The sequence below is a fragment of the Calliphora vicina genome, chromosome 1 (assembly GCF_958450345.1).
Source record: "Calliphora vicina chromosome 1, idCalVici1.1, whole genome shotgun sequence".
NCBI classification, from domain to species: domain Eukaryota; kingdom Metazoa; phylum Arthropoda; class Insecta; order Diptera; family Calliphoridae; genus Calliphora; species Calliphora vicina.
In genome coordinates, this window is record NC_088780.1 from 112,846,616 (window position 1) to 113,134,973 (window position 288,358).

General features: G+C 29.3%; 11 protein-coding genes across 16 annotated transcripts; 7 read left to right on the top strand and 4 right to left on the bottom strand.

Moving 5' to 3' along the window:
- Positions 1 to 482: 482 nt before the first annotated feature.
- Dip-B (Dipeptidase B) lies at positions 483 to 10,816 on the bottom strand. The gene is made up of 5 exons (XM_065515530.1): positions 10,612 to 10,816; positions 2,809 to 3,181; positions 2,596 to 2,737; positions 1,380 to 1,720; positions 483 to 1,303 (listed from the first exon to the last, which is right to left on the bottom strand). Exons 1-5 carry the CDS (start codon positions 10,623 to 10,625, stop codon positions 650 to 652), a joined length of 1,524 nt encoding a protein of 507 aa, XP_065371602.1. The 5' UTR covers positions 10,626 to 10,816; the 3' UTR covers positions 483 to 649.
- Positions 10,817 to 11,897: 1,081 nt separating this feature from the next.
- LOC135955688 (protein BCCIP homolog) lies at positions 11,898 to 13,102 on the bottom strand. The gene is made up of 3 exons (XM_065506050.1): positions 12,908 to 13,102; positions 12,722 to 12,848; positions 11,898 to 12,657 (listed from the first exon to the last, which is right to left on the bottom strand). Exons 1-3 carry the CDS (start codon positions 13,028 to 13,030, stop codon positions 12,017 to 12,019), a joined length of 891 nt encoding a protein of 296 aa, XP_065362122.1. The 5' UTR covers positions 13,031 to 13,102; the 3' UTR covers positions 11,898 to 12,016.
- Positions 13,103 to 13,816: 714 nt separating this feature from the next.
- LOC135955711 (COX assembly mitochondrial protein 2 homolog) lies at positions 13,817 to 14,234 on the top strand. Its single transcript, XM_065506070.1, has 2 exons — positions 13,817 to 14,001; positions 14,079 to 14,234. Exons 1-2 carry the CDS (start codon positions 13,921 to 13,923, stop codon positions 14,232 to 14,234), a joined length of 237 nt encoding a protein of 78 aa, XP_065362142.1. The 5' UTR covers positions 13,817 to 13,920.
- An 11-nt stretch (positions 14,235 to 14,245) lies between these two features.
- On the top strand, positions 14,246 to 14,945 carry LOC135955700 (protein Abitram). Its single transcript, XM_065506061.1, has one exon. It carries the CDS (start codon positions 14,246 to 14,248, stop codon positions 14,840 to 14,842), a length of 597 nt encoding a protein of 198 aa, XP_065362133.1. The 3' UTR covers positions 14,843 to 14,945.
- An 8,770-nt stretch (positions 14,946 to 23,715) lies between these two features.
- Positions 23,716 to 28,716, top strand: LOC135955721 (splicing factor 3B subunit 4-like). Its single transcript, XM_065506080.1, has 4 exons — positions 23,716 to 24,012; positions 24,359 to 24,414; positions 27,818 to 28,173; positions 28,240 to 28,716. The coding sequence occupies exons 1-4, from the start codon at positions 23,992 to 23,994 to the stop codon at positions 28,524 to 28,526; spliced, it is 720 nt and encodes a 239-aa protein (XP_065362152.1). The 5' UTR covers positions 23,716 to 23,991; the 3' UTR covers positions 28,527 to 28,716.
- A 6,427-nt stretch (positions 28,717 to 35,143) lies between these two features.
- Positions 35,144 to 47,728, top strand: Cht5 (Chitinase 5). The gene is made up of 6 exons (XM_065515531.1): positions 35,144 to 35,283; positions 39,129 to 39,759; positions 39,821 to 40,436; positions 41,792 to 41,929; positions 47,247 to 47,417; positions 47,477 to 47,728. Exons 1-6 carry the CDS (start codon positions 35,280 to 35,282, stop codon positions 47,627 to 47,629), a joined length of 1,713 nt encoding a protein of 570 aa, XP_065371603.1. The 5' UTR covers positions 35,144 to 35,279; the 3' UTR covers positions 47,630 to 47,728.
- Positions 47,729 to 56,967: 9,239 nt separating this feature from the next.
- LOC135963610 (serine-aspartate repeat-containing protein F-like) lies at positions 56,968 to 82,058 on the top strand. 5 transcript variants are annotated; one of them, XM_065515532.1, is made up of 11 exons: positions 56,968 to 57,043; positions 57,613 to 57,865; positions 70,582 to 70,677; positions 71,129 to 72,720; positions 76,806 to 77,300; positions 77,475 to 78,017; positions 78,229 to 78,894; positions 79,329 to 79,650; positions 79,710 to 79,882; positions 79,947 to 80,402; positions 80,478 to 82,058. In XM_065515532.1, exons 2-11 carry the CDS (start codon positions 57,805 to 57,807, stop codon positions 80,895 to 80,897), a joined length of 4,824 nt encoding a protein of 1,607 aa, XP_065371604.1. In that variant the 5' UTR covers positions 56,968 to 57,043; positions 57,613 to 57,804; the 3' UTR covers positions 80,898 to 82,058. The 5 variants fall into 5 exon arrangements, with proteins under 5 accessions (XP_065371604.1, XP_065371608.1, XP_065371606.1 ...); XM_065515534.1 differs by having other exon boundaries at positions 56,977 to 57,043; positions 57,663 to 57,865; XM_065515533.1 differs by having other exon boundaries at positions 56,986 to 57,037.
- On the top strand, positions 72,902 to 76,077 carry LOC135948908 (uncharacterized). Its single transcript, XM_065498360.1, has 6 exons — positions 72,902 to 72,925; positions 73,294 to 73,797; positions 73,994 to 74,497; positions 74,654 to 75,157; positions 75,350 to 75,853; positions 75,964 to 76,077. Exons 1-6 carry the CDS (start codon positions 72,902 to 72,904, stop codon positions 76,075 to 76,077), a joined length of 2,154 nt encoding a protein of 717 aa, XP_065354432.1.
- LOC135963612 (thrombospondin-4-like) lies at positions 76,059 to 76,588 on the top strand. Its single transcript, XM_065515537.1, has one exon. It carries the CDS (start codon positions 76,247 to 76,249, stop codon positions 76,586 to 76,588), a length of 342 nt encoding a protein of 113 aa, XP_065371609.1. The 5' UTR covers positions 76,059 to 76,246.
- Positions 82,059 to 96,454: 14,396 nt separating the features above from the next.
- kmr (kramer) lies at positions 96,455 to 216,090 on the bottom strand. 2 transcript variants are annotated; one of them, XM_065515539.1, is made up of 12 exons: positions 215,965 to 216,090; positions 145,048 to 147,556; positions 127,216 to 128,455; positions 114,338 to 114,843; positions 114,089 to 114,226; positions 109,292 to 109,594; positions 109,005 to 109,235; positions 106,739 to 108,265; positions 106,481 to 106,663; positions 106,291 to 106,386; positions 104,594 to 104,714; positions 96,455 to 96,873 (listed from the first exon to the last, which is right to left on the bottom strand). In XM_065515539.1, the coding sequence occupies exons 2-12, from the start codon at positions 147,520 to 147,522 to the stop codon at positions 96,704 to 96,706; spliced, it is 6,990 nt and encodes a 2,329-aa protein (XP_065371611.1). In that variant the 5' UTR covers positions 147,523 to 147,556; positions 215,965 to 216,090; the 3' UTR covers positions 96,455 to 96,703. The 2 variants fall into 2 exon arrangements, with proteins under 2 accessions (XP_065371611.1, XP_065371610.1); XM_065515538.1 differs by lacking the exon at positions 215,965 to 216,090 and adding an exon at positions 149,912 to 149,978.
- On the bottom strand, positions 119,669 to 124,082 carry LOC135948911 (uncharacterized). Its single transcript, XM_065498362.1, has 4 exons — positions 124,070 to 124,082; positions 123,522 to 123,996; positions 123,273 to 123,413; positions 119,669 to 123,158 (listed from the first exon to the last, which is right to left on the bottom strand). The coding sequence occupies exons 1-4, from the start codon at positions 124,080 to 124,082 to the stop codon at positions 119,795 to 119,797; spliced, it is 3,993 nt and encodes a 1,330-aa protein (XP_065354434.1). The 3' UTR covers positions 119,669 to 119,794.
- Positions 216,091 to 288,358: the final 72,268 nt, after the last annotated feature.

Here is a 288,358-nt window from a genome sequence, read left to right on the forward strand (position 1 = left end):
CCCCTACAATTCATGTGATCCAGTGAAACCAGCTAAGGCACCACCAGAATAGTCCCACACAATTCCATGTGATTTAGATGTGGAATCGCTGAGTATCGACTCGCTACCGAAAATTATTTCGGAATTTTAATAATGAGCTGGGCGATGCTCCGCTGCATTTTATAACACATGCGGACATTAATGATCTGGTACGTGACACAAATATATCACAAAAAAGTGCAGAAATCTTTGGATCGCGATTACAACAGCGGAGATTGGATGGCCAAACAGGATAGATGGATCAATAAAGTGTCTGAAAGGATACACATAGGTAATGTGTATCCGGCAGTGTCAATTATTTATGGCAGATATGTAAAGGATAATTATGTTTATAAAAACTGGTATGAGATTATATTCAGAGTTTAACAAATTAAACAAATAAATGCATATCATGAAAGTTGTGGTATGTATTTTTTATCAGACCTTAAAACAAAAACGTTCCGTTGTTGTGATGAATTAAATTTTTATATTTATAAAAAGCATAATACTAAATAATATACTGAGAAACAAAAGCAAAAAAACGATATTTTAAATGTATATAATAAAATAAAACAATTAAACTGGTTGGCAAAAATCACTTTAGTTAATTCCAAATAATCCATTTTTCATCTTAAGACAAATGGGCCTTAGCCAAAGCAACGATAGGTGCAGCAGTTGGCATTTTGGGATATTCTCCAGCACTAGCAGCAATATCCAAATGGGTGTATTTCAATGGTTTCTCCGAATTCAAACCATGGTTCTCCAAACCAGTGGTTTGAATAAGGAATGCAGCTGGTACTTGATGTCCTCTGGGCGTACGAGAAGAAGCAGCATTATTGCATTGAACAATATCTTCACCAATAACCGATTGAGCGGAATTGAAATCAAAGTCATCTTGACGTAAAACAGAGACTTCAAAAGGTTCTCCAAAGGATGTGCCAATTTCTTGCAGCTTGCGAGCATGATCAGCAGCACGGGCCACACTATTATCGATAATAATGGAATAGCCCTCACCGGCAGCCAAACAGGCGTGACCGGTTAAAGTGGCCACCGTGAAAAGATGGGGATCGGGCAATTGTTCAGAAACAGCGATTTCTTTCATGCGACACAAGGCATCAGCCATGCACATGCGGCCTTCAGCATCAGTATTACCAACGCGTACACGAACACCAGCACGAGATGTTATGATCTCATCAGCCACATAAGACTCCTCTCCCACCGAGTTGCGCACCAAGCACAAAGCAGCAATTACATGAACATCTGAGGGCTTTTGTTCATTGACAATCTTCAAAGAGAAACGATTTTAAATTTTATTGTAACATTATTGATGTATTTATGTTTATTTTTTTACTGGATTTTACCTGCATAAATCCAGCCACTGCTGCAGCACCACACTTGTCTCTAGACATGCCAGCCATAATGCCACCAGCTTTAATATCAGCACCACCAGTATCATAAGTAACACCCTTGCCTACTAACATCAAAGTTTTCTTGGCCGTTTGTGGTGGTTTATATTCTAGGAAAATGATGCGTCCTTGATGACGTTTCACCTGATTGGCAGCACGATTAACGGCAGCAAACAGAGGATACTCCTTGCCAATGACACTTGGATCGCTAATGACTGTTACCTTAAGGCCACTGAAAATTTTTGAAATGTATTCTTCAACGCGTGGTGGTGCCATACGTTCGGGATCACCAACACCTAGAATCAAAAAAATTATATGAAATTTTTTATAGTATACCTTTAGGAGGAATATATTCAAAAAGATTTGCTGGGTGAGAAGACATTTAGTAGTGAGAAGAAATTTTTTCATAATATTTTTTCATTAATAAATTTAAATATGTATATATGAACATTTATTCGTTTTATTCGATTATTCTACATAAAATTGATCGAATTATTCGTTATTCGAAAATGGCCACTTTTAAATTGTTCGAATAATTATTCGTAAGCAATTATTCGATTAACCGAACGATCATTAGTCGAATGAATACCCTACTGATTACCCTAAGAGATAATGGCAATGACGCTCGAGTTTTTTCTCCACCCAGATCTGAATTACGAATGCAAGAAATGTTTAATGTTTAAATTTTTTAAATTTCGAGTAATTAATATTAGACTTAATTTGCAATGCTTTGCAGAAGAAATTAAGTAAATAACAATGTTGGTTAAAAAGTTACAATCGAAGAAAACATACTATTCGTGATCATTTTCCTTCATATTATACACTATATAAGTTTAAAAAAAAAATAATGTTTTTAAATATTTTTAAATTGTCCACTTTTAAATTATCATAACTTTAAGAGGCGAAAAATTTGTAACCAAAGATTTGTGTTACTGATTTTTTTTCATTTCGAAACCCAAAAGAAATACAAGCCATCTGAATTCAGTTTTAACGATTTTCTCATATACCCGTAAATTATATGGGGCCTTTTAAAAGATATATTGCGATAACTTTTATCAGTAATTTGTCTGAGCTTCAATTCAAAAGCATATCTGATATATAGATGCTGCAAATGGGTATTTATAACATTGGCTTCAGACTTTTAAACAGCTTTTGGCATCACTAAACTTACCAATATCACGAGCCACAAATCTGCCAGATTCCAAAATCAATGCGTCTTTGAAAATTTCTTCAGCCTTGGGATTGGACATCATTACGGACAAATTGGTAATACGTTGACGTTTCTCTGGCAAATCTTCACGTAATTGAATGGGCTACAAAAAAAAAACAAATTACAAAAATATAAAACACATACATCACTGTCAAACCTTGTAATTCAACTTACCACATAAAGTTCCTCCAAAGCACCCAAAACAGTACATAATTCAGAATTCAAGAAATTATTATTTTCAGGTATGAACAGAAGAGGTGCCTTAAAACCGGCCTTGATGGCTCTTTGTAGAGATTTAGCAGCAGCCTGCTGATAACATCTTACATCATGGTAATCACTTAATTCAGGCACCGGTGAATAGACCACAGGCAAATCTAGTTTCTTCGATTTAAAACATGAGACTACCGAATCGAAGGCCTTATCAAATGAACGGAATTCATTGAATTGCTCGGTCAATTCGGTGGGTATTTGACGATCAATAATGCATAAGACATCACAACCAGATTTCTGTATCATTTTCGCCAGTTGAACGGTGCATGGCACTAATCTAAATACAACAACAGCAATAAATAAATAAATAAATAGTATATAAACAACATAATACATAGTTAAATTATCAATACATGTCAGCAAATAATTACGAAACTTCTTTCTATTTAATCTAGACCATATTTTATTTGCTGTTACGAAGCTGTAAACAACATGTGTTTCAAACTACAAACATTTTTAGATTATATCAATAGGAATTTGTTTTAAATACTTTGTATATTTTGTTTGCAGATAAGTTAACTTTTGTTTAAATAAATGGCTAATATGTTTGACAAGTTATCAACGTATTTATCAATAATTTATATGTACGTAATCAAAGTTTTATGTAATATATAAATATGTTAAGTGTATCGTATCGACTGGTTTAAAAATATCAATTTATTTATGATTTGTGAGCGATTTATATAATTGATTAAAAGTAGGCGGTTTTAAGTACATGGTATGGTAGTGTATAGCCACTGAATACAAAATTATAAATTATTTCTTTTTTTTAAAAAAAGTGACGTTCCAAAAATGCATTTAGCATTATACATGATAAGAGTTTGTTTAAAAAACCAATGAGTTTATTATTTTTATCAAAATATTTTATTTACGAACTCGTACATACAATAAACCATGGCGAATCTGTCATACAATAAACCAGATTAAACACACTTATCGACTTACTTTATTGTAAGAGAGAAAAAACTGAACATTGAAATTAAAAGTAACTACAAAAATTAGTTAACCAAATAATAACTATTATCTTCATTTGAAACTAATTAGTTATACAATAACATTAAAATGAAACCTGAAAAACCTGGACATTGTTATTCATGCATAGGAATATTTTAATACGTTCAGAAAGAAATAACTTAAACATACACATTTCACTTAGATAGAAATTGACAAAATGCAATAGGTGTTTGTAAAAATATATATCTCTGGGTTTGTGGAAAACATTGATTTTGGTACAATTTTATTAAGCTAATTTTTACATTTGATACAAAATGTATACACAAACGAGTCAATTAGTTTTTGACCAAAAGCATGCATTAGTAAACTCTTTATTCTTTTTATATGATTTACACATATGAAGCTCTTTTTGCTAACTCCTAAAGAGATATTCGAAAACGGTTTAGTGAAAAAAGCATGATTAATAAGAATTTCTGATGGTGGATTAAAAAAATTACACATTTTGTATAACTCTTTTTGAGTTAGCCTTCGTTATTGCAGAAGTTTAAAAGTTGTTATTGTTTTGCCAATGTTAAGTAGTATAACCGCATTCTATTAAAGGTTTTATTTAACGCGTAAATTTTAAGATATCTTAGAAATATACATATATATTTAATAAGGATCGTGTTTTTGAAAACTGAAATTGCATAATAAATATAGTTTTTAAAAAAATTTTTTTTACGTATTGTCACATACTGTATATTTCAAGCAATTAAATTTGAATATTCGTCAACGTTTTCTCGAATTTATCTGTAACATACGTTATTAGTTTAAAAGTTAGAAATTATGTATTTCCATTTAAATTTACAAAAGGAATTTAAAAAATATTTAATAATGTATGTGGAAAAATTGCAATTTTGACGCTAGCGAAATATAAAATACTGGAGCTATATGTTTTTCAGTACTCTATTTAAATTACGTTACCTTTTATCATAATATATAACAAACATATTTTAAAATGTGGCCTTTATCTAGTTCAAAATATTAACAAAAGAAGATCTAAAATATTTGTAATTTTTAATCAATCTGCTGTAAATTGAAAATTTGATCGTCAATTCAAATTAATATATTAAGAAATGTATACATAAAGTGAATAAATTCATGAAAAGGTATACGAAATATTGCATCAACTGGTGTGTGATCACAAAAAATGTTAAATCAAGTTAATCAGCCCTAAATAAATTATTCTAAATTTCCTGTCTTCAAGTTTATTGCAATGCTTTGTATACTTAATTTTGTCTTAAGTATACATTTATTCTTAAATATCTTTATCTTTATAGGACTTTAACTTAGGTACTTATCAGAAAATAAGATTAGAGTAAAAAATTTATACAAGAAATGTTAATAGTTATAAAGAAGAATTTGTACTGCAAGACAAGACTGTGAAGTTGCAAAATCTTTCGTTTACGAAATCTCATATAAATCGAAATTACAATGAACAAAAAATATGAATGTTTTTGAAACAATTAATAATTTGTTGGTACTTTAAAAATAACTTTAAACTTTTATGAAGCAAAATGTTTTGACATGATCATTTTCAATTGCTGATAGAGAAATGAGGAAGACTTACTGCTAATTTCTCGATGTCGAAAGAAGTAGTGCTATTATTATTGATGCTATTATTATAAACCATTGACGAACAAAATTTTGTTCTTAAAAATATATAATTTGAAGTAAAATTAATTAATGCCCTAATCACTAGATATTAATTTGACGTTCGAGAAAAAAAAACATAAATATAAATCAAACCCACATGATCAAGACTACCTTATCACCACCAAATATTTAGTCTAATATAGTAATACTCGTTAAATCCTTAGTTAATCTTACTATAACGCTTTTAGCTAAAATCGAACTTTTAACTAAATAATAAAAGCTATTTCTGTAATAAATCACAAAATGTAAACAAAATGCGGGTTAATGATATTTTTAGGAACAAAAAGGCTTACGTTGTTATTAAGTCACGTTTCCATATTTTTGTCAGTTACAATATAAAGTTTATTTTATTCTCATACTCAAATACATACATATAAGACACCATAAGTCCCAGTAAAATTAATTGAATTTTATTGAATTTAATATGACAGCATAAACAAAATAATGTATGTCTATCATATTTCCGTGTACAATGTCAAGGCCGATTTTGTTTACTTTTGTTTTGTTTACTTTAATTGTAATAAAGAAAGCAAAATGTGTAGATGCACATACATTTTATTAAATTCAATTGCTCACTTTTGTTAGGGCGTTAATTTTTAATATAAAATTTACTTATCGTCACCTAAAATGCAATTAACGTAATATCACTTTTTACAAGTATAAAATGAAAAATTCAATGAAACTAGAAATATATTTTATTAAAAAAAACTATTTTTTTCAAAATATACTTTGTGCTGTGTCTTACGTTATTTTGAATTCAATATAAATTTGTATGAAAAAAAAACTTAATTTCTTAGGATTTTATTTAGTTTAATTACTAACAACTACTTATTTAAACTAAAAAAATACATCATCAAATTTTCATAAAGATTGCAAAAAATCAAAATATTTCAATTTATTAGGAAACTACCTACAATAAGGTAAAATAATTTTTATTAATTAATTACTCAAAACGTATACGTTATTTTGTTTAAGAAAATCAAATCGACTTGGTTATTTTTCGAATTTTTTGATGATACATTTTTTGAATTTTAGGTGTAATTTGTATGTGCATAATACAAATTTATTATACAAAACATTCAAAATATTGCAACTTTCCATTTTAATTGTTTTTTTTAATTAATTATTAGATGCATATGTTAAGTCTTTTGTTTTGAGCTTTACAGCTGTTCGTATAAAAGTCATTCAACTTTTGAATTTACACTACAAATATGTACGTTATCACGAAATTTTAATACGATTATGAATGTAGTTACATACGTACATATATTAGAGGTGCCCTAAAAAAATAGATTTGCTTTGGATCATTAGTAGCTTTTGTTCATTAGTAGCTAAAACTAACTACCGCAAAATTTAAGTGCAATCGGATAACTAGAACACGTGCCGGAAATCGATTGAATGTTGTAAAATTGGGTAAATAATGGTACTTTTTTTGATATCTTAAAAAAATTCCATATTTAAATACTATTTTTTAAACATTTGCAATAAACATAAGCTTCTAGACAAAATTATCTTTTTAACAAGATATAAAACATAAACATCGAGTTAAAAATAATTTTCTCTAGAAGCTTAGGTTTATTGCAAAGGTTTAAAAAACGGTAGCGGAGTTCACTATTAAGTGCGAATGGTCTTGCATCATTGCAAATGCAAAATTTTACCGTAATCCAATAACAAAATACACACAAAAACATATACAATTTTGCATTTGCAATGATGCAAGACCATTCGCACTTAATAGTGAACTCCGCTAGTATGTAAATAAGGAATTTTTTAAGTTATCGAAAAAAGTACTCTTTTTTACCTAAAATGTTCTTTAAAATAAAATTCTTAATAAATGCGAAATTAACTCTAGGCTCTCTTTGGTTATGTCTTAATTCTGACTTTCTGGTTGAATTTTCCGTTTTGATGTATTCAGGGACTTATAGTAAAATTTCACGTATAATTTTTTTGCAGAACATTTTAACGCCTTAAATCACCGTTTTAATGGTGTTTTTTTTGCTCATTTTTAAAAGAAGGACAAAAAGACCCATGCCTTGAGGATTTAGAGGGTTAACATATTCTAAAAAAAAATGTTCTCCTTAACATTTTACATAACTTTGCTGAACACATTTTATACCTAAAATGTAAGGAACACATGGTTTCTTATGACGATTAACAATAAGAATGTGCGAGAGTTGGGAAACTTTAAACCCCCCTCAAATGAAATTCCGATGTAAACTTTCAAAACGCCGTTATACGTGTCTTTTTTTGTTGTCTCCTCTATCAAAATTTATTGGTCGGACCTTGTAATTTTGGAAAAAAAAAATGATTTTGTTGTATAGTGTTATTTACCCAATTTTACAACTTTCCATCGATTTCCGGCACGTGTTCTAGTTATCCGATTGCACTTTAATTTTACAGTAGTCAGTTTTAGCTACTAATGAACAAAATAAGACCCCTCCAAAGCAAATCTATTTTTTAAGGGCATGTCTAATTTATATACACAATGCAAAGAATAACACACAATTGGGGGATTCAAACGGTCTCCTATTAGGTTGTATTGTCATAATGTCATAAAATATTTTTTTAGTTTAAACAAATTTTTGTTGGGTTTTAAACAAAAAAAAATATAAACTAATAAGACTTTTTGAGCTATGTTTATTGGTTGTCATAAAATAACACTTTTTTTGTTTGCAGAACAGTTTAAACTAAAAAAATATTTTTCGACATTATGACAATACGACCTAATAGCAGACCGTTTGAATCTCCTAAATGTATTAATATTAAATATTTATTTTTTACATATTTATGTATTATTGTTGATATTGTTAAACATATATTGGTATCATACATGGGAATTTTTAAATGTCATTGAAATATCATTGACATTAGTTGAAAACAATGGTAATGTAAAAAAAAGCAACTACCACTTAATGTTAAGGATTTTTTTTAATTGTAAATTTCAAGTATTAATAACAGTGGTCAACAAAATTTTGTAACAAGAAATGTACTTACTAATTTTGAATTACCTACCTACCATTATTCGAACAACATATTTATTTTGATTTGATCTGGTCTAGTTTTTGTGTTACAGTCAGTGCTGTAATATGTGAATATTTTAAATTCTCCTACATGTAAAAGCAGAAAGAAAAGAATATAATGAAAAGCAAAGCCTTCTCAAGTTCCGCTTGGTCAGCTACGCCAAAAGCAATTCACTTTCAAGAAACATTCTCATCTAATGAGTCAAATTTACTATTTCACAATTATTTCGACTTATGACTTAAATTTGTCCAAAACAACAAGCTGAAATTTTGGCCTCTCGATTAAAGGGATGGAATTTATTACAACCCGAAACAAGAAATTTGACTATTGCAATCAAGATTTAGAGCTAAAAGGTTTTTTCACAAGATAATTAGTTATTATTTTGTAATAATGATTATGGGGTAATGACGTTTGTCAATGGTTGGTATCATTCGCCAAAATATGGCCAACAAATTAGTTTTTCCCGAAAATCGCAAAATTTAAATCGCAGGTAGGGAAAAACTATAGGATGTATTGACATCTTTTTTCATATTTTTGTTCCCTATTATATTCTCAATAAATCCTGTGTGATGATCAAAAAATTCTGAAATTTGTTTAACAAAATTTTTTAAAATTTGAAAACGGAGTTTTGAAAATGCCGTTAAAAAAATTAATTTGTTTGGTCATACCTGCGAATAGGTTAACGTTATCCTACGATGACAAAAACTTATATACAAGTAAATATGGATATAATTTAACTAAAAATGAGCTTTTATTTTAATATTTCTCAAAATATGTTAATTTTGTTCATATATGTATTTCTTGTTCCAGTGGCCGAGACATGTTAATGGCCTGGGAAATTTTTAATAACTTTAACATTTTTTAACCAATTTTTGTCTTTTATATCTCATTACAATGTCAATTACGTACACATTTCGATTCTTTCATACTAAATTGCAAAAGTAATTATTTAATGGCAACATTTTTACAAAGACTGAAAAATAGCATTTTTTCTCCTTGTAACTGTTCTCACAAACTTTAACCCTCGGTACGCCAATTTTTAACACAAAACGGCACATCATTTTTGAAACTGATGAGTTTTCAATTTTTCCATACATTAAAGGTGCACCTTAATGTAGGTACTTAGGTATAGGGAAAGAATCATGTCAATAATAGCACAAATTTTCTTCCAAAGGCAGTAGTCGTTTGATCGTTTTGTTCGCTGCCTGCAGATACATTTACAGTGCAATCAATCAACCACTTAGTTCAATCAGTCACCTCAGAATAATAATGAACAACGAATCTAACAAAATGAACTAAATTTTTCAATTATTTGTTCTGAACTAAAATGGCCAATCAGTAAATATGTAAAACTCTACAAAATATAAACGGTATAAAAGAAGTGCTTTGGCAACTTAACAATTGTTTATATAGGTACATCTTAAAAATATGAATTATAGCAATTTTTCTACTTAAAATTACCATATAAATATTAAAATTATAGGTACAGTATTTGAAACGTGGATTATATGAAGTTCAAAGTTGTAAAAAATGTACAAAATCCCTCCCATGACACTCTAATGTAAGGTTCATTGGTTTTCAACAAAAAAAAAATTGAACTACTTTAGGTCGCCAATTATAGTGTTTTTTCGACGTTATATTGTTGGGATGTTTTAAATCTATCAATTGATTAAAATACGGTATCTCCCAATAGTCTTAAATGAGCAAATGCTTATCCAGTGATAAGGGTGATGAGATCTATAAACAATGTTTATTAAAGATACTACATACATATTTACATATTGTGGTACTTGAAATTAAATTTGCAATATAATCATCAAATAATCAATTTTTTACATGCATATTATATTCAGTCACCCGTTATGACTGACAGAATTCCGAAAAAAAAATACATTGTAATTCCCCTATAACATTGTAGTGGATAAATAAATTAAAGTTATTTTTTAATTTTAAACAAAGAAATTATACACTTTCCATAATTAATTATCTAGTAGGTACATATTATTAAAATAATAATAAAAACACATTTTCACTTACTTATCGAGCCCCATGTTTGCTGCTTCTGCGGATGGTGATGATGATATTTAGAAAATATTCTTCTGCTCCTTAACTGTAGATATGGAATTTTTTCGTTTTTCTTTTATCAAACAGCTGATGACGACTTCAACTAATAAGAGCAACGATATAGAAACAAGAAAGTATTGGAAGAGTTCCGCAAGAAAAACCCCAACGATTTGAAGTCTGGCAAACAACTAAAATAAAATATTTATAAAAATTAACTTTTTAACACAAGTTCCACACAATCACCAATTAATAAATTGCAAGCCGAACAAACGAAACTGAAACTACAAACAAACAGCCACAGATAATCAGTCAGTCACTCATTCACACTCGACCATTTGTATCTCTTATCAATTTTAAAACGAATGCTCAACCAAAGGCTCGTCAGCACCTACATACTTACTAACTACATGACCAACAACCAACAACAAATCTACTAATATACAAGCCAATGCAAATTAATGAATAATTTCTTTGTTACTACTTACATGAATTGAATCTAAACTTTGCAATCAAAGTTTCCTTTTTTATTAAAAATTGTATGAATTGGCCAAAAAAACACGTTTTCTTTTAATGCCGTATCATCATCTGTACGAAATGTTGTTGTTTAGTGGAGGTAGAAATAAATTTTTCGCCGGTTAATTGCAATAAAAACAAAAATCAGCTGGATTTTGCGTATTATTTTATAAACAAAAGTGAAGAAAGAAAAAATCACGAACAACAGAGATGTTATATTTTTTGTTTAGTTTTCTTTGAATACGATTGAGGTTATATTTAGTAAACTGTTATAAAAAATGTTATTAATTTGTGTTCTACAGAAAGATCAAATTTCAATAATTATCAATGTTAAAATAAACCAAAATCAAATATTCAATAGAAAACGTATACATTGCAAATGATTAACTTAATACCGCTTGGCAAATAAACTTTGTACCCTTCAATAAATGACTAATTTGAAAAATATGTAAAAATATCAAAATTCAAATAAAACTACTGCACAAAAAAACGTTATCACATAAAATTCCCTGATTAATGCCCGTAATTTCAACATATTGATATCTATTTGTTAATTTATACCTCATTTGAAATTAATATCAAGATAGCTTTAAGGTAATATTATCTGCAGGGTATTTTTCACCGTATATGTATGTATGTATATCTATTTGTTGGAGTTACCTTTTATTTTTGTAAAATATCTTTTATCCCGACAATGTCTCCAATCACTAGTCGAATAACTGGCATGTCTTGTTAGTAAAATTCCATTTTATTTTTCATAACATTTGAAATTTATTCAGTTTCGTTATATATTTTTATATAAAATACACATTTTCTTAATCCTTAATTTACAAATTATATTATATGTAGTTCGTCATTTATACAATCATTGTCCATTGATATACTTTTGTATATCGAATATTAATTCAGGGAAATTTTTGGCATCAAATAACAATACCTTTCTATAGGGAGTCAAAGTAGCGTCACCTTCTAGCCAATCACCGGACATGCCCATATCACATTCATCGGATACAGAATACTCAAATGAACTGACTGCTTTTTCTGCCAACAATTCTTCCTCGGCATTTGTGTAGGTATCTTCCTTTGGTTTACCCTTCTTGGCTTCCTTACGATAGAACTTAACGATCATAAGGAAATAAACAAAATTATAAGGCATCCCCTTTTGCTTAGCGGTAGTAATTTCCTTATAAAGATTCTCCATCAAAGGCACAGATATTTGTGCTGGTATATTTATGAAACGTTCATTGACCAAATAACCAATTGGTCTGGCCTCATTGCCCAAAACATCACGGAAATGTTTTAATACTGCATCCGTAGCATATTTCTCTGCCTTTTGTACAACAAAAGAACGGAATTGTTCAATACAAGGAACATCCTTTTTAGCAGTAATATTTAAAACGGTTGTAATACCAAAGATAGTGCCATCTTCGCACATATCATCGTCGGCATCACTTTCGATGGCATCCGGTTCACATTGGCATATAACACTGCCCACGAAATTTTGAGCTATTTAGATAAATAATTAAGTGTTAAACATGAGTTGATATGATTTTAATTAGATTTATTTTACCAATTATCAAATCAGCCATTTGCATGCAATTAACGTGGGCTTTCAGGAATACTCTTTGCAGCAATTGAGAAATACCATGACAATCTGGATCAATGGGTGCGCGACCTTCAAAGTCAACTACAACTTCCTAAAATTTAAAATATATTTTATAGATCTTATTAATATTAAATTATATTAAAATCTTACTTCATTGCCAGTATAAGCATCTGGGTGGGGACCATCATCCTCGTCATCACTTGAGGTCTCTGAATCAGAACCACTGGGATCTTCTTCCATGGCATTCAAATTTTTACGTTTATTAGCTGACATTTTGTTTTAATTAATCTGTAAGAAAATATAAAAATTGTAATTTTTACGTTTTCCACGAACACGTTTTGTTTGTAAACAGCTGGAATTGTTGTGGTTCCTCACGTCATGTGCACATGTTGCATTATTTGTTTTTGTTGCCAGCTTTAAAACATTTCTACACAGTCATGGCTAAATAAATAGTGATATAATTAAAACTGTTATACATTCATGGTTTAAGTGTCAATTGTCTGATACAACCGCCCCCATAGTTTTATAAAAATAATTGCTATGTCGGAGCGCAGCAGGACATGCTTATCCTGTACATAACCCTATTTCTATACTTAACAACTTATAATTTATTTACTAATTAATAAATTTTTGTTAATTATGGTTAATTGTTTGAAAGTAGACAAATATCCCGATTTATAACGTAATATAAGTAAAATAGGCTCCCATAATATTTTTTCTATATAATTCTCAAACGAAACCTTTAGTTATACAAGCTATTAACACTGTTTCAAATATTAACATGATCTGAACTTCATATTTGGGATGCTCAAATGTACCTAAACCAAAATATTGTTAACTATATAAAACTTCCAAATACTATCTTTAAAATCATCAATCAATATGTTAAATGTTAAATTTCGTTTTTTTTTTCTATTTTGAATTTTTTATTAATATATTTTATTTAATTATTGTAATCATTAACTGCCACTAGTGTCTAATAAGGAAAACAACTCTGGTTTAACTGTTCAACAATTTCTCTCTATTTCTCACGTTTATTAACCATCTGTTCAATTTGACATTTCTCAAATAAAATTGTTGTGACAAATAAAGAAAAACATTGTGTTTTATACCGGATTTTGAAATAAATAAAAAATAAAGCATTATTTGTGACTGGGAAGAAAATGCACACAGATTTATCACCACATTTGCATACTCCTCATTGCAATCAATTAATCGATGATTTAAAAACGTGTCACGAAGAGGTATGTACTCTAATATCAGAACAGACGTCTTTGTTTATATAACAACAATATTAATTGGAAAATTTATATATGGGCAGAATAAATTCGCCAAATTTCTAGGAATCTGCAACACATTCGATTCGGCTGTAGTCAAGTGTCTAAAACAAGAACGTATTGCTAGATCTGCTGCCAACAGAGCGAAAGCTCGCGAAAGACAAGCTGAACTTAAGAATCGTATAAATCAAAACCAATAAGCGCTAACAAAATGCAGATTGATCCTTTAGCAGAATACTATTTCCAAGCGGAACCACAAACTATATGCGGTCAAGAAGTTAAGCCCATAACCGATGAATTCATAGATAATTTTCCATCTGTTGTTGATCGTTTCTTTACACGTTACTATTTCATTAAGAAAGGCGCCGATCAGGCCCCTTACAAAGTTCTATTCCACTCTAATCGCATTTGTTTGATATGCCTGGCTCCCGAACATCCAGCACTACAAAGTGGTATTGCCAGTATTAATTTCGATATTGGACAAATGGATCGTAGTAAAAATACAGTTAAGGGTAAAGGTAAAAAAGGTGGTATGATTTTACAAGCAGATTCCACTCTAGCTTTACTGGCTGCTAAAACTGGTGAGGTATATAAAGTTCCCAGTTGTGTGCGTAGTAAATTAGTTGAAGTAAACACCGAAATATCGGAACATCCAGAATTATTGGCCAACTTACCAGAAGGTGAAGGATATTTTGCCATAGTTTTACCCAAACCAGAACACTGTGAAGAAATCAAAGCCAGTTTGATGACTCAGGAACAATATGACGAATACAAAGAGGCATTGAAAGCAAATAAGGAATCGGAATGACAATTGGTACAACATACAATGTATTTTTTAGCTTCATATGTACATTTATTATGTTCGTAAAAATAGTTTTGTTAAGACTGTAATAAATTAAAATGTCAATGTTTTTTAAAGCTTTTATTTAACCTGTTATAGTTTGTTTGTTGGTGTGTTAGTTTGGGTCAAAATTTGTAACTGAATTTTGAACCTTCTCATAGTCTCAATAGGCTGAAATTTGGCATTCATTAATACACCTTATGACAATACAATATTATGTTTGAAAATTCGAAAGATGTTCGAAAATTCGAACTTATGTATGTTTGACAATTTTTTAAAGCTGTACACTAATTTAGTTTTATTTCAGGCCAAGCTTTCATTATTTAAATTGTAAATTGTTTTCAAATCTTCATCTGAAATTTGTTTGCATTGTGGATGACTACAAAATTTTCTTTAAATGTTTAAATTTTTCAAAAATTTGTTCGTGAAAATTGAAAATAATAAAAATGTCCAAAGAACTAAAAAGGATAGTATTTACCCAAAATGGCCAAAAAAAAACCCTAGATAAAAATGTTTCTATATTTTTTTTGGTTGAATTCGTGATATAAGATTTATATATTTTTCAATTCTCTTACCCCCATTAACACGAAGTCTGGTTATGTGTTAACTAATAATTATACTGTCCGTTAAAATTATGTTTGTATGAAAACTGTCAGTATTAACACATAAAAAGACTTCGTGTTAATGGGGGCTAGTTTTTCTAAAATTTTTAATTATTGTGCGCCGATCTCACAAAAGTTGCCAGAAAGATGGTTCATGTCCAATTTTATCACGATATTAATTATTATAGCTAGAATGCCACAATACAGAGCTCAACAAAGAATAACATTCCCATGACAGCCGGTTCTACGCACTGGAATGACCCGAGTTCACTCGGCCAAGGGCTGTCAACTCATCAATCGCTGCTGCTACAACAACAAAGAATAATGAATGCTACTCCATACGGAACCAGAGCAAGGGGAAAACCAAGGTCAAGATGGCTTGGTGGAGTTGATGAAGATTGCAGGAAAGCCAATATAACAGATTGGAAGAATGTCCACACCGGGCTATAGAACCAAAAGATGATGATTAATTATTATAAGACAATTATTAATGTTCAAGTCATTTTCTGAGGGGGACATTGTATGGAAACTAGGGACAAATGTTGCCCGATTTTCGCCATACTTTACATTATAATTTCAGAGTAGTTAGAACTAATTTGTGCAAAATTTTATCAGGATTGCATAATCATTAAATTTATAACTGCTTAAACAGAATTTCGCGGGTCATTTGTATAGGGGTTAGGTGAAATCATGAACCGATATTGCCGATAAATTTATAATTCACAGTGCGGAGATTCATAATTTTATACGAACTTTTAATTCCTAGAATTAAACAATCTCCATATCGCCGTTAATATCCAAATTGGAAAATCTTAATTAATAATTTAGAAATAACCTAAAACGGCAGCTTCTCAAAAACTCAAAACTCAAACAAAAATCACAAACCCCAGCAGTTAAGCAAGTAGTCAATGTATCCCTTATAGACAGTAAATGTCACTAATAAACCAAAATATATTTACTTTAGAAAGTAGTTATTGGAAAGTTGTCGGATGAAGGTTTATTTACAAGCAATCGGTTATTGGGCTGCCTATGAGATGTCTTTTTAACTGACTATGTGAGGTTTATTAGCACTCGTACATGTTAAAATAACTAGTTATGTAGCTGATCCAGTAACCAGTTTGGTAGCTAGTAAGTTAACTGACTATGCAACCAGTATGTGAATTCAATGCGTCACCATATACTTTTATCATTCAACATACATATTTACATATGTGAGAAAATACAGTTTATAATAATTATTATATATTACAAACAAAAACCAAATTGGATTAAGTCTTAATATTTAACAACTTTGTTTCTAAAAACTATCTTATGTTTTATGCAAATGTTTTTAATAATTTTGAATATTATTGTTATATTTACTATAATATTATTATTTTTATTTCGAATTAGATTTATGAAAATAAAAATATCACGTTTATGTAAATACGACATAATTGCTAAACAAATAATTAAAAATCTATTAGAAAGTTATAAACATTTAAAAAGAAATTTGAAACAATCTGATAATATTTATGTACATACATACATCTTTAAAATGTATAAAAAAAATGTAAACAACCATATTTGGGTGTTCGAATTAGAGCACTAGATAAATATACATTAGGGCGGGTCGATTTATAGGGACGCAAAAAAATTGGACAAGTGACAAGGTAAAACGTATTCTAGGGATCAACTTTGCCCAAACTTTACTCCGCTACTTAAGCACGCTAAAACTATTCGTGTTAACCATTTCGCTCTTTGCGAGCAAAAGTTATGTTGGTTTAAAGCCATGGTAGGCGTTCATATTGTTCAGGTTGCGATGATTTTCGTCAAACAACCCGAATGTGAACAAAAGAGCGTAAAAATACACACATTTCATTCAGTTGCTTGATGTTGTTGTGGATATTTTATTTTTTACCCAAAAAAGCACACAAATTAAATGCCTCTATTTGCCTACCAATGGTTTAAAGTTTAAACTAAATCTTAAAAATAAAGCTATGTTGATTCTCATAGATGAATGATTAATATTATTTATTACCAACGTCACATTTATATTTATCATACGCTCTAGAAACAAAATTTATACACAATACATACATATGTATGTATGTATGTACATCAAGTAAAGTGACAAAAATGGTGATTTTTGGAAATTTTTGTATGGGGACCCCCTAGGGGGTATGCCACTAGCATGCGTGGGTCGGGCTTCCAAAGTTAGTGGGGATCGATCATACATTTAGACTCGATTGGGTCAGTGTGGGATTTTTCCAAATTTGACCTTTGAGTCAAAATAAGGAACATCAGAATTCATTTTAGAGGTATGGTTCCTTGGGCAAAGTTTCTTATTTTGATCCCTAGATTACGATTTTCCTTGTCACTTGGGCGATTTTTAAATCGAGCCGCCCTAATATACATGTATCCCGCCCAACCTTACTTATAATGTTCATACAAAAGTTTGCGATAATTATGAGTGAAGTTTTATAATTCAATGGTATTTCGCGCAGACGAAAAAATAATTCTAAATTGGCAGCATTATCTATTTAAAATTCCAATATTTCGATTGTATTCCTTAGCTATTATTCTTTATATTATAGGGTTGAGTCTTAAAACAAAATCATTAACATTTTCCCCTCAAATCAATCTATAACATCATTTACAACGGTTTGTGAATATCAAGTTAATATTTTTTAACGCACAATTCCTACGTGCAAAATTTATTTAATCAGATTATAGTAAAATGAATGTATGTATCAGATGAGTTGGCAGCAAATTGGCAATATCGTTCCAGCTAGACAGAAAACACGTTTAATTGTGGTTTTATTTTGTTTTTGTTTTATTTATTGTTTTAGAAAACTTGTTTACAATTTTGATTGTAATAGACATTTTCATTTCAATTTAATTGAAGTAGATGTGAGCTGAAAAATGAGTAACATTGATCTTGAAATTGTATGTACATATAATGTTTTTACTTTTCACTGGCAGTGTGTTTTGTTAATAAATATAGAAATTGTTTTTATAAAAAAATTATTGCAATTTGGACAGTATACATATTTCATTAACATAAGTTACTTTGAAATTTTAAATTTCAATATATGTATGCATAGTTTAAGATAAATATTTATATGTTTATTATCCTATGCTTTGTTTATTAAGAACATTTTTAAAATTGAAATTCTTATAAATATATAAAACTGTTTTTGTAATACCCTATCTAGCATATTAGTATTTAATACACCTTATTCAATTGTTCCGGTTCCTGATCAAAATAAATTAAACGTTTATTCTTTATGTGTAATAAAAGTTAAATTTGTAATTTTATGCGTGTGCCAGATAAAGTTCTGATATTTTTATGACAATACATTAAATATTTTATCATTATATTTATCTTCCTTGATAGATAATCCACATTATATATTAAAACATTTCCTTTTCCAAATCGAAGCTATTCTGTTGGTTATAAGAGCTAATAGGGTGAAACTTATTTGATTTGAATTTTTTTTTGGCAGCAATATTGTTATGAACTATATGCTCGTTAAAGTGAGTTTCGGAATTAGGCCTTACATGGGATCTACATATGTCCGGGATTTTTCGGAAGTGGGCCTCTAATATGGCAGCTATGGTCAATTACAGACCGATCATTATGAAATTTGGTTGCATAATTTAAAATTTTATAAACTACAAAATTGTATTCATAAACTTTTAATAGTTTAATATACCTTTTATAAACCATTGTTAGATGTTTGTTGGAATTCATGATATTTGAAGTTTTTTTTTTAATTATTTTTTGAAATATTTAGAAATTTCTACTGGTCCCACTCTGAATTTTTTATATGTTGTTAACCATACAATGGCTTATAATTGAGGAAAATCTTTAGAAAATGGAATAGATAGCCTTTGTCCACTGGTGCAATATGCAGTGTTCAAAAGAAAAAGATTTTTAGGAAAATTTATTGAAACTAAGGTACATAAGCATTACTATGAGACCAATATTGCAAAAATTGGATAAGCGGATAAAAACTTTATATACTATTGAAGAAATTTATGCTCGTTATTATGATTTTGGAACTTGGTTTTATGTAGGTCAATTATGGATCTATTGTTGTGTGAAATAGGTCATAAATCAGAAATTTTTGACCTATTTTGGGAGGACGTTTGTATGGGAGCTATGTAAAATAATGAATCTATTTTAACCAGTTTTAATAGGCTTCGCTCATACATGTGCCAAATCTTATCGAAACATCATCTGAATTAAGACATGTACTTTGCGCAAAAGGTTTACATGTACAATGTACATGGCACCTCCTCAGAAACAATGAATTGCATAACTCAGAGAGCTACTCATCATTAAAGTCTAAAAATTACCAATCCATATTCTCTAGACTAGATTTATTTTTAGTCCGAAAAAAATAATATGAGGAAATTAGTCTGATGATGAGGATTATAATGGCTACAGTTTTTATATTTGCCATATAAAAGTTTTATACACAGAAAAAAAAATTCATAATTGGAATGAATTTTGTAATAAATATTATTAATCGAACTTGACTTTCATTCAAAATAAGAACATGTTCATAAATATTATAAAATTTTACATGACGGAAATTTTTGCTTTTTTTACTTAATTTTTTTAATAAATTGCATTATAATTGTATTATATAATGAATTAGTGCAAGAATATTTGCATAATAGCCATATATTGGCCAATATTTTAAGATAAAAAGGAGAATATCTGAAACTTAAAAATTATCATTAAATATAATAAAACATTCATAAATATAAAAGCATTTCATCCTCTTAAATCAATTTAATCATTTTCGCGCATTTTATATCATTTTGTAGCTGAAAATCATAAAAAAAACTAAAAATTTTCCATGAAAAATTTCAAACATTTTTGAACAACATAAAAATAAAAATGAAATTGAAATTATATTTTTCAAGCCTTCTAGATTTTATTTCAAAACATAAAATATTAAAAAAATCATACTATTTAAGAAATTATTTATAAATGTTATGAATTGAAATCAATGAATTCGAATCATAATATTTATGTTGAAACTTTTTTCTGTGTATGTATATGTTTTAAATTTAAATTTGTTTGTATTTACTTTTCCCTTATACAATACAAATACAAATTTCAAATAAAAATTAGATATTTTTTGAACTCCAATAAACATGATTAGTGAGTATGTATAACAACTGACATATTTAATTTACATGTCTTTGAAACTTTGTTTGTATTTACAAGTATAGACTTTCGTCTTTTTTTTTAAATGAGTCTTTTATCATAACTAAACGAAACTATTTAATTAATAAAAATGTAAAACAATCCAAAAAAGAATATTCTTTATCATTCTTTTGATTTCTCCAACATAAACAATCAGCGAGATAGTTTTTTCCAAGAAAAATTTTATTAAATCTAAAGAAGAAAATCGTTTAAATTATATTATTTTTATAAAAGTTTATAGAAGATTATATAAATAGTTAATATCTTTGTAATCTGTATTTAACCCAAATTTTTACTTATCAAATATACGAGAAAACATGAATTTTAATTTTGATGTTTACAACAAAAAACACTCTCACACAAGTAATAATTGACTTTTTTAAAAACTGATAAAACTATATGAAATATTATAGAACGGCGCATATTTTGTATTACTCAGTTCAAAAAACACGGATTTTGAGTTATGACGTTGTTGCACCAAATAGGATATGTTTACAAAAATGATCTCAAATACGGTATTTGCTGTTTTTTATGCTTTTGAACACAAAATTCGTTGTTGTATTTTCAATTTAAAATTAAAATAGAAATTATTCGGTTAATCGAATAATTTTAACCGAATAAATCTAAACCTCGATTAATTATTTGGTCGATTAACCGATTAAACCTCAAACCCGATTAATTGAATACCCTAATATAGACACAAATCACACGATATAATTTCATGTTGATCGGTCCATAATCGGATTTGTAATCCACTTATTGAGCAAAAAGGTGAAAAATATGGGAAAAATTGTAAAAAAATTTACATTTTTGCGATTTTTAAGGCACTGGATGCACTTTTTTCGGGTAGGTATGTTCTTTTTATTTTTCTATTCTATATCTACAACTTTGCTTCAGCCACAAAAGAGATATTTCGTACGTATACCGGGATATAACCGTGTTAAAATATACAAAAAGTGATAAAAATCCACATTGAGCAAAAAAATTCGTATGGCCATTAAATTATTACGGCAGCCAACTTGACAAAACTAATGATGCAGAAGTTCTTAATTTTGGGGCTACTTTCTTGTGCAAGTGTCAGAATTGAGTCCCAAAGCAATGAACTGAAAAATTTTGTACTGTGTTATTAGTTATGTAATTCAAAAATAACAAATGCTGTAGTTTTATTCAGATGAGCCAAAATTTGCAGTATTGAGGTTTTTTACTTGAACAAATATTTCTAAATAACAACACACGCCAATTGTTGTGTTAAACAAATAAGAAAGTATAGTCGACCTTATAATATCATACACTGAGTATATGAGCAATCAATTTTCTGTGGGGTTTATATGGGTTTTATGACCAACTAGTTACCGATCTTCATGATGATTTCTTCCTATATGAACTTATTTATTTATGTTAAATTTTATTTGGATTCCGATATTTTAATGATATTTATGTCCATTAATTTGTTATTAGGGACTGATTGCCGTGAAATTAAGTCTTCTATGGGAGCTATGAGTAATTATGAACCGATCCAAATGAAATTAGGTTTATTTATTTGTGATTTATTTCTATATGAAACTTATTTATGTTGAATTTTATGTGGATACCGAAATTTTTAAGAGATTTATGCTAAAGTATTTATAGAACTAAAGTAAAGTATTTTATGAGAACTATGAACGATCTGCACAAAATTTATAAATTTAATATAATTTTAATTTAAAAAAAAAAACTTATTTTTGGAGAAATTTGTGTCTATACCAATATTAATGAGATATTTATGATAAAAAGGTTCTTATTCGGGAGGACATTTGTATGTTGGTTGGGTGAAATAATGGACCGATTTCAACCAGTTTCAATAGGCTTCACCATTGGGCCGAAAAAACCAATGTGCCAAATCTTATCGATGGGTCTTGGGCTAATATTTTTGGCCGTTACAAACATCAGTACAAACGCAATGTATTGTGTTGATGTAGAGTATACAAATCACAACTTTCAACAACATAAAAACGTGTCTAAGAAATATTAAATATGTATTTCTATTAGAAACTTGAACTAAAGTTCAATGTTAAACTAGTTTTGTATAATTCAATGATAATTAAATTATTCCCGAATTATTCTGCAACCAGTTAATTACTTTAATCAAAATCGATACTTGAAACACATTGTGGGAACACCAAATTTTTCATGATGTATTTAGTAAAATTTTTCCATAACTTTTAAAATAGATCTTTCTAAGAAATAATAAATAATGAGGGTATTCATTTAAAAAAAAATGGAAAGTTACACTCTGATTTTTTTACATTTTAAAAAACAAACACAAGAAAAAAAATCAAAAAAAAAATTATATTTTTTGGTGGAATTTTGTTCATGTTTTTGTTGTGTAAAAAAATCAGAATGTAATTTTTCCTTTTTTTGAAATGAATACCCTTTATTTTATAATAATTGGGAGTTTTATTTACCCAGTTTTAGATTTTTATTAATAAATTAATAATAAATACATTTGTTTATTTTTGTATTATTGCCGTAATTTATAATTGCGGTTAGTTGATACCTGTTTTTTTCTTAATATTATTTTATTAAAAAACTGCATAAATTCTCTTTATTAAAAATAAATATGGAAAAAAAATATTTTAAACAAATATCAGTTATACTCACTATTAAACAGCATCTTAATATTTATACAAGTTTATGTTAATGCAAATAAAATACAAATTAAAACAGTAAAACATATTAATAAACAAATATTAACCCATTTGGAAAATTACATTTGAATTTATTTAAAAGAAATTAACATTTTAAAAACTTCTCTGTATGACATACAAAACAAGACACGTACATACCTAATGTTACAACATCAATATAATTAACCAAAGTTAAGTAATATTTCATTTTTCATTAGTTCCATTTAAGAAAATATCTATGTACAAATGTTCAAGTTTAAGTTTGAACCTAAACTCAATTCCATGTTAATTACCTTAATCAATAACAATAACAGTCAAGTTCAAATGATACAAACAATTGGCCAAAATTATCTCACTTAGTTTAAGACAAGAAAAGACAAGTCAGGCCAATGACTAGTCAAAAATGGGTTAAATTATAATTTACTCAAACCCGTCACTTACGGTTTGATGAGAGATGAATAAGTTTGAGATTTTTATTTTAGTCAAAACAGACAAAAATATTAAATAAGTTTAGTCAACAAAACGCAATAAACGGGAACGAACACACCATTAATAAACGTTTAATTAAACTTAAAGAATTTTATACAAAACAATAAAATATTTTAATTTAAATTAAAAAAGAAAATATTTAAAAATAAAACAATGTTTAAATATTTAATAATGGTAATATTTCATAATAAATAAAAAGTATTTAAATTCGTGCAAAATGTTAAAAATATATTAAAGTTAAAATTGTTATTGGTGAAAAAGCCCTTTAAAAAAACAAAAGACTTAAAACCCCAACTTGCCCCTGTAAATAACTCAACCGAAAAATTACTCATGAAGAGTGACTCTTTCTTGTATTTCGAACAAAACTCGTTTAATCGTTCGAATATTTGCTTAAAATTAAAAAAAATCCATACATAAGTAAAAAAAAAATAATAAATAAATAAATTATATGAATTCGCTGTATACTTACTTAATATGGTTGTTGTGTTTTTTCTTGTTTTTTTTTTCAATTTCATTTCAGTTAACTTTTTGTGTAATGGCACAAAGAATCCATGGGAAATCTTTATTCGATTATAAGTAAGTGGAAAAAATGAAATTAATCCTTTTGTCTTTGTTTGTATATAAGTACTATTTAATGTGTTTTAAATAATGTAACTCATTAGTCTTCAATCATATTTTAAGGAAACAATATGAGGTCTTGACCGATCATTTTAACTTTTCAAACCTCTGATATAAAGTTTCCTACAATATTGGTATAAAGTTCTTCACGTTGCTATATACATATATTCCAATGCATTTTGGAACGATGATCTGACAAACTAAATTTCCATAAATTAGAAAGCTTGATACTAAATAGTTAGTAATCACTAGAATAACTAGCGGGTGTTAAAATGTTTAAATTGGTTAGAAAACAAAACACAATTATAGAAATAAAAGTATAAAATTTCGATTTAAAACTATCTTGCAATGAACAGTTACTACACAAAGGGAAAAAACCGGTATTCATTTAGATATACTTACTTACTTGGCGTCGGCTCATAGAAGCCAAGCGGCTCCACATGAAACTAAAAGATTCTAATTTACTCTGGCTAATCCACCATCAAGACAGTATTAATTTAAGACTCTTAAAAACAATTTGGACGTACGTTTATATATTTTTTAAATTTAAAGACAGTTATACATATTACATTCTTACTCGTTTTAGTAAGTTCGAAGAACGGATGCTATAATTGGAAAGCTTAAGTTTTCTCCCTCTTGACATTTATTTGTGTATTTGGAATACAAATTTCGTTCCTTTTAATTATCGCTTCATTCACTAAAATCTTAATTCGGAATTAAAAAATATCAGTCATTCATTCCATAAATCCTTTCACAACATCTAACTAATTCTTTAGCTTCATTCGTTGAATTAATTAAAATAACAGAATTAATTTTACCTTTTAATGATAAAATGTTTGTTAATTCAAATCTAATATTGAATTAGAATAATTTTTTTTCATTCAGTTAATGAGTTACAAAATGAATTGAAACAAATTGGCTTAAGACTTTTTATAATAGATATGAATTGAAGAAAAATACATTTTTAAAGCTATTATGTAATGAATTTGAATGATTCAATATGAAATTAATTCTATAAAGAATTAAGCCTATAAACTAATTCATAATAAATTCATTAACGGAATGGTTATGAGATAATTTTATTTAGATAATAGAATTAAGAATTAATTCTTTCGCACATTTGCAATATTAATCCTGAAGGAAAATAAGTAATTGTATTGTTCTTTTATTAAATTGTTTTCTTTTTTACATTCATATTATTTTAAAATGGAGAGATGAGACCTTCACAATTAAATTCTTCAGATCCTATAATAAATCAGAAATATTATAAAGATAAATATATAGATACATGATACAAATGTAACTCCTAATTACTTATCATTTTTAAAGAGTTTTAAAGAACTACATGATGGTATTGTGTTGCATTCATTTTCGTTAAGCACCGAAATAGTTTCATCATCGACTCCTAACTAAAAACAAATATATAAAATTGCAAAATATTGCACCACGTGCCATTGCTACTTTTAGATCTGAATGAAAAGATAAAATTATTAACATTTATTAATTTTTGGTTTTAATTTTGATATTTTTAAAGAATTTACATTTTAAAATGTCGAAATTAACCTCCATCTTATGGATTTATGGCATTTTTTTAGATCGTCATTATCAACATCTTGGGTTTCACAGTTTAACGCCTCAACATTTAACTTTTGTACAAATATTTATGTTTCGTCAATTTCTAAAACATTTAATAAAACGTTTTTTTCTTCCACTATTATAAATACTATTTTGTAAATTTACCATTTTTATTATAATTACATAAGCACTAAAAATCTATAGAAAACTTATTGACGAAACTAAATCCAAACAAAATATCTTAATTTATCAACTTTATGTTCTTTATTCGACAATTAATAATAATAGGCCGTTCTTAATTTCACAACGTCAAGTAATTTAATAATTTCGTTCTTGATTTGACAACGCTTTGTTTTAGATTTATGAATGAATGTTCTCGAAAAATTATGAACGCTTCGTTGTCAATTTGATACCACCCGTTCATAATTTTATATGAAGTGTATTTAAAAAGAGAATTAAAAATTATAAAAATAAATTTTTACTTTTCAAATATCGTTTCGAATCGGAAATTTGATATCAATAGAGAAAATTTTAATCTACATAAGAAATATAAAACATAGTAAGTAACATACAAAATATGCCTGTTGATATTTTTCAAATCCAGAGCGGCCAGCTAAAACTTGTATTGCCAAACGAGTTAAAATGCTAAATTCTGGAACTTTACTACTTACACTCACATTCTAACTGATTATTTTTTATTTACATTCAGTGTCATAAAATAAATATATATGTAGATGGAAAGGGGAAAGAAATGCCAGTGCCAAATTTTCTTTCTTAATTTCAATTTGAAAATCTCAATTTCTTATGGAGTTTCCTCAATTTCAATGAAAAATTAAGTTTAATGAGTTTGAAAATTATTTTTTTTTTAAGAATTAATATTAAATTAAACCAAAAACCAGTAGAGTTTCTTTCGAACAAGACCTTTACCAAACAAGTTTAAAATGACTATGTATGTATATTTGGTTGTACAATGTTAATAATTCCTTTAAGAACATACTATTGCAATTTGATTCATTCCTAATGACCGGATTTTGATTGATGTGACGGAAATGTGCTAGAACCGACAAAAATGTATGGATATAATGGAATCATTCGATTAGCATCACATTTTGTCCATCATAACAAATCTGAATATTGTAATTTTAAAAAAGGCGTATTAAGAAATTCTCGAAAAATCACGGCAAAAATTGTCCGAAAATTGCTAAAAAAAATATCGGTATTAGTTTTGTGTGGCATTAAATGGTATTCATCACCAAAAGTCGAAGAGAGTTGATCGCCACATAATCATAAAAATCAATTTAATTTAATTCACCAGTTATCTGTATAAGCTCCTCCTTAAAAATTCATAAACGAAAGAGCTAATATTAAGTCTAGCCTAAAATAATGTTACATAAAGCACACAAGACAAGAGGTTTAACACAATATCTTATTATATACATTAGGGTGGGTCGATTTGTTCACGAAAAATCGTATAGCAGAAACGCATTAACGGAAAATTCTAAGAAATTTTCCACAAGAAACCATAGGTCTAAAATAAAATCCTATCTTGCGCATTTCGTCTTTTATCAAATTAATGTTTCAGTTTTTTTTATTGGATAAAAGACGAAAAGCGCAAGATAGGAATTGATTTTAGACCTATGGTTTCTTGAGGAAACTTTCTTAGAATTTTCCGTAGATTGCGTTTCTGCTATACGATTTTTTAATTTTTGATCGTCCATACAAATCGACCCAGCCTAATATACCTACATACATATTACGTAATTTATAACTTCCAAACATATTTTAGTATAAATCCCGAATATGATTTGGTTGCTGAACCATCTACCAGTTATTCGAATTTTTGGCCCAGTTCTGAATTTTATGTTTCACCGCTAACACGTTATAAACATCAAGCCAGAGGTAGAGGTAGAGGACAAGGGAAAGGTAAAGGAAAACAAAGACATCAACTGCCACCACATGCCTTTGATCTTTCAGATGGTTATCACTACCCTGATTCATCAGAGGAGTTTAGTGGTGAAATATATCATGCACCCCATCCGCATCCTCATCCTCATCACCCCCATGGTATACCGCCTGGTCTAGCCAAGAAACAGGGTCATCCCCATGGTCCACCGCATGGACATCCGTATGGTCCTCCACATGGTAAATAAAATATTGTAATAATCGAATACATAACTAGCATTTCACAACGAAAATTATTATTTCTAGAACCTCCCAGACGTTTTCCTCCACCACCAGTTTATGACAAAGATTTTATAAACCCCTGGGCAGTGCCAGTAACTACACCGAAACCATTTATAGTACAACTACCTCCCTTAACAACACCGCGACCATTCATTGTTCAACAGCCTCCCATAACTACACCTGCCATTTATGTGGCTCCAATATTAACTACAAGAAGACCCACAATAGCTACCACCCCGGCACCACCTTCTTCAACATCATCAAATGATGAATTAATTTATGATATTGATGTACGCTTCGGTCGTGATTAATTACATTTTATTAAACATATTATTATTATTACTTGAATGTGTATAAATAAGTATTTAATAGATTTATTAAATAACGTAATGAATTTATTATCTTTATTCAATTGTGATAGAAATATTTAAATATTATTATTGTATAAAGTAAAAACTTGCAAAACAGCATCGAATTATACAATTAATTGTTAATACTTAATACTCACAGTGGTTTAGAAACATTTTATTTTGGAAATAATTCGGTAGTTCAGGAACGATTGGAGATTATAGCTGAAGTGTATATAATGTGCATTTGTTCAATAAATTGGGTTGTGTTTCCTTAAATGAACCAATTTTTATTTTACACACATTTGCGTTAAGTTTTCTTTCTTTTTTATAAGAGAAATAACATGAAGATCGTTTTGCGAAAAAAATTTAAAAAATATACTCTATTTCAGATGGTCCAAATTTCGATACGTGTAACCTTTTATAAGGAACAGATAACTGAAATATTTTTAAAAAGTATTGGACTTCGGCAAAATTTTAAAAAATTTATTCAATACAAATCTCTCTTGAACTAAAAGAGATAAGCCAATACGTTTACATGTATTTTTTGTACATATTTTTAATATACAATTTGACATTCGGATAAAAACAGAATTTTTGACGAGTATTTTAAAATTGTGTAGGCAAATTTGGGGGCTGCCCACTAATCACCATTCCAACTATCAGCCTATGTAAATAAAAATCTACTCAGAAACACCTCAGCACTGACTATGTGAAATATCATTTATATATTTTTAAAATAAAAATTTCTAAACCAGTGTGCAACTAATGACGGAAAAAAGTATATATATTCATATATATAAATAGAGAATCTTTATTGTGACAGATAAATTCAGATAGTGAATGGAATTGTTTATTCATCAGTGGAAAAAGATTATTATAACACATTAAATGCAAATTAAACCTTTCTGTCAATTAATCAAATAAAAATTCATTCAAGAACAAAAAAATTGTTGTGATTACTTCTTGTTATATACAAATCGAGCCATAGCCGCCAAAAAGACGTAAGAGCCAAAAACCAAATTATACTGGGGACGGATTTTTAAAAAATCATTGATTAAGTTATATAAATAATCTCTGGAACTATTGCAGATATCTTAACGAAGTTTATGGTTGGAGCTGAGGTGTTTTCGAGTGGATGGTCTCTCAATGCTAGTCGCCAAAGAAGTCGACATTTCTTTTTTAAAAAAAAACTCGTCCTAAATCTATTTATGATCCGAATTAGCTGAATTTTATAATATAAATAGTACTTAAATAATAGTCCATGTGTATAGAAACAAATTTTCTTCGGGACTATATATAATTTTTATATGATCCGGAAAGAGAACATAATGGCTTAATTGGCTCATTTAAGAGGACATAGCTCCCAGCCTTATCCAAAAAAGTCAAAGCACCGATCCCCGAAAAACCTTTATAATTACATACAAAGTTTTTTTGTACACGAATCACTCAGTTTTTGGAATTTATTTTCCCCGTTTTGAAAATAAAAAATTACAAAAATTTTAATGCCATTGATGTAAAGACATTAGTTCCGAATTTTGTTATGGTATCTTTAACATTTGTATATGAATTAAAATTTTATATTTTACTTCATGGAAAATTATTATATTGTACTTTTTTGTTCTTAAGGTAAATGTCATCCGAAAAACTAAAATATCAATCTACAAACTGTCTGTTATTAACTCTTTGCGGTTGGGTGGTCAGTTTACTAACCTCATTTTCTATAGTCTTTAAAACTTAGTTTATTGTCATCTATTGCCATTTTGCTAAACAATTATATTTTTTGAAGTTTTTGCAAAACTTTGCCGTCAGGGTGCTCTGGTAAGATAAATATATTAATTTGAAAATATTGTAAAAATTAGTTTTTTTCACGGATTCAATAAAAAAAAACACAGATTGTTTATTATTCATCGAATTCAGTGTTACTTAAATATTTCGGTTGTTTGGTCATAAAATTTAGTCAAAAATATTCGATTTCAAAAAAATTTATACGAAACAAAACTTTTTATCATAGTTATTTTGAATGCCAACCGCCACGGTGGTTAGTAAACTAAACTAACTCCACAAAAAACCTTGAAATGGGGTGGTTCTTTCATATTTTGATTAATTTTTTCTTACTTTTTATAATAAACTAACATTGATTAAAGTAAAAATGCAATTGTTTTGATTTTAAACTTATAAACAAAAAAGCGTGGCTGAAAGAGTTAAGTCATATTGTCCTAATATATTCTGATAGTTTAAACAAATTGTTGTTGTGCTTCATTTGAATTCAGCACACTAATTCTTAACAAAAAAGTGTTAGTTTATGGCAAAACATTAAACATGGTTCAAAAAGTCTTATTAGTTTAGAACTTTTTTGTTTGAAACACAACAACAATTTTTTAATACTATCATAATATATTAGGACATTATGATAATATGACTTAATAGCAGACCGTTTGAATCCCCCAATTATATTATCTTTTTTATTTAATCATTAAACAAGTATAAAAAAGACAATTCCAATTTAGTAATTGGGTTATCGAACTGATTGCTGAAGATCTTCCTGCCCACTTTTTGTTAAAATGTAAAAATTAAACCGTTAAAATGAAATGCAAAAATAACAACAAAACGATTATAATATTTTTAAATTAAAGAAGAATAAACAAATACAAATCCAGTTTCATATCAAGTTCTTGAATAAAATACTTCTTAATGGTTAAACCCAAAACAATAAAAGTAAATAATACCAACAAAACATATACAGGGTGCTATAAAAAAACTATTATTCAGTTATTATTCTTTCAGTTGAGTAATAAGAAGAAAGTAGAAATTCTAAAGGAATCGGAAATACTGAAACGAATTGAAGCTAAACAAAGGAATCATTTTTCTGGAAATCCCTTGAATGAATGAATGAATGCACGTACATATTATGTTACTTACTGTATAACTATAATAACAGATAATGAAAAGAGTTAATTTTATGTAATTTTTAATTAAAAGTAAATTTTATATTTGTTAGAAATCGATTGAACTTCACATTATATTATTTTTTATTAAATTACACGAATAAATGACAAGAATAACTAAATTGGATTTTTTCATCATTTCACTTATAATATTAGGGAAAGAAGGTCAACGAAACACGCTTTAACCCTCTAATGCCCAAGCATACCCAAGGCACTCATCGCAAAAATGTCTATAAATGAATATATAACTGATTTTGCATTTCAAAAACTCATGTAACAGTTGCTAAAAAACGCACTTAAATTATTTTAAAAGGCTTTCAAAGTTTTTGAAATGAAATATGAGTTATATTTGCATTTATTGGCATTTTGCGATGAGTGCCTTGAGGCATGCTTAAGCATTAGAGGGTTAAGCGGAGTCTTTACCGTAAATACCCAGCAAACAATATTTTGAATTTTGTAAGCAGTTCATAATGTTGAAAAGTTTTCAAAAATGGTGAAAAATTACCTAAAGTAAGGCGAACTGCGTAATGCTACCTGAAAGCACTAAGTCAAAACCTTTCGGCGATGAATCACAAACAAAAATAATGTAATATTTCAGCAGTATCGGAAGCACTTACAAATTATTTGCATGCTTAAAAACCCGAACGGCAATTTTTTCGTGATTTTTAGTGCTTAATTTACTTAATTTTTTAACCATTTTTGGAAGCTAATTATTGTGAGAAACTGTATAGGAAGCTGTATGAAAGCCAAATCGATGCAGTATAAATTCCTTCTACATCTTAATCAATAACGTTTTTTGCTGGGTAATACAAAGTCGAGCTCATTATAAAGTTAATAATATGCTTCACTTCAATGCCTTCTAAGTCAGACAGTTCATACAACACAGTCGACAAAAGCTATACAGTGATATAATAAGTGTTTAACGTACTCATCATCGTTCTAATTCCTGACGTTTCCTTGAATGTTAATACGCCTCAGGAACCAAAGATCCTTATCTGAAATTACTCAACCTTCATATTTTTCGTTCGTAATGTCTGCCTGACATGATTGCACAGACATTTACGACATTGTTGAACACGAAATTTCATCACAACCTTTTAGTGACTCCTTTAATTGACAGAATGTATGCATGGAAAACACTACAGAGAACCAGGAGCTGTTTTATAATTATATATTAAGATCCCTGAGGTATACCATATAACCTATACAACTACCAGGAATATATTTCGCTGAGAATACAGGGATCGTATCAGAGTTGTATAGATACGTTCCTACAAAATAGTTGTATGTATTGCCGAATTATCAATCCAACCAATCCCGTTGATGACCTCCATTATTAACATGATAACTGATCATATTTACACATTCAAATGGAAATATAATTTTTTTAAGGTAGCAAAATTATAAAAATGCCTATTAAATTGCAAAAATAATAGTGTTTATAAAAAACCGACTTTTTAAAAAACCGGTTTGTCGGTAAACCGAAAAGTGGCCTTTTTTTAAAAAACCGGTTTTTCGGTTAACCGACATCGAAAAAACCGGTTAACCGTCATATATGTGTAGAAAACATAAAATGCCCAATAAAGTATATATAGCTTTAAATTTTGTAATTTTTACTAGTCAGGAATGGTTAATATTAAATAACTGTAAATATACAAAAGAGCTAAGTCTAATCAAAATTATTATCTCACTAAAATGGATTTGAGTATAAATATGTTACTAAATATATAATACTTGTTTTAATTATTGGTTTATTCATTAAATTTCAACCAAAAAATTTAAATCACTTTATTATCAACTCTACTTTTGATATGAAACAGAAATTGTTACAAGTCCCAAAAAAGGATCTATAAGATATAATCCCACTTCCTCTTAGCTGTGATTATTTGTCATTATAAAAAAAACTCCATTATCAGATTTGAAAAATATTTCAAATAATGGATTTTAGAACGGTTTTTGTCTCTCCTGTAATATTTCTGAAAAACTAACGAAATGATTAATAAATTAAAATTTTAGGACTAATGAAGTCAAATTTATTGAAGAAAGGTATGTACATCGAATTCAATTGAACGTTTGGTAAGATCATCACTAAGTTTTTAATGAATCATTAGTAAGGTTTAGCCTAAACTTATAGAATTATGCGGAATTTAATTTTTAAATTTATTCTGAAAAAGTTTTTAAGTAAACTCATCGTACTCTACTATTCAGAATCATTGTAATTCTTAAAAATATTAATCTAAAGAGGTTTGTATTGTAGATCAGCAGTTTAGGTTTCAAATCAGACCAATAATGTGTATACAATGAATATTAGAAATGCACAAAAACGTGAGATTTATCAATTTTAGTCCCAAATTTTAAAAACCGGTTAATCGAGTGATAAAAACCGGATAAACCGGTTAACCGAAAATCAACATTTTAAATTAACCGGTTCGCAAAAAACCGAGATTTCGAAGAAAAACCGGTTTTTCGGTTAACCGGTTTATAAACACTAAAAAATAAGTTTTTTTCTTGGATATTTACAAAATAGATGTGGGTTTGTTTGCTGAATATTTTGCCATCAAAAGCTCTTTTTCATGAAAATCTAATGTAGTCCCAGGATGTGTAAATTAATTTTTTACTTAAATCTGTTGAATAGCAATCTAAAATTGCCATCATAATGGAAAATCTAGTAACTAGTGAATGGTATAATAAACTTGCATTTGACTACACGATCAACCATCATTTTCAGTTCAATTTTCGAACTCAATAATCAATCTGTATTTTTTGGGATTCATAACAACTAATTATAGATTTAAGTTATAGGGCCTTTTCGGAAATGCATCACTGCGCTGCATCTGATGCGCAGTACATTCTAAAATGCAAAAGTTGCCAACACTGCAAATGTCATGAGTTCTAAAAAGCAACAGTGAAACATATGATGCGCAAAAACCCATCAAACAAGCATCACAAAAATGGCTGATGCATTGTCTGCGCATCAGCATCAGCTGATTTGCATGAGCATCGCAAACTAATCACAGATGCGCATCAAATGCAGCGCAGTGATGCATTTCCGAAAAGGCCCATATTTTGTAAGAGATGCAGAGGAATTATGATCCTCTGCATTGAAATGCTTAAATTTCGACAAAAATGTGTGCTAGTACTTTTCATACAAATTTCTTACGTTTGAAAAAAATTCTTTTAAGCTTAAGAAACATATATTCTAAATTTGAATGAAAGCTGAAAACGTAGGTAATACAAAATGTCCCGTACTTTAATTTTTGTATACCTATGCATCCAGATTTCGATTAATCGTTGTCAAAAATCAGCTTAAAAATCGGAGTGTAAAATCGATCACAAAAAATTCGTTTTTAGAATCTGAAAATCGATCTTCGACCATAATCGTAATCGATTTAACCATGTCGTGAAACCCGAGAATGTCACCATGGGACTCTGACACTCTGAAATTGTCAAGTGGGATATAGTCCTAATTTGGAGTTAGCGTAAATTTAATTACACATTAATTATTTAATTATAAACAGAAAATTTCCTTAACAAATTAACACTTTAAATCCCTGCCAACTGCCACCAACTGATTATAAACAAAGTGACTAAAATAAAGAATCATTTAATAAGCGTATAAAATATGTAACGTATATAGCACGCACCCACATTGTTTTAATTTTGTACGTTACATTTTTTCATTAACAGTCATATAAAAGCCTGGGTTTTATAAATAACTAAAGTTATTTGAAACCAAACATTCAGTGAAAGAAGATCGCTCATAGTCGACATGGGTAAGAAAACCAAAACAAAACAAAAAAGAAATTGTGTTTCTTTAATGAAATTTAAAAAAAAAAACTATTTGTATTACTGAAACAAACAGTGGTTATTGAACTTTATGTTTTTAATTCAAAGAAATAAAGTGCATCACAAAATTAAATATACTTATGAGTGCTACGAATAAATAAAATTTTATACACAAAAATATGTATTTCTTTTCCTCCTCAATCACACCGAAAATGCAATAAAATGTTTGACAATATGACAGAAAAAAATCACCAAGAAAAAATATTTAAAAGCCGCAAAGAGAAAGAAACAAAAACAATAAATTTACGTTTTCGAAATTTTAAAATGAATATTTCGGGTCGCCAAGAAATAAAAAAACAAATTGTTTATTTGTGTAAAGACAGTGTTAATATGTGCATTTAATATTCTAGTAACGTATTTATTTTTTAAAATAATTTGGTTGTATTGTTGTTTTTTTTTTTTAAACATATAATGATTTCTTCCCACTTTTGGCAACGTCAAAGACACATTTATACTTATAAGTACTTAGTTACGTTGGAACGTATGCATGTCGTCCAAACGCACTATGGGGTTTGTGAACTGTGAACAAAAAAAATATATATATTGATAAAATAACATTTTATAACAAACACAATTTATTTACATTGATACTGTAAATTTAAAAAGACAACAATATGTTTTGCGAAATTAAATAAAATGTTCTTCTGCCTTTAATTGCGGAACATAATTAATTATTATAATAGGTAAACGTTTTAGCTTAAAACTTTCCTTGAGAAATACAGTGTTAAGTTCCAAATGTGTTAAATAATTTTTTACAAGTTTACAAAAATAATTTGGTTTTTGAAAAATTGGTTAAATATAACTAAAACCAATAATGTACCTTACTTTAATATAAAGTTTTGAAACTTTCTTTCTACTTACACACAGCTTCAAAAGTGAGTAAACACCAGCAAAGTTTTAGATTTGTTTCAGATCCGACTTAAAACTTTTAAATTTTAATCGATGGATAGATTTTAGGATTTTCATTATCTTAAAAAAATCAAATAATTTGTGGTGTTTACTCATTTGAAATATTCACAGATTAACAGCACAAAAAACATAATTTTCTTCACTTCAAAAGAACAGGAAATTTGATAATTTAAACAAAATTTCCAATTTAAAAAATTAAGCAATTTTTAGCAAAATAAGAACATAATTTTAAAAAAATATTTAATCAATTTTTAAAAAAAATAATACTACGACCGAGACAAAACACTATTAGTATTACAAGTATTTCTAGAATTCATGCATGTAGCTAGTACTCATTTTAGTTGGGAGTTGCGACCAATGATTTCTTATGGAAATTGTCACCTGTAGAACTGATTCTACAGAAGAGTTTCGGAACTTGCACACGTTAATTGGAACACTTTTATAACTAACTAGTTTCAAAAAGCAGATGGTTTATTTTATATAATAATAATTATAAATATAAAGACCGGGTTACCGAAAATCTAATTTTCTAATTTTCTATAACAGGTCTTGTAACAAACCCAAAAGCACAAGGCACACAATAATGAAAATCCTAAAATCTATCCATCGATTAAAATTTAAAAGTTTCAGTTGGCTGGAGATTAGGCTGAATAATAGATTTGATTCTGAAAAAAATTTAAGTCGGACTATAATGATTTTCATGATCTTAAAATAATCAAAAAATTCACTGGTGTTTATTCACTTTGTATGTCTTTAAAATAAAATGACATAATGTTAGATTTTTATTAATGTTTATTTGGACCTTAATTTTTGTTCTTGGTGATTTCTAGAATTCAAAGTGAAAGATGTCTGGAATAGTGAAATCGGGTGATTTTGTATATTATATACATATGTATGTACATTAGATGTAAAGAATTCAAAATATTTTCATTTCTATAGATCTTAGAATCTACATCAAACTTTATTATTCCTATGGATTACAATTGAGAGATGCTAATCGGGACTGATTTTTGAAAATCCCGGGAATCAGGATTTGGTAAAGAATCCCGATCCGGGGTTTCGGGATTTTCGGGAAATCTAAAATCTCGAAAATTATAAGAAATAAACGTACATAATTATGTCTTTACAATTGAAAGTAAATTTTTTATTTAGCAATTCATTTTTATTAGACACTAAAAAGCATTTCAGCCATTCTGGAACGAATTTTGTTTCCGACATATGCTGCTGCCGAAAAACATCTTTCATATTGGCAAAACCGTTTGCAAATACTTACAACAAATCTGCAAGTATTTTCCTATTGTAAAGTGATCTATTTCTTTTGCAAGTTGCAAATCTACATTATAACTTGGTTTCGTTATTGTTATTTGGGTTTTTTACATTTATTAATAATATCTTTTAGCCTTTGAGCAATCGAAATATTTTCATTTTGTTCGAGCTCCTCATTTGAGATAAAATCAATTTCGTTTGAAGAGGATTTAAATTGAGTTTTGTTAGATAACTTACAAAAAAATGTGAAGAATTGATTTTCCAGAGCCCCAAAAATAACCAAAAATACCGCTTACCTTTATTAACTATGTTGTAGCAGGAGTTGAGCTTAACAACTTAGCTGAACATCACTTTGCGATATTCGTACATGTAGAATGTCAAAATGCATAAAAAAGGCACACACAAATTACAATTTCCCCTATTTATTTATGAAAAACGGCATTTGGAAAATCCCGGGATTTAAAATTAAAAAATCCCGGGCTTCGGGGTTTAAGAAATCCCGAAAACCCCGGGATTTTTGGGAACGGGTTTCCCCGTTTGGCATCTCTAATTACAATATAAAACAAAATCAATTTTTTTCCAAAATTACAAGGTCCGACCAATAAATTTTGATAGAGGAGACAAAAAAACAAGACACGTGTACATCTTAATTTGCACATTCTTATTGTTAATCGGCATAAGAAACCATGTGATCCTTACATTTTAGGTATAAAATGTGTTCAGCAAATTTATGCAAAATGTTACGGAGAACATTTTTGTAGAATATTTTAACCCTCTAAATCCTCAAGGCATATTCTACAAAAATGTTCTTCGTAACATATTACATAAATTTGCTGAACACATTTTATACCTAAAATGTAAGGTTTCTTATGCCGATTAACAATAAGAATGTGCCAGAGTTGGGAAACTTTAACCCCGCCTCAAATGAAATTCAGTTGTAAACTTTCAAAACGCCGATACACGTGTCTTGTTTTTTTGTCTCCTTTATCAAAATTTATTGGTCGGACCTTGTAATTTTTTTTGTGTTGTACAGTGTTATCTGTAAATATAATTTTCGAAATATTCGAGTTTGAATATTTTTTTATATTTGTTTTTGCAAAATGTTTAACAAAATCTTCTCCGATTTTTTGATATTAACAACAGATTTATATGTAAGACATTTTATGCGATTTTTCGCTATTTTTGGTTGAGAAAAGTATTTACATTTTTCGGAATAAATGTTTAGCATTGTTAATATCAAATTTGTAGAGATAAAATATCATATTTGATCAGTAGAAGTTAAAGCAAATATATGTATTTCAAATCGGTTTAAAAAAAATTAAAAAGTTACACAATGAGTTAAAAGTCGCTATTCAATGCTTTGAGAATTTCTTATTTGAGTTGTTTAGTTAAATCCGTTAAAAACTAAATTTGAATAATCTTATTAAGTGAAGTACAATATTCCATTAAATTCCCATTTAATATGTATTTTTAAATGTACTCATATGTATGTAAGTATTTAAATAATACATTGTGATATATTTTATGATATATTTTAATATAAGTATGTATTAAATAAACATTTAAATAAATTAATTTTCGATATACCCCACTTTAGCTAAACGCCTTATTACACTTATACCTCTAATGCTGTTCGGCATAGTTCTAACGGCGGTGTCTACAAAAGCCTCTGATCAACCATCACGCATTGTATGCTACTTTAGTAACTGGGCTGTTTATCGTCCAGGTCTGGGACGTTATGGCATCGAAGATATACCCACCGATCTATGTACTCATCTTGTATATTCATTTATCGGAGTCGATGATAAATCTTGGGAAGTGCTTGTTATTGATCCAGCCTTAGATATAGAAGATAAGGGATTCCGGAATTTTACACAATTACGCAAGACACATCCGCATCTGAAATTACAAATCGCTGTAGGTGGTTGGGCTGAAGGTGGTTCTAAGTATTCACAAATGGTGGCGGTACGAGAACATCGTCTAAGTTTCATACGCAGTATTGTGAACTTTATGAAGAAATATGATTTTGATGGTTTCGATTTGGATTGGGAATATCCCGGAGCCACAGATCGTGGTGGTACTTATGGTGATAAGGACAAGTTCTTGTACTATGTACAAGAATTACGACGTGCTTTTGAAAGAGAGGGTAAGGGCTGGGAGATAACAATGGCTGTACCAGTGGCAAAATTCCGTTTGCAAGAGGGTTATCATGTGCCTGAACTATGCGAGTAAGTTGAAATTTATATTTTCTACAGATAAAATGTAAATTATAGTGAATTTTATTCATAGACTTTTAGATGCCATACATGCAATGACTTATGATTTACGTGGTAATTGGGCTGGTTTCGCTGACACCCATAGTCCTCTCTACAAACGTAAACATGATCAATACGCTTATGAAAAACTGAATGTTAACGATGGCTTGGCCTTGTGGGAAGAAATGGGTTGTCCTGCTAATAAACTTGTCGTGGGAGTACCACTATATGGTAGAACTTATACTTTGAGTAGTTCCAATAAAAACTACAATATGGGCACTTATATTAACAAAGAGGCAGGGGGTGGTGCTCCTGGTCCCTATACAAATGCCAGTGGCTTTTTGGCTTACTATGAAATCTGTACTGAGGTGAAGGATAAAGAAAACGGCTGGACTGTTGAGTGGGATGAAGAGGGCAAAGTACCATATACCTATCGTGATACCCAATGGGTGGGTTATGAAAATGAGCAATCGGTACAAATTAAAATGGACTACATTAAGATGAAGGGCTATGCTGGGGCTATGGTCTGGGCCATTGATATGGATGATTTCCATGGTTTGTGTGGTCGCGAAAATGCACTTATGCACATTATCCACGATAGCATGAGAAATTATCATGTGCCTGAACCGACACGAGAGACTACGCCTAGGGTAAGTTGTCACTTGTTATGTGAATTATTTTGAAAATGTGTATGACATAAAATAGAAACAATAGCAGATGCCAAAATATAAAACATTATAAAATAGACTTCATATATTTAAATATAAGTTACATGTATGTGTAGGTATATTAGGATGGCTTCATTTGTATGGAATAATAAAAATATTACTGTTTTATGATGCTGGTTTTCATATTTGAAATTTCTAGAAATATATTTCCATTAAATAAGCGATACATATGGGCAATTCCATATCATAGTACGTGACATTTGTACGCCTATAGAGTGGAATAGATTTTGCAAAAATAAGTGTATCTGAAAAATAAGTTGGTCTTTATGTTCCATTCAGAGGGTACTATATTTGAAAATAATGAAAAGTTCTTTCGAAACATTGTTGTCCAAAATATCGAGCGAAAATATCGTACGTGACATAAAACGGAAGTCATTTTGAAGTACATGTAGAAATATGCAAAATTTTTCGAATCGTGAGAGGCGTTATGTTACCTTTTAATTTCTTACACTAAACGAAATATTTTTCCTTTACAATCAAAACAATCTTTGGATGATTTTATAATAAATAAAATTTAATATCGTACGTGACATACCGTACGTGACAGATTTTTCTCTTATAATAAAACAATATATATTCTGTAAATATATGTACAAAAACTAAAAAAATTAAGAGAAAATATAGGCTGACTTCATAAACGCATTTTGCAAAGCAACACTGCAATGAATAGTGTTCATAAACGCAATAGATTTTGTTTTGACAATGTCGCAAGTTCATTATTGTATGGCAATGCTTGTCCATGCGCAGCATCTGTCAAATTTGTGAACTGGTTTTATTTATGATTCTTTACAAAACATTTATGCGTTGATGAATGTCACAAAGTATTGCTTTGCCTTGTAATTGCTTTGCATTACTGCGTTTATGAAGTCGGGCATACATTCGGTTTCAATAAACAATTTTATAATAGCAAATAAACAATCAGAGTCAAATTCATTTCATACTATATGGTAATTCCGAACTTAGTTTTAACCGCAATTTTAGCCTAAAACATGCCAATTAAATTCAAAAATTAAATATAGTCAGTTTATACTATTATTGTGCTAATAAAATGTTGTAATAAGCTCTAAATACCTATACATAGTAATATTTTAGTGTTTTCTCCTATTCAAATCATTCTCGTGGAATTGCCCATATATTAAATTTAGTTATTAAATTTAAGTTGGAGCCACCCTAATGTGCATATTCATAGTTTGTTTTTATACATATTATACAAGTTAATGATTGTTTTTATATTTAGTTTTTTTGATTATTTATTTTCATTATTTCTTACTTTTCAGCCAGAATGGGCTAAACCGCCAGCAACGCCACCAAACCCTGATGAGGGCAGTCTGGTTATTTTAGAAACAACAACAAAAAAACCTAAACCCGTGACAACAAAAAGACCCTCAATATCAACAACTGCTGCAACAACAAAGGTAACCAAATGTACAGAAATATAAATTTGTAGTCGATTTTTTTCATTTGAAAGGTAACAAAGGAACTTTTGTCATTACCACAAAACAGTTTGGAATATTTTAATGAAAGTATTATATTATAATTTATTATAATATAAAAATGCAAAGTATAACTTAACCAATGATCCAAATACTTCAAGGAAATCATTGCAAATTGCCTTATTCTACGGTTCTAGATCGCCTTAACATGGCGTTAGCCCAGGATAGGGTACCATTTATACATTCTGTGATAGATCAGGAAACTACACCGAACTTATTCTGTTTTTGACATTACACCAAAAGGTGTACCAAAAAGGAATTAAATAATATAAAAAAAATATGTATGTTTTTTTAATATTGTATCCCATTAATTGACATAAAAATAGTCGAATTAGTTTGTGTTTAAATTATTAAATTCTTCGAATATTTATTTGTAAGAAAATTTTTTTGATTATTCGAACGAACATTTTTCAAGTGAATACCCGAATAGATTAAACAAAATACTGGTTAAATATAATATTTTTTGAAATTGATTTCAACACGTTAAATGTACTCAGTAGTTGAGTAGTTGCTTTTGGTATTGATTAGGGGGAAAACAGTCAGTATTGTGTACCTAAATAATAAGTCGAGTTTAGCAACATTTCCTATCACGTCCAAAATGTCACCGTTATTAGAATTTTTGATTCTGAGTCAAATAACGACATTTTTTTGGGTTTTAATGTTCAAAATATTATGAAACTTAATAGCCCCGCCCACCCAAAAGTAGGCGTGACCGAGAATAAATTTTGTGTTATTTCACTCAGAATCAATAACTCTAATAACGGTGAACTTTTGGGCGTTATTTGAATTTTTTTCTAAAATCGACATAAGACATGTAATATTATATATCCCATAAAAAAAAACTAAAAAAAATGCTTTAAATTAAAGTAACATAATAATTTTTCCTGTATGTAGACTTTCTTGAGCTACTGTACATATAAAAGTTTTAATCGAGGATTCTTTAAAACCGATTTTAATATAGCAGATGTTGTTTCTATGAAAGTGGTTACCAAAACGTCGAGACTTTAAGATATGTTCGGAATAACCGAATTCGTTATAATCGTATTTTACTGTAAAAAGGTTTTGCAGTTTTTTATACCATTAGTCAACATTTTTAAAATATCACTATAATTTATTTTGTATTTTATGTTATTGCCAAAATTGTACCACATGTAAAACGTTGAAAGGCAAAGAATTTTCAGAGACAACATATGGTGTCTTAAATGTTTAAAATTGACTAAAAAGGAATCTAAATAGTAACTATAAATAAATAATAAGAAATTTTTATTTGGTAAAACAAATAATTTTTTAATATTAAGTGTCTGATTCTATCTATAGAATGTTTTTTATGAAAATCCAGCAGTATTTTATTGGTTCAGTGATTTTTATTTTAAGTTTCTTTTTAAATTTATTATGTATATACATTAGGGTGGGTCAATTTGTTTGGATGAGAAAAAACGTAACAGGCGAATAGCAAAATTGGAATCTACACAAAATTCTAAGAAAATTTCCAAATGAAAGGGGTCTAAAATTAAAAACTAGCTACCGCCGAGAGACATAAGTGTTTTAGACAATTTTATGTAGAAATTACTTGTTAAAATCTGTTTATATTTGCAAAAGTTATTAAGCTTTTTCGAAAAAAGTTCGAAAAAATTTACCTTGTAAATTAAAAATTGTACATTAGGGATATAACTATTGACATTTTTTGCAAATTGGCATAGCATAGTCGAATAGAGCATTAAAAAATATAAAAAACCACGATATTATTTTTTCGCGGTTGTTAAAAAAGTTCACGCACCAAACGCATTAAAGTTTTTCATGAAATATTTTCAATTATTTTGTAATACAATGTATTTTATTTTAATAATAACTGCGGACATACTTCAAAAGATAATTTTTAAATAAGGGATGTATCCCTCACACTTGCAAACAAATTATGAAATTATTTATATAATTTTTCAGAGAAAAAAAAAGTTTGGTTTATTTTAGAAATTGGTGTTGGTGCCTGATGTTTTTGATTCCAAATGACCTAAAAAAATGATTTTCATTACTTATACAACATTGGCCATCACGTGGTGGTATGCCAAAAATTTCGCCAAAATTAGTTATATGCCTATTGTACATATAAATATTTGTTTTTTTTTTATTTTATTCATATGCGCTGGGGTTGAAAATACTAAAAAAGGTGTTAATGAAAAGTAATAATAATTAGAACTATGTTTTGTTAAGAACTAAATTTCCTTTATACATTGCACAGTGGATCCGCCCATAGGCCAAAAATAAATAAAACGTTGACAAAATATTTAGACAAAATGCATAAAAATTGTCTCTTAGATATCCAATCTTTTAAATGGCAAACCGGTTTTTGCTGGAAATCTAACGGGACTTTTTAAAAATAAAATTAAAAGCATGAGCAAATATTCATTTGCAAAGCGCAGCTGAACGCTGGATTTGCAAACGTGCACTTCAAAACGGTCTTGCAATTGCTGTAGTCTACAAAATTAAATTATTTTCAATGAATTTTGAAGTTAAAGGTATTTATTTTATCTTTAGAAAATAATAAAACTAACTTGTGTTGTAATTCTTGTGAAATTAATGTTTTAGTTAACCTATATATTTGTTACTTTTTTGTATAACTTCATTATGTTTACTTAAAGTTTTAGATGTGTTCCCCCAATATTCCCCCGTAGGGTTTTTTTTCATTGTATTTATCAGATTCTTAAGATAATAAAAGTGCTGAAGTTAGTTGCGGAAATTTGCGGATGGGCTTGTAATCTTTAATATCCTAACTCGCCCCACAGAGGGATGGCTTCATACATTTTTTTTTGCAAAAATTATAAGCTGTGGTCGTAGAGCGCTGATATTTGGCACAGAGAATTATATGGACTAAGTTAAGAAAAAAATGAAATTTTATCAAAATCGTCCACGCCCAACGCCTACTGCCCATACAATCCAAATTGATTTTTTCGCATAAAATTGTTTATATCCAAGCAAAAGTCTAGAAATTTGGTACATACATTTATTGAAACCAAAAAGGAACATGCTGAGTTTCAATAAAATCGGTCACGCCCACCGCCCACGAAACTCATTCATAGATTAGAATTTTTTGGATATTTCGTTTATTATTCGACAAAAAATTTTTAGTTTTCATCCTGTCCCGAAAACTTCCGAAAACAATTATTTTTATTAATCGAAACAAGACACTCCCACCTTTCATTTTATTAAAAAAAAGAGCTTGGGGGAAAGTGGGGCTACATTTTTTTTCTCCAAGGAAAATCAAAAATACAATAATTATTAGACTTATACATTTGGGCATATCTTCTTAACTGTTATGGTATCCCCATAATTTTTTTTTATTGATGTGGAAATGTTATATTTTTCAAATATGTTAAAGGTAAATGTATATAAACCACTGAATTGCGTGAAAATATAAGTAAATTTTTGCTTAACACCCTTGCAAGGACTTTACTAGCATGGACTTTTTTGAAAATAAAATAATTTTTTTCTTAAAACTATAAGTGTACATTTCATCTTTAAACATTTCTCTACAAAACTGCATCATTTGATTGTTGAAATTAAGTGTTTGAAAAATTGACTTTTTGACACCAAAATCCCTCTGTGCGCCGTCTTATTTTTGCATCGGTACATAAAAATCTGATCCATGGAGCTGAGGTAAGCAAGCATGTAGTAGTGTCAATAGGTGAATTGTCGGAGGAAGATGCTGAAGCGAAAAATAAGCATATAAAACAGTTTAGATTGCAACATACCCGAAAAATATCGCGCATATAACTTTGTATAACTTTTTAATTTAGTTTTTTTTTCAGTGTATAATTCAAATGAATTAAAATGGAATAAAAATTAACTAAAATTGTTTAAAACAAACGAATTTTCATACTGAAATATTTTATTTCAAAAATTCATAAAACAAATCTAAAAGCCAATTAACCCTTGAAAAATCAAAGGGCTACTGTGGCTAAAGTTGTTAATATTTTTTCTAAAAAATTTGCGGACTTTAAGTTTTTCGGGCATGCTATGAGGTGATAAATTTTGAAGACCCTACCTTTTTTAGTTTTGAAGATATTGATTATTGACCGCTTGTTCATATAAGGGAAACCACTGTGCATTGGTATACATTTTTATAAACTTTCATATCAAAATAAGCAATGAAAAGCGACTAAAATCAAAATTTATTAACTGTGTATTTTGAAGCTTCTCAGCGGGAGCTAGCTTTTGATTTTAGACCCATAGTTTCTTGGGGAAATTTTCTTAGAATTTTTCGTAGATTACGTTTTTGCTATACGCCTGTTGACCAAAAAAATTGACCCACCCTAATATATATACATACATACATAAGCAATATACAGATCTCTTAAGATTTTTAGTTTAGTTCATGTTTTACACCCATACATGGTGATTTTCATAGAGTCTAAAGTTTACATGGGTATATGTTAATCCCTTACACCTTCAAAATAAAACAAAATTTTGACTTTTTCTGTGTCTATATACGCTAAACTTAATTTTTGAATTAATGTTTTTAATGAGACTGACAGTAGTGTACAATTAAAACTATATAAATGTACGGCAAATAAACTATATATAAATTTAATAAAATTATACAGTTTGATAAATTTATATCATTCATTTACTATAACAGTGTCTTAACTTATATAAATACAGTTTAGAATAAAATATTTATTTTTAAAGTTTTGAGTTGTTCTATTTATATTTTGTATAGGTTGTCCGAATTAAGTTTTTTTTAATTAATTCTAAAATCTATTTTAACAAACAAAATATAATTTAAAACATTTACCCCCATTTTCTCAATATCTGGTTATCGATTTTCGTAACGATAAACCTCCGATTAAATTTTTTTTTATATGAGAACTGTCAGTTTATACAAACGACAAAAAATAACCAGAGATTGAGAAAATGGGGATTAGTTTTTAACGTGCTTGAATCCAATTTTATATTAAGATCAATTCACTGAAATTTGTTGTTGCAGATTCCTTAACTTATTCAAAAGATAGGCAAATGTTTTAAAGTACTCTGTTCAAATATGTTAAATTTTGGGTTATGACGATATAACCACAAATTGACAATATATACACATAAACAAAATGTATATTTAAATTTTCGATGTCGAATAATATGGCTAATTTTAAACATCTTCATGACATACAATACTAAATATACATATATGTATTACTGATGAACATATTCAATAAATTAATTTAATATTATTAAATTATAATTACTATAGAAGCCAATGAAAGCCACCAAAAAGCCGCCCACTACCACAAAACCAATTACGGAGAGTGTATCTTCACAACAACCAATGACGGAAGAACCAGAAGTTGTACAACAACCTATGGAACACTATGATATTGATTGTTCCCATAGAGATTTCGTGCCACATCAGGATTGTAGAAAGGTAAAGGTTTGATATGGTTTTTAAATAAATTATATTAATTTCTTATTAAATATTTTTAGTATTATCGCTGCGTCCATGGCAAACCCATTGAGTTTGAATGTAAAGAAGGTTTAGCTTTCCATACCGTTTCCAATGTTTGCGATTGGATTGAAAATAGTGATCGTTACTATTGCACCCGTTTAAAGATGAAAAATATGGGCAATAATGCTTAGAGCATTATTACTTTGCATTTAATTTAAGTTACAATTTTACGAGTAATATTTACAAGTATTTTAGATAAATAAAGATTTTTACAACGAAATAATATATAAGATTTAGAGGTTTTATTTCTAGATGAAACAAAACATGAATTTGTCATTAAATATATTTATAATTTCCTATTAAATAAATGATGCCGTTATTTGTCGCATTGGGTAATTAATAGCCTTGTCGTGATTGGGTAGTTGGGAATCGTAACTGGGACGAATAAAGTTCACCCAGTTATACGCTTCTCAATTTAGAACGATAAATGAAACAAATTAGTCACGGACATAGCTATATCGACTTCGCATGATGAAGGGTATAAAAATACTGAAATTTTTTTGATAATATCAAATGAGTCGGGGGAGTTCAAAAAAGTACGATTGTATCAACTTTTCTATCCATGCCGAAGACATGAATTCTTTGGCTGTTAATCGGCATATTATCATTTATTGGCTACAATACGGCGAAATAAATATTTCTTCTATAGTTCGTTTTATTGTAGATGTCAATGCAATACGATGAGGTAAATTCTTTGGATCTCAATCGGCAGACTACTTTTATTTTTTGAGCTAATAAATACAATCTGACCACATAAAGTCATCGACTCTTGGTTGGGAAATTAATTTGAATAGTGTTCCAAAGAAAACTCGTCAAAAAGTTTTTTCGATTCGTATGACAAAGTTACCCAATTTATATGTCCAATAAACATATATTTATATATATTTGTATATATTAAATTCTAATTTATAAAGAAAAACAAACTTAAACGATATATATATGGGGCATTTCATGTCAAGTGAACCAAATTTTGAAATCGATGTCTTCCGATCGGGATGAAATTTGCACCAAGGTTAGTTCTATTGGATAGTAACTCAGACACAATTTTAGGTTAGAGGTGTTTTTCTTATCCATGTATCTTATTACCTATTGTTCTTAGCAAAATGTGTCCCAAATAGCTTAGATAGCTCTTTCTTCAATCTTTCGAAAAAAAAAAATATTTAAAAAAAATAAAAAAATTTTGATATTTTTTTTCCGAAATCAAAAACTTTTTTGACTTTTTTTAAAATGGGCCCTTTTTTCTTAAAATAAAGCTTAGATATTTTCCTTGAAGACCAATTTGGTCGCTTAGTGGGATGCGATATCTATCAAAATAAATATTTTGTAACTCAAAACATAAAATTTTTTACTTTTTTTGCAAAATCAAAAACTTTGTTGACTTTTTGAACCTTTGAACCTTTTTTAATTTTTTTTAGCTCAAAAAAAGCTTGGGTCTTTTCCTTTAAGACCTATTTGGTCGCTTAGTGGGATGCGAGTAGGATATCTATCTAAATAAATAGTTTTTAACTCAAGACATACAATTTTTGACTTTTTTTTCCAATATGGGCTCTTTTTTCCAAATTTCTTTTTTGCTCAAAAGAAAGCTTAGGCACATTTCTTTAAGATAATTTTGGTCCCTTAGTGGGATGCGAGTGGGTATCTATCAAAATAAATATTTTGTAATTTAAGACATACAATTATTGCCTTTTTTTTTGCAAATTCGAACTTTTTTTCAAAATGGGCCCGTGTTTTAATTTCTTTTTGCTAAAAAGAAAGCTTAGTTGATTTCCTTTAATTCCAATTTGGTCGGTTAGTGGGATGCGAGTGGAATAAATATCAAAATAAATGTTTTGTAACTGAAGATATACAATTTTTGATTTTTTTGGGCAAAATCAAAAACTTTAAAATGTCTGTCTTTTCCTTGAGATACAAAATATTTATTTTGATAGATATCCCACTCGCATCCCACTAAGCGACCAAATAGGTCTTCAACGGAAATATCTAACTTTATTTTAAGAAAAAAAGGGCCCATTTAAAAAAAGGTCGAAAAAGTTTTTGATTTCGGAAAAAAAATATTAAAATTTTTTTAATTTTTTTTTAAAATATTTTTTTTTCGAAAGATTGAAGAAAGAGCTATCTAAGCTATGTGGGACACATTTTTCTAAGATAATATGTAATAAGATACATGGATAAGACAAAACACCTGCTTGGCCAAAATGTCAAATGTTGACCCCCCATATAACTAAAAGAGTGCTCGACCGATCTAGTTGAAAAATGGTGTCTGAGTTACTATCCAATAGAACTAACCTTGCAAATTTCATCCCGATCGGAAGACATCGATTATTTGGGCTGAATTTATTAATGAGAGCTTAACTGTTAGGCAGTTGTATGAGGGTTATAAGAAATAACGGACCGATTCTAACAATATTTAAGATTTACATGGACGGACGAACATCGCTTAATCGAGTCAGAAAGTGATGCTGAGCTGATTGGTATACTTTTATGTAGATGTTGTGACAATATTTTTGCACGTTACAAACATCAGCAATAACCCAATTTACCCTCCCTACCATGGTATAAAAAAATAAGAGGAAATATTTTTTATAGGCGCTCCGGGTAACAGATGTAGATGTATGTTTCTTCATCTTTCAATAAGTTTTCAATGTCATGTAGGGTACCTATTAAGGTATTCAAATTATTCGATTTTTCTCTTGTTCGAATAAAACGAATAATTCGAATAAGAGATTTTAACTTGCTCGAAAAATTCGATCACACGTTTAAAATTAATCGAATTATTCGAATAATTTTAGTATTTTGAAAAAGTAATGAATGAAGTTTAGATGGATTTTTTAATATTTTATTGTTAAAGAAAAACAATAAAATAAAGTTAAAGTTAACAATTCAAGTATTGATAATGTTAAAAAACATTAGAAAACAAAGTCCATCATTAAATTTTCATAAGAAATAAGTATTCTGATTAGATTCCTTCCCGAACAATCTACAAAACAATTGACTAACAAAGTCTTTAGTTTCCGTTTTGGAGCTATGCTTTAAAAAATTTGAGCTATTTGGACATGATCCTGAATTCAAGTACAATATAAACGTATTAAGAACTTTTTTATGTCATTCATTAATTCGGGTTTTAAAATGAGTAAATAAATAATTCTTTAGGAAATGAATTATTCAGTTTTTCTAAATTATTTATGACAAATTGTATTATACCCTCTAGCTCTATCAATGTTGCCGAATCATTGCTTAATTAAGTGGTCTTAAGTTTGATATCATTGTCAGTGAACGTGCCTAATTTGAAATCAGACAGTGCATGATTGACACATTTATAAATACGCAAAAAGTTTATTATCATGTTAGAATAAGATGTCCAACGATGTTTAACATCATGTGTAAGACGATCACTTATGTACGCGGTTAATAACATCACTTAAATACATTTTAAGATCATGGCCTTCCTCTATTTCAACGTAATCATTATAAATGTCATCCTCAATATCACTTTCGACGACCATTTCAAAATCACAGTCAAAAAAGTTTTTGATTTCGGAAAAAAAATATTAAAATTTTTTTATTTTTTTTAAAATATTTTTTTTTCGAAAGATTGAAAAGCTATCTAAACTATTTGGGACACATTTTGCTAAGAACAATAGGTAATAAGTTACATGGATAAGAAAAAACACCTGTTTGACCAAAATGTCAAAATTTGACCCCATATAACTCAGAGAGTTCTCGACCGATGTTGAAAAATTGTGTCTGAGTTACTATCCAATAGAACTAACCTTGGTGCAAATTTCATCCAGATCGGAAGATCTCGATTTCAAAAGTTGGTTCACTTGACATGAAATGCCCCATATGCATATGTACATTTATTCGTTTTATTCGATTATTCTACATAAAATTGTTCGAATTATTCGTTATTCGAAAATGGTTATTTTCAAATTATTCGAATAATTATTCGTAAGAAATTATTCGATTAATCGAACGATCATTATTCGAATGAATACCCTAGTACCTATAATCCCTTTCGAAATTTATGTACAATACATCAGTCACAAATTGTACGAGTATCATAATAAATATACATATGTACTCGTATTAAAAGATTTCAACAAAAATAAGCACGAAAACATTCTTTAAATTCATTCGAGCAAAAAGAAAATGTCAGACTTCAAGGTTTTCTTCTTATCTAAAAAAAAAAATCAAAAAATATACTTAGATATGTATGTATGTTCGTTCATATTTTGTTTTTCAAAATGTGTACGTACATATGTACGTACATAAATAATACTTTTTTAGCTTTATGCCATTAATAATATAATTAATTACACATATAAGCAATAAAAGTTCTTTTAACACTATTTTAAAGCAAATAATCATAAACCCTTTGAATATTAACCACATACAATATAAACTTTTTTAATTTGACAAAAATAAAAACATTAGTTTAAAGACGTTTTACTCGTAGAAAAATGAATTGTATTTAATTTAAATTTTTGCAAATGTTGCTGAAATTAGCTCTCTATTTGTATCTTCTGATTTTCGCACTCATCGGTGCAATTGCCGGACGACTCACAGCCCCTACAACAGCTGTTGTTGTTTTTTCTTATTTTAGTATTTAGTTTCGATATTTGTTTTTTAGCTCTTTCTTTTTATTTAATTTTACTCAGTTGAAAATATTGTATTGAAAATAACGTATATTTTCCGTTTCTTTGCCAAAAGTACATTTTTTTTCAATATTTTTCTTTATTTAATGTGACGTTTCATATGCAAAGAAATTAAATCATTTGTGGCATAAAACAAATCATTTGGTACTACAGCTTTAGAATAAATTTATTTTTTTTAAGTTTTTCTGCTTTTAAATCTTAAAGATTAATGTTAATTTGTTGTTGGTTTTTATTTGATTAAGAATATTGAAATTATGAAAAAAACCTACGTAGACGTGAGCAACTTTTTGTTTCGCTTAATTTTTTACGGTCGCGACGATCAAGAAACGAACACGTCAAACAATTGGCAATGGTCATCATAACACTCGCATTCGTTCCCGTCGTCGTACACAGAATAAAGCACCCAAAATCGAATGCCTCTTCGCCTTTCAAATTCACGTAGTTATTTGTGTGTTTCACTTCAATATGTTACGATGAGTCTACACACTAGATGAAAAAACCAAGAAAATTTTTATATATAATTTTCTAAATATAAAATTTGAGCAACAAGTGTACGACAACGACAATATCTGTAGAAGATGTGTAGGCAACGAACGAACGCATTTGCTAAAAATTAAATATAAGTATTGGTTATAGATTGTTTTAGGTGAATTGAAATGTTATGTTTTCAAATTCACTGCAAAATCGTTCTAATTCAAAGATATTCTATTGGATATTTAGTTTATTAACTTTTGCCACCACCCCTAATGAAATCCTCCGAATTTTTCATACATTTCATCAAAAGTCGCAAAGAAAAATTTAACGGTTTTCCCATATTATTGAAATCCTTAATATAGAAACATAGTTTGAAAATACAACTTTTGAGTCGACTTTTTCACCTTTGCTAATTTTTTCAAAATTTGACTTCGAAGTAGTTATCTGGCTTGCCAGTTTTGTTTAAAATAAATAAGAAAAAAGTTATGGATTACAATGTCTGTCCGACCAACACCAATAAAAACAAGTAAGAAAATATAGTCAGCCAAACTATAGCATGTGATACCCTACACCGAGTATGTATATGATTATACTCAGTTTTCTTTTAAAATGTATAAGGGAGCTATGACTAATTATGTACTGATCGCCATAAAAAACCGGTTTCCGGTTTAACCGAAAAAGTGTGTTTTTAAAAAAACAGTTTTCGATTATTGTCTTTTAAAAAAACCGGTTAAGCGGTTTCGGTTTTTGTTTTCAAAAAAACCGGTTAACCGGTTTATATTAAGCCGGTGGAGTTTACAAAGATGAAAAAACCGGTTGACCGGATTTCGGTTTTGGATACTGATCGCCATAAAAAAACCGGTTTCCGGTTTAACCGAAAAAGTGTGTTTTTAAAAAAACAGTTTTCGATTATTGTCTTTTAAAAAAACCGGTTAAGCGGTTTCGGTTTTTGTTTTCAAAAAAACCGGTTAACCGGTTTATATTAAGCCGGTGGAGTTTACAAAGATGAAAAAACCGGTTGACCGGATTTCGGTTTTGGATACTCTAGTAGCTATGATCGTTATAAAATTTGGTGGCATGTCTATTGTATATATATTTATAACTTATTTGTATTGAATCTTATTTAAATATCAAAATTTGTAAGAGATTTATTGTCGTTAAAATTACTTTCAGAAGTGTGGCGTATATGGAAAATATGACTAATTATGGACCGATCTCCACAAAATTTTATTGTTTGATTTGTGTGTGTATATATATACAACTTATTTGTGTTGAATTTTATTTATATACTAATATATTTCAGAGATTTATTCTCATTAATGGAATTTTCGAGAGTGGTCCTTATATGGGAGATGTGGAAAATTGTGGATCGATCGGTACTAAATTTGGTATTGCGAGTTTAGATTATATTAAACTTATTTGTTCGGAATTTGGTTTGGATATCTGTATAATTATGATATTTATGAGAGCTTAAATCTTTTTAGATAGGGCAGGAGAAATAATAGTCCGATTCGAAAAAAATTAAAATTCAGCGTAGAAAAGTACACGCCCATGTTCTAGAAAACCCAGCGTTTACAAATCGCTTACGGTTTGAAAAACTCAGAACGAATTTCAGCATGTTTTGAAAACCACGCGATTTGCTATTCGTTTTAGTATACACTAGCGGTTTGAAAACGCCAAATTTCGTTTGTCAGAACACATGTTTGGCGTTTTCAAATCTTATATTTCTGATACAATTTCAAAAATATATAAAAAAGTGTTAATACATTTATCTAGAGCCTATAAAAAGTTACACTTAATTAAATTCGAAACATCTAAAATAAGGCATATTTGTTTAGTTTTTTCACAAAAAGGTCTTAATAATATTTCTCTTATAAAAAAATATTTCATCGGACTCGTAAATATTTTTTATACGTTTCTGAAAGAAAAATTTCCGATTAATTTAAAAAATTAGAACAACGCAAAAATAATATTATTTTTAAAAGATTCTATATGTAGTTTATTTTTTTAGGAATTTCAGCATTAACTCAAGACAATGGCAAAAGTTATCAACCCATTGATTAAAATACCTTTCGATATATATACATTGCACATTTTATTACCATACATTCAGGAAATGTCAGGTTTTTATATACATATGTATATAACATAAATAATATATTTTGAAATGTAAGAGACAACCATATATTTTCAAGTACAATCTAAATATAAAATTTCTTGACATTCGGATAATTACTGAATTGTTGGTGATTTTTTTTAAATTTTGTAGGACTGGTGAGCAACTTTGAGACATCGTCCACTAGCCTTCATTCAATGTAAATTCAAATAAACTCAAAAACTGCTGAGCATTCATTAAGATATTTGAAATCGTTCCCGAGCTACCAAAATAAAATGTTTCTAAACCACTGTGCATTGTACATGCACGCGTAGAAAAACCATGGTTCGGCATGGTAAATTTTATTTCCACAATATTTTAGTTACTGTAAACATTTATATTTTCATCGCAATTATAAATTCTCAATCGCTCTATAAAAAATTTTAATATGATTTCCTTGTTGGATCACAATATGATTACTTTGAGTCATATCGAGCCCTTAGCGCCAAATTATCGTAAGCGACATTTTTAAAAATTTTTTTTTATTGAAAAATTTAAAATTTTATGGACCGACTGATGTTTTAGCGTTCTCAGAATATCAAAATTGTTAATAACTTCAAAATTATATGGGGTAAGATTTTATCGTAAGTCAATGTTTACATATTACAGTAAACGAATTTTATCGTAAGCGACACATAGTGGTATAGAAAAAAAAGAGGAAAATAAATCTGTAACTTCTAAATGGTTAGATTGGTTTCAATGAAATTTCACATGCGCAAATAAGAGGTGTTTTCGAGTTTAAGTTCTGAACATGGACCACATTTGCATACCAGGGCCGCGACCAAGGGTCCTCAAAGTAGGACACCTCGGGTATATTACATTTTTAAAATGATCCTATTTCTTCGTTTGTGTTCCGATTTCAAAAAAAATACACACATAAAATCTCTTCATTGAGTGCTACAGAAAATCTTGTCGTAGCTATCAATTATCTATTATACCTTAGGAGATATTTGCATTTCAAAATTAAATTTTCAACATTTTTATCCAACCTACTCCAGTTTTTTGATAACAGCGTATCCAAATAATAAATTTCAAAATTCGTTTTAATTTTTCCATTTTAAATTGAAAATTTTACATAAATGTGAAATTTCATTAAAAACTATTCATAAATAAATATTTTATTTCAATTCGAAAAATTTGTATCTATGCAAAAATTCAATAAAAAGTATTTTTTGTCATATTTTTCAATAAAGTATTCCATGAATTTTTAATTGTCAAAAGTTATAAATATTTTTGAAAAATAGACAAATAGCTTGAACGAAATTATAATATATCTCATCATAAAATTTTTAATTCTATGTATAAGTTTCAAAATAATAGAAAAACCTTCTCCTGTAAAATTTGTGTTTTGTCGCTTACGACAATTTGGCGCTAAGGGCTCGATATTATGATTACTTCAGAACATGTTATAATCATGTATGACAATGATATTACGAATATATTTGATAATATTATATTATTTATTATATTTTATATATTTATATACATATATATTTTATTTATTATATTTTATTATTATTTATGATACTAATAATGATCATAATATGTTTGGACTACAATCATAAATCTTATCATAATGTTATGTTTACCACAACCATGTTTTTCTCTGCGTGTGTGCTGATAAGCTCGTTTTACCATGGTGATCTTTCCACAAATTAGTATTGTACTTAGCAGCAAGATATGGGACCAAACCGGAGTCCAGGGTTTATTTAAACTCGCATATGACCAGAGTAGTTATCTGTAGGTATTTTCTTGACTGGTTGTTGGTGAGTTCTCTCCGGGTAGCACGCAGTGGTTTGAAACTGAAATCGGGTAGGTGCTGTTTCTGGCAAAACAGAGCCATTTAATGATACTTTCTTTCTATCCAGTGTTAAGACCAATGTGGTGTTAAGCCTTCGTGGCAGGAAACCACATAAATCTTAGACACGTAATACTTTCTATACATGTACCTTAAAGAAAACTGTATCACTCATAAACCCAAATATAAAATGACAAATTTCTGGCCATCATTAGCGCAGCGTGTGTGTGTCCACATATAAATGTGTATGATAATTTTTGAGTACAATATACTCTCCTCTAACCGAAAAAAAACTCACTCAAAATCAAAAACGAAAATAATTTTTATGTGAAAATTATTTCGACATTTCTGTATTAAAAAAAGTCAAATAATTTTCGCGGTCACAAGGTAAATTTGTGGGATCTCCTTGTTGTGTTACGAATTGGTTTTGGACCGGGAGAGATCGACTCGTATACTCGTACTCGTACATATTTATTTTGTGAAAATAATAAATTATTAGTGTTATTTTTAAAAAAGAAATCTTATTCATATTTTTATATAAAAGAATATTTTACATATACATAATATAAAAAAATTAAAAAAATTTTGAAAAATAATTTACATACATATATACAATATAAAAAACCAAAATATAAAAAAAAGATATTTTGATATAATAGAAACAAAATTTCATTCATTAAAATTTATAGTTTTGGCAACAACAGTCGTTGAAAAGGGACACCAAAGGATTACCCATGAAAACGATTGTTGAGCTGAAATTTAAAAAAATAATATACATTTAAAAAAAAACGACAATATTTAACGAACAAATATATATATATGTTTATATATGTATATATTCAAACGAAACAATTATCGAAGTGAATAATTTAAATAAAAATAATTTTTAATGATTTTTTAAATAAATTTTTTCAGTGTTTTTTAATTTTAAAATACATTTGTTTTTATTAAAAAAGTTAATTAAACTAGTGATTTGAAAAAAATAAATTATTTAGTATTTTGTTAATCAATAAAATAATATTTTATTTTTAGTGGATTTTTAACGTTTAGTAAATATTTTTAATTTTGTTTTCCAAATGCAGAATACGAGTGCAATAATAAAATAATTTTAAATAAATATTTTTTTATAAAATATTAAATAATTTATGAGGTGACTTAAAGTAATAACATATAATTCAACTACAACTGACTGCTAGGATACTGGAATTTATACTGTAAATTGATATGGGGCGGATTACGTTTTGGTTCCTACTGGGACTAACATTATTTGCCGTCTCTTCTACTGGTATGTGTTCAGAAATCTTAATTTAAAAAACAAACAGCTAAATATTAAATTATTAAAATATATACATATATATATTTATTTTTATAATGGTCTTAAAAAACATCTTAAAAGTTATTTTCCTTTTTTTATAAATTATTATGTAACATTTGGTGATCTCAAAAAATTATGATCAACATCAGCAAACATCTTGCTTAAAATGAACGAAATGATGGCACAAATGATGTCAAAACCCTTGTGTGTGTGTTTTACCAACAAAAAACAATTTCATAAAATATTTATTCTTCTTATGAAAGCCAAAAATTATTATGCAATTTTCGTTTTATTTTTTATTTTTTTTCTATACATTATTCTAAGAAAAACAAGAACAAAACCGTAGTGAAATTTCAAAATTTCTGGTCGAAAATTAATATGTATTTAAAAATATTCGTTGTATGTGTTTTGGTGTTTTTTTTTTAATTTTCCACTCATGCACGATCGCTGTCAAAAGAGTGTCTGTGTTAATATCTTAAAATATTTAAATATGTATCTAAAAAAAAGAAATAGTGAAATAGAAAACATTATCCCCCCGATGCGCCAAAAAGTTCAACAAAAAGAAAGCACAATAACAGCACTTTGCGTATTGCGAAAATATTGAGAAAAGTGAAAAAATAATAAAAATATGCAGCCAAAAGGGAATCAAAACGACAATATCCCCATGAAAACATTCACAATCAAAAGTGAATACTTCGGCTATATAAATAATACCCAATATAACATACAGATGTGTACAAAATATTAGTGAATCTTTAGGGAATATTGTTATATGTGAGATTTTGAACAGATATATCTGTGGTCATATGGAACAGTAGCTTAAGTTGACATAAGGGCGAATTGGTAATGAAAAATGATTTTAGTAGAAAATATGACAAATCTTCTTTTTAAAAACTTGTACCTTTGATGTCTAAATAATTTAATACAGATTTGTTTTAAGAAACAATAAAAATTGCACAAAATTGTTAATATTAATAACATGAGAAGTTATAAATTTTAAACAATGACTCAAATATTGAGTTACGCTCACAATGGCATAGTCACTACTCTGAACACCTCCATAGCCAAACACCTCTAAGTTTACATTCTGTTCGCCATACCTTTTCATATCTGCAAATACTACTTGCAAAAAAATATCATAATTATTTCCACAAACAGTTCAGCAAGTTCGAAATACATACATTGGCCATTTGCAATTATCACGAGAATCCAAAATGTTTCCTAAAGGGCTAATAAATGAAATCTGTCCCAGTACGTCAAAAGTCCGCAATATAAATGCTGAAAAAATTAATAAATTGCAAAAAAATATAAAATTTTTGTAACTATAAAAATATTTATATTTTTTACACATAGTTTTCAATTTATTGACAAAATTTATCATTAGTTAAAAGAATCTATGTATAATTTTCGATGCCATGCCGGCTTATAAATATAAAATATATATTATGGTCATTAGGGGTATAATCAAATGTTCGATCTACTACTACGCTATTTATGAAATTACTTGTTTCGGTTACCATTTTTCAAAACTTCCAAACAATTATAAATATGAATGCTTTTTCTATTAACATAACGAATATGTATGTGTCCTCATATCCCAAATTATATAAAAAATTTAAATGGATTTTTTAGTCGTTATCGCCATTAACCGCATCGTTTAATCATGAAGAATCCAGTTATAATTCTAAATATGAGTTAATAGATGTTCTAACTTTTAACTTAATTCATATGTTTTATTAAATCAAGAAAGAAATCAATTATTACTGTAATAATGCAAAAATACTTTATTATGATGATTTTTTGCCGTCTTCAGCATCTTACCGCTCTATATCGTAGAAGACTTTATGTGTATACCTATATAAATAGATATTAATGAGAGCTTACCCAACATCCCAACCCAACATACCATCTAATAATCAAACTACAATACAACTTGAGAATAAGTTTATATAAATAGTGGGTTTTAAGCTTTTCTTAATTTCATTTATAATAATATTTATAAAATGTGAATGCGCTAGAAACTCTTATTAAACACTATTGTTTCTAAAGTATTGAAAACAAAATATTGAAAAAGGCTTATCTTTTTCAATACATTCTCAGGTCTTGTTGTACCGTTTTATTTTTTTGAAATGGTTGAAATGGTGTTTTGCATGTAAATTTCATAGCGAGTGGACATGTAAAATAATTGGTAATAATATAATAAATATATAAATAATAAATAAAACGATAATAAAAATGCGTAATAAGTATAAGAAAAGTGTTAGAAGACAAACTAAAGAAGTAATTGATCTTCTTTTAAATAATAAAATGATCAAATAATATATTATTTGTGAAGCTTATTCTATAATTATATAAATATTGAGAGGAATAAGCTTTTCTATACAAAAGTTAATACAATTTTCGTAAGATTATTCTACAATTGCAAGGATAAGCTTATATTAATCATGCATATATAATATTTTCACGAGGGTTCCGTTTTGAGTTTTCTACAATTGTTACGATAGCCTTTTTCAATATATTCTAAAGTTTTTCTCAAGCTTAAGGCTTGTGTTGGTAAGCTTATTTTAATATTTTTTTCTCAAGTCATTTGGTTTGTTAGGTAACTATATTCAGATAGCACAGTTGTATAGGAGCTACTAGAAATAATGGACAGATTCTCAGCAAATTCAATAGGCTTCGCCCTTGAGATTTAATATTATCTTGTGAAAAATTGAATTGTAATATATATCTTTGAAATTGCGACCTGTTTGTTTTATTTGATTACAATATTTGCATGGACGGACGGAAATCGCTTAATCCACTCAAAAAGCAGATTGGTAGTACATATATATTTATTTTTTTGCACGTTTCAGCACTAACTCAATACACCCTACCCATCATGTTGGTATATGGTATAACAACAGAAAATTTCATAATTTTTATATGACACACTAAAACACTATCGTCATCTTAAATGCAAACGTACGTAACTTTACAATAATTCAAAATCGAGTTTTTGGTGTATATGTTTTATACCTTGTTAGAAAGATAATTTTCTCTAGAAGTTTAGGTTTATTACAAAGGTTTAAAAAACAGTATTTAAATAAGGTTTTTTTTAGATATCGAAAAAGTACCATTATATACCCAATTTTACAACTTTCAATCGATTTCCGGCACGTGTTCTAGTTATCTGATTGCACTTAAAAAAAAGAACACAATAAGAGCCATCCAAGGCTAATTTATTTTTTAAGGGCACCTCTAATGTGCATATTATAGTGTTCTAATAGTATTTTTCAAGCTTAGCGTTTATTTGAGTGATGGTTTTTTTTTCCGAAATTCACTTTTTTTTAATTCTTCTTAAGCCACGAGGTAGTCTGCTATCAATGGCTTTCAAACAGATGCCTGTTTATAGGAGCAGTATTGCCCTTTCAGTTAAGAATCATAAGGATCTAAAATATATTATTTACTGTACAAATATGTACATTAGGGAAATAACAAATTTTTGCGAAATTTTTGGCATAACACCACGTGATGGAGATTTACATAATGGATGTACTATATCCTGCATCACTTTTATTGCATGTTCCGCGCAAATGTTGCTACATGATTTAATTCCGAGTCTACATAAAATTGTTGTAAAGTGAAACAAACAGTGATTTACAAAATCGTTATAATTGAAAAGTTTCCAAAGTCAAAATAGGGGTACGTGTTATTATTTGAAAACTTTATTACTTTAATGAAAACTTTATTGCGTTTGGTGCGTGAACTTTTTTAACAACCGCGAAAAAATAGTACCGTGGTTTTTCATATATTTGTAATGCTCTACAAAAGAAAAAAAAAACTAAAACCGAAGAATAATTTTCGGATTTCAGTTTTAGGTCTTGAAAATTCGAGGGTAAAACCGAACACAAAACTCTAATTAAAAGTGTTTTCTGTAAGTGAATCTCTGACGCTTGTAAGTTATCAATTGTAAACAATAAACAAACAACTTATTTTAAAATATTTGTATATTGTATGATTCTTTAATTTTTCAGATATTTTGTTCATTAATTATCATTTTACTAATGAAACAGAGTTCAGTACTTTAAGTCTTTGTGAAAGCTGCAATATATTGCTATAATTTTCCTCACTACTGTAAATATATCAAAAATATAAGAAAATTAAGCAAATCAAATTTTTTTTTTGCTTGTCAGTTGTAGTCTGTTAAATTTAGAATAAATGTACAACAAAAAAAAATACAAAATGTTTTAAAAGATTCATTCGTAGATACCTACAGTACATTTATTGAAATTTTTTTAATGAAAATTCTAGAATATTACGAAATATTTAATAAAAAAATAATTTAATGCTTAATCTCTGTGAAAATATGTATTTATTTTTTTTATTTCAAAACTTTATGTTTATTGATGTCGATTGGCCAATATGTAGTCGTATTATAATTATTTCGTACGTTTCTTTTAGTGTAAACCGTGGGAAATGCAAAATTTTATAAGACGTCAATTTATCATTTATACTGTTGAAATCTTTTAAATAAACATTAATGTTTTGTATTATTTTATTTATGTACGAATACACAAGTATTTAATTTAATAAACAATTTTAGAATTTCTGCAGTTTTTCTATGTTTACTTTTAGTACATATTTAATTATTTATATGTTTCTTTATTATTATTTATTTATACAAATTGCAATTATCTTGTTTTTCGTTAGAAGAAATTTATTCAAATTTAGTATATTTTTTGCGGATTCTATATCAAATTACAGTTAAATTTAAATATTGTGAAATCATAATTGTTTGGACATATTTATTTTCAAAATAAGTCAAAGTATTTATTAGATATATAATTTTCAAAATTCATAGAGTTTTTATTAACTAATTTTTCAAAAACTTACTTCTCCTATTTATGTGTTAACAATTTGTTTGTTTTTATTGTTTGGCCAGCTATTTAAGTCAAATACTTTATTTTTTTTTATCAACTGAATTTTAAGTGCGATGGAGCCAAAACAAAAGGATCTAAATGTATGAAATTTATTATTAATATTTCTAGATTTTCAAAAATGTTTGGAAAAATCGGTACAACATATATGGACAAAGATATGTGGAAATACGTTGACCCACCTCAGCGAACATCCGCTCTTAATAACATGATATGACCGAAACTAATAAACTAAAAAATACGAAATTTGGTCCGAATATTTTATAATAATAAAAATATAATGATTTAATGTTAGAAAATATGTTAATATGTCGTGGTGAATATGTATGAATTGACACAGTTGAATAAAACACACTTGTGTGTTAAAACGGTCCTCATGCATACATATTTGTGGAAATATTTGAAAACATAATTGACAATCACATGGAATTTAGCAAACAATTTTTGTCTTAATTACCTGGCCACCACTGTACGTAATATATTACAATCTAGTATAATTAGAGATGCTTATCGGAACTGATTTTTAAAAATCTCGGGATTTCGGAAGATATATTTAATGCATTACTATTACCAATATTAAAAGTTTAAAAGTTATATACAATTGAGGTTATATAAAATATAACCTCTATACAAGACAAACCAATGCGTATTAAAAATTGTTCAGCAACTTAAAATGTTGTATGGCTGTAAAGTAACTGTTTGATCAAAGTTTAGTAAATTTGGAATGGTTAAGGTCCGAAAAACTGTATTCTAACAATAAATATATAGATCTGCTTCTTGTTAACTTCAAAATTGTTTGTGGTGAAGTACAAATATTAATATTAATTATCGTTATACTATGGTATGCAAACGTTCTAAGTCTTTTTTATTTTGTCAAAATTGCATAAACTAAATTAATAACTAAATTATTAAATATATAATAGCGTCAAACTTGTTTTAATTTTATTTGTTACTTCATTAAATTTCAACCCAACAACGTAAATCATAAATTCATTATTCAAGAAATATTGGATCATTTTGAAAAGCTTTGCTCCATTGGCATTTGAGAGGAATTTTAGTGTCTTTAAATCCAGTAACATAAATAAAACAGTTTCTTTAAAACTGTATTTATTTATCATAAGTTGTGTTCGTGTACCTAATAATTTGTAATAATTTATTACTGGATGTTACGGGATTGTGTTCGTTTACTTTTAAAAACTTATAACTAGGGAGAGCAAGATAATATTTTTGTCCAGTAAAAATATCAAGAAACATATGATTGTATATTTGCAAATGTAAACAAAAAAAAAATAAACTTGAAATACACAAATATTGTAATTGTTCAAATGTAAACAAATATTAAACAAACACTTTAAATATACATATCCATATAATTAGATTTCAGTTACAATAATGCATTAAATATTTGTTTTTATATGAGTTTGTTTGTTAAAGAAATTCATGTAAAGCAATGTAAACTTAGCGTTTTTATACAAGTCGTAGTACTTTTAACGGTTTTATAAAAAATTTATTTTATTGATATTTTATTTATAATTAATAGTTTTAAAGCTATAATATAGTTTTAATTACTATTAAGTGCTATTTTTACAGTTTGTATGCGTTTGTTGATCAAAAGTTATTATAATACCCTGTACTCAATATATGTATGAAAAAACACTTTTCTTTTATAATTTTAATATTTTAGTTAGTGATTTTCGGAATTGCCTTATATGGTAGTATAATTTCTGTAAGATTTATATAATGATTTTCGTAAGTGAGCCTCACATTTGAGCTATGGTCAAATATGGATCAATCCATACAACATTTTTAAATCTGATTTATTTTTATATAGAACATAATGGAAATTTTTTCGAAACATATTAAAAACTTATACTTATCAAATTTCTTTTTTCCTAGTGGAAACTAGTTTTTCTTATCAAGTTGCTAATTTACTGACATCAATTAAAGAATCATTATCTAATAATGATGTTTTATAATGTAATATGTTTGAGTTTAAGTTTTGACATTGTTCAATTTTATTTATAATATTTATTTAATTTATATCATAATTATTTAATTTATTTTATATTTAAATTTTTTAATGTAAACTATTTTTTTAAGTAGAAATTTATAACCGATTATGGCCAATAGGCTAGGTTATTGAAAATAAATAATAATAAAAAAAAAAAAAAAACTGTCACCTGTACTTTGCGCAAAAGGTTTATATGGACAGCCAGCACGACGGACAGACGGTGATCGTTAAATCGACTCTGAAAGTAAAGAATACTAATGGCATTACAATGCATGATGTCTTTTGATATTATACTTTTGTTTTTATTATTTTACTTCAAAACACACTGACAAATGATGAAATACATTTTAGTAACATTAAATTATTAAGCTATTATTTAACAATTTTAAGACATGTCTTTTGTTATCGACAACGCTTGTAGGTTTATATACTCCTATCTAAAGATTTCAGTAAACTCAATTATTAAAATAAAATTTGTATTTTTATAATTTAAAACAATTTATAGAATATCGGTGACATTATTTAGAAGTAACTGTATTTTAGTAGTGACGGTAATTGCAGTTATTTCGGTAACCCTAGCCAACCTTGCTTTTAATACAAAAAAGTATTTAAACACGGTGGTAATGCATATACATATATGTATGTACATACATATGTATTTAAAACATACATACATATATAATTTTTTAAATTTTTTTTCGATATTCTTCTTTTACCAAATTAAAATGTTCGAAAAAAACTCATTTGTTATCACTCAATTTTTGTTAATGAACTAAACACTCAAAGAGTAATTTTTAAAAGTGCCATGCAATGCTCAATTTATTTGTACATACATATACAAAATCAAGAGAAAAATTCAAAAACAAATATAAAAAATTCGTTTGCACTTGTATATGCAAAATCCTAAATGTTTTCAAATCATCACAAGCATATAATTAATTATGAACAAATGGTGTAAACAATTATTAAACATATTTAATGTTTATTATAAAATATTAATTTCATATTAAATTTGTTACAATGTGATAATAATGACGTAATTAAAATTAAAAAATAAAAATATTTATAAATTTACAGCCATGAACAAAAAAGCCATGAAAAAAAAATAAAATATTAATAAGTGACCTCAACAAATATTGTTAAATAAAAAAAATTAAAAACAGAATTCATCCAATACATGAATTCAGAACAAAAATAAGTAAAAGTCTATGAATAAGAAAGAACATTGAACAAAAAATGTGTAGGAAGTATAAGTGGCATTTAGCCAATTGTGAAAGATTGTTTTTTTATAAGTGGAAATTTATAAACAAAATATTTAAAGACAAATTTCATTTCTACACACTCTCATACGTAAACACATACATGCATTATAATTTAGTTATAAATAAAATTATAAATTAGTAATTAAAGGAATTAATGTCAAGTTGGCAACACAAATCAATGCAAGGTTGTATTTAATTCGTTAGTATCAGGAATTAGTTAGTGCATTAGAATTTACTAAAAGCGAGTCTAACCCTTGTATTCTGAACTTTAAAATGACAAAATAGCAACAAAAATGTTTTTAATAACAATTTTCGTACAAAATTTAGTTCAGGATGCACTAAGTAAGGTGAAATCAACAACACAGCTGATTTTTTTTATCTATTTTGAAAATGCTTGGGTTTTGTCAAACTGAATTTATTTTGAAAAAATAATAAATTTTATTTTCAAAGAAAACAATTTTTAAATCAAAAAACATGAATGAAAATGTGAATAAAAAGATTTCATATAATGAAATTTGGATAAAGCACTATTAAACCGTTGTTCTTTTTCAAATATAATTTAAATTTAACGGCCGTTTTTTAGTTAATATGCAAAAATAACAAAAGCAAATATGCAAATAACAAAATAACATTTTGAAGCAAAATTTTGCTAAAATCAACGTTAAAAAAAATAATAAATAAAAGATAAAAAATTTAATTTAATTTAAATATTTTGTCAGCAGATTGGTTAGAAAATAATTCAGTTCAGAGCTTGGAATGAAAATAGTATAAAACTTCCCAAAACTAATAGAATTTTTTTGTATTTAAATTTATATGAGGCCTGTGATACATAATGATCGGTGGTAGATTTAATAACACACAAATTACCCAAATGACTTTTATCTTTTGCAATTCCGTTATAACATGAATGTGAAATTTGATATAAATATTTAATTGTTCCCCTTGTAAACGCATTTCCAAACTTCAGAGCCAATGTTTGATTTGACTCAAATTTTCAGAGTTGGATTATTATATCTAGTGAATTTTTCAAAATGAATCCATAATGTATATGAAATGTATATTAAATATTTTCACTTCGAACATGTAGAAATGTCCAAATTGAATAGTGCTCTTTCGCTCATTATGTACAGTATTGGCCATAAGTAAAGCACCTCCTCAGTGAATTTTGTTCATATTATATTTTTTTGTATAAAAACTAAGTTTTAAATATCTATTATATATTATTTCATTTTATTTTATTTTAATATGTTTATTATTGATAAACAAATACTTTCAAGGTTAACTTTTCCATAAGAGGTAACTTAAAATCAAAAAAATATTTTAATGTAGAAAATTAAACGGACAAAACTTAAGTAACCCTTCATGGATATAATATAAAAAAATTTTAATCAATATTTTGTTGCAAATCCTTTGTTTTGGATGACACAAGCACATCCCTTACGATATTCCTTCCCAGGCTATCTTGAAAATTGCCGATCCTTATTTCCATAATCCCATAAATTTTATGACCATTACATTAGCTCCTCCATATTTAATTGTTCCTTTGCAATACTTAGGATTCAGTCTTTCTCCTTTTGGTCTGCGTACATGCCTTATTCCAGCGGAACTTTTTATTTGGAATCGTCAGAGAACAGTACTGTCTTCCATTTTTGGGCACTCCATTCGATGTTAGCTTTGGCAAACTTCAGTCTAGCTTTCTTGTTCTTAGCTGATAGAAATGTTTTTTTTTGCTGATCATCGGCTGAGTAATCCTACTTCTACTGCTCTTATACGGATATTTCTTTCGCTAACGCATAATCATAGGATCTTTTTTATTGCTCTTTTGATCAAGGAATCATCATATCGTGTGGTTTTACATACATACATAGAATACACCGGCATTATGCGACCAGTCTGATAAAACTTTGAAGTGAACCTGGAAATAACTGATCTGTTAATTGAATATTTTTACTCAATTCATGTCGTGATAAGACCGTCTTCCAGTCTTCAATAACTTTACATTTAAATTCACTGGGGTACTTGTTCCTTGCCATTGTTTTTTTCTCAATAAACTGTATAAAACTAAAATCATACACACTACGCCTTCCGCTATTTTTATCTTCTGGAATTATTAAATGCATTCGTAGTCAAATTTTTAAACATCTTATAAGAGGGTGCTTTTTTTTATCTGTTGCGTTTTGTGTTGTTATATGACTTATCATTTTAAATTAATTTTTCATAAAATTATCTTTTACTAAATGAACACTCTAAAAAATGCATGTAAATTTATTACTTAAAGTAAGTAAGTTTTCATTTAAACACAATAGCGGTATTCACAATGTAGAGTACTTGGCCTGGTAATGTAGTAAAAGAGCACAATATCAAAAAAATAAAAACAAAAAACATTAGAAATTGAAATGTTTGTCAATAAATAGCTTTTCTGCTTTTTTAATAGGCCAAGTACTCTACATTGTGAATACCGCTATAAAAACAAAATCAAATATATACTTTTATCTGCAAAAATACAAACAAAATGTAATATTTTGAATGTTTATAATATAATTGTGCTTAAATACAAGTTTTACGCACAAAGTGTGCAATCCTACTTTAAAGTTTAATATACAATTTGTCAACATTTTGTTTCTAAAAAAAACTAAAAGCATTTGTTATTAAAAAAATATTTAAATTTACACAAAAGTATTTTTACCTAAATTATAGTAGGAGGAAAGTTACCTATTATTAATGTAGGATTTTTACATGAAAATTTATTAGAGTGAATATTATATGAACATTTACAATATAAGTTAATAAAATATATACAAAATTTTTTGGTTTTTATATAAAGTCCACACCTAAAATGATTTTACCCTCATAAATACTTTATATGTGTATTAGAGTAAACAAACCTGATTAGTTTCGGTTTTTGAAAGACCTAACCAGTTTAAAAGAAAAAATATATAAAATATTTAAATATATATGCATAACTTTGTATGATTAAGTTTTTAAGAAATTATTTGATGATAACTTTTGAAGTTTAACCGTAATGTTGATTGTAATATGTGTCACCACCACTAATAGAGAAAATATATTTATAAATACAAATTTTTGTAAAATTTCTTTCAGCTTAATTTATTCGACGTTTTTTTTTATTAATTTCAATTCAATTTTTTTAAAAACATTTTGTTATACAGTGGTTGAGAACGTTTGGGAAATCGTTAATCAAATAAACGATCCCGAAAATTGCACTAATTCAGATATTATGTTTCAAGGATTGCACATAGGTCTGGCGAACCACTTTTTTTGGCCATAACTAAAATATTCACTTATATACATAAATTCATACAAAAGATACAATTAATAAGAAAAAAACATAAATTTTATTAAGTTTTAAAAAATTAAATTTTTTTCTTGTTTTTCACTTCCACTCTGCCAAACTCACTATTTTTGAAGCAAAAGTTTCCTGAAACAAAAATTGATTTCTTAAAAATAAGCAAAAACTAGCAGAAAGTTAAAGATGATTCGTAAATATCACTGTAATTTTGTGCGTTTTTGGTTCGTTGAAATCGATTGAAATTTTATAAGTTATATACTATAATTTTTTTTATAAAAAGTTAAAATCACTGATTTTTAGGTTATGAAAGTTTTTTATGTAATTTCTTATTACCATAATTTTTATTGAATACTTACCATTGTCATTAATATCCATAACTAACAGATTTAAAAAGTGTTTTTTATTTTCGTGTAACATGTGATTCAAATAAAACAAAAAACTGCACTACGTGTTTCAGTTTACCACTGCACTTAAAACATTAAACTGAGAAGTGAGAAACTTCATAGAATAACGGTTAATTGAAGTTTGTAAAAACAAATTATTTTTTTTGTTTATCTGAAGTGTTTGCTACTGTATTCTAACAACAAATATATGAAAAGAAGTTTTGAGTTTCTTGTGGTTCGCCAGACCTATGTAGATTGGTAGATGCTTGGAACGCTATTCCTGCAAATTTTATTGCCAATTTGATAGCTTCACAGCCTTGCCGATGTAAGGCCGTCATTGAAAATATGGGATTTGCCACCAAATATTAAGTTTTATAGACATAAATAGTTTCGAAGCAATTAGTTGCATATGTTTTGGCTAATGAAATATCAACCCATACGTAGTTTTTTTATTTTTTTTTGTTTTCAATGCAAAAAATTCTGAATTAAATTTCATATTCTAATTTTTAAAGCATTAATAAAAAAATATGATAAGCAAATGAATATTTTTGTTTACCCTTAAAACTAATTTAAACAACTTTTGTAAAATTCTGTTGCTAGTTGCATATGTTTTGACCACCACTGTATGTATAAATTGTTAATTTTTCCCTAAATTATCGAAGTATCGGAAAGAAATAACAAACTAAAGATTTGTAAATCTGAACTCAAGCGCAAAACTCGTAAATTAGAATTAAAATATATTTTATTTGTTTATAAAATTAAGTTTAATTGAATGAATGTATTTAATTCTGTCTATTTTACTAGATGTGTATGCTAGCTCTGATGTTGGACCCACTGAATCCGAATGTCGTCCTTACATTGAAAAGGCCATTAACGAATTAAAGACAGGTGATGAAAAAGGTAATTATTGTTTGTCATACTCTTATACTTAAATACATATCCATATCATACATATGTATGTACATAAAAACATACACAAATGAATTATTAGTTTAAAATTGTTTTCCATATTCGAAAAATAATGTACATATGTATGTATGTACATGAATTTGGCAAATATTCAAATATTTACTCAATATCATCTTCTTTCAATGCTAAACAGCATATTTAATGAATACTTACACAAGTTGTTTGTTTAATTTACTTATTTTTCACTTTTTTAATGTCAAAATTGTTAATAAGTTTAATAAAGTCTGAAGCTAAAATGGAGATTTCCGATAGGCGCCATTTTGTGTCAATAAGTGTATATGTATGGCTTCATATATGCCAGGAATGCCTGACAATTGCTTTATGACGTTTTGTTTAATTTAGCTAATGGATTTTTAATTAAAAATTTCTTTTTAATTCATAGAAGAAATTGTTCCTAGTCCAGATACGACTTCCGGTGAAGAAAAAACGACTATAGATACCGACAATCATAATACTGACGATGACGGAGCGTCCGGTGAAATGCTGGGAGATCAACCTGTTCATGATGAAAAAGAAACTGTTGAAATTACTGATGTAGATTCCACTGAAGAGCCAACTGTCGAGCATAAGGAAATTGATTTGGATGGCGACGGCATCCCTAATGAAAAAGACAGTGACATCGATGGTGATGTTATACCCAATGAAGAAGATGATGATATGGACGGCGATGGAGTTCCAAATATCCATGATGATGATATTGATGGGGATGTTATTCCAAACGAAAAAGATCTTGACATTGATGGTGATGGAGTTTTGAACATTGATGATACCGACTTGGATGGTGATGGTGTGCCAAATTTAATCGATGCTGACTTGGATGGTGATGGTGTGCCCAATATTATCGATGGAGATATTGATGGTGATGGCCTCCATAATGTCAGTGATAATGATTTAGATGGCGATGGCATTCCTAATGACGAAGATGACGATATGGATGGTGATGGTATCCCTAATGATCGGGATGATGATATGGATGGTGACGGCATTCCCAACGATCAGGACGATGATATTGATGGTGATGGCATACCAAATAGTGAAGATGACGATATTGATGGTGATGGTATCCCCAATCATGAAGATGATGATATGGATGGTGATGGTATTCTTAATATTGACGACAATGATATGGATGGTGATGGCATTCCCAACACCGAAGATGATGATATGGATGGTGATGGTATTCCCAATACTGAAGATGATGATATTGATGGTGATGGCATTCCAAATGATCAGGACAGTGATATTGACGGTGATGGTATTCCCAATGATGAAGATAATGACATTGATGGTGACGGTATTCCTAATGATCAAGATAGTGATATTGATGGTGATGGTATTCCCAATCACGAAGATGATGATATCGATGGCGATGGTATTCCTAATGATAAGGACGACGATATTGATGGTGATGGCATGCCCAATGAGGATGAACCTAAAACATTAGATGTCGATAAAGATGGTATCACCAATGATGATGACAGTGATATTGACGGTGATGTTTTACCGAATGAATTGGACTCAGATATGGATGGTGATGGAGTACCTAATACTCTTGATAAGGATATTGATGGCGATGGTGTTCCAAATGTTCATGATGAGGACGACCATGAAGCAGCTGATATTCAACCAGGTGCAGTACCCGTCGAAGAAGAAAAAGATGTTGTTAAGCGTTCGAAACGTTCTGTAGAAACAGTTGGTGACATGGACAATGATGGCATTCCCGATGACCAAGATACTGATAAGGATGGCGATGGAATTCCAAATGAAAAGGATGATGATATTGATGGTGATGGTATACCTAATCATGAAGATAATGATATTGATGGCGACGGTATTCTTAATGAAAACGATGCTGATCGCGATGGTGATGGTTTGCTAAATGAACACGATGACAGTGATGGTGAGTCGGATGATAAGGCAACCAAACATGAAGCTGAAGAAGATGATATTAAACCTGAAGACGAGTTGTTATGGGTAAGATTTATTATTTTTTGTAATATTATTGCTAAGTATATTTAATGTGGAGACAATAAGTTATTTCCTTAGAACATTTCTCTGCGTTTAGGAAAATTTGTTTGCTAATTTTTAGCTTCTGGAATGCTTAAATATTAGTCTGTATGTCGAAAATTGTATAGTCTACAGTTGTTTCTCAAACATGAGGACTTTTATTCTAAAAATTGTAATACGCATAGTTTATGCACCACAAATTTATCTATAAAAATATTTTAAAAAAATGTGGCTACTATAACTCACATACATATTTATTGATATCAATAATAATAATATATTCAAATATATAAATATTTGTATAGACAGCAGTGTTATTGATTCTGCTTTAAAGATGTAGGAATAGTAATTTTTATTGTAAAGACAATTGACAGAAAATCCAAAGCTCATGAGTCGGCATTATACTTTTTAGCGAAAAATAAATTAATGTTCTTTATGATTTTATAAATCTATATGAGAAGACCTATTATCTGGAAAAGTCTTCACAGATTTTATAATAACTATCACAAAAATGCACTTTCGATAATATTGGTTTATTAGGCTTTACCAAAGCATATCGATATAGATGGCGATGGCATTCCAAACGAAGAAGATGAGGACATTGATGGAGATGCTAAACCTAATGAACAAGACGATGATATGGATGGAGACGGCATACTAAATATTCATGATGATGATATTGATGGCGATGTGATACCAAATGAAAAAGATCCCGACATCGATGGTGATGGTGTACTAAATATACATGATACAGATTTAGATGGCGATGGTGTTGAAAATGTTGTGGATGATGATATAGATGGAGATGGTGTTAAAAATATTCATGACGCTGACATCGATGGTGATGGTGTGCACAATGTTCATGATGACGATTTAGATGGGGATGGCATTCATAATGAAAAAGATGATGATATCGACGGTGATGGAATACCAAATCATAAGGACACAGATATAGACAGTGATGGTATATCGAATCATGAAGACAATGATATTGATGGCGATGGAATTCCGAACGAAAATGATCATGATCATCATAAACCTGAGGTAGTTTATGCGAAAAAGTTTTCAGATATTTTTGATATTGAATTGAGTAAATATTGCAAACATTTTTAAACAACTTCATACGTTGTGAAATTCCAAAGAATCTGAAATATCTGAGGTCTTTTTTGTTTAAATATGCTCAAGACCCGTCACTTTTAATGCGAAAGTATTTAATATTCACAAAATATAACTTTATTAGGCTATGCATAAGATCATCGATGTAGATGGTGATGGGATACCAAATGAAGAGGACGATGATATAGATGGTGATGATAAACCTAACGAACAAGACGACGATATGGATGGTGATGGTATTTTGAATATTCATGATGATGATATAGACGGTGATATTATACCAAATGTGAAAGATCCAGACATGGATGGTGACGGCATTTTAAACATACATGATTCTGATATAGACGGTGATGGAATAGCTAATACTATCGACGATGATATAGATGGAGATGGTGTAAAAAATATTCATGATGACGATATCGATGGTGATGGTGTCCACAATATCCATGATAATGATTTGGATGGTGATGGTATTCCAAATGAGCATGACGAAGATATTGATGGTGATGGAATTCCAAACCATAAGGACCCAGATATAGATGGTGATGGAATTTCAAATCACGAAGATCATGATGTTGATGGTGATGGAATTCCCAATGAAAAAGATCACAATGAATCGAAATCTAAGGTATTTTAATCAGAAAACATCCTCAGAATCTTAGGTTTTTTTTTTAATTAATCTAGAACGCAGAGTTCAAAATTTAGTATTTATGAGAAAAATCTGAAGAATCTGGGGTACTTTCTGCTTAAAAATGTTTATGTTTTCAAAATATTCCTTTATTAGGCAATGCCTAAAAAGATCGATTTGGATGGTGATGGAATTCCAAACGAGGATGATGATGATATCGATGGTGATGTTATTCCAAACGAACAAGATGATGACATGGATGGTGATGGAATTTTAAACGTACATGATGATGATATTGATGGTGATGTTATACCAAATGAAAAGGATTCGGATATGGACGGTGATGGTGTTTTAAATATTTATGATAGCGATTTAGATGGCGATGGAGTTGCAAACATAATAGATGAGGATATAGATGGCGATGGAATTAAAAATGTGCATGACTCGGACATAGATGGCGATGGAGTACATAACATAAACGACACTGATTTAGATGGTGATGGTATTTCAAATGAGCATGATGAAGACATTGATGGGGATGGCGTGCCTAATAGAAAGGATACCGATATAGATAGTGATGGTATTTCCAATTTAAAAGATCACGATGTAGATGGCGATGGTATTCCTAATGACAAAGATGTTGATAAACACAAGGTGGAGGTATTTTATTCAGAAAAATTCTTCAGAATCTTCGGATTTTCTATAACACAAAGGTATGCAAACCGTAAGTTCGTAATATTGTCATATAGACTTCTGCGTAGAAAATCCTTGGAATCTGGGGAATTTTCTGTTTAAAAACTCTTTAGTTTTTGGGTAAAAATATTTGATATATCCCTAACATTACTTTATTAGGCCTTGCCTAAGGCAATCGATTTGGATGGTGATGGCATCCCCAACGAACGAGATGCCGATATTGATGGCGATGTTATTCCTAATGATCAGGATGATGATATCGATGGTGATGGGATTCTCAATGTACATGATGATGATATTGATGGTGATGTAATTCCAAATGAACATGATTCGGATATGGATGGTGATGGCATTTTGAATACCGAGGACTCTGATTTAGATGGTGATGGCGTAGCCAATGTTATCGATGATGATATAGATGGCGATGGAGTCAAAAATATACACGATTCAGATATTGATGGAGATGGTGTACATAATGTTCATGATAACGACTTTGATGGCGACGGCATTCCAAACGATCAGGACGATGACATCGATGGCGATGGCACTCCAAACAGTAAGGATAATGATATCGATGGTGATGGTGTTTCTAATATCGAAGACAGTGATATTGATGGTGATGGTATTCCTAATCACAGAGAGGCTGTTAGGTTCAAACGGGAGGTATTATATTTGGGAAAAGTCCCCAGAATCTTTGGAATTTTCTTCCGAAACCACGTTCCGAGACACGTAACTATGATGCTGAAAAGTATTTGAAGAAACATAACTGTTAGACGAAATCTCAAAGAATCAGGGGTCTTTTCCATAAAAACATTCTGACGGTTGTTAATTTGTTGGGTAAAAATAGTTCATATTTCCATAATATTAATTTAATAGGCTTTGCCTAAGGTAATTATTGATTTGGATGGTGACGGCATCCCTAACGAACAGGATGAAGATATTGATGGTGATACAAAACCCAATGAACAAGACGAAGATATTGATGGTGATGGTATTCTAAATATACATGACGATGACATTGATGGTGATGTTATACCAAACGAAAAAGATCTTGATATGGATGGTGATGGGGTTTTAAATATTCATGATTCTGATTTAGACGGTGATGGTGTTGCCAATGTGCACGATGACGATTTGGATGGTGATGGAGTTAAAAATATTCACGATCCCGATATTGATGGAGATGGTGTTCACAATATCAATGATACTGATTTAGATGGTGATGGTATTCATAATGATCAAGATGCTGATATTGATGGCGATGGTATTATTAATTCTAAAGATAACGATATTGATAGTGATAATATTTCAAATCATGAAGATGATGATATCGATGGTGATGGTATTCCGAATCATCAAGATAATATTAAACATGAATCTGAGGTACTTTATTCATGAAAGGTCCTTAAAATCTTTGGATTTTCTTAAAATAATTGTTTGCGTAGTTTTTAGTCTTCTCTATAAAAAAAGATATCAAAATAGAAGCTCTTTTTTTATGGCAAATAGACTTTCGTGTAGAAAAACAAAGAATCTAGGGTCTTTTCGGATTAAACCAATTTCTCATGATTCCTTTCTTTTGGATATAAAGAGTTCATGATTTCATGTTTCATATCAGGCACCGCCTAAGCATATTGATCTAGATGGAGATGGTATTCCAAATGAACAGGACGAAGATATTGATGGTGATGTTATTCCAAATGAACAGGATGAAGATATGGATGGTGATGGTATTTTAAATATTCACGATGATGATATTGATGGAGATGTGATACCAAACGAAAAGGATGTGGATATGGATGGTGACGGTGTTTTGAATATTCATGACAGTGATTTAGACGGCGACGGCATAGCAAATGTTATTGACGACGATATCGATGGTGATGGAGTGAAGAATGTACATGATGCCGATATTGATGGAGATGGCGTTCACAATGTACATGATAACGATTTAGATGGCGATGGCATTCCAAATGACCAGGATGATGATATCGATGGTGATGGTATTCCTAATCATAAAGATAATGATATTGATGGTGATGGCACTGCCAATCATGAAGATGATGATGTTGATGGCGATGGTATTCTAAACCATGATGATGACGGATCTGAGGTAGTTTATCATTCAAATGTTCTCATATCTTTGAATATTGGACATTCGGCGATAAAACACTTAAAAATTGTTTTCTGTAGAAGACTCCAATATCTAAGAGGTTGAGAATTTTTGTTAAAAAATATCGAGATTCGTTAGGAATAATGTTATGTTTTCGTAATGTTACTTTATTAGGCAGTGCCAAAACGAGTAGATGTAGATGGTGATGGTATTCCAAATGAAGAAGATGATGATATTGATGGCGATATAATCATCAATGAAGAAGATGAAGATATGGATGGTGATGGTATCTTAAATATTCACGATAAAGATATGGATGGTGATGTTATACCAAATGAAAGAGATCCAGATATGGACGGCGATGGCATATTAAATATCCATGATACTGATTTGGATGGTGACGGTGTACCAAATATCGACGACCACGACATCGATGGTGATGGAGTGCCAAATACCGAAGACCATGATATTGATGGTGATGGAGTTCATAATATTCATGACAATGACTTAGACGGAGATGGTATTCCCAACGATAAAGATGATGATATTGATGGTGATGGTATTCCAAACCATAAAGACAAAGACATCGATGGTGATGGTATTCCTAATGACACAGATCAAGATATTGATGGTGACGGTATATCTAATAGTGCCGATAGTGATATTGATGGCGATGGCATTCCAAATCACCAGGATGATGATAAACACGGGTCGGAGGTATTTTAATCAGGAAAAGTCCTCAGTAACTTTGGTCTGCGTTTCTCTCGGTCAGATTTCAGAAATTAAAAGTAGTTACTTATTAAAAGTTGATATTAGTTTTGAAAAAATTAACCAAAGAATCTGGGGCCTTTTCTGTTTAAACAAATGCTAACGATTCGAAATGTTGTCAGTAAAAATAGTTCATATTTTTATGATGTTACTTTGTTAGAACTTGCCACAACTTGTCGATTTAGATGGTGATGGCATTCCTAATGAGCAAGACAGTGACATCGATGGTGATATCATACCCAATGAAGACGATGAAGACATGGATGGTGATGGTATTTTAAATATCCATGATGATGACATTGATGGCGATGTTATACCAAATGAAAATGATCCAGATATGGATGGGGATGGTGTACTAAATATACATGATTCCGACTTAGATGGTGATGGCGTTGCAAATGTTATTGACGATGATTTAGATGGTGATGGTGTCCCAAATGTCATTGATCATGATATCGATGGTGATGGTGTGCATAATATTAACGATAGTGATTTAGATGGCGACGGTGTGTTAAATATTGATGATGCTGATTTAGATGGCGATGGTGTACCTAATGTTGTCGATACAGATCTCGATGGCGACGGTGTGTTGAATGTTGCCGACGCTGACTTAGATGGTGATGGCTTGCTGAATGTAGCCGACACCGATATCGATGGTGATGGCGTTCATAACGTGAACGATAATGATTTAGATGGAGATGGCATTCCCAATGAACATGATGATGATGTCGATGGTGACGGCACAGTCAATGCCGAAGATGATGATATCGATGGCGATGGTATACCAAATGCTGAAGATGACCTCATCAATATCTACGAATTTGAGGTATTTTCTTCTGGAAAAGCCCCTCCTTTATTAAACTTTTGGAAAATGTTTGCAATTTTCTTTCATATAATTCTCTCATAATCCGTTGATTTTTCTTTTTTCAAACCAGGATCTCATAAACTAAGTTATTTTTTATAGCAAATAGCCATTTCAGTAGAGGTCTTTTATTTTTGTATCTCTCTTAATAATTCATATTTCGAAATCTTTTCATACAGAAACAAAAGTTTTTAGAAGTTGTACTAACACAGGTGACTTATCTACGGCACTATAATTATTACCCGATTAAATCGAATAATATTGGTAATTTCTCAATTGATCCTCCCCTCATTTCCTTTAAATCCAACTTCCGTTTCATTATTTATTTGTTCAGTTTCTACATATAGTTGCTATATTCAATTAAACAGTTATTTATCATAAATATCTCAACATTTTAGGAAGGTGAAATCCCCGAAAACCGCAGAAGTCGTAATCATATCTACGAACTGTTGCAACTTGATGATGAATCGAATGCCCGTGAAAATGCTGTTGACAATGTGGCTGAAATTATTTTGCGTGACATTAAACGCACTTACGAAAACGCTATCAAGCCTTTGGAATCCTTGTATAAATACCGTGATTTGAGCAATCGCCACTTTGGTGATCCTGAGATTTTCTCTAAGCCCTTGGTATTGTTTATGGGTCCTTACTCTGGTGGTAAATCGTCTATAATTAATTACTTGACTGACAATGAATACACTGCCAGTTCTCTAAGGACCGGTAAGTTTGAAAATGTGATGTGAAGCATAAGTATTAATATTTTTGTTATTATACAACAGGTGCTGAACCTTCTCCGGCATATTTCAACATTTTGATGTGGGGTAATGAGACTGAAGTGTTGGATGGTACTCAACTAGCAGCTGACTATACTTTCTCTGGATTGCAAAAATTCGGACAAGGTTTGGAAGATCGCTTGCGCGGCCTAAAAATGCCAAACAAATTATTGGAAAAGGTAATTACAAAGTCAAATATGTGTTTAATGCATATAATTAAAATTGTATTTTTGTATTTTAAAGGTCAACATTGTAGAAATTCCCGGTATTTTGGAAGTACGTAAACAGGTTTCACGTTTGTTCCCCTTCAATGATGCTTGCCAATGGTTTATTGATCGTGCTGATATTATTTTCCTGGTCTATGACCCAGCCAAACTTGATGTTGGCCCAGAGACTGAGGCCATTTTGGATCAATTGAAGGGTCGTGAATATCAAACACGTATAATTTTGAACAAGGCCGATACTGTAAAACCGGAGGAATTATTGCGCGTACAAAGTGCTTTGATTTGGAACATTTCTCCCTTAATGTCCTCTGCTCAACCACCATTGGTATACACCACTTCTCTGTGGTCTAATCCCTATCAAGAGGGTTCACCAGCTCGACTATTATTGGCCCAAGAAAGAGCTTTTCTAAGAGATTTGCGTACCGCTGTCGATAAGAGGATTGAAAATAAAATAGCCAGTGCGCGTCGTTTTGCTGTAAGTGTTCTAGAAGAAAATTCCATAATCTGAAATTAATAAATATCGTATAATATTTATATTTATCTTGACCAGGTTCGCGTCCGTAATCATGCTAAAATGGTTGATTGCTATCTCAATACCTTCTACAATCACAAGACTTTGTTCGGCAACAAGAAACGTATTGCCGATAATATTATTGAAAATCCCCAAAACTATCACATCTACGAAGGGTTGTCTACTCTTACAAATATCTCACGTTACGATTTGCCAGATCCTGAGGTCTATCGCGACTTCTTCCGTCTGAATCCCTTGTATGAATTCAAGAAGTTAACCGAGACCTGTTCCTATTTCCGCGGCTGTCCCATTACCAAGCTGGATGTGGCCATTTCTTATGATTTACCTGATTTGTCTGGCAAATACAAGAAAATGGTGGAAACTGCTTTAGTAAAAGTTGCCAATAAGGAATCATCGGCACCAGTTCATGATGATAAAAACAAAAAGACCAAAAGTTGAGTTGAAAATCTTTAAGTTAGATCCAATTAAAACTCAAAAACCATTAATGATTCAAACAATAAAGCGCTCTTAAACGAAAGCAAACTGTAGACCAAAAGAAAATTGAAGTTAATGGTTCAACTTTACAAGACAAAAGAGCGCCTTTAAATAAAAACATTTTATTATTTTTAGAGAGTGAGAGAGTAATTAGACAAAAATGTCAATATAATATTTTTTGAAAAACTTTAAATATCATCCAAAATCAAACAAAAGAGAGAAATATACATTGGTCGCCTTCAGTTACTATTGATTTGTAATCGCTTGTTAATCCAATTAATAATAAGATAATGTGACATTTAGCTGAACTTGACCAGTAGAGAGTTTTCAAAAATCAAATTTATTAAACATCGTAATACTTTCAGAAAAATAATAAACTCAAAAAAAAAATAATAAAAATTTTAAATAATTAAAAAATATACACAGAAAATAGCAAAACGAAATAGCACTAACCCAAATTTAATTAAAAAAAGCGAGAGAGCGATATTTTAAGTTCTATAATAATTAACAAATAGGTCCGATTTTAAAATCTTCTTCTCCTATCCAATTTAAACACAACTAACTTATGTGACGATAAAATTATTTCTATTAATTGCTAAATCAAAACCATCTTTTACGATCTATCATAACGATAATATTGGATTTTAAAAAATTTACTGCAACTACATACAATATTATATTTATTTTAAAGCATTTAATTTATTTGTAAATTTTTGTTGTCTGTGCACACTATTTACCTGCCAAATTCCCAACCCGTTCCTTTTCAATGTTTAAACTATATGTTATCATATTCATGTCTCAGAATAAAAGTCCGCACAAAATAATTTTATTAATTATTACAATTCTATTCCCATTTCTTTATCACTTTGATACTGTTCTTTCCTTTCATAGTAAATAAGCTGTAATTGTATAATAAATTCTAAAACAGTGAAGACGTTCTGAAAAATTAAGAAAATCTATGTTAAAATTATAATTTAGTATATCAAATTTTAGGTAGTGTTTTTCTTGTGTAGAAAATGAAATAGTCAAAACAACATTTTCTAGATAAACCAACGTAAAAAATTTTAAGGATTTGTAATGAAAATTTAAGTAAATAAAATAAATAAAAAACTTTAAAGAAAAGAATTTCAATATAAATAGAATAAGAAGTCCTACCATATAAAAAGGTAAGTTAAACTGATTTTGATCACCGTATGGAATCTGTTTCAGAATATAATGTTAATTAAAGCTGCGCCATTGGTAATTACCAAGTCTACTTACTGTCTGCGTGGAAATGTTCAAAACAATCGGCACAGTTGAAAAAACAACTGATTACAAAATATTATTTTAATTTTTAAGCAATAGCATCGAAACTCTTTATGAAAAACTGATATATATATTTCAAACTTGATGTCTGTCATACGAACTAAGACGCATAAATTCTTATATTTTGATAGATTATTAAAGAACACTTTCTGTTATATATCAGTTGTGGGGTTGAAGAGTTGCAACAAAAAGAGATGCATAGTGTAAAAAACTGAGCATCACATTATGAAAATGTTTGGCAAGTAATAGGAGAACAAAATGTAGGTGGATTTTTTAATTTTAGTATTTTTGCAATAAATTCGAATCTATAAGAGATAATTGGATGAAATCTATTTGTGTATGTAGAGTCGAATATGCGCTATTTCATAAATTACCATTGGACCGCCCACTGCCACGCCTACTGTATGAAAAACTTACTAATTTGTTTTAAACTTGAATATTACAGATATTAAGAAGCGGATCTGTAATATTTCAAAATTTTATTATGGGCAACCTTCAATTCTATCTGTGTGGAAATTTCAAAACAATCGGTTGTAGGGTGTAGGATTTATAATGAAATAAGTTTATCTTTTTGCACAGTAGATAAAACATCTGATTACAAAATATTATTTTAATTTTTAAGCAATAACATCGAAACTGTAGGAGGTAATTGGACAAAATCTTTTGATGAGTCTAGAGTAGAATATGAGCTACTTCATGAATAAATTTTTAACCGCCCACTGCCACGCCTGCTTTATGAAAAACTGAAATATATATTTCAAACTTGATATCTTAAGAACTAAGACACACAAATTCTTATATTTTAATGGACTATTAAAGAGCACTTTCTGTTCTATATGTGTGGAAAATTTCAAAAGGATCGGTTGTGGGGTTGAAGAGTTGCAACAAAAAGAGTTTAGCGCTTTGCATAGTGCAAAAAACAGAACATCCAGATTATGAAAATTTTTGTCAAGTAATAGGAGAACAAAATGTTATAAGTAGTAGGTGGATTTTTGTTTTTAATTTTAGTATTTTTGCAATAACTTCGAATCTATAAGAGATAATTGGATGAAATCTATTTGTGTATGTAAATTCGAATATGCGCTACTTAACGAATGACCATTGGACCGCCCACTACCACGCCTACTGTATGAAAAACTTACTAATTTGTTTTAAACTTGAATATTACAGATATTAAGAAGCGGATCTGTAATATTTCAAAATTTTATTATGGGCAACCTTCAATTCTATCTGTGTGGAAATTTCAAAACAATCGGTTGTAGGGTGTAGGATTTATAATGAAATAAGTTTATCTCTTCGCACAGTAGATAAAACATCTGATTACAAAATATTATTTTAATTTTTAAGCAATAACATCGAAACTGTAGGAGGTAATTGGACAAAATCTTTTGATGAGTCTAGAGTAGAATATGAGCTACTTCATGAATAAATTTTTAACCGCCCACTGCCACGCCTGCTTTATGAAAAACTGAAATATATATTTCAAACTTGATATCTTAAGAACTAAGACACACAAATTCTTATATTTTAATGGACTATTAAAGAGCACTTTCTGTTCTATATGTGTGGAAAATTTCAAAAGGACCGGTTGTGGGGTTGAAGAGTTGCAACAAAAAGAGTTTAGCGCTTCACATAGTGCAAAAAACAGAACATCCAGATTATGAAAATTTTTGTCAAGTAATAGGAGAACAAAATGTTATAGTAGGTTGATTTTTGTTTTTAATTTTAGTATTTTTGCAATAACTTCGAATATATAAGAGATAATTGGATGAAATCTATTTGTGTATGTAAATTCGAATATGCGCTACTTAACGAATGACCATTGGACCGCCCACTGCCACGCCTACTGTATGAAAAACTTACTAATTTGTTTTAAACTTGAATATTATAGACACTAAGAAGTGGATCTGTAATATTTCAAAATTTTATTATGGGCAACCTTCAATTCTATCTGTGTGGAAATTTCAAAACAATCGGTTGTAGAGTGTAGGTTTTATAATGAAATAAGCTTATCTCTTCGCACAGTAGATAAAACATCTGAATACAAAATATAATTTTAATTTTTAAGCAATAACATCGAAACTGTAGGAGGTAATTGGACAAAATCTTTTGATGAGTCTAGAGTAGAATATGAGCTACTTCATGAATAAATTTTTAACCGCCCACTGCCACGCCTGCTTTATGAAAAACTGAAATATATATTTCAAACTTGATATCTTAAGAACTAAGACACACAAATTCTTATATTTTAATGGACTATTAAAGAGCACTTTCTGTTCTATATGTGTGGAAAATTTCAAAAGGATCGGTTGTGGGGTTGAAGAGTTGCAACAAAAAGAGTTTAGCGCTTTGCATAGTGCAAAAAACAGAACATCCAGATTATGAAAATTTTTGTCAAGTAATAGGAGAACAAAATGTTATAGTAGGTGGATTTTTGTTTTTAATTTTAGTATTTTTGCAATAACTTCGAATCTATAAGAGATAATTGGATGAAATCTATTTGTGTATGTAAATTCAAATATGCGATACTTAACGAATGACCATTGGACCGCCCACTACCACGCCTACTGTATGAAAAACTTACTAATTTGTTTTAAACTTGAATATTACAGATATTAAGAAGCGGGTCTATAATATTTCAAAATTTTATTAAAGGGAACCTTCAATTCTATCTGTGTGGAAATTTCAAAACAATCGGTTGTAGGGTGTAGGATTTATAATGAAAGATATCAAATTTGATATCTTAAGAACTAAGACACACAAATTCTTATATTTTAATGGACTATTAAAGAGCACTTTCTGTTCTATATGTGTGGAAAATTTCAAAAGGATCGGTTGTGGGGTTGAAGAGTTGCAACAAAAAGAGTTTAGCGCTTTGCATAGTGCAAAAAACAGAACATCCAGATTATGAAAATTTTTGTCAAGTAATAGGAGAACAAAATGTTATAGTAGGTGGATTTTTGTTTTTAATTTTAGCATTTTTGCAATAACTTCGAATCTATAAGAGATAATTGGATGAAATCTATTTGTGTATGTAAATTCGAATATGCGCTACTTAACGAATGACCACTGGACCGCCCACTACCACGCCTACTGTATGAAAAACTTACTAATTTGTTTTAAACTTGAATATTACAGATATTAAGAAGCGGATCTGTAATATTTCAAAATTTTATTATGGGCAACCTTCAATTCTATCTGTGTGGAAATTTCAAAACAATCGGTTGCAGGGTGTAGGATTTATAATGAAATAAGTTTATCTCTTTGCACAGTAGATAAAACATCTGATTACAAAATATTATTTTAATTTTTAAGCAATAACATCGAAACTGTAGGAGGTAATTGGACAAAATCTTTTGATGAGTCTAGAGTAGAATATGAGCTACTTCATGAATAAATTTTTAACCGCCCACTGCCACTGGACCGCCCACTGCCACGCCTACTGTATGAAAAACTTACTAATTTGTTTTAAACTTGAATATTACAGATATTAAGAAGCGGATCTGTAATATTTCAAAATTTTATTATGGGCAACCTTCAATTCTATCTGTGTGGAAATTTCAAAACAATCGGTTGTAGGGTGTAGGATTTATAATGAAATAAGTTTATCTCTTCGCACAGTAGATAAAACATCTGATTACAAAATATTATTTTAATTTTTAAGCAATAACATCGAAACTGTAGGAGGTAATTGGACAAAATCTTTTGATGAGTCTAGAGTAGAATATGAGCTACTTCATGAATAAATTTTTAACCGCCCACTGCCACGCCTGCTTTATGAAAAACTGAAATATATATTTCAAACTTGATATCTTAAGAACTAAGACACACAAATTCTTATATTTTAATGGACTATTAAAGAGCACTTTCTGTTCTATATGTGTGGAAAATTTCAAAAGGACCGGTTGTGGGGTTGAAGAGTTGCAACAAAAAGAGTTTAGCGCTTCACATAGTGCAAAAAACAGAACATCCAGATTATGAAAATTTTTGTCAAGTAATAGGAGAACAAAATGTTATAGTAGGTTGATTTTTGTTTTTAATTTTAGTATTTTTGCAATAACTTCGAATATATAAGAGATAATTGGATGAAATCTATTTGTGTATGTAAATTCGAATATGCGCTACTTAACGAATGACCATTGGACCGCCCACTGCCACGCCTACTGTATGAAAAACTTACTAATTTGTTTTAAACTTGAATATTATAGACACTAAGAAGTGGATCTGTAATATTTCAAAATTTTATTATGGGCAACCTTCAATTCTATCTGTGTGGAAATTTCAAAACAATCGGTTGTAGAGTGTAGGTTTTATAATGAAATAAGCTTATCTCTTCGCACAGTAGATAAAACATCTGAATACAAAATATAATTTTAATTTTTAAGCAATAACATCGAAACTGTAGGAGGTAATTGGACAAAATCTTTTGATGAGTCTAGAGTAGAATATGAGCTACTTCATGAATAAATTTTTAACCGCCCACTGCCACGCCTGCTTTATGAAAAACTGAAATATATATTTCAAACTTGATATCTTAAGAACTAAGACACACAAATTCTTATATTTTAATGGAATATTAAAGAGCACTTTCTGTTCTATATGTGTGGAAAATTTCAAAAGGATCGGTTGTGGGGTTGAAGAGTTGCAACAAAAAGAGTTTAGCGCTTTGCATAGTGCAAAAAACAGAACATCCAGATTATGAAAATTTTTGTCAAGTAATAGGAGAACAAAATGTTATAGTAGGTGGATTTTTGTTTTTAATTTTAGTATTTTTGCAATAACTTCGAATCTATAAGAGATAATTGGATGAAATCTATTTGTGTATGTAAATTCAAATATGCGATACTTAACGAATGACCATTGGACCGCCCACTACCACGCCTACTGTATGAAAAACTTACTAATTTGTTTTAAACTTGAATATTACAGATATTAAGAAGCGGGTCTATAATATTTCAAAATTTTATTAAAGGGAACCTTCAATTCTATCTGTGTGGAAATTTCAAAACAATCGGTTGTAGGGTGTAGGATTTATAATGAAAGATATCAAATTTGATATCTTAAGAACTAAGACACACAAATTCTTATATTTTAATGGACTATTAAAGAGCACTTTCTGTTCTATATGTGTGGAAAATTTCAAAAGGATCGGTTGTGGGGTTGAAGAGTTGCAACAAAAAGAGTTTAGCGCTTTGCATAGTGCAAAAAACAGAACATCCAGATTATGAAAATTTTTGTCAAGTAATAGGAGAACAAAATGTTATAGTAGGTGGATTTTTGTTTTTAATTTTAGTATTTTTGCAATAACTTCGAATCTATAAGAGATAATTGGATGAAATCTATTTGTGTATGTAAATTCGAATATGCGCTACTTAACGAATGACCACTGGACCGCCCACTACCACGCCTACTGTATGAAAAACTTACTAATTTGTTTTAAACTTGAATATTACAGATATTAAGAAGCGGATCTGTAATATTTCAAAATTTTATTATGGGCAACCTTCAATTCTATCTGTGTGGAAATTTCAAAACAATCGGTTGCAGGGTGTAGGATTTATAATGAAATAAGTTTATCTCTTTGCACAGTAGATAAAACATCTGATTACAAAATATTATTTTAATTTTTAAGCAATAACATCGAAACTGTAGGAGGTAATTGGACAAAATCTTTTGATGAGTCTAGAGTAGAATATGAGCTACTTCATGAATAAATTTTTAACCGCCCACTGCCACGCCTGCTTTATGAAAAACTGAAATATATATTTCAAACTTGATATCTTAAGAACTAAGACACACAAATTCTTATATTTTAATGGACTATTAAAGAGCACTTTCTGTTCTATATGTGTGGAAAATTTCAAAAGGATCGGTTGTGGGGTTGAAGAGTTGCAACAAAAAGAGTTTAGCGCTTTGCATAGTGCAAAAAACAGAACATCCAGATTATGAAAATTTTTGTCAAGTAATAGGAGAACAAAATGTTATAGTAGGTGGATTTTTGTTTTTAATTTTAGTATTTTTGCAATAACTTCGAATCTATAAGAGATAATTGGATGAAATCTATTTGTGTATGTAAATTCAAATATGCGATACTTAACGAATGACCATTGGACTGCCCACTACCACGCCTACTGTATGAAAAACTTACTAATTTGTTTTAAACTTGAATATTACAGATATTAAGAAGCGGGTCTATAATATTTCAAAATTTTATTAAAGGGAACCTTCAATTCTATCTGTGTGGAAATTTCAAAACAATCGGTTGTAGGGTGTAGGATTTATAATGAAAGATATCAAATTTGATATCTTAAGAACTAAGACACACAAATTCTTATATTTTAATGGACTATTAAAGAGCACTTTCTGTTCTATATGTGTGGAAAATTTCAAAAGGATCGGTTGTGGGGTTGAAGAGTTGCAACAAAAAGAGTTTAGCGCTTTGCATAGTGCAAAAAACAGAACATCCAGATTATGAAAATTTTTGTCAAGTAATAGGAGAACAAAATGTTATAGTAGGTGGATTTTTGTTTTTAATTTTAGTATTTTTGCAATAACTTCGAATCTATAAGAGATAATTGGATGAAATCTATTTGTGTATGTAAATTCGAATATGCGCTACTTAACGAATGACCACTGGACCGCCCACTACCACGCCTACTGTATGAAAAACTTACTAATTTGTTTTAAACTTGAATATTACAGATATTAAGAAGCGGATCTGTAATATTTCAAAATTTTATTATGGGCAACCTTCAATTCTATCTGTGTGGAAATTTCAAAACAATCGGTTGCAGGGTGTAGGATTTATAATGAAATAAGTTTATCTCTTTGCACAGTAGATAAAACATCTGATTACAAAATATTATTTTAATTTTTAAGCAATAACATCGAAACTGTAGGAGGTAATTGGACAAAATCTTTTGATGAGTCTAGAGTAGAATATGAGCTACTTCATGAATAAATTTTTAACCGCCCACTGCCACGCCTGCTTTATGAAAAACTGAAATATATATTTCAAACTTGATATCTTAAGAACTAAGACACACAAATTCTTATATTTTAATGGACTATTAAAGAGCACTTTCTGTTCTATATGTGTGGAAAATTTCAAAAGGATCGGTTGTGGGGTTGAAGAGTTGCAACAAAAAGAGTTTAGCGCTTTGCATAGTGCAAAAAACAGAACATCCAGATTATGAAAATTTGTGTCAAGTAATAGGAGAACAAAATGTTATAGTAGGTGGATTTTTGTTTTTAATTTTAGTATTTTTGCAATAACTTCGAATCTATAAGAGATAATTGGATGAAATCTATTTGTGTATGTAAATTCGAATATGCGATACTTAACGAATGACCATTGGACCGCCCACTACCACGTCTACTGTATGAAAAACTTACTAATTTGTTTTAAACTTGAATATTACAGACATTAAGAAGCGGATCTATAATATTTCAAAATTTTATTAAAGGCAACCTTCAATTCTATCTGTGTGGAAATTTCAAAACAATCGGTTGTAGGGTGTAGGATTTATAATGAAATACATAAGTTTATCTCTTCGCACAGTAGATAAAACAGCTGATTACAAAATATTATTTTAATTTTTAAGCAATAACATCGAAACTGTATGAGGTAATTGGATAAAATCTTGTTTTGAGTCTAGAGTAGAATATGAGCTACTTCATGAATAAATTTTTAACCGCCTACTGCCACGTCTACTTTATGAAAGACTGAGATATATATTTCAAACTTGATATCTTAAGAACTAAGACACATAAATTCTTATATTTTAATGGACTATTAACGAGCACTTTATGATCTATATGTGTGGAAAATTTCAAAAGGATCAGTTGTGGGGTTGAAGAGTTGCGACAAAAGAGTTTAGCACTTTGCATAGTGCAAAAAACTGAACATCCAGATTATGATTATGTTTGTCAAGTAATAGGAGAACAAAATGTAATAGTAGGTGGATTTTTGTTTTTAATTTTAGTATTTTTGCAATAACTTCGAATCTATAAGAGATAATTGGATGAAATCTATTTGTGTATGTAGAGTCGAATATGCGCTACTTCATGAATTACCATTGGACCGCCTACTGCCACGCATACTGTATGAAAAACTTACTAATTTGTTTTAAACTTGAATATTACAGACATTAAGAAGCGGATCTATAATATTTCAAAATTTTATTAAAGGCAACCTTCAATTCTATCTGTGTGGAAATTTCAAAACAATCGGTTCTAGGGTGTAAATTCTTATATTTTAATGGACTATTAACGAGCACTTTATGATCTATATGTGTGGAAAATTTCAAAAGGATCGGTTGTGGGGTTGAAGAGTTGCAACAAAAAGAGTTTAGCGCTTTGCATAGTGCAAAAAACAGAACATCCAGATTATGAAAATTTTTGTCAAGTAATAGGAGAACAAAATGTTATAGTAGGTGGATTTTTGTTTTTAATTTTAGTATTTTTGCAATAACTTCGAATCTATAAGAGATAATTGGATGAAATCTATTTGTTTATGTAAATTCGAATATGCGATACTTAACGAATGACCATTGGACCGCCCACTGCCACGCCTACTGTATGAAAAACTTACTAATTTGTTTTAAACTTGAATATTACAGACACTAAGAAGCGGATCTGTAATATTTCAAAATTTTATTATGGGCAACCTTCAATTCTATCTGTGTGGAAATTTCAAAACAATCGGTTGTAGGGTGTAGGATTTATAATGAAATAAGCTTATCTCTTCGCACAGTAGATAAAACATCTGAATACAAAATATTATTTTAATTTTTAAGCAATAACATCGAAACTGTAGGAGGTAATTGGACAAAATCTTTTGATGAGTCTAGAGTAGAATATGAGCTACTTCATGAATAAATTTTTAACCGCCCACTGCCACGCCTGCTTTATGAAAAACTGAAATATATATTTCAAACTTGATATCTTAAGAACTAAGACACACAAATTCTTATATTTTAATGGACTATTAAAGAGCACTTTCTGTTCTATATGTGTGGAAAATTTCAAAAGGATCGGTTGTGGGGTTGAAGAGTTGCAACAAAAAGAGTTTAGCGCTTTGCATAGTGCAAAAAACAGAACATCCAGATTATGAAAATTTGTGTCAAGTAATAGGAGAACAAAATGTTATAGTAGGTGGATTTTTGTTTTTAATTTTAGTATTTTTGCAATAACTTCGAATCTATAAGAGATAATTGGATGAAATCTATTTGTGTATGTAAATTCGAATATGCGCTACTTAACGAATGACCATTGGACCGCCCACTACCACGCCTACTGTATGAAAAACTTACTAATTTGTTTTAAACTTGAATATTACAGACATTAAGAAGCGGATCTATAATATTTCAAAATTTTATTAAAGGCAACCTTCAATTCTATCTGTGTGGAAATTTCAAAACAATCGGTTGTAGGGTGTAGGATTTATAATGAAATACATAAGTTTATCTCTTCGCACAGTAGATAAAACAGCTGATTCCAAAATATTATTTTAATTTTTATGCAATAACATCGAAACTGTATGAGGTAATTGGATAAAATCTTGTTTTGAGTCTAGAGTAGAATATGAGCTACTTCATGAATAATTTTTTAACCGCCTACTGCCACGTCTACTTTATGAAAGACTGAGATATATATTTCAAACTTGATATCTTAAGAACTAAGACACATAAATTCTTATATTTTAATGGACTATTAACGAGCACTTTATGATCTATATGTGTGGAAAATTTCAAAAGGATCAGTTGTGGGGTTGAAGAGTTGCGACAAAAGAGTTTAGCGCTTTGCATAGTGCAAAAAACTGAACATCCAGATTATGATTATGTTTGTCAAGTAATAGGAGAACAAAATGTAATAGTAGGTGGATTTTTGTTTTTAATTTTAGTATTTTTGCAATAACTTCGAATCTATAAGAGATAATTGGATGAAATCTATTTGTGTATGTAGAGTCGAATATGCGCTACTTCATGAATTACCATTGGACCGCCTACTGCCACGCATACTGTATGAAAAACTTACTAATTTGTTTTAAACTTGAATATTACAGACATTAAGAAGCGGATCTATAATATTTCAAAATTTTATTAAAGGCAACCTTCAATTCTATCTGTGTGGAAATTTCAAAACAATCGGTTGTAGGGTGTAAATTCTTATATTTTAATGGACTATTAACGAGCACTTTATGATCTATATGTGTGGAAAATTTCAAAAGGATCGGTTGTGGGGTTGAAGAGTTGCAACAAAAAGAGTTTAGCGCTTTGCATAGTGCAAAAAACAGAACATCCAGATTATGAAAATTTTTGTCAAGTAATAGGAGAACAAAATGTTATAGTAGGTGGATTTTTGTTTTTAATTTTAGTATTTTTGCAATAACTTCGAATCTATAAGAGATAATTGGGTGAAATCTATTTGTGTATGTAGAGTCGAATATGCGCTACTTCATGAATTACCATTGGGCCGCCCACTGCCACGCCTACTGTATGGAAAACTTACTAATTTGTTTTAAACTTGAATATTACAGACATTAAGAAGCGGATCTATAATATTTCAAAATTTTATTAAAGGCAACCTTCAATTATATCAGTGTGGAAATTTCAAAACAATCGGTTGTAGGGTGTAGGATTTATAATGAAATACATAAGTTTATCTCTTCGCACAGTAGATAAAACAGCTGATTACAAAATATTATTTTAATTTTTAAGCAATAACATCGAAACTGTAGGAGGTAATTGGACAAAATCTTTTGATGAGTCTAGAGTAGAATATGAGCTACTTTATGAATAAATTTTTAACCGCCTACTGCCACGCCTACTTTATGAAAAACTGAGATATATATTTCAAACTTCATGTCTTAAGAACTAATACACATAAATTCTTATATTTTAATGGACTATTAAAGAGCACTTTCTGTTCTATATGTGCGGTAAATTTCAAAAGGATCGGTTGTGGGGTTGAAGAGTTGCAACAAAAAGAGTTTAGCGGTTTGCATAGTGTAAAAACTGAGCATCACATTATGAAAATTTTTGTCAAGTAATAGGAGAACATAATTGTATAGTAGGTGGATTTTTGTTTTTAATTTTAGTATTTTTGCAATAACTTCGAATCTATAGGAGATAATTGGATGAAATCTTTTTGGTTACATAGAGGCGAATATGCGATACTTCATGAATGATTATTGGTTTTGGACAGTCCATTGCCATGTCTACTTTAGGAAACATGTTCTATTTGTTTTGAACTTGTATATATCAGTTTATAGAAGACAGATTTGCAGAAGTGTGGGACTTATAGTAAAATAAGTTTAGCTCTTCGCACAGTGGATAATATAACTGATGGTTACAAGTAAAACTTTTATGTTTTAGCAATCACTTCAAACTTTATGATAAAATTCGATCACATCTTTTCGATATTAAAGAGAAGAAGATGGTGTACTTATCGGCTGTGAATTGGACATGATTAGGACAGTCAAATTGCCACGTCTACTTTATGAAATACTTTTATTCTGTTTCAGGATAAGAATTATTATAAGACAAATTTATTTATTATGCTTTAATTTTAACTATATTTTATTGAATAACATTTCTTTCTTACAGTTTGTAATGATAACTTACAGTGATTATGTATTTTTTTAATAATGTTTATGAACATATTATCGGACACATACTTCTTTTAATATATATATATATATATATTAACATATAATTATGATATTCTCAATGTACAATATTAGTAATAAATATTGGTTATAAATTTCATTAAGTAATATTCAATTAATATTGATTTTGCAGGGTTATAATTAACAATACGATAATATATTTATTTTAAGTTTGTGTCATATTTCTGTAAATATAATATTTAAAATGCTTAAATTATAATTAAATTATGTGTATATGCAATTAACCCTTATTAAAAATAAATACTAATATATGCATGTGTGTATTCTTTTTAAATAAAAATAATATTTAACAATTAAAAAAATAAGGCAAATGGAATAGTGTTTGACAATGCAGTTGAAATTAAGAAAACAAAAAAAAAAACATGATGGTCATGGCTATAATGATTTCAATAATGTTTTAGGCAAAATTGTTGAAATAAATTAATTAACAAATTATAATATTGTTTATATAGCACCGTTTTGCAGAAAATTAAATAAGGAGGTTAAAAATGGATAAATGTGTATTTTTATACATACTTCTTTCTGTACGTATATTTAACAATTTAGTAATGCTATATAAATAATTTTCTTAAAATTAAAGCTGAATTTTTAAAATAATTTGTTTGTACATATATTTAGAAATTAAAAAAATATTTTTCTTAAACTTTTAAATCTTAAATTCAATTAAATTATTCAATAATAAAAATTATACGATTAGTACACGAATTTAATTGAATCTTTAAATCGTTGTTTGCTTTTACTTAAAAATGGTTTTCATTTGAGAAAGATGTCCACTTGGTAAATTAAAGTTTAAATTAATGTTTTATGCAACATTTATGGTTAAAACATTAGATTTTAATTGCAGGCCTAATTGACTTAATATTATTATTTTCTTTTTGTTTTTGCATTTTATAATGTATTAATGTATTTTTCGATAGTAATATTTAACATTTCTTTTTACGTTTTTCCGTTTCACTTTGTTTATTTAAATTTATTAAATTCATCTTTTGTCTGTTTCATCCTACATTACATCCATAAAATATATTTCAATATTTTACTGATTGTAATACATGATAGGTACATGAAAATTGCTATAATGTATCTCTTCTTTTCATTTCCTAGTTAAATAATAGTTAATTTGAATTTTGAATTTCATCAGTTCTATGAACATTTGTTTTATTTTTATGTTTTAAAGCATTAATTATATGCATATTGCCCCATAAACTCCAATATTAACTATAACATACTTAGACCACTTCTACTAATGGAATATTATTCATATTCATTTTACAATGTTTAGAGATATAACGATATACATTTATTGAACAAGTACCAAAAAAATTAAAAAAAATACTTTTAAATTTAAAGTCTGTACTTGTATTTTAACTGAAAATAATGTCGCTTTTAAAGATGTTTTGAATTCGTTATAAAATGCAAATTACCTATCAAATCAAAAATAAATCCAGGAATTTATCATGAATTCAAGTTAAATACTTAAAAAAAACTAAATAAATAAATTAAATCAGCTAACAAACGTGCTAGATCACTTTTAATGAAACTTGATTAATGATATGGTTTTTGGATACTCATATGACTTCAAACTGATTCTGTTGAATACTCAACAATATTTGAAATTTTGAAACTGAATTCATCATGGCTAGGAAAATAACGGTGTTTAATTTGAATTTTATAAAAATTCTATGAAACTGGACACAAAGTAAATTTTTATTTAATTTAAATTTTTGTGACCAATTGAAAAAATGCGAAATTCTTTTTCGAAACGTCAATAAATTTATCAAGGATTTAAACTTCAGTTTAGAGATAATATAACATTTCCCACACTAATGAAATTAAAAGCTGATTTCTTAACAAACTGAAATTCATAATTTTGTTTGTACACTTAACTAAATCTCTAAAGTTTAAGGTTAGCAATAATTCGAATTTAACCAAATAACTGTTTATTCATGACAAACATTAGTTTTTTTTTTTTTTATTTAACGTTTTTGTATCTCAATTTTCTTTTCGATCTATATAAAGTCAATTATTGTTTCCAATTTATAGTTATTTTTTCCTTTGAACATGGTAATTATTAAAAATTATAAACCTTTCTAAATACTAAAATGTTTAACAATTTCATTATTTCTTAAGTCAATCAAATATGGCTTAATATATTTACTTTAAATTTTTATTTCTTCAAGAAGATATTCATGCCTTTATGTGTAATTTTATATTTTGAGAATATGAATGTAGTGATATGTTGAAGTTTCATTTTATTTCATTTAATGCGTTTTCATTTAATAATTATTTTTATAAACATACATATATTTCTTTGTTTTATGTAATTTGTTTAATAGACTATAATTTAGTTTTAATATAATTAACAATTCTAACAATTCTTGTTCAAAGTTTTGAAATCAAAATGAATTAAATTAATTTTTCCTACTAAAAAGTCTTTTTTTCTGGAAAAAAATGTATCAGTCAATTAATCCTTTTATTGTTTTACATTAACTTTTGTTTATACATATGCATATGTATGTATGTTTTTTTTTAATTGATTTTAACAAATTCAGGAAGTTTTTTTAGTCTACATTTTTTTTTTAAAAAGAAATTTTGTTTTGTTTAGTTAGTATTTCGTATGGTATCATTTTGTTGGCGATACATCATACTTAAGATAAATGCATTATTGTAATTTTGGTAATTTTGTGTTGACATAAAATAAATTGTTGCGTTTTTTTCTATTTTGTTTAAATATTTAACTATTTGTCTTGTTGTTTGTTGAAGAAAATGTTGAAATTTATGAATAATAATTATTGCGTTGCTGGTATATCGGCAGTGGTTGGCTAGGTGACTCTGATTTGCGTTCATCGTCATCCTCATCGCCATTTGGTGAAATATCATCTTCATCCTCATCATCATAATCGTCATCATTGTCAGCTCCATTATCAACTCTAGACATCGCTTTTTCTGTTTAGATGAAAATTACAGTAATTCTTTAGTATAATGTTTTCATACAAATTTTCAAAGGGCATTATTATGTTACTATAGACAAAAAGTTCCCGTAACCCGCGTGTTTTAGTACTAAAATGAAATATTGGGTTTTTTTATTTGTGTACTTACACCTTTGTAATTGGTACTGTGTTGTTCTTGGTGACTGTTATGGTGAGTGTTATTAGATATTTGTGTCTTAGCTAAACCTAAGTAAGAATTTCTATAAGGTGCAAGTATATTTTTTGTAAGCCTTTTAAGGAATTCCACATGAATTTATTTTCAAATTCAATATAAAATTTTTCAGGGGAGCTAAATTCGATTCGACGTAAAAGTATTTTTGAACCAATCTATAACTAAAATTTAAAATAACTAAAGTAGATTTATTTTAAATACTAATATTTACAACTACTGAATAATTCAAATAAAATTTATTGTCAATAAATCGGCCAGTATTAACAAAAAAATATTACCCGGATTCGGTTTACAGAACAGTGAGGACCGTCTGTCATTTATTCACAAATATGCCACTTATTCGTTATTGAAAAACACTTGTTTTTCAAATAACAAGAACAGGGGTGATTATATTTTGAATGTTCAAGCTTAAAAAACGTATTTTACACGAATATTATTTAAATAAAAGTGGTTCTATATGTTTTATAACAATTGCTTCTGTTCTGTAAATCGAGTAATTTTAAAAACGATCGATTTTCAAAAACGAATTTGTGTTGTTTGGTTTGTTAACTCCGGAATAAAACGAGTAAATCGGGGTTGTCATAGAATCCAATCAGTGTCGGAATCGGTTTTGAAAACGACAAAAAAGGTACATTTGACTTATGAAATCCAATGTAATTGTTTCTTTAATCGATAAAGAATTTAATTCTATATCAAATAAAAAACCGATATCTTTCGATTTCACGATACCAATGTATTTGTTCTGTCGTTTACAAAACCGATTCCGACAATGATTGGATTCTATGATAACCCCGAATTAGAATAATTTGATTTATAGAACACTATAATATGTGAATTTGTTAAAAAAATAAAAGATTTAATAACAACCGAAAGAAGACATGGAAAGCAGTGTTTGCAATTGAGTTAACCAAAAATAAAGTCTGTGGATTTTTGTAAGATTATTCAAAACAAATAAATTAATAAATTCGTTATTTTTGTTCGGTTGTTCGTATTTATTCTAAGTGATTGATCGATTGCTCAGTGACTACTGCTTTCAGAAATAAATGTTTACTACTTACTATTGGCATGATTTTTATAAATGATGGAAACAAAAAGGTTTTAATAGAATTTAAATAAATTTAATCTAATGTAGTGTTTGACCGAAACCGGTTTATTCAGGCCGAAATCGAAACTAATATTCGGCCAAATGGTCTCAAAATTGTGCATATATAAGAAAATATAGAAATCTAAAGGGTGCCTACCATTAGAAAATACAAAATGTGCATTCAAATTAACTATAACAACATCCAAGATATAAAAAACTGCATGCTAACTAACGAGTGGCTAACTTTTTAATGAGTAAGTTTCCACTCGTTAGTTGGCGTACAGTTTTTCATTTTTCATTGAATACTGCTGTAAAAATATACTATTACGAAAATTCTTTGCATTTGTTTAGTTAACAAAACAATTAGATTTATATTGTAAATCTCTGGTAAATAGTGTAACATTTAATAAAACCAAGTGAGTGCGTATTACCATACATACATTGCAAAAAAGCAACAGCTGCAGCTGAGTGCTAATGTTGCATGAATGATCAGGCTTAAATGAGCTAAAAATGTGTAATAACATTTTTACTTGTGGATAATTTGGGGGTGTGTGGTAATTTCAAATGTTAAATGAATTTTATGTAAACTTTCTATGTTCAATATAATATATTTGTTTTTGAAATTCTCAAAATTAATATTAAGCAAATTTTGTTGAAGCAAATTAATTCAAATTTAACAATTAAACGTATTACATTCTTATAGAGTTAAAAATAGAAGCAAACAAATAATACACATTTATATTAGAAATATATAGTAAAACCAATACAATACATTTAAGTAAATATATACACATGTATGTATACATAATTAGGAAATAGTAATTATACAAACCTGGTACTATTTTAGCGAGCTGTTTGGAAAACCATTCAAAGTTCTGTTTTTGTTTCGTTTTGTGTTTTTTTTTTTTGTTTTTCAGACCGAACTATTTTCTGCTTTGTATGTAGTTGTACATTATGAGTTGGTAGTGGTAATTTATTTTAAAATATTGATTTTGTAGGTTGATAGTTGGATATAGTAGTAGAAGTTGGTAATAGTAGTAGAGTTTATTATATTTTTGTATGTATTTTTATGTAGTATATGGCATATGAATTAATTTTCATTTGTTTTTTGTTTCTTTTAATGGTGAACATGCGTTTGCGTGTCAATTGTACATCATGTTGTAGGAGCAGAATTATGGCAATTGTTGTTTTTAGCTGTTTTGTTTCAAATTTGTAATTTGTTTAGTTTCTTTTTTTTTAGTTTTAAAGGAAAGTTAGTTATTTTTTAAAATATTTTGTTGTTGTTGGTTTTTGGTAATTTAGCAAAATGTTTTGTTAATGTAAATGTTAATGTTATATAATATGTAACTAGAACGAACAAATGAACAATAATCAAAATGTGGCCAGCCAGCCCAGCGTTTTCTTTTATGAAATTTATGAACTTTAGGCTATTGAAAATGTTCACATAACAAACAAATAAAATAATTAAATATAAAACGCAACATTAAAACAAAAACATAATAAAAACGAAAACAACTTTTGTTTCGCAAACACTTTTTATACACAAATATATAAATTGAATTTGTGTCTTAACTAGGATTAATTCAAACAAACAGCAATTATTTGAGATTAGTTTGACTATGGGGATTACCTAAAAATAAAAAGAAAATAAAATGCAAAATAAAAAAAAATAAAGAAAACACAAAAAAAAACATACAAGCACTATTTAACATAAATCATTAATTACAATCGAAATAATATACAAATTAAAATCATATTGCATAGTGTTCATCTAGAAAAAATAAATAAAAATATTAGAAAATAAATAAAATATGTATTGTTTTTACCAAAATCCCTTCTATTTCATGAATTGACATAGTAAGACTTTTTGTTATATTTTTAGATATTTTAGTTATTAGATTTCCTATACTTTAAATTTCTCTTGTTAACATATATTAAAAGAAGTTTCAAGTAATTTTCGTTCCATTTGGTTGTTAATGAAATTAAATGTTGTCCTTATTGAGAATTTTCAACATGTCAAGCTTTTTAAAATGAAAAATTACTGAATTTTATGTTGACTACAGAGCTTATATTACTACTATTTAACTAAAACAATATTACATTTAAAAAAAAAATTTTAGGGCATCCAAATTTTTTTTACCTTTGACCGTATGAGAGTAATACATGTTTGTATAAAAACATATCAAATTTGTGGAAAAGATTTTATTTTTTAATATTGCACATACAAAAATTAGGATTTATCTACGATAAAGAACTGAAAATGTGGTCAAAACGTTTAAAAACGAATACTGATTGGATTCCTAAGATAAATTTCTAACCAAAATTAAAAAAAAACTGATTTCTTAGCCTTCACAAAAAAAAAACTTATAGAAAAAGGGTTAATAATTCATATGAATGTATTTTTCCGCTTAATCTAATGTTTAGTATTTATTTATTTTATTAAAAATACAGACAATAGTTATATTATCAAATAAACTTATCGCTAGGTGAACACTTAATGTTTTCATTGCCTGAAAATTTTACAATAAAGTTGTTCACGGTTGTCTGGTTATGGGGCTTTTTTAGTTATTTCAACAACAAAAAAATTCATAAAAATATTTTTATTTTATGTTTATTCTATTTTTAGTTTTGAAATGAAAATCTAAAACAAAAATTAAATTGGAATGCGGAATCAGCTGCAATCCATTATTTCCCACTAAATAAATACATTGAAATCGTGATAGCTTTCTACTACTACCCACAACATGAAACTTATTGGAGTAAATTCGTTGGCGCAACTCTCCAAATGTCTGAGCCAAGTCGCCGACGCACTGCCGTATTAGGCCAATTTCTGTAATCCTGTGAAAACATTTAGAATTTGCGTCTTATGAAGAGCTAATTATATACATACAGGTAAGCCTCCATTTACGCAGTACTTTATTTATGCGAATTCGATATAACGCGAACTCAAATTAGCAACCATTTTTTCAAATACGCGACTTTTTTTACACGATTTTTATATAACGCGTCAACAAACAACCAAAAACGAAAAAACACAAGCGAATAACAGATTTCTTTTTTGAAAACTTCGTTAATTTTTATGAATTTTTTGTTATGTTTTGATCTCTTTTACGTATTAGAATATTTTGTTTTTTTAATTCACATTTTTCCTTAATTTTCGATAAGTTTAGTTGAGTTTTTTACTTTTGTTTTAAGTAAGTTTTTAAAAGTACAAATGAAATAAGTTTACTTAAAGTATATATCGTTGCTTTAAATGCAAACGGACGTAACTACATTTTTATTGTTTTTACAGGATACGTTATAAAATCAATAATAATTGTTTAATCAATCAATCAAATACTCGATTTTGAATTTTTGTGTAGTTACGTCCGTTTTCATTTAAGGTGACGATATGTATGTATTTACATATGTGTTTTCTATTTAACGCGATTTTTAGGTCACAATTTCTTTTTTGTTGTGTGACTGATGTATTGTTTTACGCGATATAAAAAATTATTGGTCCCACAAAAGCATTTCGTTCTAAATTAGAACCTCTTTTTAGGGGAATTTGATTTACACGCTATTTTTTTGGGCCCAACAAACCGCGTAAATGGAGGCCTACCTTTACATTGAATAAACTAAATTTTAATATTTAAAAATAACCAGATAACCTGATAACCAGGCAACCGTGAACAGCCTTAACATTTCAACCAAAAAATTTTGATGGCATTATTCAAATTCCCAAGAGCAAGTAAACTTTAGGTAAAATTACGCTGAAAAAAGTACGGTATTAGGTATGGGTTGTGTTCAAATTTATTTTATAATTCAGCCATTGACTTCAGAATTCCCTTTTTTATTTTTAGTTGAGGAATCTACATTATTTCCACGGTATTCATTCTTTTAATAAACAACCAGATAATACTATTATATTAAGTAGAAATACATCTTTGTAATTAACATAGTTTTTTTTAATACCGCGTTTAAATTTTTCCACAAACTTTGTTTATTCTACGGCTCACAGACGGAATTTTCACTTTTGTAAACTGCGGTAAAAAGTTTACCAACAAATTTTCAAAACATATGGTGATTCAAAATGCAAAATCATTGGAAACCAAAACAGCTTCGAGTATTTTCGTAACTTTCTCTATAAAATTAATTGATTTCTGGGATTTTGATAAAAACAACTAATATAATTTGGATAAATAAAAAAATACAATACATAATAAGATAATCTAATCGGATTTTAAAATAAAATAAAAATACATTTTCTTTGAAGGTTAAGATTTATAACATAAGCTAAAATTTCATTTGACAAATAAATTTAGGAAATAATTTTGAAAAAAAAAAAATTTCAAACCATCTACATAATTATTTGTATAATAATGTAATTCACGTTTTTGACTTGCAAAAATTGGAATAAGGTGAATTATCTTAATATTTCTACATGTCTAAATAAATTTTCCGCCTCTGTTATAAAATCAGAACCTTAAAGCATACATAACTACAAATACAGTGAGGCCTCGATTAGCCGCCATTCGATTAACCGGTAATATCAATTATCCGAAAATATTTTTGGATCGATTTAAATTAGTTTGCATTGATTAACCGTAATTACCTCTATCATACGCTATTATAAGGATAATTGTTTTTCGATTATTTTTGAACAATCAAACACAATGTGAATAAAACGTAAAAAGGGAATTCCCTCTCGAAACCGAATAATTTTAAAGACTGCTGAAGAACCAAAAGTAGATTTTGCAGTTTATGAATGGTTCCGGAAGGAACGATTAAAAGGAACTCCAATTTCTGAATTAACAGTGAAGGAAAAGTCTAAAATATTTCACTTAAAATTAAACAAAAAATCCACATTCACAAACTTATTACTGCGGGAGAAAAATCTTCAGCTGATTATATAGCTGCCACAATTTTTGTGGAAAAATTAAATGTATCAGAAGTAAGAGAGCATTTTAAGAAAATCGGTCTAAAAGATGATAGTAAAATTATTCTGCTATTGGACAACTAATTTTTTCCGTCAAATTGGAACCGATGGATCAGGGTGCAATATGGAGCTTTAAATGTATTAAATTAAATTTACATATTAATATTATAAATTAGGAACTGGCTACTGAGACCTTAACAAAAATGTAATTATCAAATAACTATATGTATTAAAAAACTACTCAAAATTGGTACTCAATTAACCGGGAAAATTGATTACCAAATGCTCCCGGCCCCGACCATTACGTATAATCGAGGTGTCACTGTAATAAAATATACATTTCTTTTAATTTTTTTTAGTAAAAAAATGCATTGAAAATAAAACAAATTTTATTGTTTTTAAATTTACAAAAATATAATTTATATTAACACCTTTTTCTTTTTTTTTTTGTTAATTATACAACTTAAAAAATTTTATAATTAATCTTAATGATTGAATGTCAGTGAAAAGAAATAATTATTTCCAAATAATGATGATGATGTGCAACTATGAGATTTGAGAATGTACTAAGTAGAGTTAGTTGAAATAATGAGCAGGTTTTTTATTTAAAATTACGGTGCAATGGGAAATTATCTCTATGATCTCTGGTGGTTGTGGATGATATTAACTGATGATGACTTTTACAAATGATTCCAAAGTGATGATTAGTGAATTTTGTACGTGATTTACTTTTTTTTGTTGTTATACGAAATAATTATAATTTATTGATATTGTTTGTTAAGTTTAAGACGTAAGACACATTATTGTTTTTTTTTTTTTTAATTATTCTTAAGTGTAAACATTTTTTTTATTAATTTAATCATCTAGAAAGTTAGATACGAAAAGAAAATAGTATTTGTTTTAGTTTAGAAATAGCAAATAGTTTATAAAGATATACAGAAATGATAAATGGATTTTTTAAACAAAGAAATTAAATATGTAAAGAAAATATGAGGGCATTCATTTCAAAAAAAAAAAAAATGGAAAATTACACTCTGATTTTTTTACACTTTTACACAACAATGACAAAAAAAGTTATATTTTTTTGTGGAATTTTGTTCATGTTTTTGTTGTAAAAAAAATCAGAATCTTCCCTTTTTTTGAAATGAATAGCCTTTATATATGTACGTAAATATTTTGTAAAGAAACACCGATTTGAAAATGAATAAAATTTGTAAAATATACATTTTAGTAATTTGTTTTAAATATAAAAAAACATTCATTATACAAAAAAAAAAAAAAATTATTAAAAACATTTATAACGCAAAATTGTTAATGTTTAACAAAAACAACGTATACTTGTAAATTAAAAAAACAAATTGAAATATAAGTATATGTATTTTTGAACACAAATTCAACAAAATATTAAAAGTGCTTTAGTGTTTTCTTTTGCATTTTTTCATGATTGTTGGCTTAATTTAGCATAGCATGCTTTTTAATAGTTTTGCTTAAATTTTACTTACCAGCTACAATTTTGCTCATTTGCATCACTTGCTGTGCCAAAATTTGATTCAATTGTAAAAGATGTTCTCTTTGCTTCTTTTCTTCATTAATTTTACTGGGTGGTAAAGTAGCAGTTGTCTCCTAAATTTTAATAAAATAGAAAAAGAAATGTAAATATAACTTTATATTTTAAAAATGGTAATTAATTCTAAATAAAGATTCATATACAGACTACTATGAGTGTTGCTTTACTCTACTGTTGTTATTTTTATTGTAAAAATAAGTTCAGCAATTAAATTAAGCTTAAAAGACATTTTAAAACTCGAATTTTGAACTTTTAAAACAGATTTTGAAAATATAGAATTTCTTGGATTGTTTTTAATGAGAATATCTGAGAGTATTAAAATAAAAAGATCATTCGATGAATAGTGTCCGACCGATTAATCGGCTTCGGATTCGGTCAATAATCGCTATTAATATTTGTAATATAAACTATGTTTTTTTTTGTTTTTACGAATTTAATACAAATTCTGCTCGGTTTGGCTTTGGTCGGACACTATTCAGAAATTGTTTGGTTAATTTAGCAGTGGTTACAATTTAAATTATGTATATTTTAGGTACCTGTTGTTCCTATAAGGATCATTAAGGGAACAAACAATTGTTGTCAATTGATTCTTATGTCAACCATTTTTAATAAAATCATTTCAGAATATTAAAAATAAATTATAAGAATTATAAATGTATATTGAAAATTATTGATAGGTTTTGCTAATTTACAGAGGAAGCGGAATGTTGATTTCAATATAAATAGGATTTCCTATATATAAGTATATAACTCCAGATATGATCATTAAAAGTTTTATATTTTATTTTTATAATTCAATCGAAATCGAAACTATTACGTGGCCATATAATGGAGATATGATTGGACTTGCTCGGAAAATTCATTTCAAAAAAAGCGAAAATTACACTCTGATTTTTTTTACACTTTAATACAACAAAAACATGAACAAAATTCCACAAAAAAAATACAACCTTTTTTGAATTTTTTTTTCTTGTGTTTGTTTTTTAATAGCTCTGTTCAATAACTAAAAGTTGTTACTAGTTAGTAACAACTGTTACTGGAAAAGCGTTCATTAACTCAAAAAGCTTGAAAGTAGAGAAAAAATCAAGATCGTATAAATTTTATAGAGTGTTCTCTCGTTGCAAACTATTACAAGTTCTATTTTGAACTTGTAATAGTTAGCAGCTTATATTTCATATGTTTTGTGTTATTGTTTATTTATTTAGAATTTTATTTTTGTGGTGAAAAATGTCAAGAAAATAATTTTCAATTTTCAAATTAAAGAAAATGTGAGTATTTAAACATTTTAAAAGGAATGAAAGAAGAAAATTGTGTGTATAAAACAATTGTTACTGGAAAAGCGTTCATTTACTTTTTACTATTTTTGAGAATTTAAGAGAGTAATTTTGTAAATTTCGATTTTACAAGTATTTACTGGGAACGTAAATGAACAGACCTAATATGTAAATAAATCAGAGTGTACTTTTCCATTTTTTTGAAATTAATATAATCATTATCTTTTGGAATAAAAAATTTCAAAATTCTGTGCAACTGTACTTAAGGCTGCATCTTTTCGCATATACATAAATGAATACATACATAACTTTAGGCTAAGCTTTCAATTAAAATATATTATGTTATTTTCTAACTTACATTTGCTGTACTTATGGGTGCTTCGGACAACATCTTTTTAATTGATTCAACTTTTTCTTGACGTCTCTTTTTCTCCTCGGGTGATAATTCGGGTGTCTAATGTTGGTTAAAGTGATTTTAGGAAAAATTTTGATATACATTTTTAGTTAAAATTTTGTTAGGTCTATTTTAATTTTTTGTATCAAATTACCGTTTCGGGTATGTAACGTTCGGGTATAACAATTTTGTTAGGAGCCAATAACAAGTTATCAATTGTGTTTTCAGATATTTTTTCGCCATGTCTTAAAGCCGAGCGTACGACATCGGGAGCATTTATACGTGGACGTAATGCGACTTCCATATCTAAATCATCGCGAGCACGCCAATTAGTGTTCTAAAAAAAACATACAATTAATTTCTTGTACACATACTGATATGTATGTATGTATGTATGTTTATTTAAACTTACGTTTCTATTCATATCATTTTCGGTTTGACCGTTTTCTATGGTCTTAACTGGCACCACATTATTGGGAGCGGTATAGTGGCGTCTCTTTTCTTTGGGCACTGCTCTTCGGTGTTTGTGCTGTGAGGGAACTTTATCCTGTACCTTTTCAGTATCTTCTGACGCTGATCCTGCAGACATTTCATTCATTATTTGTCTAGCGGCTTCACTTTGAAATGAAGGTGTTAAATCGCTTAGACTTTTATTTAGACTTTGCACAGAATCGGTCTTCTGGCGCAAAGCACTTTGAGAAGAATGACGTGAATGAGATGAATGATGAGAATGGGAATTTTGATGCTTTTGTTGCTGCATTTGTTTTGCAAAATAAGCATTAGCTAATGGATTTAAATGTTCACGAAGCTGAGAATTACCATGACCATTTGTTAATTGATGCTGATGATTATGTTGCGAAGTTGGTTGTTGTTGTGGTTGATGGTGTGAAGAATAATTACTATTTTTATCGTAAGCATTAGAAACACCGTTATGGCCATAATAATCGTTATAACTAGGAGCAGCAGAAGATAAGGATGTGCTGGCGCTGTTGTGATGACTACTACTACCATGCTTATGCCTGTGATGATGTCTCGAAGATGATTTTGGTGGTTCACTGTATGTTCTTGGTAATGATTTCGATCTTTCAGTTGTTTGATATTCTTTAGCATGATAATTACCACCTATTCCTATAACGCTACCACCATTCATAAGATTATATTGTTCTTCCTCCGCCACCTGATCAAGATTTTGTGTTGAATTACTTAGACCAGAACGTTCGCTGCGATCTCGATGTCTTCTTTCAGATTCTCTCTTAACTATACGCACTGTTTTGATTTCCTGTTTCTCCTGCTGTGTTAAATTTGCAAATGGATTAGTTTCCAAGAAACCATCACTATCCACACCACTTGTCTCTAAATTATCGCTGGAATCATTATAACGATAAGACGAGGAACCCATTCTTCTTTGTGATTCGTTGGTCATACTGTCGCCTGTGTTGTAGTCGCTTAACTTACTTGATGTCGAAGAACAGTTTAATAAATTACCACTGGTATTGTTGGAACTAGTGTCCACATAAAGAGGTGTCGATAGATTCATAGTAGAATCGCTGAGAGTACGATTTACACACATCATAGTATCCAAATCGGTTTCTATCCAACATCCAGAATTGGTTCTTTTCTTAATACTGCCATTGTTGCTGCTGGTTTCACCATTTCTTAAGCTGCCATGTTCTTTGTTCCCAATCTCTTGATACAATCTATTTGAATTTTCCGTCAATTGTTTAACGGCCGAACTGAGTTCCTGGCGCTGCCTTTGCATATCACCCACAAGAGTTTGAACTCGTTTAAGTTCTGATTCTAGCATAGCTGTAGTGTTGCTGGTGTATGTATCGGAGACTTGTAGAGCACTTTGACTTCCTCTTGATGCTTGTAGTTTTTGACGTAATACTAAGAGTTCTTGCTCTAAACGAGCGTTTCCAGCTACAGTTTGTTCAAGTTTCTATATAGTTAACGAAGAATTTTGTATAAAAAAATTAATAAGATTTTGTGGACTCAATAGTAAATAGATTAACATGCTGTAGAGATAACTAAAAGCATGATATTTTTATGTAGTTCATGAGTAGTCAGAATGTCGTCTATTTTTGGGGGTTGGAATGAAAAAGTTATAAATTAATTTATTTAAACATGTTTGTGGAATATAACATGAATAAGTACAGACAAATTTTAATCATCGTTGAAATTTCTCTTGTAATTTAATCTGTGCTCTACGACATTTATAACTCAAAATATCAGTTTATTTTTCATTAGGAACGCGTCTCCATTTTTCCAACTCAGATTGTGCGAAAGTACTTTTAGGGGACTTACAATATGACTGTCAACAAATTTGTATTAATGTTGTATAGTTTTGATTAGCATGTCATTGTTAAGATTTTCGTCTCAGTTTACAGGTCTAAACTAAATACTTTTTTAAATAGTTTATTATGCATGTTAGTAATATTTATACGATAATTCAATAAGTGTTTTAGTGACAAAAGCATAACAGTCATATAAAGCTTTTAAAAATAAATTTTGACGAGCACATGCTTTCTGGAATATATAAAAAGGAAGTATGTATGTATATTGATCATAATTAGCCAGATTAATACGTTGATGTATAAAGCGCATAATATATGAGCATTATAAATATTACATAAACAAAAATAAATAGACGACAAACTTCTACTAGGCACCTCGTCTACCTTAGAATTTTCGGCCAGCAACTGATGTACTCTAGATAGTTCACGTTCCAACATAATTTGTTGTTTTTTGGCAGCTTCTAAGGCCAAAGGAGGACCACTAGTATCCTGTATGCGAGCCTTTAAGCCACCTAAGGCTCTTTCAAGATCCTCTTTGTCACGTTGTAGATTTTGTAAAGTCCCAGATTCCTCTTGTAATAGTTGATCCAAATGATATAATTGACGAACTTTAGACTATTAAGCAAAAATATTACAGATTTTTTTTAATTGTCATGACAAAGATCATTTACCTGTAATTCACTATGATCTGGATTTAAACGATCCCATTGTTTTTGCTCTTCCTGCAACAAACGTTTCTCTTGAATTCTCTGATTAAACTCCAAACGATCTAATGTGACCGCCTCAGGTCTCTGAGTTCTGCCGTTGGCATCGTTGCGATAAAGCGAACCAAGTTTCACCATATTATCCACTAGATTCACCAATGGTTTACTCTTTTCATATTGTCGCTCCAGATCGAGCAAGTGTTGTTTCAAATAATCTAAACGTTGTATACTTTCGGCACGTGTCAAGCCTTCAGCTGTACGTAAACGATTCTGCGGATTTGGTAAAGTGTTAAATTAAATGTTAGAAATTATTTAAGATTTTCCGAAAGAATATAGTCACAAACACTTAATCCGTTATTAGTATATTTATTGTAGTGTGCTATTATACTAGATAGTAGTTGCGGTTCCTTTGGTAGTAGTTAAATTATGTACTAATATTTGTTATATACATTTGGAATTCCAGTTCACACATTTATAAACTTCAATATTCTCTCACCAAATTTAACAGCGCATAGTGCACACAGAAAACAAATCGATTGGAATTCAGTCCTGATTATAAATATTTAATAAGTAAGACAGAAATAATATTGCAATTATAGATATTCTATATTCCTAATAGATTTCATATAGATAGAATTGTAAAACCACAATCACAATCGAATTGCGGTGCCAACAACCGTAAAACTGGTTAATTGAATTTGGTTTGTGTCTTTACTAAATTTTATTTAAAGTTTTCAGTTATAATAATTTCAATTCGGTGTTATCTATCAATAGCAATTTTAGATTTTTTGACATTTTCCTTTAAAAAATTTTAATGTAATAAAATATAAAATATTTGAAGGAACATATACGGATTATACAAAATATATTTTGGATAATGACTATAAAATTGCAAGTTACGCTTTTCTGTGGACTATAAATTCATAAATATATCTATATCTACAAATTTTGTGTAAATATGTTTGTTTTGGATGTAAGTACATATTAGATAAAGATTTGTTGATGCACTAACGACAGTTTTTTATTACAATTATAGGCATCCTTACAACAATTAATTAATTGTATCTGCTTCTGCATCCACTATTAGAACCAACATGCTTATGACCAACCGAATACTTCAATTTGTTATTAATAAATCGTTGCTATGCTCCTGCCAGTAATTTTTGATTCGATTTAACCTTGGTGAGATGTGCAATGACAAGACGGATGAAATGTCTCCATTTTTTTACGTCAAACCAAAAACAATGAAGCAAACCACCAAAATTCAGATACGAGAGTTACATCGGATTTAAAATATATAACTTCTACATAAGAAAAACATTTTTGTCTTCATTCAACAGTATTTTGTTCAATCAGTTTTGATTATATATATATGTACATATATTTTAAATATTGTAAAATTAAAAGAACAATAAATTATTTTGAATATAATAAGAGAAAAACCACCAAAAATTGTATTTAATTGCTCCAACTAATAGTATCGGTGCTCCTCACCGAATTCATTTTTAAAACAGTTGTGTGTATCGTAAATTCAGTCACTGCAATCGAATTCAATCGATAGTACATGCAACCGACAAAATTCGATTGGCGCCAAATTCGGTTGTGACTATGAATCTGTTTTCTCTGTGTGGTATTGAAAAAGAAGAGGGACATAAATCTGTAACTTCTAAACCCTTAGTCCGATTTGAATGAAATTTTACATTCGCAAAGAAGAAGTGTAATGTTTTTAATTTGGCCCGAATGGACCCTGAATGGCCAAGTGTCCCCAAAGTAGGACAGCGAACCTATTTCTTCGCCTGTATAACTTAGGAGATATTCGTATTTGAAAATTTAATTTTCAAAATTGTTACCTTGTCCATTTTTCTTTTTCGTTACTGACTACAATGTTGTATGCATTTGAATTTACAAATTTAAAAAAGGCGATTTTTCGCTAGTTTTTGGGAAAAAAAGTACTTTTTTTCTTTTTAAGTTATCCAAAAATTTTCTAAGATGTATTAGGAATTTATACTTTTTGAAAAGCTAACTTTATATTAAATATTTTAAATGAAAACAAGTTTGAAAATTGTTGATACCCCAGGTCAAAGAACTAAAAAATTAATTTATGGGATTTTTCAACACATTTTAGGGAATTGCGAGATATACCTGGTCCCCTGGGTATCAAGCTCTGAAACTGAATTCGGATGCTTGTATTACTATTGGGTTTCGTAAGTAAGTACTAACAGTTTCTAACTTAACAGATTAAATCCAACCTAAATTAGTCACTAGATTATTCTTGTTGGTGGCTGATCATCAGACATATTTAGGGTATTCAATTAATCGGATTTCTGGTTTAATCGGTTAATCGAGCAAATAATTAATCGAGGTTTAGATTTATTCGGTTAATAATCGGTTAATTTAAAATTATTCGATTAACCGAATAATTTCTATTTTCATTTTAAGCTGAAAATACAACAACGAATTTTGTGTACAAAAACATAAGAAACAGCAAATAAGGTATTTGAGATAATTTTTGATTAGAAAGATATTAACATCTACTATTTATATTTCTGAAATGCCATGATTTGTTGAAAATTTATTTAAGAAATAGTAAAATGTCATAAAATAAATATTCAAAGACGTTTTTCTCGAAACGACTTTTTTGAATTATGACGTTGTTGCAGCAAATGAGCGATGTGTGAGTTTTTTAGGGTTTTAGTGAGATCTTCTGAAATAATCGTTTATAAAAAGAATATAATTTAAGCGTTTTTTTCTTTAGATTTAATAAAACTTTTCTTGGAAAAAACTCTCTCGCTGATTGTATATGTTGGAGAAATCAAAAGCATGATAAAGAATATTCCTTTTTGGATTGTTTTAGATTTTGATTAATTTAATAGTTTCGTTTAGTTATGATAAAGGACTCATTTCAAAAAAAAGTTTCGTCTATACATGTAAATACAAAGTTTCAAATACATGTAAATTAAATATGTCAGTTGTTATACATACTCACTAATCATGTTTATTGGATGTTCAAAAATATCTAATTTTTATTTGAAATTTGTATTAGAATTGAAACGGAAAAATAAATAAAAAAAAATGTTTAAAGTCCAAAAAAAAGGAATTTCGGTTAATCGGTTAATCGGTTAATCGACACCAATTAATCGGTTTATTTGTTATTTGAAAATCGGCAATTTCGAATTATTCGAACAGTTAACCGTCCAAAATTAATCGGTTAACCGATTAACGGTTAATCGAATGAATACCCTAGACATATTACAAGATTATCTCAAACTTTTAAAGAATTGACGTAAATTTTTAGAAAATTTATGTTTTATGCGAGAACCATTCTAGATATCTGAACATGTCTATTATATCGCTTAAACAAATTTATCTATAAATGACACCTCCGAGTTAGATGGGTGTTAAAAAAGTTAAAAATGCAAAAGTTTTATGCACTTTTTTTAAAATTTTCGAAATTTCTAAATTTGTTTCTGCAAAAAATCGACGTGATAGATAAAATTTATATTAAGAAAAACGAATTTCTTTTATTTATATACGGTACAGTAGCATTTATCTCCAAAACAGATTTTGCTTTCAGACAGCTGCCAGATTTTGCAAAAATAAGAGTATCTGAAAAATAATTTGGTCTTTATGTTCCATTCTTTATTATTTTAAAATAATAAAAAGTTCTTTCGAAATATTGTTGTCCAAAATATTGAGCGAAATAAGGACATATCGTACGTGACATAAAACGGAACTCATTTTGAGTTACATGTAGAAATATGCCAAAATATTCGAACCGTGAGAGGCGTTATGTTTTCTTTTAATTTCTTACACTAAACCAAATATTTTTTACAATCCGTCATATTTAAATAAAAACAATCTTTGGATGATTTTATAATAAATAAAATTTAATATCGTACGTGACATACCATACGTGACAGATTTTTCTCTTATAATAAAACAATATATATTCTGTAAATATATGTATACAAAATCTAAAAAAGTGAATAGAAAATATACATTCGGTTACAATAAACAATTTGACAATAGCAAAAACACTATTGAGTCAAATTCATTTCATACTACAAGCTAATTGGGAGCCTAGTATTCGCCGCAATTTTAGCCTAAAACATACCTAAAACATTAAAAAATTAAATATAATCAGTTTAAACTATTATTTTTGTCTTTAAAATGTTGTAATATGATCTAAATACTTTCACATAGTATAATTTTATTATATTATTCTATTCAAATCATCTTGAAAAAAAGTTTCAAGGGTTTTTGTGTTTTCAGTCGTGGTAGCGATTCTCGTGGAATTGTCCATATGTAAAAAATAACCTTGAACATTTAATAATATATTTCGTTTTTGAAAATAATGAATACTGCATAAAAATAACATTTAAACCAAATGCAAATGTTAAAATCTGCCAAATATTAATTCTTGAAAAACTTAAATCGTATGTTTTAAAATCATACAATAGATTATAACTTGTTTACCAACATTGGTATTATAAACCAATATATATTGATAGTTCCAAGTGAGTTCTACGAATTGATATCATTTTAATTTCAACAGTTTAAGCTATAAGACTACACGCTCCCTTAAAGAAATATTCAAAATTTGTTGTCCAATTTGTAAAGTTTTTGTTTAGTATTTGAGACTAATAAAACATAAATTCCAGCAACCAATTAAATACTATAAATTATTATAAATCACCAACACCTTATACCAAAAAATCCCAGTAACTAGTTGCATAACAAAAAAAAAAAACAACAAATAATAACCTGAACATCATGTATGTCAGTGCAACATTGCTCAATGGCTCGAGCAGTATTGCTATTTTGTCTTCTCAATTGTATCAATAATAAAACCAATTCCTCATGAGTACGACTTAATAAATCGCCTGCAGAAACATCTAAATTCTGCATAAAAAATATGCAAATTTTAAAAAAAAATAATAAATAAAAAAATATTCACTCATGTGTTAAAAAAATTAAATAAATTCTTCATTATCACATTATTTATCAACTTACCCGTATTTGTGTGCTGGTTTCACGTTCCAACATGTCGATTTCAGCACGACTGTTAACACGTCTCATAGGATGTGTCATTAGTTGTTGTTGCTGCTGTTGTTGTAGCAATTGTTGCTGGTATGTATTGTGCATTTCATATATATTACCGCTTGTACCATAATAATCCTGCGCAATAACACCGCCAGCACCACCACCACCACTATTACTAGAACGATGCATAGGTGTAGAGGTGGCATATGTACCACCACTGCCCAGCAATGGGTCATTTATTGCTGCATTGCCTCCAGCCACTGTATTACGATCTGTCAACAATGTGGTCTTTGCATATTTCATATCGTGCGCTGTGCCATAATAGGAGTTTTCTAATTTTTGCATTTGATCATAATTGTATTGTTGCTGCTGCTGCTGCAGTTGTCGCTGTTGCTGCAGTTGGGGATCCGAGGGATCTGGTTTAACAGTCAGGTTGCCCTTAGGCAAGTTGCGTACATTACGTACTGATATCGATGCTACAAAAATGTTTTGTTTGAGGGTGAAATAAAAAAGACAACAATATACAAACAAATTATTATTTTTCTTGTATTTTACATTGTCAATAGTTTTTGGGGAATAATTCAAAAAAATAATAATGCTACATATGAAAAGTATGGAATTTTTTGATCTGTTTTACATACATAGATAAAATAACCATACTTTTATCTAAATAATTAATATTACTTTAATTTTGTATGCATATAAATAAGTTACTATAAAATATTAAAAAGTTTTGTTTTTTACTAATGTATTTTTTGTGAATTCTTTTAAGTAAAAAGTTAAATCGAATTTATGAGAAAAAATAAGCAGCATAAATTTAAAATTTCATATAATAAAATATATTGAGAGAATATATTTAAAATCCTCCAACATAGAAAACACGAATTTTCAGGAGAGCAAAAAAACTACTTATGTATTTTCCCAGCAAAAAATATTCTGGATTTGGAAGCAATAAATATGATTACTGCATCTTCTACTGCTACATTAATTGCATCCTAAAATTATTGCCTTACAAAAATGATTTTGGGAGGCATACATTCAGCGCTTCTTGGTAGGCAATCACTGGGTCTGTAAGATTTTATTGCTTCTCAGCAGCTTTAAAATCTATGTGCACAATTGTTTGCACATATTTAATTCGATGAAGTCAGGTTAATTTTAAAGCTGTGAAATATGTTTATTTTGGATTCCTTATGCAGAGCCTCTACGCGAGGAATCCCATATAAAAATCATGTAATCTTTCATGCGAAGTGGTAGCAGTATACAAGTGCTCTCTGCCTTACAAACCTGCTTCCGAGGAAGCAAAATTTTTTGCTGGGTTACTTATTCATATGGAATATTAAATATATTTTTTAAGGCTGTTACTAAATTCAACATATAACTTATTTTTAAAATTTGTCATTATTGACATTTTGTATAAATAAAATTATCGACTGGTATTGCATTAGGCTGGGTCGAAAGAAAAGGTTGAATGAATCAGTCACCCCCTAGAATTAAACATTAGGTGAAGACGATTACAGAAATGTGAAAAATATTCTATTCTATTACATTACATTACATATCGCATATCGTTGTTTATGTTGTAATAACAGCCACATTTCTCTCTTTGGTTATTTTTTTACTCGAAAAAACTCGATACTTCCATGATTTTTGAAACTCTCAAGAATATACATAAATTAATGTGCAGTTTTTCTATAGCGAACGAGTACTTTGAGTGGAAATTTAACATGTGTTTTGTTATTGTAACAAAAACAAAATACATGTAAAACGTCCACTCAAAGCACTCGTTCGCTATAGAAAAACAGCACATAAGTATTTATATTCAAAGTTAACAATCAGCCGGCCAAAAAATGTTGGCACTATTTGTACACCATCAATCTGAGGGTTGCGGGTTCGATTCCCGCCAGAGACTCTGGGTGTATCTGCAGACAAGCAAAACGCTTCGCAGTTTGTGTTGGTTTTTTTTTTTTAAAAAAAAACCTCAAACTAATTTTTATTAATGGAATACGAAAATATGAGTAGTCTCCGTAGAAATAGAAAATTGTTGTATTTTATTACTGAACAACAATTATACTTAAAAAATCATTATACAAAAATACAGTGCTCTACATGTACTACGAAAAGAAGCTTTACTACTTTACAGAGACAAATTTTGTAATGGAATAAAGAATAGCGCCGCAGGCGAGAAATAGTTTGTAACAATAATCGCCGCGATTTTTAAGCTTAGGATTTGTCATTCGTCAAATCTTAATGTAAATTTGTTGTTGTATTTCCATTAACATTTGATCCTGCAAAGGTTACAACCACCTATTTAAATATTTTATTGGGAGTTAGTTCATTGAAATTGGGTGTTTATTCATTTTTATTTTCAATTGGGAGTTATTTAATTTTTTGGGGTTTTAATTTATTGGGACTTATTTCATTTTCCTATTTGGGCGTTATTTCATTGAGTGTTATTTCATGTCGCCACATAGCATACAGTGTAGTATAATAAAAAAAATGTTTAAACCATTATGAAATATTAGGACATTATTACAATATGACATGATAAAAGACCTTGTGAATTGACCAATTATATATTTATATACATTTGTAATATTAGGTATCTTTTAGGAAAACATTAGTTATACATAAGTTGTGAATATGATCTTCAGAAGAGAATTGAAAACCTTATTCAAAAATGTTCAGGGGCCAAATAACCGCATTCGTGACCGAATGAGCTATCGTATCGAAAAATGATTTCGATATCGGAATTATATATCGAGTGCGGCCGCATGCGGTAATTCGGCCCCTGATTTTTTCTAATATTAAGATAAAAACTACGAAGCATTTCAACACTATTTGGAAAAATATTTAGAACAATTTTATCCATTGATTCACAAAAAATCTTGTTATAGATAAAAATCTTAAAGAAAAAAATAATAAATCTTTTTTTATAAAAAGATTAAAATTGCGACGGTATTTAAAAAAAATCTTACGGGACACTCTACTATACATACATATTTGAAATATTTATATAATTTTTCTTTATTAATAAAAGTAAATCTTTTTAAAGCAAAAGTTTTATATTTTAATTTATCTTTCTTAAAAAAAATGTTTGTACATTAGGGGGAAGGAAATGATATACCAGAAGTCAAATCTATAAATTGATATTGGATTGAAAATATACTAAAGAGCGAAATGTAGCTGTTGTCAAATCATAAATAATGATATGCGATATATTTTGATCGGTTTTCAAATAGCGAAGCAATATAGGTAGATGAAAAACAAAAATTACGGTTATTATAGCATCTGATCCTCAAAATTACAGTTGTCGAAAATTACATCTGACACCACTCAAATCTTTGTCAAAAGACTCTGTTAATTTTCTAGCACCTACACCAGTAAATAATCAAAGAGAAGATGAACAACAGTTTGACAGTTCTTCAGCCTCTGAGATATATGCAGATGAAGACGATTGTGACTGTTAAGAGATTGGCAATGACATCTTGTTCATGTAATATTATTTCAATATAACTTTTTATTATTTTATTTGTTCAATTTCAAGTTTTTATAATTCTGATAAAATATTCGTAATCAGCAACCCCAAAAAGCCCCATATACCAATTTGTGGATCATTTTCGTGAGAAAAAGAATTTAACATTTCTGGAATCCTCTTCAACTAATCTTTACTCTTAGGCGTGAATGGCTCAACTTTGTATGGGGTATTATATTTTTTTAAATGTCTTTCTTTAATATATTTACCCCCATATGCATAAACAGTTTATAAATTTATCAAAGGTTTATCTAACAAAATTTCCATACAAAATTTGTTTTATAAACCTTTGATAAATTTATAAACTGTTTATGCATATGGGGGTTAAAAATTATCTGGAAGTTATGTTAATGTTTTTCAGAGAGAAATAAATAAAAACAAATTATACAATAGAATTGCAGAAGTCTAATAATATACTTATAAACCAAAGAAAGCCATAAATACATACAGTACCAATAAATACATTAAATTTAATTTAATTGTACTTACAACAAAACTTAATCATAGTTACATATTTGTACAAAACAAAAAAATTAATATATAATTAACGCAAATAGAAATATGATTATAATTGATATTTAAACAATATTTTTAATTATTATTATATTTAAAATTAAATAAAAAAAACTATAACAAAAATATGTCTTACCATTATTTGTAGAACAATTGAAAAAACCAACAAAAATTCAACAACAACAAAAACAATATTACATACAAACAAAAAGACAATGACAACAACAATATGTATAAAAAAAATAAATCCATTTACAATTGCAAATTGTTGCCACAAAATGACAGCAACTTCAACAATAACAACAGCAGCAACAACAATAATAATGCAGTAAGTGAATGACTGACTGAATGAATGTATGAGCGAGTGAATGAATGAATGAGTAGTGGATAAGTGGTAAAACTCTAACAAGGATAAATGTGTAATTTTGTGAGAGAAGGATTGTAACAGTACAGTTGCAGAATATGGTAGTGTAGTTTACAAACATATGTACATATGTATATACAAAGTATATAATGGAATGAACGAATGACAATGAAGATTTGTGTAACAAATAGATTTGCATTAGATGGTGTATTTCAAGTGTTAAACGTGTAGTACAAACAATCTAATTGAAAAAACATACATTTTATACAAATATTTAAGTCAAAAACACAATTAAAAATAAACTAAAATAACTAATATTGCAACATTCAGCCTGGCCGAATACTGTGTTGAAAAATGTTTACCAACGTGCCTAAAAATATGTTTTAAAACTAATAGCCTTAAAATATGCCGTATATTATTATAATGATATTATTTTAAACCCTCTGATATAATTTAGTCAAAAGCCTATACTTTTTCCTAAGATTAAATCATTAAATTGATTTTATAAAATGGAGATATGACTATAAAATTTGTTTTGATATCTTGATATCAAAAATCATCTTATAGATTTTTTAAGTGTCATTGAATGTTATGAAATCAATTAAAGTCATTATATTAATTCAGTTTTGAGCAAATATCTACTAATTAAAATGACCCTTTGGGTTATACTTATTAAAAAGCTTTTCAGTATTTAATTTTACTTCTAGAAATAAACAAAATTCTTTGCAAAAATACTCTATATTTAATAATAAAATAAATGATAATCTAGTTAAAAATTAAAATCGATATAAAAGAAAAAAATATTAAGAAATAGAGTCCACTAAGTCCACAAATTGTCCTTTTTTTTTTCTTCAATTGGTTATAAATAAAAAAAATTATAAATTTTAAAAAGTACAGCTAATTGTATTTCGAATGAAATCGATTAAAGCTTTCATATGGAAGTTTTTCGTTGTTTTGTTTTAAGGTTGTACTCAAAGCGTTTTATCACAGAGTTTTAATGCTGTAATCACATCTGCACTCATTTGTTTTCGCCCATAATATTGGGATTGTCATTGTTATCACAATTTGAATTCAATTGATCGATAATTGACTTAACATTACTGCCGGTGGCGAGGCTTTGATCTAAACTTGTAGGCATAACGGAGTTTTTCATCAAACCACTTGACATTGAATCCCATTGTCGTATTGTTTCTCGATCAATTTCAGTTGATTTGGTAGACGATATATTGGAAGATGTTTCTTCGCGCAACACTTCGTATAGATCGCAATTAAGATCGTCTGGAGAGAGAATATTTGCTGTAAGCTGTACATAAACATCATGATCATTAGTTAAGACCTGAGATTCTTCATTAATCGATTGGTCGTCACATACCTCATCGTAGGTGCTGTGTGAACTCGATTTCGAATGGCGTAATTTAAAACTTGATCTCAAGTGTTGTGAGACATTATCGTTAACATAAGTTACATCGCGTGATAGACGAGGTTTTCTATTTGCCTCCGGCGTAGGTATATGACATCGATTAAGAGTAGTCATTCGTGCCGGACTAACATTTATGCGATCTAGATCGTCCAGAGAACGTGCATGTCTCTGAGATACTCTTCTTAGACTCTCCCGCCACAGAGTATCTTCTTCCCATAGTAATTCACCACTTACAGGTCCACCTAGAACTGTAGATGTATCCAAATTATTTGATGGTTTTTGTGTCTCATTTAATTTAGAAATATTTGCAGCAGCTAAAGAATTTTGTGCCACCAAAGCATTGTTACCCATTTGTAAATTTATATTTTTAGCGTTTACATCAACTTTATTACTAGTGTGTGTAGAGGTTGTAATTGTAGTTGAAGGTGAAGATGATGTTGATGAGGCGGTAGTGTTGACCACCACTGAGGCTGGTGAATTCGCTATGGCTGGATGTGTTATGGACTGTGAATTGGGGTTAGTCCCATATATTGTACTTAATGTTTGCTGATGTCTTAAATTAATCTTATAATTATTTATTTTATAGGCAGGATTTTGTATTTGTTGTATATGAAATGTTTGTGCGGCGAATGATGTAGATGGATTGGAGGAACTATGATGGAATGGTTCACCCGCTTTCAAGTTTTTGCCCGAACTATAACTTAATTTTTCAATATTTGTCTTCATTTTATATAAATTTTTACTATCTATAGCTTGATCTTTATCGGCTAATATTTCCATGTTGATGTTATGGGCTCTTTCTATGGGATTATGAATATGATCTATATTGGAACCTTGGGCGTGAATGTCTCTTTGATTGTTTAAAGTGGTGGGAGTAGACAGCAATTCCCTGCTGCTGCTTAACTCCGAGTAGTAATAAGGAGCTGATTGTTCCGATATATTACTGTTATTGCGACTATGCAAAGGTGTCATATATCTAGTAGGTGTTAAACTGGTGGCTCCCATAACATCGAATTGGTCATTCGGCCCTTCTAGTTTCTGCAGAGAATCAGTGGACGATACGAAATGTATATTACCATAGAAATGTTCATCATCTTGATTGCGAAATATCTTAGGAGGCTTTATAAGATTTGTTAGAATACCAGCACCTTGAGCAGCTGCAGCATCTGTTAAAATTGCTGTGGCAGATGTTTCAAATTTAGTATTTTGATAGAGATACAAATCACTAGTTTGTAAATCGTTAAGATAAGTATCCAAGTCTGCCGTCTCCAAAGCATCTTCAAATTTTTCACTCAACGATTCTATTTCACTAATGGATTCCTCCGAAAGTGGTCTTCGCGATCTTTGTCTATCCAATTCAGAGTCCGATCCCTGTCTATGTCTTAGCTCTACGGTATCTGATTCACTATTATTTCCTGTGCCTGGTAAGGAAGTTTTTTGCTGACTTAAACTCAGCGATGAATTCGATTGGTAAAGTATGGGTGTGGCTATATAGGAAGGAGAGTTCTGCTTCAATTTATTATAGAGATCAAAATCGGATGAATTATTTGAGCTGTTATCGGTTTGGAAACTATAATTTGAATCGGATAATGTTCGCTCATGTTGTTTTAACAGCAGCAAATGTGGTGGTGTTTTAAGATTTTTGGCTTTACTAAATTGATCGGGCAATGAAAGACGACTTGATTTCAGAGCAGCCTCATTCTTAGCAAAATTAAGAGACGTATTACTGGCGTGTATTTTTGGTAGTTGCTCATAGGAAATATTGAATTTACTGCCTGAAGAACTGTCCCTACGCTTAACAGTGTCATAGTTTTCGGCTGAAAATATTTCCTCTGTTTTTAATTCTTCCATGGGTGGCGGTGAGTTGGGTATGGGTGGAGGTGATACAATTTCACTGTCAGAACTTTCTATACAATTATTGAGAGGCGTAGAAGCTCCCAGATAGTAAGAAGCTGGTCTGAAAGTATCTGACAAACTAAATCTAGTACGAGATCTCATTTTTTTCGAATCCATATGTTTGGAGGACTCATCATCAGCATCCGAACTGTCCGAGTTTAAGACCATCGAATTTTGTGGTGGCTTCAAAATATCCGGTAAATCTTTACGCTTATGTTGATTCCGATCTTGCTGGGATTTTTTCGCTTTCTTTTTCAAGGTATCGGATGATTTTTTGGATTTTTTTAATGTTGACGTTTTACTCATTGCAAACAGATTTTCGTCTTTGGTTTCGGCTAGTTTTTGAGCCGGATTTCCACCTTGCAATTCCATGTATAAAGGTTCATTCATAATTTTAAATTGCTTTGGCTTACAGCCAGCCTCATTGGACGAATTATTAAGGCACATAATTTCGTAATTGTTTTTGGAATCTTCATCCAGTAATTGTTTTGTCATTTCTACATAATGGTTTTCCTCTTCTTCATTGGTGGAGTCTAGCATAGAAACTAATGTTAAAGTTCCTCCAGTGTTGCCTGACTGATCTGATTCTATTTTCTTGGGAGTCATGGGCAAATAATGTGACTCGTCGAAATTGAGCTGGTTTTCTAGTGGTGTCAAGGGTTCATTTTCGTATATCTTGGAAAGTTCCTTGTCATTAGCTAAGTCATGTTCAATTTGTTTGGTGTCTATAGTAGTATTTTCATCTACATCAGCTTCCTCGGCTAGAGCTTCATCTAAGTCATCATCGGTATATTCACAAGTGGTATCTTCATCATCTTCTTCTTCCTCTAGCTTACGTTGCGTGTTTTCCTCTCGTTGGCTATCAATGGTTTCCTGAGTGGGCGTAATTAGTTCATCTTCGTTGGTTTGTATCTCCACTAAGTTTAATTGTAGTTTAAGGCGTTTTTCCTCCCTTTCTTTAAAACGTTTTAGACTCATTAGCATGGGAGTAGCCTCGTCATCTTGTATAGCTTCTGTTTCACTTTCAATACTCTCCAAATCCTCTATTGTTGTGCAGTTTTCGTTACTTGTATCTGCATTGGTGGCTTCTATATCACTTTCGTAAATTTCTACATCTTTTATAGATTCCTCATCTCTTGTGTAAGTTTCACTATCGTGTTTCAGCTGTTGTTTATTTAACTCCAATGATTGTATTTCCATATTTTCATAATTATTGGAAAGTGTTCGAGTTTTAGTAGGCACTACGGTTTTGGTATTATAAACTGGTACGTAAGATGATATTTGGGATGAACTAGATTCGCTTATGGTATTTTCATCCAAAGTTACTGTTATTGCATTGGGTATTTTAGGTAGAGTTATTTTAGTTAGGGGACTTGTGCTATCTAAACTATCTTTTAAGTCTGATTGGAAAAAGGTGGGAGATGGAGATGTTTCTGTTGGTACTGGTTTAACATTAATTATTTTAGTTTTTAAAATTGGTTTTAAGATTCTTGGCATTTGTGGTGTAGATTTTGTTGTTGTTTGGGATATTGTTGCTGTAAAGGTCGAGTCAGTTGAGCCAGTCGAAAAGGGGGTAATTGGATAATCTGCAATATCTTGTGGTTGTTGCTGTATGTCATTGATTGCAATTGTTTTCTTTGGTCTTGTTAATGTTGTACTGTCATTGTATAAATTGCTTGTTGCATTGCATGTTTCTAAAGCATGACCACCTATAGACTTTGGACCAGAAGTGGTCAACATTTGAGGTTTTTGGGTGATATTGGTGCTGGTTTTAGTGATGGTGGAGGTGGTTATACTAGAAGTGGTTGTGTTGATAATAAATCTAGCACTAGTGTTGTGGCCATATTCCGAAGTTTTGGCACGTAGAGAAGACCTTCCTGCCGGCGCTTTCGTAATAGTTCCAGCTATGTTTATGATTATTTGTATGTGTTATTTTTTGGTTCAACATTTTTTTTATTTCATATGTTTAATTTTTACATAACAGTGGCATTTTATATGATTTATATAAATAATTGAAATAAAAACAAGAGAAAGAAAAATATAATAATTTTAATAATACATGAAAACACTAATAAAAACAAAAAAAAAATATTGAAAAAAATGTTCTGAAAATTTATTTAACAATGATGGTATTTAGTGCGAAATCGAACAAAAAATTAGATATTAAAATTAAAAGAAAAATTAAACCGTATAACCCAAGAATTTTATTTCAAAAAAAAAAAAAACAATTAACTACAGGAAACAAAGTGTAAATGGCATGAAATTTAAAAACCGTTCACCCCAAAGAAAATAAAATATATTGATGAGTTTTTTTGCAATAAAAAAAATCCAATTCCACAAACTAAACAAATATCTAATAAAAAAACATACTAAATACAAGAAAAATAATGAAAAACAATATAATATATGTGTTTAAAAATTTTACTGAAACAGAATTGAAACAAATCGATTCTATAAGTATATTGGCGCAATACAGTTTTAGTTGAATAGAAGTTTCGTAGTAATAATAAAATAAAATATAAATTTTTGATTTTTTACTTTAAACCAAATTATTTATTTGTAATATTACAAATTCTAGAAATTGTTATTGCTTAATTCTGTATCCTGCTGTTTGATAGAAAAATAAAAGGTCATTTAAACAATCAGGTTAATCTAATGTGAAGCACGTGAATATCAATTTATTTTCAAATAAGTAATTTGAAATCTGAAATCAAATCTAACGTTAATTTATTACCTGTTAAAGAAAACATTCAAGATACTACAATTTAATATAATCAGTTTTTACTAACTGTTTATTTAAAAATCAACCTTTTGTAATATTTCTACTTAAAATAAAAATTCTAATAATTATTATAGGTAAATAAATATTTGCTAAATTATTTATTTGAGTACATTGTAATTGTAATATTAAATATTTATGTATGTAAATTATCAGTATATATAAAGTATTGTTAATGTATTTATTTGGGTTTTTATGCAATTTATCTTTTTTATAAACTAATTAATAGTTTGGTTACAAATACCATTATTTCATTTTTTATTATTATTATTTGGTTTTGTTGTTAAAACGCTCGGCAGGAAGGCTCTATTGTTGTTGAATTTTGTTTATTTTTTCGATTTTTTTTTATAAAGTAGTGATAGTGCTTGAAAGTAATTCTTTGTAAATGATAAATTTCAAATGAAAAACAAAAATCAAATAAAAAGAACAAACAAATGTGGCGATAGATAAAGAGTTGATTTAAGCAATTAGAAATAGTGCAGCCAATATAAATCCCAAAATTGTATTTAAAAACATTCTTAACCATACGAATATGTATAAGCAGTAAAGGATAAAGAGTCAACAAAAAAGGAAGCAAAGGAAACTCTCATTTAGATTAGATTTGAAAAGGAAACCTAAATAATTAATCTGATTGCTAACTAATAAAGTAAATTGCAAATATATGTATAAACATTTATTTTTATAGGAAAATTATAGATTAGTATAGGTTTCGTTAGGCCGTCGTTTTTTTTTTTTAAATTAACTAAAAAAGAACAAATGTTTAAGATTTTAAACGAAGTACTTCCAAAATCTGACTATCAAGCAGAAGTCCTCGATAAAGAAATTTTAGAAAATATTGGTAAATTTCAGAAATACTAAATTCGGCAGTGCCGTTCTTTTAGAAATCATCATTATAAGTTATTTGGGGGTTTCCTAGTGTTGATTTCGACAGTCATACAGACATCGTTATATCGACTACGCTATTTATAGGGATCTAGTAAATATATGGATCAGGTATGTGATGAAAAACGATTTAGATGGTGTGATGTGTTAGTTTGAATCGTTTTGTCATATTAGTTTCAAATTCCAATTTGCTTCAAAAGGAATTTATCGAAATTAAATTTTCATATTAATTAAGGTAAACAAATGTAGAGTTGCATTTGTTGTTTTTTGCTACAAAAATTATACGGAATGAACCAAAAATTTAATATGAAATCAATTGAAATTCATCACATGCCTGATTGTATATTCATATTTTTGATCTAAGATCGGTAATCATGTTTTATTGTATTGTAGAAATTTATAGCACATTTAAAGATTTCGGATAAGATTTCCATGAGACTCTGAGTTCTCTAAATACATATATTTAGAGGTAGCATAAAAGTACAGCACTAATACATATATACTCGTTTAATACTTTTTAAATTATCAAATATAGTTTTAGTTAATAAATCCTTTTAAATATTAGAAGTTAACATTGTCGCAAAACATTTAAGAAAATTAAATCTATAATCCTTATAATCCCCATAATCTTTTTTTATCGCTTAAATTTCACTACATATACATACTTCACAAAAAGACCAACATTTCTATATTATGTATAAAAAAGGTTAAAAAAATCTAATAAATGTGGAAAATTAAAATATGCATATAAAAAATTTTGCTAGCAAATAAAATGGCTAACAAATTAAAAAGTTAAAAACAAACATACGCATGCACAATGTTTACATAGAAAAAGTGTAGTCAAAGAAGGTGGTAGAGAAAGAGCCAAAGAGAAGCGAGAAGGATAGGAGAAACATATTTGAAAATGTAAAAGCAAACTAGAAATACACACACAACTACAGAAATATGTAATAACAACAACAAAATAAAGGTTAAAAGCACAAACAAAACAAAAAAAAAAACAAATTAATGCAAAACGCAAAGCTAATCCTTTTTCAAGGGTTTATATATTAATTTAAGCCATAAAGTATACGAATAATTTACAAGTTAAATATCCCGAAAGAGTATACATAGAGACTACTAGCAAGAGGTAGAGATGTTCAAAATAGTCATAGACAAAGAGAGAGGGAGAGAGAAAGAGTAAAAGCAAGATAGAGGGAATGAGAGAAATAGGTAGGGAATTATTTGTAACAAAAAATATTTATCAAATATACAAATTACAAATATAACGACTAGTCAGAATATTTGAGCCCTTAAAAGAGGTATTTTAAATAATAAAAAAATATAGTTTTCACATTAAAATATTAAATTATGGCATAGTCGGTCGTTTTATTTGCAATTTGGCTCAAGTGCATATAAAATATTTATTTTTATTTTAGAGCATGTAGTTGGGTGCATTAACACAAAATATTCTGTAACTTACCTTCATCATCCGAAGAATAGGAATTGTAGCCAGCAGTAGGTCCTGTGTTGGCATGAGTCTCAGAACGACTACGTTGTATACCACCAGTCGCATTAGTTGCTGAAGAGATGGCTCCCTTAGTGGTGGTTACGGTGTTAGGATAGTGAGCGCCACTGGCTACAGCTGTTGAGGCTAATAGAATGTTGGGATTACTGCCCAGTTTAGACATGGCAGACATATTACTACTGCCCGCAATGGCTTGGGCACTTTGTGAGACAGACGCTGTGGAATGCTGACCACTTTTACGTGTAAGAGGTGATTGTAACATACGCTGCTTCCATTCCAATAAACGTTTCATTGATTCTTCACGTTTACGTTCGCCATCCAAGTGAGAGGTGGGTGTTGTTTGTGTTAAACCACCAGTTCCTCCAGCTGAGGCTTGTGGTGAGGTTGGGCCTGTGGGTGGAGAAGTAACTGTAGTAGGAGTGGTAGGAGTAGTAGCTGACGTTGAGGGGTCATCGTCAAATGTCGATGAACGTTTAGGTAAGCGAGCACTAGCTGAACGTAGGAACTGTTCATTTTGTTGAATAATTTGTTGAGTGGTGAGACCTGATGAAAGTAATGACGATTGTGACGTTTGTTTTTGTTGGTATGCCGGCGATTGGCCTAATTGTAATTGCTCTGGTAGTTGTTGTTGCTGAGATGGTGGTGATTGTGAGTGATGGGGATGAGTGGAGGATGAGCGAATTTGTGAACCATTACCCATTGTTTGTGAACGACTCATACGTGGAATGCTAGTATGTCCTGCTTGATTACCTAAAGCATCTTGTAACAACTCATTACGTTTATACGTCCTTTCGTAAGGATTTTCATAACCGATTGTATTCATACCACTCGCTACGGGACTTAGGAAATCCGTAGATCCACTTGTGGTACGATATGTACCCGCCTGTTGCGGTTGAGCCTGGGGATTTTGTAAATACAATGCGCTTTTACGCATCTTTTCAGCATAATTTTCCTCCGAATAATAAAAGCTATCTGGTGTACGATTAATGTCTAGGCTGGATTTAGGACGTGGTGCTCGCACTGGATCCGGCTTAATCATTGAGGCAGTGGCGGCTATGGCGGCAGCATCTGCAGCCGCTTCGGCTCTAGCTTCATACTCTAAAAAGTCTGCCGAATGAGGACGTACTATGGCAGCTGCTGGTCTGGTGGCTCTTATGTTCATATTGCTGCCAGCAGCATTGTGTCCAGGTGATGACTACAAATAAAATGAAAAATAGAAAATATTTTCATAAGTTTTTTTTTTTATATTGATGTAATTTCTTCCTATTTTTAATTTGTTCTTAAAACAAAATTCAAAGTACATGATAAAATTCCAAATAATTTTCTCTTATTTTGTTTTATTATTATACAATCCTTCCTTCCTTCCTCACACACACTTTGATATTTTTAGTTTTGAAAAACCTCTTAAATCCTTAAAAGAAAACTTGGTCTTCTGTAAACATGTTAAAACTTGCAGTTTAAACACATAAAACAATGAAAACATCAAGAAAGAATGTATAATACGAGTAGTACATACTACATACATTGTATGTTAGGTTCTTTCTCACTTTCTTAGGAACTCAAAACAACAAATTAAAGGAAAAATATGTATGTAGGTGATTCACATACATAAATATATGAATGTGCACACTGGGATGAAAAATGCTCAACAATGTCCTCCACTGACCTATAAAATCATTCAACAAGGAACTATGAAACACAACTGCATACTAATGCAAATACTGTAGAACATATTTATTTTAGTATACATTTATACATAAATAAATACGTATGTACTATACTTATACGTAGATACATTGAAAACAATGTTAATTTGTCAATAGCGTCATAATAAAGTTCTCACATTTAAAACATAATGTACATATTAGCATTTTTAATCTACACGAAGATAACATGATGTCCTGTGTTTGAAATAATAGCCCGGCGAGACAATGTGATATAGAAAAATGCTATTATACTCAAATGTATTATTCACTGCTATTTTGACGATTCAAATGTGGTTTTTATACCCACCACCAAAAAGCATATTGTAGCATATCGAAATATTGGTCGTAAAATGAAACGGTATTTATATTATGTGTCATTGTAAAATTCAAAGACGATCTAGCTATGTCCGTCCATCCGTGCCTCGGCGGAAGGACTTATAAGGATGAAATTTAACCCAAATACTTTTTTTTATCAGAAATGTTTGTTATTGAAAATTTGACAAGTACAACCAGAGTTAGAGACCAAAATGTGAGACTAGCTCTAAAAAAGTTGATCCCGGAAGGAGATTTGTCCATTTTTGAGTTTCCGACACACTCTATTGTAATCAATTAAAAGAAACAAAAATATTTTCTAAACGATTCTCTTATAAATTTAAAACAAAAACTTTTATAAACTAAAAAAATAAATTCATTAAAAAAACAAATGAAATCTTCAGTTCATGTATTAAAAACTCTACACTAATACAAATATGAAAATCCTTTAGAGAGTCCTACAAGGCTTCAATGTGAGCACGTACAATGAAAACAGAAAATAAATTTGTTCCCATGATAGAAATTTACACGTAAGATGGTGGGAGTATATAACACACCTACACTATGTTACACTTCTACACATAAACATGTAACACACACACACATTATGACCCAGCTAGCATTGTTTTGGAAATTTTAATCAAATTCGTGTAATTTTTGATACTTCAGCGCGATTAAAAAGCTCATTTTCTGGTCGTAATTGATACTTTTATCGGGAGAAAATGGTACCTATCCGCGACTCTTCTTGATGTGTCTTTTATGAGCCTCTTCTCTTTATGAGCCTCTTCTGATCAATTTCCACTCATTTTTGAGTAACTCTATGGTCGAATGGAAAAACTAGGTGATTTTTGAAAAAACAATCTTCCAAATGCTATCTGGAATATACGGTCATTTTCTGATCATAAATTATACTTTTGTCGGGAGAAAATGGTACCATATCCGTGACTCGTCTAAATGAGTATTTTATGGGCCCCTCTTCTGATCAGTATCCACCCATTTTTTAGTAACTCTATGGTCGTATGGAAAAACTATTTTTTCCATGAAAATAACTTTTATATGAGAAACTATATCTGACTCTGTTTGGTGATTAGTCAACCAACTATCTTCCTATACATTAGAGTGGAAAAAAATGTTGTAAATGTTCGCAACCAAAATGTAACTAAAATAAGATAATTATTTAAAATTAATAAAATATAATTTCACCGAAACGATATTTTCCGTTCATCGAAATCCAATCTAATTTATCCCAACAACATCATTCAAAATGTTAATCACAAAGAAAACATGTTAAATAAATGCTATCGTTTGCGTGAAATATTGCAAGGGTTTTATTTATTTTTTTTGTCAAATTATTTATTTTTATTGAAATTAAAATGTTTGTTGTATAACTTAATAAAATTGTAAACTATAAACAGGTATATAACAGTGGAAAGTTTAAGAAGTTCCGCTTATTCTGATGTTCATTACGGAATATACGGTCATTTTCTGATCATAAATTATACTTTTGTCGGGAGAAAATGGTACCATATCCGTGACTCGTCTAAATGAGTATTTTATGGGCCCCTCTTCTGATCAGTATCCACCCATTTTTTAGTAACTCTATGGTCGTATGGAAAAACTATTTTTTCCATGAAAATAACTTTTATATGAGAAACTATATCTGACTCTGTTTGGTGATTAGTCAACCAACTATCTTCCTATACATTAGAGTGGAAAAAAATGTTGTAAATGTTCGCAACCAAAATGTAACTAAAATAAGATAATTATTTAAAATTAATAAAATATAATTTCACCGAAACGATATTTTCCGTTCATCGAAATCCAATCTAATTTATCCCAACAACATCATTCAAAATGTTAATCACAAAGAAAACATGTTAAATAAATGCTATCGTTTGCGTGAAATATTGCAAGGGTTTTATTTATTTTTTTTGTCAAATTATTTATTTTTATTGAAATTAAAATGTTTGTTGTATAACTTAATAAAATTGTAAACTATAAACAGGTATATAACAGTGGAAAGTTTAAGAAGTTCCGCTTATTCTGATGTTCATATTGTAATCGTATTGAACATTTAGCTAATGTCTGATCGGGGAGGATATAGGTTGAAAAAATTATAAAAACCTTAAAAAGGACCTTTTTACCCTTTGAACCAACTCACCAAATACTCGCGTCATTTTGAGAAATAGTTTCCTCAAACAAACTAAACTTTCATTTAGCGTCTATACAAATGGGGCAACCTACTATTCATAGGTATAAAATTTAAATCTGACGATCTATCTTAGTGGTAGTAGCAAAACTATTTTGCCATAGAAGTAGTTGTGTTGTATGCAGGTGCTTTTTTATCTGTTGATGTTGCCGATTGTTGAAATGTAGGTTGCACTTTATATTCAACTAACATTGTAGATGATGGGTGGGTGGGTGCTTGGCTGGTGACATTTCTAATTTTTTACATAAGCGAGTGAGTGAGTGTGTTACTTTGTATTTTGTTATAATGTCATACCTGCTACTTTCATCTATCAAATGAAAGTTGTTTGTAACTACAGGCTGTTTGTTCAGTTAAGTTGTATGTTGTTGTTGGACTGAGGATGAATGTAAATTTTCCCTTTAAGTCGTTGCTACTACTGACACACTAAAAGTCTAATTAAAAGTTCAACTCATGTCTATAACAAGTCTTTTAAACAAATAACTAACAACAAAAACAAACATATCATGGGCTAAATGGGGTCTTTATAGGTTTTTGATTTGAAAATAGCAAGAAAAACAAACCCTGGTTGTGTACAGCAAAGAAAAAAACACAACCTTTTAAATTACAAATTGGTGTCACTTTTCTTCGAGTTTCTTTCTGGGCTAAACTTCTAGTTAAGTAGGAAAGAAAAACTGTTGCGAATGTACTAAACATTTAAGAAACAACAAAATGTCAAAATGTTTATTCAAAATACTGTTAACATTCCTATTTGGGGACATAACCAAACAATTGAAGTGCTAAAAAAATGTATTTCTTACGACTTGATTGGTATTTATTTTAATTGATTTAAAAATAATAGAAGAATGTTAGTTGAAATTTTAGTAAGATAATATACGAAACTGCTTGATTGATGCTTTATTATCTATAAAATCAAGCCTTTTGAAATTTATAATAAACTAGCTGTCCCGCCAGACGTGGTCCTGTCTAAAATCAAACATACACAACAAATTTCATCGAAATTGGCCCTGCCGTTAAGGAGGAGTTCAGTTACTAACACACGTACAAAAGAATTATACACATTTATGGAAAGAATTTTTAAATATTTTTTTTATATTGTGCAAATCTATTGTTTGATCAATATTGGTGGACAATAACATATTCAAAAGTGGACCACAAAAAAACGTGTGGCCTATTTATATTAAGATAAAGATTAAATGCCTACACAAGACAAAATTCTGTATCGCTATAACTGTTGTTATGATTTAAGTGAGTGTTATGCATTGCTATGTCACCCCAAATACATTGTCATGTTATGCCATTGCTATGCAACCAATTTAATAAAAAACAAGAGAGCTATATTCGGCTGTGCCGAATCTTATATACCCTTCATCAAATTATACTTTAAAATAATTTTTTTTTTAATTGTTTTTAAAATTTTTTTTTTAAATTGTTTTTTAATATTTTTTAAAAAAAGTTTTTTCCAAATTTTTTTAAATTTTTTTTTTTTTTATACCATTTTCGTATGTTATAATTCTGATATGAAACATTTTTAAATACTGGCGCATAATCATAGTCAGAAATAAAGTATATTTTAAGAGAAATAAAGTCGTCTTTACTTAAGAGTGGACTTTTGGACTACCATAGACAAGATAAAATATACTTTTGACGTTAAAGTCGACTGTGTTTCGCGTTTACTTTTATTGTTTACCTTTTTTTTATTTTTTTTTAATTTTCTATGTCAGCTGTTCAGCGGTGCGTGCCACTTGTCTATATTTTGTTGTATATTGTATGAACAAATTTTCTATATTTGAGGTGGCACCCAGTTAAAGTCGGTTCAATTTAAAATATAGGCTGACTTCATAAACGCATTTTGCAAAGCAACACTGCAATGCATAGTGTTCATAAACGCAATAGATTTTGTTTTGGCAATGTCGCAAGTTCATTATTGTCCATGCGCAGCATCTGCCAAATTTGGGAACTGTTTTTATTTATGATTCTTTACAAAACATTTATGCGTTCATGAATGTCACAAAGTATTGCTTTGCCTAGTAATTGCTTTGCATTACTGCGTTTATGAAGTCGGCCATACTTTAATTTTGACTATAGTTGCTAAATAATTAAAAGCTGGTTTAATATTAAAGTTGTTTTTAAAAAGAACCGACTCTAGTGTTTGACTATGATTATGGGCCACTTTGTTCAGCGTTTATTTATACTGTTTTCATGATCAGTAGCGTGTTGTAAATGTTCACATGGGTCGCTCCGCCAATTATAAAGCCTAAATTTGCCTATGTCATCTGGAAATCTGGAAACTATTTAGAAATTTTCTATATATATTTACTACATTTATTAAGGACTTGAGAATATATCGCACACCCAATTCAAAAGTGACACAACTCAAAATTCATTTTTCGGGTTATATAAACCCGAAATATGAATTTATATAAAAGATATCAGTGTATTCTGTTGTTGTTAACTGTGGCTAAAAAAACACTAATGTCTTTCATTATACATATTTCAATTGGTATATATTTATTTTCGATTTCTGAAAAATTAAAATTTTGAGTTGTGTCACTTTTGAACTGGGTGATATCGCACACATATTTCTATAAAACTAATGCATTTTGCGATGGAGCCATCATTTGACCATACTTCTTATTATGATCATGGAAATTTTCTCGAAAATAGTGTGTATGTGCCATGGATGCCATTATACCGATGTGTTATTCCATATATAACCCAGTCAAGTGTTCTTCATGGCTCAATACAAAATTACCATCTAATAAAAACAATTTAATTAAATCTTCCGACACCATTTACGTATATGAATTTCTGTATTTACTTACATTCATTTGAATACATTTCTACAATGTTTTTTAAAACAAATTCTTTAAAATTAATTTAAAACTATGTACTCGTGGTCAGTTTCATGATCCTATTGCATCGGGTAGTCGGGATGAACAATTCAATGTTGATACAGTGCCCGCTGAAAACTTTCGTAATGACCTAAAATACCATAAAACAAATTTTTAGCTTGTTCTAAGAAGGGCAACCCATTTTCCGATTTTTGGAAAACTTTCAGACTATATTTAAAATTACCTGGACTATAATATTCTGAACAGATTTTACTTAAGGAAATTGGGCTCATTCGCCAAAATATGGGCAAAAAATTAGTACGGAAAAACTACAGGAGGTATTGACATAGTTTTTTCACATTTTTATTCCCTATTATGTTGTAAATAATTCCCCATGTGATGATCAAACAACTTTTTTTGGTTATACCTTGCGAATAGGTTAACTGTATCCTATGAAGATAAAAACTCATATAAAAGTAAATATGGATATACATATTTTAACAATAATTTTTGTTTTAATATATCTCAAAATATGTTAATTTTGTGCCTACATTTCTTGTTCTAGTGGCCTGAGACACGTTAATGGCTTGGCGATTTTTTAATAACTTTAACATTTTTGAACCAATTTCGATTCCTTTAAATTAATTTTTTCCCCTTGTAAATGCACCCCAAAACTAAATCGAAAAGGCACGGGTTGCCTTTTTAGAACAAGCTAAACATTTATTTGATGGTATTTTAGATCATTACGAAAATTTTCAGCGGGTACCGTTTCAACATTTCAAAAAATTTAATTCTAAGGGACACTGTAATGTACATCTACTATTAATAAATTCCGAAAAGCGTTAGTTTTAAAACCACAAATTTTTCACGAAAATACACAAAAACAAGTAAGAAAGTATGGTCGGTCAAGCGCGACCATATAATACCCTACACTAAGTAAAAGAGCAAAAAAAATGTTTTCTTTTAAAATTTCAATAATTTATATTTTTGAGTGATTTTTGGAAGTGGGTATATGGGGGCTATGACCAATTATGGACCGATCACCATGAAATTAGGTCGTGTGATTTATGTCTATATTAAAGTTAACTATGTGGAATTTTGTGTGTTTACCAACATTTTTAAGCGATTTATGCTCGTTAAAGTGATTTTCGGAAGCGGGTCTATATGGGAGCTATGACTAATTATGGACCGATCGTAACAAAATTTGGTGACATGAATTTTGTGTATATAAATCTTATTTGGAGCGGAATTTGTGGAGATACATATATAAATTAAACATTTATGACCGATAAAGTCCAATTTCGGGAGGACATTTGTATGGGGGCTAGGAGAAATAATGGACCGATTTCAGCCAGTTTCAATAGGCTTGGTCCTTGGGCCGAAAAAATAATATGTACCAAATTTTATCGAAATATCTTCAAAATTGCGACCTGTACTCTGCGCACAAGGTTTACATGGACAGCCAGCCGACCAGACGGACGGACGGGCATCGCTTAATCGACTCAGAAAGTGATTCTAAGTCGATCGGTATACTTTAAGGTGGGTGTTAAACTAATATTTTTGGGCGTTACAAACATCTGCACAAACGCATAATACCCTCCCCACTATGGTGGTGTAGGGTATAAAAACCATAAAGAATTAGTATAATAAAAATATGAACAATTTAACTATACTTATTGACTTTTCAGGGCTCCAAAAAATTAAAAATGAAGATATTCTAATTATCATTTTTGGCAACTCTCTTCATTTTGTATTTCACAATTTCTATTCAAATCTTTGAAAGATGAGCAAGTCTGTTTATTACGCTTTTTAAACATATCCCCACAAATCATTTATCATGACCATCTTTATTAACTTTTGTGACGTGAGGTTATTACTTTTTTCACAAAATTCTACTTTATTGCTATATTTTCCTTTAGTTTAGAACAAGTATGTGTGGGAATGGACAATTTCAGAATTTCAATTAATAGCTCAACTTCTTGCACAAACATTTGCATGTTTGATGTATGTATGTAGATATGTTCTTTTTATACCCTTCACCTTCGTGAGAATGGTATATACATGTAAGTTTGTCATTCCGTTTGTAATTTCTACATTTTTCATTTCCGACCCTATAAAGTATATACAGTACGAGACACAAATGTGTAAATAAATTTGGAAATATCTATAATTTGAATTTTTATGCTCAACTTTTACCAATCTGACAATATTTTTTACACAATATGAAGATCATGATTAGTGAAGTATAGCAATACAAAAAAATTAATGTGAAGTAATGGCATTTAAATACCAGAATATCAAAAAGATAAAAACTGAATTACACAATTTTGTCGCATTTTGTTTAAAGTTAAATATACTTGTTACTATTATTTAGAAAAAGAATAATTTTAATCAATTTCATTAATGACAGTTAGTTAAAACATGTTACTAGTTAACAATTTACAATTCTTTAAGGAATATTGAATATGAAGAAGATTAGCACCGAAGATTCAAAATCTGTTACCGAGCAGCTGAAAAATGGTCTCTCCTATCGAAAAATATCCACCAAATTCAATATTTCTTTAAATCTGTTGAGAACATGGCGAATATATTTGGTTTAGCTTTTCCAGCACCAATTTGTGGACGGAATTCAATTCTATTGTTAAAAGATGGTCTCACTGTATAGCGTCTAGTTGCATCAGTAGAAGAAAATAATCCCCGTGAGGTACAACCAAAACTATCTTCATGCTATTAAATTAAAATTTTAAAACGTACATCTCTTAGAGAAATCAAAAGATGTGGTTTTTATGCAATGAAGGGTGTTAAAAAACCTCGTTTAACTGAAAGACACAAGTTTCTTCGACTAACATTTGTAAATTTTTTTTTAAGAACTGGCCCTTTGATAATTGGGAAAAAGTTATCTGGTCAGATGAATCGAAAATTAATCATTCTGGAACTGATGGACCAAAATATGACTACCAAAAACGAAATGCGCCATTAAAAGACCGTGATTTTATGATGACTATGAAATATGGTGGTGGAAAATTGCCATTTTGTGGTTGTTTTTCAGCGGAAGGTGTAGGAAAACTTCATAAAATTGGTAGTAATATGAATGCTGAAATGTATATAGACATTATCAAGACTACAGATGTGGATAGCCTGAATGATTGGCGTGGACAAATTGAAAACACTGTGATACTGTAAGATAACGACCCCAAACATAATTCTAAAAAGACTCTTGATTTTTTAAAAACCGCCAAAATTATATTGCTATATTGACTCCCACAATCTCAGAATTTAAATCCGATTGAGAATTTGGTGCGAATTCTAAAACGTCGCGTTTATAGTTATCAAAATGCATTTAGAAACACAACTCAGCTCTAGGAGCGCTCCCATGATATCTAGGGATCTATAATGCAAGAAGAGTGTCGCAAACTGGTAGAGAGTATGCCCTCCAGAATTCGGGCTGTCATGGACGCGAAAGGAGGTTATCCGAAGTACTAAAAAAGTTACTTTAGTAATCTGCGCCAAAAGTGTGTAAATGGGTTGCAGTTATTTTTTTTATATTACTGGAGTATAATTAAGGGAATATTTTATTTATTTAATCCTAAAATATCCTTAATAAATATTGTTTAAAAAAACACAAAACGTTTCTTTATAAACATTGCACTTTAAATATTGTATCACAAAGTGTAAATATATGACCATCATTTACACATTTGTGTATCACACTGTATATTCTGGATCCTGTCTGTCTGTCCGTCTGCCCGTCTGTCTATCTGTTTAAATCAATTTTCTGAAGACCCCAGATATCTTTGGGATCCAAATCTTCAATAATTCTGTCAGACATGCTTTCGAGAAGTTTGCTATTTAAAATCGGTCCACAAATGGCTGAGATATGAGGAAAAAACCAGGACAAACACAATTTTTGACCTATTTTTGGGCTATATCTGGATTACTAAGTCATTAATATAAACAATATGTATTAGATATACATGATAGATATTTCAAAGTCCTTTGCAATGACGTATATAAAACCATAGTAAGTTGGACCTACAATGGGTCAAAATCGGAAAAATATTTTTTAACCCGATTTTTTTTTCAATAAAAGGTTTTTTTCGCTAAATATTTAAAAAAATTTAAAAAAAACAAAAAAAAAAAAAATTTCCAAAAAATTAAATAAACTGCAAAAAAAATAAATTTTGCTTACCTAAAAATATTTAAAATTTTTATTTTGAAGTATAATTTGGTGAAGGGTATATAAGTTTCGGCGAATATAGCTCTCTTACTTGTTTTTAATGGAACTAATCTTGCAGACAAAAATAAATCCTAGTAAATTTGCGAACATGTGCATGTTATTCATAGTTATGTGTGGTTTAGAGTATCCAAAACCGAAACCGAAAACCGGTTTTTTCATCTTTGTAAACTCGTTTGGTTTCGGTTATCTTTAACTTTTCGGTTTTTTGAGAACTTGGTTAACCGGTTTTAATAAAATATATTTTCTAAAGCTCATTTAAACATATTTTTGAAAAATTTTGACACCATTTTTAATAATCATAGTCAAACACTAAAGTCGGTTCTTTTTAAAAACAACTTTAAAATAAAAACCTGCTTTTTATTAATTTGCAACCATAGTCAAAATTAAAGTATATTTTAAATTGAACCGACTTTAACTGGGTGCCACCGCAAATGTAGAAAATGTTTTCATACAATATACAACAAAAAACAGACAAGTGGCAACGCTGAACAGCTGACATACAAAATTAAAAAAAAAAATCCAAAAAACGTAAACAATAAAAGTAACCGGGACATCTAAAGAAAGAAAGTTGTTTGTTGTGGAAAAGTGGAAAAGATAAGATTAATATCATAATTACGATATTTTGGTACTAATTTTATTGATAACTGTTCAATAATTGCAAAATCTCTACCAATATCTTGTAACTTAAACATTTTTTACTTTGTGACGAACTTTTTTACTCGGCGAAGAACAGCTGATGATGTTGTTAAACGAGTTAAAAACAACTTCAGCTAGTTTTATATTTAGAGTCGACTTCAGCGTCAGAAGTATACTTTAACTTGTCTATGATAGACCTAAAGTCCACTCTTAAGTAAAGTCGAGTTTAATTCTCTTAAAATGTACTTTATTTTTGACTATGATTATGGGCCATTGTTTTATTTTATAGAAAATTGTAGCATTTGACAATATTCAAAAATTTTTCATATTGAATAAAAAATTAATATAAAACGGTTAACCGGTTTTTTTTGTTATTGTATTTGGTACACTGAAAGAAGTTTAGTATCTTTCATAACTTCATATGAAAAAAGAACATTTATCTAACAACAACCCTGTGGCTAAATTCATTTTTCACAATTTTTGAATTGAAAATTTCTAGAGCCCGACCGAAACTAATATTAGCCAAACAATTAATATTCGGCTTAATGCAAAACTAACCTAACTTGTTTAATGTGTAAAAAAAATCTAAAACATTTTACATTTGCATAACCAACATTAATGACTTTTGTTCAATTTCATCGTGTATATTTATCTTGTGGGAATAGTTTCTGTAACAAAATTGTAAAATCTATGTTTTTTCATTTTAACAGAAATGTTTGGCCTAATCCGAAACCGAACTCCAAAAATGTTACTCTTTCGGTTCTTTTAATATCTTTGTTTAAACTTCGTTTTTTAAGGGTGTACCATACACTTGCATTCATGTCTGCAAATAAGTCTTACATGCAGCTCTTAATTATACTTTCAAGAACTGTAGATAGTTAAGAAAACAATGTGCGATTTAATATAACTAGGACATGCATGTTCTAATCCGAGTTGGTGTGGCACAGTGTATACCCACCAAACATAAAGTTATTTTAAATTGCAAGCAAGAGTTATACTGTGGAAAGTGTATAGTTGTCTTTAAATAAATAAATAATTATTATGATAAAAATATAAACAATTTAACTATACTTATTAGCCCAATTCACAATCGGAGTTGTATGTTGTTTGTCATAAATATTTTTCAAACAACATTTTTACAATAACTAAATATTAATAAAAAAAATTACGACATACAACGCTACGACACTAATTGTAAATTGGGCAATCGACTTTTAAGGGCTCCGAAAAATTAACTGCTATCTATTCTTTCATCAGATAACTTGGTTGATTCGATTTCGAAACAACACATGAAGATTGAGAGACTTTGATGATCTGTTTAGAGTGGCTGATATCAAATATGTGTAAGATCTGGTTGAAAGATATATCAAATTCTACCGAAATGATAATTCAACGCAAGTTTTAATTTTCTATCTATAAACCTAGCTACATGCGCGGATCCAGAGGGGGGTAATAGGAAATCCCCCTCCCCCCAAAACCGAAAATTGTTCATATAAAAAAGGAAAAAAAGAGAAAAATGTAGAACATATTTTAAATTCCAAAAGTTTTCACAAATGAATAACAAATAGAGGAAGAATGGAACTGTAGCTATAGTCCCCAAAGAGTCAATTGACTTCCTTCTAACACAAGTCTACTAATTCTGTGGCTATTGGTAACCTGAAAGTAGATAAGATTGCTAGTTTCAGACTGCCACCATGAACTGTGGGGTTTAAAAACCCCTATACACATAACTACTATTTTTTTCAACATAAGATAATTGTGGTAATCACCATCAATATAAAAGAACAGGTTTGGCATCATTATTTCATGGTCGAACAAATTTTAGTTAGGTTGTGTCAACCTTTCACCATCTAAATATTTTATATAGTCATACCTTTAAATGTTTTTATTATGATTTTCTAAAGAAAAAACTAAATTTTTACTTAAAAAATTAAATTCATATTTCATATGTTTTAGAACCCACATATGCCGAAGTGGGTATTTTTATACCCAATCCACAAAATCGTACTTGTAGCTTAGGAAAGTGGGTCTAATCACTTGGTTATTTTGTTTACTGATAGAGGACATCTAAGACTATTAGACACATTGAGGGCATGGGGGACTTCCACTCCCCCCGTTTTCTAGAGCCGTTTATTTTCGAATTTTGTGATATTGTAAAATTGCTCAACTTTGGCCCACTAGTTCCCCACCAAGGAATAACTTAATATTGCCGAAAAAATTATTTTAAGTAGCTCGGGCCTTACTTTATCTATTCCAGAAAAACGATTTTTGATATCGCTCTCCTAGAATTTTCTAGAATTTTTCTAAAATTGCTCTATTTATGGGTATTTTTCTACCCATTCGTCGTTAATGGGTTAATGTCAGGCTGCAACAGTTTCTGTGCTTCAAAAATATTTCAAAAATTAAAAGTATTCCCCAAAATAAAATTAAAAAAATTTTTCTCAAGTCTGTTAATTTTCCAAAAGGAGGCACTGTGAATGATTGATGTACTCTAGTGCCCAATTTTAAAAAAGGGTTGGCACAGAAATCCCAATTTTGTCAATTGCAACACTAAAACGAATTTTTTTTTTTTTTGTTTTAATTACATTAAATCTCTGCTTTTTACAATTGGAGCATTATTTTCAAGTAGATTTTAATTAATTGAGTCAATTTCATATACACTCCTTGTTTTTTTCTAGCTAAATCATTTCCTTAGAGTTTTGTGAACAGGTCGGTCCGGTCGGCCTTCAGAAAACATTAATTTTAAAGCAAAATATATACAAGAATTACAAAATGCTCGAAGGCATCGGTGATACCTCAATTGTGTAGAGGAGTAAAATGTAAAAGAATATTGCTAAAGAGCCCACAATTTATACATACGTGAATATATTGTCCTTACAAATTAAATTGTATTTTTACTTTTATTCGTACTAAATAAATTCATTTAAAATCATGAAATGCATATACATATAGTATATATATATATTTGTTTGCTCTAACGTACCAATAATAAAATAAAAACTATGTCATTTAGTATACAAATTATTGTGCTGCAAACTTTGTATGTATTTTTTAGCAAAGTCCATTTTTTTTTGCCTTAAAAGAAAGTTATAGAAAGAAAATAAAACGAAATGTTGCAGAGAATATAAGAAAGTGTGTTGCTAAGTTAGTGCGAGTCTAAGGCATACTACAGCTCTATTAAGAAAGAAAAATAGTACAAAAAAACAGGAAACTTTCAAGAAATACCTGAAGCAACGAACGCAAGTACAATGAAGCGTAGAAAAAGCTAAAGAATCCTTTTTGTTTTAAGGAAAATTTTATGATTGCAGAGATACATACTGCCAGTAAAAGCTGGAAATTCTTCTAAAATTACAATTTAAAATAAAATGTTTAAAATTTAATTTGAAAAGTGTTGTATTTTAGTTTCTGCATTCCTAAGTTATTGTACATTGTGTTAAATTTAAAGTGGAAAACATCATCACCAGTTCGCTTTGGGGGTTGTTGGCGCACGTCATATGTGCAACCACAGTGCTTTTTTTAGATTTGTTTCTCCTTCAAACTACATTTAAATCTGTTGGTGTAACGCATGTGACACGACCTATTTCCTCCAGGTATAGTACACATGATGACTCTTTTACTATGTGTTGTTGTATGCAATATTTATACAACTTACTCGGTGTTGTTTTTGTTATTCTTCTTTCTTTCATTCTCCTTCTTTACTTTTTTACACTTTTATTTGTGTAAGTTTGAATGTGTTTGTCTGACAACAATTGAAAGTGTACTTGTATTGTTGGATATGAATTTGTAGATTGTTTTTTTTTATACCGAAAATGTGGGAAAATTTGTAGGTTGCATTGTATTTCAAGCAGTTCTAGTAGACCGTCCTGAACTAGTGATTTTACCTATCATTTAGGGTGACAACTAGTTACATTAGTAGTTACGTGACTAGTTATTTTAACCGTCTAACCCGCAAACTTTTAAAAATTAAAACAAATTATTGAATAATTTTTTTTAGGGTAATTATGAGCCAATAAACTCAGAACAGCCCACTATCTTACGACTTATCGTTCGTTTTGCTTTACGTTTCAAACGTAATCCAAATATAATTGAGTTGCCACATATGCAATTCCAGAAAACAATCGACAATATATTGAAAACCATTATTTGACACAAAATAAAATAACTATGCAGTGGTGTAGGTATAGGAAGGTGGACGGATCAACTCCTGGCTGCGAATTTTTTATGTTTGTAAATACATAATTCTATAAATAACTCTACTAAAAATATAAAGGATTACTTTTGGGACATCTCGAACAAAAAAAGTAGTCTTTTTGTCAAATTCTACTTATTTATACGAGCAAGTATGAGTAAAAATATATGTAATTATGTTATATTATGCACAAATGTATAATAATAAATACGTACTAATCCATTTGTAATAGATTCTTGCACAGATGACAATAAATGAGAAGTGAATGAATTTGACATTTCAGTTCGTACAAAAATCAGAAAATGTAAATAGTGAGCCGCAATTTTATATTGAGTTGCTTAAGTTATCGTTCGCATTTGTTTTCTTTCGACTAAGAATATTAGTGAGCCGCAAAACAGCTGTTTGTCGTTTGAAACGACAGCGTTCGACAACGTAGGCCAGGCTGTAAGTTTAGGAACCAGGTGCAAAAAGGTGAAGAGTGCCTCAGGGCATTGTTGCCGGTTTAGGTGTAAAAAACTATAATTATGATACGATTTTATTGAAAAACTAATGAAAAGAACTAATAAAAAATATATTGAATTGATCGGGCGACTAAAAGATAGTAAAACTTTGATTAAAAAAAAAAAATCACACACAAAATTTCACATGCTAAAATTATGACGTCACTCACAAAACAGCTTACAGAACAAAAACTAAAAGTCAGAATGCATTTCGACTTTCGAGGGAATTGTTAACAAATCTGTAACTAAAGTCACAGTTAAATTAAAAAAAAAAATAATATGATTACTTTTTGAGATAATTGGTGTTTTGCAATGCATGCCTTGAGGTACTCTTGTGGGTTAGAGGCTGGGGTCAGTTGACCCTTTTTGATTACAATGAGACTGTCTGATAGCTGTCCCAAGGATTCAACGCCTTGGATTCACATACCGGTTACATAGAGTCAGTTACCTTACTAGCTACCAAACTAACCTACATAACTAGAAATTTTAACATGTACGTGTGCTAATTGACCTCAAATAGTCAGTTAATAGTCAGATTGCTTGTGCAAAAACCTTCCTTCGAAAATAGATTACTTCTGACGAATTTGTTAAAGTGCAGTACAAAATAAACGTTGAAAGTGATTACGCTTTAGGTTACTTAGAGACACTGAAATGAGAATTGACTTCACGCTAGGTTACATGAGATGTCAGTATACTTAAGCAAAAAGAAAATAAACTGTATGAGAATTATATCAACACATGATGGACTATTTTGCAAAGACACATTATATGCGGGGTTAAAGAATAGCAACATTTTGTACATGTAAAAAAAACATACATACATATCAGTTTTGTTAGGAGCAAAATGTTAGTATTTGAAATAACCCCATGAACCTCATTTAAAGGTGACAAATAGTGTTGGATTTCGTTGAATGTAATGTCAGGAACGTAGAACAAAGCGCAAGTCACTATGGTCAATATGGATTAAAACGCCTAAATATAAGCTACAACTTAATATTGCAAGAACCTTGTTGCTGTGAGAACAAGCCTTCAAGGATACGGGGAAATATACTTTAAACAGATTGTTACATTTTTCATCGAATCCTACTCATAATTTGAAGAATGAGGATGTTACAAATGTCTGTTTATTTTTTTATAATTACTAATACAAAATCAATTTCCACTAACCTCTAAATTATTCGGTGTATAGCGCGCTGTCATCGCAGAAGGTACATGTTTATTGCCCTCATAGCTAGGTGGCGATAGGGGACGACGATAACTGGCTGCCTCTTGCATTAAAGCTTCCTGAGCTGATGTATTTCCTGCGCCAGCAGTCAAATTGTAAATATCTTCATAATCCGAAAAAATGCGATTTTTCGAACGACCGTAAGCGTCGGGTGTACGACGTTCGGCTGCTGAGACATAGGCCGCCATGTGGGGAGGATAGCGCTGTTGTATAAGACGTTGCATATATAATTCTCGTTCACCATAAATATCATCAACTGCAACACGTTGCTGTTGCAATTGCATTATTTGTTGTTCCATTTGAGCGTCCATGTATTGGGCTGAAGGTGATTGAGGATAATCGTCAGGACTGAGTGTTAGTTGTTGTTGATACTGTGATTCTAAAGTATCTATGGGATAGTTCGACTGTTGTTGTTGTTGTTGTGGTATTCTCATGGCTGAGGAGACGTTACCCGTGCGGGTGTCATATATGGCATGATGTTGGGATCTCGATTGTTGCTGATGTTGCTGTTGATACTGTTGCATTTGTTGCAGCGTGGGAGACATTATACCTGATCTACGACTAGATTGCTGCTGTTGATGATGCATTTGATGTTGTCTCATGCCTTCATTATCAATGGAATGTTCGGGACTAGGTGAGGAATAGCCACCATCTGTGATACGCCTGGGTTTGGGAGGGGCGTTGGCGTAAAGCGGTTGTCCATTGCCACCCGCTCCACTACTACTGGATGTTGTCACACCACCATTATCTGATGCTGGTGTTACTTGCCCTTGACCGGACATTTTACTTTGTTGCGATTGAAGTGTATGAATGCCTGAGTCTGAATTTTCGCCGCTATGATTTAGAGAAGAAGATCCACTAGGATGTTCCGAAGATTCACCAGCACTGCTGGGAGCCTGCATCATTGCGGCCGCACTTAAAGCTCTCACCCACTGGACCATAGACTCGGCATTTTCAGCCGCCAGCCAATAAGTTCTCATATTTTGATGTTCGCACTTAAAGGCATATTTGCGATAGATTTTATCTTCGGGCAGACACGCAGACACCTTATAGGAGGGCAATAGAATGGAACCCAATACTTTATCTTCTTCCGGTCCCTTGTAATAGTAGAGACAATATTCCGCTAATACAAACCATCTCTTACGCCACACTTTAAGACCGTCCGAGCCTTGTTTGTACAACCAACCCGATATTGTGACCGGAGAATTTGGTGGCCTTTTGGTAATGGGGGATTTAAGGGCTTGTGAATTTAATATTGAACCAGCGCCAGATTTTTTACGATCCAATGGAGCATGTGAAGGACTTTTGGCCGAAGCCGATGAAGATTCCTCCGAACTGGGAGTTTTGGTCATCTGTGGAGGATTACTGGAAGTTTTTGCCACTGTCGAGATTTGTGTTTGTACTGCCTGATTGACTACATGACCAGGATGATTTTGTTGTATATAAATGGGACTTTGATCACTACTCTGTGGTGTTTGTAAGTCAGATTTCGATCTTTGTTGTAGAGCATGATGATGCTGTTGCAACTGTTGTTGATGATGCAATTGCATCTGTAATTGTTGATGCTGATGTTGGCCATAAATTTGTTCTTGTTGCTGCTGTTGTTGTTGTTGATGATAATGTTGAGCTGATTTGTGGGCATTTTGTTGAGTAACTTTTAATGGGCCAGCAGCTGGTTGAAATTGATTTGTTAAATTCAATGATGAGGGAGGCGCTCTTTGTTGCTGTTGTTGCTGCTGCTGCTGTGTTTGAGTTGGCTGTTGTTGTTGCTGCTGTTGTGTTAATGTAGACATCATACTTGATGACTGACTCATATGATAATGACCCTGTGGCACAGGAGGATTTATCATTTGTCTCAAAGCAAATTGCCTCTGTTGATTTTGAGCTGCCTCATTTTGTGTTGCCAATTGTGCATGTAATTTAGCCTGTTGCAACTGTTGATATTGTAGTTGTAAACTGGAAGCCTGATTATGGCCAGCATTAATACGTCCAGATGCCGCTAAATATGTACGTTCTGTTGGCGATTGATACAATTGCTCTGTGCCACCAGTACCACCCGTACTGCTTGTAGGATAGCCCGATGAGGTGGAGGCCTGATGGTATGGAGAACTATGGGCAGAACTACCACCACTCCCTGAACTTTGTAATTGATGCTTCAACAGTAATTTACTGGCATGTGGTTGTATATCGATTGGTGTTAGTGGTCCTGATGATGACGTTGTTGTCGGGCTTTGTTGATATTGCTGATGGTGGGCGGCTGCTACATGTCCCAGATGATAGTTGCCATGCTGTTGCTGTTGGAAGACTGGTGAATGTGTTGCCGTACGATAGTCAGCAATGTTCGTTTGATACGCTAATGGTATTTTCTTTTGTAAATGTTGTGCTTGTTGTAATTGCTGTAACTTTTTTGCGTCCATGGTGCCCGCATTAAATAGCGGTGGCGCCTCCAACCTACAATTACAATGAAAATAATATTTAAAAAAAAAACTTAATTAGTCATTTCAATAGGTCATTTCCAATTAAATAGTATGATAATGTAATTAAATGCATATATTGCTGACATAATGGGTAGCAGAGATTCTTTAGAAACAATTTCAATATTCTCTTTTTCTAGGAAATAATTGTAAAAAATATATATTTTCCAAAAGGTTCGCAATTTAAAATTTTCAAAACTATGTATGTATATATTTTTTAACTAAGTCACCTGTTATTTTATGGGCTGCTGTCTGCACACAAAACCTAATTATACACACAATTTGTCAAATGTTTCCATTTTATCGAAAACATATTGCTGTTCAAATCTCTTTCTATCGCAATTCCAACGTTACTAAACGTTAGAGCAAAAAAGCTTTTAACCTGTTACATACTATCAACATACCATTGAGCGTATATGAACGACTACGTAGTAAAATCCTTCACCACACATAATTGTTTTTAATTGATTAAATACGAACAAAAGCCATGTACGAACCAATGGAATGGTCTTAGGGACAGGGGACGACCCCTTTTTGTTTTTTTTTAGTCTGTTACAAAAAGTCGCATGGTCAGCACCAAACTAGATACACGTGAATGGGAAAAATATAAAATATGCACATGTTGCAATATATGTCGCAGCAGCACAAACACACACAATATAGTAGCTTTTGTGATGATGCAACAATGTGATGTTTGTTTCTTTTGTTTTACAAAATGGCAAAACTCAGGGAAAAAATGTGTAAGTTTGTATAGTCCGACAAAACCGAACCTATGATACGCTACACAAATTAACAATTTGGTGGGGACGTATGCGGAAAAAATTTGAATAAATATGTTTACGCTGGCCAAATAAAATTTAGCTATAGGTTTTTGAGCTATAGGTTTTTCAAAATATGTATTAACAAAAGTAGAACTACTTTAAACAAACAATTTTTCTATTTGCTATAAATGACAGAAAATTGCAAATTTGGACTTTTTATGCAATTTTATATGACCATCAATTCTTATTAATATATTTAAAAATTTGTCAAAGTTTATTTTTTAAAAGTTAATCCAAATGTCACGTCCAAATGATTATGATGATTTTTAACACCCTCAAGCATGACTTTTTAAAGTAAAAAATATGCCAATTAAAACGATTATTAGGTTTGTGGACTTTTTCGCTATTTTAAACTATTGTAGATAAAGTCCTTCAAAACTGATACAAAAGTGCATGGATGTAATAAATTTTTTGCTCACATTAAATTAATACAATGTACTATTTTATAAAGGTCTTATGTATTATTTGGTTTAGCGTTAGAAAAAAATTTGGCGTTTTCTGTTTTGTTGCAAATTTTTCCATACATTGACAACTTGTATCCCTACACTAGATACTTAAGCGTTTATGTGATTTTCGGGAGGTGACCTTATATAGGAGTTATGGTCAATCCTGGTCATTTATGACCGTTAGGGCTGGACAGACAGCCAACCAGACGGACTGATGGAAGGACATCATTTAATCGATATTCTAAGACGATTTTCAAGTGACTATTTTAGGGCACTGCTTGTCTTTGACAGATATACATTTTTGTTTTGTTAGATTTAAAACTAATGTTAGTGCAGAACAGATGTACTGAAAAATTTGATGGAAATATTTTTATCAGAACTTTTCGACTTACTCACGGGACGACTGATTTATAGAATTAAAAACCCGAAACAGGAAACCGGTTAACCACTTTTTTCTGTTTGAAAAATCCACTGATTTTCTAAGAAAGTGGGTTTTTTTTTTGAATATGTACTCTAGACTGAATAGTTTGTGGATTGTTTGCACAACATAGGTCTACAAGAGAAAGCCTAATCAAGGATACTTGGGACAAATGGCAATATCAAAACGTCTCTTTATAACAAAGCAGTATGCATTCAATGAGTTTGGGCACTATTTCGAAAATACCTTAAGCTACAAATACCTTAAGCTATTGTCAGGCTATTACAACAACTGGGCTTAAATATTATTAATAGATCTTAAGGAAAATATCATAGCCTGACTTTAATTATCTCACTAACACACTCTTTACAACATAATTTCCAGCTGGGTCAGATTTCTGATCTCATTTTTATTTATTAATAAGTACATAATTTCATTTTTAATCTTAAAAAGCGTGTCTCTTATGAAACATACCTGCTTTAACAAACACATGTAAGTGCTTTATGTAACATCAGTTAAAACCAGCTTGTTACAAAAGTAGATTAAATTTTATTATTATTGCGAGCTATAAACATATTTTATAATACATACACACACATATTTTTTAATTCCAAAAAAAAAAAAAAAAAAAAACAGCGAAAACTTACCAATCCCATAACTGATAGATGCAACCCAACATGATGAAGGATTAATTTCTCGTTTTATTTTTCTTTTTTTTGCCACTCAGATGATGATATCCAAATATGATTGATGTGTTATTTTTAGGTATAATTAATAATTGATTTAATTTTATAAACTCCTTGTTTTAATACATTTTTGCATGTTGTTTGCATAGCTGATTTTATGTTTGTTTGTATTTTTAAAAATTTTATTTAATATAGTTTTATATATTTTTATGATTGTTATTAATATTAATATGATATGATTTATACTAAAAATTTAAAGAAACGCATAAAAAATATAATCTTTATTTATTTATTTTGTTTGTGCAGTTTTTAGTGTGCAGACATTTAGTCCAGATTTTTAAAACTTTTTTTGTTGTGCAAGAAATTATTTTCATGGTTAAATTTTCATTACTTTTATTGGTGTTATTTTGCATGATCATGTAATATTTTTTTGGGGATTTTTATACTGCCATAAATTTAAATAAAAATCTCTGTATAACAGCATTTTTCATTCTTTGTTTGGAGTTTTTTTTGTACAATTTGTGTTTGCTTGTGTATTTTGTCCGTAACTAAAATATTTGGTACATGGTATTTGGCTTAAATCCAAGAAATACATTTTTAGGCTCAAAATATCTATACACACTCTCGTATGCACACACATTTTGTAAGAATTTAAAGAAAGCGAGAACAAAATAAAAATTCACAATAAAACATATTTAACAATTACATAAATACCACCATAGAAATGGTAGAGAGTGTATGCTTTTTTGGTTGTTCTTTTTATTTCATAGCTATTGCCAAAAAATTTCGTAATTTTTTCTTTATTCCATTTCACATGCAATACAAATACAAAGTGCACAGTGGTTCCATTTCCAAAGCAAACTAGACAGAATTATAACAATTTGTGTCTTTTTAAATGAAACATAGGTTTTTAGATAACAAATTATTTTACATATTTTTCAACATAGTCTCCTTTTTTGTTACGCCTTTCAAAAACTAAGATTTGTCATCAAAATAGTTATTTTTTGTGAGATGATTTCATCGTTAAAGTCAAGTATCTTTCCGCCTAGACATTTCTTCAGGTTTGGAAACAAGATATAGTCACTCGTAGCATTTCGTAGCCTAATTAATTTATTTTTGCCGTCGTAACTGCACATATGTGTAACCTTTTGTGCGGAAAGCTTTCTCATATGTCCTCCCACATAGGAAATATGTGGGAGGACTCAAGATTGTACCACACTTCGAAACAATTCACTTGGAAACCAAAGAAAGTGAAAATGAAAACTTTTAGGAATGTTCAAAATATGATGGTTAAGGAATATGTTTATAAAAAAATTTCGTCCCCCTCGCCCATCCTTTCATTTTATTTCCAATTTTAAAGTAAAATATTTTGTAGAAAATTTACGACATTTCTAAACTAGTTTAGGATAAAGCACAATTTTAGAATGCTATGGCCCTAAATCCATATAAAAATGTCACAAAATAATTTTGTCCAGCTGGATTTGAATAAGGAACCACAGTGCAATGCAAATATATGTACTGTATGTTTTTATGAACGTATTTGTATTATAAAGAATTTAAGTAAATAATTCGTACAGTTACATGTTGTTAAGCCATTTTTATAAAATGCTTATGTTTACAGTGTACTCTCTCTTTGCGGACACCTCTCTAAAGCGGACATGTCCCATAAACGGACACTTTTTAGTCCCATAAAAATTCTTTGGGATTATTTACTACGCGCATAAGCGGACAAATTTGTCTGTCCCTTAGATGTCCGCTTATGAGAGAGTACAAGTATTATGAAAATTATAAATAAGTTTATATGTATGACTACAATATTGCATAATTTATATTCATTTATATTTAAATGAGAAAAAAATGCCAATTTTTATGCGGGGAATTTGGCGCAGAGTAAAACTAATTTTAAATTGAGCAAAATTAAATTTTATTTAGAACAAAGTTATCTTTAGTTATGAATACTTATAAGTTCCAGGAAAGTATAAAAATATTATTTATACACAGCGTTGCCACTCATAAAATATTTTTTCTACCAAATTTCAGATTAAACCTACCAAATTTTAAATATTTGTGAAATGCTATTTGGATTCCTTTCAAAATTAATAGTTAAATTAAAATTATATTATTGCTGCTATAGCATTACCCTGAGGATGAATATTATTTAATTACACTATAACCATAAATATGTCACATCTAAAAATTGTGTGTGAATCGTTTTATAATTGACCATAAGTCACATATTAGGCCCATTTCTAAAACTTATTTTAAGGAGCATAAAACTCCTAAAAGTGTTGGTATCCCGACAAAATTCAACACAAATAAGTTTCATGGCGATCGGTACATAATTGGTCATAGCTGCCCACTTCTGAAAATCACTCACGAAAATAAATTATTGAAATTTTAAAAGAAAAATGTTTTTGCTCACTACTTATTACTTCTTTTAACATGACTACACACAATTTAAATAATATGTTTTATAATTTTGAAATATTTAAAATGTGTAAATTAAATGTATAATACGTTAAAAGTTTTAGTATTGCAAGGCCTTTGGCATTTTTTGAACTGTACACTACTAAATACGAACACATTTACTTGGCTAAAAAATAAAATTATTCCTATTTTATAAATAATTTTATTATTTTGGATTAACATAGTTGTTTTGTTAAGTTTTTTTGTTAATTTGTTCTTAAAAATACATATTCAAAAAACCTACCAAAATGCGACAAAAATCGGAACAAACCAACCTAACTACCAACTTAAAACTACCAATTTTGGTCCAATTGGACCAAAGCGGCAACGCTGTTTATACATGCCCTACACTGAGTGTATTATGAGCAAAACAGAAATATTATTTTTTCGTTAGAGAGTTTCGAAAGTGGGCATTATAACGGAACTATTACTAATTATGGAGCGATCGTTATGAAATTAAGTCTCTTGATTTCAATATATAAACAAATTTTGTGTGATGAATTTGATTTGAATTAAAGAGATTTTCGGAAGCGGACCTTATAATGATGGTCAATTATGATTCGAGCTGCACCAAATTTGATTTGAAATGTCATTTATTTTTATGTAATTGCATCAGTTGAGAACGGCAGGCCATAGTCCAACTTGGATTTTTACGGAATGAAAAATTGACCACGCCCACTTTTTTCAATTTATCCAAAATCGGATAACGGCGGCACCGATTTGGCAAATTTTTTGTTTAAATGTTCATAGTAATCCAATTTAAGTTTTTACTGAATGAAAAATTGACCACGGCAATTTTTTTTCGATATATCCAAAAACGCAGGACGCCTGGACCGATTTGGCAATTTTTTTTAATGTTCGCAATAGTCCGCAAAAGTTTTTACAGAAATAAAATTTGTCCACGTCCACTTATTAAATACATCTGCAAAATACATCGATCTGTGATCACTCATATTTCAGACCAAAATTCGATTACTTATATAAAAACGCACAATATCTTAAATCATTAATAATTGGCCAATAAGCGTTTAATCAAGAAAAGCAGCTCGATCTGTGACCACTGATATTTCTGACAAAAACTCGATTTTTATATAAAAACTCCAATATCTAAAATCGCCAATTACTTGGCCAATAAAGGTTTAATCAAGAAAAGCAGCTCGATCTGTGATCACTCAAATTTCTGAACAAAAATCGATTTTTTATATAAAAACTAAAAATATCTAAATTCGCTAATAACTTGGACAATAAGAGTTTAATCAAGAAAAAGAGCTCGATCTAAGATCACGCATATTTCTGAACAAAAATCGATTTTTTATATAAAACCTCAAAATATCTAAAATTGCTAATAACTTGGACAGTAAGCGTTTAATCCAGAAATCTGTGATCACTCATATTTCTGTTCAAAAATCGATTTTTTATATAAAAACTCAAAATATCTAAATTCGTTAGTAACTTGGCCAATAAGCGATTAATTAAGAAAAGGAGCTGGATCTGTGATCACTCATATTTCTGAACAAAAATCGATTTTTTATATTAAAACTCAAAATATGTAAATTCGCTAATAACTTGGCCAATAAGCGTTTAATCAAGAAAAAGAGTTCGATCTGTGATCACTCATATTTCTGAACAAAAATCGATTTTTTATATAAAAACTCAAAATATCTAAATTCGCTAATAACTTCACCAATAAGCGTTTAATCAAGAAAAGAGTTCGATCTGTGATCACTCATATTTCTGAACAAAAATCGATTTTTTTATATAAAAACTCACAAAACGAACACAAGCTATTTTTTTAATTTGAAAGGACAACGTCTGTCGGGTCAGCTAGTTTTTATATAAAACTTAATAAATCAGACATTTATGACCAATAAATATGAATATCCATAAAAGTTTTAATGCTAAGCATCTTAATAATTCCTACAAGAACTTAAAATTTCAATTTATATTAAAATGGTCTACTAGGAATGTTAATATCCCTGTTTTTGTTACACAGACCAATAGTTTCGGTTGTGGTAATTGAACGTATGACAAATCAAATGATTCAGTTTAAATGGCTGGTTATTTAAATCGGAACTTTTGTGTCAAATGATTTTTTAATTAAACAGACACGTATTGCTAAATTTACATAAAAAATTCAGTGATTTAAATTTGAGAATTCTAAAGAAAAAAATAATAATATTCCATTTTAGCGATTAAAATTTACCACGAATGAATACGTACAAATTTATTCACTAAATGAAGTTAAATTAAATATTGAATGCAATTCGACCAAACATACAAACACACAAAAAACCCCAATTCGTGATAGTACAATAATGAAACACTTTAACATAAGCTCTTTACATTTGAAATAAGCTTATGCATTACGGTGGTCCATATATTAAACTCCCAAGGTCTAAAATTGTTCTCTGTCATCTAAAATTTAGAAAAATTAAAAAAAATTTAAAACCCAAAGAAACAATATGAAATTAAATATTAGAAAATATGTGAAAAGACTTTTAAATAAATAATGTTAATGTTAAACCGTATTTTTTTGAAAATGTTGCTCGAAATGTCAAATGCATTTGATTTTTAGATTACAGATAATAATTTAGGATCCTTGGGGAACTGAAAATCTAAAAGTTTAAGGGCCACCCTATTTTGGATATTTGTGTTGGTGTATCTGCTGTTGTATGTGTGTAATAACCCTGCAGTTTTACATGAAGTCAATGTATCCTTGATGGACATTAATTTTCACTAATGTCTGATCACTAGGCTGACTCAAAATTTGGCTCATTTGACACGTATGTGCTCTTTGTAGTGCTGATAGAAGTCAACTGATTATTTTATATATCCCAGGTAATATAGCTAGTTACGTAGGTATTTTGAGTAACTAGTGGTGACCCCAAACGATAAGTAAAATTACTAGTTCGGGACAGTCATCCAGAACTGCTGACAAATATGTCGGTTAACATAAAATGGCCATGGTAGAATTATAGCTTAAATAGTGCCATAAATAAAATACTACTCGTACTACTACAAAACAAAGTACTCATACATATAGTACTAGTAACTACAATCATAAATTCAAATGCATTTGAGAGTATGAATGTAAGCTATTGTATGATAGTAAAATAATTTATAACAATTGTATGTATGTAGCTATTACACCGTTATTGTTGCTGCTTGAAGTTGTTGTAATCGCTATAGATTTAATGTTAAACAATTTTCGCAAAAAAAAAATATAGTAAGTAGTAACAACAACAGAGTTTAACAAAACAAAATCCCTTTAAAACAGGATATAAAGGTCGTTGTATGAGTATGTTTGTATATTTCTAATAACTGAACAATATAAAATCGCACTCAAAGCGGCTTTTTAGATTTATAACAAACTCAATCTACACACTCATACTAATTATCCTACATTGTACAGTGAGGCTGATTTTTATATATATATTTGCTTAAATAAGTATCGTGTTAAAAATTTGGTGCGAAATGCTGTCAAACTACATATAAAATATTTCGAATGAAATATTTGCGAAATAATTTCGCAAAAGCAGTACTCTGTTCTTTTTGTGAAATACATCTGGCAACCTTATTTTTCCAAACGAAATAACATAAGCAGCACTTCATTCGCACGAAATTAAAACCAACAGCTGATCATTTGTTGAATATACAATTTTTCGCACGAAACAACCATTATTTTTCGCAAATATGAACAGAGTACTAAGCTTAAAGTAATAAACATTGTAGAGGAGAATTTAAGTTTTCAAAAAATTAAATGTGTTCTAATTTGGATGACTTTTAGCTTTTTACAAAGTACCTAGTAAGAACTTGGTAATGATTTGTAATTAATCAATAACATACTTTTTCACAACAACTGCATACGGTGTACATTACTTAGAGCTAGTCGAATAATGACCTATTCATTATCAGATATATAACAAGTCATTTGCATAAGCACTAGGGTGCGCCGATTTGTAAGGACAATCATTTGTCGATATTGTGGCATCGATTTTTCAATAGCTTTTGTCATGAGGAAAAAAAGTTCCACTACGACATATCAAAAAAATCATTTTCGAGGCGACAACATTTTTGTTTTAGTAGGTAATACTAAATGGAATTTCTTTCGATTTGTCTATATTGATAAATAGTTAAAATACATTTGTGTATATAAAATGTGATAGATTACTTAAAGACAAATTTCAAACTATTTACAATCATCCAAATTGATCTTATATATAGACATTTCAGTTGAGATGATCAGGTGATCAGCACTCACAATTAGAACATAATAATATTAGAACAATAAATTTCCACCTTTCTGTAAAAAATACGAAATAATAAATAAAATGAAAAAAAATCTACCCAGTTCACAACAATATAACAAGAATTATAAATTCTCTACTAAAGTAGCACATCTTTGGCTAAATACCTTCGAATAAAGTAATGATTAAATAGGGCTTTAAACATATTTTTTTTTAAATAATGGTTAATTTAACAATAATTATGAAGTTAATTGGGGTCAAAAGTTAAAAAAAAAATTAGAAAAAAATCCACGGCTAGATTACAACAAATATTTAAGAATTTTTATCTATACATTTCACCGATTACTTTTTGAGAAATTTGGACTTTATTTTCTGTTTAAAATGATCTGGATATGAATTAATCAGTAGAAATATTTTACATTTAGGTATTAACGTTTCCTAATTTTTCTTTATTCGCTTATATTTTAAACGAAAATTATCGATAGTGAAATTTTAATTCATTTATTTTGAATCATGGAATCGATAACAGTGTTTTTTAAAGTTTGAATTCAATTATTTTTTTAATTTTTTATGGTATTAACACAGTAATGTTCGACTTGAATTCACTAGATAATGCTATTGAAATAAAGTAAAACAAGAGTATTAACTCGTCCTATTACAAGATGGTTTCAAGGTTATCCTATATAATTTTCTTTTACATTAATTTGTTAGACTAGTAGCTTAGAAGAAATTTTTTGGAAATCAGTCCCACAGTACATTACAATATATACAATATTCTATGCACTGCAGCAATTCAAGATAGAATGTGGTCCGTATGAGTATGTTTCCGTTTTAGTTTTGTTTCTGAAATTACAATAAAGTATCGATATTAAACGGAAACAGGATGTTTTTTCTAGGTAGTAGTTGTTGTAGTTTAAACTCAAAAAAAGCTACAACTAAAAGCATACGTAAAGTAGCAAGAATTTATGGGGAAAGAAAACAAAAAAAAACAGTTATTGTATTCTTATGGTTAAAAAAAATACATGTCGTTGGAAAAATTTAACAATAAAATTCCACGTCAAACCTTTTTCGATTATACCCTTCAACAAATTTAACCCTCTAACCGGCAAGGCTGCCTTTAGGCGGGGTATATTAAATGTATGTAATGCTGCTTTATTTGCGTATTTCTCCCGTTATAACGGTAAATATGTGTAAAGAGACAAATAATTTACTTATTGTGAAAAGTATGAACGTGAACTTGTCTTTTGTTTTTTTTTATTCCAACGTATTTTTTTTTTTATTCAAACAATAACCAGTATATTTTTTTACCTCAAAATAAAATTGGCCGGTTAGAGGGTTAATATATTTTCCATACACAAGGAAAAATCGATGTATTTGTGAAAATATGTACTTCGTTTTTCTTCATCGTGTCAGATGTACTTTTAAATGGACTTTAAAATTGCAAATTTCAGTTTTCAATTAAAAGTAAAAAACTTTAGCATTCTAATAATGGGAATACTTTTATTTTTTTTTATACAGCAGACCTACAATTTAAAAGGACATATGATGAAAAAAATATTAAAAAATTTTATAGGGTGAAATCATTCAGTTTATTAATATTTTTTTAGTTTGTCATACAAAATTTTAAAAATTATTTTATGTCCGTATATTTTTTAGACTGCTAAACTTCCTAGCTTCCTTTTTAATGCCCATGTTGGAATCAAATATTTTATTTATTTTTAAAGTCCAGTTAAAAGAATATCTGAACCGAACAAGAAAAACTGAGTACGCAGTGTTACTATGAATGGCCTCTAGTAGAGACTCTCTATTTTCACGTGTGTACCGATTTTTCCATGTGTACAAATGGCTGTTGCAAGGTGTTACTTTCCAATATAAAATTTTTAACCAAACAAGGAAACAAAAACACAAAACAACACATGTCAACATTAAGAGAAAACAAAAAATTGAAGCAACAAAAAAAGAATAAAAACTGTAGGAACTGTGGAAGGATTACGCGTTGTGTTCATAGTAAAAGATAGAAACATTTATAGGAATTTTAAATCTGTAAATGGGGAAAAAAGCGCATACGCATACATACACGATGCGAACATTGATGGTGACATAACAAGACTTTACTTGCTTACTGTAAATAACAACAACTACAGCAAAAGGAGAGGCAGGAAAGTATGTCACCATATTATTAGAGAAGAGAAACAACTGCACTATGCAACGAAAGATGCAAATTGGCAATAGTTGTGTTCGCTACTTGATAATTTGTACAAAATTATCAATGGAAGTTACTTTTAAAAACTTGCAACGAGATAGACAACATTTGACATTTTTTGTCCAAAAAAATATTAACACAAAAAAATATGACAAATGAAAACAAAACTAAAAAGTTGAAAATTAATACAATTTACATGTTTTGCAAAGAAAAGAAGTAAAATAACACAATACAAACGCTTTAAATTAATTTATAATAAAATACAACTTATTTTTATAAATACGTACTTTTTTTGTTATTTTCCAAATTGAGTGTAATTCTAAAATAAAGTTACTGGATATTTTTTACTGGAAATTACGCAAACACACCTATTGTGTAATGAGACCACAAACGTCCAATTTTTTAAGAAACTTTTTTTTGGCGATTTTCAATGTTCCCGAAATTGTTTATCTAAAATCAAATGTTGAAAATTTTAGCAAAATCGGACAACATTTAGAGGTTGCACGTTTTATTTGAAGTTTCGTGTTTTGGGTCAAAGTATTAAAAAAAAATAGTTTGATAACAAAAAAAAATCATAACATTTTATGCAAATTTCAAATTATATTCTATTTTTTAAAATTTTTTTAAACTGAATTTCAAAAAATTAAACATATTTTTATCGGTTCTAATATACGATAAATGAGCAGTAAAAACCCAAATGTTGACAGTTGTACCTATTATGGGTTAAGGTGGGGATCGATTTGAAATTGGCGGATTTCGAGGAAATTTGTAAAATGTATTTATTACAAATACATTTTGTAGCCTATTTTCAAATATTTAATCTCAGATTATTTTTTTGGGTTGCTTATTTATGATTTTATAATCGCAAAAATGTGAAATGAAATTTGTTTAAAAATACCAAATAAATTAAATATATTTGTTATTACACTTTTAATATTCATTTAGTTCACAGAAAAAAATTTCACAATAAATACTTACCGCCAGTAACACGAAGTCTGGTTATGTGTGAACTAATAGTTATTTATGACAGTTTTCATACAAAAATTATTTTAACCGACAGTATAACTGTTAGTTAAAGCATAACCAGGCTTCGTGTTAATGGTTGTTAGTATCATTTCATTTTTTAACATTCATAAATAATTTCATTAATAGTTTCATATTTTTTTTTTCATATTTTTAGTTTCCAAATAAAATCAAGGATACTTGAAAAAAAAAATATGTACTATTTCAATTTATATTTTTTATTTTTATGTTATTCAAAAATGTTTGAAATTTTCTTGGAACCTTTTTTATTTTTTTATGAATTTCAGCAACAAAATACAAAATATGACCGAAATTTGCTGCATTTTTTATAGAAGATGAAATGCTTCAATGTTAATGGATGTTTAATGATATTTTTTTACGTTTCAGATTTTGTTGATTCATCTTGTAGATTGGCCAGTATAGAGCTATTATACAAAAATATTTGAACTAAATCAATGCATAATGCGATTGTACTGCAATTTATTATAAAATATAAACAAATGTATAATGTACAATTTTATAATACTTATGAACTTGTTCTTATTCGATTAATTAGGGAGGAACTTTAATATAATTTTTCTCTTATAAAGTCTAACGCAGTAGGTCCCGATAGAATTCCTATGAAATTTATGAGAAAGATATATCCGTTTATTGGACGTTAATAACCTCAACGTATCCACGAGATTTGAAGATTTTCCGTATTGTACCTGTTAAGAAGAAAAAAGGGTCGAATTTATTGGAAAACTTCAGACCAATTAGCATTTTAAATACCTTATCAAAAGTATTTGAGGCGATACTCAAAAATCAAATTATGAATTATATTGAATCAATGAATTTATTGGATGATAGTCATTTTGTTTTCGTGCTGGTGGGAGTACTTCCACTCTGTTGCTGTCGAAGATCACATAACATAGCGTTGCATATATTTTTGCTCGCAACTGTATCTTGAGCTGAAACGACTTGTTCTCCTAATTAATCTGTACACATAAAAGAAAGGTTTTTGAAATTGCAACCAGCCGTTTGCAATACAATGTGGTATAAACTTGTACACATAATTGCATGAATGTTACTTTGATTGTATATGGCCGGGCTAAACATTGTGAAGCTGTGATATAAATTTCACAGCAGTATTTACATTGACATTCCGCTTGACACAAAATGAACTTGTCACAAATGTTTTAACACACACATGCACGCACAAACGCAATATCACACCAGCGTAGTAAACACGCGTGGATAAACATTTTGTATCTGAGGCTAAAACACACATAATATAAAACTCATCTACATAGATTCACTCTAATGACGAAAAAGACGTAACCGCTAAAAAAATATATTTTAATTCTTTTAATTATTTCAAAAAACTCCTTTTACTTGGCACAATTCAAAACAAATATTGAGTTTTATTTTATCTTACAAAACACTTGTAAGAGTAAACTACGTCAATCAAATTTGTGATAAAAAAAGTGGTTACGCTCTTTTGAGTAAATATTTGCCATGTACCTTAAGATGAAGAGTTTTAAACAACCCAGCAGTTAGTCAATGTATCCCTTAAAGACAGTAATTGTTACAAATGTCTTATCACTTGGCTAACTCCATTTTATATATTTTAGTCATTTGACACGTATGTGCTCTTTGTAGTGCAGAGAGAAGGCAATTGGTTACTTTATACATCCCAGGTAATCTAGCGTGAATACAATTGCCACTTAAGTGTCTCTTAGTAATCTAGAGTGTGGTCACTTTAAACATTTTGTGAGTAATTCGTACAAATTGGTTTTAAGCAAATTGTGTTGATATATAAGTACACTTTAGTTTCTCTTAGAAACCTATGGTGAAGTCACTTCAAATTTGTTTTTTGTACTGCACTTTATTTTACCCACCAGAAGTGTTGACTACTTTCGATCAGCTATCAGACAGTCTCATTGTAATTAAAAAAGGTCAACTTAGGACATGCACGTGTTAAAATAACCAGTCACGTAGCTGATTAAGTAACCAGTTACAAAGCTAGTACGGTAACTGACGCTTTGTAACCAGTATGTGAATCCAATGTGTTGACTACATTGGACCAGCTATTAGACAGTCCCATTGTAATCAAGAAGTGTCAATTGACCCCCAGCTTAGGACATGCACGTGTTAAAATAACTAGTCGCGTAGCTATTGAAATCACTAGTTCGGGACTGTCTCCTAGAACTGCTGGGAAGTATAGCAGCAACAACAACTACAACTCTTTCATTGGTATTCTTCTAAAAGCAGCCAATGAGTATGGATTGGTGGTGACATGAAAAAGTATCTACATCTGTGGTTGCTATTATTTAAATACCCTTATATAGTCATGTTTTAAACCACATATACAATGTTTATGCTAAAAGGAGTTCATTTGCACACAAACATTGCATGGAACATAAAATTGTTTCGAAAAAAAATTAAACACAAATGAAAATTGCTACAAATTTATATATAAATTTAAAATTTCCTAGTCAATAAGTATACGTTGTAATTCAAGTTATGTATTTCATCATGCCATTTTTAAAATACCCACAAATCTGAAGGTTGTTGAAAAAAATTTTACTACTCCTAACACAGTAATTTCTTAATCGCTTTTAAGTTTATTAAAAGAAAATCATTAGGTTTTTTAAATAACGTATAAATTAATAAACTTTGATTATTATTTTAAAAATTTTCATTTGAAATAACTAACATTTTAATAATTTTTTGTTGAAGGGATGACCTATTCTAGTGATATATCTTACCTGAATTGAATGTCAAAGTTGTGTTACCATTTTTAAGTTTAAATTTAGCGCATAATCAATGGATGTACAATCCCTACAAAAAGAAAGTACCACAACTTCCGCAATTTATTCGATATAAGTAAATGATAGATGATTTTTTCATTCATAATAATATTTAAAAAATTTAAATCCTCCATTATACCAACAACCTGCAATTTGCCATTACATAATTGAAATTTTGTATTGCACTAAAAATAAATAATGATTTTGACAATTGCTTTAAAGTAAACATATGTATATGTACTAAACTTTGCGACGTCCCTGAAATTGTAAAGAGAAATTATTTAAATTCAGTAAAGGATTAATATTTCTTAGTATTCAAAATTGATCCAAATGAAGGCTCTAATTAAATCAATGGCATTTCTGAGATTTTCCTATTGACATTGAACTAAATATGAATAACGTCAAGATTTTTAACGGAATGCACAACCCTTTTTATACATTTTGATTCATATAAATATGAGTTTATTTTTAAATCCCATCCATTACTCATACGTCTAATTCAAGAATAAATAATTAACAGTTTTTTTAAATTTAAGTTTATTCATATCAAAGTGTCAAAATGCCAAATTTTATACAAATAAAATGTTAAGCATTTTCAATTTGAATAAAATTATGCAATAGAATTCACAAATAAAAAAATTGCTTAACTAAACAAATATTTATCACTTGATGGCTAAAGTACATATATGTATTTAAGAATTATGTGTATTTATTGTGAGAATTTATATGGATATGAAATTCTTACAAAACTCAAGAACAAACCCAAAGACAATAGAAATAAAAGGAAAAACAACTGACAAATTGGTCTGGCACATCTTATTGAAGTAAAAAGGAAAACACAAGAATCGAATAATACGAAAAAAAAAAAAAAACATTTTCATTTGTTTTGCCAATAAATATAAATTTGTTATCCTTTATTTTATATGTATTTGCCAGTTTTTTTAAAAACAAATATAGGAAAATAATAAAACATATACGAGCATTATAATGAAAACTTTGCCACTGCAGTAGACGGGTGATACTCAATTGTCAATATACTATACATACAGTCAGCGTCTAAAGAAAGTGTACAACTTGTTTTTACATTTAAAACATTTTATTTACATATTAAAAACTATTTGTTCTCCAGTTCTAGTATATTTAACAAAACATTTAATTGTTCTCTTGCAATATATAAACAAAAAACTAAACTAGTTCAAATGCAACAAAAACAGTAACAACAAAACTAAAAATACTCCATTTTTAACGCGTCAAAAGAAAGTGTACAGTTTAGGGAAATTAGAAGAACAAACGTGTTTAGTATTTTATTTGACATCTTTTGGGTTTTAAAACAGTTTCAAGCCTCATTGGCATTGTTTCTACCAATTTTGATGTCAACAACCATTCTTTAACAAGTTAAGAAGTGTGCTTCGGATCGTTGTCCTGTTGGAAGATCCAGATTCGGTCTAGATTTAATTTTCTAATGATGGTTTTGCTCATCAAACTATCAATAAATATGAGTTTTCCCATGCCACTTGCCGCCATACACCCCCACACCATCACCTAACCACCACCATGCTTTACGGTGGATAGTACATTTTTTGGTCGAACTCTTGATTTTTGCTTCTCCAAATTTTACTCCTTTTTTTACTTCGAAATTCTCAAACTTGCTTTCGTCCGTAAACAGTACATTATTCCAAAACAATTTTCTTGGTTTTTATACCTCTTTGCGAATTCTCGAAGTCGCTCTTTATTTCGTTTGGAAATGTGGGGTTATTCTCTCGGAACTCCACCATATAGAGCATTTGGGTGTAGCGCTCGGCGAACCGTACTGTTACTAACTCTCACTCCAGACGAATCTGTTAATTCTTCGCATAATTTTACTGCACTTACTGTGAATACTTTCTTCACTGTCTCACAATCGATCGTATTTCAAGGTTGTTAAGGCGTTTTGGGGTTCCGGCACGTTGCTGATCTTCTAAAATCTAAATTTTTTTGTTTGTCTATAATTTTTTTTACAGTATTATGGCTTCTTCCTATTATAGAGGAGATTTCACGTGACGATTTGCCTTCATTTTTAAATTTTATGACTTACTTTCTTGTTTCAATTGCAGTTTGTTTTCCCATTTTGGTTTTAAAGTTCTCGCGATCAAACAAGAAAAGCTACTATCTTAAAATCTCATGAGACTAACAGCAAGATCCACAAAAAATTATAATCTAGGCAAAAATAAAGAATAACAATATATTTTTTTATGTAGCTAGAAAAATCTTATTGCAATTCTAAATGTGTACACTTTTTTCTGACGCGTTAAAAATGGAGTATTTTTGGTTTTGTTGTTACTGTTTTTGTTGCAGTTGAAATAGTTTAGTTTTTTGTTTATATATTGCAAGAGAACAATTAAATGTTTTGTTAAATATACTAGAACTGGAGAAAAAATTGTTTTTTAATATGTAAATAAAATGTTTTAAATGTAAAAACAAGTTGTACACTTTCTTTAGACGCTGACTGTATGTATATTTAGAGAATATTCTTAACCAGCATGTGTTGTTTGTATTCATGTTCATACCCAACAAAGTCTTTTAATTTAAAATAAAATACAAAAAAAATAAAGATAAATTTCAACAATGTATACCATAACCATAATAAAAGCTTTTCAGACATTCAATTCATTTTGACTCAACAAGATTTGAGTTTTCGTTTCTTGTTGTCTTCTCTTCTCTTCTATTTCTCGTTCTCTACTTCATTCATTGTTTCAATGCCATCAGGCATTGTTAGTATTCATTATATGTATGAATGTATGTATATATGTATGTAAGCATAGGGAGAAATGATTTTGGCCCCCAGCTCATGGGTTCTGAAAAGAGGACAGTATAATATTTCTTTGCAAAATATTATAGTTGGTAGTATTGATATTTTTAAGCGGAATAAGACACGAAGAAGATGAATGAAACTGCTACGATAATGTTTTATAAAACATAAAATGCCATAAGGGATTTTTATCAAAGATATGAAGGATAATATAAAAAAATTACAACAAAAAAACTGTATATATCAGTTTTCCAAGGAAAAAATTCAATACGAAAATAATTTTTAAATTTTTTATACAAATAGAAAAAAAAATTGGATGTTTTTAGTGCAAAACAGTAGCCTTAAAGTAGGCAACAGTTTTATTTTTGCATTCTAAAGGGATATATTAGTAACTGTATATTAAAGTATGGTATTTTAGTGAGATATGCCAAGGTTTTCCATTAGGGACTTCCGAACTTTAACAGTTGGTAGTGACCATATTGTTGAACCTAAGTATTTGTCGAATTAACTGTCATTTAGTTTGTTTTGTCAAATCACCATGCAAGGATACAGTGCTCATCAACATGTGGAAATGATAACATTGTTTTATTAAAATGGATGTTCTGTTCAAACAACGCGTTGAACAGAACGTTGCAACGTTCCGTGCGCTTTGTCCATTTTATGTTGTAAATCCAAATTGTCGAATTTGGGAAGATACCAATCCACATGAGATCCAACAGCGTCCTATGGATCCCGAAAAAGTCACTTTTTGGGTTGGTGGCTTTATCGGTGCGGATGTACAAAAATACATCCAATACTGATTACAGAACTTACGTATAATGAACAATCTATCTGAGACATCGTGTACCAGTCTAAGTTATATTGGTTGGATCTAGTACACATTTCACTTGATCTATTTTCTTCGACCTCAATGAGTGGTATGATCTTGTCTTGTCAAAATGAAATCATATCGATATAAATGCATATAATAAATTACCCAGCAAAAACTTCTTAATTACTTCGTAAGTACTTTTCAATGAAGTGGCAGAATATTATCATTTTAACTCATTACTTGGATAAGCGACTGTCTGTATTTAAAATCTAACAAATGATGTTAGAAAACGTACGGATAAATACGGAATAGCAAAAATGCGAACTGTCAAAATATTTATGCAATAAGTGAATGAATAAACTCTGAAATAAATGAGTTCTTGAGTCGAATGCCCGTGACCCAATTTAACATTCAATGACTACACGTTTTGTCCCACATAACAAAAAAAAAATAGCATGATCAACATTCTTCGAAGCTGAAATAGTGGCCGATATGATTTAAATACATTCAAATAAAGTCATTGGATCGAAAAAATTGGAATGTTAGGCCCATTAGTTGTATGTTTAAGCTACTTATATATTCATATCTTTGAGTGGATATGCGAGAGCTACCATTTTTGTGGTGTTTTAACACAAACTTTAAATTTTTAATGAGAGTAGTGAATTTCTTATTTTACATTCTGCATAAGAATAAAAGATATTTTTTATTAGTTAGGCATTTTATTACTTTGCTTAAAACAAGGGCAAGTTTTTCAAGCACAAAGCTTGAAAAGTAAGCTTTTGTATATGTTACAAGTTCTTACAAAAAAAATGCATTTTTACTGTATTAATAATTGTGTTAAAGAAAATATTGCATTTAAGTTTTTTAGCCACAACCAGACATCGAATATTGGTTGTAGATTCCACAACGTATATATATTTTGAAACTAAAAGACGATCTAGCTATTTCTGTCTTGCCAGGAAATAATTATTTTTGTCATGAATTTTGTTTTATACATTTTTTTTATACAATTTTATTTTGTGGCGTTTTGTGTTTTCATTTTAGAAAATGGAAAAAGTTTTTACTGTTCGTTGTAAAAAAAATTGTATTACAATAAAATTCATTAATGTGCTGTTTTTCTATAGCGAATGAGCGTTTTGAGTGGACGTTTTACATGTATTTTGTTTTTGTTACAATAACAAAACACATGTTAAATTTCCACTCAAAGTACTCGTTCGCTATCGAAAAACAGCACATAAAACTTTTATTTCAGATTTTTCTTTTTTGAGATTATTTATTTAAAATGTTTTTGTGAATATTTAAACTTGCCCAGCTTATAACATGTATTCTTTTAAACATTTATTATCATTAGTAAAACCATTTAACCCGTCAACAAACTTGACACTAAAATATTTTTAAAACCCAACTGTCATATTTATAAAATCTACAACTGACCATTATTTTGCTATAAAAAATTTCTTTTTTCATAAAAGTAGTTACAGGGCTCAAAAAAAGCTCTTCACTATCATCATCATTTAAGACACAACAATAACAAACTAAAAAAGACTTAATGTTTTTATTAGTACAATATTATTAAGTAAATAACCCAAATATGCTTATTGTCATACAACAATAAAACTTACACACACTCATTCTACATACATATGTATGCAACAATATAAATAAAAAAGGTCATTTAAACAATAGGAAATCCTGCATAGGAGAACAAAACAATCTTTTATAAACTTTTTATATGTACATTAGGGTCACCCTTATTTAGCACTTTTTAGATTTTCAATGCTGCCAAGGTGTAAAATTGTACTATATCATCTATAAGCCAAATGCTTCAGAAGTCATTTTAAAAAAATTGAGACCACAAACTAAAATTTCTCAAAATCCTACAGATCCAAATCGATTCCCACACTAACCCATAACTTATGCGGAAAAAAATTGAAACAAACATTTTGAAGCTGACCAAAGAAAAAATACTTGAGATTTTTTTACCACTCATATTGAATTACGTTATTTTTTTTATAATATTCTAAATACCATTTGAAAATCTGGACTTTAGTTATTTCAAAATGTTAATAAAAGTAGAACTACCTTGTTTGTAATTGTTTCTATAATTTTTATACCCACCATAAAATTATGCTGTAAAGATGTTGAAAATCGGGCAACATTTGTTACGAGTCACCATACAAGGTTCCGCTCAGAAAATGAATTGAACTCTCATAATAGTCCTATAATAATTTTATATGAATCTATATATTTCTACCAAATTTGTGGTGATCGGTCCCTAATTGACCCTACACCCATATATGAGAAAAATAGTTCATTGTCACATATTGACGGCACTGCCGAATATAACACTCTTACTTGTTCTAATTGCATCGGAAACAATTTGTCATATTTTATTGCAGGCTCCAATGAAAGCCAGAGAAATGCATTTTTAAGGAAATAAACCTATTGTTGTTAAGATATGTATATAATTTGAAGTCCAAAAAGTTTTCCAAAAAAAAAATCGATCTGCTGTGAATTGCAAATTTGGTCTTTTTTTTTTGCTACTTTGAGCCACCAAATAATATGTGCAACCTCTAAACGTTATTCGATTTTGCTCCAATTTTCAGCATTTGGTTTTTAAATGATGGAGAACAAGCATCGAAAACTATAAAAGGACAAAATAAGGGCTACCCTAATGTACATATGTGTGTTTAAGTGTGTGTGAGATTGTAGCATAACAAAACAAAAAAAACAATGAAAAAAAAGGAAAAATAAAAAAAATCTTACCCACTGCCACTAACCTTACAAGGTCAATGCTTTACAAGAGTGCACTAGAAATTTATAAACTAGAGCAATGACGAGGATTAAAGTGATGACGATAATAATGTTGGTACTGGTACATTGACACCTTTTAGTTTTTAACCAAAAAAAATAGTAATAATATCCTCTAACAAGTGAAATAATGTGTAACTAAAAATGGTGGCTTTATTATTTGCCAAAAAAGCTAAATGTAATGAGCAACTTGCAGTGTTAAAAAGAAGCAAAATTAAAATGTTCTGCAATGTTATCTGCTAACATTTTCTAAAGAACTTATAGGAACTACAAGAAAAAAAAAAACGTATAATGTTTTATACAAACGTAAGCTAAAAAATTCAACAAAACAGAAAATTTTATAAATTTTGATAGTTTGAGCCTTTGAGCCAAATTATACTTTAACAATCATTAAAAACATTTATAGTGAAAAAAAAATCATGATAAAAAAAACATCTATCATTAGATACCCATATTGTTTATATTAATGAATTAGTATTCCAGTTATGGATCATAAATCGAGGTCGTCGTGGTTTTTTTTCTTATATCTCTGCCATTTGTAGTCCGATTTAAAATAGCAACTGAACCGTGACTATAGCTGATATATTGATATATGAATCATGTATATAAATTATTAGAGGGCTACGGAATCGACTATAACGACTTCGCTATCTATACCGAAAATGAAAAATGTAGAAATTACAAAAGGAATGACAAACTTATATATACCCTTGCCACTTATGGCGAAGGGCATAATAATCTGCTGTGCTATCGACATTACTTTGTATAAATTCGCCTTGAGTACATTGTGTTAATTTTAAGCAAACAAAAACTGGATTACATCCTTGTAGAAAATAGTAAAATTATCGACCAGATTTTCAAATGGGTTTTTAAAGTATTATGACAAAACATGTTCATTCAAAATGAGAAACCTATAGCTCAAGCATTTTTGTCTTTAGTTAGCATCAAAATGTTTGTTGGATTTTTTTTGAATGCATACGTTACGTTCGCAGGGATCCTTGCTGGTGCCATAGCAGTTCCATGGAGGAGATTTATTACTCACTATTAAAAAATGAAATACAACTCATAGGCTTTACAATTCTGTCATTTAGTGGTTTCAATACTTATTTTAAAGGAAACGCGCATCAGGCATACAATTTATGTTTAATTTTTCCTTGAAAACTGCTCTTTTTAGCGCTTTTATTGATTATTTTTGTATTTTCTTTTAATTACATATATATGTATGTATATTTTAATAATTTTCTTTTCCCCTTCCTTTTTTCGCTGTTTTCTATGAATACGACAAAAAGAAAATAATTGTTGTTAATGTTAAATGGCCTTAAGTCTAAAAATAATTGCCTTAAAGCTTTTTTTGTTGTTTTATTTTTTCTCTTTACACTTATTCAGTTAGTTATTCGGTTTTTTTTCTTTTACTTTGTGCTGTTTTTGTATATCCTTTTTGTTTCTGCTTTTCTTCATTAACTTTTACTTTTTTCACTTAAGAGTTTTCAACGCCTTAAGTTTTGCTTCTAATACAGTCTGCGCCCATAATGCTTTTCATAATAATTACGATTTTAAGGGATTTATTTTTGTTTTTGTTCTCAGCTTTCTCGGCTTTTCACTCTCACTTTTGTTACAATTAAAGGGCACTTATTGAAATCAGATTTGCGAAAAGTGGTACTTTTAAAAGTACTTTTTAAGAACATATCTGTGATGAAAGTAACAAGTAACAGAGCCACATGTTTTTGAAGTTTATAGTTATGATATTATGTATATAAAATAAAAGAAAAATATATCGTATTGAAAACAGTTATGTTATATTCATTTCATATACATATCTCAGCCCTTATAATTGAAACGATTTGTCTTATTTTGTTACGTTTAATATTGCAAAGATTTATTCATGTTGGAAACCATATAATACTACCATCGATTAGACGATTTTTTTAATAAACTTTAAATTAAATGCTGAGTTAGCATTTAATGAAATAAAAAGCTGAGTTAACGTTTTTGGACGTTGAACACATATTTTTGAATAAAACCATTAGACGTGTATAATTGAGATTCGAAAATATTTATGTATCATACACATAATAAGTTGGTTTCAACCGAATTTAGAATTATTGACATTGCATTTTAGGTTTCGTTTGTTTAAACATTTTAATTTATTATTATTGATAGAACAAATATATTTATATTTTATGGAGAAAAAAGTACAATTTGTTGGTACTTAATAGTAACAGTGTAATTTAATGAGCTGACAAAATATTTTTTTTTCTATGTATAGGAAAACCAAAAAAAGTGACATCATATGGACAGAGGGTAGAGGGATAAACTAATTTATTTACTAACATTAGTTGGCAGATTTTCGTAAATTCTGTTTGTCAAAATTCAGGCTATTAGTATGAATGTTTACAATAAGCCTATATACAGTAAATGGCAAACTAATGGACATTTAAAAATGTTGTACAATTTGCATAATATAATCATTTTTAAATTTACTGTTATAAAATTTGATAATTCACGCAAGGTTATTAATATTTCCAATTTTGTGGAACTGTAATTAATACATAGCAATAAATTTCATAAAATTATGTAGTTCATGAATAGTCATAATTTTTGATTTCTGACATTATCTCTAAACTAAGATAATATAGCATTACCGAAATGACTACAATTACCGTTACCGATATAATCGTAAATATCGTTACATATAAATTACAAAAATACAAAATTTTGATTTCTTGTGGATTACTTGTTTTTTTATTTTCGTAAACTCTTTTAATAACACAGCATTTTTCAGTTCATTGCTTTGGGACTCAATTCTGACAATTGCACGTGAAAGTAGCCCCAAAAATAAGAACTTCTGCATCATTAGTTTTGTCGATTTGGCTGCCGTAATAATTTAATGGCCATACGATTTTTTTTCCTCAAGGTGGATTTTTATCACTTTTTCAATATTTTAGCACGGTTATATCTCGTATACCGTACGAAATATCTCTTTCGTGGCTGAAGCAAATTTGTAGATATTAAATAGTTGAAAAAAAGTACGGAACATACCTACCCGAAAAAGGTGCATCCAGTGCCTTAAAAATCGCAAAAATGCCAATTTTTTAAACATTTTTTTTACCAATTTTTCACCTTTTTTGCTCAATAACTGAATTATGAACCTATCACCATGAAATTAGGTCGTGTGATTTGTGTCTATATGAAAGTTATTTATCATGAATTTTGTATGTATACCATAATTTTCAACAGATTTATTCACTTTAAAGTGATTTTCGGAAGCGGCTCTTATATGGGAGCTATGAATAATTATGGACCATATTTTCATTTTGTTCGAGCTCCTCATCTGGGATAAAATCAATTTCATATGAAGATGATTTTAATTGATTTTGGTAGTTTGGCAGGCGTTGAGCTTAACAACTTTGCTGAACATCCTTTTGCGATATTCGGACATGTAGAATGTCAAAATACATGAAAAAGGCACACAAAAATTACTATTTCCCTTATTTAATAAAGAAAAACGGGATTTGGAAAATCCCGAAAATCCCGGTGTATGAAATTAAAAAATCCCGGGCTTCGGGATTCCCCGTTTGACATCTCTACCGCTAAGCTACCGCTACCAAAGTTAGAATTACGGTTAAAATTGGTTATTGTAATTATTGTGATATGATTTTCGACTTTTTCAGTTTTTTTCACAACTGTTTATGTGCACTTTAAAAAAAGCCATCCCACTTTTATCCCACTTCTCGCTGAGAATATAAATTTTCATTGCACTTTTTGGGCGATGCGATGTTAAAAAAAATCTACAAAATATGGCCTTGCTATTATTTCGTAAGAGATTTTAACACTTTCATCAAAAGCTCATTAATTTTGTAAGCCACTGTATTTAATTCTCATTGTCATTATTTTAATAAATATAATTATTATTATTTTTTGTTAGTTTTAAAGACTTATGAATTTATTATTACTTTCAGGACACATGAAATAAAAACTAATAAAGGATTTTTTTTTCATTTTATGGCCTGTGTTATTTGAATTTTTTTTAGTCATTTGGTAATGACAGTTTTATGTGTTTGATTTAATTTATAAACAATTGTATAAATATAGAAATATACAGTAACCATTTATATATTAATTATATTTAATTGTTATTGATTTTTTTAGTCAATTCATATGATTAAATTGACGTTATTGAAATGCAAGTCTCAATTTCGTTAAAAAACATACATTTAATTTCCCATTAAAAAAAAACCTGCCTACATTTGGACTTGTAATTACAACTAAAGTATAAAGTAAACTACAAGGGATTAATATTTAAATACAGTATAACTTATGGGATTTTCAAAGCCTATTTACTGGGCTATTATTAACAACAAAAATATTTAAACTATAATATTAAGTTTTTGAAAAAAGTTAAATATTTTGTTAATATTTTATTAATATGGGTCCTTATTCTATAAACTAAACATGTAAAAAATTACAAAAATATGTATATTAAAATTTATTTATTTTATTCGAAACTGTACTTTTTGAGTTAAGACGGTCTTGCACTTATATAAAAAAAAATATTAAACACAAAATTAAATAATACCTAAACTTTCATGAGAATATAAAGTGCTAAATTTATTCATGTTGCTGTAAGATTTAAAGAAGATTGTTGCATATCTTTAGGCCACTACTTATAACATTGATTTTATTTCCCCTTTATTGCACAACAGTTAAACAAGAACAAAACAACTGATTTTATTTGACCTCATTATGAACTACTCTTCTTCAATTCTTTTGCCACAAAATCAAATAAATTTTCTACTTTAGCTGCTGCTTAAACTTAAAATTTAAAATCTAATGCATATTATTTGATTTCAGCTCAGTTTTGTTGCTGGTTTATTTTAATTTTGGAAATTTAGTTTTCACATTATTGATTTTTGTGTGCTCAATTTGCAGAAGAAAAAATGCAAGTTTTATTGTGTTGAATTCTCTAAAGTATGCTTGAAAATAAATGTTTTTCAAAATGCAACAAACAGTCCAACCAGCAACGCCTAAATGTAGGCTACACCAATTTTATGCAAATGTTTTTAAACTAATTACTTCCTAATGTTGTTGCTGGCGTTGTAGTTGTTGCAACAATTGCAGTTTTGCTAAATAACTACCAACATCAAACACATAAACATTTAATTATTTAAATACTAACCCCATTTTCCTTCAATAGGATTGTAACAAGAATTTAATTTTTCTATGCCATTTATAAAATATTGAGTCATTTCTCGTATGCCCCATAAACAATCACTGGCCTCTTGGGACTTAGTTTTGAAATGGATTTCCCAAATAAATCAGATGATTTTGAATAAAACTCTAAAGTTTGTTGGAATTGCAAGCAGTAATTTAAATTAGTTTTGCATTTTAAATACCAATATTAAATAAGTACTTATTAATTTCAAGCTGATTTTAAATTCTTCTGTATAATTTACTTCACATGCTCTTGTTCAGTTCAGTAACTATTAACGTCTTAATTACTTTGCGTTCAAAAATAAGAATATTTTATGAAAAGTTTACATTTCATTTACTGCTGTAATAGCCGCAAGTATAATGTTCTACTTTTTTTCTTTTCACGAGAAATTTTGGGTTTATAATATAGTTTTTTTATACAGTACATATGGGCAATTCCACGAGAATCGCTACCACGACTGAAAAAACAAAAAACCTTGAAACTTTTTTTCAAGATGATTTAGAAGAAAATAATAAAATGTTACTATGTGAAAGTATTTAGATCATATTACAACATTTTAAAGACAAACATAATAGTTTAAACTGATTATATTTAATTTTTTAATGTTTTAGGCTAAAATTGAGGCGAAAACTAGGCTCCCAATTAGCTTGTAGTATGAAATGAATTTGACTTTAATAGTGTTTTTGGTATTGTCAAATTGTTTATTGTAACCGAATGTATATTTTCTATTCATTTTTTTAGTTTTAGTATACATATATTTACAGAATATATATTGTTTTATTATAATATAAAAATCTGTCACGTACGGTATTTCACGTACGATATTAAATTTTATTTATTATAAAATCATCCAAAGATTGTTTTTATTTAAATATGACGGATTGTAAAGGAAAAATATTTGGTTTAGTGTAAGAAATTAAAAGAAAACATAACGCCTCTCACGATTCGAATATTTTCGCATATTTCTACATGTACCTCAAAATGAGTTCCGTTTTATGTCACGTACGATATACGCTCAATATTTGGGACAACAATATTTCGAAAGAACTTATTATTTTAAAATATAGTACCCTCTGAATGGAACATAAGGACCAAATTATTTTTCAGATACTCTTATTTTTGCAAAATCTATTCCACTCTATAGGCGTACAAATGTCACGTACGATGATATGGAATTGCTCATATGTAGTATTTATGTGGCGGTGTAATGGTTGTGAGGATAATTTATTAACAGGACTGGTTTTTGCCAAATAGTGCTGATTTATTAATTTTCAGCTCTAGTGGAAAGTATCAAGTTGAAAACTCGCGGTACAAGTTTTCTGTGTATATTGAGTTAATGAATCAAACATGTTACTTTTATATATTCAGCTAAAAAGGAATTTCCATAGAAGCACACAAGAAAATCTACTTCTTGTTTAAAATCTACTATTTAGAGAGGATGAGCAATAGCATGAAAGCAATGATTTTCACATAATGTTGACATAATATCGAATGTTTTCTATTTCGATTCGAATTCATTAAATTGGAAGTAACGCCTTTGTAAAATTAACATTTTTACATTAAAAAATTATCCAAAGTTTTATAGAAAATTAAAAATCGTTTGTTGTCGCGAAAAAATGATTTTTCGGTTTTGAAGGTGCTTTAAAGTTAAAGTATCTTTCATTTATATTATCAATGTACAGTACATGTGTGATCCTACCTTTAGTATTCAAGATACAGAGAAAAATGTATTTTAAAAATCGAAGTAGAAAAGGTAAAAAAGAATACTGATCCAAATATTTTGTGATACAGTGCTATGGACGAGAATATTACTACAGTAATTCTTAGCCAAAACAAATGTTTCAATTGTTTTTTTATCCACTGGCGGTTTCAATAAACATCTCATCTATATGATCTTCGAAAAATGTATGTTTCCAGTGCTGTGAATAATTTAAACGAAGTACTTGGTTTGAAAATTTAAAAAATGCAGAGAAATATCACAAACAAAACTCAAGAATTTTAGAAGATGTTCAAACTAGTTTTGCGACTTGACAATGAAAATGTGACACTGTACTATCTCTATAGACCAGTGGTGGCCAACGAGAGAGTGCTTAAAATGCATATGTAGTAGTGAAAAAATAAAAGAGTACACAAATGGAAATCCGTGTGCTTTGTACTGAAAAAATTGTATGAAATTGTTTTTGTTTTGAGTATACTTTGTGTTTTTACTCAGAGCATTCGTATTGCGTATGTATTAGTGAGAATAACATAACTACCCCGGGGTAGTGTTTGGCCACCAACGCTATAGACGTATCAAGTTTTTAACAGCCCGTCTGAACAATAAATTAATGAAACTTCGCAAAGCGTATAATTCCAGAACGAATGAATGTCAGAATAAATTTCCACAATTTTTTAAAAGGTAATTGTAGAGAATTTTTAAAAACAATACATTTTTGTAATTGTAATCAAATTTCGATTGACACTGCTAATGATTCGCTATTGATATCGTTCTCGAACATTCATTTTGCAGTCACACACTGAGCGTAAGAGAATGTTTGTAAGAGAAACGCTCGCATAAAATAATGTAATTTCTTGGAGAGGTAATTATATTTGTAATTGTAATCAATATTACTATTTAATCGTTCATTCAAGAATTTTGCAACCAAAAACTAAGCGACAGATCAGCATTTTTCGAATCGTTGGCGATATTCGTTCTCAAATGTTTGAAACATAAAGATCGATATGCGAACGTTTCTGTTTCAAAAATTAACCATAACATTAATTTATTACATCTTCATTGAACCATTTATTTACCTACCAACCCCAATGTAAAGTGTATTAAAACCTCTTCATATTGAAAAAACTTGTGTTAAGTATTCCTGTTCGCCGTGTAAGTATTGTAAATATTTATTAACATTAAGAGTGTTTGCGTATATTGTCTTATCATATAATGAGATTTTTGTTGTTGCTGTTGTATCCATTGAATTTTCGATTTTTTGTTTCTTCACATTTCCAATCACACAACGAAAACAACAATATGTACATATAACAGAAGAGAAACAGCAACAATAATAGTAATGATATCATTATGGCCATACATGACGTATGAAGAATATTTAATTTTATATTATTAAATGTCATACTAACGAAGGATGGCAGGAAACAACAATACACAATATGAAATGATGAAATAATGGAAACATAATGAAAAATCCATTATAATTTGTATAAAATAAATAAATTTATCAATTTGTATTATAAAGAATTGTATAAATGCCTATGGAATAAACCAGCAACAAACATTAAATGCAATTGGTAATGCAAATGTAAATGATGAAAACAGAAGTTTCAATGCGTTCAATTTAAAATGTTTAATTTTAAGTTATAATTTAATTTCAATGTTCTTCTTATAAAATACTTTGATTTCCTATATGTAAACTTGTCGGCTAGTCATTTTGTTAATATCGATTGAGGTAATAAAATTTCCTTTAGAATATGAAGTTAAACTACTTTATGTATAATTTTGCAGGGACGTAACAATTATAAGATATACGACAAAAAAATCATGTTAATCAATATAATTAACCATTTTTATACGTTATATTTTATTTTGGTCATCGCAACCAAATTTAAGTGAGAGTTTAGTTTTTAAAAAGATTTTTTGGTTAGAAATAACCATTCCAAAAAAAAAAAATTAATATTTTTTGGTTTCATTAATAATAAAAAAATAATTTATAAATGTTGAATAGCGAATTCCAAAATTTCAAAGCCATTTATTAGTAAACATATTGAAACTAAGATAGCCAAAAAAATGGTTATTTAAAAGAAAAACATTTTTTTGGTTGATATAATGGTTACTTATAACCAGGGAAACCAAAATATGCAAATGCATGTTTTTTCTGGTGAGTCTAATGAGTACATGGATAAGATATTTACACGTTTCAGAACTATTTAAGAATTTTGGCATCGATTTGTTAGTGCATATTTTTGCATATTTTACCCTTAAATACATATTTTTGCATATATTTGTTTTAAGAACATATTTATGTCATATTTTGCGTTTTTAGAGCATATTTTACTGTTTAATAGCATATTTTGACTTTATCAAAAACAAGTTTTGTCTTACTTATTTTTCGCTGTTGTGCTACAGGTTTTTACTTCCTTTGTTTAAAATTCAAAATTGAAAAATAGATGGCTTTTCACAAAAAAAAAAAATTTAAAAAACAGAATTTTTTTTTTTTAAATTTAAAATAACAATTCGAAAAATTTTTTTATCCAAAAAATGAAAAAACTGAAAAAAAAAATTTTGTTCGCTCAAAAATATTTAAATTTTTTATTTTGAAGTATAATTAGGTGAAGGGTATATAAGATTCGGCACAGCCAAATATAGCTCTCTTACTTGTTTTAATATAAAATAAGCACTATTTTAATAATAGCTCCATCTAAATATCAAATTTTAGTTCTAATTCAAACTTAACCGTTCAAGTGTTAAAGAAATATTGTCTTTTAAATTTCCTCCTGTAACATCAGTTGATGTCGAAAGAACGCTTTCTATGTATACAAATGTTTTCAGATCCAATAGACAACGATTTTTATTTGAAAATTTAAGTAAATTTTTTTTGGTTAAAAATTATGTAAAAGTTTGTTTTTTTAAGAGCATATTTTTTAAATTTTAAGAGCATATTTTAAAGTTTTTACTGCATATTTAAAGCGCCTAAAACTCTTTTTTTAGAGCATATTTCCGGTTTCCCTGCTTATAACCAAAAAAACAAATATTTTTTACTTTAATTGGTTACGATAACCAAAATAATATATCGTCCCCTTAATAAAGCAATAGTGTATAATTTTTTTGCCATTTCGAAATAATTGAGTTTGAAATTTTTGTGTTAGTAGACTTCTGGAACAAAAGTAACATTTCAATTGATCTTCTGACCCACTTTGTGGAAGTATAATTTCGCCAAATTTTGACAAATAATATGATTGTATATGATTATACACTATTGTTTTATTGAGGGTACGATATATACAATGATAATGGTTAAAAATTCCCAATATTAAATAAAAAGAATTTTCTCGTAACCTTTTTATTTGAAATCAAAAAATAACAATATAACCGAATATAAGTCCGTGTAATTTTGTATTCTTTACCACAAACTTTTGTATACATATACTTAAACAAGTAAAAACATCAATTCATACATAAGAACAGGATTTATTTGTTCATATTGAGAATTATGTATGTGTGTTGTAAATTTTTTAAATTCCGCACATAGATATTTAATTGAAATACATTTTACTATGTCTATGTAAGTGTATGTATGCCAAAACTAAAATTAGTTTAGCTTTACTTTATGGTATTTGGCATTAAAAGATTATCATCTGTTGGTAGCATGAGCTTGTGAGTTTGTGTGTGTGTTTCAAATAGAGAAAACGTAAATGAGATTAGGAAAACATTACAGAAAATCTGTGATTCTGGCATATTTTGAGTCTTATTAAAATGTTAATGCCTTATTTTGGGAATTTTGTTTATTTCCTTATTTTTTATATCAAATTAAGGAAACTGTAATTGAAATTTGAAATGTAGGAATGAAATTAAAAATCTATTTTGCTATGTAGGTTTCGGCAATGAAAACTTAATATTAACGTTAAAGAATATTAAAAAAAGAACTAAACTAGAACTGAACTAGAACTGAACTAGAACTGAACTAGAACTGAACTAGAACTGAACTAGAACTGAACTAGAACTGAACTAGAACTGAACTAGAACTGAACTAGAACTGAACTAGAACTGTAATATTTACACATAAAATACATTAAAAATTAAATTAATTACATTAATCGAATTCTTCCTATTTTTAACATAAAAAAAACAAACATTTTATATATCAAAACAGCAAAAATAAACCTTGTGTTGTTAGAAAACCATTACAACTGAAAACAATATAACACCGACAACTATTTCTTTTTACGAAATAGAAAAACTTTGCGCTTTTCTAAACACATAATAAAGAAACGAAATAAACATGAATAAATAATAAACAAAAACGGATAAAAATAATAAAAAAATAAAGTCTTTCAAAAAAATTTGAGATTAAAAACAAGGAAAACTGTAATAATGAAAACAAAAAAAGGAAAAATTGTGCTAAAAGTGACAGCATGTCACTTACGTTAAAAGGAACAAGAACAAGCGTAGCAACAAACTTTGAATTAGTATTGGGAGCAAGGATGACATAGGAAAATTATACAGTGGTATGTAGGCAGTGTACACTGAGGGATTTTTTTTTATGAAAACAAGGCCTCTCCAACAGCTGTTAGTAGTTCAGTACGTTAAAATTAATACTTGAATTTCCATGCTTAAAAAATTTATTTATATTTATTTATTTAATTTTCGTCCCACTGTGTGTTACGATGGCAACATAGAGACATAATATGCAAAAAGACGGGTATAAGGAAGTAACTGTGTAACCTAAAACAATATGAAAGTTCCATATGAAAGTACACACTCTCAAGCTTACACTGGCTTTGATCAAGTAACCAGTTTGGTAGCTAGTAATGTAACGCTATTTAATCAGTATGTGAATTAAATTCGTTGACTACCTTGGACTACCTACTAGACAGTCTGATTGTAATCAAAAAGGGTCAATTGACTTTATGCACGTGTTAAAATAACTAGTCACGTAGCTATTGAAGTAACTAATTCCCACCCTAAATGAGGATAAAATTACTAGCTTGAAGATATATTTGGTCGCTTAGTGGGATGCGAGTTCTATATCTATAAAAATAAATGTTTTGCAACTCAAAACATACAATTTTTTACTTTTTTTTGTAAAAACAAAAACTTTGTTGATTTTTTTTTAAAATGGACCCTTTTTTTAATTTTTTTTGCTCAAAAGAAAGCTTATGTCTATTCCATTAAGTCGCTTTTGGTCGCTTACTGGGATGAGAGTGATAAATCTATCAAAATCTATCTATCGGGACTGTCTCCTAGAACTGCTGGGATAAGATAGATGCATGTATGTATGGATGGATGTATGTGTTTATGTATTTGTACATAAGAGTATGTGTATGCATAAACAAAACACTGTACACGTTTGACAACAAAAGGAAATAATGACACAAATGACACCAGGAGGTTGGATGACTACAAAATAAAAACTCAAATAACAACAGCTATGTACATCAGCTTACACATACACAATATAGCAAGTACTCTTACACAAACAGTGTTGGTCAAAATATTTTCTACAAAAATTGCTTCTATACTATTTCTGTGGTGAAAACAAAAATATATGATAAGAAAAGTTATAAACCTGATTTAACTAAAAAAACACAAAATGATAAATAAGTTTGAAAATGATTTTATTAATTTTAGCATGAAATAAACAAGAGACAAAATATATTGTACAAAACTGGTTATTTATGAAAAAGAGATCCAAACAATTGTATTGTATCAAGCTACAAATGAGGCATAGTCGTCTAACTAACTATTCCAATGACAATAATAGTTCTATGAAGAAAAGATGTGCAGCAGTTTTGAAATATTAGTATGTATTACATAATCCAATATATTTTGTCGCACTTATTTTTTTTTTTTACTTTTTGTTAACATTTTTAATTATATCATAAGAAATACTGAAATTAAACTTCGTTGTTAATTATACTGATAATTTGGGAATTCATAAAATAACAACTAAAAAAATATTTTAGGACATTAAGACAATACGACCTAATACCACACCGTTTAAATCCCCCAAATGTATTTTTTATTCAGAGTCGTTGTTGTTTCTAAAATATTCATTTTTTTTTTGGAATTGGAAAAAAATTTTAACTCGAATTTTGTCCAATATGTTTTGACCGATACTGTAGATACAAATATTAGGAGTATGAAAAAATATCCCTGTAAATAAACCAAGACACCAATTGCAACAGTACTAGATGACGTGGAAACTCAAAGCTAGAGAAAAGAAAACAAATAAAAAAGAAACGTTAAACAGAATTACAAACAACAGCAGAACTGAACAGAACAGTCAGTCAGGCCTTTATTACGATGCTGACAATGATGATGTTGTTGTCATTGTTGTAACTTGTTACATTTACTCTTGTTGATGATATTATTCAGATAATATTTGTATGCATGAGTTATCTATGTACTACCTACCACCACTGCTTACTATTGCAACTACTGTTACGACTACAATATGTACCCAGCAGTTCAGGGTGACTGTCCCGAACTAGAGATTTCATCTATCATTTACGGTCACCAATGAATTAAAGAATTAGGTATGTTTGACAAGTTCGCGTCAATAGACTCTACTTAGATTAAATAGCCAAAAATATGTATAACAAAATGATACTTAATGGCAATTGATTCTCGAAAAGAAAACTTCTGGTTGGCAAAATAACTACTTGCTAAAGTGCATTATATTTCAGCTTAAAGTGACTACATTCTAGATTACGTAGACGTAATAAAGTGAATATTGACTTCAACCTAGATTATCTGGGATGTATAAAGTAACCCATTGACTTATTTGTGCACTACAAACAGCACATACAAATCTAGGGCTATACATTGACTACTTGTAAAACAGCTGGGTAGTTGTACGTGTAAGACTACACTTACATTTGCAATAGGGTGGTACTTATTTTGCACTTTTCGGATTTTTGATGCTCCCAAGGTCAAAATCATCTAAAAACCAAATGCTGAAACTTTGAGCAAAATTTTCTAACGTTTTAGAGGTTGCACACTTTATTTGAAGTTTTGGATCAAAGTAGCAACATTTTTCAAAAAATCCAATTCTATATAAATAAAAATCAAATGCTCGTTGGTAATTGCATCAGTAGAGAACAGCCGGACCGATTAAGACATTTTTTTTTAAATGTTGGTCATAGCCCAACTAAGGTTTTTACGGAATGAACAATTTACTCACTTTTTTCGATTTATATAAAATCGGAAAACGGCCAACGATTTGGCTAATTTTTTGTTTAAATGATCATAGTAATCCACTTTAAGTTTTTACTGAAAGAAAAATTGAGCAACCCAATTTTTTTTCGATATATCTAAAATCACAGGACACCTGGACCGATTTAACTAATTTTTTTTTAATGTTCGCAATACATAGTCCGCAAAAGTTTTTACATAAATAAAAATTGTCCACGTCCACTAATACGCCTACTTATTAAATATATCTGCAAAATACATCGATCTGTGATCAATCATATTTCAGACCAAAATTCGATTTTTTATATAAAAACTCAAAATATCTAAATTCGCTAATAACTTGGCCAATAAGCGTTGAATCAAGAAATGGAGCTCGATCTGTGATCACTCACATTTCTGACCAAAATTCCATTTTTTATATAAAAACTCATAATAGCTTAAATCGATAATAACTTGGCCAATAAGCGTTGAATCAAAAAAAAGAGCTCGATCTGTGATCACTCACATTTCTGACCAAAATTCGATTTTTTTATATAAAAATTCAAAATATCTAAATTCGCTAATAACTTGGCCAATAAGCGTTTAATCAAGAAAATGAGCTCGATCTGTGATCACTCATATTTATGAACAAAAACTGATTTTTTTTATATAAAAACTCAAAATATCTAATTTTAATTTTTAATTCAGATGACGGTTAACAATCGAAAAACCAAAAAAGTCCAAAACAAGGGCCACCCTAATGTGTAAAATGTTTGTTTTCATTCTTTTGCATTTTCCTTTTACTTTTTGAAAAAGAAAATGTACATTTGAATATCAAGCAATACACAATACATGAAAATCGTATACAATTTCAGTTTATGTTTATATAAACTTTATAAAACAAATGTACATATGTATATAAAATAAATATGACATTTACGTGTTCGGTACAGGTATAAACATAAATACATATCTGTACAATTCATATTATGAAACTACGGATTCTTTATAATATTATTTTAGTTTTCGAATGAATATATCTGCAACAAAAGATTAAATTCATGATTTAATTCACTTACGATTATTTCAAGAATTTTCACAATTATATTCTGGACAAGTCGATAATTCGACAGAGCCTAAACTATATGTGTCCGGTTTGTCGAAGTTGCACTGTATACGTATGTATATGATATGCTTTTGTTATGTATGAAAGTGGATTTGATTAAAAGAAAAACCAAGCTTAATAATGTTAAAAAGACGTTTTTTGTTTTACAAATGTACAAAAAATGTGTAGCCTACACAATGGGATGTAGTTGAATAAAAAATAAAGTTTTAAATTATTTTAATCAAATTAAACAAACTTATCAAACTTCATTTCAAAAGTTCAAACAAACAGAATAAGAACCAAACTAAGTGCATAACTTTATTATTATTAAGGATATATGAATTTATTGAAATATGCATTAATCTGCACAAAATGAAGAAATTAAAAAAAAATTAACTTAAAACAAAAGATTTTGGAATGCAAAAGGAACTGAAATATTGTAAACAAATACTTAAGACTTCTTAGAGAACCTAGCTAAAATTTGCAAAGCTTTGGTTTTTGCTATTTCAAATCAGCTTTAAAATCCACTGTTAAAAACTTGAAGAACTTTTCCGTATTTACTCCATGTTTTTCCTCCATACAAATGATAATCATGTGAGACTCACATGAGGTGTATGACAACACATTTCCTTTTAATCATAGCAAATGGGAAACTTTGTCTATGTAGTAACATTAAAAAAATGTCAAAAAAATATTTATTTGCTAGAACTGCATCTAAATATATGAACACAATTTCTCGTCAATTTTGCCACAAGAGGTCTTTGCTAGTTGAAATTTTAAACAACAAAGACATCAGCAGGCAGACTCCTTAAATAGTTGATTGTTATGTAAATAAATTTTGTAAAGTACTTTCGTCTTTACTCCTCAATGAAGTCCTTAGTGTTTGTAGTTGTGGGGGATGGATAGAGCTGTTTGCATGATGTGATGGTTTTGTTTGATAATATTCGCTTTTATTGAAAAAATAAAGAGTGCAACACACATACATGCACTTATTTATGCTAGAAGAAAAACCAACATCGAGTGGTAGTAAGTGAAGAGAGAAAGTATCACTTAAAATTGGAAAAAAAAATCAATATAGAAGAAAATAAAGATGTGGTGCTCTAAAAGCATTTTATACACCACAAGTATGGTTTCAACAATAAAAAGTTAACAATCTTCTTGAGTAAATTTCTTTTTTTTTAGATATTTTAACAAAATGTTCCTTAAGGTAACTAAAAGCTACATAAACTCTGATATTTGTACAAATGCTTAGGGGCCACATGAAAATGTTTACAGTTTTGTATCTTGATTTTAAAAGGTATCGATTTTCCAACAATTTTATTTTATTTCTTATAGAAAAAAATATTAACAAATAAGGCTAGTGCATTTTCTGTTGCACTAGCCTACTTTTAGGCTACTGCCATGCAAATATTTTATAGTAATTACTTTCAGTTTTCAACAGTTGGTTGTTATAGCAAACAAAAGCGAAGTGGAAATAACTTTAATCGCTTTAAGTGATAAAAATAAAGTTAAATGAATTTATCGAAATCTGTGTCATACTTAGTAGATTTTTTTTTAAATGTAGTATATTACAAAAATAATTATATAACGTTAAATACTTTCAGGGACTCTTCCTAAAATTAGTTGTTATTTAACAACGTTGCACGTTTGATGATATACTAGTTTAGATAGTTCAGATTTAGCATTAGTTCTAGTTCAGTTCTACCTGTGAAGAATTTTGCAATTGTTGATTCTTTTTGCAATTGGCTCAATACAGAATAGTGTAGTAGTTTCATTAAATTCCCTCATATAATAATAAATACTATATTTCAATTTCCATAAATTTCTCGAGTTTTAAGGAAAAAATAAATATGAAACCATTTAAAATTTCAATAATAATACTAGTATAAATACATATCAGCAATATTATGCACATATGCTTACACAAACATATTTATATGAATATATGTATGTATACTAAGGAGGTCCTTATATTGCACTATTTGGATTTCCGAATCGAAAACTATTTTTTTTTAAATTTCTTGAAAAAAAATATTGAAATTTTTAAATTTGAGATTTTAGATATGTTTGAAATTTTCTGATTTTTTTTTCTATCTATATCAAACAAATTTTATATTTAACATTTATGGGTAAATGAAATAAAAAAAAAACAATTTTTAATTTGAATTTTGCTCAAATTTTCAGAATTAGGTTTACAGATGACGGAGAAAAATTTTAGATCTTGGGAGCATCGAAAAAGCAAAATAAGGGCCATCCTGATATATAGTGGTTGTATGTATTTCTAAATCCTTAATACAATCATAATTATTATAATGATGAGGAGTCGCAGCAGCAGCATCTACTGACGTAGATGAACAGAAATATGTATTTTCCTATTTCTATATATTTTTTGCATTTATTTCTCATTTTGGTTCGTTACGCATACTTGAATTTCAATTTAATTTCATGAAAATAAACAGGGAATATTTGTGCAAATATTTTTTTCTTACTCCTCTATGTTCGTACAAAACTAAAAATATTGTATAAATAAGCTTTAGAATTTCCTATTATTTTTTTTGTTTGAAATTTCTATCTAGAAACGCAATAATCTGAAAGTGAATGGATGAAAGGGGGAGGAAAGAGATGGTAAATTGTATATGCATTTGTAGTGGTTGCATGTAGTTTTATTTTCTTATTTTCATTTTATAATAAAAACATTAGAATTAAAAGAAAATCTGTATTTTAGTTCTGTGTGTATGTTTTTTTTGTTTTTTTATGTTTTGCATTGCAACATCAACATGACGCATTATTGTATGTTAGGAATATTAATACTTTTTGTGTGCTGCGTCATTTGACAGCCATCAGTCTATGGGCTAAAGCTGGATTGTTCCAAGAAAAGGAGCTGAGGCATTATTTTAGTGCTTTATCATGATTAAGAATTTCTGAATTTCTAAAACATAAATTTTTCTTGTTTTTTTTTTCTCTCACACTTTGTCAAATAATATTTTAGTGTGTTAGTGTTTTAAAAATTCGTTATAAGTTAAAGTTTTTTGAATTTTTTCTCGAGGTGTTATTTCTTATCAATTATTTTCCTTTTTTGTTTTCCTTCCGGTGCCTGCCTGTCGTTTTCTTCCTAAGGCTCGGAACTTCTGTGCGTTTTTGTTTATGTGTTTCGTCTTTCTTTCATAAGGAGTATCATTGAAATTCATTAATTTATTTCCTTTCATTTTAATTTATGCGTATTATAAAATATTTATATTTTCTATAGAAGAGAATTAATATTTTGCATTTACCTACTTCGTGTGAATATGAAGTCCTTGAGCTAAATGAAATTATTTTGCATAATAACTGAATGTAAATAGCAATATTATTTATTTGTGCAGACTTTATTTAAACAACACGCATATGAAATTTCGTTTAATGCAAAACTATAACAGTGTGGCTCAGATTATAAGAGAGTGATATTTGAAATACTTTTAAAAAGGATTAAAATATAATTGCTCTGAATGTACGTAGATGCTATGTCTGGAGCTTTGCACACCAACAACATTGGGTTTATTTGGCTTTTTCTGTAATACTCATTTTAAATACTGTCGAAGTTATGAAAATGTTATACCTAAAATGTACATACATTTTTTGTCTATTGTTTATTATATAAAGTACGAATTTTAAGATTTCACTTTGTTTCTAACTATTTTAGCATTTGCATACCTTTTTTTTGCTATAGTTAATTTTTAAGTACATACAAATGTGGTGCACCATGTCAGCTGGCACTTGTTACAAAAAATCCACTTTAAATTACAAATTTGAATCGGAGTGTATGACTTAAAAATTAGGTATTTTTTCAAATGTTTAGTTTTTATTTTGAAACATTTGTACAATACAAATTTAGTCACAGTATTCACCATTGTTAGTATTGCCCATTTATCATCTTTGTGGCAACATATCAACTCATCTTTTGAAGCCAAGAACAAATTAAGACAATTTCGGATCCTCTGCCCTGAAGTGATGCGTATCTCAGAGAGAGTGTTCTGCATCGATCGAAACAAATAGTAGTCGGATGGTCGTGATCCACAACATGTGGTTGAGATTATGATGGAATATTATGGTTCGATGTCTGGCTGCATATTCTGGACGTTTTTCGGCCAATGCTCGCTTTAAACGAAACAGTTGCGTTCGGTGGTCGGGTCAGATTTCAACAGCTCATAATAGATGACCCTTTTGCTCACACCAAATACATATAATTACCTTAGCGCCATGGAAATTTGGCTTTGGTGTCGATTCGGCTGCTTGGCCGGGATCCACATACGATCACTTACGTTTCGAGTTATTGTAATGTATCCATTTTTCATCGCATGTAATGATTTGGTAGAAAATTCTTATGGTACCAAATTTCCTTGCTTTGGATGAATAATCCTGCTGCTCACAAACGTTATAAAAATACAGCTATTTCAGTTTTAGAACAATCTTCATGTAATAATGCCTCCAATTCCTAGTCTTCAAACTTTATTGGCTGGCATGGGCGATATTTATCTACCGTGTCAAAATCACCATTTCTGAACCGCACAAACCATCTCTACCACATGCTTTGGTGAGCAATCGGTGTGCATCAGCGGCACTTTTTCTCAAGTTAAAGAAGTAAAGCAAAACTTCCACAATATGACGCTTTGTTGGTACAAAATTCGACATTATCAAAGCAAAAAACTTTGTTGTTTATACTATAATGTTCACTAATTGAGAATAAATGACAACTTATTCCTCATTTTTAAGTCATACACCCACTAGATAAGTGCTCGCATGTATAGACAATAATTTACACAACAATTACATACAATAAAGCAAAAATTAAATAAATATATAACAAATATTTGCACATTAAAAAAACAAATATTTGGTGTAAATAGCAAATATTCATTATTTAATTTATACAAATGTATATTTATTGTATTTTAAAAAAAAGTGGTTAAAAATATCAAAAATTTATAAATATAAGGCAATATAATTTTACAAATACAGTAACAGCTCAATGAATGCTACATAAAAATGTCTGAGAGGCAAATTGCTAAATCTAGCTGACTCTTTCAACTGGTTTACACTTAAGTTTATCATACATTTATTTCAATATTAGCATAACATCATAAAACCTTATAAAACAGACGACAAATATAAAATTTGTGATATGATATCTGAACAATAAGGCCAAATAAGAAATTTGCAGGATTTACTTCAGGAAGTAAAATCTTTGAACTGAAAAGTATAATCTTTAAGGAAGTAACTATTCTGTTTTGTTTTATTCTTATTATATCATTGGGAATATTTGTGTTACATTTTGGTTCATAACTTTTTTTCTACAAAACCTTTACTGATTTCTAATATCAGACTGCTTAGGACAATGGTAAATATTTTATGTTAATCCAAATTATTTTGGTTTTGTATGTGTGTTTTAAACATACACATTTCTCAAACTTACAAACTACCAAACCGACTTTGGTGATTTCTAATACCAAAATACTTAATTATTTTGGTTGTATAATTTGAACGAACGCGTGTTTTGCACAGACAGATTTCTAAAAATGATTAGCGAATTATATTTGTATCCCTTCAATTGGTATTTATTTCATAGACAATTGAACAAATGATGATCTACCGATTCAATGAAAATTAATTAAAGAGAAGAACATCCAACATAAAGCAACTCTCATTGGGTGGTGGTTGTTTTTTTTTTAATTAAGAATTTTTAAATTCTACTTCTTTTTCTCTTATTTGGAAGTTATTTTTTCTACTGGGTTGAGTCTGTAAAAGTGTTATATTTAATTTTTTATTATTTGAATATCTTTTATGAAAATATTTTATAACTTGTGGGTATTGCACCATATTTTTACCATCATGCAGCAATATGTATTTGTTTTTAGCTTAAAACAAACAATAAATTATAATAATGTGTACAAAAAAGAACAATTGTTCGTAGTAAATCAATATTAAATAAATTGTATAAATTTCAGTTAAAATATGTTTTAAATTACCAAAACGACAGGTTGTTAGACAGGCAAACAAACAGATAGATATGTGTGGCTGATTTTATTATACTTATACAAATAAAATTATTGCAGAGTTTTAACATAGTTTTATGAACTACATATTTAAATTATTCTACTAAAAACGTAACACTATATAAAGTGAAATATTATGAAATATTTTATATTAAAACAAGTAAGAGTACTATATTCGGCCGTGCCGAATCTTAAATACCCTCCACCCAAATATGATGGTATAACAACTGAAATAATATAACAATTGTTAGTAAGACTAATTTTTCCTTTTTAACCTCAAGTGAATAAACAGAGTATAAAAAAGAAAATCTTGTGTAGAACAACATTTTCTGTAGAAAATCTTGTGTAGAACAACATTTTCTGTAGAAAATCTTGTGAAGAACAACATTTTCTGTAGAAAATCTTGTGTAGAACAACATTTTCTGTAGAAAATCTTGTATAGAACAACATTTTCTGTAGAAAATCTTGTGTAGAACAACATTTTCTGTAGAAAATCTTGTGTAGAACAACATTTGCTGTAGAAAATCTTGTGTAGAACAACATTTGCTGTAGAAAATCTTGTGTAGAACAACATTTGCTGTAGAAAATCTTGTGTAGAACAACATTTGCTGTAGAAAATCTTGTGTAGAACAACATTTGCTGTAGAAAATCTTGTGTAGAACAACATTTGCTGTAGAAAATCTTGTGTAGAACAACATTTTCTATAGAAAATCTTGTGTAGAACAACATTTTCTATAGAAAATCTTGTGTAGAACAATATTTTCTATAGAAAATCTTGTGTAGAACAATATTTTCTATAGAAAATCTTGTGTAGAACAATATTTTCTATAGAAAATCTTGTGTAGAACAATATTTTCTATAGAAAATATTGTGTAGAACAATATTTTCTATAGAAAATCTTGTGTAGAACAATATTTTCTATAGAAAATATTGTGTAGAACAATATTTTCTATAGAAAATATTGTGTAGAACAATATTTTCTATAGAAAATCTTGTGTAGAACAATATTTTCTATAGAAAATCTTGTGTAGAACAATATTTTCTATAGAAAATCTTGTGTAGAACAATATTTTCTATAGAAAATCTTGTGTAGAACAATATTTTCTATAGAAAATCTTGTGTAGAACAATATTTTCTATAGAAAATCTTGCGTAGAACAATATTTTCTATAGCAAGTCTTGCGTAGACCAATATTTTCTATAAACAAACTTGTGTATAACAATATTTTCTATAAACAATCTTGTGTATAACAATATTTGCTGTAGAAAATCTTAAGTATAACGATATTTTCTGTTGAAAATCTTGAGTGTAACATTTTTCTATAGAAAATAAAATAATTTTCTATAGAAAATCTTGTGTATAACTATATTTTTTGGACATGTTGTGTATAACAGTATTTTCTATAGAAAATCGTATGAAAAACAGCATTTTCTTTAAAAATCTTGTCTATTATAAAGCATTTTCTATAGAAAATCTCGTATTCAACAGCACTTTCTATAGACAATTTTGTGATAACAGACGACTGTTTACAACATAAAGCTACAGTAATATTAAAATTTTAAGTACTCTGGTGACGAAGAAAGTAATTTTTTAATACTATTTTAATACGGAACAAAAATATAATTTTCCATCCCTGTATATAAGATTAAAAGTAAATCTTAAAATAGGAGAACACATATGGAACCGTAACAGCAAATCAAATATAGAATCGTTTACATAATCTGTTCAAATTTCATAAAATTTTATAGAAATTGCAAACGGAATGACAAACTTACATATACATATGTATATAGCCATGCCACTTATGATGAAGGGTATTAAAAGAATTAAACACAACAATCGAACAAAAAGCTTTTTCTGAAATGTTTGTTATTTACTTTCATGTTTAAAAACGGCTAAAAAAATAGAATAACAATATGGGAGTCAAGGCGAATTGTTTAGACAAGTGAACTGTCAATTCACTTGTGATTGTTGTGGCGAAAAATACAACAAACACAAAAGCAAAAACAACAACAGGCAACTTTGACAGTTCGACTATCTTTTAACAAAAACAAAGTACCTGTTGTTTTTGTACATGTTGTAGTTCTGTCGTCACCTTCTATAGATTCGCCTTGCTGGGAGTGGTTGCGTTGCTCAATTATTTGTTGACAATAGCAACAAACAACAACAAAAATGAAATAAGCGCAAAAGCAACGTGCTCAAACAACGTGGTTGTTGTTTTTGTACAATATGTGTTCTGTGCAGTGTTACCATATGTCAAGTTTTCCCTTTTTAGCAAGGTTTTTGAGACGCAAAAAGTTTTATTTTTAAAAAAATATTTTTTTTGGAATATTGATATCAATAAGTTGAACCGATGATTTCAAAATGATAGTCCCCAAATTCATTCACTAAATGGGGAGATTGATTTGAATATATTGAAAGTGTCTCCAGCACTAAATTCACATAAATTATCTCAGTTTGATTACATATATGTACGAATTGGGTTTTGTAATTTTAGTATGTACTTAGAAATAAAAAGTTTTCTTCAAAAAACATATAGCAACACTGGTTCTGTGTACGCGTGAGAGAGTTGCTCTTTTGAGAACACATTATAAAAAGCTCTCTCTCAATGCGAATTTATATACTAGGTGGTGTTGATAGCACAGCTGATTAATGCTGTTTGAGCTGTCAATTATCCTGTGATTGTTGCGGCGAATGCTACAACAAACGTAAAAGTAACACAAACAACAGGCAAACTTTGACAGCTTAAACCACATAAACAAAAACAAATTGCAAGTGGTTTTTGTAAATGTTGTACTTGTTGTAGAATCGACACCACCTGGTATATAAATTCGCATTGCTGAAGATTGACAAAAAAACACATACATACATACAAATAAAGATTTGTTTGTTATTATACATATATTTGCATGACGTCATGGAAAACAATAACAAATTACATTGTGTTTTGGTTTTTTTGGTTATATCTCAGCCCAGGTCCAACTTACTATGGTCTTATATACGTCGATGCAAAGGTCTCTGAAATATCTATCATTAGATATCCATATTGTCTATATTAATGACTTAGTAATCCAGATATAGGTAAAAAATAGGTAAAAAATCGAGGTTGTCCTGGTTTTTTCCTTATATCTCAGCCATTTGTGGACCGATTTTCTCGATTTTAAATAGCAACCGAGCCGGAAGAATTCCGGAGATATTGATATATGAATCATGTATGTATGTTATTTGGGGGCTTCGGAAAGTTGATTTCAACACACAGACGGACAGACGGACATGGCTATATCGATTCCGCTATCTATAACGATCCAGAATATATATACTTTATGGGGTCGCAAATGAAAAATGTGGAAATTACAAACGGAATGACAAACTTATATATACCCTTGCCACTCATGGTGAAGGGTATAAAAATAACAAAATGTATCAAATATAATCAAAACTATTAGAAAAAGCTTTAATTACTTTCTAAAGAAAATGGAATGAAAATTGAAATAAGTAACTATTTTTTAACAAACACAAACTTTTTTTTGTTTTGCTTGTCTGCAGCTACATTCAGAGTTTTTGAAGGGAATCGAACCCGCAACCCTCAGAATAATAATCCAGCACACTATCGACTGGTCTATCGGGGCACTAATTAATATAGGAGTACTTCAATTTTTGTATATACAAGCAGCACTCAACAAACAGGTTTGCTTACTAAATGAATTACCAAAAATTAAAAAGTAATAATAAAAATTATTTCTCAGAGCTACCACTATATTATACATTTCTTGTATAAAACACTTATATGTCTATGCAAACACATTTCATTATGTAATGTTTTAGAACACATTTAACAGAATGTACTCGATGTGATTACTATCTTCTTACACAAATAAATCTAACTACGTTTCAGACAGCAAAAAGTAGTCAAAAATAAAAATATATGTTTGTAAGTGTAACAATATCTAAAACATAAATCATTTAACTAAAACTAACCAGAAGATATTGGCAAACGACTAAAGAGATATACAAAAGGACACTTTTCCTTGCATAGTATTTTGTGTGAAGCCAACCAACCGCATGCCTACTGGCATTTACCTATTCAAGCTACATTTTTTATGTTTCTTTAGTTTATATGACTCAAACTAAAATTCAAGATTATGAGGGGAGTGACAGCCAGACTGAATAACAGCAGTTAAAATAATGCGACAACTTTAACTGCTGACAAAGTCATAAAGAACACAAGAGTGAGCGAACATTCAATTTTGCAATATTGCAGGAAAACTTTTGATAGACAGAATATGAGTTTTATCAAAAAATATATATAATGGCTTTTTTATAAATAAAAATGAAAAACTAGTAAGAAAATCATAATGAACAGCAGCATAATTTAATGAAAAAAGGAGTGGTAAGGAAATTGCAATAATGCGGATGAAACCTTCAAGCATGAATATAGATTTCTCTAAATTGATTTGAGTTTTCGTTTGGCTCTTTAAGTTTTTGTTCAGTTCTTGTTCATTTATTAGTTTAAAGCCTCTTGCATTCGATTGCTAACTTTCTTTTGACATTATTAACACAATAACAATTTGTTGCTAATTTCTATTACTTTCATTATTTTTAATGTTCATATTGCTGTTTCCAACAACATTGTCATTGAAGAAAACAGGAACGTTGACGATGACAACAAAATTATTACCAACATCATTAATTTGTTTTTGTGCTTTCACCATCAGTTCTCCTCCTACTTTTTTGACTTTTCTCATGAACTTAGAATATTTGCTTGATTTTATGTTATGACAGTGAAACAAAAAGGTAGAATTTTCGCATTATTAAATTTCTTATTTTCTTGTTTTCAATACATTTGAAAGACTGAAGCACAGGACAAGATTATTTTTTTTATTATATAACTATTTATAGAAGAGAGTGGGGTATTCCATATTATGTATCATAATGCTGAAACACTTGATACCATTTCACATTAAAAAAATAAAAACGTTATTTTCAGACAATTGTTTTTATGCAAGGGACAACAAAATCGATTTTGTACCACAAACAACATACTACACCCCTAGAATTGCAACCAATAGAAGTATATTGGTCTGGCACAAGAGGAGACCAATATAAAGAAAACAGGAAAGACAGTCTCAACTTAAAATTTTCAGGGAAAAATGGATCTCATATTACCCCATTTTACAACTTGTAAGGGGAAACCCTTACAAGTTGTAAAGAAAAAAGTAAGTTTTACTTGTGTTTCCTATTGAGTCGTTAGCAGCACCATCAACATCATTGTACATGACACAGCCAGATATTTTTACACCTTAATAAGAAAAGTATTTTGTTTAATAAAGTTTTATTTTAATATTAAAAATTAAACTTTTTTCAGTTTATTCTATACAGAATTTAAAAAAAAGTTTCTTATTTCAAAAATTCTTCACTTTGGACTTTAAAATTTGTTTAATCTGAAGATAAAATATTTTTTTATTATCAAAACTCATATACAAAATTTCAGTGGCCAGGAAATACGATTCTAAAGAAGTCACAAATTTCAATAAAGTACTAATGATTGAGACCAAAATTGAACTGTTACAAATGTAATTAAATAATAATTTTTAGAAATGTACGTTCAAGTACAAAATACAAAACCAAATAATTTTTAAGTATTAACGTAAAATATTCATCATTATCCTAAGCTGTTTGGTATTCAAAATCAGCTTAATCAGTTTAGTATAAAATAAGTTGTAAATCAAAATGGAAAATAATGGTTAATAACAGTGTTCAACAAATTGAGACTTTGGAACAGAATAGCGACCCTATAATTCTGAAAGGGCATATTGAGTAGATAATTTTTGCAGAATGAACTTATAGTCCAGCAGGTCTGAAATTTTTGTTTACAGTGCGTCAAAGTTTTAATTTTTTTTTGTCGAAGGGAGCATTATACTAAATGAAAAAAGTGTTGTAAGTTAATGTCTGAGATAATTCATATTGTCAGAGTTATATTGTGGAATTTTATAGGTATAATTTTTGTGGAAGATATTAACCCTCTATTTCCTGTCTTTATTGGTCAATTAGACCGTTTTTTCGAGAACATCAAAAAAAGTACTTACAAATGGGACATTTAAGGATTAATATATTCTATGAAAATGTTTGCCGGAAATTCAGTGGGGGTCATTAAAGATACCAAAATTGTAAATAAAGCTATTTACGTTTTTTAAAAAAATCTGCTTGTGCTTTAAAGTTTATAAAATAATATTAACATTAGGCTGGGTCAATTTGTATGGACGATCAAAAAGTAAAAAATCGTATAGCAGAAACGAAATCTACGGAAAATTCTAAGACATTTTCCTCAAGAAACCATAGGTCTAAAATCAAATCATATCACGCGCATTTCGTATTTTATAAAAGACGAAATACGCAAGATAGGATTTGATTTGATTTTCCGTAGAATGCGTTTTTGCTATACGATTTTTCGCGAAAAAATCTACCCACCCTAATAAACATATAACCAAATTTGAAAATTTCTCAATTCTTAAGTTTTTACAATGTTGTACTGCTGACTTTTTACTAAAATATGTTAAATTTAAGGGTAGTTGGCAGTTTTTTTTTAAAAGTTAGCTGGAACTGGAAAATTTCAATGTCTTAAAAAGAATATATTTTGTGATATAAATACATAAAATAAAGGTTATTTGCTATTTACAAAATATTTATTTTTTAGTGTGAAAATATTCATAAAAAATTATATTTCATTTTAGTTTTTTTCATGTAATTGTTGTGTAAAATTTTGCAATACATACGAGCACTTATCTATTTAAATCGTATTCAATAACTGTGATTCAAATTTACAATTTAGAGTGGATTTTTAATATCAAGTGCACTACCAATGGTTAGCTAAAAACTTCGCTTTGTAACAAAATGAATTAGTAAATCTTCTAAAAACGGATAGTTAGTACAGAAATGTTTGAAAAATTGTTTATAAAGGTTATTTTAAATATGTTTAAACAAAATCACAATATTTGTTTAATTTGTATCTAATATTTTGTATAATCATAAATCTAAATATAAAATGGCTCAACTTTAAATTTTCACTTATCCAACCACTATTTTCAATTATCCTTCCACTATTTACGTCATATCTTTTCTAATGGCATACTTTTTATTTTCAATAAAAAATTATGCTTTCTTTAAAAACATTAAATTCTCAACTTAAATGTAACACAAAAATATTCGTCATGAGAATTATTCTCATGATTATTTGTGTATCTATTCCCTAGGCGTATGATTAATATATACATATATTAATAACACAATTAATATTAAGTATACGTCTGAAATATCTATTTTTATACATACATATTTATACAATAGACAAAATAGAACAATTTCTTTTCAAATGAATACAAAACAAATTGTTTCTACACTAAAAACACATAAAAACACACAAAAAAGGATAAAATTGTAAGAAATCGTTTATATACAAAAATTTCCTAATTTATTAATATGTACCTTGAAAAAATGCATTTTTGTAAGAGCTTAAATAAACTACTGGAAGGAAATACTTAATAAAAAAACAAAAATGTCCTATTGACACAATATAATGTGTCCACAAAAAGATAGATTGCTCAAATTTAGAAAATAAATAGCTACTTGTTCTTTTTTGCTTACATTTTTTCTACATCTTCTCACTATATTTTTGTTTTTTTTTTGCCATAAAATAAATAAAATCAAATTCGTAGATACACAATTTAGTGCAGTGTTTTCAATTTTGCTTGCAAGAAACGACACCCAAAAAAAGTTCAAGAATTAAAAAGTATTGACCTTTTCATGATTTTATTTGTTCAACAAATAAACACACACACTAGAGTATCCAAAACCGAAACCGAAAACCGGTCAACCGGTTTTTTCATCTTTGTAAACTCGACCGGTTTCGGTTTTCTTTAATATTTCGGTTTTTTGAAAAACCGGTTTTTGTAAGACGGTTAACCGGTTTTAATGAAATATATTTTCAAAAGCTCATTTAAACATATTTTTGGAAAAATTTGATAACATTTTTAAAAATATTGATTAATTTTACAGAAAATTGTAGCATTTGACAATATTTCGTAAAATATATAAAATAATTGCTTTAAGAATTCAAAAATTTTAAATTAGCGTATTTTTCATATTGAATAAAAATTTAATATAAACCGGTTAACCGGTTTTTTTGAAGACAAAAACCGAAACCGGATTATCGGTTTTTTAAAAGATAAAAATTAAAACCGGTTTTTTCAAAAAAACACCTCTTCGGTTAAACCGGAAACCGGTTTTTTAAATTTGCGTTTTTTTGGACACTCTAACACACACACAAAAAGGAGCACAAAATAATTTATATTTCTTTTATCTATAAATCATTTGCAATGGATTTTTTTTAGAGGATTTTTTAAAAAGAGTGCGAGCAACTGAGGCCTTCGACTCTTACAAACTTATTTAAATTATTAGCAATAATCACTCTTATTAAATTCTTTGGACTAATTAAAGAAATTTAAATTATATATTGTTTTACTATAATGTAATTAGTATTTAGAATATGGAATATTAAAATGTACATAACAGTTGTATTGAAATATTTCTAACAAATTTGTTGAAGTAATTGACTAATACTATGACTTTAATGTTTATTTAAAGTGTTCTCTTGTCTCAAGTATTTATATTGTATTCATATCAATCATACGTCATGGTAGACAAAATTACAATTATTTGAATTTTAGTTCGTATAGTTTAATTTTAAAATTAATTAAGATTGTAAGACAATATGGTGTATTTATTACTGCGTTTTCAAAAATATCTCTAGGACAACCATTAAACTGTATAATTAATGCACTCAGCGATGGATTTTTTTTTTTTTTAAAAACCACTTATTAATATTAAAATCCGTAAAAATTCATATAGTTTGTGCTATAAGTTTTTATCTGTCAAATAAAGGAGTGGGTAGATAAAAACGTGCACCATGCATATAGTTGAATAAAAGATTTTAGAACTAAGTGAGAACTAAAAGTTAAACCTTTATTTGTTGCAGATTTATGTTATTAGTTATACATATTTTAATCATTTATTTTTTTAAATTTATTTTAAAATTTATTTCAATTAATTTGTATTAGCTATTGAAAAATTTATAACTGAGGATAACCATTTTAAAGAAAAAAATGTTTTCCATCAATTCCAAGAATGACATCTACCATAAAAATATGAAATTTAACATAAACAATTGATTTTTCGTGAAGAGAAATTAAACTTAAAAGTTCGAAAGAATTAAGATATCGTAATTAGATTTGGAACTTTTATAGATCGATAGGTATTTTAATCAATAGATTGCTAACATTTGTCATTGTTTTAACTTAAATACCGAAATTCCTACAACGGGCAAAATTTCGTGTTTTCATAATAGATGCCGATCTGCTGTTATTCTGTTATCATGTCGCGTTATCGAACTCCACTAACAGTTCCAGCAGGTTCAATGGCTGTATCAACAACAAGTTCACTTAAACACTTGTTTTCGTTAAAAACATCAAAAGCTATCTCACATTTTGCTTTATAACATTATAACTACCCAACCTATTTGGCTAATTTTAAATACCAAACTTCATAGCACAATGATACACATTGTTGTGTAAATCCTAATAATGTCGTATTGGTATTTTGCACATGAGAGTGATATCCAACTCAATTTAGTATTTAATAAAAATCAAAAACATATTTGGGGGATTCAAACGGTCTCCTATTAGGTCGTATTGTCATAATGTCGTAATAATATATTTTTTAGTCAAACTGATTTTTGTTGGGTTTCAAACAAAAAAGTTATAAACTAATAAGACTTTTTGAACTATGTTTATTGGTTTGTCATAAAATAACACCTTTTTTGTTTGCAGCGCAACAAGCATTTGTTTAAACTAAAAAAATATTTTACGACATTATGACAATACGACCTAATAGAGGACCGTTTGAATCCCCCAATTGAAATTATGGTTACAAACAATATCAGTATGATGGAGAAACCATTTGGCATAATTAGCTCATTGTTTAACCAACGATATATTCCTGAACATGTTGGAAAATAGGAGTCCACATTAAAGCAAAACGTATACATACCCCTTTTTACAGCGAATGTGAAAGTACAAAACAAATCGCACACCCAGTTCAAATATACTTGTTTATTTATACAAAAGATATCAGTGTATTCTGTTGTTGTTAACTGTGGCTAAAAAAAACACTAATGTCTTTCATTATGTTTCAAATGGTATATATTTATTTTTGATTTCTGAAAAATTATAATTTTGAGTTGTGTCACTTTTGAACTGGGTGTGCGAAATTTAAAAAAATAAAAAGCATACTTTTAAGGGCAAACAATTCATTCACAAAAAACTTACAAAATTGTTACATGTAAATAACAACAATGCTGTTTAAGCATACAGAACAATTAAAAGTCTTGTATTTAAAACAACAATAATTCTTTTTTTTATGTTTTTATTAAATATTATGAAAGATAACTGACTGACTACAGCTTCTTGTGCAGTCATGGTGTTAAGTAAAAGTATGCAGCATATTTGTTTCTGTATTCTCATTCCTTGAGACTTGCTGTGTTTTGCTTTTGAAAACACATAACGTACACAAGTGGTTGCTTATTTAACTGCCATTCATAGAAAATAATTTTATAGAAAGCTTTGGTGCGTGTTAAGAAGTATACCATCATAGTAAGTATATATGTACTATGTGTGTGTTTGTGCTGTTGTTTCTCATTATTTTCAATATTATATATTCATATACATACTCATTTTCTTGTAAATATAATTATACAAATAGTGTGTGTGTGTAGAGTGTATGCCCCTCAACATATACAATACAATATTCATTATTAATTATGTTTAAGGAAAATTGTAAAACATTTGCATACATTTTCTTTTTGACAGTGAATGAATGTGTGAGAATGAGCGAGTGTGTGTGTATGTAAGCTGGCGAATGAGTGACTAGAGTTAATTACAGAAACAACAAATACTTATACGCCCCGTTGGGCAAATAATAAAACATGACTTATGAATTATAGAAATTAAGAATGCATAATGGAACCAGCGTAATGGGAATTTTTCATAAAGTTTTATTTTGTAATAAATAAGTTAATTAATTCTTTTTTTAAGCAAGAATTATCCCCATCTTAATGCACATTAGCTTTGACGTAAATACACAAAATCAAACAGAATTTATACTGAATTTAGCTATTTCAATATGGCAATACCATCGACAATCAATCAGCTGTTGCAAATTGTTTACTATTGTAAAAGAAAATGTAACACTTGTAGAATAGAAAAAAGTGGGAACTTCTAAACGGTTAGCCCGGTTTGAATGAAAGTTCACATTCGCAAAGAGGAAGTATTGCAGAGTTTAAGTTTCGCCTCGGCTATGTTAAATTCCTGATAACAAATTTCAAAATTTGTTTTTATTTTTGCATTTTCGATAGAAAAATCTATATAGCTGTAAAATTTCATTAAAAAATATTCATAAATAAAAATTTAATTTAAAATTGCAAAATTTTTATCTTCGCAAAAACTCATTAAAAATTTTTTTTGTCATATTTTTCAAAAAAATATTCCATGAATTTTTTAATTGTCAGATGTTATATATATTTTGGAAAAAAAGACAAAATCCAATATCCATTGATATGTAACACCTTGTTTGTAGCTACCTTGTGTTTTTTACGTAGCAATTAATTGGCTTAACATCTGGCAAAAACTGTCGTCTGTCAGGGTTAAATTTTAATTAACATTAATTCAAATTATGCGGCTCAAGAGCCTCTTTTCAAATGATACTCGATATTATATGTGTTGTTTTGGAAGAAAATACAAATACATATTTTAAAAAAATAAAGACAATGCCTTTTTTGAAAATGGTTCATTCAGCTCACGATTATCACGGTTATCACTAGAACCAAAATATTTTGGGAGGCTTCCTAAAGCAAACTAAGGTTTATTTTGAGAGGGCTAATAAAGTCAATTTTTTCCACTCCCTACGAAGTGAATCCCTCTAATATGTTTACCTCTTCATAAGGTATTTCGTATATAATGTCAATTCTCTATACATGTTATAAAACTACCTTAACATTATTAAAATACCGAAATTATATGACACCAAAAAGAAAAATTACTAAAATTACCCAAAACGTATGTTTGTATAATCTTCCAAATAAATCACTTTAATAGCAACAAATATACATACAATTATACTTCCACCTTTAGCCTTTAATCTCCGTAAACATAAATCAGAAATTTTGAAATTTGTTGCTTCTATTATTCTCCTCCAACACAAAATGAAATTTATTAGGAAACTTGCATATGTAGTTGAGAGATTATGTGTGTGTGTTGGTTAAATTAATTTAAAGTTTTTTTTTACGATATTGACAATTAAATTTCATAATGAAAGTAACACAACTTTCGAACAAAGGATGTTAGTTTTATGTTCTTTTCAAAAGGTATTTGCTAAATTTTAAAAGAATATTGACGTGTTTCTAAAGTAACCAAACCCATTGATGTTGGCAACAGACAACACGGAAAACAACAAAAACAAGTAATTTGGGGCATGTGAAAAACTTAATGGAGTATGAAACAACCTAAATGGTGTATGAAACAATAAAAAAGAAGTGCACGAGAAGAAAAGAATAGAATATAGAACCTCAATACAATGTTTATATTGCAAAGAGACAATATAAAAACATAAAAAACAGTTTAGAAAAGGCTGAAGGAAAAGTGGAAAAATTTAAAGAGACGACACAAAATAGATTTTTTGTTCAAAAAATCAATGCAAAAAAAATACATTTTGATGTTTTCAGCAATAAAGCAAATTCACATTTTCTGTCCAGAAAATTATCTCTCGTTTTAAAAAGAGTAAACAAAAAAAATTGTTTTTCATCGATCAACAGACAATTTTGGATAAATTCGTTTCACTGTAAACAGCCAGTTTTTGAAAGGTTCGAAACGGCAAAAGGCTAACGGTAAAGTTAATTTGGATTATTTCGGTAACGGTATTTGGGAGAGTATGCGGGCAAAAGATCATTATTCTACTCAATCCAATTTCCAAAAAAAAAAAAAAAAATCATTATTCGGCCTAATTCGAAACAAACCAAAACTTTTCAAATCTACTAAGTATTAATTTAAAAAAAATAATTATTTTAGTTTCCGAACATGTTTCTGATCATTTGTAGGTTCCCTACAGCACCCACCATTAATACTACATTAATCTTGTTTTTTCATTTTGAACTAATAAGTTTTTTTGAGGGAACAGTTTTTTTACAATAAAAATTAAAATTTTGTGTTCTTAATCTTTGTTTTTCCTATATAAAAGTATGGGTATTAGGCCAAATTTTGACCGATTACCGAATATTGGCTGTTTACACTAAAAACAACACTTAGCGATTTTCTTAATTTCCCTGGAATTTTTTTTTTGCAGTACAATTCCACTTGTCATTACGTAGTAACTTAAACGTCAATAGTTGTAAATATTTCTTTTTCGAAGAGATACAAATCTAAATCTGAACTGTTCACTTCGCTATCCTACAATATGTAAGAAATTTTATTAAAAAAGGTCGAAAAACTAACCAAATTTAAAAATAAAAACATTTTGTTATAAAAAATCATTTTGGTTTTGAGCAAAAAGCCATTTTTATAAAATTTAATATTTTGTAAAGTAATTTCTTTTTGTTCAAAACATCGTTTTTTTTAAAAAAAATGAAAAATATTTTTTTTTAATTTTTTTTTATTTTGATGAAAAAGAAAAAAGTTTTAGCAAAAAAAAACTTTTTTTGAAAAAAAAAAAAAATCTTTTTTAATATTTATTTCTTTTTTAATATTTTATTTTTTTTGTTGCGGTGCAAAGCTAAAAAGCGTTTTATTTTGTACATATCTTTTAAACATACATTGTAAAGAGATGTGCGATCATCTGGTAGGTCGATCATAACGATGAGCTTTTCTGGAATTACGTGTATTGACCAAATTTGTTTCACAATTTCATCAGAACACATACCATTGTTCCCGTATGAATTTGAAATGAAAAATTATGGCATAATATAAAAGTATTTGGTACGAGTTGATTAAGCAGAACTTAGTTATTCGAACCAAATGGTTGCCAAAAAAATAAATGGATTAGGTGTACAGTTCTGCTATAAAATACAACGAAGGTATGTTTTTAATTAACCCATCGAGTCGAACAAAAGCTTTGAATACTCGTTCAAACTTTTGCAAAATTGTATTAATCAGCATCATGATCATGGAGTATTAACCCTCGCATCGGTTGTATATAAAACAGCCTGATGTCACTTGAGGCACTAAAGGTCACATAAATTGGAACACTTATATAAGCTTCAAATGTTTAACACATCTTTATCAATTTTGTTCTTGAATTTTCATAAAATCCTAACAGGTTTTCATGTTAAATTTCATAATTTTATTTAAATTTGTATTTCTCTTTATTATTTTTTGTTTGTTCTGGTGGTTCATTGCAAAATTAATTTATATTCACTCACATATAATCTCTTGTTTTAAACATGTAAAATTTTTAATATTGTACAAAGCCCGATACATGAACGACGATGATAAATTCAACTTATAAATATGCGAAACACAAAAAATATATATATAAAAAGAGGAAAATTGTACGATTAATACAACACTTTTCAAAAGATTAAACACATAAAATGATTGTAATTATAATGAAAATGAGAAAGAAAGAAAAAAGAAGAGAGAAAATGTTTATGACATAATAAATTATATTATTATTACAAGGACACAAAGTGAGTATGTGAAAGAAAATAACATACCGTGAAAATGTATTACACCAGGCGGCAGGAGTTTAAGCTTTCATCACATTACTGAAGAAGTTGTTCATACTTTCAACACTTCGTTTGAAAATTTTCAGAAAGAGATTAAAAATCGGAATTGAAAATTCTGCAACATTGATACAAATTTTTGTTACAGGAAGTTTTATTGTTTTCTTAAGTCACAAAATGTCTCAGACTACAGTCAGATAGCAGTAACAACTGTATTTAATATTAAATATACAAGCTTGCAGTAAAGTTTGTCCTGGAATAACTGAATCTATATAAAAAAAAGTTTGTAATTTATAAATTTTATTCCCACCATCGTTAAATAAGATGTTTAAAATCAAAATTTGGAGTTATTTATTTTTTTAGAAATTTATTCATTATGATATATGTAGCTCTAATAACCAAGAACAATTTAAAATGTTTTTCATTACAAAAATTCCTTTAAAAATTCTATATTAAAAATGTTGTCCTGTGTTGTTCAAAAAAAAAAAACTATAAAGTAGTATTAATTTTCCCCGTTTATTCATTGGTACAAAAAAATTAAATTTCCTTATTTATGTGTAGAGTTAATATAATGAACGTAGAAAACCAGGCAACACACAGTGGAAATAACTTTGTTAGAAATGTAATGTTAATAAAAACTTTTATGCAAACTATACATGGAATCCAGGAAATTTCAACAATGATATAGGTAGCATAAATAAAATTAGTCAAGTTATTTTTGAAATACATACTACAATAAGTTAATGATGGGCAAACAAATCAACATATACTGGTGTTGGAAATTATAACTTATTTTCCAAAAAAAAATAATAATGGGTGTTTTTATAACTTACGAAATAGTTAACTTCCAAACGAACTGTCATACTGCACACACTTTTTAACATTTATGATCAGTATACTCTAGCAAATCATAATGAATAGATTCACGATTGCACAGTGGGGCAGAATCAAATTTTTTTGGAAATAAATTTGGCATTTCTAAACGGCTGGTCCGATCGGGATAAAATTTGTAGCCAAGGAGTATTCGAGTTTAAGATATTAAAATGGGCCATACAAAAGATCCAGGATGGCGCTATGGGGGCTCAAAGTAGGGTACCTTCGACATGTAAAATGTTTAAACACGTGGCATTTTTTTTTCCTATCCGATTTCAAAGATTTTTATATTTTTGAAAAGCGCTCGGCTAGATCTTGAAAAAATTTGCAAGCATGTTCTATTTATCTCTTATACTTTTGAAGTTATAGGCAAAAAATTGAAATTTTAAAATTTTGCCATACCTTGCTCCGCTTTTTTAAAAATATGGATCCTACTTATGGACCGAATGGACTGGATTTTTTTATTAGTTAGACAACTAAATTCCGAATAACATACAAAAAATTTCAGAGCAATATCAATTATGGATCCAAAAATAAACAATTTTCAATTTAAATATTCAAAAAATAGTAGATTTTTGCTGTTTTTTGGGCGAAAAGGTGACTAACTCATTTTTAATTCAAAAAAAAAAACATTCTTTAAGAACATACAACAATTTTATGTTTTTCTGAATGATATCTTTACGGAGAACATTTTGATGTAAATATCATGTCCTATCCCGATCGGACCAGCCGTTTAGAAATGCCAGATTTATTTCCAAAAAATTTCGATTCTGACCCACTGTGGATTGAAAAACGCTACCAAATTATCCAAATTTACTTTGAAAATCATTCATCGATTCACACAACTTATATACGACTGTTTTATTGAAAAATTGTGTTCAACGGTGAGGCTAATTAATTTTTGGCTTAACGGATTTTTGTTAATAAACTAAATTGCGGCATACGAAGTGAGACCAATCCACAACAGATACTACAGCCTCCATTACATCCAGAAACATGCACTGTTTGGTGCGATTTACACGCTGCACAGTGGTAAACGGTAAGTCCGATTTGAATGAAATTTCACATGCATAAAGCGGAAGTGTTGTCGAGTTTAAGTTTTGAACTTGGACCTCATGGGCCCACAGGGGGCGCGACCAAGGGTCCTCAAAGTAGGACACCTCGGGTATGTTACATTTTTAAAACGATCATATTAATTCGTAAGAACTTATAAAATGTAAAAACATCAATATTTAAAATCGCTTTAATATTAAACAACTACTTTAAATATTAAACACTTGCTAAAATCTCCAAAATGTTTTGGAAAAGATGAAAATGAATTGAAAATTAATAACTACGATGATGAATGACTTCTCACAAGTGTCATTAATATTAAAGAAATTTCAACAGAACAAGGACTAACAGAAATTAAACAATAATTTCAACAGAACAAGGACTAACAGAAATTAAACAATAATACGTATTGATAAACAGCCATGTACACAGTTAATAAAGAAAAAGTATTTGTTTATTAAAGTTGTTCTTTTTTCTTTCATTATTATTCATTTTAATTTAAATACGAGTATGAGTGTAATTTCGATACACTTAAATGTAAACAATTATGTTTTTAAATTTATTTAAATTTTATTGCAATTTAAGCAAGAGAAACATGAAATTATACAAGTACACTTTCAGTCAGCCAGCACATACACATGTGTGTACACAGAACACAATGTCTGTGTATTAATAACGATGAGGAGGAAGTAGAATCAGAGGAAGTAGCAGCAGCATAATAAGGCAATTATGTTTAAATGCTTGGAAACAAGGAACACAGACATGTAAACAGACATCTACTTATATACATTCGCGGACAAACAGCGATATTTTTCGCAAACACTCTATAGACCTGCAAATACTTACACACTTACATATGTAAAAGTACCCAGCTGTTCTAGGAACTAGTGATTTTACCCTTAGGGTACAACTAGCTACATGACTAGTTATTTTAACATGTACGGGTGCTAATTGACCTCAAATAGTCAGCTAAAAAGACATATTATAGATAGTCCATTAAACAAACCATCCTCCGACAACTCTCCAATGGATTGCTTCTGGTGTGTAAAATAACTACTTTCTAAAATGTAGTACAAAATAAACGTTAAAGTGACTTTCTAAGAGACACTAAAGTGACTATTGAATTCATGCTATGTTACATGAGATATCTGTATAATTAAGTAAAAATAAAAATAAAGTGTATGAGAATTATAGCAACACAATATGTATAAAACCAGTTTGTACGAATTTCTAACAAAACGTTTAAAGTGACTACACTCCAGATTACTTAGAGTCACTTAAATGACAATTGTCTCAATGCTAAATTACCTGGAATGTACAAAGTAATCAACTGTATTCTATCTGCACTACAAAGAGCACATACGTGTCAAATGACCCAAACTATATATGGGAGTCAGCCAAGTGATAAGACATTTGTGACTCTTATTATCTTTAAGGGATACATTGACTACTTGCTTAACTGTTGGGTAGTAAAACTATTGCGACGCAAATAAATTAACAAACACCAACGCACCTTTCTCAACGTGTTTTTATACAGCTTCAAGTTAAATAACAAGGAGGCCATGTTAAAAAGGAAGCACAGAGAACAAAAAAAGTATATAACTGTTTTTACTTTTTTCACTTCTTTTGTGTTTTGGGCTAAAAGGTGCGTGTGTCAGTATGTAGTTGTAGTTGTATATTTTCCTTTTTACTTCATTTTGCCTTTAAGTCCTTTTTTGTTCACATTTTTCATTTGTTTACAGTAAATTTCTCTTTTCTTCTCTGTTTTACTTTTATTTTCGTAGTCAACTCTTCCAACAGCTGAGTGCAAAGCTACCGAAACAAAAAAAAAAAGTAAAATGATATGAAATTTATTTGGTTAACAAAAAATCTACACTCACTCTCGCAAACAGCTACACTTTCTTATTTAAACGCACAAACTCATAAAAAAAATATCGCACTATTGCTGTACATTTGCACAGTGGGTTGTGGAAATTTAAACGTTATATCGTGTTTGGTTTTAAATTGTAATTAAATTCTTTAGTGTCCCTGCGTAAAAAGCTTGAGAATTTCATTCAATGTTCTTCATTATAATTGAAGCTGGATGCAAAATTAAAGTTACCCATATATTATATAAAAAGTTGAACCTACCATAACCTAAGAGGAAACTATAATTTTATTGTTTAGTGTTAGTTTTACATATATTTATTTGAAATGTAAAAAATTTTTAGACAAAATTTTGCCTGAAATACTTCCCGAAAGCCAATTTTTGGCCTAATCCGAGACCTGATATTCGGTCAACCTATAATAATTAAATTTTTTGATAAATTTTTACATAACATACATATTTGAATAATGTGAACGCAAAAACTGATGCATACTTTTAGGCTCATAACATTGTCAACACAAACAAGTTACATACATATGTGTTTAGAATATTTATGTTAAAATCTTATATATAAACTATTTATTGACAATAAAATATGTTTCTGACATAGAGGTTATATGGGGGGCAGGGTTAATTATGGACCGCTCTATAAAACTTGTTTATGTCCAATTTCATCATGATATTAATAATTATAAGACAATTATGAATGTTCAAGTCATTTTCTGAGGGGGATCTTGTATGGCGACTAGCGACAAATAATTTCAGAGTACTCAGAACTAATTTGTGCAAAATTGTATTAGGATTGCTCCATAATCAACATATTTGTGGTGGCGCAAGCAGTATTCTGGGGGGACATTTGTATGGGGGCTATGTGAAATCATGGACCAATATTGGCCATTTACACCTTATCAATAGAGTGTATTTGTGGAAAATTGCAGTCATCTAGCTCGTCTCGTTTTTCAACAGACAGACGGACGGACACATCTAGATCATCTTCGAGGATGTTTCGATGTGTTACAAACGGAAAGACAAAATCAATATACCCCCCATATTTTTTGATGGTTATTATAAAGCACAGTGACACAGTGGTTATTATAATGCATAGTTCCAATGCGCATTTCACTTAGGCCAGATCATCAGGAAATCTTTTGTTAAAGATATTATACAAATAACACTATAGAACATGCGCGGATCTTAAAGTTTTCATATAAAAAAGAGAAAGAAAAATGTAGAACGCATTTTAATAAACACAAGAACAACCCCCCCTTCCAACAAATGGTTGACCTGGGTCCACGACTGCTATAGAGCGAATGAGAATTACATACATTCAAAGTTTACATGTAAAAATATCAAAGGTTAGACAAATAAATACAGTAAATAGTGATGTTTTCTTTTATTACTTTCCCTACTGCACTTGGTTTGGTTCCACAATTTAAGTCATTTTATGTCACTGTGCATTATAACAAAATATAAAACAAAAAGAACGAAACGAAAAGGTCCTGTTTTTGTTTCTTGTTTTTTTATTTTTTTTTGAGAGAAAATTGTGTGTTATAATAAAAACCGCCTTCTCTGCTGGCTAAACTAAATAGAATTGTACATAAATATATACATATGTATAGATATATAAGAGTGTATGTATGTATGTGTATGTAATAGAAGCTTTTGTTTGGTAAAGCATTACAGACATTAAAGTAATTTTTATGTATGTACATACGTATGTATATATTTTAATAAAAAAAAAACGACGACCCCACACTTATACACCAACATAAATATTATACAAAATTTTTATAATAAAAACCAAACTAAAAAATGTTAGTTTTTTTGTATTTAAAACAAGTAATATAAATTTGTTTGTAATATTTTTTTAAGTAGGTATACACAAATATTTAACTGCATTATTTTTTCTATTATTTAAATTTATATCAAGTTTTATTATAACCCACTTTTTATAAATGCTTGCAGCAATTTTTTTTAAACTTTTAATTTTTATAATAATTTACACTTTTTAATATTTTATTTTTAATTTTTTTTAATGGATTATTTTATTTTTTAACTTTTTATAACAATTTCAATATATAATTTGTAATAATTTAATATTTTTTTGTTGGTGTGTGTGTGTTTCCAACACAACAACACAAATCACATCAAAATTTATACACAGACACACACACTCATATACAGATAAAAGAAAATTAAGAAATTGTATCTCATCACACGAAGCGCGTTAAAACGCGCATTAATGCGCTTTTAGGAACCGTTTTTATTGAATGTTGCGTGTCAACTAAATTCCCATACATGCGCTGCTTTATTTTCAGTTTCAGTTTCGGTTTTGTATTTTCCTTTAGAAACAACAACAACAAAAAAGGTATTCAGTTGTGTAAAACGGCTGTCATGTTTTCTGGTAATGTATGTTTGCGTGTATTTGTAAAAGTTTTGTTTTCTTTCTTTTAAGGATATATATGTGTGTATGTGTTAAGGATTTTTTGCATGTGTTTGAGAGAGTGCAAAAGCTTTTTCTTTATTTACTTCTATTAAATGAGTTAAAGCTTTAATGTGTGTTTTTATGTTATAGTGGTGAGTTTTGTTGGGATTTATATATCAAGTGGTGAGAAGCTTTTCTATTTATATGGAAGATTACAGTGGTTACAGGGTGAAGAAAATATATACAAATTTTATTATTATTTAAATGTAAGTAGGACTGTGGTTGTGTAATTTATATACAGTGCTTGGAAGCTTTTCTAAATATTCAATTAATAATAAAAACACCAAAAAAATTATTAAGACATTTTTATTTTTTTAGTATGTATGTATTTCATAAATATATGGTTAAATCTTCACATCAATGAAACTGACTTATACAAACAAATAATTTATAAATTATGTTTATACTATTCCTTTAACGACACTTTGATAATTAATTTTCGAAAAGTCAATTGATTAAAGCTAATTGCATACTAAAAATTTTAAATTCTTTACAGCACTATGCCCGTGTACATTTGGATACAGTGTCTTCTAAAATTTTGTTTAGTTCACCTAAGAGAAGCTTATGAATTACAATAAATATATGTGCCATCAACCGCCAAAGAGCTTTGTAGTGGTAAAGTCATGAATACGATTTTCTTAAAAATTTATATTATATACTAGCTGAACCCGGTCCGCGTTGCTGGCTCTTACAATAATTCTGTTTTATATTGCATCTCGATTACACCATCCCCAACGTACCCTGAAATTTTGGTTGAAATCAGTCGACCCGTTTTCGCAGTTAGTGGTGACATCAAAATGTACACTTCTTTTTATATATAAGATTACACATTTTTTGCCAGGAATTTGACGTGTCATCGTATAATGTGCCTGAAGTGCGTACAAAGTAAGGGTACTTCAAAAATGTATAGAAAAAAGGTGAATCTTTTAAAAATACAACTACTTTCATAATATTGCAGTTAGCGATATAGGACATCGCGTGATCGTAATACTATGTTTACATCGTTCACAATAAAATCATGGGATCATTGTCGTACTTGAATATGGATACATAACATCGTTTAAAATGCATTTGTATCCAATTCCAGTCATAGTATAGTCCATGATATACCTTGCCCTGAAAAGCAGCCCCAAAACAAAATATTACCACCGTCAAACTTGACTGTCCTATCTTTGAACTTATATTCCAGTATCTTTCACTTCGGCAAGCCTCATTTGCCATGCGGCTAACAATTCGAGAACTAATTTTCAGTTATAGATTATTGGTAACCTCCAAGAGAAATCTTTTTAGGAATTTCTTAAACTCTATTGCTATTAAATTATCTTGTCTAGGAATAGATTTAGTAGGTTATCCTCCCAAATGTTAAGATTTTACAGTACCTGTGTCACGCATTTTTATTATAATTTTGAAACTGCTGATTTATTAACATATATATTTTGCTCCAATCCTGCATTAAAATCGCTTAATTATTTTTGATTTTTAAATTTTCGCAAATCTTGTCATAAAAAATTTATTGTGCAAAAAAGAATTTATCAAAAGAAAAAATAATATAATGAATCTTAGATATATATTTGAAAACTGAAATTAACGAATATAGTTTTCAAGAAAAAGTTTCCTTTGTATTGACAATGTAATACATACATATTACCAAATAGTTTAGATTTTCTTTTATATATTTCATGTCACTGTTACAGGGAAGCTTTTGCATTTATCACATAAATAGTATAATACAACAACACAACAACACACATATTTTATGTCCACAAAAGCTTTTATTACTCTTACACTCAAAAGCTAAAACAAATACAAAATAAACAACACTCATCTAAAATAACAACTCATTTGAAGAGAAAACGATAAAAACAAAGAAAGTCATAAACTTTAGAGAGAGAAAGTTTATTTTATTTATACAGACAACATAAATTTGTCACAAACTACACGTACATTTTGCCAATTTTTTGTTGTATGTTTCCAACATACACAGGTAATCAACACTTTTAAAGCAGAAATATTTTGTTTATACACCCACATTCCCTAATGTTACGCCTAAAAGCACACAACACTTTATATGTTGAGTATGAGATTTATCACACATACACATAAATATATACAAAGAGAATATAAAAAAATTTAGTAGAACAAAAAACGCTCAATCAACTTTAAGAATGGTAATGGCTAATAAAAGCCATGGATTCAAGGATGACAATGATGATGAGGATGAAAAGGCTAAAACTAATTCTTTAATGAAACCGGCTATAGTTAAAAATTATATGAAATGCAAATAACATGCTGGACTAAAGAAAATAAAACAAAATTAATTCAATTTGGCAGGAGCAAAATGAAAAAAATCATATATGTATTTCATGTTTTGTTAAATCCACATATTTTGATACTAAAGGTTACAAGAACGAAAAAAAATGAATGCTGACATGTAGTAACAGTAGGAAAGAATTGTGTATAAAAAAGAATTATATTTTCAAAGTATGTAGTCTTAATTGGGAATAAAAAAACAAAAGCTGATGAAAAAAGTACGGCATGAAAACAAATCATAGAAATCTGTTTCTGACATGGCAGGTGAAATGAAGAGTAATATGAGTGTTAAAAACTTGTGTGTAAAAATGAAAATAAAAGTGTTAAGGTACTTTTGCTAAAAGTTTCGAGGTCGTATGGTGTATGGTCTCCATACTAATTATTCTAAGACTTTGTATTTTTACGATTTTCAAAATAAGCTAATTAAAAACGATCAGAAATGTTTATTTATTTTTATGGGGTTATTTGAAGTCAAAGTATGAGCCCATAACCACTCATGCAATGACGGATGAAATTTTATGCTACATCAAAATGCATTGATAAAAATGGATCCTCAAAAGAATTTTTTAAATATCATATTTTTTCAAAGTTATTTCAGCTATCTCACTAATATCTCCAGTTTTATGGACCTGCTTCCATCATTCTTAAGTAGTATATATGTTAAATGCATATCAGTGCACTGTTCACTGCAAAATAAGCTCTATAACTAAATGTGGATTTTGTCTCTACTAGTTATATACGAAATTATCTTCACACACATCTATTACATACATAATCTTATCATGAGATCTTTTTAATTCAAGAAATATCAAGCAAGAAAGTACAGCGGGTCAAGTCCCATCATACAGTACCCCACACTGAGGTAATGAACAAAATCAGTTTTCTTTTTAAATTTCAATATTTTATTTTCGTGAGTGATTTTTGGAAGTGTGCCTTATACAGAGAAGCTGTGACCAATCACCATTAAATTTGGTTGGGTGATTTATTTTAAATGAGAGCTACGGTCAATTATGAATCGATCTGCACAATTTGTACGTGTGATTTACTTGTATATAAAACTTATTTGTGGACAAATTTGTGTGGATATCTATATAAATCAAGCATTTATGGGCGATAAAGTTATATTTCGGGAGGACATTTGTATGGGGGATAGGTGAAATAATGGTCCGATTTTTATCATGTGCCAAATGATATCGAAATATCTTCAAAATTGTGACCTGTACTTTGCGAATAAAGTTTACATGGACAGACAGCCAGCCAGACGGATGGATATCGTTAAATCGACTCAGAAGGTGATTGTGAGTCGCTCGGCATACCTCTCTGTCGGGTATAAATGGATGTTAGATTAATATTGCACCCAAGAAGTAACAATACTTCACATTTGAAGCATATTTTCGGTTGGCTAAAATGTACATTTTACATTATTTACAATTACCTGCCACACATTATTCTCCATGGTGCATATCTTTATTTCTACTCAATTACCTTTTGTGGCAGATGAAGTGGCATTTCATTTGAGGCAAATCTAATAAAAATGAGTATAAAAAACCAAATCACTTTGTAAAGATGAAAAAGTAAGCCTGTGTCAGAGTTCTAAGAAATCATAGCGATTATATTCAGGGTCAAATAATGAAGGAAATAATAAAAGTTTCATAAAACTTATAAAACATTTATGAAAGAATTGTTGTTTTCAGCACTTGAACATAAATAAATGATTAATAATGGCAGGGGGTCTTAAAACCAAAAGACATTTAAAAGTTTTTCTTTAAAATGAAGACAACAATGAATATGTAAAACCAAAAGATTTTAAAAAAGTACTTGGTATAAATCACAAAACATTTTTACACAGACTTATAATTTGCCATGACACCTAGGAAGGCATAGATAAGCTAAACCAACCAACCATTATTAATTTTTCGTTATTTTTTTTTCGTTTCATTATCCTTTACCGTATTATAATTGTAATTATGGCATAACAATAGGAAATCCGTACAAAAAGACCAACAAACAACAAAAATTACAAAATTCTTGCCGGCCTCCCTCTCTTAGCCGACTTTCCACTACTCGCGCAGAACTTCATAAGCTCTAAAGTATAATAAAAAGCAAAACTTTTTGTGTGCTTATTATTGCTTCTTTCCCTCTCTGCTCTTAAATGCAGCTAAAAACCCATCAGCTAATTAACACTTAGGTATAAAATTGTAGTAATGAAACCCAAGACTTACCTTACAAACCAATTTTAAAAAGACGTACTGGAACAAAACTGCATATAAAAGGAGTTTGTCTTGAGTTAAATCTTCTTTTAAAACATGAACATTTCTAATAATGATGATGAATTGAGAAATCTGTAAGAAAAAGTAGAACAAAAAAATAAGATTAGTATAAATTCTAGATTCATGTACATACATATATACATATTTGAAAACCTTTTGAGAATATAAATGAGCAACAATAAAAAAATAAAACAACCAAGAATAAATTTGAAAGAATAACATTTTGTATAACAATTATATAAAAAGAAGACTGAATTAAATTGAAAAGAATTAAAAGGCCCACAAGCAATGCGGCATAAAAATTAAGTTTTGATTTTATAGCAAAACAATCCTTAGCAAAAATACTCATGGCACATATAACGAGACACATAAAAAAACTGTTTGAATTCTGTATTATTATTATACCCTATACCACCATAGTGGGGAGGGTATAATTCGTTTGTAACGTTTAAAAATAAAACCTAAATACCGATCGACGCAGAATCACTTTCTGGGTCAATTGAACGATGTCCGTCCGTCCGTCTGACTGACTGACATGTAAACCTTGTGCCTATTGAAACTGGCTGAAATTTCGCTTAAAAAAAGTTGTATATATACGGAAGTCATGTCACCTAATTTTATGATGATCGTTCCATAATTAGTCATAGCTCCCATATAAGACACACTTCAGAAAATCATTCACGAAAATAAATTATTGAAATTTTAAAAGCAAATTTACTCAGTTTAGGGTTTTATATGGTCGGGCTTGACCGATTATACTGTCTTACTTGTTTTTTTTTATTTTTTTTTTTCAACAAACCAAGTCACGTGGACTACAAAAGCAGCCGTTTTGTATAAGTATACACTATACTACGAATATTAAATGATACACAGCAAACATTGAGAATTAAAACCCATCCCAAATGTCAATGTTTTTTACTTCAAATAATAATAGGCTTTTATAAATGTAGTACTTTAATTTAGTTTTATTTTAATTTCATGTTTTCCTAAACAATATATTAATAAGTAATTTTTTGACACATTTCAGAATAAAAGGCACAGCATTCTTGTAGTGTCAAGTAAACATTATCTATTTAATATACAATTCTGTTGCTAAATATGTTTGTTGGGTGTTAGAATAGAAATGTATATTTTTGTTGTTGCTATCAATAAATTTAATTCGAAAAAAGGGTTTGTCTTGAATTCTTAATGTAGAAGTGTGAGTGTTATTGGAATTGAATATAAAATCTAAGTAAACATTTCTAAAAAAATAGTATAAGTATGCAAATTATATAATTTATGTTGTAAACTACATTTTATATATGTATTTCGATTTAGTTCAGCCTAAAAGCAGGCACTTCTAAAAACTATGAACGGTTTTTTGAAATATAGCCTAATGTTTTGAGTAATATCAAGTAATAATCAGACACAGAATATAACTCGCCCAATTGTTAAAAATTATCACTTATTTTCAGCTATAAAAATTAAACCACTTAGCGATTTCTTTCACAAACCACCAAAGATATTCTTAAATTTGTTCTTGTTTAAAATAATTATACATATATTACTTATTTTAGTTTTGCCTCTTCTTATTATACACCAGACATATGAGGATAAGCTCCCAGGAGGAGTTCAGTGCATTAATATAATTTCTTTCACACCTCCATTTAATTTATCAATGCAATTATTGTACTTATTATTCACTCTTATTGACGTTCTAACACTAACCAATATATTGTTTTGAATCACAAAATTTTAAAAAAGTTACTTACACCAAAATATTTGAGAAAAACAATTAATCACGTCTGTTTCCGATAATATTTATAATGAAACTGTCAAACTTTGTGAGATGCTACGTACACAGAAAAAACTATATTTCATTTCAAACATTTATCACATAATGAAATGGTTTCAATTATTTCATAATTGTGCTCAAAAACAAAATTTTCTGATATTATCTATTGAATTTTGAGTTTTGAATTTAATAATTTTGATAATTGAATATATAATTTTCGTTATTGGTTGAACTTTAAATACAAAAATTATTGAATAGATAATTTTCGTAATTGAAAACACATTAGCTATGTTCAATAACTAAAAGTTGTTTCGAATGGCACAAAAAATTTTAAACTAATTTTGTGTGCCATTCGAAAGCGCAATAAAGGGTACCAATTGTATAATTTTTCTTTCGCATCGCAATAGAGACCTAACAGTGGATAACAAGATTTAAGATGCTTTTGTTCCACTCACTTTGAAAATTACGAGTTTCTGAAGAAATATTTTCAAATTTAGAAAAAAAGTAACAACTAAAATTTAAAGGATTAAAGAACAAATATTCATAATTAAATGAGTTTAATTTCTCTAAAGTCAAATCGATGTACAAATTGCATTGGATTAATTCTTAATTCGTTTCCATATTTGGAAACATTCCAGTAAGGAAATGAAACTAAAAATAAACAAAACCACTGTTTTTAATATTTTCGGTTTATTGAAAAATCTATTCCGCAGTGACGTTTTGAATGCCCAACAGAGGTAGTATTGGCTGAAGATTTTTCATATTTCTCCAAAGAAGTATGATATTCCCACCAAAATACCGATAATTAACTTCAAAATGCTTAGCTGACACACGACTATTTTGAGATTTGGTTTTTCTAAAAAGACACTTTCAGACAACCGCTTCTTCAGGCGTAGAAATAAACCAGAGTTCATTGAGAAAAAAATAGATCATGCACTGTGTTCTTCGTAGTGCCCAATGAACCGCTATTGCCGGTTGAGTTTCCTTATTTTTTGAAAGATTTTTAGTGTTTTTGCCCTTTGGGCATGTTTGCCTTGGTGATCTTCCACACCTTGGTGTTATGCTTTAAAGGGAGTTATGCACAGACTGTAAGGAACCTAAAGTTGGTAAGAGTTTATGTTAAACTCACCAGAGGCTTATTTGGTACTGCGGGGAACCAGTCTGGTTCTTTGGTGAGGTCCTTTCAAGTAACACGCAGTGCCTGTGGTTTAAAACCATAAAGGGGGTAGAAAATTACTGGTTAAATGTCTGATGTTTGAGCGCTAGTGGCAAATTTCGGGCAACCAAATTATTTTACTAGGTTTGCGATTGCAATTGGCCCAGTACTTGCGAAATATAAGATTGTTAGGCTTGGGTCTGAGGTAAAGTGTTCCTAGCAAGTCACACCATGGCGCTGGTAGACACATCGGCTATATCCAGTATTAAGAGAGGTTTGGCCGTAATGGCAGGCACTCTCGTTAATCGTATCACGTCTCAGTTAAATGTATGAAATTAATGGGTCTATTATGGATAGCAACCGAACTAAAGTTGTGCTGTCACTCTATTGATGTTTTAAGTTGTAAGCCATTCGGATCAGTTGTTTAACAGTTCTAAACCGAATGGTTTACCAACTTGAAACATCAATAAAGTTAAATTTCGTCCCCTATGATTACACTATGTTAAAGAGATAGAAAAGTATTTTATATAGTGTTAAAACTAGAACCGAGGAACTGGAGGATAGATAAAGAATACATTTATACAAAATATGTCTCGTCTCTTGAAGTCAGTGTAGCATACAAAATAAACGCTGACCATTGTTGAATACAAAAACACATGGTGAGCGATTTTTTTATCACATTTTTCCTGAATTTGCCCCAGACAAAGTATCTTCTACTTCGCAACCTGTCCAGTGACAACATAGTACTCGTATATACAAATTTCAAAAACAAAAATGAAAGGCAAAAAGTTTTTTTTTTTTGCAATCTTTGCCAAAATTTGATTTTATTTTAACATAAGAAAATTCCTAAAGGAAAACCAAACCACCCATTTAGTAACCAAAAGACAATGGCAATTGTTGTGTTGGTATGCGTGTGTACATATACACATATAAATATATGTATGTATTGGTTAGTGTGGTTGGATATTGTCATTGTTCTTAGCCTCTCTGCCCAGCAGTTAAGCAAGTAGTCAATGACCCGATATATATTTTGGGTGATTTGACACATATGTATGTGCTTTTGTAGTGCAGAGAGAAGACAATTGGTTACTTTATACATTCCAGGTAATTTAGCGTGAACACAATTGCCACTTAAGTGTCTATAAGTAATCTAGAGTGTAGTCACTTTAAACGTTTTGTGAGTAATTCGTAGAAACTGGTTTTATACAAATTGTGTTAATATAATTCTCATACAGTTTATTTTTGCTTCAGTACTTTAGTCACTTTAGTGTCTCTAAGTAACCTATAGTGAAGTCACTGTAAGTGTTTATTTTGTACTACACTTTATAAAGTAGTTATTTTAGCCACCAAAAGCAATATATTGGAGAGTTGCAAAGGATTGTTTGCAAGCAATCCTTTACTGGAATGTCTACGATATGTCTTTTTAGATGACTATTTGTGGTCAGTTAGCACCCGTACATGTTAAATCAGTTATGTAGCTGATCAAGTAACCAGTTAGGTAGCTAGTAAAGTAACTGACTCTATGTAACCGATATGAGAATCTATGTAACCGTTGACTACTTTGGACCTGCTATCGGACAGTCTCATTGTAATCAAAAAGGGGCTTAGGACAACTAGTCACGTAGCTATTGAAGTAACTAGTTCCCACCCTACATAATGGATAAAATCACTAGTTCGGGACTGTCCCCTAGAACTACTGGGTGTATATTTGTTGCATTTATGTTGGTTTCATATTGCTACAAAACACACACACACACAGACACTACAACAACATGGCAGTGTTTTTAGTTTATTGTTAATGTCGAGGTAACTCGGTTTGTGGTTTAAGGGGTTTGAGGCCAATTCCAATATGTGTATGTCGCTTTTGTTGCTGTTACTTTTTGTTGGTCTTCCGATCAGGTGGCGGAGAGGCCGAGGATGGAGTCTATGATTTGAGGTTGGCCAACAAAAAACGTAAATTCTTTAGGAGGTTTTTACACATTTGTGTTTGTTTTCCTTATTTGAAACGCATTTTAAACTGTTGTATTATTTTCTCAATAGTCATCACTTTATTTTGGTGAATATGTAGTATTTGTAAATAGAAATCTATACAAAACACTATTTAAAAAAGGGAAAAAACTAAACTGGTTCAACTATTGTTTCATAACAAGTCAATGAACAGCACAGGACATCGAGTCTAGCAGTTGGTGTGCAACACAAAATGTTGTGTGTTTGAAGAAATGCAATTTATGTGAATTTTTTGTCGCAATCTATATAAAAAACATTCAATAAATAGCGTTTGCTGTTGTAAATAGAATTGTAAATAATGTTGGCAACATGGTATAGAGTTGTTAACAAAGTTAAAGAAAAATAGCAAACATGACAAACAGGACAGGACACGTTTCGTTACAACGTATAGAAAAACATGGCAACACAACTGGTGTTTGTTGTTGGGTAATTTTATTAGCCAACTTTTTATTTCTAGTTTTCGAAAAAAAGTTTTCTTTTTCCAATAAACTTTTTAAAATCGAAAACATTTCGTAATGACATAACTTTTAGGTTGGATTTTCCTTAAAAATATTAAATTTGAACTGAAATTTAATTTTAAGATGCAATCAGAAATTTTTAACAAGTTCTCTTGTTTTCAATACAAACGATTTCCTTATAGGTTTTAAAGGCGATCTCTCACGATTCATTTACAGCGTGAACAGTTAGCCTGAAGTTAGTGCAATATATGAACCCAGTTATTGTAATTATTAAGCAGAAACTAATAATAACTCATGTCTAAATCGATGAAATCATAAGAAAAAATATTTCAGTTGCAAAAAATAAATCACTTAAGGTGATTTATAAATGATTTTTTCGTACATGGTTTGTTATGATTAGGGGGCGGATTTTCATGCATTTAATTTTGGAAAATATGCGCCTAAAAATGCTTCAAAAAAATCAAAATATGACCTAGAAATTTAAAAAAATATGCACTTATATTTTTGTGCAGAAACATAAAATAATTAATTATGAATCGCGCAATGTCCAAAAAATACCAGGAATTAAATAGCTAAAGTTTTAAAATTATAATTGTTTTTCTGAGAAAACGATGGATATATTAGTTAGTCTTTGCGACTTGCCTTTTAAAATCGTCAATATTTTGATCGTAATGTAAAGTAGCATCCAACCTTAATTTTGATCTCGCAATAACCCAGCAGTTAAGCAAGTAGTAAATGTTTCCCTTATAGACAGTAATTGTCTCTAATTTATGATCCACTTAGCTGACTACAATTTAAATAGTTTGGGTCACAGCTGGGTAATTACTGTAAGGAGCGGTAACTGTGTATATTGAGTTAAAAAATATTTCGATAACGATATCTCTTATAAATCGGAATTGCTATGAAATTTCGATACATTTAATAAATTTTTGATAATTTGTCTGCTTTTACACACAGCAAGTTTACTTGAAGCAAGTCTCTTCTATTCCCTTTTAAACTTGCTGGATTGTTTACACACAGCAAGTCTGTCTTCAATTTTGTATGTCAAAACCTAATAGACGTCATAGTGAAAATGAGAAAACAAAAGAAAATTGAAGAGACTTGCCAGTACAAGCAAGAGTACAAGCCTCTCTCCTATAAACTCTAGACTTGCGCAAGAAAACTTGCCCTGTGTAAAAGCAGACTTTGAAAAAAATCTAAACTTTTTTGAAGCAAAATGTTTTGAAATGATAATTGCCAGTTTCCAGATGTCGAAAGAAGTAAGTTTATAACATTTAATGTTATTTCTATAACAAATTTGACAAAAAAACTTTTTGTCTAGACAATAAGTTGCCCATTGTCGACAAAAACTTATATTTATATTAAAAACTTGGAAAATATGCATATAAATATGCATTTTGAAGTAAAATATAACAAAATATGCATTATAAATAAAATATGCAAAAATATGCAATAACAAATCGATGCCATTTTACAGCAAAATGTGCGATTAGGATAGATAATTAGTCTACATTGTATTTGGACGTTCGAGAAAAAACATGCATTTGTATATAAATCCGCCCCCTAGTTATGATCTTATGAGTTTTTGTTGGTTTGATTGAGTGATAAATAGTCATCATTTTGCCACTATTGGCCTGATGTAGTCATATGTAATATGAAAATAAGTGGATCCCTTATTTTCTGTGTGTGTAGATAGCTTAAAAAGGAACGCTTTACAACGCACTTTTCAGAAACAGTAATTATGCCAATTTTCAATTATGCGGTTAAGTAAACAAACTAATTGTGACATCAGTGATCTCGGTTTGTCGAAGGCAGCCTCGTTCTTATAATTAAAAGCCGGTGGTCAGACAACTGACTCAAAAAAAAGGCCGACAAACACTATTTTTGACAAAAACTCAACTTGAGCGAACTCTAAAACTCTTCCGAAAAATCTCAAAAATATTTAACCCTATAAGCCAAGGCGAATTTTTATACCAGGTGTTTGTTGCGGCGAATGCTACAACAAACGTAAAAGTAACAAAAACAACAGGCAAACTTTGTCAGCTTAAACCACATAAACAAAAAAAAATTTGTGGTTTTTGTAAATGTTGTACTTGTTGTAGAATCGACACCACCTGGTATATAAATTCGCTGCTATAAGCTTTCAAACTATGCTTGATCCCAAAAAAAAAAAATTGGGCCACCCTACTGTACACATATAGGTTACTGTATTCCTGATATTTCCTAAATTTAAAGCTTCTTAGTAAGTTATTACGATAATTAATTTTGTATTATTTCTGTATAAAAACTATTTTTAAATTCTGTTGTCCTTTATTATTAAATTGTTGTTGAACTTTTTAAATAATTATGGATTTTGTGGTTTAAATATTTATTGTGCATGTAAAACAAAATCAAATATTTTTAGGTATTTAAGAAATTTTGTTAACAACAATAAATAAATATTGCAAAATACCATACCAATTAGAAAATTAAAAATCTATACAAATAATACTGAACATTTTGTAATAGAATGAACAAACAAAAAAAGTAAGAGTGCTATATTCCGACTGAAAACAATAGCCAATACCGACATTGTTTACTTACAATACATGGTTTTATACAAAACCCAGCAGTTTTGTGTAGACAGTAATTTTCAATAATGACCAATTACTTAGAGAAATCAATTGGATACTTTATACATCCCACTGACTTCCATCGTCACTTTAATGTCTCTAAGTAATCTAGGGTTTAGTCATTATTTTACCACCCAGAAGTTATCTATTTAATGGTCAATTGTCACATAGTATCCTTTTGATATGAGCAGTTTAGTATTTGTGATTTATGTGGTTTGAATTGACTTCCGCTAGGACACTCATTCTGTAACCAGTGTTGACTCCAATGATAGGTAAAATCACTAGATCTGTAGACATAGGAAGAACTGCCTGGAAATTACATGTATACAAACACATTTACATCAATAGTTTTTCATGTATTTATAGGTATCCATCTTTATTTGATTTACTATCTATAGTAAAATATTTTTCTACATTTACATTTACAAACTTAAACATAATCATCACTTACGAATGAATCGCTTTGTAATGATTTTGCTATAGTAATGATGTTGATGATTTTGTGATTGTATTCCATTGTATTCAATACAATTGTAGAGGTTGTAATATCAATACATAACAACAGCAGTAGCAAGAAATAGTACCAAAACTAGTAAAAGGAATAGCATTATATACAATAAAGGAAATATGCAAATTTAGTAGAAAATCTAAACACAAACTGTTACTGTTACATACCATATACATATACATTTGTTTTATTTGTTTGTTTAATTTTGTTTTTTCTTTTACATATTTTCTTTGTTAACATTTTTGTTTTCTTTTGTGTAAAAAAAATGTATTTGTAACCTTAAACTTTGCATAATAACAAGAGATTTTTGTTGTTTTTTTCCACAATAATTGAATGAACAAAATGTCATTTATTCATAGATGTAGGTTGAGTTTAAAATTGTTTCGTCACCCTTTTTTGTCTGAGTGTATAATATAAACTTTATGTCTGGTATGTATGTATGCGTTTTGCTTTAACTCCTTGTGGACCAAGGCTTTAAATCGTTAAAAAAGTTTTATTTTTTATATGAAATATTGAAAAGAATGAAGTATGAAGTAGTTATTTACAAAACTTTAACTTTGTGGAGGAACCGAATGGGACTATTTTATGGTATTTTACGAAACAGTATTTTTTATTATTACAACACAAATAAACACCACAATGAGAACATGAGATAATTCGCTGTTATTTTGTGTATGGGAGGTTGCCAATAGGCAAAAAAAATATATATTATTCCAAAGATGATAGTGTACTTCAAAGTACTTTTGGGCAACAAGGTTCAACATATGTTTTGTTTTCATTTTGTAAGCTTATTATTGTTATGGTACTTATAAGTAACTTCGGTCGACAGTTCTAGTTCTAGTTCAGTTCTAGTTCTAGTTCAGTTCTAGTTCAGTTCTAGTTCAGTTCTAGTTCAGTTCTAGTTCAGTTCTAGTTCAGTTCTAGTTCAGTTCTAGTTCAGTTCTAGTTCAGTTCTAGTTCAGTTCTAGTTCAGTTCTAGTTCAGTTCTAGTTCAGTTCTAGTGCAGTTCTAGTTCAGTTCTAGTTCAGTTCTAGTTCAGTTCTAGTTCAGTTCTAGTTCAGTTCTAGTTCAGTTCTAGTTCAGTTCTAGTTCAGTTCTAGTTCAGTTCTAGTTCAGTTCTAGTTCAGTTCTAGTTCAGTTCTAGTTCAGTTCTAGTTCAGTTCTAGTTCAGTTCTAGTTCAGTTCTAGTTCAGTTCTAGTTCAGTTCTAGTTCAGTTCTAGTTCAGTTCTAGTTCAGTTCTAGTTCAGTTCTAGTTCAGTTCTAGTTCAGTTCTAGTTCAGTTCTAGTTCAGTTCTAGTTCAGTTCTAGTTCAGTTCTAGTTCAGTTCTAGTTCAGTTCTAGTTCAGTTCTAGTTCAGTTCTAGTTCAGTTCTAGTTCAGTTCTAGTTCAGTTCTAGTTCAGTTCTAGTTCAGTTCTAGTTCAGTTCTAGTTCAGTTCTAGTTCAGTTCTAGTTCAGTTCTAGTTCAGTTCTAGTTCAGTTCTAGTTCAGTTCTAGTTCAGTTCTAGTTCAGTTCTAGTTCAGTTCTAGTTCAGTTCTAGTTCAGTTCTAGTTCAGTTCTAGTTCAGTTCTAGTTCAGTTCTAGTTCAGTTCTAGTTCAGTTCTAGTTCAGTTCTAGTTCAGTTCTAGTTCAGTTCTAGTTCAGTTCTAGTTCAGTTCTAGTTCAGTTCTAGTTCAGTTCTAGTTCAGTTCTAGTTCAGTTCTAGTTCAGTTCTAGTTCAGTTCTAGTTCAGTTCTAGTTCAGTTCTAGTTCAGTTCTAGTTCAGTTCTAGTTCAGTTCTAGTTCAGTTCTAGTTCAGTTCTAGTTCAGTTCTAGTTCAGTTCTAGTTCAGTTCTAGTTCAGTTCTAGTTCAGTTCTAGTTCAGTTCTAGTTCAGTTCTAGTTCAGTTCTAGTTCAGTTCTAGTTCAGTTCTAGTTCAGTTCTAGTTCAGTTCTAGTTCAGTTCTAGTTCAGTTCTAGTTCAGATCTAGTTCAGTTCTAGTTCAGTTCTAGTTCAGTTCTAGTTCAGTTCTAGCCCAACTCTAAAATAAATTCCCATGTGATGTTCAAACAATTCTGAAATTTGTTAAACAAAATTTTAAAAATTTTAAATTGGATTTTTGAAACTTCCGTTAAAAAAAATATTTTTTTTGGTTATACCTGCGAATAGATTAACTATATCCTATGAAGATAAAAACTCATATATAAGTAAATATGGATATATTTTAAGTAAGAATAAACTTTTGTTTTAATATTTCTCAAAATATGTTAATTTTGTTCCTAAGGAATAAATTTTTACATTCAGTTTTTATTTTCGCACCAATTCCTCAATCATAGTCAAATAAAAATCCCTTCAACACAAACATTAACAATTTTAGTCACAAAGTGGCAATATTTGTTAATATGTATAAAAGACCTTAAAAATTCATTTAGTACATTAGGGATTTGCAAAAACCCAGATATATTCTGAAAATATAACTTGAAAAAATAGACTGATCTATTATTTCTGGAGCTATGTGTTGTAAATATGCGAATATTTGGGAGTTACGTTCCATAGCTTGAAGTTTTTTTTTTGTTAATTCACACAACTTGTTAGCAGCCAATACCAATGCGTTTGTAACAGTTTTAATTCTCCTCAATAACACATTGTTAAAGTCAACACAATTTAAATATTGGTATTTTTTTTATTTTTGTGAAGCAACAAAAATTTGAAAATAGAACAATAACATACCTTTTAGAATATGGTACAATTTCACAATATTGTTGAGTCGTTTGTGTATTTTGCATTTATATTGCCACTCGTAATCGTACATGCAACATATATACCAGTACGTTTACGTGCGTGTCACAACGATTTGTTTTACTCTAGCGATTTTTTTGTATTTTGGGTTTTTTTCGACTCTTTTGTAAAACAATTTAAATTTGAAAATTGCCATGTAGTCTCGGTAATGTATTGTAGGGTTGGGGCAATTTGGTAACAGAGTTAGAAAGGAATTACATACATATTAATAATTTAATTCAAACGTTTTTGTTATATAAAAACGTATAAGTTTAATATTGTTTTTAAAGTGGAGATGATTGTTGACTTTTCATTATCGATTTTTTAAATGTCGATGGCTTAATATAGAAAGGTCGTATCTCAACTTTTAGTTACTTTACAGGAGAAGGAAAAAACTCAATAATATCTGAAAGTGAAATTGGAAAAAATAACAACTAAAAATTTGTAATATATCAAAAAATATTTTTGGAAGAGTTGTTTGTTTTAATATAAACCATAAAATATGCATTCCACTTTAAATGAGTTGGGTTTTTTTTTTCAAACGATTTTTTAAATGAGTTAGGGCTTTTTTATAATTACTTTAAATCTGTTATTCGTCAACATAGGAAACTGAATTTTTTAAGGGAGGTCTATTTGAGTTTTGTCTACCAGAATATGTAAAAAACCCGATTTTGAAAGAAAACGAGATACGACCTTTCTATATTAAGCCAGCGATATGTATTACATAGTTTTTTCAGAATTTTGAAGTTATTTTTAGAATGATTTGAGAACTAGCTCCTTTAAGTTTCCCGATTTTCTTGATTCAATTCTATTATGTTGCAAACACTTTTTTCTTGTTGTTGCATTTCCATTGCCATGAATTCTAAAATGAATTTCTATTGTTTGTAGTTTGTGCATATAGACGGGTAGTTACTGTTAAAGTAGAGTAAAGGCAACACCGCAACAACTGCAATAACAAATTGCAACAAAGTTGCAAGTATATGTATGTTCTGTGCTTCAGTTACGGGCATATGTAGCGTAAATATTTCTAGTGTATTTAGTTAGGTAAAGTATTACATGGTTAATGCATTAGCGATTACAGTGTTGCTAAAAAATAACTATTAAACATTGAGTATAAAGTAAAAAACTGGCATAAAATAATAAACAATAAAAAATTTGTTAACTGCATTTCAGTTGATAAATACATATTTACAAATAATAATAACAGTTAAGAAGGAAATTTGTATGATATCAAGAGTTTTTCTTGCTTTTCAGTAATGTGAGTTGATCCAAAATACTTCACGTGATTTGCTTCATTGTCAATACAGCCTGGCATTGTGTCATCGATTAGTTGCTTATTATTATTGGCGAGGCTTTACGCACTGCGACCCATAAGATCTTTTGTGCAGGCTTACATTTTTCATCCCAAGATTAAGGTTACGTATGAAGCTTTGATGAGAAATCAATTACGGGCCCCGGGGCCATAAAATCCCTTCCGAGCCATTTAGTTCTGCACATTGCCAGAATTTGGCAGTCGCATAGAACATGTTCAGAGGTTTCAGCATGAAGTTCAGAAAACCTGCACTGTTCATTCTCAACATTACCTAAAATAAATTGGTGATACCTTAAACCACAATGGCCGGTGAATAATTCAGTAAATATTCTCAAGTCACCATTACCGAGCGATAGCAATAATTGAGATCAACGTTTGGATAGAGTAATGAACCGTTTAAACTGTCCAAGTCCAGGTAAATTACCCCAAAATCGGGTAAATTCCAATTCCACCGAAGAACGAATACGTTCCACAGTGTATCTTCGTGGGATATCAAAGACCGGTTCAGGACCTATGAACGAGCGTCTGACGTCTTAAAGCCACCTAAAGTGAGGCTAACTTGTTCATTGTAACAAGTGAGTACATTGTCATAGCTACTTACGACATGTTAAATTACTTATTGAAACGGCTAATTCGGTAAGCAGTAACAGTAAACGATAAGTAAAATCACTAGTTTGGCTACAGTCACTAGAACTATTAGGAGGCTAATTATTAATAAAACGAAACAGTTTCATTTAGAAAATTAAAAAAAAAAAAAAAAACAAATAACTTTTCGATAAATACACTTTTTAAACTCATCACTGTAACAGAAACACACATTTTTTAAAAGTTGTTTAAAATATTTACCACCAAACCACAGGCCTTTGATCAATTTATTCTATTGACACACCGACAATTTCACTCTCTGCCGCAACTGCTAAATACTACACATATTCATATGTACTTATTCATGCAATTGCTCAATTACCGCAACAATCATCGACACCGACACAAATTATTTATTTGTATATTCTCTCCTGTTTTGTACAAATATATAAACAACTACTGAGCCGAGCCGCGCCGTGCCCCCTTATGATTTTCAAATTCATAAAACCACATTAATTGTTCCTTAAGCGCGGTGCATATATAGTCATTTGAGCGCAAGCAACAAAGAGTGCAACGACTTGTAGTTGAATAAATGTTCCATCCATAATTTTAGTCCTTGTTGTTTGCTTATCATTATACAATCAAGTCTAAAGAGTGCCAGCGAAAAAAACGTGCAAGATTTATGCAACGACATACCCGCTAACACGAAATTGCTAAGAATGTACCCTAGCAGCCAGGCAGTCAGGAATATACCAGCTCTAATACAAAAGGATGGTGTGTGAAAAGCCGTTTGCCAAAAAGGAAAATAAAGTGTAGAAAAAAATGCATGTGAAATGCAATGAATTGGCAAACAACACAATTGACTCGGTGCTCGGTAATCACCAAATGTAAAAATGCACACATAAGAAACACATGAAGAACATTAAACATTTATACGGGTCTGAAATCCTTCTTACACAGACTCATATGCGGAGACAGAATGTTATAATGGCATATCCTGCAGTAAAGTTTGGCAGGATAAACCATGTGTCGCACAATGAAAATGAACCGAAAAACAAACAAAAAATAAACGGAAAATAAAAAGAAAAACCATAACCATAAGGAAAGCATGTACAGAAAATAAGCCAATAGAATAGAACAAACAAACTGAAATACCAAAAAAATAAAGTTGCATTTGAATTGAAGAGAGTTTCATACACTCGAAATTAAATAAGTTGTAGTCATAAGAAATTACCTATATGTTTAAAATCGCATCGTATTTAGATATTAAAAATTGTAGCAAGCGGGAAAATTCTGCGAAAATCAGGACATTTTGCAACACTAGTCTATACTGCTGTTCGAATTCACTGACTCAGGAATTTTCTCTAAGGTTACCCATACCGTTTTCCTAGTGGAAATTTAGTCGGAAGAATAAGCCGAATAAGCATTGCATTAATTAAGCAAGGCAACCTCTCATCCGTCTTCTAAATTGCATTCATTCTCTGGCCCAGCTTAAATAGTACTGTGTCGAGTTATAATAGATTCCAAGATATGATAAGTCCTCATTACATGAAGCTATGGTGCATAGGGTCATTTATATCTCTTTGATTGCGATATCGGATATGATCCATAAATCGGCAATGGAGTGCCGATTAAACGAATAAAGACCATTATTCTCCTGGTAGAAACTCGAAACTGTAATGGAAATATGTCGGAACGTAAAATTTGTTGCAGAAATTGTCAAAAGAGGAATCGGCACAAGAGAAATCTAAATATATAACAATGTGAAGGCAACCAGTTATTAACTTGGTTCGAATTTAAAACAAAATGTTGGAAAGTCACCTTTACATTATCTGACTACTCGTCTGAGTCCAGCAATTGAGATAAGTTCCCTGAGTACATCGGTTAATCAACTTATTTAAACGGATCGTTTTAAATTTCTTCTAAGATGAGAACTCTCAGGTACATTTAAAGTTTATTTCCTATTTACTAGACATATTACGAATTCATTTAAATACATTTAACATTTTCTTTTGAGTATTTGCCAATGTCTAGTTAGATAACTCTGGCAAAAATAAAGCTCAAAAGACGAATAAACAAATAAGAAAAATCGATATTAAAGTTTTAAAAGATTAAATTATATGTAGAGTACACTCTACTACGCTTCGTTTAAATGCAAGCTGTGTCTGTAAATCTGTCTGTCCTCCCGTCTGTCTGACTGTGAGCAAGTAATCTGTGACACTAATGTAAATCTTCTTCCCTCTGCCGAAGACGATCAAGTATGACATAAATTATTGATTCGTACAACGAGTACCAGCAAGAAATGCAGCAAAAAATGAGCAAAACTACAAGAGCAATAGCAATAGCAGCAGAGAAAAATGGTTATAAACAATATCAAGTAGTATGTTATGGTAAATATGCAATACATATGTTATGACTTTGTATTGCATACTTTAAGGAGCTTAACAACTTCACAGCACACAAATCATGCACTCAAACACACAGACACTCTTGCAATATAAAGTAGAAAATAATGAGCATTTATGGCAAATGCAAATAGATTAAAGATAGTAAAATGAATATATTGTGTGAATGTATTTGAAATAAGTATGTGCAGAAAAAAAGAACTTATTGGCTTGTTTACAAAATCTCACAAAAGCTCAAGGCTAAAATGAAAATCCTTTCTAAACTGAAAATATTCAACAACAACAAAAACATATTTATACATACACATAACATATTCCCAAGTAATTTATGCAAATAATAAATTATTACATATTGTCTGGCCTTAAGATATGAATGTGTTAATGGGTGTTTTTTTTGGTGTTTTAGACTGAGAGGGTGTATTATAATTGTTACGCTTAGCAGTATAATTAGCAGTAAATTATACTGAGCCTTATAAAATGCATTAACAAATTTAACACTAATTGCAAATAAATGTTCACAACAACACATGTGTAAATTATAAACCATTTCAAAGTACAAAACTAAACTTTGCTAATAATCTAACATGAGTAATTTGTGGCTGTAGAATTTGTTGTTGTTTTCATTGGTTTTAGTACTAATATCTTGTTCAAAAACCTAATCAAATTTTCTATTGATAGTGACAGCCCTGCCAATACCCATTTTAGCAGATGATGTTTGCAATTGCTCTCAATTGTTTTGAAATGAATGGGTTATGGTTGCTGTCATACTAAACACACGCGCCTCTTATGACCTGCAAATAAACTGTTTTGTGCAATCAAAGCCATGTGGATGTTGGATGCACATTATACATTCTCGTTTGAGATTATTAGCATTTCAGAAGCTTGTTGGCCACTATTGATTTCAGCATGCGATTTAAACATACGTGTAATATTCGCATGAGGCCTAGCCATGGGTATTTTATGAGTAGAACTACTTTAATTAGGTTTTGAATTTAAAAATAATTTTAATTCATAAGTAAATGCAGTTTGTACTGTAATAAAATCGTTTTTTAAATTTAGTAGCATCTCAGAAACTAAAATATTTTCAGGATATTTGAAAAATGAAAATAAAAATACAGACAAGTGTGAGGGATTATACGCACCATTGGATGTATATTGAAATTATATTGTGTTTTATATTTAAAGTGCATCGGCATTTTGCCGATTAAAAATATGGCCAAAATATCGTGGAATCTATTGTTTTTTACATGAGAATAAAAAAACAAAACGTTATACAATCCTTGCTTTTAAATATTTTTGAAATCTGTTAATGCAGTTTTATTACTTATTTGATCTGATTTATAATGGTAAATAATCACAGTTTAGAAGAAGTGCTTTGGTGCTTTTTGGGAACATTTTAAATTACTTATATTCCAGTAGGTATACTTATTGGGCACTGTTTATTGAACATACATATGTATGTCGGTACAACACCTTATATGTTACCGTCCTGGTTCACATTGACACAGTTTAATATCTTCGAATGAGCCACTTTTACGATCAGGAACTGGCTAAGTGAAGAGATATTTTTAGTTTATTGATTTATTTTTTTTTAGTTTTGCTCTATCTTTTTATGGTTTTTTAGATATGGCGGGCCTACGAAGGGACAAAATTTATTTTTAAAATATCAGCTATATTGACAATTAAATTATAAATAAAATAAAAACAACTTACTTTTTTTTTAAAAAAAGTTACACGCATCCAAAGTTGGAACATGTAAGGGCCGTATTTTTTAAGTTTTTTCCCAATATTTTCTTTTGTAGAAAAAAAAATTTTTTCAGAACTGTATACAATTTTTATATGATACTGAAAGAGAACTTAATGCCACTGTGGATCGCCACAAAATATGTGGAAAATAACATGTCTTTAAATTAAACAATTGTATACCCACCATCAATATGTGATAATAAAATAATTTTCTGATATAGGGGTTATATGAGGAGTAGGGTCTGGACCGATTTAGGTTCATATAAATCTTGTTTATGTCCAACTTCATAACGATATTAATTAATATAAGACATATATGAATTTTCAAGTCATTCTGGGGGGGACTCAAACAGTATTCCTGCAGGACCTTGTGAACCGACCAATTGTACAAAAAAGTTTAAACTGAGTACACTCAAGATTACTTAGGGACTCTAAAGTGACAACTGATCTTAGCGTTGTTGTTGGGAATGTGTAAAATAAGCAACGATACCAAAATTTGTACCAAGTTTTATTAACATGCAGATTGTACTATTTTATGTCGCGATCGGAAAATCTCTGATACATCTCCTGCTCATCAATGTTAAAGTTTATTTTATTCGATCTTCTACGATTGAGGTTACAAACGTTTCGCCCCAGCAAAATATTGCAAAGTCATTTGTGCATTTCAAATGTAACAATATTCCGATGTCGTAGTTGGGCCATATGACACACTGACAATTTCAATTTCTTGTTTCGTAACATTGACAATGTACTTCACTATAGCAGCAGAATGAATTTAAATTAAGATGAATGTATATAGCAAATGATGGTAAATAGCAAACCCCAACAGCAAGCTTTGAACACACATTTAAGAAATGTTTTAATAAGTTTGGAACACAACATGCTCTTAGTAAAGGGTGTGATTAGGGTATCAAACGATTAACCGATTAATTTTTGTCGGTTAACTGTACGAATAATTCAAAAATTACGATTTTTAAATAACAAATAAACCGATTAATTTGTGTCGGTTAACCGATTAACCGACATTTTTTATTTTTGCACTTTAACATATTTTTTTTTTGATTTATTTTTCCGTTTAAATTCAATTGTCAAAGTAAAATTGCATAGTGAGTATAACAACTGACATATTTAATTTACATGTATTTGACGGATGAGAAGATGATAATAGATGAAACTGGAGGCACTACTGAAACGAGTCTTTTATCAGAACTTATCAAAATTAGTGAAAGTATTCAAAATCTAAAAAAATCCAAAAAGGACTCCAATGGTATAATCGAGGATTTTATATGTTTCGAGTCGAGTTTTATTAAAACTAAAGAACATTATTTATTTTTTGTTTGAATTGTTATGTTTTTTATTTTCAATGTTTTTGTTCTTTTTATTAATAAAATACTCACATAAGAACACAAAATTCTTGGTTTTATTTTCAGTTTAAAATTTAAATACAAATTATTCTGTTAATCGAATAATTTAAAATTAACCGATTATTAACCGATTAAATCTAGACCCCGATTAATTATGTGCTCGATTAACCGATTAAATCAGAAACCCGAGTAACTGATTACCCTAGTATTACCCTATATTTTGTAGCATCTTCAGTAAATTTTTTAATTGAAGTTGCAAACATTTTTGGAATCTCCTTCACAATTCAGATGTTTGTTTTTTAAATGTACAATACTGTTTAGTTTGGCTTGTATGTAAACAAGTTATAGGCCTAAACGTTCGCACCATATTATTCGTGGGCACTCCTTGCGTATGTTCACATTTTGAACCAAACCAATGCACTATAGGTAATTTTACCCATTTTTGTGGCCAAAACTATAAGCAATCACTGAACAGGGATGAAAATTTGTATACCGGGGTTTCCAAGGTTGCTGATTTCAAATCTGAGGTAAAATTTTTTAAATTCAAAATGGCGGATCCAATATGGCGGCGTAAATTTTAAAATGTCTTCTGATTTATATGAAAATCGGTATACGGAGTTTTCGGTTGCTGATTTCTAATCTGGGGTAAAATTTTTAAAATTCAAAAAGGCGGCATTTAAAATTTCTTCTGATTTGCGTGGGTAAAAATGTGAACTGTGTAAAATGCAAACTGTTTTATTTCCAAAACATAAAAAAAAATATTTATTTTTTTATGTTATGCCCTCCTACCCTTGCAAAATAGAAAAATACTCACAAACGTGGCCAGTGTTTCAACAGCTCTGACGTCAACTTCTTTGCCTTAAGATTGGTAAAATCATAAGTTAAAACTTTGCGATTTGAAAAAAATATATTAAAAAACAATCTGTCAAAAATGAGACTAAAGCGGCCAAGCTGAACACAACTATTCAGCATGAGTATTTGTTCGACGAGATATTCGTCAATTGATTCTTGCTTTAGCACTGAAATAAACTTTTAATGAAGAAGGGAGTACGATAATTTGTTTATTGCTTTTTTTGTTATTTCTCTAAGCGCTTTCACCCACCTGACTAGAGCATTCGAAAATTGTTTTACCATCGAACTTTATGCCAACATTTCTTTTACAAACATTCGCCAACTACAATCGCGAACGATTCAAGAAATCTTTATCTGTTGTTCATTCTGTGACAACAAAACCTATGACTTCATATTAAGATTTTTTAAAGCGTGACTGATCCATTCGAATGTTTTCAATTTAAATTCCGATCAGTATCTGCCTATAGTCATGTATTGTATATTAATATTTGATCGTTTGTAGATATATTGAGATTTATTAACAGACATAAGTATGACAAAAGAAGCTTTGGATTTTCGGATTCAATTTAGTGCATAGTTGTTTGAGCCATAAGAGATACGTATGTAGCAGAACTTCATGTGAGAGTTGTAGAAAATTAGTTTTTGAAGAATTTATATTGGAGTTATCAGAGTTATCCTCTGTGTGATAAGAAAATGTGGTCGGCATATTCCAAGTCTTCGAGTCTGATGTTGAAGCTTCATGATTCTTCTGATCGATTGCTAAACCCAAAGAGAGTGAATGGACAACATTGACGAACACCTACCATTGCACTTGTTGAGTTTCTGGTTGAGCTTGTATAAAGAATCTTAGTTTTAAAAAGATCTTCATCCTTTTGACCTTTAAATATGTTACGGGCAGTCGCATGTATTTTTAAAAACTATCACTTGTTCTATTATGCGGATTCTGATAATCTGATATATTCGATATTTAGTATGTCAGAAGAGCTCCAACTCAAAATTAAAGTTGTATACATTTTATTATCACTGGTTAATAGCAAAATTTCGTGGTACACTTTTATCTATTTGTCTAATAGCCTTAACTTTTCTATTCTGGAATTTTGGCAAAACTAATGGTCTTACTTAACAGGTTTTGAAGGATCATTCAGCAATACAAAACATACAGATTGTAACCACTTGAGCACTGAACACTCTTTTCTTCTAACATGAACTCACAACGCGGTTGTGTTTTGTTCACCATTCAGATGTTTTTAGAACAAATGTTTAGAAATAGCATACATTTTCTATATGAGCATATACTGGAATATAACTTCTACTGAAGCTACAACAAACTCACACACACAGACATTTTAATAATAATTTTTTTCGTATGCAACAACATGAATTGTATACATCAAGGAACCCAATTTCTGAATGAGACATCCTTCACACACACACAACGTTTGCACATCAGACACACGGCTACCATTAATATGAATATGTAGTAGTACAACTGATTATTGTCAATGTTGCATCATACTCATCAACATCAATGTGGCACAAGTCATTGGTTTCATGCTGCAAACAAGTTCAACGTAACTACAAATTGAAATAAAAGTGTATGGAGCAGGTCTATAGAAAACCAACACATAATGACTTGTTAAATATGTATTTTGATTCATCAGGTTGTGTTTGTTTCAAATAGCAGGGCCTTCTTTAAGTTTATCTAGGTAATAAGGGATTTCAATTTAAAAGTTGGTAAACATTTAATGAGAATTTTTTCCAGCAGAATTCAAAACACAAAATCTAATCTGGTAAAAGTTAAATATGCCGATAGACCTGAGGAACTGAGTCGAATACTAAGAAAATATTTTGCTTTTATAATCAAGCATTTTCCCACCTTAATGTTGAGAAAAAACCTAGACATACAAACGTTTAATTATCCAAAAAGTTTTCTTTTTCTGCATCCCTATAAATCTCTTAAAATCTTCAAAAATTTAAAAAAATTGATTGCAGTACTGAGATTTTTTTTTAATGTCATATTCGTATCAATACGAAAAAATCTAAGCATACAAAGTAAAATTAAGAAGTTTAATGATCAAAAAGTAGTTTATTCTATATGAAACGAAGAAATAATAAAGCTCTCTTTCTCTGCATACTACATGCCCCTAAAACTCTTAATGTTTTAGTACATACTGAGAAAAATCCAAGCATACAAAGTAATAAAAAGGAGTTTAATGATCAGAAATGTTGTTTTTTATATATGAAACTTATTCTCAGCTTAATATTTGCATTAATAATCAAAAATCTAAGCATACAAAATCAGTTTTGTGATCAGATTTATTCTGATTGGATACGAATCTGATTTTTTTAAAGAGCATTCTTCTAAAACTTCGATTGTCCTACAATTTCGAAAATCTTTTTGGCCTAAATAGGAAGTGCTGCAAACTCTTCTCCATAGAAATTCACTAGCAACAACAACAACAATGATGTATATTTAAATAGGAAACAACAAACAAAAGCCAGACAGAAAACAAAAACACATATTCATTTTTATGCCTTTCAGTGTAAGTGTAAATACAATGTTTCAATTGCAAAAAACACACTATAAGGACTTTAACACAAACTCATGCATATACACAGAGCTATAGGAGTGTCACAAAACTAGGATTACCGCCGGGAATAGTACGATGACTACATCAACTTTACAATGATGGAACAATACCGTAGACATCAGAGGCAGACACCACATAAACACAATCACAAACAAACAATAGACACATTCATAACAAGGAATACACACTCCGTAGTATGCAACCAAATACAATCACAGGTAAATTTTTAAATCTCTTATTCCTGCTAGAGAACTATTGTATAAATATTAATGAATGATTTCTAATTAAGGGCAAATGCAAAAAAAAAAACAAAACGACAACTCTAATGCAAGAAAAACAATTTCAAACTTATGGCCTATTAATGTTGCTAAAACGAGAACAATTATGTTTAAATTATGTTTGTATTAAATTTGCATAGTTAAACCGAGCTATATAAAATCAGTTTCTTTTTCCTAAAGTTTAACATAAAATTATATTTCTTGCTAAAGCTAATTATCTTTATTTTAGTACAATAATAATACGGTATACCGAGATATACCGCGATATAACGGAGTTAAAATATAGAAAAAGTGATAAAAATCCACCTTGAGCAAAAAAAAAATCGTATGGCCATTAAATTATTACGGCAGCCAACTTGACAAAACTAATAATGCAGAAGTTCTTATTTTTGGGGGTATTTTCACGTGAAATTGTCAGAATTGAATCCCAAATAGATATGCTAATCGGGACTGATTTTTGAAAATCCCGGGGTTCGGGATTTGGTAAAGAATCTAAAATCCCGAAAATTATAAGAAAGAAACGTACATAATTATGTCTTTACAATTGAAAGTAAATTTTTTATTTAGCAATTAATTATTATTGGACGCTAAAATGCATAAAATACTTGCATGAGTACATTATATAAGAAGAAATAACAATAAAGTATTAGGGTGGGTCGATTTTTTTCACGAAAATTCTAAGAAATCTTCCCCAAGAAACCATAGGTCTAAAATCAAATCCTATTTTGCGCATTTCGTGTTTATCCAATAAAAAAACTATTAAAAAAAATATTACTGAAATACATATCATTGGATAAAAGACGAAATTTGCAAGATAGGATTCGATTTTAGACCTATGGTTTCTTGAGGAAACTTTCTTAGAATTTTCCATAGATTGCGTTTCTGCTATACGATTTTTTACTTTTTGATCGTCCATACAAATCGACACAGCCTAATGTACATACTGGTAAAAAACAGTACTTTAGTAAAAAAAATTGTGTTTATTTTAAATAGAGTACTATTGCATATACGGTTTCATCTGCCATTCTGGAACGTTTCCGACATATGCTGCTACCGATAAACAATCTTTCACATCGGCAAAGTATTTTCCTCTTGTTCCTTCAGAAACAAAATGATCTATTTCTTTTGCTAGTTGCAAATCTACATTTTAATTTGGTTTCGTTATTGTTATTTGTGTTTTTTACATTTATTAATAATATATTTTAGCCTTTTAGCAATCGAAATATTTTTATTTTGTTCGAGCTCCTCATCTCAGATAAAATCAATTTCATTTGATGAGGATTTAAATTGAGTTTTGTTAGATAAAAAAAAAGTGAAAAATTAACTTTCTAGAGCCCCACTCAAGGAAAACCAAAAATACTGTTATCCTTTATTAACTATATTATAGATTAAGCTTAACAACTTTTCTGAATATTCGGGCATGTAGAATGTCAAAATCCACGAAAAAGGCACACAAAAATGACAATTTCTCCTATTTATATATGAAAATTAAAAAATTCTGGGCTTCGGGGTATAAGAAATGCCGAAAACACCGGGATTTTCGGGAACGGGATTCCCCGTTTGGCATCTCTAGTCCCAAAGCAATGAACTGAAAAATGTTGTACTGTGTTATTAAGGCCTGACCTAGCCAGTTGTTGTCATTAAGCAAGGGACAGGATTGCACGGCTTGGAAACGACAAAATCGATTTTGTAACTAAAGATAAAGAAGACCAAAAGGCAGTGTCCAAAAAAGTGCATATCCATCAACTGTTGCAGAATTAGTTTGCCTTATTGTTTCAGAACTAGCTTTATTGGTAGGGTGTAAATGAAAATCAAGTCAAAAAAATTTAAATTATCCATTTTTTTTAATTTTACTTTAATGCGAGTATTATTATTTATGAATCCAATAAATTTTCCACTTAGCTAACCGTGATTTTGTATTGTATATGAAGAAGATACGACACACATACAACCAATCATACAATTACACTTGTGCATTTATGTATCTGTTTATGAGTGTTAATGTATCTGGATGCCTTCCAGTCAAATAACAATTGTTAATTTTGTAATCATCATTATCATTTTCATCTTTGTAGTCAGCATTGCCATAGAGCAACAAAATGTAGTATGTATTTGTTGTTGCTGTCGCTGCTGTTGTTGATAATGTTGTGCACACAACAATTTTCATGGATGCTTAAGGCAAATTCGCGCTCAACAACAAAAAGAAGCAAGCAACAATGAAAAAAAAAACATTGCAACTAAAGTGTAAAAGAAATTTTGAGGAAGTGTGTATTGCTGCTGTTGCTGTTTGTTGTTGTTGTGGCTGAAATTGCAATTGTTATTGTTGTTAATACTCTACAATTGCTGTTAATGATAATTTGTGAATTTTGAAACTGTTTAAAACTGCATAAATTCATTCATTTGTTCTTCCTATGCGCTTCAACACTTGGCTGAATAAAATATACAACTGAAATGCAGAATTCTTTTTTTTTCTCTTTGGCATTATGTTGTAAGTTTAATTTAAATTAAAATATTTGGTAAAATGTTAAAATTTTAAAATAATGAAACACTAGGAAAATCATTATTTTAATCACAGTAAACTTAATTCAAAAGTTCTACTTCTGTAGAACTAATTTGATCTAAAAATTTTTTTGAATTATAGTGCTCTCAAAACAAAACTTATTGTTCAAATCTTTAATTTTAAGCAATTTATTAAATATTTAAAGATCTTACCTTTAAATCAGTGATGTTCAAAAATAAAAATGAAGATGTATTGGTGAGAGAGCTACCCAGCAAACATAATGTCAAACACTTAAATCTTTTAAAGAGAATAAGAATATGTGTGTTGTTACTCAGCGCGAAAGCACAATGAAATGAACATCATTGCTTTAAATGGTCCTTTGAAGTGCAGTCGTAGGTGGTATGCAATGAAGTTTTAAACTGCAGCACCTGAAAGTAGGCAACAAAACATTCTTTAGATTAAAACTTAAGATATTTTGCCTCAAATCATAAACAAATTATTGTTATATTTAAAAGTAAAACAGCCGTTAAATCTTGAAATTGTAAAAAATAACACAAAAAATTAAATTTTAATCCAAAAAATTCTTTTATTCGAAAGATCAATACAAAACAGTTGAACATGATTTCGGGCATATGGTCCGAAGCGCATTCTGGACGTCCAATTTTAGAGAAATAAGGTCCGATAATGCCACCAGAGTGTACCAAATGATGAATTTTTAAGGATGTAATGGAGTCTGTAGGGTCTGTTGCGGATTGGTGTCACTCCATATGCGGCAATTTTGTTAAGCCAAAATGAGCCTCATCTCATCGATGACTTTTTTTCAAAGTAAATTTCGATAATTTGGTAGTGTAAATGTTAAAAGTGAGTGCGGTATGACAGTTTGACGTAAGTTCTATTGGACTTTACACCCTTCTAAAAAAAATTTTGAAGACTGTAACGTTTAAAAAATATTATTTAAATAGGAAAATTGTTAAATAAATAAAAAAAATAACATTATTTACCCAATTTTACAACTAATAATCGATTTTCGGCACGCGTTCTAGTTATCCGATTGCACTTAAATATTGCAATAGTTAGTTTTAGCTACTAATGAACAAAATAACACTCAACCAAAGAAAGTCTTCTATTTTTTAGGGGCATGTCTAGCACATGCATTAATTTTATCTCTTTAAATTTACTTTATTAGAAAATAATTGTCGATCTTTTTCAGATTCAAAAGTTTTAAAATAACGTCAAATTTATAGACGAAGGGATATTTATTGAAGATTATCTTGTTTCTCAAAACTCGTAAACGTCGCCATTCAACGAATTTTAAAGCAGCTACTTAAAGGTAGTAATTCATTAAATTTCAATCATATTTGCTTGAGTCATTTAGTGGTCACTTACATAGAACTTATTTCTGTAATTGCTCCCTTAAAATTGTTTTCATCTAATTTTGTTTCTATTGCTTTATTTTGTTAAAATATCGATTTCAATTGTGTCCCTCATTAGATCCAAATAACGGGTTTGCAGTGTGAGATCTTAAAATACTTCTTTAAAAAATTTAACATTTAGTGCTGGTTCTCACACGTCTAGTTTTCTTGCGCAAGTCTTGAGTTTGTAGATGAGATAGGAGAGGATATTGGCAATAATTTCAACTTTTTCTTCCTCTTTCTTCTATAAACTCAAGACTTGTTCAAGCAAACTTGACTTGTGTGAACCAGCACTTACTTTACCATAGTGTCCCATAATTCACATAAGATGTAAATTTTCCATTTGTGCAAGGTATTTCCAACCACAAAAACTCTTCTTAGAATATCGATATTATATTGATGTGGATGATAACAATCAATTACTGCATGAGACTGGTCGTGTCTCTCGCTATATTTTCGGTGATCAGAATTGGTCGCCTTGATCGTTTGAGTTAACATCATTGAATTTAATTTAATGGGATTATTTGAAGTCAAGGGTATATCACGAGGAAATTCAAGGCTTTTGATTTTTTTTCGATCAATCGCAATTTGAAACAATATTCATGTTCTTAATAGTCAAAGAATTCTCTCTTTCTCTTTTCTGATGACAATTGCACATCACTCGTTCAAAAACATTCATCATGTGCATTCAAGTACATATTTGTATAGTTAGTCAAACGTATTCTTTTTATAATTTCTAAGAGTATTTTTTATTTTTCTTATTATTTATATGGCAAACAAAAAATATACGATTATGGTGGGCTGTGCTGTCTTGTTTTTGTATTATTTTTTTTTGGTTTTTAATTTTTTTTTTTCAAGATCAAGTTCATGTTTTTGTTTCTGTTTATATGGATGTAGAAGTAAAAGTCGTAGTACGAGTAAATAGCAAGTAAGTAGTAATAGTAGGCATGTTAACGTTGCATGCAACAATAATTATATGTAAGACAATGTTAAATTTAATGTGTTTTTTGTTAAAACTTTTATTTGCTGTCGGTTTTTTTTTGTTAATACTACTTGTTAGCAATTATATATAATTTAGCAAAAAAAATAGTATGTATATGCACTTTTATATGATGAAAAAATTACATTGTTATAACAGAAGCTACAACGTTCCCACTATTCCAATATTTGAATAAATAACTTCTGAAATTAATAAATTCAAAAACCAAATTTAATTTTCTTTTATAAGTGCAACTAACAGTAATCAAATTATTATCTAGACAAATTTTAGCCAATATTATCAATCAATACTACATATTTGTATTTTTAGATACAATTTTAACGGGTACCTTATTTATTGAATTATGTAAGAATGTTGTTTTAGTAAAATCAATGTAGAAGTTCATTATTATAATTAAGCCTGTTTTGCATTTACAAAAGTCTGGCTCATATTTTGTAAAATATTTTAACAATGTGATGCTATGTACCTACTAGGGTATTCAATCCATTAACCGTTAATTGGTTAACCGATTAATTTTGGACGGTTAACTGTTCGAATAATTTGAAATTGTCGATTTTCAAATAACAAATAAACCGATTAATTTGTGTCGATTAACCGAAATTCCTTTTTTTTGCACTTTTTTTGTATTTATTTTTCCATTTCAATTCAAATACAAATTTCAAATTAAAATTAGATATTTTTTGAACATCCAATAAACATGTTTGAGTATGTATAACAACTGATATATTTAATTTACATGTATTTGAAACTTTGTTTGTATTTACATGTATAGACGAAACTTTTTTTTTGAAATGAGTCTTTTATCATAACTGAACGAAACTATTTAATTAATCAATATCTAAAACAATCCAAAAAGGAATATTCTTGATTTCTCCAAAATTTACAATTAGCGAAAGAGTTTTTTCCAAGAAAAGTTTTATTAAATCTAAAGAAAAAAATCGTTTAAATTATATTCTTTTTATAAAAAGATTATTTCAGGAGATCTCACTAAAACTATAAAAAACTCACACATCGCTCATTTGCTGCAACAAATTCAAAAAAAGTCGTTTCGAGAAAAACATATTTGAATATTTTATGACATTTTACTATTTCTTAAATAAATTTTCAACAAGTTATGCGATTTCAGAAATTTAAATAGGAGATTTTAATATCTTTCTAACCTGTATTTAACCCAAATTTTTACTTATCAAATATAAGAGAAAACATGAATTTTAATTTTGATGTTTACAACAAAAAAACACCCTCACACAAAAAATAATTTATTTTTTTGAAAACTGATAAAACTATATGAATGATTATAGAACAGCGCATATTTTGTATTACTCAGTTCAATAAACACGGATTTTGAGTAATGATGTTGTTGCAGCAAATAGGCGATATGTTTACAATAATGATCTCAAATACCTTATTTGCCATTTTTTATGTTTTTGTATACAAAATTCATTGTTGTATTTTCAATTTGAAATGAAAATATAAATTATTCGGTTAATCGAATAATTTTAAATTAACCGATTATTAACCGATTAAATCTAAACCTCGATTAATTATTTGCTCGATTAACCGATTAAACCAGAAACCCGATTAATTGAATACCCTAGTACCTACCCTAAGAAAAGACAACGTATGTATATTAAATTTGATTGTTATTTAAGATATTTACAGACGACAATACTGAGTATTAATATTTGTCAAAAACTCAATTATCACAATACAATATTATTGTCTATACAAAAATTGTATTAGATTTTCTGAAAATACAAATGATTTTTTTGATAATTTTAACCCAAGTGCTCTAAAGGGTTAATTTCTATTTTTGTGCTGTTATTGTAAATACTAGACTTCAGTTAAATTTTTCTTAAGTTTCAAATAAATCAGCCCAAAAATATATAACATTTCGCTATCTTTCCATTAGAAATTCCAAATATTGAAAAATTTTACCTTTGACCTTCACGATTTAAGGGTTAACGTTTTCCGATTTTAGTAATACTTTCAGACTACATTTAAAATTACCTGCACTATAATATTCTGAACAGATTTTGCTTAAAATTAATAACAGTAAGGAAATTGGGTTCATTGGACATAAATAATATCGCAGGTACGGAAAAACTATTGGAGGTATTGACATATTTTTTTCACATTTTTATTCCCTACTAGCTGACCCGACAGACGTTGTCCTGTCCAAATTAGAAAAATATGTTGTGTTCAATTTTTGAATTTGTGAGAAGCTGTCTGAAATGTGTAAAAATAGTTGAAAACATAAAAAAACGTATATTTGAATGATAATTTCTATTCATATGGGTTTGGGGTAGAGTTTCCAAAAAACCAATGAATTTCAAAACCGCAGTTTCGGTTTTAAAAAATTTAACACCGATGGTTTCGGTTTTGTGATTATTTATTAAATATTAAGTGTTAGAAACAAAATCAGTTGATAGGAAATGCTATACAAATATAAAATTCAAACTTGACGGGTGTATAAGAGGATAAAGGAAAATTGTTACACATTCTTTTAATATATTAAATTAGTTAGCTTATATACATTAAAGTTGTTAAATGGTTGCAAAACTGTTGCATTATGTTTTTAATAAATTAAATAAATAATCAGGTCAGGAATTATTCGTAAGATCAATAATTTTAAATGAGTCTATGTCATTATTCTTCAAAAGATTTCCTTGCCTAGCCTGCTAAATTATCTGAAGCAATCATTGTAATACAATTTAAAAAATTTAAAGAAATCTTAAGATATTTTTATATCGATTTGTTTTTAGAGAAATTGTTTTGTTTTTCATTTTTAAATTTTGAATTTTTCTGCTGAAAATAGATTAAAAGTAAAACCCGTAGAATAATTGTCGGTTTCGGTTTTAGACCTTGAAAAACAGCGGTTCGGTTAAAACGAAATCACGAAACTCTAATTTGGGGTATATTTGGTTTGAAAATATCTGTGGAGTTTGGACAAAACATCTTAAGTCGAGATAAGGAAATATCTTAGTTTTTTTATAATAAAACTAACTTTTCAAAACACTCCGTTTACACTAATCTGCTTCTTCTTACGCATATTAGTTTCTGAGATATCATAAAAAACAAATCGACTTATTTGGAGTTTTTGTTGTTTTGTTTTTGACAAAACAACTTAATTCGCAAAAGCTGTTGAATTTATCGATAATTATTTTATTATTTATCCTTTGTATACTTCTTTGAGACAAATAGTAAAGTTCTACAAGGAGAAATAATAAAATATTGATCGATAAATTCAACAGTTTTTGTGCTCTCCTGAAAAATTTTAAAATTCCACTTAAGTTGTTTTGTCAAAAGTTCACCGATATGTACAATGAATCAATGAATGAATTATGATGTTCTATTTATATTTTGATTGAAAGATCGATGTTGAGGTAATCTATTAAAATAAAGAATTGCTTTGCTGTGATATCGTAAATTCGTTCATTGCAATGTCTATGAATGAGCAGTTCGACCGCCTTCCAACAACGTAGCTGCACTGAAAATGCAATATCATTCTGCGAACGTATCGTTGCCAAAATCAACGCGATCAAAAAAGTTATTCCAATTGTAACGCGAGCGAAAAAAAAATCCCTCGTACACATATTTCTGTTGTTGATTCAACAGTGGAACGTTTGTTCGAACTGATTCCTCAAGGCATCGCAATCACATTGTTTTTCGCGTCGCAACTCTTTATTAAATGCATCGTGAATGTGATAATACCTTGTTCAACATCATCAGCATCAGCAAATATCCTCAATTAATATCAAAGCCTCTTTGTAAATTTTCTCTCTTAGTTGCTTATTTTGATTTGATTTTCTAATATGCATCTGATTCAAAATACCATAACACATGGCACTTTGCATTTGCTTCACAAATCAGTCGGTTTGGATGGGAAACATGTTGAAATAATTATCGAAAACACTGTTCGTATTTGATGAGCATTTGTAGAAAGCACACATATCTCAATGAGTGTCATTCTCTAACAATCGCAACACGCTTCTCTATACTTGTCACACCATTAACCATTTATAGTTCGCAAATCTTGGAATAACTGCAACCTAATGCGTCGGTGGAAAAAATGGGGGAAACCTGAAACTGGATTTCCTTGTTTCCGCCGTTGAAATTTCTCTGACGATTGATTCCGGGCAAAGTCATAATTTCGGCACATTTCAAAAATCCTGGTTGGCGGTCGACAACTCGTTGTAATACATTCTCAGAAAAGTGCATTCTTTGACCATTTTCAAGATGTACGGCTAAATGAACCACACTTGGAATTCATGAATGGCAAATGAAAAAATGTGCCAAATTGCTTTGTTACTGCTAACATAGCGGACTATTTGAAATTGAGTGACTTCATTGTTGGAATTCTCAGCACTAACTCAGCCATATCACTGCCTTTGGTTACATATTTGCACATGTATTTGATAAGTGGGCGTATTAGTGGTCGTGAACAATTTTTCTTTTTGTAAAAAACTTTTGTGGATTATTGAGAACAACAAATGGCGTTCTGCGATTTTAGATATATCGAAAAAAAAAATGGGAGAGGTCAATTTTTCTTTCAGTAAAAACTTAAATTCGATTACTACGAACATTTCAACAAAAAATTAGCGAAATCGGTGCAGCTTTCAGAAAAAAATTGTCCGAATCGTTCCAGCCGTTCTCAACTGATGCAATTACCAACGAACGACATTTGATTTTTATTTATATAGAAGATAGATAGATTATATTGTCAATAAATCCCCATTCTAAAATTTGTTTAACAAAATTTTTAAAAATTTTAAATTGGAGTTTTGAAACTGCCGTTAAAAAAATTAATTTTTTTTTGGTCATACCTGCGAATAGGTTAACGGTTTCCTACTAAGACAAAAACTCATATACAAGTAAATATGGATATATTTTAGGTACAAATGAGCTTTTATTTTAATATTTCTCAAAATATGTTAATTTTGTTCCTACATTTCTTGTTCTAGTGGACTGAACCACATTAATGGCCTGGCTAATTTTTAATAACTTTAACATTTTTTAACAAATTTTTGTCTTTTTTATCACATTAGAACGACAATTACGTACACATTTCGATTATTTTAAATTAAATTGCAAAAGTAATTACTTAATAGCAAAATTTTTACAAAAACTGAAAAAATTGCATTTTTTTCTCCTTGTAAAATACACCTCAAAACTTTCAACGACGAGCAGCAATCATGATAGAAAGACAAAATTTCATATTTAACTATAGTTTTATATATACATGTCTGGACGCATTTTTTGTCGCTTTTCTCGCATCAAACGAATCATTTGTGATTGTCTGGTTAGATTCCAACATCTCATAATAGATAGGACACTTTTGATCCTACCAAATAATGGATATTTGGCTTTGGTATCAATTCGGCTGGTTAGCCGGGATTCACATATGATATCTTATACTTCGGGTTATTGTAATGGATCCATTTTTCATCCCAAATAATGATTCGGTGCAAAAATTCTTTGCTTTTTATATAGCGTTCAAACATCATTACGGACAAGCAAAATCGTATTTCAAGGTCTCTCGCCTTCAACTCGTATAGTACCCAATTTCCCTGCTTTTGCTGCTTGAATAGCTCCCAATAATTTTGCAAGCTCTTGTCTTCATGGAGTAATGAATCCAATTCTTGGTCTTCAACCAACCATATCTCGCACATTGAAATCGATGGAACATTGAACCTATATTAAAACCAAACGAAGGTGAATTACGAAATACTGGAGAACTTAAACTTGTATGGCCATGGCAAATATGCATACCAAATTTTATCGAAATCAGAAGATTAAAGATTCAAAAATTCTTTATTTTTTATCGACATTTTTCGTTTCGTCCCCAAAACGATTTCTTGATAAACCGAACGAAATTAATAATACATATTTTAAATTTGAAATTTATTAATATACAGTGTTATCGTCTGTAAATACCGTTACTTGTTATTAATTTACCAAAATGAAAAAATGGTCAATGCAGATAGATTTTTTGGAATTTTAAATCCTTTTTTATTCTTCAACTTTTTGCACACTTGTTTGATTCTTACTAAGAAGATTACAGGTTTGATTTCTATCATAATAATTATAATTCTATTGTAATCATTTCGATACATTTATAACTAAACTTTTGTCTCAAAAACTATAAATAACACTATACAACAAAATCAAATTTTTTCCAAAATTACAAGGTCCGACCAATAAATTTTGATAGAGGAGACAAAAAAAAAAGCTAAAATATGCTGGACATTGTATGGTAATGAAGTGCAATTGCCTAGAGTTAAAAAAATGTAATTAATGAATACTTCCTATCCAAATTTACTATCGAAGGTAAAATAATAGAGATATTAGTGATTTGTAGTTAAATTTGAACTATTTTTTTTCATGGTAAATTTTTGGGGTACTTTAAAATTAAGTTCTTAAAATAAATGTGAAATTAACCCTTGGCTCTCTTTTGTTATGTCTTATTTTAGACTTTTTGGTTGAATTTTCCGTTTTGGTGTATTCAGGGACTTATAGTAAAATTTCACGGATAATATTTTTGCGGAACATTTTAACCCCTTAAATCCCTGATTTAATGGTGTTTTTTGCTCTTTTTTAAAAGAAGGACAAAAAAGTCTAATGTCTTGATGATTTGCTGAACACATTTGATTTGCTGAAGACATTTGTCTCCTATATCAAAATTTATTGGTCGGATCTTGTAATTTTTGTTTGTGTTGTACAGTGTAATTTACCACATTTGTACACAAACAAAATTAATAATATTTAAATTATTTATAATCCATTTGACACTAAATTACCAACTCATTGGAATTTGTTTAATTATTTAACAAACACAAAATTTAGTAAAATATTAAACTCACTAATAACAAATGATAGCTAATTTATTATTTAATATAAATAAATGGGAAAAAAACTACTAAATGCTCTTAAAACGAAAATGAAATATTATTTATATTTAAAATTCAAATTAAACCATGATATAATGATAAAAATTTGTAAAATTGTAATTGTTGCCACAAAATTTGTCATTATAATATTCATTTGTTAAACATTTCATAATATTTTAGCACCCACATTTTATCTGCAATAAATAAAAATCGTATAACAAAAAAAAAAAAAATTATAAACATTAACATGCAAGCAGGCATGCATGAATGAATGACATGACCAGGCATTAGTTATTAGGAGAGAAACTGAAACAGTCTAAAACTATTTATTTCTACTTACACACATACATATTTTGTTGTTGAAATGTAACAAAATGTAACAACTCCACTAGAATTATGCATTCGCCAACAAATAAAAGGCCGCCATATGAAGTACACCCATAACAATATACATAGTTTTGTGGCCTGCCTAATCGTGTTAGTGCATGCTTGATATAGAGGTGGTGTTTGGTAGGGAGGAGCTGATCATAAATTTTAAATGTTTAATTTGTTAGAAACATAAAATGTATGAAAATATGATAATAATTTAAATATGACTTTCGACATGGAAATTATTCAACAAATATTTGTTAAAAGTTAAACTCCCAAAAAAAAATATGTTCAAATGTGTTTGTATATTTTTACGTCAAATTAAACAAATGATTTGTAGATAAGCAAAACAAATAAACCAAAAAAAAAAAAAACAAGCATCAAAAATTACAGCTGATTAGTAGTAATATGTAATTTGAAAACTGTGGTGTATATTGAAACATCGTGCAACACTTGGAAATATTTATCGTAAATATACAAAAGTTCATTTGGATGAAAGTATGTTGGATGAACGATAGGGCCAAGAGGGATGGAAAGTGGAAAGGTATTAGGCTATTGCAAAAAAAATAATAAAAATATTACAGGAAAAATATCCCAGGACATGCCCGATTTTAGAAATTTTCCAAAATTTCCGGAAAAAGTGGATAAATTTATAAATACCGAGTAATATGCCAATATTTTAATGTTTAATGAATTTGTACAATATTTGAATAAATTTACGTATTTTTGAGAATTTTTATATTGAATGGTTTAATTTTTATTTAACTTAATCTCTTTTAATTTAAATTTAAATTAAAACCAACAGTTACATATAAAATTTTTCGCAAATATGAATAGAGTACTAGGCTATAAGCTAAACTATCTGAGTGACCGATTATGTTGGTCCTTGAGCCTACGTAAAACGTTCGTTCTAATAACACATACTATTTATTTAAAAGCGTAATTTTGTTTATTTTTAATAAATTTTTGATTTCGTTTGTTATTTTTTGTTTTGTTTAATGTACAAATTTAAAATTCATGACATGTTTGTTGTGTGTACTTTTCAAATTCATACGTGTTTTAAAACGGAAGCTTGACATCACAATTTTAACTCACACAAAACTAAAAACAACAATTTCAAACACACAAAAATAAAAAAGAAAGAGTGAAAAATAAAAATCACTACCCAGACCACAGTTCCATTTAAAACTAACTTTATGTTTTATTAATGTTTAAGAAAAAAAAAAAACTCATGTATATGCAAATTATTGATGCCACATTGTTGTTGGTAGTGGTGGCGGTGTGGCACCATCATCATCACCAACATGCTGATTTAATGTGCTGCATATATGAATGTATATTTCATACATTCTTTTTAAGTAATCAATGTATGCTTTGATACTATGTACACCACCTTGTTTACCAACGTAGCAATAAATATATAGTGTGTGTGTTTGTAAAAATAAATTAAATGTTAATGAAAATAAAAGTTGTTGTTTCATTTTCTGAAATTAAATACAAAAATTGTGTAATTTGTTTTTATACCCTTCAATGGGTCATTCCGTTTATAATTTCTACATTTTTCATTTGCGATCCCACAAAGTATATATATATATATTTTGGATCGTTATAGATAGCGCAGTCGATAGCCCACTAAAACCTTACATATGGGCAATTCCATATCATCGTACGTGACATTTGTACGCCTATAGAGGGGAATAGATTTTGCAAAAATAAGAGTATCTGAAAAATAATTTGGTATTTACGTTCCATTTAAAAAAAAATAATAATAATAATAAGTTATTTCGAATCATTGTTGTTCAAAATATCGAGCGAACTAAGGGTATATCGTACGTGACATAAAACGGAAGTAATTTTGAGGTGTTATGTTTTCTTTTAATTTCTTACACTAAACGAAACATTTTTCCTTTACAATCCGTCATATTTAAATAAAAACAATCTTTGGATGATTTTATAATAAATAAAATTTAATATCGTACGTGACATACCGTATGTGACAAATTTTTTTCTTATAGTAAAACAATATATATTCTGTAAATATATGTATACAAAAACTAAAAAAATAAATAGAAAATATTTATTCGGTTTCAATAAACAACTTGATAATAGCAAAAAAAAAAACAGAATCAAATTCATTTCATACTACATACATGTTAATTGCCAAAAAATTACTATATTCAGTTTAAACTATTATTTTTGCCCTTTAAATGTTGTAATATGCTCTAAATACTTTCACATACTAACATTTTAGCGTAATCGAGAAAATCGGCCCACAAATGGCTGAGATATAAGGGAAAAACACGACAACCTAGATTTTGTATCTATATCTGGATTACTAAGTCATTAATATAGACAGTATGTATATCTCATGATAGATATTTCAAAGACCTTTGCAATGACTCATATAACGAAACAGTAATTCCGACCTATAATGAAACCCGTGTTTTTTATTCAAATTGAATAAAATTCAATTACATTAAAAAGAATAAAAAAATTAAAAAAAAAAATTTAACCAAATATATTTTTATTTCTATTAATTTGGTGAAGGGTATATAAGATTCGGCACAACCGAATATACCACTCTTAATTGTTAAATATATGAATTTTTATGTTGCATAATTATGTGAATTATTGTTTGGAAAATACAGTTTTAATACATGTAAATAGATTATTAACTTGTTATGTTATTTTTGTATTTAAAAACAAAAATTATGATGAAAATAAAGTTATTATGAGCTGTGTAATTATTCACAAGTTTTTTGTATTAACATAGTATTTAACCCTTTACGTTATTAGCGCAGTAATTACAAATTAACGCTATTAATTTTATTTAACACATTTGTGTATATATAGACCGAGGGTTTTAACTGAATTGATGCCAATCGAATGATTCAGACTTCACGACTGAATTTACAAGTTTCGCCTACAAAATTTTTAATAGGCTTAAAACAATTTCGTTGTTTCAATCCTAATTATTGTTAAATGTTTCAATAAAAGTCCAGAATGTCCTTCGTCAAGAACAGCCACCGCGGCATGTTAATCTTTAGAATAAAGAAATGTTTTTGACTAAAATTTACTTTTCGTGTTTTTTTTACAATTTCTTAAACACTCTCTATATAATTGTATATGTAAATACTATTTCCACTTTCTTCTGCCTCTCACTGCACTTTTGTATAATACAATTTTAAATATTATTGATTTTAGCTCATCACAAATTAATTTCTTGTTCAACATTTTCTAATTCTAGAAAATATTTGCCCTTCTCTTTCAATTTAAGAAGACAATTGTTTGACAGCTTTAAATTGACAGCAGCCACACTGCTAAACCATTTTCAAATGTATTGAAATGCATTGAAAAAGAAATTATAATAATTGAAATATTTTTTTTTTTTTATATAAACAAATTGTTTTTTATGCATAAATATATCGATGCCATAATGCACTTTCATAAATGTGGGAATGCAAACGGAGGAACGAACGAACAAATCATAACAAATCAATCTATGAGAAGAAGTAAGTGCAACAAACAACAGCGTGCAGCACTTTAGCGTCAACACAGCCATTATCAAGGGATTGAGATGATTGAAAATAAACCCACATGCCGTATGTTTTGCTTTTTACAAGGAAATATAGTTTTCTTTTTGGTATATTTTGATTTTTACTATAAACACAAAATCAAATTTGATCTGCCAGTCATCAGTGAGTTCTCAAGGAAATAAAAATGCTGGAAATTTAAACCACACATTCATATGGAGTTTTTCGTTTTCCTTTCAATTTCTCGTGAAAAAAAAATAATAAACATGAAAATATCTATAGGAAATTACCACATTAATGTTAAAGTTATGAAGAAATTATGATTTGCTTCGGTTTTTATTATTTATTTATTTTTAGTGCAATATGTGTTATATTATATGTTAATGAGAATAAATTAAATTTTTGAAGCAGAAATATAAGTTTGAAGAGATTTTGTAATAAGAAATTTAAATCGGAGCAGATCTTATTACATTTGGTTGAGGTTACGATTTGTTCCAAACTAATCAGCAATAGTATATTATGTACACATTAGGATTTTTTTGCTTTTATTAAATTCAAAAGACCCTGTGTCGGAATATTTAATGTGACAGTTGGTATAAAACTGCAACTCTGAAAATTAATCGGAAAATGCTAACTTGCCCATACATATATTTTTTAAGCACTTAAGTTTACCTAAGTTAGGAACGGCAGATGCCCTAAAGCGGAGCTCACTTGGATCACTAATCTGATGACATAATCACCCCTATCGTGAAAAACATGTGACACCATGAAATATCCATTTCCCTCGAAGGAAAAATTGCTATAGTTATATTCCCCTGAACTTTTCATTCACAATAGTTGATTTTGTTCGTAACAGCTGTTTATTGTTTACAAAATTCCATCTAAAAATTTCCCACGTTGGGGATTTTTTTCACGTGAACAAAGTTTATGAACGAAAAATGGGAAAAGGGAACATGAGTCAGGCCTTGTATTTTTATATATATAGAATCTATTTTAAACATCTATATTTAAAAATAGCCCAATAAGTCGATCGTATACTTTAGTAATTGTGTGTATATGAATCTTCCTTTTGATTATACGATACCTGAAACTGTTTTGATAATGGTCTCCACCATCCTCTAGAAGAGATAGCGAGCCATTCATCGGATGCCCTGAGTTCCTGGACACGGGGTCATTAAAAGTAATAACAGGGCTGATGCACTAGCGAAATCCCCTAAATTCAGGCGTGATATTAGCATTCCTCTATTGAGGGTAAAAGAACTGATCTCACACAAAGAGAATCCACTTGCAAAGAAACTATAAAAATCTTACCCAATATGTTTATGCAGAGAACACGACTTGCGACAAATCTGCCTAGAAACAATCTAAGGAGTCCACATGAGTGAACATCTGCTCTGTAACTGTCCAGCATTTGGGAAACTGACACCTAGAATTCTTAGGCAATAAACACTTAGCAAATGTTTTAGCCTTCCCATTTGTGTCAGCAATAGACTTTCTGTTGCTAGAACAAAAAACGTCGATATATACAATCGAATCATTTTATTCGATAACGAATCTATTTCCCTGCCCATATATCATCGTCCGATACTCCGAGATCCAGTTAGTGTTCACCGGCAACGATGGTAACACTAATTTCTTTATGATAATCTGAACGGATTTATTGCACGAAAACTTGGAGGAAAATATAGTTTCTGAAACCGATACTGTAAGGGAAAATATAAAAATAATGCAGACATAATAAAGTATTACCCGCGTTCTGCACAACTGTCATATCTAATGGTAATCAATCCTCTAGCGAATAGAGTCCTGCTATTCGTATTTCTCAATTCGAACCAGATTTTGTTCAGTAGCCTAATGTTTCCATCTGTGTAAAAAAGTCACCCATTTGGAATACATATACAATATGAAACATCAGTAATAAAAGAGTTGGGAAGGTATGCTAAACAAAACATTATGAATATTGCTTCTGGTCCTGTGTTATGAAACACAATATTATCATCGACACATATTTTAAACTTCGTTCGCATAATAAAGCTTTGGAGTCTATTTAGGATGATAGCAAAGACTAGTTATCATTCAAATCAATAATAAGTTTAAGAAGATTTCAAAGTATATCGCTATATATGTATATAATGGTGCGATTTGACAAAAAGTCTAATAGAAATGAAATACGAAATAGGAATAAGTTTGGTCCAATCAGAGATTTTAGGAACCGTTGGCAAGCAAATCTGCGAAAAAATTTTAATAATGGTGAATGTCGAATAGTACATATCATCAAAACTAGGAAAATATGGCACACAAATTTAGCCAATGTGCGTTACAGAAACCAGCTATGCATAAACTTTACAAGTCGTCTTGAATCAAGCCTCACATCTTTCTCATTTTCACTGAGACGAAATCCGGAGTTCATACATTATATCGTCCAGATAAATCAGCCTGGAATTTATTCGGAAGAATTGGGTATGAACCTAATAAGCCTCCAAAGTGATCGGTAGCACGATTCAATTAGCTCGTCTTTTTTTGGTGAACATTTAATCTCTAATTTTCAAATTACTTTTCAACTAATAAATATAAGAGCATAAGTTCGTCACTTATAATATTATGTTCCATGTTCAAAGTACTTTTTTTTTGAAAAAGAGCATAAACTTACTAATAAATCTTTATTTGTTAAATGATAACATAAATGGGTAATAAAACGAAAACATTAATAATCATATGCATTAGAGTTTATGTGCATTTCAAAATAAAGCATTTACAGATTAGTTATAATCTGTATACAAAACTATAAAAATAATATTTAACCCACTTAATAAGTAATAAAAAAGCCATAAAGTGCAACAAAATACAAACATTTTATAAATAAGCAACTGATAATATTGACGTTATTGGGAAATCGTATTGAATTGTGCACACAATTACAGTTTTATCATTTATTTAGTATAAAACATTACATTGTATTATCATTCAATTTGTATAGTTGTTTCAAAGAAACGATAACGCTGGTGTATGACCCAGTTGACTTGTTCTAAAATCTCCATGGGTTTAGCAGTCTCCGCAACTTCCAAGTGAGCTAAAGAGGCTATTTTATTGAGAGTTAAGGGCCATATTCTAACATTGTGAACATTCAGCACTCCATTTATGGATAAAAACAATTGCCTTACTTCGTTTTAATCCCAATTGGTGAGTGTAGATTCCATTAAAACCAATAAAGCTTTACGTGTGACACCCAAAGTGGCCAACAACAAAATGAGGGGCAAAAACAAATATCATGATGGGATCGATAATAAGCCAAGAAGGTTGAAAGTAAATAATGATACACCAATACTTTGAATCATTAAAGCTGCTTTAATGGTTTCATTTTTAAATAGTTAATTTAATAATTTTAAACATGTATACAAATGAAAAAAAGGCAATGTTTTCACAAGCAATTTCCAGTTGTGGTCCCAAGAACACCCCTTTTGTCACCTCTTTTTTCTGCCTCTTATTAGACGTTACCACTCATCACTAAAGTTTTGCCCGATTTAGCTCCCTGTCAAAGCTGGATGGGTATGGAAGAAATAAGGTCGACGTAATATACAAATATATATACATATATAGTAGGCCGGGTCGATTTGTATGGAGGATCAAAAAGTAAAAACTCGTATAGCAGAAAAAACGCAATCTACGGAACATTCTAAGAAAGTTTCCTCAAGAAACCATAGGTTTAAAATCAAATCCTATCTTGCGCATTTCGTCTTTTATCCAATAAAAACAATTATTAAAAAAAATAAATTATATTGAAATATCATTTGATAAAAGACGAAATGCGCCAGGATCGAAAAATAAAATGTTGATAATCATCGTGTTTTATTGAAGATAATTCGATATAATTTCGTACATATCATTTTTTCGGACCAAGCACGAACCTTTTGAAACTGGCTGAAATCGGTCCATTATTTCACATAGCCACCATACAAATATCCTCCCGAAATTGGACTTTATCGGTCATAAATGTTTAATTTACGTAGGTATCTACACAAATATTGTTCCAAATAAGTTTTATATATACCGAATTCATATCAACAAATCACTTTAACGTTCATAAATCTCATAAAAATGTTGTAAAATTCAACATAAATAACTTTCATATAGCCATAAACTACGACCTAATTTCATGGTGATCGGTCAATCACATGTTTTTGCTCATTTACTTAGTGTAGGGTATTATATGTTTAGGCTTGACCGGCCCGACCTTGTCTTACTTGTTTGTTAAGGAAATTTGAAGATATTTATGGGAAAATGCATGGTGATAATAATAAAAAAAAACATATGGAAAAATCGTACGTTCGCGACCCGTACGTTAGCGAGCGGTACTTAAGCCAATTAAACTAAAACCAATAGAGATATTTTATTGCATAAATACCGGATAGAGATCTACATTAATACACTTTTAAATATTCCGTTCCATTTCGCAGATTTTTACATTTCACTACTGTCAGCCAAAGTTGACTTCTATTTTGCGTACGTTCGTTACCACATGTTTATAACTATCATTATGAAAACTTAAACTCGATTAAAACCATATTTTGCACTAAACATAGAGTTACCAAAATGCTATTGAATCGCAAAAAAAAATGCTAGGAAAAGTTTTGTTTTCTATATTCTTTGGACATCAAAAGCGTACGAACGTACGTTCGTGACCCCAGGAAATGCCCATATGCGATTCATCAAAACAAAAACAGGGATTTTAGCTTTTCTTAAAAATAAATAAATTAGTATCAATTTCTGTTTCAAATGTATACATTCAATGACTATTAAAACATTAAGCGACCGGAATAATAACTTAATTTTTCAAATAACAAAATTTCCTGTGAATTATGTGACCATTAAAAAATCTCTTTCATTTATTGCAATCCACTTTAAAAGGTCATGTGCGTATTTTAATATAAAAACAAAATTATAAATTTCTTTTTAATTTAATAGAAATTATTAAAAAAAAAACAATAATGAATTTAATTTCCATAAAATTAAATAGAAAACGCCACTACAACAATTATAGTTTGTTAGATGAGTGTGATTTATGTATTTGGTTTAACAATTTTTCATTTATCTATTGATTGCTGGTATTTGAAACCCTCAGCCATCCATCGATAGAGATACATTTGTCTAATCATTGATAATGCAATTGTTTAGTTGTTTTCTATTTTGTATGGTGTGGTTTGGTTCAGTTCAGTTCGGTTTGGTTTTGATTTTTTATTTTATTTTGACCTTTAAACCCACCATACAATTAAGTCAATTGATTAATTTTCCTAAACGCCGGAAGCTGTTTTACTCGTTTCTCTGTTGTTTGTACGATTTTTTTTATTTTTTTGTTCATTTTTACTATTTTGTAATTTTATTGTTTTTAGTGTTTTATTTCTTCTTCTATTTGCTGGTTTTGCCGTCTAGACCAGTAAAAGTTGAGTGGTTTAAACGTGCTTTTTTATTTTTGGTTGCTGTCTGCCTTGTTTTATCAATACCAGCACTTTGTTTGATTTAAACGTTTTTTCTACGTTTCTTTTTTGTTTAGTTTTATTTTTCGCTTTTGATTTAACTTTAACATTTAGTATCTTCTTCTGTTTGTGTTTTCAGTTCGTTTCTGACATTATAAATCATGGTTCAATTATATTGTAAACTTTAACCTGTGGCTTTAAATTTTTTGTTTATATTTTTGATAATAAGCTTTTAAGGTGATTAAAAAAATTTTAATTGAAAATTAATTTAAAGGTGAGTTGAAATTTTCAGGAGATGGTTTGTAAAGAAAAAAAAAATCAGAAATTCCGGGTAAAACTCGGATTTTTTTTTCTTGGTCCAGTCAACTGTAATAAAAAAAGCTCCCTAAAGTATGCAGTACAAATTTAGATATTTTATTTGCAAATAAATAAGAACAGGCAGGTGTATATGGGTTGGAGAAACTTGAAGAACTAACATTAGTAAATGCTACCGGGCGAAGCCGGGGCTGTCAACTAGTAAAGTATAAAAATTTGCTCGCACTCAAAGTTTTGCAATACTTGCCATACTCCTTAGCGGCACTTAAATACTAATGCATTAATTTGATAAGAAAAAAATTTAGTGCAAAAAATAATGCACTAAAAGCATTAAAGTTAAAAATGGTTCAATAAACTTGCATTATAATTGATTGCCAATGCAGTAACCTATTTCATGTATTAGTCACAGGTCCCTTCCAACAACTCAAGAAACATGTCAAAGGTATGTAGGTATTCCTTTCAAAACTGATGTTATTCTTAAATCTCTAGCAATTTACTCAAATTCCTCGTTTGCCGGTGTGATTATTTGTCCAGCCAGTACCTGATTCATTTTGAACAGGTACCAATGAAATCACTTTTTTTTTCTTCAGAGTATTAAATTTCAAATAATGACTGATATTGATTTCTTATGGAGTATATTGTTTTGCTTCATTTATTATTTTAGTTCTCTGTTTCAGCACAAAACAATTGCATTTTAATATACAACAGTACGCAGTAGTTATGAAGTTGGTCATTTAGTTTCATTAAACTATAAGGATATTCACTTAAAAGTGACATTCTAAAGTTTTTGTATAAAGCTTTGATCCATATAATGTTTAAACTAATGACGATTTATTTTCACCCTCGTTAACACAAAGTCTGGTTATTTATGTGTTAACTGTAGGTTAAAATTATTTTTGTATGAAAACTGTCTGTATATCTTTAAGGTGCCCCGATAGACCAGTCGATAGTGTTTGAGGGTTACGGGTTCGTTTCCCATCAGAAACTCTGGTATCTGCAGACAAGCAGTTAGTTAGTGAAAATTGTTCTTTTCCAATATAAGTTTATATGGAAATTATGGGCATTGAAATAAATTATTTGGACTTCAGTTAATTTAAATTTCTAATAAAATTAAATTGATTTTAATTGTAATAAATTGAAATAATACAAAGGGTGGTTTTTTAAGCGCGATAGAGCTTACGGAAGTGTTAAAAGTCATACTGCGCTCACTTTTTGACATTTATGACCGTTTGATCAGATTACTCTAGCAAATCATCATGATTGACGCTAGAACAACGCTACCAAATTATTCAAATTTACTTTAAAAATTAGTCACCGATTCGAGCAACTTATTGCACAACCATCCATTACATACAGAAAAATTCACCGTTTTTGTGCGGTTTACACGCTGGTGGCGTCTTCGGACCTAATTTCTTCAAAAATGAAGTTGTATTTCGAGTAACGGTCAATGGAGATCTTTACCCCACCTTGATCGATGATTTTTTGTTTGATGACATCTATTACATTGATCCCGGCGAGATGTGGTTTCAACAGGATGCCGCTACATGCCATACGGCGACCTTAACTATCGATTTATTGAAATCAAAATTTGGCGTTAACTTGGACTTGTCCATTGGCCTTCAAGCCCGTGCGATTTGACACATGTCGATCATTTGCTGTGGACCCACGTGAAGTCACAGGTTTATGCTGATAAACCAGGAACAATTGACGCATTGGAGGTCAAAATTGTTCGTGTTATTCGTAACGTACGGCCAGAAATGCTCAAAAAAGTGGCCCAAAATTGGACGTCCAGAATGCGCTTCTTTAAGAAGAGCCCCCGTGATCAAATGTTAATGCCATGTATTGATCTATCAAATAAAGAAATGTTTTTTGATAATTTCCAGTTCTATCGGCCTTAAAAAATACATGCTATAAAAAAAGTTAGCACTCATCTATGTCGTATATTAATATTAATTAATGCAAATATCATATATTCAACTCATCATTTTGGAAGTAAAATAAAAATAACTAGTATGTAAGTATGTATGTTTTAAAATGGTTCGATTTTGTTAAATATCTTTTAAGTGAATACCCCTAAAACACTTGATTGCTTCATTTACTTCATGGCAACAATGAAAAAAAAAAAATAACAACTGCAAATCCGCAAGATAAAATGGCAAAAGAAATAAATTTATTATTAGAGACCAACCAACTAAAAAAAAATGTTTCTAATTAAATACTGTTGACAAATGCTTTTGATACTATTTTGTCGTCTCCTACTACTAAATTGGCTTCATTTTGTTGCCATTTCTGCTTTGCTTTTCAATTTAGTCATTCAATACCAAACATTGAAAATAATGCCTGAATTTTTATAAAAAAATGAAGTAGTAGAAATAATAAAATACTTGTAGTCTACTCGTCTAAAGTGTAACAAACAATCACTATTGTTTTATTTGTATTTTTTTTCTCTCCCCGTTTCTGTATCTTTGTCTATCTATAAATTGAAAGTATTTGCAAAAATAGAAATGAATGAAAACAAAACAAAAAAAAGCTAAATCGATTGATTGAAATTGAAATTAAATACTTGAAAGATTGTCGTCAAGTTTGTGATTGTTTCATAAACATTCAACATCACGATTCTCATGTTTCTGTTGCAACAACAACAACGGACTTGTTTTGATTGAAGCTACAGCGAAGACTACTGACGGCTGGCTTCTACATAGATGAGGTTTTCTTTTTTTAAGCGAGGGTTAAGCGAGAAGTGCAAAATATGCATCTTCACGAAGTATATGTACGAAGTTTCATTCAAATCCAGGAATAATTCAATAATATTTCATGGTGGAGACGAAAGAGGACCAAAAGCTACTTTTTTAAATTGGGTTCATATTGTTACGAAATTGTACTTGAATTCAAATATAAAGATTTAACGGCTGATTTAAAAGTAGCCTAACGGACTTGTTTTGATTGAAGCTACAGCGAAGACTACTGACGGCTGGCTTCTACATAGATGAGGTTTTCTTTTTTTAAGCGAGGGTTAAGCGAGAAGTGCAAAATATGCATCTTCACGAAGTATATGTACGAAGTTTCATTCAAATCCAGGAATAATTCAATAATATTTCATGGTGGAGACGAAAGAGGACCTAAAGCTACTTTTTTAAATTGGGTTCATATTGTTACGAAATTGTACTTGAATTCAAATATAAAGATTTAACGGCTGATTTAAAAGTAGCCTAATGCTTTCAAATAACAGTGCTGTAATAGCAAACTGTAACATATCTTTGGGCATTATTAACATTGAATAAAAGCTTTCCGTTGACCATTGATCGTAAGTTGGCAACGCTGTTTGCTGCGACCGTATATTCGAATTCGAATATTCAGTTAAAGAACATTGTAGAAAGTACAGCACAGATGGCGTATGTATTAGAAACCTCTAGACAGTTAAAGATAAATCTAGAGTGCAGATGGCGGTGTTATAAATAGTGGCAGAGGTTGCAGTCGCTAGTGAGTTTATCAGAGACGCTTTTCGAACAAACATCAACTGAGTGCTGTGTTTTTCAAGTGAATTCGTGTACATTATAAAGTTTCTGCGAATTTATAAACTTGTATAAAAAACATTGAGTGACTTTTTAATTCTGTGGTTGTTGTACATTTTAAATTAATAAAGAGTTGTTACAATTTTTAAACTACTAAACGGCTTTTATTTGCAATCAAAAGTATCCGGTTTATTTAAAGGAAATAAACCAACGTTTTGAAAAGGTTAAAACGTAACAATATCTAAAACACAAAAATCGGGGAAGTCTGAAATAATTTATTTTATAGATAATGTAGGTATGTTTTGAAATTATAAAAAAAATTATGGTTTAGATATGAAGGAATGTGGCGTTTCGTCCCCTTGGCATTTGGAATAAAATACTTGTTTTATTTAAAAACAAGTAAGAGAGTTATATTCGAATATTTTTTTAATAGTTTTTGATGAAACTATTTTATTAGTGAAAAAAAAAACTGTTATTGTAAAAAAATCTCGGATTAAGCAACTTTTCCCGATTTTAATCCATTCCGTAGGCGCGAATTACTATGGCGTTATATATGTACGTCGTTAGAAATATCTTTGAAATATCTACCATATTGTCTATATTAATGACTTAGTAATCCAGATATATATCAAAAATAAGTAAAAAATCGAGGTTGTCTTTTTCAACATACTGTTAAATGTCGTTCTTTTATATCTTTCAACATTCATTGTTAACGTTTTTTAAAAAATCACTGGTAACAAAACAAGAAAGTAACTGGTACTTTTAATGTCGTTGTTTTACGTATTTCAACAAACTGTTAAATGTTGTTCGTTTATATTTTTCAACATTCACTAGTAACAACAGTTACTGCCTATTTTTAGGCGCATATTTTATTTTCCTATTATTTTAAAAAAACGTTTTTAAATCAGCAAATATTAGTTTCTGGTTAACAGACGAGCAGATTTAAGAATGAAAATAATACATAATATATTCTTCTTAACATAATTGTTATTCTGCTTAAAATAGACAAAACGTGATCACGTTCACTGTTTAAAAGAACAGTGATTTATAGATCACGTTCACTGAGAACGACGTTCTTCAAAAATCACGGGATCGCTCATGATAAAGTCTACTGGTGGATTTTCAAAGACAAGCTAATGTTAAATGTCAATAGAAGATTTCATTGGCTTGTAGTACATATGGTAGTAGTGCTACTGACAATGTCACTAGTAAATCACTACAAATCACTACAACAGGGATATTACATATTACTATTTCATAGGGAGGTGGCGTAAGTGCCCCAAATGTTTAAGTAATTTTTTAGTAATTCCAAACCAAAACTATTTTATCTTACTATTTATTCCCTTGTTCTATTAATAGTTCACCAGTATCATTAGTAAACTACAATTAAACATTTTAATACAATTTCTATCGAAACTTCATAAAACACCAAATTTCAAGGTTTAGATGAAATCTTTAAAAAGAAAAAACTGTATAAGAACTCATGCTGTGGTATGAATTGAAATATAAAAAAGCAGATAAGTAATCTTAAATACTTAAAGTGAAAACACGGAACTGTTGAGATCAACATTGAGTTAAATCTGTTGGATTTGATTGAATTATTCTGTTTAACAATTCATTTAACATTTAATTGCCATTGAGATACAGAATATAAAAAGGCAAAGTGATTATGATTTTATTAATATGGAGGAAAATACCGAAAAAAAAATTTTATTTCTAAATGTTAACTATATTTTGAACATGATTGAGAATTAAAGTTCATTAAGCAGATGATGAGATCAAATGAATTAAAATCTTAGATCGCTTAAAGACCTGGGACCGAATTTCCGCTTTCGTGGTTGAATGAACGGTAGAAGATTTTTTGCTCGATATCAAATCGATAACATAGGTAAACATTTAGACATTTTAAGGTTTTTCTTAATACATTCGTACCAGAGATGTACATGAGTTGATTCGCTTTTTTCAATATGAATGAAATCACTGCATTTGTTGTGTTTTCAATCATCAACATGTGCAAATTATATTGCTGCAGTGCTTGCACTCTCACAATTGATAGCCATTTACACAATCATTTTTTAAATGTCGTTAACAATAACAACTCAAAAATGCTCGATGATAAGTTGAATGCATAAGACAATTAAGTTGTTTTAAATAAATTTTAGCGCATGGTTCAAAAACTAAATTTCGTTTTATTTTGATAGAATGAACTGCGAAATAATAAAAAATATTGAAAAAATTTAAATATGCAAGAAAATCCTTCTAAATACAGTCTTAAATTAATTTAAACATACTAATATACTAATATAGGAAAGTGTATATTTACTCAAAAAACTCTTTGTATATTCAAAACACTCCTATTGATTCCCTGCTTTTGTGAATGGTAAGAGTTTACAGAATATGCAAACAATTACATGCATTTTACAACAAAACACTTGCTGTAGTGAATCATGCAATGACAGTATTCGTTTAATTTATGTATAGTGATAACTCTGTATTCACTTTTGCAAAATAATAAATATGTCATTTGAATGATATTCATGCACATCTCTGATTCGTACTCTTTATATAGGTAAATTTAACTATTACAATATATTTGGACTGTTCTCCAAAATTGGAAAAATACAAAAAAACCTAGTGTCATATAATGGCTTAGAGAAATTTAGCTAAGACACATTAAGCAATTAAGTGAAGACACGTTACAGTGCACAGTGAGGCAGAATCAAAACTTTTTGTTTCTAAACGGCTCGTCCGATCGGGATAAGATTTGATTTGACACGTGCCATTTAATTGTGTCTCATTCGATTTCAAAGATTTTTATATTTTGGGAAAGCGATCGACTAGGTGTTGAAAAAACATGCTTGCCTGTGCTCTAACTCGGAAATTATAAGAGATAAATAGCTCAAGACCTAGCCTCAAAATATAAAAATCTTTGAAATCAGATGGGGCAAAAAATGGCACGTGTTTAAAAATTTTACCCTACTTTGAGCATTTGTAGGGACCATTTTAATAACTTAAACTCGAATACTCCTTGGCTACGACCGCGTCAAATTTTATTCCGATCGTTTACAAATGCCAGATTTATTTCCAAAAATTTTTGATTCTGCCCCACTGTGCAGTGTTGCATATATAACTTGCGATATGATATGTAGCAAATGAACTAAACAAACTTTCGCTACACTAATACATTTTTAGGATTTAACTAATTTTTCCCAAACAAATTTAAAATGTCTTTCATATTTCATAACAAACCATCAATAAAACTTACATGTTTAATGAACTCTTATTTACCCATTTAAAGGTGTCAGACAAGTATTAAGTTTTATTTTTTTTCTTCTTCAATAACTTACATGTTGATTTTGAACTACCACACTTAATCACTTTTAAATGACAAAAATTAGTGTAATAAAATCATTTATTTGCAACAGCAAAAACTATGAAAATTAATTTACGCAATGCCACAGTTTGTGCTGTGAACACTTAAAAAAACGCAATTTTCCACACATAACTTTAGTTTATGTATGTTTTGAAATACATAAAAAATAAAATATTTTAAATTTCACAGTTTTTAACATAAATCACTGAGAAAATGTGATAAACGTCAAATCAAACTAAATGTTTTGCTTTTGCTTTTTTGTTGTTGTGTGTTGTGGCACATACAAATTTTGAGAAAGTCAGAAAAAACATAAATGAAATGAACAGCAATGAACTGTCAGTCAAACATGATCAATATTGCAAAAATAAACAAAATATTTTACTCTCAACATAAACTCAAATACACAGATACAGTGATGCACATACAGCAATACGACCCCAGCAGTTCTGACTAAAAGTGTCCAAAACCTGTGATTTTATATATAATGTGGGTCAGGTCTGACTACAGATTTTGCTATTCATAAACTACAAAGGCTAAACTCCGAATTACAAAATACTTAGTGAAAATACATCACTACTTTCTAAAGTACAGTCAGACAAAAAGTTAAAAGATTACTTAGAGACACTAAAGTGACAATTGACTTGACGCTAGATTATCTGAAATGTATAAAGTAACACTACAAACTGCCCATGCATGTCAAATAATCCAGAAATATATAAATTGAAGGGATCAATTTATTACTTTAATAGTCAATGCAGAACTACTGGGACACGCATTTCACACATACCAAAACACTTAGAGGCAAATGAAAACAAAAAAGTGCTAAATCTGCATACTCGCTTGTTGGTTGAGGCATATTGCACAGTGGCACGAATTAATAATAAAATGGGAAATGGGATTTACACTCAATCAAAAGCACCAGTGGGACCGATAGAAAAAAATTGTTAATAAATCTGTATCTTCTAAACTCAGGCCAAATTGCTGAATGATATATGAAAAAAACGTAGAGGAGGACATAAACATTCAGAAAATTAAATTGAGATAAAAGGTGTAACAGTCTATCATGGACAGATTACAATGAAAAATAAAGAAAATATTTTTTTTCTCTAAGTTATCTTTAATACTTTAAAAAATATTTAAGTTTAAATTTTGAAATTTTCGTGTTTTACCTTTATTTTGTTATTATGTTCGCTAATAGTTGTCCAATAATTATTCTGAAAATATTCTCTTATTTCTAAAAAACTCCAAGATAACACATATAACCTTATTTTCCAATATCTCAATCTGTCTAGTCGTGAAAATTAACAATGAAAAATGCATAAATTTTAACCGAGATGGAGCTTAACTTTTTCTAAAAGATTTTTAAACAAATTTTAAATATTTTTACATTTGATAAGAAAAAGCTTAAAAAATTACTAATGATAAATTTTTAAATCGATATAAACCGAACACCCTACTTCGGACAATGATTGAAAATAGTAATTGTTTTAACAAAAAAAAAATAAGAAAAATGTCACTTCCAGTTTTTCAAATTTCTTTACAAAATTTAATAAACATGTTTAAATGAAATTGATCTGGCATGTAGTTGTTACGCCTAATCAAAAATGTGCCCGGGGAGCAGCTTTAGTAAAAATAGTAAATTTTTCAGTAGCATTTTTTTCCATTGCATAAAAATTATATTAAAAATAGTTTTTCTATTATTCCTTAAAAACATAATAAACTTATTAATTAAACAAGTAAGAGAGCTATAGTCGGCTGTACCGAATCTTATTACACTTCACCAAATTATATTTCAAAATACAAATTTTAAATATTTTTAGGTAAAGAAAATTTATTTTTTTTGCAAATTTTTTTTTTAATTTTTTGGAATTTTTTTTTGCGAATTGTTATTTTATTTTAATTTTTTTTTTAAAATTTAAATTTTTTTAAATTTTAAAAAAAATGTTTGTTCTTTAATTTTTTTTTTGGTGAAAAAAATTAGAGTTAAAAAATATTTTTTCCGATTTTGTCCCATTGTAGGTCCAACTTACTATGGTCTTATATACGTCGTTGCAAAGGTCTTTGAAATATCTCGAAAGCATGTCTGACAGAATTATTGAAGATTTGGATCCCGAAGGTATCTGGGGTCTTCAGAAAATTGATTTCAACAGACAGACAGACGGACATGACTTAATCGACTCCGCTATCTATAAGGATCCAGAATATATATACTTTATAGGGTCGGAACATTATATTATAAGGGTCATTATATTATAAGGAACATTATAAGGGTCTCACATTGTATTTTAATAGGTTGGTCACTCTACGATTTATTCATATATAATTTTTCATTCGGGCAGTAGTTTAGAAGTTACAGATTTATTATTTTTTTCGATCCACCCCCACCCATCAATAACTTCCCAGTAAAACATTGGGCTTTTTCTCGAAGCACTTGAGAAAAAAACATATAAAAATATTATCGTTTTCTTTTGCTTATGCATCATTAAGACAGCAACAAATGCTAAGCGAGTGTATTGATCTTTTTTTAAGTCAACTGAAATAAATATTTGGATGGTTTTTTATATTCCGAACTCAAAAAAATCTTTGAAATGTTGTTTATTGTTTTCCCTCAATTTACTTCTGTGAAATTTTTTTTTTCTGATTTGAAATTTATTTGTTCTAAGAACAAAAACATTATATTGATACGAAACTGCTGAAAAGTATTAATATAGAAGATTTATAATATGTCACAGACAATTTTACTAATATTATGGAATTTAATGTTGAAAAAATAAGTCCGATATCGAAATAACGGTATAGTTATCTCGAAAACAAGAAATAACCTAAAGAAACGATTAGCACCACTGGATTCAGCATACTCGAATTGAATTAGTTTAACCCGACGGGTGCCCCGTTTGACAGTTTTTTTCAACTAGCACAGTGTATTCAGTCTAGTTCACTTATATATATTTTTGGGTTCTGGATTAAACTTCATAGTATTCAGAAAATGCCACATTTTGTTATCAAAACAGTCAGTAATTTTTCTTGAAATTTCTAATTTTTTTGTTATGAATAAAAAAAAATCATACATAAATATTTGTTCATTAGCTGTTTGTACTTTCGGATTTTTCGGGAGCTTAAACTAGCAAATAAAACAAAATAATAGACGACCCTCTTTATTGACCCACTTCGAAAGGATTCTTAATTATATTTTCAAAATTAAATTTAATTTTATCTCTTAATCATTCCATTTAATAATTAATTACAAATTAATTCATAGGCTTCATTCCTTAGCACTTTAATCATACTGAATTCATTCGTTTAATAATGGCTTAATAAAATTCATTGAATGTTTCAGATTAATTCTATTACAAATAGGCTTTAAAAAATTAGTTTCAACTAATTTTGTAAATGATTTAAAAGGATAACAAACTGAATAAAGTAAAAATATTTTCATTCAGTTTGGATTAGATTTGAATTAAATTAAATAAAAGCTAAAGTATTTGATTTGTTGGAAATGTTTTTTTTAATGAATTGCTGATATTTTTCAATTCTGAATAAAGATTTTAGTGAATTAAGCTTCAATTCAATTAATTAATTCGAAGCTTCTATTTTAACCTGTCTTATAATTGTATAACATTCAGACTATTGTGATCAATTGTTGAATTTAATCCATTGTGCAGCATAAACTAGACGAGCATAAAATACAAGTAGTAGCAACAATTTCAGTTGCCTGCATTTGATATGCAACAAATTGTTGGCAATATGTTGCTGCCGCTGTTGTTGCTCTTGCTTCTGGCAGTTGTTATACGAAACGATTTATTTGCTAGAGATGAGTGAGTGAAACCATAAAACTGAGGAGCTGTTACAAAAATATAAAAAAAAACATCATCATTTTGTTGGCAATAAAAACAAAATATTACGCATAAAATGCCAACATAAAAACACGCTGATTTTTGTTGTGTTTAAACTTAAAGAAAGTTTTTTTTCCTGCGTTTGTTTCTTAACTTGTATGTACAACATACGAGACGATGTTGGCAAAAGTGTTGAAAATAATATTGGCAAAGTTTGATGATGTAAACGAAGACACACGCACAGTTAGTAGTGTGTTTGGTCAACGTGTTGCAAGATAAGCCAGTAGGGGCAACACTCGCAGCTAATAAATTCGTTACGGTTTGGTTTTTTATTACAATTTCAGATAAACTTAGGCAAATGTTGGCGATATAAATGAATTTCGTTTTTTTAAATTAGCAGTTTTTTTTATTAATATTTAAATAGCAAGTATAAAAACTGTGAACGAAAAAACCTAAGCATACATAATAAAAAAGTAGAACAAATAAACAAAGTACTTTAAATAGTGTTGTAAAAAATTATGTTATTCTACTTATTACACTTCATAGGAGATGTCAATCCTAAATATCTAATACTCCTGGTCAAATGTCTGTATAACAAAATGAATAGTTCTGAAATAAAGAAAACATTTCGGTGATATTGACTGCCTGCTTATTTTGTTCTGCTGACATTTAACGACAAATATGAGAATTTCAAAGGATATCTACTGTTTTTTTTTTTTTGTTTTTAGTTTATTTAATTTACAGCATACTTAAGTTGCCACTACAATGACTTTAAATGTATAACTTTACGGCCTACATTTGGGCGATAAAATTAAATGTTTCCAACTACTTTCGAAGCATTTCCATGAGTGTAAATATGACACAGTTTTCTTTTTTATATTATTATTTATTTCTCTCTTTTTCCTGCAAGGCGTTTGTGTGCATGTGTTTTCAGTTTTCTGCTCATTTTTCTTGCGGTGAATGTGATTGAAAGCCACTGATTTTCCAAGCATTTACACAATCATTTATACTATTGCTAGCAACTATGGGAAAATGCATATTAAACGCTTTTATCGGCCAGTTCGAATATACACACACACACAAACAAACACACAATTACAACTAGAAATGAACTTATTAAAAGTTTTTCCTTCTACCATCATTGTTGCAACAGTAATAATAATAAAGATGCCCTGTGGACGTTTTAATGCGCTGCTGCCAAAGCACTTGACATAAAACGTGCATATTAAATTGTCCCAACCAAGCAACCATCAAAGCAACTAAAAAAATGGAAAGAAAAAGACACACGAAACGAAATGAAATGAAAAATGGATGGCAAATCATAGATTATTCGTTTCTTCTGTTCTGTTCTCTTCACTTAACAATTGACCGTAAATGAAAAATGATTTTAATCACACATACACACAACTATTTAAAGTGACTAGAGACAAATTTATGTATATTTAGCTTTGAAACTTATATAAAAAGATATTCCCAGCAGGAAATTGAGTGTGAAAAGCCATAAAGTCATTATGTCATTTTTATTGGGCGATCGAATAACTTAAGGACATGTCGTAGGACTTGGGGTAGAAACCTAATAATATAGTAAGATCTTATATGTTTAGTTGTCGATCATCTCTCAAATGTATAACTTTGAGGCATTTAGTTTACAAGAGAAAGCAGACACAGTCTATTTTGTGTGTATTTGCATGCTGCACAACTAAATTATAAACTACTCAAAATTGTCCTAATTGAACTCAAATAAAAATTTCACAGGAAGTACATATGACTAGGAAAGCGGTCCCAAGGATCTAATGATTGACATGTAATCTGAAACAGGTAAACGAGAAAGGTTAAAGGATGATCTTTAAGCCACAAAATTGAGTACACTTTTGAGGACTCAATCAAACATTTCTGGACAAAAAGCTATATACGCCGAGTTGAAACTTCTATTGAGCTGATGATTTTTGAAAACTTTCCATATTGTCATTGAGCCATTGAATACTTTGTACAGATCCTGGAAAGTAATTCTATATAGTGGTTAGTTGAGGAATTATTCTGGATTAGTATCAAACAGAAATGCAAGAAAAAATAACTTAAAAATCCTTGATACGTAAATATATATTATGGAGTCGATGATTATCAATATTTTGTTGGATTGGACCCAATATAGTCAAACCTGTTCATTAAAGATTACCTTCATAATAAATTGCATTCATTTCTAAGACAACGTACTTTCGTAATCAAATTCGAAATCATGCCTTTCACTAAAAGTGGAATGGAACACTAAAATGGACTATTTCAAAAACAATACATCAGTTCTAAAGTGGCCAGAATTACAATTTAAAGATATTGGACAATAGCAACTAGTTGACCGCCTCGGCTTCGACCGGTAGCATTTACTAATGTTAGTTCTTCAAGTTGCTCCAACCCACATACACCTGCCTGTTCTTATTTATTTGCAAATAAAATATCTAAATTGTCTACTGCATACTTTAGGGAGCTTTTTTTATTACAGTTGACTGGACTCCAAAAAAAAAAAAACGAGTTTTACCGAGAATTTTTGAATTTTTTTTTTTTACAAACCATCTCCTGAAAATTTCGAAACGAATAAAAATAAAAAATCAGCCAAATCGCTCCAGCCGTTCTCACGTATATATATATTTTTATATATATAGATAGAAGATAGATATTGGCCATTGTTAGCTATGAACTTTTCCCTTCTTCCTTTCAACATATGAATTCCGAGCCAAAAGAACTGCTCATCTTTTGAGGCCAAGAACAAATCAAGCCGATTTCGATACTCTGTTGTGAAGTGAAGCGTATCACAGAGGGAGCGTTCTGCATCGATCGAAACAAATAGTATTCGGACGGGGCAAGGTCTGGATTATAAGGCGGAAGAGAAAAGCTTCCCAACGACTTCATTTATTTATTATTGCGATGAACATAAAAAGTTTACAGTAACTAATTTATTTTGAAATTAAGGACATGCACGTGTTAAAATAACTAGTCACAAAGCTAATGAAGTACCTAGTTCCCACCCTAAATGATGGGTAAAATCACTAGTTCGGGACTGTCTCCCAGAACTGCTGAGTACCGTCACCATGGCGAACCATATTTTTTCTCTACTTATTTGAAAAACTTTAGGTGCCTTGATTAAGCACATTCCTAGGGTTTCCCGGAAATGCACAGATTTTATAATATTAGCAGAGAATGGAAAAAGTCCTGGAAACTGGAATGAGTAATAAATATGTTGAATAGTACTGACATAGAACTTTTATATGTTTTTAGATTTTTTCAATTCCAATACATGTATAACAAAGGTTTTTAATAAAACCAAATAAAAATATCAGCAAAAACAAAATGTTTTTCAATTGGTTTCAGACGGATTGGTTAAAAAGTCACCAGGGATTATAACAAGTCATTAAGCAGTGACACACAATATCTACATATAAATTTCCAAATGGGTCTCTATAGCGTATTGTTTGTTTCCATAATTTGTAGTTATGGGCAAATTTACTATAAACTCTTATAAATAAATAAAAACAGAAAAGTGAAAAACATGAACAACAATTTTTAAAATTTCTTCCAAGAAAAATTAAGTACAAAAAGTCACAATTACGTGCGTTTAATACGAGTATTTATAAACCAAACAAACATAAAAGATAAATAAAAAAAACCAACGTAAATGGTTAAAATCTTCAACATGTTTATAGTTTGTACTTTATGCTTATTTTATATAGATTTTATAAATATTTGTATGTAGACACACAACTCGAGAGAGTATTTAAAGCCATTTACTAAAAAATTTGTTGAAAATCATAAAAACTCACATAAAGTGAAAGCAAATAACAATTTTATTTATAACAACTCGTATTATTTTACATAAAAAAATTAAATTGTTTATCTTTTACAACTAAATTTGTATAATGAATTTTAATGCTGAACTTTGTTAGTGCAAAATCAAGTGAATGGTTTATTGGAAAAGCCAGAGAAAGGAGGGACAACAAAATTTTAAAAATAAGATTTGTTTAATTCCCTAAATTAAACTTTATTTTTTGTGCATTAAACATATTTTAGTTGTCCTAATAATGTTTGTGGCTGCCTTCCACTCATTTTAATGTTGTTAAACTATTTTTGTTTGTTGCCAGTTGTTTTGTTTGCATTCCATACCGCCAGCAACAACATTATCATCATCATCATCCTCTTAAAGATCTTGATTGGTGGCAATGATGTTGTTGATCATTTAGACATTGACTTAAATTTCTCCTTATCTGTGGTCTTGTTGTATTGAACGCACATTTAACATTGGTGACCCATATTTGGCTGAAAGGCATCAGCAACCAACCCATTACCGTTTCCTTTTGCTTTCCTTTTTATTCTTTAACCTTTTTGAATCGTGTATTGTATTGTTTGGCGATGTCTAAAGTTTTCTCTCGTAGTATTTACAGTTGCGGTTGCATGTTTTTGTATGCAACTTCATAATTTATGGAGGTTTTCAATGCGTATGATTTGTTTTTCTTTTCTTTTTGGGTAGATGTTGCTGCTTTTTTTTGTAAATATGTTTTGTGTCAAAACATACGCCCCAAATTAAAGATTCTTAATCTCTGTCAAAAATGTGGAACTTTATAAGTGGTGTTCACAGTAACTCTGATATGCTATGAGACCAGTGGTCGGCATAAAGAGAACATAGATTATAATATTGGGCAAATGAAAAAAATTTTGAATTCAGAATTTTTTCAAATTTTTAGCCATAAATGACAACTAGATAACTGAGAGCAAAAATCCTAAGTCTGTTGTCAAAAATCTAATTCATGAGAATGTATTGTCGTGTATTATCCCAGCAGTTATGCAAGTAGTCAATGTATCCCTTAAAGACAGTAATTGTCACAAATGTCTTATCACTTGGCTGACTCCATTTTATATATTTTGGTCATTTGACACGTGTGTGCACTTTGTAGTGCAGAGAGAAGACAATCGGTTGCTTTATGCATCCCAAGTAATCTAGCGTGAAGACAATTGTCACTTAAGTGTCTCTAAGTAATCTAGAGTGTAGTCACTTTAAATGTTTTGTGAGTAATTCGTACAAACTGGTTTTTTACAAATTGTGTTAATATAATTCTCATACACTTTATTTTTATTTTTGCTTAAGTATACTGATATCCCATGTAACATAGCATGAAGTCAATAGTCACTTTAGTGTCTCTTAGTAACCTATGGCGAAGTCACTTCAAACTTTTTTTGTACTTCATTTTATTTTACCCACCAGAAGCGTTGACTACTTTCGATCAGATATCCGATAGTCACATTGTAATCAAAAAGAGACAATTAACCCCCTGCTTACGACATGCCCGTGTTAAAATGACTAGTCACGTGGCTATTGAAGTAACTAGCTCCCACCCTAAATGATGGGCAAAATCACTAGCTCGGTACTGTCTCCTAGAACTGCTGGGATGTTTTTCTATCAACCATATGTGCGAAAAGAGAGTAATTTGTTTCATTGATATTTCTCTCTCCTTCCGTTCTATGTGTCTACTCCATGTTTTTAGTTTTTATTTTGAAAAATGTGTACAATATGAATTTATTCAAAGTATTTGCCATTGTTAGCTATGACCTTTTTCCATCTTTCTGTCAACATATGGATTCCGAGCCGAAAGAACTGCTTAACTTTTGAGGCTAACGAATCAAGCCAATATCGGATACTCAGTTCCAAATTGAAGTGTATCCCAGAGAGAGCGTTCTGCGTCGATCGAATAAATTGGACTATAAGGTGGGTGAGGCAAACTTCATTCTAAATAGTTTTTAACATGGAATATTACAGTTTAATGTCTGGCCGCATATTCTGGGCGTTTTTCGTTCTAACGAATTAATTGCGTTCGGTATAGGTTCCCTGTGATAGTCTGGTCAGATTTCAGCAGCGCATAATAGATAGGACACTTTTCGTCCCACCAAATACATATTAGAGCCATAGATTTTTGTGTTTGGTGTCGATTCGGCTGGTTGGCCGGGCTTCACATATGATCTCTTATGCTTCGGGTTATTGTAATAGATCCATTTTTCATCGCAAGTAATGATGCATCATTTCGGACAATCAAAATCGTCTATCAAGTTCTCTCGGCCTCAAATCGTATGGTACCCAATTTCCCTGTTCTTTACGAAGAAAAATAGAATAGAGCCACACGATTTATTTAAATTCGTTCTAAGTATATGCTATACTAAACACTAAAATTAATAATCATAATTCTTAAAAAATTAAATTCTAGTTTCAAGAATCAGCTAATAATTTCGTAATAATGTAAAACTTCAACAAGTCCTCTCAATTAATTTAACAAAAACCCACTAATAACGTGCAAAACTGTTGCTTTTAACAAAAATTATACTCAAGAATACTTCATTTAATGTCTTTAATTACACTTGACTTGATTTAACACTTGAATTTTCGCCAGAAAAAATAAATAAATTATAAAAATTCTTTGCAGTTTTCTTACTTTACTCTTTCTCTTTTCCAAATACAAGGCAGTCTTTACGTTTTACTTTTTCCCTATTTTTGAGGATGACAAGCATTTTAAATAAATGTCTTGTGAGGAGGTTAATAGTTTGACACCAAATGCAATAAATTCATTCGTTTCATTCTCCATTCAAATAGTCAAGTAAATTCAACTCAACATAAGTCAAGTCATTCAAGTCAAGTCACCTTCTGTTGTCACTTTTAGGTAAAAGTAGAAATGTGTTTTTCTTTTTTTTTCGTTGGTCTTCTAATTGTAGTTCATGGGTTTCACGGAGGTACTTTTCACACTATTTTTTTTTTTGTTAACACCATATCGTAATTATTTTTTTTGCTTTCATTTGCTTTTTCTGCCTACAATTATGTAGGTGAAGTAGGTATTTAACAGTATTTTGTTGTACTATCTGTATTTTTTTATACTTTTTGTAACAGTTGTCTTCATTAGTTACTCTAGAGTTTAGCTTAGATTTTTTTTGTTCCAAAAAACAATTTTATAAATTTCTCACAACTTATCAGGCAGCCAACCTGCAGTGGAATTCATTTCCTAATTTTCTGCCAATTAACAACTGTTATTAACAGCAAAAAAACAACTTAATTTGACAAATTGTACAGCTGCTGTTCAAGGCACCAAATGGTGTCTATTAACACCTCTACTTATAAAAATATACACAAAAATACAAAAGCCCTATTTAAACGGTTCGTTTTAAAAGAACTTTTCTTAAGCGGATTAAAAGGGTATAAAAAGAGAGCAATATTTAAAAAGAATTAAGTTTAAACTTACCGTTAATTTGAAGAATTGAAAATTCTGTAAATATAGAAAAAAAATAACATTAATTTAGTTGAGGTTTGGTAAAAATAGATAATAAATTGATTTTTATTATTTTAAAGCTAAATCATACAAACATAAGTTAAATTAACGGTCAAAGAAAGTACTTAATGACTGGCAAATATGTAGTAAATGAAACTGTGAAATGTGGAAGAAAAAATTGACATATTTAATATCAAGAGAAAATGTGTCTATTTTCAAATTGTGTTTTTATCCGGAGATATATGGTGTCCCAAGATTCACGCTACATCCGAAATTTCTACATAAAGTGTTACCAAATTTTTAAAATAATTTTTTGTTGAAAAAATTTTTATTCCCGAATGCTAGTCCAAAATTCAATGGCGTTATGTATATCATTGGAAAGGCCTTTGAAATGCCTTCTTGATTTGGTCCCGATTTTAAATATAAACCGAACCAGGACTACGTATATCCGATATATTGATATATCAATAATTTCAAAAGTTATTTGGCGGCTTCGGAAAGTTGATTTCAACAAACTTTATAGCCTATTAATAGAATATCATGAAAAGTAGGGATAATTTGTGTTGAATTTCTACTTGATAACGATGTGAAATTGGAAATTATATAAGGGATATGGTCAAATATGGACCGATTCACGAAAAATATGGTTTTGTGATTTATTTTTACATGAAACATATTTATATTGAAATTTATATGGCTGCTGTTATTCCATAGGCATTTATGTATCATAGAACTGGGAAGAAATTTGTATGGGGGCTAGGATAAATCATGGACCGAGTCTTACCATATACAATAATCCTTATATCTGCAACGTATACTCTCAATACCAAACATTTGTGAATATTTCATACTAATAAATCATTCCCTCTATGCCCTACTGTGGCTTCAACAGACATAACTGGATCGTCTTCGTATTTTATAAGGACCTATCATATACACACAGGCTCAAAAGTGAGAAGACACCAGTGAATTTTTTGATTTTTTTTTAAGATCATGAAAATCATTACAGTCCGACAAAATTTTTTTTTTTCAGATCCGAATCCCAATCTCCAACAAATCGAAACTTTTAAATTTTAATCTTTATATATATAATTCTTCTGTACGTGTGTTAGTAACTAAACTCCTCCTTAACGGCTGGGCCGATTTCGATAAAATTTGTTGTGTGTATTTGAGTGGGTCCCTGGATGGTTTAGATTCACAATTGACCTATATAGGAACAATATGCATGGCACCTCCCATACAAAGTAAAAATTTATTATTGCATATGTGGAGTACTATTATAGTGGGAGTCTTCAAACTTTGTGTGAGCTATGGCAGAACATCGTTTGCCGGGACAGCTAGTGTAAGTATAAATTTTAGGATATTCATTATCTTAAAAAAAATCAAATAATTTGTGGTGTTTACTCACTTTTGAAGATGTGTGTTAATTTGGGGTTTACGACCAATATTTCGATTTGTTACAAACGAAATGACGAAATCAATTTGGTAGTGGGTATAATAAAGAAAAAAACAGTGATTTATATTTAATTCAAATGTTGTGTAATCTGTGATAGCCAAAAGTGACAAAAGTATGATAATATTTTAAGTGTCGCACTCCTTATGTACATTTTTAGCACCTTGTCTAAACTTTGCCTCAATCTCAACTACGGTTTGAATAAAATAAAACCCAATATAAATAAGACAATTAAAGCATTTCTTTAATAGCTTAAGAATTGTTAACAAATGTCAACACTTTGTACAAATGACACATTTCATTACGGAATTTCCGTTTTAATGCATTTCAAATGCATGTACTTTAATGTCTATATCTTACTACTACTGTATTACACTGAACAGCAACAAAAGCAATTTATGAAAAAAAAGAAATATAAATGGATTTTTTTCTAAATTTCTTTAAACACATTGTCGTTATCACAGAGAAGCACCAGCAGCAGCAGTTTAGTTTCAGTTATTGACCTATTTACCTCTTAGTCTACATTACATTGAATTATATACATTAACTCTTACATACATACATAATATATTTATAAATATGTATGTATATAAACGAATACATATGTATAAATGTATGAGTAATGAGTGTTTTTTTCTTTGTTATTTTCCATTTCTGTTTTCTACTAATGTGTGTTAATACATCATTTCATATCAACATTCAGCAAAGAAAAAACAAAAAAATTCAAACATTTTTCCTACTGCCACGTCCATTTTCCATCATCATCTTCTCTGTTGTACTCTAGTTGGTTGTGGCAATGGAAAAATGTAAAGAAAGGAAAAAATCAACATTAAAGTAATACAAACATTTTTCCCATTGTCACTTTCAATAAGACAAGGAAGAAGACTTAAGCGTAGAATGCTGCAGAAGTACGTTGCATGCAACATAAACAATAACATCACAGACAAATCTAAAAAGAATGCTACAAACAAAACGAAAACAAAAACTTAGAATGAATTTCCTGTTGGAGTTGTTTCATTTTTAAAATGCTTTAAAGCGACCATTATACGCGTAGTATTGTTGCAAGTTGCAAGTAAAAGTACAAGTATGTATGTAAGAATTTAAGACTCTTTACGGATATTAGTAAGTAATATAGATTTTTATTTTTATATTTTCTTAACAATATATAAATAAGTATTTTATTTATTTATTTTATAATGAATCAAGTTTGCCACTTTATCACGCTTGCTACAAGCAACTGCATAAACTACAGCCAACCAACAACTGGCAACAAAGACTCTACAACTGAGCAATAAAAATAGAAAAAACTTAACAGCGGGTTTTGTTTTAGACATGTCTCTGCTAACACCCCTCTCTCCACCCTCTCTTCATTTTCCTTTTGACGATAAACCAACAAGAACATTAAATGAAAATGTTCATGTAGTTAAATTTCTAAGGAAAACTGTGCAAACTAAAAAAAAGAGATGCTGGGAAAAAATGAAAAGTAAAATTCTATTATGCTGCTATGACATGAAAAGATTTATGAGAGACAAAATAAAAAATGGATGCGAAATTTATTAGTTGCAATCAGTTTTCAATTTCATTTATGAAACAATGTGAAAACATCAACTAAAATGCACTTTTTAATCTTAAACTTGTGTAAATAATTATAGGTACATTTTTAAAGTTATCAGAATCAACTGGGTCGATTTATAGATGCCCGTCCGTCTGTCCTTTCATATAAACCTTGTAATCAAACTACAGGATAATCTTGAATAATTTCACCTAACCCTAAATGTCCTAGAAAATTTCCTCCCGAATCAGGACTTTTTCAGCTATAAATTTAATATTCATCAATCGTCTTTATACAGTCATACTTTTGCTTCAATCATAGGTCTTTATACAGTCAATCGTAGGACTTAAAAGAGTCAAACGTAAGTATTTATACAGTCAATCCTAGGCGTTTATTCAGTCAATCGTAGGTCTTTAAACAGTCAAACGTAGGGATTAATACAGTCAACGATCATCGATCTTTATACACTCAATCGTAAGTCCTTATAGAGTCAATCGTAATTATTTATACAGTCAATCGTAGTAAGCTCCTAAGATTGACTGTCAATCATAGGTCTTCATACAGTCATATTTCAGCTTCAATCATAGGTCTTTATACAGTAAGTCTTTATACAGGTAATCATATGTCTTTGTACAGTCATATTTCAGCTTCAATCGTAGATCTTTATACAGTCAATCGTTGGAGTTTTTACAGTCAGACGTAGATATTTGTACAGCCATGTTATAACTTCAATTGCAGGTCTTTATACAGTTAATCGTTGGGGTTTATACAGTAAATCGTAGGCCTTTGTACAGTTATGTTAAAGATTCAATAAAGTCATATTTTATATATAAAGTCATATTTTATATATAAAGTCATATTTTAACCTCAATCGAATGGTTTATACAGTCATATTTTAGCGTTAATGGTATGTAAATATTATCATATTTTAGCGTGCATTGTGAGTTTTCTTTTTACCGGTTAATGTCCTCCCGAATCAAGACTTTATCGATCATAAATACCTATCATAAATTTCACCTTGCTAGAATTATGCATTTAAATGTTACCGGAAACAAAATATGTATCTAGTGATAAGTCCGAACAATGACTTTCTTATATTTTGATCCAAACGTTTTTATCACTTCAACCTATTTTGTTAATTTTTGGACACATATGTACGTTTTGTGTTATTAGCAATAAATATTTATGTCAAATTTCGAGTTCTCATCCATTACAGATGAGAGGACAGGAGAAACATTTTGTTCTAGTCCCCTAGTACTTTCTCTCTAGGCACTATCGGGCTTTAAACAGACAGACGGTCGGGCATAGCTATACCGTATTAGAATTTTATATATCTAAGACCATTATATTAATGTGTTACAAATGAAATCACAATTATTATAGGTATTATAAAAAGGTATTTGAGTTAATTTTTGCAGCACAGTGTTATGAAACGGTCTATATTTTAAAACAATTTCTTAACAACAAAGTTGTTCCACATCTTAAAAAGATACAGCTAGATCTTAATAATAAAATCGGAATACTTTATTTGTATTTGAAAACAAACAAAAAACTGTAACAAAATTATAATAAATATAAAAATCTTTTGTATTAAAAGTTGAATAAACTTTTTAATTTCAACATTTTCTCACGTTTTTTTTTTTGCCGGTAACTAAATAAATTTTTTTATTATATTTTGTTTAAACAAATTTATTAATATTCAGTTTAGTCATCAGTTAAATAAAATAAAAAATAAAACAACAAGTGGTAAAGTAAGAAAAAGATTGAGTGAGTTAGTGACCATTATTATAATTTCTCAGCTCCCCCCTCAAAAAATAATACAAATAAAAGAAGACAAACGATTTTAAAATTTTGTGCATAAATTAATAAATACAAAAAACCAAGCGAAAATTATTTACTTAAGAATAAAAACACACACATAAAGCAACAAATAGTCATGTAGTAAATTAAAAAAATAATAAATTACTTGACACGCACACACAACAGCATTAATTAACATAATTTTAACAAGACACTACTTGAGGCAACTTCAAACTCACACACGAAACTTCTAAGAAAATTAAATTTAAATTCATCACAAAACAAAGAAATTTACCCAAGATGTAACAAATTCAAATTTTGAAATTGCAAAAATTATTTTTAAAATGTTAGCTTTATTTACCCTTATTTTAGAGTATTTCATTTGAAATGACCATTAAATAGATGAGAATGAATTAGTGATTAAAAATAATATAACGATAAGAATCTATAAAAAAAAGTTGTAAATTGTCAGGGTTAAAGACCCCTTAATTTGTTTCATTTTACAAGCTTATGTCAACTTCATTAAGAAGTTTAATATGGCAGCAAATAAAGGGGTTGATAGTGTCAAAAATGCGATGAGATCCATTTAGAGGCTTATTATAAGTTTTAGAGTTTCTGTCCATACTTAAAAACGTTAAATTTTAGTTTCAATCGTAGGTCATATTTAAGTTTGACACTTTGGGTGCATACTGTCATAATATTCTCCCGAATCAGGTCTCTATACAGTTATATTTTACCTTCAAACGTATGTATTTATAAATAAATTTGCTTCAATCGTAGATCTTTAGACAGTCTAATTTAACTTCAATCATAGGTCTTTAGACAGACTAATTTAACTTCAATCGTAGGTCTTCACATTTTAGATCTTCATACAGCCATATACAGTCATATTTTTGCATCAATCGTATATCTTTATACAGTCATAATTTATCATCAATCGTTGGGTCTTCATTCAATCATTACACTGTACAACACAAAAAAAAGATCAGACATATTTTTGGGGTATTTTAAAATAAAATTAACCCTAAGCTCTCCTTTGTTGTGTCTTATTTCTGACTTTCCGGTTGAATTTTCCGTTTTTATGTATTCAAGGACTTATAGTAAAATTTCACGTGTAATATTTTTGCGGAACATTTTAACCCCTTAAATCCCTGTTTTAATGGTGTTTTTTGCTCTTTTTTAAAAGAAAGACAAAAACATGGGTCATTGAGGATTTAGAGGGTTAACATATTCTACAAAAAATTCTCCGTAGCATTTTACATAACTTTGCGGAACACATTTTATACCTAAAATGTAAGGATCACATGGTTTCTTATGCCGATTAACAATAATAATGTGCCAGTGTTGGAAACTTTAACCCCCCTGAAATGAAATTCAGATGTAAACTTTCAAAACGCCGATATACGTATCTTTTTTTTTCCTCCTCTATCAAAATTTATTGGTCGGACCTTGTAATTTTGGAAACAAAATTTATTTTGTTGTACATATATTGTTATTTGCTTCAAGGTCTTTATACAGTCATAATTTATCTTCAATTGTAGGTCTTCCTAAAGCTATATTTTAGCTTCAATCGTAGGTCTTTATACTGTCATAATTAATCTCCAATCGCCAGTATTCATACAGCCATATTTTAACTTCAATCGTAGGTCTTTAAGTTCAACCATAGGTGTTTATACAATCATATTTTAGATCTTCATACAGCCATAGGTAGGTTTTTCACAGTCATAATTTAGCTTCAATCATAGGTCTTCATAGTTTTTTCTTCAAGTGTAGTTTTAAATTGCATGTTCTACCTCACTGATGATAGATTTTCGACAACAGCAACAAAAAGCCAAAAAGCAAAAGTGACCGGAAATGTTTTGTTTTTCTCACTCCTAAATAACGTAATGTTTTCAAATGTATACAAGGGGTTTTGTTTGTATCGTTACATTTTGAATTTGAATTTATTTCGAAATAAAGAGAATAGTCTATGTCTACTGTTGTTGACATTTTAAATTTCATCTGCTTTAAACAAAATACATGCTAGTACAGAAGAACAAATAGTATTAATTATACGTTGACTTTTAAAGTGGATTTTGTTTGTGTTTTTGCTTTTGAGGAGCGGCCGACTTAAATACATAATATTCCAAAAATATCCCTTTTTTACGTTTATTATACAAATATATAAATATGTATATTTAATTTCATTTTAACACATGACACGTGCGTGTTTAGGTTCAATAGCGTTGGCTGATTTTGGGGTATTTTCTCCTTTTGTTTTTTTTTTGGGATTGGAAGGTTTGTCTCTTGACACTTGAATTTCAAACAGATGTTGTTAGTGTTTAGTAGGGATTCTAGTTGTTGTAAAAATATTTCCAGGTATTCCTTGGTTTATGTAACATAACATTTTTGTTCATTGTAAGTAAAATATGTTTATGGGTTGGGTAAAATTAAAACCATACTCCTCTGCCTGGTAAATAAATGTATAATTTTTCATAATCTTTAATAACTGCTACGCATGCTCTGTTGTGTAAATGCTTCGTTTACACAAATTATGATTTATTTGAGTTTTATGTAAATTTCATTGGGATGATTTGTTACATTTACATTATTGCTGATGTCTGTATGTTGACGTGGGTGTTAAAGACAGACATTTATTTGTTATGCAGATTTATGGTTTTAAATTATACAATTTTAAGTTTAAAACCAAATTGCCTTGAATGTCTTGAATGGCAATTGGAACGACTGAATGTAGTTAATATGCTGTTATCAAAAATAGTTCGTAAATAAATAACTCCCCAAGAAGTGGAAAAGTAATTCGAACAAGCGAATTCTAACAAGTAGTAAAAATGATGTTATTGTAAGTATTTTTATAGAAATTATATATTAAATAAAATTAAAGTTCCCTTTCATTGAATTTACTCATACAGTGTTGGTCAGGAATTTAAGACAAAAATTGTTTGCTAAATTCCATGTAATTGTCAATTATTTTTTCAAATATTTCCACAAATATGTATGCATGAGGACTGTTGTAACACACAAGTGTGTTTTATTCGACTGTGTCAATTCATACATATTCACCACGAACACATACAATTTTTCTACAACTTGACCAAAAAATTATTTTTTAAAATAAACATATTTTCTCACATTTATATCATTATAATTTTATTATTATAAAATATTCGGACCAAATTTCGTATTTTTAGTTCCATTAGTTTCGGTCATATCATGTTATTAACAGCGGATGTTCGCTGAGGTGGGTCAACGTATTTCCACATATGTTTTACCGATTTTTCCAAACATTTTTCAGAAACTGGAAACATTAATAATAAATTTCATACCTTTAGAGGTCCATTTGTTTTGGCTCTATCGCACTTAAAATTCAGTTGATGCAAAAATTCAAGTATTTGTCTTAAATTGGTGGCCACCACTGAATTTCAAAAATGTAGTAAAACTTACTACTATTTTGAAAAAGGATATTTTCATTAAATTTTATTGTTATTAATACGAGTAAATTATACATATTGTTACGAAATTGTACTTGAATTCAAATATAACGATTTAAAAGTAGCATAATGCTTTCAAATAACAGTGCTGTAATAGCAAACTGTAACATATCTGTGGGCATTATTAAATAAAAGCTTTCAGTTGATTTGATCGTAAGTTGGCAACGCTGTATTCGAATTCGAATATTCAGTTAAAGAACATTGTAGAACCATAGACGGCGTATGTATTAGTAAGATCTAGAATATTCGAGTGCAGATGGCAGTGTTATAAACAGTGGCAGAGGTTGCAGTCGTGAGTCAGTTTAACAGAGACGCTATCTGAATAAACATCAACTGAGTGCCTTAAAGTGTGCTGTATTTTTCAAGTGAATTCGTATACATTATAAAGTGTCTGTATTTCTGAGAATTTATAAACGTGTATTAAAAAAGACATTGAGTGACTTTTTAATTCTGTTGTTGTACATTTTAAATAAATAAAGAGTTGTTACAATTTTCAAACTACTAAACGGCTTTTATTTGCAATCAAAAGTATCCGGTTTATTTAAAGGAAATAAACTAACGTTTTGAAAAGGTTAAAACGTAACAATATTTTAAGTAAATTCTGCGTTATATTTTAATATTTAATGGTACGCTTTGAAAAATAGTACTAAAAATACTACTATTTGTAAACTGTTTATTAAAATATATACAAATATTTCTTGTTTATAATTTAATACATTTTGTAAAAAGTTGTTGAAATACTACTATTTGATATTGTCAGATAAATTATTTAATATTTGAAATGTATTGCTTTTGAAAAAAAGTACTATGAATACTACTATTTGTAAAAAGTTTGGTTTTGCCTGAAAACCCCAGCATAAGTGGCTTTTTACTTTTATTAAATTAAATCGTATGTTACAGAAGAAATAAATATTCTACTATTTAGAAAAAAGTATTAAAAATACTACCATTTAGAAAAAAATTGGAAATTTACTTAATTTTTCAAAATATGTAGTAGTAAAGATACTACTATTTTAAATACTTCGAAATAGCCTAAAATATTATTTAGCCATTTTATATTTATAAAATGAGGCAAAGAACGCACCAAAAACCAAACACCAAATTAAAGAACCCAAAAACGTTTAAGCATTCCTCATAAATCAAGCGTTAAGTACATTACTTGACCACCACCAGCTCATACTTTCTAAAAAAAACCCTTCAAAAAAGACGTGCTTAAGAAAACTACATCAGCAAGACACTGTCTTTAACTACATTTTAATGTTTCCACGACAAGAACGTAAAGTCTTCAAACTATTTAATTTTGTGTTTTTCTGGTAAAAATTAAAAAAAAAAAAAAAAAAACAACTTAAAACTAAATTTCTTAATTTCGTTCACACAACATGACTTTATAATGAAAGTGTTAAAACTAATAAAATCTTTTTTATTATTTACGCCGCTGAAAGTAAATTTTTTTTTTAAATTTAACATTTGGAAAAGAAATATAAAAAAACGGAAAACAGGAAAAATAAGTTAAATGTTGTTATTAAATTTAATGATGGCACGTTTTGTGGTTCTTTAGAAAATAAAAGAAATTTCAAATTGTAATCTAGCACCTAAAATATATCTAAATAGAGAAAAATGTAACATTAACCGTGACAATAATTATGATGTTGCAAGTTAAGTTTTATATAAAGAAACAACATTTTGAGATGTTAACATTTGTCGGTGTATTATGGTCAAGTAAGTTGTGTTTGTAATAAAAAGAAATCCCAGTTTAATGTACAATATGCCATTTGTAAGGCATTTTTTTCTAATTATAAACTTGTTCCTTAACTGAAATTAAAACAGAAATTTCAAACAGACTACAATTTGAATTGTGAAAGGTACACAAAGTAGCAATTCACCTAGCTACAGATTACATTTGGAAAGTAAAATAACTACTTCCTAAGGCAAATATAAAAAAAAAAATTATATTCAACTGTTTACATTCTATTTTACCCAAGGACACTACTTTTAGATGAAAAAATAGTACATAAGTGTAATATAAAAAATCTAAACTGTTTACACTACAGATTACTTAGGGATACTAAAGTGACTATTCAGGCTATGTTACATTAGCCAGAGTATGTAAGGTAAGCAATCGCTTTGCATAACATAAGTGTTAAATTA

Coding starts and splice junctions, on each gene's coding strand:
- Dip-B (XM_065515530.1), bottom strand. Junction 2,738..2,808: donor CTTTGGAGGAACTTTATGTG/GTAAGTTGAATT, acceptor TTTTTTTTGTAG/CCCATTCAATTACGTGAAGA. Junction 1,304..1,379: donor CAGTGGCTGGATTTATGCAG/GTAAAATCCAGT, acceptor TTCTCTTTGAAG/ATTGTCAATGAACAAAAGCC.
- LOC135955688 (XM_065506050.1), bottom strand. CDS start 13,030: ATGTCAGCTAATAAACGTAAAAATTTGAATGCCATGGAAGAAGATCCC. Junction 12,849..12,907: donor ATGCTTATACTGGCAATGAA/GTAAGATTTTAA, acceptor TTTAAATTTTAG/GAAGTTGTAGTTGACTTTGA. Junction 12,658..12,721: donor AATGGCTGATTTGATAATTG/GTAAAATAAATC, acceptor TTATCTAAATAG/CTCAAAATTTCGTGGGCAGT.
- LOC135955711 (XM_065506070.1), top strand. CDS start 13,921: ATGCACACAGATTTATCACCACATTTGCATACTCCTCATTGCAATCAA. Junction 14,002..14,078: donor TAAAAACGTGTCACGAAGAG/GTATGTACTCTA, acceptor ATATATGGGCAG/AATAAATTCGCCAAATTTCT.
- LOC135955700 (XM_065506061.1), top strand. CDS start 14,246: ATGCAGATTGATCCTTTAGCAGAATACTATTTCCAAGCGGAACCACAA.
- LOC135955721 (XM_065506080.1), top strand. CDS start 23,992: ATGTTTAAATATTTAATAATG. Junction 24,013..24,358: donor TGTTTAAATATTTAATAATG/GTAATATTTCAT, acceptor ATTTCATTTCAG/TTAACTTTTTGTGTAATGGC. Junction 28,174..28,239: donor TCCGTATGGTCCTCCACATG/GTAAATAAAATA, acceptor TATTATTTCTAG/AACCTCCCAGACGTTTTCCT.
- Cht5 (XM_065515531.1), top strand. Junction 39,760..39,820: donor CATGTGCCTGAACTATGCGA/GTAAGTTGAAAT, acceptor TTTTATTCATAG/ACTTTTAGATGCCATACATG. Junction 47,418..47,476: donor CACATCAGGATTGTAGAAAG/GTAAAGGTTTGA, acceptor AAATATTTTTAG/TATTATCGCTGCGTCCATGG.
- LOC135963610 (XM_065515532.1), top strand. CDS start 57,805: ATGGGGCGGATTACGTTTTGGTTCCTACTGGGACTAACATTATTTGCC. Junction 57,866..70,581: donor ATTTGCCGTCTCTTCTACTG/GTATGTGTTCAG, acceptor CTATTTTACTAG/ATGTGTATGCTAGCTCTGAT. Junction 79,883..79,946: donor CAAACAAATTATTGGAAAAG/GTAATTACAAAG, acceptor TGTATTTTAAAG/GTCAACATTGTAGAAATTCC.
- LOC135948908 (XM_065498360.1), top strand. CDS start 72,902: ATGAGGACTTTTATTCTAAAAATT. Junction 74,498..74,653: donor ACAATGAATCGAAATCTAAG/GTATTTTAATCA, acceptor TTCCTTTATTAG/GCAATGCCTAAAAAGATCGA. Junction 75,158..75,349: donor TTGATAAACACAAGGTGGAG/GTATTTTATTCA, acceptor TTACTTTATTAG/GCCTTGCCTAAGGCAATCGA.
- LOC135963612 (XM_065515537.1), top strand. CDS start 76,247: ATGGATGGTGATGGGGTTTTAAATATTCATGATTCTGATTTAGACGGT.
- LOC135948911 (XM_065498362.1), bottom strand. Junction 123,414..123,521: donor AAACCAGTACCAACAGAAAC/ATCTCCATCTCC, acceptor AATAACAGTAAC/TTTGGATGAAAATACCATAA. Junction 123,159..123,272: donor ATGGAAATACAATCATTGGA/GTTAAATAAACA, acceptor TGCAGATACAAG/TAACGAAAACTGCACAACAA.
- kmr (XM_065515538.1), bottom strand. CDS start 149,943: ATGTTGGGTTGCATCTATCAGTTATGGGATTG. Junction 108,266..109,004: donor TGCTGGCCGAAAATTCTAAG/GTAGACGAGGTG, acceptor TTAACTATATAG/AAACTTGAACAAACTGTAGC. Junction 96,874..104,593: donor AATGAGCAAAATTGTAGCTG/GTAAGTAAAATT, acceptor TCATCTAAACAG/AAAAAGCGATGTCTAGAGTT.